Source organism: Hippopotamus amphibius, chromosome 9, assembly GCF_030028045.1.
Source record: "Hippopotamus amphibius kiboko isolate mHipAmp2 chromosome 9, mHipAmp2.hap2, whole genome shotgun sequence".
NCBI classification, from domain to species: Eukaryota; Metazoa; Chordata; class Mammalia; order Artiodactyla; family Hippopotamidae; genus Hippopotamus; species Hippopotamus amphibius.
This window is the reverse complement of record NC_080194.1, coordinates 50,154,019-50,442,376: the sequence shown is the minus strand read 5'-3', so window position 1 is coordinate 50,442,376 and position 288,358 is coordinate 50,154,019. Positions and strand designations below refer to the sequence as shown.

Below are 288,358 nucleotides of genomic sequence, written 5' to 3'. Positions count from 1 at the left end.
CCTAAGGTCACACCAACTCATAGACTCCTCAGTAATTAGAAAAGAGCGTTGGTTGTTTTTTCACTCATGTCAAAAGACACTTTCCACTAGATCTTTCTGTCTACTCCCAGGCACTATAAATTTTTTTTGCTGTTATTCAAGATAGGAATTTATTGATTTATTTATCTATTCTACTTTTTAAGCAGCTCATCCCTTCTAGATACTGGAAGTACAGTGTGTATATAGCATCTTTTCTCAAGGCTGTTTTTCATTATAATGGGAAAAATAAAACATGTATAGGTATCTATAAGCTAAAACAGGAAGTGAAACATGCCCTAAAAGAGCTCCAAAAATAAAAGTATATGAGAGAGATCACTTCCAGCTGGAGAAAGAGCAAATAAGATTTTCTGCAAACAAGGCAGTAGAAATGTGTGACTAAAACCAAAAAAATTCCATTTAATGATCTTTGAAAAACATCCCACTATTTTGGTAAGTTACAAGCTAAGGAAAAGACAGAAGAAAACTATGACCCATTTAAAGTTCATGACATTTTGCATCAAAAAAAAAAAAAACCTGAACATGAAATACAAATGCATAAATTCCCACACTGGCAAGTTGTGGGTGCTAAGTTAATAGTGGATCTCCACCCACCCACCCCCAATGCACTTTCCATTGGAGAAAATTTAGTATAAATTGATAGAAAATTATAAGCTTTCGAGTTTAGCTGACTGAAAACCCATTAGAGATAAATCTTAGTCAGTGCTTGCAGAATCATCTTCCTCCTAGTCAAACTGCATGTGTGAAGTGTATTTCATATTCTGTTCATTCAGTTGATTACACATAGCACAAAAAAGTGGCACAGTCATGTACAATCCAGATTTGAATCAACTGTGAGCATATCCTTAGTGCCAATGTAATTACAGTTGGCTTGGATACCAGGTGGAAATTCATCAGTCAATATTGTCCTCTTAGAGAGAACGTGTTCACCAAAAATGTACTTGCATCAATCTGCCTGTGTTATTTTTCATGTCTTATTTTTCTCTTCCAATTTTAAAGTATTATACTGGAACCAAGAAGAGACACGATGTTGTTTTCAAGATGCAATGCTTTTAGCTAATAGCTATGGCTTTTGTTGTTGTTTTGTGTTTAGGGTTTTTGTTTTATTTTATTTTATTTTTTTTTTTGGTTACATGTCTCTAAGGACAGTTAGTATTTGTTTTGATTTTTCTTTCAATGTGCCATTAAGATAGAAGAGAAAAATCATTATTTGAAAAGTTTTGAAACCTTGAGATTAAAATAGTCAAAACCATTGGAATAGAGAAGTAGCGGCAATCAAAGGCTTAGAAACAGGAGCCCAGATTAAGTGAGGACAGGAAACTACAGCAGCACAGTTATATAAGCCATAAAACATATAAATTTACATTGTAGCAATGACCAAAATTTAGATCATCAAGATGCTAAAGGATATTGTAAATAAAGCAATTCTAGGTGCGTTTTATATTTGTAGAGTGCTTTATAATTTGGAACTTTACAAATTTTCACAGTTCATAATTTTGGATATTTTCTCTATGTGCTTTACATTTAAAGCAGATATTTTCATTTTTCAGTTGTAGAAACTAAAGCTCAGAAGGGTAGCTGTTGACCAAAGTCATACGATGCGTTGATGGAGGAGAAAGGATGTGATTCTTGGGCTTCTGGTTCCCAGTCCCAGTGGCTTTTCATCACTCTAGACTCCTGTTGAGTGGTTTCAAAAATCCCAAAAATGAGAGTAGACCTGGCTTCTTTACAAACGTAAGCAGTATAATGCAGGGATGTCCTTCACTCAGCATAAGAGATCCTGAGCAAATAAATTAGAAACTGCTGGGAGCAAATGTGTTCATATTATTTAAATCCTTTTTAAAAGAGAAATTAAAGCTACTCCAAGAAAAAAATTAGAAATTAAAAAAAAATTTTAAAGGTTGGAAGGCTTGGGGTTGCTGAATGACAATTGGAAAGTTAAAGCTGGTTTGGGGACATTTTATGGCCAAATGAGTAATAAAATATTTTATTAATAGCTAATAATAATTGAGAACTTATTATTTACCAGGTACTACACTAAGTACTGCGAGCATACTACATCACTGAATCCTCACATTACCAAGCAGGTACTACTGTGATCTCCATCTTACAGGTGAGGAAAAAAAAAAAAAAAAAACAGGTTGAGGAATTTTCCCAAAGTCACAAGCTGAAAAGTGGCAAAGATAGGATTTGGACACAGAAAGTCTGAGCCCAAAGTTTAAAGTTCTAACAACCATACTTCCTCTACCAGCTACTAGTTATTCAATCCAAACTATGTCAATAGCATACAATTATGTTATTACAAACCTTTTTATTCCTAAGAATCCTAAAATAGATATAATACCCACATGATTTATACTTGGGAAAACTAAATTTTAGAGACTAAGTGGAAAAAATTTAAAAGTCTAAGAAAGGGCTTCCATCAAAGTCAGAAAAGGGACAGAAGAAAGTGATCTCACAGCAGCCCTGGTAAAGGAGGCTCTTATGAGAGAGAAAGGAAACTTTGGCAAGAAAATAAAGCACACATCAAGTAAAATAAGAAATTAAGTGCCCATGTCATTTAACAGTTCATTAGTGACTTGGCAAGAGTCATTTCACTTAAGCCATTGGTGGTGGGGGGCGGGAGGTGGGGGGGGAAGCTGTTTATAAATCAAATTTCAGTGGATTAGTGAATGAATGTGAGGTGAGGAAGTGTCAAATACAGTGTAAAGGAAAGGCAAGAGGGCAGTAGCTAGAAGGGAACATAGGCTAAGAGATTATTACTAACATAAAGATATTTGAACATGTTTAAATAGAGATGGCAAAGACTCTCTATGAAGGGAGAGATTTAAGATACAAGAAGGGAATAGGTAACCAAGAAACTAAATCCTGAAAGGAGGGGAAGAAAAATGGAATTCACAACACTTGTGGGGGGACTTGCTTAGATGGGCTGAGGGCCAGCCATTTCAAGATGTCTACTATGTCAACAGGGGGATTGAAGAAGTGGAATAAAATGCAAAATACTGAAATATTAGTTTATTTTGGTAGGTGAAGAGGAGGAGAGATGAGTGGTAGAGAGCCATCTGAACATGCAGGGTCATGGGAAGACGCTGGAGTTCAAAGAATGAGAAAACATCTATCAACTAAAACAGATCAAAGCTAAATTTCAAAGCATTGGCCATATGGAATGGGATTAGTAACAGTTTGTCATGTGGGAAAATACAACATGTAAACATCACCCTATCCCACAGAACACTCATGTATTTTGGAAAAAAATGTGTTAATCTTCACCATGTTATTTTAGGACAGGCAAAATTATTGTGAATCATTAGTTATATGGAAATGTTCCCATCTTGAAATTTTTATAACTTTTTCCAAATTAATTTTTCTTCTAATGTGGCCTGCTTTCCTCTGTGTATATTCCTTTTTTATATAATACAATTTTTAAAGGTTACTTTCCATTTACAGTTATTATAAAATATTGGCTGTATTCCCTGTGTTGTACAAAACATCCTTGAGCCTATCTTATACCCAATAATTTGTAACCCCCACTCCCCCACCCCTATGTTGCCTCTCCCCTGCTCTCCCCACTGGTAACTACTAGTTTGTTCTCTATATCTGTGAGTCTGCTTCTTTTTTGTTATATTCACTATTTGTTGTATTTTTTAAATTACACATATAAATGATATAATACTGTATTTGTCTTCGTCCTACTTATTTCACTTAGTATAATGCTCTCCAAGTCCATGCATGTTGCAAATGGCAAAATTTTGTTATTTTTTATGGCTAAGTAGTATTCTATTGTATATATATACCAGATCTTCCTTATACACTCATCTGCTGATGGTTACATCTTGGCAATTGTAAATAATGCTGCTATGAACATTGGGGTGCATGTATCTTTTCAAATTAGTGTTTTTGTTTTTTTCACATATATACTCAGGGGTGGGATTGTTGGGTCGCATGGCAATTCTAATTTTAGTTTTTTGAGCAATCTCCATGCTGTTTTCCACAGTGGCTACACCAATTTAATATAAGGGTTGCCTTTTATCCACATCCTTGCCAACATTTGTTATATGTGTTCTTTTTGATGATAACAATTCTGACAGGTGTGAGGTGATACTTCTTTGTGGTTTTGGTTTGCATTTCCCTAAGAATTAAAGATGTTGAGCATGTTTTCATATGCCTGATGACATCTGCACTTCCTTTTGGAAAAATGTTTATACAGTTCTTCTGCCCATTTTTAAGTCAGATTTTTGGGTTTTTTGATGTTGACTTGTATGAGCTGTTTATATTGTTGAATATTAATCCCTTATCAGTCATATCATTCCAAATATTTTCTTGCATTCAGTGGGATATCTTTTCATTTTGTCAATGGTTTCCTTTGATGCACAAAAGCTTTTAAGTTTAATTAGGTCCCATTTGTTTATTTTTTGCTTTTACTTCCTTCACTTTATGAGAAAGATCCAAAAAAAAATTGGTGCAATTATTGTCATAGAATATTCTGCCTGTTTTCCTCTAAGAGTTTTATAATGTCTGGCCTTATCTTTTGGTCTTTAATCCATCTCAAGTTTATTTTTGTACATGATGTTGGGGAATGTTCTAAGTTCACTCTTTTACATGTAGTTGTCCAGTATTCCCAGCACCACTTAGAGAAGGGACTGTCTTTTCTCCATTGTATATTCTTGCTTCCTTTATCGTAGATTAATTGACCATAAGTGTGTGAATTTATTTTTGATCTTTCTATCCTGTTCCATTCATCTTTGTGTCTGTTTTTGTGCCAGTACTACACTGTTTTAATTATCATAGCTTTGTAGTACAGTCTGAAGTCAAGGAACATGATTCCTCCAGCTCTGTTCTTCTTTCTCAAGACCGTTTTGGCTATTTGGGGCTTTTTATGTTTCCATACAAATTTTAAAATTATTTGTTCTAGTTCTGTGAAAAGTCATTGGTAATTTAATAGGGATTACATTGAATCTGTAGATTGCCTTGGATAGTATGGTCATTTTAACAATATTGTTTCTTTCAATCCAAGAACATGGTATATCTTTCCATCTGTTTTATCATCTTTGATTTCTTCAGTGGCTTAAAGTTTTCAGAGTACAGGTCTTTTGCTACCTCAGGTATGTTTATTCCTATGTATTCTATTCTTTTTGATGTAATAGTAAACAGGATTATTTCCTTACTTTTTCTTTCCGATATTTTGTTGTTACTAGTTTGAGCTTAGTAGTTTTCTGGTGGTGTCTTTAGGTGTCTTTCCATGTGTATTATCATGTTTTATACAAGCAGTAGTAGTTGTACTTGTTTCTTTCCAATTTGGATTCCTTTTATTTCATTTTCTTCTCTAATTGCTGAGGCAAGGACTTCTAAAATTATGTTGAATAAAAATGGGGAGAGTGCGGGCTTCCTAGGTGGCACAGTGGTTAAGAATCCGCCTGTCAATGCAGAGGTCACGGGTTTGATCCCAGCTCCAGGAAGATCCCACATGCCGCGGAGCAACTAAGCCCGTGTGCCCAAAAAAAAAAAAAAAAAAAAAAGGGGGGGAGAGTGGACATCCCTGTCTTGTTCCTGATCTTACAAGAAATGCTTTCAATTTTTTGCCATTGAGTATGATGTTAGCTGTAAGTTTGTCATATACAGCCTTTATTATGTTGAGGTAGGTTCCCTCTATGCCCACTCTCTGGAGAGTTTTTATCATAAATGTATGCTGAGAGGCCAGAATCAAGATGGTGGAGAAGGAGGACGTGTGCTCCCTCTTGCAAGAGTACCGGAATTACAACTAACTGCTGAACAATCATCAACAGAAAGACACTAGAACTCACCAAAAAAAAAACACCCCACATCCAGAGACAAAGGAGAAGCCACAATGAGACATTAAGAGGGGCGCAAACGTGTTAAAATCAAATCCCATAAATGCTGGGTGGGTGACTCACAAGCTGGAGAACAGTTATACTGCAGAAATCCTGAGGGTTCTGAGCCCCACATCAGGCTTCCTAACCTGGGGGTCCAGCAACAGGAGGAGGAATCCCCAGAGAATCAGACTTTGAAAGCCAGTGGGATTTGATTGCAGGACCTCCACAGGACTGGGGGAAATGGAGACTCCACTCTTGGAGGGCACACAAAAAAGTGTGCTCACCAGGACCCAGGGGGAAGGAGCAGTGACCCCATAGGAGACTGAACCAGACCTACCTGCTGGTGTTGGAGGGTTGCCTGCAGAGGTGAGGGGGCAGCTGTGGCTCACTGAGGAGACAGGGGCACTGGTGGCAGGAGTTCTGAGAAGTGCTCATTGGCATGAGCCCTCCCAGAGTCCACCATTAGCCCCACCAAAGAGCCTGTAAGCTCCTGTGCTGGGTCACCTCAGGCCAAACGACAAGCAAGGTGGGAACTCAGCCCCACCCATTGGCAGACAAGCAGATTAAAGTGTCACTGAGCTCCACCCACCAAATCAGATTAAAGTTTTACTGAGTTCCGCCCACCCAGTGCAACCCACCATCAGTCCCTCCCATCAGGAAGAACCCACGAGCCTCCTAGACAGCTTCCTCTACAAGAGGGCAGACGGCAGAATCAAGCAGCATCAGCAGTATTTCAACTTGTGGAACTGAAAAATCACAGCCACAGAAAGACAGAGAAAATGAAAAGGCAAAAGACTTTGTACCAGATGAAGGGACAAGATAAAACCCCAGAAAAACAACTAAATGAAGAGGAGATAGGCACTTTTCTGGAAAAAGAATTCACAATAATGATGGTGAAGATGATCCAGGACTTTGAAAAAACACTGGGTGCAAAGATAGAAAAGTTGCAAGAAAAGTTTACCAAAGACCTAGAAGAATTAAAGAACAAACAAACAGAGATATGCAACATAATAACTGAAATGAAAAATACACTAGAAGGTATCAATAGCAGATTAACTGAGGCAGAAGGACGAATAAGTGACCTGCAAGACAGAATGGTGATAATCACTGACACAGAAAAAAATAAAGAAAAAAGAATGAAAAGAACAGAAAACAGCCTAAGACACTTCTGGGACAATGTTAAACGCACCAACATTCACATTATAGGGGTCCCAGAAGGAGAAGAGAGAGAGAAAGGACCTGAGAAAATATTGGAAGAGATTATAGTTGAAAACTTCCATAACATGGGAAAGGAAATAGGTACCCAAGTCCAGGAAGCTCAGAGAGTCCCAGGAAGGATAAACCCAAGGAGAAACACTCCAAGACATATAGCAGTCAAATTGACAAAAATTAAAGACAGAGAAATGTTATTAAAATAACAAGGGAAAAGTGACAAATAGCATACAAGGGAACTCCCATAAGGGTAACAGCTGATTTCTCAGCAGAAACTCTGCAAGCCAGAAGGGAGTGGCACAATATATTTCAAGTGATGAAAGGGAAGAACCTACAATCAAGAATACTCTACCCAGCAAGGATCTCATTCAGATTCAACAGAGAAATCAAAAGCTTTACAGACAAGCAACAGCTAAGAGAATTCAGCACCACCAAACCAGCCCTACAACAAATGGTAAAGGAACTTTTCTAAGCAGGAAACATAAGAGAAGAAAAGGACCTACAGAAACAAAAAACAAAAGAATTAAGAAAATGGTAATAGGAATATACATATCAATAATTACCTTGAATGTAAATGGACTAAATGCACCAACCAAAAGACACAGACTGGCCGAATGGATACAAAAACAAGACCCATATATATGCTGTCTCCAAGAGACCGACTTCAGACCTAGGGACACATAGAGATGGAAAGTGAGGGGATGGAAAAAGATATTCCATGCAAATGAAAATCAAAAGAAAGCTGGAGCAGCAATAGTCATATCAGATAAAATAGACTTTAAAATAAAAAATGTTACAAGAGACAAGAAAGGACATTAGATAAAGATTAAGGGATCCATCCAAGAAGAGGAGATAACAATTACAAATATATATTTTTCCAATGTAGGAGCACCTCAATACATAAAGCAAATGCTAACAACTATGGAAGGGGAAATGCAAGGCAGAAATAGAGACACAGATGTGGAGAACAAACACATGGACACCAAGAGGGGAAAGCAAGGGGGTTGGGGGGGATGAATTGGGAGATTGGGATACCAAATTGTACACTCTAAATATATGCTGTTTATTGTCTGTTAACTGTATCTCAATAAAAGTTCTTTAAAAAAAAATCTCCCAACAAACAAAAGTCCTGGACCAGATTGATTCACAGGTGAATTTTATCAAACATTTAGAGAAGAGCTAACCCCCATCCTCCTCAAAATCTTACAAAAATTTGCAGAGGAAGGAACACTCCCAAACTCATTTTATGAGGCCACCATCACCCTGATACCAAAACCAGACAAAGATACTACAAAAATAGAAAACTACAGACCAACATCACTGATGAATTTAGATGCAAAAATCCTCAACAAAATACTAGCCAACAGAATCCAACAACACATTAAAAGGATCATACATCATAATCAAGTGGGGTTTATCCCTGGAATGCAAAGATTCTTCAATATACACAAATCAAACAATGTGATACACCATATTAACAAATTGAAAAATAATAACCACCCAATCAGCTCGATAGATGAAGAAAAAGCTTTTGACAAAATTCAACACCCATTTATGATAAAAACTCTCCACAAGGTGGGCATAGAGGGAACCTACCTCAGCATAATAAAGGCCATATATGACAAACCCACAGCAAACATCATTCTCAATGGTGAAAAACTGAAAGCATTCCCTCTAAGAACAAGAACAAGACAAGGATGTCCATTCTCACCACTACTATCCAGCATAGTTTTGGAAGTCCTTGCCACAGCAATCAGAGAAGAAAAAGAAATAAAAGGAATCCAAACTGGAAAAGAAGTCAAACTGTCACTGTTCGCAGATGACATGATACTATACATAGAAAATCCTAAAGTTGCCACCAGGAAACTACCTGAGCTAATCAATGAATTTGGTAAAGTTGCAGGATACAAAATTAACACACAGAAATCTCTTGCATTTCTATACACTAACAATGAAAGATCAGAAAGAGAAATTAAGGAAACGATCCTATTCCCTGTTGCAACAAAAAGAATAAAATACCTAGGAATAAACCTAACCAAGGAGGTAAAAGACCTGTACTCAGAAAACTATAAGACACTAATGAAAGAAATCAAAGACTACACAAACAGATGGAGGGACAGACCATGTTCTTGGACTGGAAGAATCAACATTATGAAAATGACTATATTACCGAAAGCAGTTTACAGATTCAATGCAATCCTGTTCAAATTACCAATGGAATTTTTCACAGAACTAGAACAAGAGATTTTATGATTTGTACAGAAACACAAAAGACCCCGAATAGCCAAAGCAATCTTGAGAAGTAAAGACAGAGTTGTTGGAATCAGGCTTCCTGACTTCAGGCTATACTACAAGGCTACAGTGATCAAGACAGTATGGTACTGGCACAAAAACAGAAATATAAATCAATGGAACAGAATACAAAGCCCAGAGGTAAACTAAGGTCAACTAATCTATGACAAAGGAGGCAAGGATATACAATGGAGAAAAGGCAGACTCTTCAATAAGTGGTGCTGGGAAAACTGGACAGCTACGTCCTTCCATCTGTTTGTGTCATCATTGATTTCTTTCATTAGTGTCTTATAGTTTTCTGAGTACAGGTCTTTTACCTCCCTGGTTAGGTTTATTCCTAGGTATTTTATTCTTTTTGTTGCAATGGGGAATAGGATTGTTTCCTTAATTTCTCTTTCTGATCTTTCATTGTTAGTGTATAGAAATGCAAGAGATTTCTGTGTGTTAATTTTGTATCCTGCAACTTTACCAAATTCATTGATTAGCTCAATGAAGTGAGTGAGAAAGAGAAAAACAAATATCGTATATTAACACATATATATGGACTATAAAAATATGGTACAAATCAACTAGTTTGCAAGGCAGATATAGAGACACAAATGTAGAGAACAAACATATGGACACCAAGTGGGGAAAGCGGGGAGGGTTGGGGGGGGAATGAATTGGGAGATTGGGATACCAAATTGTACACTCTAAATATATGCAGTTTATTGTAAAAAATTAAAAATTAAAAATTAAATAAATAAAAAAATAAATGTATGTTGAATTTTATCAAAATCTTTTTCTACATCTATTGAGATGATCATATGGTTTTTACTCTTCAATTTTTTAGTGTAGTTTATCACATTTATCACATAAATCCCACTTGATAATAGTGTGTGATCTTTTTAATTTTTGGATTTGGTTTGCCTTTTTTGTTTGTTTTTTAAATAATTTTTTATTTATTTTATTTATTTATTTATTTACTTTATTGGCTGTGTTGGGTCTTTTTTTGCTGTGCATGGGCTTTCTTTAGTTGCAGTGAGTGGGGGCTACTCTTCGTTGTGGTGCACAGGCTCATTGCTATGGCTTCTCTTGTTGCAGAGCATGGGCTCTAGGCATGTGAACTTCAGTAGTTGCAGCACATGGGCTCAATAGTTGTGGCTCACAGGCTCTAAAGTGCAGGCTCAATAGTTGTGGCACACGGGCTTAGTTGCTCTGCGGCATGTGGGATCTTCCTGGAGCAGCGATCGAACCCATTTCCCCTGCATTGGCAGGCAGGTTCTTAACCACTGCACCACCTAGGAAGCCCGGTTAGCTGGTATTTTACTGAGGATTTTTCATCTATGTTCATCAGTGATATGGCCTATAATTTTCTCTCTCTCTTTTTTTTTTTTTTTTTTTTTTTTTTTTTGATATCTTTGTCTGGCTTTGGTATCAGGGTGATGGTGGCCTCATAAAATGCCTTTGGAAGTGTTTCTTCCTCTGAAACATTTTTGGAATAGTTTCTAAAGGATAGGTGTTAATATTTCTCTATGAAGGCATCTGGTCCTGGACTTTTGTTTGTTGGGAGTTTTTACATTATGATTCAATTTTATTACCGGTAATTGGTCTGTTCATATTTTCTATTTCATCCTGGTTCAGTCTTGGGAGAGTATACCTTTCTAAGAATTTGTCCATTTCTTCTAGGTTGTCCATTTTGTTGGCATATAGTTATTAATAGTAGTCTCTTATGATCCTTCATATTTCTGCAATGTTGGTTGTAACTTCTCCTGTTTCATTTATGATTTTATTGATTTAGGCCCTCTCCCTTTTTTTCTTGATGAGTCTGATGACAGGTTTATCAATTTTAATTTTTCAAAGAACCAGTTTTAGTTTCATTGATCTTTTCTATTTTTTTTGAAAAAAAATATTTATTTCTGCTCTGATCTTTATTATTTCTTTCATTCTACTAACTTTGGGTTTTATTTGTTTTTCTTTTTCTAGTTGCTTTAAGCTTAAGGTTGGGTTGTTTATTTGAGATTTTTCTTGTATTGTTATAAACCTCCCTCTTAGAAATGCTTTTGCTGCATCCCATAGGTTTTGGATCATCATGTTTTCATTGTCATTTGTCTCTGTATTTTTATAATTTCTTCCTTGATTTCTTCAGTGGTTGGTTGGTTGTTTACTAGCACATAGATTAGCCTCTACATGTTTGTATTTTTTGTGGTTTTTTTCTTGTAGTTAATTTTTTCATCTTTTGTAACTGTCTTTATTTTAAAGTTTATTTTGCCTGATATAAGTATTGCTACTCCAGCCTTCTTTTGATTTCCATTTGCATGGAATAGCTTTTTCCATCCTCTCACTTTCAGTCTCTATGTGTCTCTAGATCTGAAGTAAGTCTCTTGTAGGCAGAACATATGTGGGTCTTATTTTTTCTATCCATTCAGCCACTCTATGTTTTTTGATTGGACCATTTTGTCCATTTTCATTTAAAGTAATTATCGGTACACATGTTTTTACTTCTATTTTGTTAATTCTTTGGCTTTGGTTTTGTAGGTCTTTTTTTGCCCTTTCTTTTTCTTTTGCCATTTCTTCTTTTCATGATTTGATGACTAACTTTAGTGTTAGGTTTGGATACCTTGTGTATGTGTGTGTGTGTATCTATTATAGATTTCTGGTTTGTGTTACCATGAGGTTTTTGTATAACAGTCTATATATATATATGTACATATACATATGTACATGTATACATATATATGATTGTTTAAAGTTGCTGATCTTATAAATGCAAATGCATTTTTAAAACCCTGCATTTGTACTCTCCTCCTCTCATGATTATTGTTTTTGATATTATATTTTACATCTAATTATTTTGTTTATTGTTTACTTATTGTGGATATAGATGATTTTACTACTTTTGTCTTTTAACCTCCCTACTAACTGTGTGTGGGTGATTTCCTACTCTTACTGTATGTTTGCCTTTCCTCATGAGCTTTTTCATTTAGTAATATTTTTGTTTCTGGTTGTGCCCTTTTCTTTTTCACCCAGAGGAGTTCCTTTAACATTTGTTGTAAAGCTGATTTGGTGTTGCTGAACACTTTTAGCTTTCTCTAGTATGTAAAACCTTTGATCTCTCCTTCAAATTTGAATAAAAGCCTTGTGGGGTAGAGTATTCTTGGTTGTAGGTTTCTCTCTTTCACAACTTTAAATATATGTGCCACTCCTTTCTGGCCTGCAAAGTTTCTGCTGAAAAGTTGGCTTATAGCCTTATGGGAGTTCCCTTGTATGTTTTTTGTTGATTTTCCCTTGTTGCCTTTAATATTCTCTTTTTATAATTTTTGTCATTTTGATTACAGTGTGTCTTGGTGTGTTCCTTTTTGGGTTCATACTGTATGGGAATCTCTGCACTTCCTGGACTTAGGTGACTGTTTCCCAGGTTGAGGAAGTTTTCAGCTATTATGTCTTCAAATATTTTCTCAGTCCCTTTCTCTCTCTATTCTCTTTCTGGGACCCCTATAATAGAAATCTTAGTGTATTTGATATCTCAGAGGTCTCTTAAACTGCCTCCATTTCTTTTCGTTTTTTTTCTCTGATCACTGGAAGTGATTTCCACTACTCTATCTTCCAGCTCAGTGATCCATTCCCCTGTAACATTTAGTCTACTATTGATTCCTTCTAGCATATTTTCATTTCAGTTATTGTATTCTTCATCTCTGGTTGTTCTGTTGGTTGTTCTTTATATTTTCTAACTCTTTGTTAAAAACTTCTAACTTCTCCCTCTGTGCATCCACTCTTCTCCTGAGTTCTTTGATCATCTTTATGATTATTACTCTGAACTGTTTTTTGGGTAGATTGCCTATCTCCCTTTCACTTAATTCTTCTGGGGTTTAGTCTTGTTCTCATCTGGAACATTTTCCTCTGCTGCCTCATTTTTTCTACGTTGCTATTTGTATTTTTATGTATGTGGTAGGTTAGTTTTCTTGACCTTGAGAGGTAGCCTTCTGTAGGAGGCATCCTATGCATCCCAGCAGTGTACTCCTTGCTTGTCACCCAAGTTATATGCTCTAGGTTTTCCCCTTAAGAGGGCTGCATGGGTCCTTCTGTTGTGGCAGGCTGACTATGTGGGTGATCTGGTAAACTTGGTTGGCTTCTAGCTTGGTTGGTTGCCAGGTCCTGCCTTGTTTGGATGCTGCTGGCTGCTGTTTAGTGGGGCCTGGTCACAAGGTAGCTTGCTGAAGAACCCTAGGGGACCCCAGGGCTAGTGTTAGCTCACTGGTGGGTGGAGTCAGGGTTGTGAAAACTCCAGGGTTGTTGCTTGCCCACTGGAGTGTAAAGCCAGGTCCTGGGGTTAGTGCTGGGCTACTGGCAGGCAGAGCTAGTTCCTGGAGTCTGGGCAGAGGGCCTAGGGATCACAGAAATAGTTTCAGATTATTGATTGGGCTTTGCTGGTTCCTGACACAGTTGGCTATGGGGTCCAGGGTATCCCAAAACTTACATTGGCCTACTAATGGGCAGGGACAGGGCTCAGCTGGTCCTAGGGTAGGATCTGGCCTGCTGTGGGTGGGCTGTCTGCAGGATGCAGGATCATAGTTTTTTGCATTTGATGTCTACCCCCAGTGGATAGACTGTTTTAGAGGCTAGTGCAGGCTTCCTAGAGGGAAGGGCCAGTCTGAAGGCCCACTGGTGGGTAGAGCTAAGGTTTAGCCTTCTGTGGGCAGGGCCATCTCTAAAGGTATGTCTAGAGGCAGCTGTGGGCTCAGGAAGTTTTTAGGAAGCCAGTTTGCTGATAGGTGATGCTGTGGCCAATTAATTATTTGACCTGAGGCATCTCAGCACTGGTATCTACAGGCTGTTGGGTGGGGCCAGGTCTTGGCAGTAATGAATCAAGATGGCAGCCACCACCAGCAGTGTTCATGTGATATAATGTTCCCTAATATGGCTGACATCAGTGTCTATGTCTTCAGGGTGAGCCACAGCCACTCCCCTGCCTCTCCAACAGACTTTCCCAAGACCAGCAGGTAGGTCTAGCCCAGGCTTTTGTCAAATTACTACTTTTGCCCTGGGTACTGGTATATGTGAGATTTTGTGTGCGCCTTTAGGGAATGAAGTCTCTATTTCCCCCAGTCCTGTGGGGTTCCTGAAATTAGCCCCCCTGGCCTTCAAAGCCAAGTGCTTCCAGTGCAGGACCCCCAGGCTGGGGAGCCTGATGTGGGGCTCAGAACTCTCACTCCTATGGGAGAACCTCTGCAATATAACTATTCTCCAGTTTGTGGGTTGCTTACCCAGGGATATGGAATTTGGTTACATTGCAATTTCACCCCTCCTGCCTGTCTCATTGTGGTTCCTTCTTATGTCTTTAGTTGTAGAAGATCTTTTCTGGTAGCTTCCAGTCTTTTTCGTCAACGGTTGTCCTGCAGATAGTAGTGATTTTGGTGTGCTCATAAGAGGAGGTAAGCTCAGGATCTTTCTACTCTGCCATCTTGGCTGCTCTCTCACTTCTGTGTCTATTCTTCCTGCTAATACAACTCCACCTCCCAAGCAGTTCAGGATGGCCTACTGGTCCACTGGCAGCTTCCAGTTAGCCCACCCAAGGCCATTCATACCAGGACTGATCTCTCCTCAGTCCTCTTAGGTTGTGACCCCTTACTGCTCAAAGCATGGTCTGAAGATAAGCAGCCTAGACCTCCCCAGACACACCAAGTCAGAATTTGCATTATTTCTAGGTCTCCATACCAGTCTTGTACACATTACAGTTTAAGAAGCACAAGTTTAGACTTCTCTTCTCAATCTACCTTAACTTTAAGCCTGCTTGTTTCTATCCCTTCCAATTTCCAATTTAAATTTCTGAAAGAAAAGAGATTATTTCTCATTCACAATGCCTGCAACATATTTACCTCTGGAACATAGTGCCAAACATTTTTAGCTCAGTGTAGGCAATTCTTCAATTCATTTTCAGGTTCATCTTCTGCTGTTAACAACCCTCTCAACCCAAATTTCTTGGTTCAATCCACAGCCACCTCCACCTAAAAGCAAGCCATGTGCCGTCATGCTACTATGACTTTTGCCATGTTGCTCTTTTGATCCCTCCCAATCCTTTTCCTCTTGATGAACTAATCATCATTATAAATTTTATTGTCACCTATCCTATAAAGCTTTTTCCAAGCATTTAATATGTAGGGCTGATCTCTCCCCTACCATTATTTCTCTTTCTTAGAGTTCTATTATGTCAGATATAAAGACTATATTATATATATATTTTTTATCTACTTCATGAGAGCAGAAGCTGTATTTTATTCATCTTATATCCCTAGCACAATTCCTCGCAGCTCATCAACACCCAGTTATAATGGATATGTAGATAAAAGTATGATACGTACATAGATATTGATATAGATCCTTAATTTACTTTCATACTGTACTTTTAGTTTATTTAGGTATATTAGAGTTTATATATACAATTTCTTATATTTATATGTAGTTTATATTTAGTTTGTATATTTAGTGTGTGTACTTAATTTGTATACATCTATTTTATATAGGTACACATCTAGTTTATATATATATACAATTTATAAATACACTTGGTTTATATTTGTGTGTTTGTGTATGTGTGTCTTTAGGGTATGTGAATTAGCTGAGTTTCTCCGTAGAAAATATGAAAAAAAGATTATGAGACTATATTAAACATAAGGAAGTAGGGAAAACATTTCATTCCCACAGCCCCCAAAATGACTAATATAACCACATAAATCCCATGAGCTTATGGAGTTTGCTTTTGGCCAAAGACTCAGATGCTAAATAGTTACCCAAGTATCCAACCCATTTAAGTAAGTTGCCAAAACTAGACTTGAGATCATTTTAATTTAGGCTCTGCATAACTTTCGGTTCTTCCAATACCTGTTTGAACTACTTATATTGCAGAACACATTTTTAATAGTTTCAACAGTCGATAAATAAGCAAGTATTCATAGAAAGTCCAAAATGTACAAAAGTAGAGTCATAGAAGAAGGGGTCTTTGTCCCCAAGAATGTGGAAGGAAAGATTTTATTATATTCCAGGAATTGTTCTAGACATTTCTTGGGCATTTTCACTGTTATCTTCCTGACAACTTTAAAAGGTAACTGTAGTATTATTATACTCCAAGGATTTTTTGTTATGTATTCATAAATTATTAATTATTTAACAGAAAGGGTTGCATCTTTAAATCATTGAGAACAAAAATGTTCATTTCAACACTCATCTTTCAGAAGAAAAAACAATGCCCATATTATTTTAAACAGTCTAAGAATTTTAATGCATCCTATGAGGTGACTTCCCATACCACCAATAAACATTGATGTAATATTGCTTTAAGAGCTAAATGTGGTGACAAACTTATTGGGAAGCTTTTTCTGTTAATAAATATTGATTTCCTTTTCCTTTACTTCAGGTCAGAAAAAACTCAATAGATAATTACCCAAAGCAATCCTAGAGTTTTATATAACTACTTTCGGTTGTTATTCAGATAGACTAATTTAAAAGCATTAAGCTCTATCTGCATATTTCACACTGAAAATGTGTGAGCAGTTCTTCAGCAAATAGAGACTCGTTAGTAAACTGGAAATTTTTGATTTGATACAACCCAGTCAGCTCCAGTATCAGTGTATCAAGATCTATTTTGAATGTTATGATTTTCTCTTAACATTATTTTCAAATGTGGTGTCCTGTTCTCTTAAATGTAATCCTTAATGTATTCTTTTCATCACATGAGGATTTCAGTAAGATTATATCAATCATTTTCCAAAATGCAGACTATGCTTAAAATGAAATTTAGTGATGGCTACAAAGTCATTTGTATTATACTGACCTGCTGCTCTCCCTGAACAAACTTAACCCTGACTCTTTATGGTTAGTGCCTTACTCAGTGTGAGTGACTTCTATCATTGAGTTTCAGTCCTTTCCTGACTGGTGAATTTGACGCCATGTTTGGGATTCATAATTTAAGGAAACGGTAAATCTTTCTCTTTTTTTCAGTAAAAAATATAAATATTATAAAGGACCCTTAGTTTTAAATTCACTACTTTATCTCTGCATGTCCACATTTGTTACATTTTTGTTGAATGCATGATTTTGCACTACGGTCTAATTATTAAAATCAGTCCTAATAATGGAATCCATGCTTGACTGTGATAAATTAAATTGAGACATTTTTTTATCTTTTAAGTTCTCTTCCAAAACTTATTTTGTAGGAGTGCTTTTTCAATAGGATGGATACTTATCTAGTCACTTGTTTTCCTTATCTAGTCACTTGTTTTCAACTACAACCAAGCATGCAATCGGTCTTGTGTACATCTCCACTCAATTTATGCTTCCTTTTTGTACACGTTTCTTAGAAATGTGTTTACCTTATTTAAATCTAAAATACTCTCAATAACTGAGAAACCTTGGTAATGTTTTTTATTTAGTTTAATTCATTCTTTACCAGATTCAGACCAATTCTTAAGCTCAGATACTTTTGCATATATCATGGGATAAATTTAGCTTGAGTATATTATACACATTTCTGAAGAGACAACATATTCACTCATGAGAAAAGTAAAATGATAATGCGATAAATTAAACAGAATCATTTTTTATGGTTTTTTATTTTATTCACCTAGAGATGGTAATTTCATTTATAAACAATAGGGAAACAAAACATCATGGGTCGGGGGGGGTGTGTTGAGCAGTAAAAAACACTTTCTGCAGCTCCCCAATTTTTCTTTCCTTTTTCCCACTCCCCCTTCCTCTAATAACCATGGTTCCTCCTGCCCGTAGTTTGTAAGTGCAGGGAGAAGTAGCTCTGACCACACCCATGAAAACTGAAAGTGCATGGGCAGTTTGTCAGAACAGTCTCAAGACCCACTGAATTTCAAGCAACAAGCCTTCTCTCCTCTCTGCCTCATTTAACTGGCCTTCATGCATCTGCTGCCTGAAGCCTATGCCTTCCAATATTTTCCTCTGTGATCATCCTTAGGAAAGTCCTGATAAAGGAGGTCCTTGTTCTCATTAGATAGATGACTTTTCCTGGGACCCTTTCACCTGATTCAAAACTAAGGTACAGCAGCCACATACATCTTATGGCACACATACACTAACATTTTTTAAGATTATTTATTTTTTTATTTATTTATGGCTGTGTTGGGTCTTCAGTGCTGTGCCACTGGACCGCCAGGGAAGTCCCTGTGGTCAATTAATTTTCAACAAAGGTGCCAAGAATACACAATAGGGAAAGGATAGTGTCTATATATATATATATATATATATATATATTAGTAGTAGTAGTATTAATTTATTTATTTATTTTTATTTTTAGCTGCATTGGGTCTTCATTGCTGCACGGGGGCTTTCTCTAGGTGTGGCAAGCAGGGGATACTGTTTGTTGTGGTGCGCAGGCTTCTCACTGTGGTGGCTTCTCATTGCAGAGCATGGGCTCTAGGTGTACAGGCTTCAGTAGTTGTGGCTCACAGGCTCTAGAGCGCAGGCTCAGTATTTGTGGAGCATGGGCTTAGTCGCTCCTTGGCATGTGGAATCTTCCTGGACCAGGGTGCAAACCCGTGTCCCTTGCATTAGCAGGCAGATTCTTAACCACTGCACCACCAGGGAAGTCCTACACTAACATTTTTAACCTTACAATTCATATGCTACATAGCTCACTGTAAATGTTAGCAGCAACCTCATTTTTCCAAGAAGACATTAACCTTGTTTCTTAACCCAGGCAAAGATTCCTTCACAAATCAAAAAATCATCCCATTTTCTTAACTGAATAATGCTTATGAGGAAATGCTAGTGAGGTTAGTTTCTCTCAGGGTATTGTATGTTTATTCAAGTGAAAACAATTGCATGAATGATGATGTCAAAGCTTTTACTCACAGTACCCAGAAATCTGATGAGGAGGGTACATCTAACCCCTGGGAAAATAAGGGGAACTAACACAAAACGTTCTTTCAGCTGTACTCAACTAGTTGAGGAGTATAACATCAACACGTTCCTAAGAAACACAACTTTCCAGCCTCAGCAATTTTAGAAGTAACAATTTTCCTATTATTTTCCAGGGAGAAGTGGTTTATCCTACACATATTTTAAAGTTAACTTTGAGGCTTTGTTTGTCACAACTAATTTAAATATGTGAAGAGATGAATGAGAAGTCTTTCTTACTATTAAATTACATTCTTCCAAAATCATCCTGATTTAGCAAAGACTCCTGGAAACCTGAATATCATCTTAAATCTTCACCTTCAGCATGCATCAGAATCCTGGAGGGCTTGTTAAAAGAGAACTGGGGTCCCTACAGCCAGAGTTTCTGATTCAGTAGGAGCGGGATAGGGCCTGAGAATTTACCTTCCTGACAAGTGCCCAGGTGACGCTAATGCTGTTGATCCAAGCAGAACATTTTGAGAATTATAAGAGGTAATAAATAATAGGTGACTGTTTATGACAACACTCTCTAGTGATGAGAAATAACTCCTGTTATGTCTTGAAATGGTAATAAAAATTTGTATCAGTTGATTTAAAAATTAGCTTTTTTAAAATACAAGGTGATGTCAGGATTCCTATTACTGATCAGCTGATGGGACAGTGGTGAAATGCATGTTACTGTCCCAAGGTATCAAGTCAGCTTTCATTGTCTCTGGTCTATGACCTGAACTATGTCATGAGCTTCACATTGGAAAGACTCTCTGAGGATAACTAGCCAAATGTCAGTGGTGCCATTTATGGAGGACAGAATATCTAAATAAGAGAGAGAAATTGAAGAAAAGTGGGGGGAAAGACAGCCTATGAGAGAATGAGATTTTGAAAAGACAAAGCAAAATCTCACCTATGGTCTGTTATCATGATAATTTGCCTAGTCTGCTAAGAAAGTCTATTGCAAACTGTAAGGGTAGATCTTGGTCTGATACTGAAAACAACCTTTCCAATGTTTGTTCTGTGACCATTGTCTTTTTCCTTCCCTTCTTTCTACTTTCTAACAGAGGAAACTTCCTGTTGGTGTTTTTAATTAAACAAGACCACCATCAGGGCCACATAAAAGTGATATATTTCATATGGTTTTACTTAAAAATAATTCATGTTACAACATTTCTGGAGGGCAACTGACTGTGTAAACCAAAAATTTTCTAAAAAGTATATTTTTTGAAACAGAAAATCCATTTCTTGGAATTTGTGCTGAGGGAAAGCGACATGAATTTTTCTTCAGATATTTAGCAACATGGATATTCAACAGAGCAGTGTTTATTTTTAAAACACTGAAAAAACCTAAATGTCTAATAATAACATAGTCTTTTTAAATTTGTGGTACATTAATATAAGCCACTTAAATATTGTAGAATTTTTAATAGGTATAGAAAGGTATTTAAGATATAGTATTACAGTTTTTTAAAAAGTCCAAACAGTATGTTCTAAATTATTATTTTGGAAAAATGAGTATGTGAATACGTGAAAGACTATAAGTAAACACCAATATACTAACCTATAACCTCACTATCTAGAGATTAATAATCATTTAATTCTTTTTTATTTGTCCAGATCTTTTATAATAATTTGTATGTTTTATAAGAAAAACAAAATTTCAATCATTTTTATATTTCAAAATAGTTATGAAGATAATTTTTTATTCCATAAAAGATAATGAAGACATTTGAGAACTTTATAAAAGTTGATTTTATTTTCACATATAAAAAATTGTTTGGGCCAGGTTAAGGATGGTAAGATTTCATTCAGTCCACAAAGTACAAGAAAAAATTATCTGAGTTCATCTGTGGAAATATTCAACAAGACAATTTAACTCCTTTTCACCACAAAAATATATTTTTCCAGTTTCTAAGAATAGAAATAGAAACTGATCAATCTTTAAAGAGAATCACATCATTTTATTGAAAGAAACTCTTCAGCTATTAGTGTGCTACTAGATACAATACTTTTTACTAAGAGTATATGCACAAAAGATGGTGGGATTTTGTTTGTTTTTATTTGGTGTCCAGTAGCTAATGCTTCTGTTCATGAAATGTCAATATTCCAGTACTCACTCATTAAATGATATAAATTGAATTTCCTTTAGTTACTGTGTCCTAAAATGTTCAGCATCAAGGTATGGCTGACATGATTGTTTAGAGCCTGAAAACTACAACCTGCTCAGGAACACAGAGGGATTTCTGAAGAGTGGAATTTTTTTCCTTCATGCTAAAGCAACAATGGCTAGCCTGCTACACTAAGCAGTACATATGCCAACTTCTGACAGAGCTCAAAATGCTAATGGTGGATTCTTCTTCATTTTAAATGACTGCATCAGAGCTGGATCCTACCATCTGAGTTCTAGTTCCATATTTTCCACTAACTGCTATGCAGTTGTGATTTAATTAAACAATCCTACATTATCAAATACTTCGGCTATAACTGTTTGAAAAAGGTGATTCAAAAAGAAATCTGAAAAATATAATATCTAAACCTTAAGATTGATTCTGGCTCTAGCAATTTTATTCTAGGAACTCCTTGCTCAGTAAACATTCTTCTCCTTGCACAAGTTTCAAAGACCTGAAACAATTATACAAATAATTCACATTATTCCAGTGGACATTTTTATTTATTTTTTCCTAGGGTAAATGTGTTTTTTTTTTTTTTAATTTTTATTGGAGTATAGTTGTTTTACAATGTTGTATTGGTTTCAGGTGTACAGCAAAGTGAATCAGTTATACCAGTGGTCCCCAACATTTTGCCATGAGGGACTGGTTTTGTGGAAGACAATTTTTCCACAGACTGAGGTGGGGGGCAGGGATGGTTCAGGGGTGACTCAAGCATATCACATTTATTGTGCACTTTATTATTACATTGTAATATGTAATGAAATAATTATACAACTCACCATAATGCTGACCGGAGGTGGAGTTCAGGAGGGGTAATGTGAGCTATGGGGAGTGACTGTAAATACAGATGAAGCTTCGCTTGCTGGCCCACTGCCTACCTCCTGTCGTGCTTCCTGATTTCTAACAGGCTACACATTGGTACCAGTGGTTGGGGACTGCTCAGTTATACATATGCATATATCTACTCTCTTTTTAGATTCTTTTCCCACATTGGCCATTACAGAGTATGGAGTAGAGTTCCATGTGCTATACAACATGTTCTTATTACTTATCTATCTATTATATATAGTAGTGTGTATATGTCAATCCCAATCTCATAATTTATCCCCCTCCCTTATCCCCTGGTAACCATAAGTTTGTTTTCTACATCAGTGACTCTACTTCTGTTTTGTAAATAACTTCATTTGTAGCCCCTATTTTTTATATTCCACATATAAGCGATACAATATGATGTTTGTCTTTCTGTGTCTGACTTACTTCACTCAGTATGACAACCTCTAGGTCCTTCCATGTTGCTGCAAATGGTATTATTTTGTTCTTTTTTATGGCTGAGTTATGTTCCATTGTATATACATACCACATTTTCTTTATCCATTCCTCTGTTGATGGATATTTAGTTACTTCTGTATCTCGGCTATTTTAAATAGTGCTGCAGTGAACATTGGGGTGCATGTATCTTTTTGAATTATGATTTTCTCCAAATATATGCCCAGGAGTGGTATGGCTGGGTCATATGGTAGTTCTATTTTCAGTTTTTATGAAACCTCCATACAGTTCTCCATAGTGGCTGTACCAATTTACATTCCCACCAACAGTGTAAAAGGGTTCCGTTTCTCCACATACTTTCCAGCATTTGTTGTTTGTAGATTTTTTGATGACGGCCATTCTGACAGATGTGAGGTGGTACCTCATGGTAGTTTTCATTTGCATTTCTCTAATAATTAGTGATGTTGAGCCTCTTTTCGTGTGCCTCTTGGCCATCTGTATGTCTTCTTTTCAGAAATGTCTATTTAGATCTTTCCCCCATTTTTTGATTGGTTTGTTTTTTTCTTTGTTTGTTTTTTTTGTTTTGTTTTTTGGTATTGAGCTGCATGAGTGATTTTTAGATTTTAGAGGTTAATCTTTTGTCACTTGCTTTGTTACAAATACTTTCTCCCATTCTGAGGTTTGTCTTCTTGTCTTGTTTATGTTTTCCTTTGCTGTGCAAAAGGTTTTAAGTTTAATTAGGCCCCATTTGTTTATTTTTGTTTTTATTTCCATTACTCTAGGAGGTGGATCAAACAATATCTTGCTGCAATTTATGTCAAAGAGTGTTCTGCCTATGTTTTCCTCTTAAGAGTTTTATAGTGTCTAGCCTTACACTTAGGTCTTTCATCCATTTTGAGTTTATTTTTGTGTATGGTGTTAGGGAGTATTCTAATTTCATTCTTTTATATGTAGCTGTCCAGTTTCCCCAGCACCACTTATTGAATAGAATGTCTTTACTCCATTGTGTATTCCTGACTCTTTTATCAAAGATAAGGTGACCATAGGTGCATGTGTTAATCTCTGGGCTTTCTATCCTGTCTCACTGATCTATAGTTCTGTTTTTGTGCCAGTACCATATGATCTTGATTATTGTGGCCTTGTAGTATAGTCTGAAGTCAGGGAGCCTGATTCCTCCAGCTCTGTTTTTCTTTCTCAAGATTGCTTTGGTTATTCAGGGTCTTTAGCATTTCCATACAAATTGTAAAATTTCTTGTTCTAGTTCTGTGAAAAAAGTCCTTGGTAATTTGGTAGGGATTGCATTGAATCTGTAAATTGCTTTGGGTAGGATAGTCATTTTCACAATGTTGATTCTTTCAATCCAGGAACATAGTATGTCCCTCCATCTGTTTGTATCGTCTTTGGTTTCTTTCATCAGTGTCTTATAGTTTTATGCATGCAGGTCTTTTGCCTCCTTAGAGAGGTTTATTCCTAAGTATTTTATTCTTTTTGTTGCAATGGTAAATGGGAGTGCTTCCTTAATTTCTTTTTCTGATTTTTCACTGTTAGTGTATATGAATGCAAGAGATTTCTGTGCATTAATTTTGTATCCTGCTACTTTATTAAATTCATCTGTTAGCTCCAGTAGTTTTCTGGTGGCATCCTTAGGATTTTCTATGTATAGTATCATGTCATCTGCAAACAATGATGAGATTTTTCTTGTTTCTTGAGGTGGGATTTTATTTCTATAAACCTCCCTCTTGGAACTTCCCTGATGGTGCAGTGGTTAAGAATTCACCTGCCAATGCAAGGGACATGGTTTCAATCTCTGGTCCAGGAAGATCCCACATGCCACAGGACAACTAAGCCTGTGTGCCACAACTATGAGCCTGTGCTCTAGAGCCCATAAACCACAACAATTGAGCCCATGTGCTACAACTATTGAAGCCTGCGTGCCTAGAGCCCATGTTCTGCAACAAGAGAGGCCATCTCAATGAGAAGCCTGCACACAGAAGAGTAGCCCCCCATTCACTGCAGCTAGAGAAAGCCTGCACACAGCAACAAAGACCCAGCACAGCCAAAAATAAAAATAAAAAAATAAATTAAAAAAGCTTCCCTCTTAGAATTGCTTTTGCTGCATCCCACAGGTTTTGAGTTGTCATGTTTTCATTGTCATTTGTTTCTAGGTGTCTTTTTTTTTTAATTTCCTCTTTGATTTCTTCAATGTTCCATTGGTTATTTAGTAGGGTATTGTTTAGCCTCCATATGTTTGTGTTTTTTACAGTTTTTTTTCCTATAATTGATTTCTAATTTCATAGCATTTGTGGTCAGAAAAGATGCTTGATATGATTTCAATTTTCTTAAATTCACCAAGGCTTGATTTGTGACCCAATATGTGGTCTATCCTGAAGAATGTTCCATGTGCACTTGAGAAGAAAGTATATTCTGCTGCTTTCAGGTGGAATATCCTACAAATATCAATTAATTCTATTTAGTCTACTGTGTCATTTAGGGCTTGTGTTTCCTGATTGATTTTCTGTTTGGATGATCTGTTCATTGGTGTAAGTGGAGTGTTAAAGTCCCCCACTATTATTGTGTCACTGTCCATTTCCCCTTTTATGGCTGTTAGCATTTACCTTATGTATTGAGGTGTTCTTATGGTGGATGCATAAATATTTTCAATTGTTATATTTTCTTCTTGGATTGATCCCTTGATAATTATGTAGTGTCCTTCCTTGTCTCTTGTAACAGTCTTTATTTTAAAATCTATTTTGTCTGATGTGAGTATTGCTACTCCAGCTTTCTTTTGATTTCCATTTGCATGGAATATGTTTTTCCATCCCCTTACTTTCAGTCTGTATGTGTCCCTAGGTCTGAAGTGGGTCTCTTGTAGACAACATATATATGGGTCTTGTTTTTGTATCCATTCAGCCAGTCTCTGTCTTTTGGTTGGAGCCTTTAATCCATTTACATTTCAGGTAATTATCAATATGTATGTTCCTATTACCATCTTCTTAATTGTTTAGGGTTTGTTTTTGTAGGTCTTTTTCTTCCCTCTCTCTTTTGTTGCCATGTCTTGTGTTTCTTGCCTAGAGAAGTTCCTTTGGAAATTGTTGTAAAGCTGGTTTGGTGATACTGAATTCTCTTAGCTTTTGCTTATCTGTAAAGCTTTTGATTCCTCTGTCAAATCTGAATGACTGCCTTGCTGGGTAGAGTATTCTTGGTTGCAGGTTTTTCCCTTTCATCACTTTAAATATATTCTGCCATTCCCTTCTGGCCTGCAGAGTTTCAGCTGAAAAATCATCTGATAAGCTTATGGGGATTCCCTTGTATGTTATTTGTTACTTTTCCCCTGTTGCTTTTAATATTTTTCTTTGTATTTATTTTTTTTTAGTTTTATTAATGTGTGTCTCATTGTGTTCCTCCTTGGGTTTATCCTGTATGGGACTCTCTGCACTTCCTGGACTTGGATGGCCATTTCCTTTCCCATGTTATGGCATGTTTTGACTATGATCTCTTCGAATATTTTCTCAGGCCATTTCTCTTCTTCTTCTGGGACCCCTGTAATTTATATGTTGGTGTGTTTCATGTCCCAGATGTCTCCAAGACTGTCCTCATTTCTTTTTGTTCTTTTTCTTTATTCTGTTCCATGGCAGAGATTTCCACCTTTCTGTCTTCCAGGTCACTTATCTGTTCTTATGCCTCAGTTATTCTGCTATTGATTCCTTCTAGTATATTTTTCATTTCAGTTACTGTCTTGTTCATCTCTGTTTGTCTGTTCTTTAGTTCTTCTAGGTCTTTGTTAAACTTTTCTGTTATCTTCTCTATCCGTGCCTCTATTCTGTTTCTGAGATCTTAGATCTTCTTCATTATCATTGCTCTGAATTATTTTCAGATGGATTGCTTATCTCCTTTTCATTTAGTTGTTCTGGTAGGTTTTTATCTTGCTCCTTTTACTACAACATTTTTCTTTGTCATCTCATTTTTCAGATGTGCTGTGTTTGTGGTCTCCTTTCTGCACGCTGCAGGATCACAGTTTCTCTTGCTTCTGGCGTCTGCCCCCGGTGGGTGAGGTTGGTCCAGCAGCTTCTGCAGTTATCACATTAATGGGGGTTTTGATTGGTGTTTTAGTGATCAGAGCCTGCCCTAGACATTAAGTGGGGCCTCCCCTTTGCTCTGTGGTTGTCACTGCCCTGTCAGGGACAAGGTCTGCTCCCTAGTTGTTGGGATGGAGGCCTGCAGATCTGTTTCTTAGCTGTGAATCTGATTTGCAGTGTTACGTAGGCAGGATTGGAGCATTTCCACTGGGAGCGAAGCCACTGAGTTTTCCTCCTTTGGAGCTGTTCACCTGTGAATGTGCTCTGTTTTGTCTCCTTTCACCCATTGTGCAGGGTCATGAGTATACTGTTGTTGGCACTGTTCTCAGTCCTGCCTTAACTGTGGATATGCCAGCAATTGGCCCTGGTGACTCTCAGGCATTGTTTTCACCCGGCCACTGGTGCAGATCCTTTGAGGTTAGGTCCCAGTACTGCAGTAGTCGTGCACCTAGACCTGCTGTGGGGATATGGAGGCAGCTCAAACTCTGATCTGGCCCTACCCCCACTTGCACGTGCACACACAGCCCACAGCTGCTAATGCCAGACTCATCCCAACTCCAGCAGTACTGTCCTTTTGGATGTTTCACTGGCACTGAATTTAGGGATCATCAGCAGAGATGTAACTCCACAGTTTGCATAGCCATGAGGAGAGATTTCAGCTCTTCTTCCTTAGTCACATTGCCCCTGGCGCTCAGCAGTGGTTTTAGCTCCTCCTCTGGGTGAACTTCCTAGTGGGGGGAGCTATCTGCACCCTCCCAGGACAGAGGAGTGGGTCCCACATTCACTGGCAGATTTCTAGTAGCAAGAGGTTTCTACATGCTCCTGAGACAGCAGGCAGGTCCTGGCACCTGCTGATGGGTTTCCTAGTGGGAGGAGTTATCTGCACCCTCCCAAGACAGAGGGGCAGGTCCCAGCACACATGGCAGATTTCCAGGTAGCAATGGCTATCCACACCCTCCTGGGACAGAGGGGTGGGTCCTGGGACCCACTGGAGGATTGCCAAGTTACAAGAGCTATCTGCACCCTCCCAGGACAGTAGGGCAGATTCCAGCACCCACTGGCAGATTTCCTATAGGGAGAGCTAACTGCGTGCTCCAGGAGAGCAGGGTAGGTTCCAGCATCCACCAACGGACCTCATAGTCCCTGAAGCTATCCGCAGCTTCCCGGGACAGCTTCGGAAAGTCCCGAGGCCCACTGACAGAATTCCCAGTGCCTGAATCCTTCTGCGTTCCCCTGGGTCAGTGAGGGCGGGTCCTGCTGCCCTGAACTGTTTCTAAAAATATAAACTGGAAACAATTATAAAGCTGTTCATAAAGATTCACTGTTGGAAATGGAATTTTCTGTTTATTCTGAAGTAAGCAATGAAAGACAACTTCCTATTGAGAAATCAAAAACCTAGTGAACTGTTACAGAAATGCCTACAAATATTAACAACAACTTTTCATCTATCTTTAAAGTTCATTAATGATTTGTTTTAAATATTTGACTATCAATTGTATTTTATTTTGATTTTCATGTAATTAAATGTAATCTTCACTTTTGAGCACTCATGAATTTACACACTTGATTTGATTAAAAGAAAAAAAGAACACTCCTTCTTAAAGTTTCTGGGTCCTTATTTAGCTATTACCTTGAGTGGCTGGTATCAGTACCAAGTAAATATTTGCAAAATTCTTTTACGTTTTCATAATCCATTCACATAATTTATTATTGTTAGCATCAAATCAGATGTTATGCAGATAAAATGCAATTATTCTTGCTTTTTTTTAATAAATTTATTTTTATTTATTTATTTAATTTATTTGTTGGCTGTGTTGGGTCTTCATTGCTGCACATGGACTTTCTCTAGCTGTTGCAAGCAGGGGCTACTCTTCGTTGTGGTGCTCAGGCTCCTCACTGTAGTGGCTTCCCTTGTTGTGGAACACAGGCCCTAGGTATGTGGGCTTCAGTAGTTGCAGCACATGGGCTCAGTAGTTGTGGCTCACAGGCTTAGTTGCTCCATGGCATGTGGAATCTTCCCAGGGCAGGGCTCGAACCCGTGTCCCCTGCATTGGCAGGTGGATTCTTTACCACTGCACCACCTAGGAAGTCCTATTCTTGCTTTTTAAGTAGAGAAATGGAGAAAGAAACTAATATTATAGTTTAGACCAGTAATACCAAATCACCAAATTTTAGTTTTTTAAATCAAAGTTCTTATTTAAACCTCACAATGACTAAAATATTTAATTATTCTCTAGATGAGAAAACAAAAGCTCAAAAAATTTCAAAAGGTATTCAAGACCAAATAATAAATAATAGTGAGTTTGGGGAAATAATCAGTTAAATATGTAAAAATATCTACAGTGTATGACTCAATTTATTGAGGTATTTCTAAATTTCAAGTTAAAAGGTATTATAGCTTCCCCTTTTAGATATTTGGAAGTTTTCCACTTACTATCCTGAAAATAAGCATTCTTATCTTTAAGGTAATTCAAGTACACCTTTGTACCCTGCAAACTAAGGAGTCTTAAATCACTTATTGAAACAGTGATTTAGTCAACATGAAAAATTACAATATTCAAAATGTATTTGCGTACATATTAATAAAATAAGATTCTCTAAAAGTTAATTTTGTGAAGCAGATTAGTTTTTCCCTCTCACCCTTCATGTCCTTTACTCATTTACCCATCCATCCGTCCATCCATTCATCCATCGCTATTATAGGCAATGAACATATCAAGGGTTGAGATAACAAAGACACTCCCTACTTCCTGGAGGCTCACACTCCAGAGGAGGAGACTCAGAGAAAAATAACATAATTTGAAAAAAATTATATTACAGAATGTGAATAAAGACCTTATGCCCTAGAAGAGGAAAAAGAAACTACAAACATTTGTTTATATTTCTAACATACATTTGCCAGTCATTTGCCACATTTGAATTTGTCATTTGAAGTAATGTCTAAAATTCCTCACAAAAACACCAATATTCCCATTGTGAATTTTAGTCAGACAAAGCAATGATTTTTCATGTTTTCCATAACTGGACTTTACATAATGTAAGAAATGTTTTATATGGAACCAGAAAAAGAAATAGAGTTGATATTTTATAATAACATACTCACACAAAATTTACCCAAAGAGGAAACCCCTAGTGATGCAATTTTTCACAAACAGTGATAGGAGTAGGATACAAGAATGTAAGGTTTGTCACAAAGAATTTTTAAAAATTACACTAGCATTTTTTGTTTAGATAAGAAACACCATAAAGAAAAAAAGACATGTTGCCATTACTATTTCCAGTCTTATATTCTTGTAGTGTTTTAGAGCTAGAAAGAGCCTAATGACACCATCCTCCGCCACTAGTTCTCCAACAAAAGGTGGGGACCTACATGAAGGAGGAAAAGCAAAGAGTTCCATCTGAGACACAGTAAGCTGGAGTGCTAGAGGGGGAGGTATCAGCATATTGTTGGAAAAGAATTTTAGAGAGAGCGCAGATCTCAGTAATATTTGATGGCTAGAACTAGTGTGATCCTATGAGAGAAAACTAAATGCCAAGAAGACTCTATGTATATATTATTATACTGCCTACATTAGTGTACGCAGTGTTCCTTGTAAAATCTGCCCATGCTCTTCGAGTCATGAAAGTCTACTTTCCCCACTAGCTCTTCCCCTTTAATGGGCAGCTCAAGTATAAGCACCAGCAAAGAGCTTCTCCAGCCACCTCTGCTCACACTGATTTTGTCTTTAGTACTCAACGTTGTGTTATGGTGAAGACACAGCTGCCTGTGTCCACATCCAGATCTGCCACTTAGGAGCTGCATGAGCTTAGGCAAGTATAGACTCAATCTGCCTTTACGAGGGAATTCGTACCTGCACAGTTTAATCAGTACTCCTCACATTCCTTCATATGTTAGTTTTGTCCCTTTAGCTAAATGATAGATTTTGTGTCTGACAAAATTCTGGAGTAGATGATGAATATTGCTAAATGCTATTGAAAAATCCATATGTAAATTAAGATTTGAGGTTTGGAAGGTGTTTCTATATAATAACTTATCTCTAGTTTTAGGCACTTAAATTTGATTTCCAAGATTTTTTTTAGCTCCATAAGCCTTTTAATTTAGTGACAAGAAACCAAGGCCCAGAGGGGTTAAGTGATAAGATCAAGAACAAACAGATAGTTATTTACAGGATCAATTGATTCTGACTTTTAATCTTTGTATTCTTTCTCATTTATATCATATCAGTAAAAAAGGGTAAGAGTTATTTGAATGGTTGAAGTACAGGCCTGCCTCTATGTTAATGAATTGCTTCTTAAAAGTCTCTTAAGTGCTATTTTCCAAAATCAAAACTGCATCAGATATTCTTAGAAGTCAAAGCAGAAGATCTATGAATAAAGTTCGACTCTCTGTAAAGTGGCTAAAACTTAAAAATACATGCACACTATAAACATGTGAGATATATAGAGTTCAAATTTTTGATACACAGAGTGACCCACAATCCTAAAAAGGCGGTAAGAACCCCTAATATAAATGATATAAGTCCCTTTCACTGTAAAATTTTATGACTCTATCATTAAATCTGCTAATTAAAAACTGCTAGATTTTTGTGGTCAAATATTTCATAACTAGAAAGAATTGGAATGTAATACACACTATTTTAAATTTCAGAAAAAGAATGAGATTAATTTCTATTTTAAGACAATACTAAAATAAATATTTTCATCCTTTCTGATTTAGGGTCACTGCATTTTGAAACTCAGAGAATGAATGAACTTTATATTACAACAGAGGGCAATGCAGAACAAACCACAAAAGTGCTTGAATCCAGGAAGTCCACATCATCTCTTCATCAGAGCAACACACCTTTTTCCAGTCATGGACATATCAGGCTGTGCATAATTATTTCTAGAAACTTTTTTCCTCCAGTTTGTACTAGATTGTTTTCATTTTAAAAAACAAAAGCATAATCAATTAGAACTAAAATTGAATAAATTCAATATAGTAATGACACAAATCAAGAGGTACCTTTATTTTCTTTGAGCAAATTGCTTAACCTTGTCCAGATCTCAATTTCCTCTGTTATAAAAATAAAGAAGTGAGGAGGGGAAGAGAAAAGATGGCGGCAAAGTAGAGAGACGAGGAGTGCATCCCTCTCCACAGATGCATTGGGAATGCACGGAAGGACGCAGTAATTCCCACAGAGAACCAGCTGAACACCAGCAGACGGCCTCGGACACCAGAAAGGGCTGCGGGGAGCCCGACATAGCCGGTAGGGAGGCATCTACGAGGGCTCAGAGAGGGTGAAGCGGCGGAGCTGTGGCAGACGGGAGGGAGTGAGAAACATACGGAGGGTCCGCAGCGCAGCTCAGCGTTCCCGGACCGAGACATCGATCCGCGGCTGAACGGAGGGTCCAGGAGCGGGAGCGTGGGAACCGGAGAGCTGGTTCAGGGTGAGAAACATTGTTGCCGGTAGGGTGACGGACCGAGAGGACAGGAGGGAGGAGGTCCGCGGAGAGGGGTGCCCGTCCCTGAGAGCTGCCCGGCCATGATGGCGGCTGGAGGCTGCAGGCTCAAGGGCAGGGGGGAGGAGCCGCGTGAGTAGCCTCTCTCTCTCTTTTTTGGCGCCTCTGCAACAGGCAGTGGAGAGACGCCCTGCGGGCCACCTAAGGCACTCAGGGATAACAAGCACCCTCAGGCACTCGGGCGGGGCTAGATTAAAACTCCTTGCAACGCCAGCAGCAGGGAGGCTGCCGAGAGAAAAAAAAAAACCAGCATCAAAAAGAAAAAACCCCGAGAGAGGCCCAACTCTAAGACTTTCTGTGTACGCCTGAGCCACCAGCGCCCTCTGCAACAGGCACCTCCAAGCCTGACTGAAACAACAGTGCGCCACTGCTCACTCACTCCCAGGAGAACGAGCCATTATTGTACCCTCTCCCTCCGCACACGCCGAGGCTTACAGACGAACAATAAAGGAACCTCTGCTGGTCACAGAATAACGCAAAAAAAAACCCAAGGCAAGGAGAAGGACATTTACAGCTGAGACGCTAAGGAAACAGAAATAGTAGTATCAATACCTATTGAACTGGTCCATTCTGGGATCAGTTCTGGATTTTTTTTTTTTTCTTTTCTTTCTCTCTCTCGCTCTTTTTTTTTTTTTTTTTTTGATTTATTAAATACGATCTTAGCCCTAAGGGATCTACAAGTTTTATAACATAATTTTTTAAGGTTATTTTTTATTTTTTTTATTTTTTATTTATTTATTTTTTTTGCCTTTTTATATACTTCTATATCTAGCTAAGTTTTTGGTAGTACGGACAAAATATCTCTCATACTATCCTTTCATCCCTATCTTTTATACACTTCTATTCCTTTCTTTTTCTTTGCATATTTCCAACCACATTATGCTCTTCTGTTCCCCTTTCTTCCAGCCATTTTAAGTTTATTTTATCTTAACATACTTATAAGCAACACTATCGGTCTGCTCAGACTCCTTGCTCTATTCTCCAGATGATGCACTGCCTTGGTATTAATATTAGGCTGTTGTCTTTATCTTAGTTCTTAGTACAGTTGTCTAATTACATTCTGAGAATCTCCATTCTCTCTGGTGGTACTCCAGCTCATTTCTATATTTGATCCCAGCTTACAAAATCTCTCTGGATTGATGTTTGTATGTGTAGGGTGTTATTTGTTGTTTGCTTGCTTTTGCTTTTGTCTCTGATTTGTTCTGTTTCCGTTGTCAATTTCTGCTGGGTTTCTCTTTGAATATCTGATAGCACACTGCGGTTCTGTCAGGTCTTTCTAGAGCCTTATGTCCTAACGGATTCAATAATTGTGTGTCTTATACATGTATGTGTTTCCTAGACTGAATATTCGTTTAATCCAATACTTGGACATTAGTCTGAGGCTTGGACAGTCTTCTATAAACACCTCTATCACCAGGACAAGCAACCCTAAAAGCTTGGACAACCATGAGGAAACAAAGAAACCCCATGCAGGCAAAGGAGCAGGAAAAAAACCCACAAGACCAAATAAATGAGGAGGAAATAGGAAAAATGCCTGAAAAAGAATTTAGAGTCATGATAGTAAAAATGATACAAAATCTCGTTAACAAAATAGAGAAAGTACAAGAAACAGTTCATAAGAACTCAGAAAAACAAACAGCAATGGATAACAAAATAACTGAAATTAAAAATACTCTAGATGCTCTAACCAGCAGAATGACTGAGGCAGAAGAACGAATAAGTGAGTTGGAAGATAGAATGGGAGAAATAAACGCCACAGAGCAGGAAAAAGATAAAAAAATAAAAAGACTAGAGGACAGCCTCAGAGACCTCAGTGATAACCTTAAACGTACCAACATTCGAATTATAGGCATCCCAGAAGAAGAAGAAAACAAGAAAGGGTCTGAGAAAATATTTGAAGAGGTTCTAGTGGAAAACTTCCCCAACATGGGAAAGGAAATAATTCACCAAGTCCAAGAAGCACAGAGAGTCCCATACAGAATAAACCCAAGGAGAAATACACCAAGACACATATTAATCAAACTAACGACAATTAAACACAAAGAAAAAATATTAAAAGCAGCAAGAGAAAAGCAACAAACAACATATAAGGGAAAACCCATCAGGATAACAGCTGACCTTTCTACAGAAACTCTGCAGGCCAGAAGGGAATGGCAGGATATACTGAAAGTCCTGAAAGAGAGAAACCTACAGCCAAGAATACACTACCCAGCAAGAATCTCATTCCGATTTGAGGGAGAAATCAAAAGCTTTCCAGACAAGCAAAAGTTAAGAGAATTCAGCACCACCAAACCAGCCTTACAACAAGTGCTAAAGGAACTTCTCTAAGTAGGAAACACAAGAAAAGGAAAACACCTACAAATACAAACCCAAAACAATTCAGAAAATGGTAATTGGAACACACATGTCCATAATCACTTTAAATGTAAATGGATTAAATGCTCCAACCAAAAGACACAGACTGGCAGAATGGATACAAAAACAAGACCCTTCTATATGCTGCCTACAAGAAACCCACTTCAGACCTAGGGACACATATAGACTGAAAGTGAAGGGATGGAAAAAGATATTCCATGCAAATGGAAGTCAAAAGAAAGCTGGAGTAGCAATACTCATATCAGACAAATTAGACTTGAAAGTAAAGACTATTAAAAGAGACAAGGAAGGGCACTACATAATGATCAAGGGATCCATCCAAGAAGAACATATCACAATGGTAAATATCTATGCCCCCAATATAGGAGCACCTCAATACATAAGGCAAATGCTAACAGCTATAAAAGGGGACATCGACAGGAACACAATAATAGTGGGAGACTTGAACACCCCACTTACATCAATGGACAGATCATCCAAACAGAAAATAAATAAAGACACACAAGCTTTAAATGACACATTAGACCATCTCAACTTAATTGATATTTATAGGACATTCCATCCAAAAACGACAGACTACACTTTCTTCTCAAGTGCACACGGAACATTTTCCAGGATAGATCACATCTTGGGTCACAAATCAAACCTCAGCAAATTCAAGAAAATTGAAATCATATCAAGCATCTTCTCAGACCACAGCGCCATGAGACTAGATATCAATTACAGGAAAAAAACTGCAAAAAATACAAACACATGGAGGCTAAACAATTCACTCCTAAACAACCAAGGAATCACTACAGAAATCAAAGAGGAAATCAAAAAATATCTAGAAACAAATGACAACAAAAACACAACAACCCAAATCCTATGGGACGCAGCAAAAACAGTTCTAAGAGGGAAGTTTATAGCAATCCAGTCCTACCTTAAGAAACAAGAAAATGATCGAATAAACAACCTAACCTTACACCTCAAACAACTAGAGAAAGAAGAACAAAGAAACCCCAAAGTGAGCAGAAGGAAAGAAATCATAAAGATCAGAGCAGAAATAAATGAAAAAGAAAGGAAAGAAACCATAAGAAAAATAAATGAAACTAAAAGCTGGTTCTTTGAGAAGATTAACAAAATTGATAAACCATTAGCCAGACTCATCAAGAAAAAAAGGGAGAAGATGCAAATCAACAGAATTAGAAATGAAAAGGGAGAAGTCACAACGCACACCTCAGAAATACAAAACATCATGAGAGACTACTACAAGCAACTAGATGCCAATCAATTGGATAACCTGGAAGAAATGGATACATTCTTAGAAAAATACAATCTTCCAAGACTGAACCAGGAAGAAATAGAAACCATGAACAGACCAATCACAAGTACGGAAATTGAGGCAGTGATTAAAAATCTCCCAACACACAAAAGCCCAGGGCCAGATGGGTTCACGGGCGAATTCTATCAAACATTTCGAGAAGAGCTAACACCTATCCTTCTCAAACTCTTCCAAAATATTGCAGAAGGCGGAGCACTCCCAAACTCATTCTACGAGGCCACCATCACCCTGATACCAAAACCAGGCAAAGATGTCACAAAAAAAGAAAACTACAGACCAATATCACTGATGAATATAGATGCAAAAATCCTCAACAAAATACTAGCTAACAGACTGCAACAGCACATTAAAAAAATCATACACCATGATCAAGTGGGGTTTATCCCTGGGATGCAAGGATTCTTCAATATACGCAAATCAATCAACGTGATACATCACATCAACAAATTGAAGGATAAAAACCATATGATCATTTCAATAGATGCAGAAAAAGCTTTTGACAAAGTTCAACATCCATTTATGATAACAGCTCTCCAGAAAATGGGCATAGAAGGAAATTACCTCAACATAATAAAAGCCATATATGACAAACCAAAAGCCAACCTTGTTCTCAATGGAGAAAAACTGGAAGAATTCCCTCTAAGAACAGGAACAAGACAAGGGTGTCCACTCTCACCACTGTTATTCAACATAGTTTTGGAAGTCTTAGCCACAGCAATCAGAGAAGAAAAAGAAATCAAAGGAATCCAAATTGGAAAAGAAGAAGTCAAATTGTCACTCTTTGCAGATGACATGATATTATATATAGAAAACCCTAAAGACTCTACCAGAAAACTGCTAGCACTCATTGATGAGTTTAGGAAAGTAGCAGGATACAAAATTAATGCACAGAAATCTCTTGCATTCCTATACACTAACAACAGAAGAGCAGAAAGAGAAATTAAGGAAACTCTCCCATTTACCATTGCAACAAAAAGAATAAAATACCTAGGAAGAAACCTGCCTAAGGAGGCAAAAGATCTGTATGCAGAAAACTTTAAGACATTGATGAAAGAAATCAAAGACGACACAAACAGATGGAGGGACATACCATGTTCCTGGATTGGAAGAATCAACATCGTGAAAATGACTGTACTACCCAAAGCAATTTACAGATTCAATGCAATCCCGATCAAATTACCAATGGCATTTTTCACAGAACTAGAGCAAGAAATCTTACGATTTGTATGGAAACGCAAAAGACACCGAATAGCCAAAGCAATCTTGAGAAGGAAAAATGGAGTTGGTGGCATCAGGCTTCCTGACTTCAAACTATACTACAAGGCCATAGTGATCAAGACAGTCTGGTACTGGCACAAAAATAGAAAGGAAGATCAATGGAATAGAATAGAGAACTCAGAAGTAAGCCCAAACACATATGGGCACCTTATCTTTGACAAAGGAGGCACGAGTATACAATGGAAAAAAGACACCCTCTTCAATAAGTGGTGCTGGGAAAATTGGACAGCAACATGTAAAAGAATGAAATTAGAACACTTCCTAACACCATACACAAAAATAAACTCCAAATGGATTAAAGACCTACATGTAAGGCCAGACACTATAAAACTCCTAGAGGAAAACATAGGCAGAACACTCTTTGACATACATCAAAGCAACATCCTTTTTGACCCACCTCCTAGAATCAGGGAAATAAAATCAAGAATAAACACATGGGACCTCATGAAACTTAAAAGCTTTTGCACAGCAAAAGAAACCATAAACAAGACTAAAAGGCAACCCTCAGAATGGGAAAAAATAATTGCCTATGAAACAACGGACAAAGGATTAACCTCCAAAATATACAAGCAGCTCATGCAGCTTCATACCAAAAAAGCAAATAACCCAATCCACAAATGGGCAGAAGACCTAAATAGACATTTCTCCAAAGAAGACATACAGATGGCCAACAAACACATGAAAAGATGCTCAACATCACTCATCATCAGAGAAATGCAAGTCAAAGCCACAATGAGGTATCACCTCACACCAGTCAGAATGGCCATCATCACAAAGTCTGGAAACAACAAATGTTGGAGAGGGTGTGGAGAAAAGGGAACTCTCCTGCACTGTTGGTGGGACTGTAAGTTGGTACAGCCACTATGGAAAACAATTTGGAGGTTCCTTAAAAAACTACAAATAGAACTACCATATGATCCAGTCATCCCACTCCTGGGCATATACCCAAAGAAAACCATAATCCCAAAAGAAACTTGTACCATAATGTTTATTGCAGCACTCTTTACAATAGCCAGGACATGGAAGCAACCTAAATGCCCATCAACAAATGAATGGATACAGAAGATGTGGCATATATATACAATGGAATATTACTCAGCTATAAAAAGGGATGAGATGGAGCTATATGTAATGAGGTGGATAGAACTACAATCTGTCATACAGAGTGAAGTCAGAAAGAGAAGGACAAATATTGTATGCTAACCCACATATACGGAATCTAAAAATGGTACTGATGAACTCAGTGACAAGAACAAGGAAGCAGATACAGAGAATGGACTGGAGAACTCGAGGTATGGGAGGGGTCGGGGGGTGAAGGGGAAACTGAGAAGAAGCGAGAGAGTAGCACAGACATATATATACTACCAACTGTAAAATAGTCAGTGGGAAGTTGTTGTATAACAAAGGGAGTCCAACTCGAGGATGGAAGATGCCTTAGAGGACTGGGGCAGGGAGGGTGGGGGGGACTCGGGGGGGGGCGTCAAGGAAGGGAGGGAATACGGGGATATGTGTATAAAAACAGTTGATTGAACCTGGTGTACCCCCCAAAAATAAAAAAAAATAAAAAATAAAATAAAAAATAAAAAATAAAAAAAAAATTAAAGAAGTGAGGAATCAAATCTCCTCCATGTTTTCCTCATCTGCCAAAACTTTACGCACCCCTTAGGTATGGCTTCCCTCAAATTGTTCATACCTAGTTAAGAGAAGATAGAAGGAAAATGGAGAAGGATGAATAAGAGGGCTTTCTAATTCTTCCTGAGTCAACCTTTCACACTGCAGCATTTTATTTACAGTAGTACAAATTCTCAAGTCACAAAAATCTATTTTGCCTGTATTCAAACAAGGGAAGTTTAAAAATGCCTTCCAGGGCTTCCCTGGTGGTGCAGTGGTTAAGAATGCACCTGTCAATGCAGGGGACATGGGTTCAATCCCTGGGCCGGGAAGATCCCACATGCTACAGAGCAACTAAACCTGTGCACCACAATTACTGAGCCCATGCACCTAAAGCCCGTGTTCCTCAACAAGAGAAGCCACTGCAATGAGAACCCTGTGCACTACAATGAAGAGTAGCCCCCGCTCTTCACAACTAGAGAGAGCCTGAGTGCAGCAACAGAGACCCAGCACAGCAATAAATGAAAGAAAGAAAGAAAGAAGAAAGAAAGAAAGAAAGAAAGAAAGAAAGAAAGAAAGAAAGAAAGAAAGAAGGAAAGAAAGAAAGAAAGAAAGAAAGAAAGAAAGAAAGAAAGAAAGAAAGAAAGAAAGAAAGAAAAAGAAAGAAAGAAAGAAAAAATAAAAATGCCTTCCAAAAGCAAATGACTTCAAGAGTCATGGCTGTTTAGGAAAAAAATAGCAACAAGAGACATTTAGGTATAAATAGAGTAAAATTATTCATTTGGACTCTATCACATCACAATTTGGAGAACTTTTTATATTCAGTATAGAAGGTAAAAGGATGTAGCACTCTGCTCTCCAGTGATCAAGTAAACTAAGAACTGAGAGGAAAGGTAGTAAAGGAGACTTTTTGTATGTGGATATTTATATTTTTTCTATTTTATATATCATTTAGAATTGTTCAAAGAAGAAAAAGGAAACCAACATATGAAAACTTAGTTGTTGAAGATTAATATTTAAATTTTTAACTAAATCTATGTTATTTATAGCAGAGTTCAGCAAACTACAGTTCGTGGGCCAGCAACTATTTTTTGTAAATAAAGTTTTGGGGAGAGTATGCAGCTTCATGGCAACATAAGATGTCCTTCCTTTTTGTGCCCCTTTTATTTATTTATTTATTTATTTATTTATTTATTTATTTATTTATTGGCTGTGTTGGGTCTTCGTTACTGCACACGGGCTTTCTCTAGTTGCAGTGAGTGGGGGGCTTCTCTTCTTGCAGAGCAGGGCTCTAGGCGCCTGGGCTTCAGTAGTTGCAACACATGGGCTCAGTAGTTGTGGCAAATGGGCTTAGTTGCTCTGCGGCATGTGGGATCTTCCACATGGAGTAGGGATCAGACCCGCGTCCCCTGCATTAACAGGCAGATTCTTAATCACTGCGCCACCTAGGAAGCCCTGTGTCCCCCTTTTAACAACTAATTTGGCATCCATCCATGAACAAAAGTACCTCTGTGGGAGATGTGGGATCTAGCACCATATGCCAAGGGACCCAAGAGGAGTCTCTCCCACCTATGAATTGGCAGACAGATCTCCCTACCAAGTCCCCTGGGAGGGCCAAGGTCTGGGCTGTGGTGGGGAAGGAGGGGGGGGAGGCCACTGCCCTCTTGGGGCTTCCCCTAAGTTGGGAACCTGAGGCTCGTGACAGTGGAGTGACTCTGCTCTGAAACCAGCAAGATCTAGCAAACAGGCCCCAGTCCCTTTCAGCTTGGTTGGAAAAAACCTAGAGACTGCTGCTTCGGGCAGACACCCATGGATAAGAGCGCCTTTGCAGAAAAGTCCATCTTCAAAAATAGAGATTCCAGCACTTTATTGGAGGGAAAAAAAGGGCGGGCAAGACCAAGTGTGGACATAATGGAGAAGGTAAGAGGAACTTGGAAGCACCACTCCTCCCCCAAGGCAGCACAGCATAGGGACCCTCTTGCAGAGGGGAGGGAGAGAAGTGAGTGAGCACCCAGCTACTCCAGTTGTGTGGGACACTGCTAGAGAAACACATTTCTCTCCTGCAGCACCCAGAGTACAGAGTTGAGCCTCCCTAAAGGGAAGACGGGAGGGGGGAGGTGCGGAGGGGTCAGGAAAGAGACAGATAAGAATATCAAAGGGCATTAAAGGGATGTTGTTCCTGCTGACTGCTTTTAGGACTCCAGCAAGAAGCCTATCCAAGATCTACTGGGAGAGCTTCACTTTAGGATTCTCCCACCTTGCACCCCCAATCCCCTGAGTGATATGCCTATATTTCCCCCCACTCTGGGGCTGGATCCTTGTACACACACTTGAGTTTGGTGACTGAGGTCTGCTAGACAGGGTGTCTTCAGAAAACTAGACCAAGGTATCAGCAAGGGAGTATAAAGAACATCCCAACAAACAAAGTTCAGGACCAGATGGCTTCATGGTGAATTCTACAAAACATTTCAAGAAGAATTTTTCAATCCTTTTCAAACACTTTCAAAAAATAGAAGAGAAGGAACATTTCCAAACTCATTTTATGAGGCCAGCATTACCCTGATATCAGAACCAGATAAGGACACCACAAAAAATCACAGATCAACATCCCTATGAATGTACATGCAAACATCGTCAACAGGTATTAGTTTTCACATTTGATAAAAACTATAAACTCACAGATCTAAAAACTTCAACAAATCTCAAGGAAAAAAACATGAAGAAAACTAAACCAAGTTATATCACAATCCTAAGAGGGAACTCTATGGCTTTAATTGCTAATGTTAGAAAGAAGAAAGTTTAATATTAATGACAAAAGCTTCTACCTTACAAAGTCAAAACAATCAAACTGAAAAAGAGGAGGAGCAAAGGAATAAAAAGAGTGGAAGTAAATAAAATAAAAAACAGAGAGGCAACAGAGAAGAATGGTAAGGATAAATGTAAGTCCCTGGGAAAGTTGAAGAAAATGATATACCTGTTCTAAAATTGACAAAGGAAAAAAGAAAGAAAACACAAATTTCCAATATTAGGAATAAAAGAGGGGTAAAACTATAGATCCTAAACATATTAAAAAGAAAGTAATGAATAACTTTATGCTAGTAATTCAACAACTTAAAGGAAAAAGCAAATTCTTGAAAAATAAATACTTAGCAAGGCTATCTGAACATTCTATCAGGATTCTAACATTCAATCTACAAAACTGAATTTGTAAATAAAACCTCGCCACAAAGAAAACACCAGTCACAGATGATTTCATTGATAAATTCTATCTAATATATTGGGAATAAATATATCAATCTTATACAAAATCTTTATGAAAATTGAAAAGGAAGGAACACTTTGCAACTGATTTTCTGAAATCAGCAGAATCCCAATACAGTAAGTCCCCTACGTACGAACCTTCAAGTGGCGAACTTTCAAATATAGGAACATGCCTTTGCATGTCCAATCATGACGCGTAAGTTAGTTCACATGTCTGGCGTACATTTTCACTTGAGTGCATCCTCTACAAATGGTTGTGCTTTTGTGTACTTTACTGTACAATACTGTATAGTGTACAGTAGTACAGTATCATTATTTCAAGCCCAGGATGTCCAGAAACAAGTGTAAAAGCAGCGGTGATGTAGCTGATACTAAGAAGCGCCAGCGATAACAATGGAAACAAAAGTAAAAATAATTGAGAGAGTGGAGCAAGGAGAAAAGATGGTAGATGTCGCTTATTCTTATAACATGAATTGTTCAACCATAGGCATGATTCTAAAGAACAAGGACAAGATCACAGAACATGAGAAGTCTGCTGTGCCAATGACGTCTTTGATGATATTGAAGAAGCATTGAAAAATGATGGAGGAGATGGAGAAACTTCTCAGCAGGTGGATGCAGGATCAGCATCAGTGTCAAGTCCCACTTAGCTTACTGTTGATTCAAGAGAAAGCTACAAGCCTTTCTGAAGATTTGAAGAAGAAACACAGCAAAGAATCAGAGGGAGCATCTTTTAATGCCAGCCATGGCTGGTTTCATAGGTTCAAAGCTAGAGCCAAACTTCAAAACATAAGAGTATGTGGCAAGGCAGCGAGTGCAGGTGTGATGGCTGCCCAGGAATTTCCTGAAATGCCTTGATAAATTATTGATGAAGGCATGTATTTACCCCAGCAAGTTTTTTATGTAGGTGAGACAGAACTGTACTGGAAGAGGATGCCAGACCGAAGTTATATCAGTAAGGAGGAAAAGTTGACGCCAGGCTATAAAGCAACAAAGGATAGGCTAACTCTGTTGTTTGGTGGCAATGCTTCCGGTGATATGAACCTGAAGCCCCGCTTAGTTTATCATTGAGAGAATCCAAGAACCCTTCAAAACATAGCCAAGTGCTCTCTTCTTGTTGTGTGAAAGAGTAACCCCAAAGCCTGGGTTACACAGGCCATTTTCCAGGACTGGTTTTTCCACCACTTTATCCCAGAAGTAGAGAAATATTGCTTGGAAAAGGATGTCTCATTCAGCATTCTTTTGCTGTTCAACAATGCTCCACCCCCCATTCAGGGGCAACTTTCATCCCAACATCAAAGTAGTGTATCTGCCACGGAATACTATGTCGCTCATCCAAACTATGGGTTATATCTTAGAAATGCAAGGCTGGTTTAACATTCAAAAAACTAATGTAATTTACCATATTAAGAGAATAAAGGAGAAAAACATACTAAAATATGATCATTTCAATCAGACAAAAACCTTCATGACAAACATTCAGCCCAATCTGATAAATAACCTCTATGAAAATCTACAACTAACATCACACTTAAAGGTAAAATATTGGGCGTGGTTTCCCTAAAATCAGGAATAAGACAAGGATATCTGCTATTACTCTTTCTATTCAAAACTGTATAAAGGGTTCTAGCTGGTGTAATAAGGCAAGAGAAAGAAATAAAAGGAATAAAGTTTGGAAAGGAAAAATTTAAACACATTATTTGTAAAAGATATCATTGCTTATATAGAAAATTCTAAGGAATCAACAGAAAAATTGCTAGAATTTATGGGTGAATTTAACAATGTTTTGAATGTAGGCAAAATGTAGGCAAAAAATCTATTGCATTTCTACATGCTAGCAACAAACAATTGGAAAATAAATGTAAAACAATACAATTTGCAAAACATCAAAAAACATAAAATATATAGGAATAAACAATCAAAAAATGTGTGAAATCTCTATTCTAAAAACTAAAAAACATTGCTGAGAGAAATTTTATAGGATCTTAATAAATGAGAGATACACCATATTCCATGAATTGAAAACTCGTGGACTAAGATATTAATCCTCCCAAAATTGATATATAGATGCACAAGCCAAATTAAAATCCCAGCAGACACTTTTTTGTAAAAATAAGCAGGTTGATTACAAAATATTATAGAGAAATGCAAAGAATCTGGAATAGCCAAATTAATCTCTTAAAAGAACAAAGCTGAAAAACACTACCTGATTTCAAGACATGTTATAAAATTACAATAATCAACATACTGTGGTATTTTCACAAAGATGGGCATATAAATCAATAGAATAGGATGGAGAGTCTAGAATTATATCCATGTATTTATCCATATGTATATATGGACAGTATATACTTATCCATATATGATTAATTGGTTTTTGAACTTTTTTTTAACAAACGGTGCTAAAACAATGTTACTCATATAAAAAAAGTGAACCTCCATCCCTATCTTGCACCACATAAAACTAATTTGAGATAAATCATAAATCTAAATTAAAAAGATAGACCCATAAACTTTCTAGAAGAAAATAAAGGAGAATATCTTTGCAATCTTGAGAAAGGCAAATATTTTATAGGCCACAAAAATCACTAACTGTAAAAGAAAAAACAGTGATAAACTAAGGCCTAACAAAGTTTTTAAAAATACTTCCGCTTTTTAAAGAAACAATTAAGAAAATTAAAAGCCAAATTATATATACAAATCATACATACATATATATATATGGCAAAGTACTTGTATCAACTTTTTATCATACAAGATTTTTTTTAATGGAAAACATGGGCAACAGAAACTGCTAAAAAGAATACTTATGAATAATCAATAAATATAGGAAAAGATGATCAATGTCAGGAAATACAAGTTTAAAATCACCATGAAATACAATTTTAAACCCATGGGTAAAATTAAAAGACCAATAGTGTTGGCAAGAATTTAAAGCAACTGAAACTCTCATGCGTTGCTGGTGAAAATATAAACTTATATAATACTTGAAAACAGTTTATCAGTTTCTTTATGAGGTTAAATTTGTGTTTACTGCATGACACAGTAATTCAGCTCTCAGATATTTACCCAAAAGAAATGAAAACATATGTGCACAAAACACTTAGATGAGTCTATTCATAACAACTTTATTGATGAGTTAAAAAAAAAAAAAGGCAGAAACAACCCACATATTCTGCCAACTGTAGAATGGACAGTTATTGATGTATTCATTCAATGGAAAACTACTCAGCAGCAAAAATGAACAAACTACCAAAACACACAAGCATCTAAATATCAAAAACATCATATTGAAATAAAGAAACAATATACAAAAGAGAAAGGATTGACTAGGAAGAGGAAAGAGGACATTTTATAGAGATGATGAAAGTGTCCATTGTCTTAATTGGGGTGGTTTTGTTACATGGGTGCTTATACTTACCAGAACATATTGAATTGCAAACTTATAATTTATGTACAATGAAATGAATAAATTTTAACTCAAAAATAAAATGACAGCTTTAAGACTACCATCATTTTACATGCACGTTTGTACACAAAGAGATAAGCCACCAGATTCCCCTTGGAGAAAATAATTGCTACCCAGCTATGGCAATTGCTATATCTTCAGAGAGGCTCCCAACCCTTGGTCACCAAGCCAATGCCTGAGGGGTCTGATTTGTCCAAAGTACTGTCCTTTCTGAGGCAACCTGTATCCCCTGACTGAGTGAGGCTGAAGTATAAAGGCCTAATCATTTTGACCTGACCTGGGCCTCATCCCACCCCCTTGTAACACCAATCCCACCTCCGCACCCCCTCCCCCGACTGTGTTGGCCACTGCTCTGGTTACTGTGATGCAGGCTTTACTTCTCCTTCCACACATCCTGCTTCTTCATCCTTCCTTTTGCAAGTGTTGATCTCTGATACATATCTTACACCCTACACTCCATCTCCTTATCTACTTTAGAGAAACCAACTTGTGATAACTCATGACACCTTGGCTTCACATTCCTGTGGAGTTTCTCCAGGAAGTTTCTTGGCCACATGCCTCAAAATCTTTGCCTTGGGTATGTTCCACCTAGCTTCCCTTAGCAGAATGTGAGCAGTTCTTCCAGAGGAACCTCCTGAAAACTGATGCATAATGATTTATCTTTTCTGATAACAGATTCAAATATTTTCTAGCTGCTCTGCTACTATTCAGTCAAGCAGAAAATAGATGGCATGCTCAAGTTGGGTAATCAGGAAAAAGAAGGAAAAAAAAGGTTATTTATAAAGGTTGATAGGCTGTATGGAAATCAACATGAGATAATTCAGTACCTTGAGTCTAACACTAACAGGATGTCATAAGAAACCCCTACTGGGCCTGAAAGTGTGGAAGAGGCATGGTAATTGGAACCAGAGATGAATAGATTTATGTGCAAAGGGCTGCTGAGAGAATTTTGCTGGGAATTACCACATTCTGCTAGTAATAATTTATAATTATTACATAATTTCAGTAAAACAATGAAAATAATTTCTAAATTTTAGAAATTTTATACATTAACACTCCTAAATAATTACTTGGCCAGTAGTTGTATGCCAATTAATTTTATTCATTCATTCATTCATTCATTCAACAAATATTTATTGAGTACCTACTACGCCAGGCATATATACAGCCAAAAATTTATGATTATGTTCAAACTACATTGAGGCTGCATTTAAAGTTTCCACACTGTATTCTGTAATTACTTGACACATCCATACTACCTATACACATCATAGAATGAAGGCACATTTACCTACTAAGAATTTATATCATAATTAACTCCTTGTGGAACTATTATACTGTCATTGTTGACACACTTGAATATATTTTGGGGGATGATTTGTGTGAGTACTCAAGTACATTTCAGCTATAGGGTGAAAAAAAGTACTATATAATAAAATACTCAATGCAAAGAGGCAGAATTATTCAAACATGTACTTTGAAAATTAAAGTCATGTCCATTATTACAATAATGAAAAACCGAAAAACCTCTGCCATCCATTGGGCCCTCTAGGAAGCAGATGACCAGGAGAAGATAGGTAAGCAAAAGACTTGCTGGAGGTAGGTCTATGAAAATAAAGGGGAAAGGAAGCAGAAGTATAGGAGGAAAGTTTTCAGACTGTGATGCAGTTCTGAAACTTGTTAAGAGATGGAGAAGGACTTAGCCTTGAGTAGGAAAAAGCCTTAGATCAAGGTGCAGCTCTGCAAAAGTCTCACTTTCCCCACTAGGAGCTCTAGAGCAGAGATTTCTAGTAGAAGAGTCCCGTGTTGGGCAGAAAGGGTCAAGCTCTGTTACCCACACAGGGTTCAGCCATCACGTGGGGCTACCTGGGAACACAGAGTGGCTGCAGTTCAAATAGTGTGATAGATCCAGAAGGTGCAACAGTTGGAAACTGTTCACTAACTGCTCTCTTCACCACTGATCAGCACGTATTTTTCTTAAAGGAATATCTAAGCAGCGGCACTTCGTGGCCACCAGTATCTACTCCATTCATGGAGCAATTGGTAAATGGGAGTCATGCTATTGATCCCATCCGCAGCCACATCGCTGCCCCCATGACCACTCTGTTTCAGCACAGGGTGGCCAATGGCAAGGCTGGCTAACATCAAAACATTTTATCTACTCTATTATTCATTACCTCATCCATGATGGGTACTTGCTTTCTGGTGAGCATTATTTGTGATGTAAAAACCTTATACCCACTCCCATATATCTATTCACAAGTCTATCTCAAACTCCCTTATATACAATCTTTCAGTTCTTTTCCTTTTGGGCCTTTGAGCAACCAGCCAGATGATTCACCACTGTCCACGAGTGTGTATGTGTGTGTGTACACGTGCACACACAGGACACACACACAAACACATAGATACACACATTCCTATTCTCACCTCAGGCCACTTATTCGGTACAAAGGTAAAAATCAGCTTCAAAGTCAAAACTCCACCATTAGGGAGATTTTCCCTGCCACCGTCTTTCAAGTCCACCCTTCAGTGTGGCTATAGTGTACCAGGCATTCATTTTTGGATTGCAACCACATACCCACATACCACTCCAGCCAATCCATAAATGAAGCTTGGGATCCTTCAGCTAGTTGTAAATGACTCCCCCACATGGCCATACGTGCAAGCTAACAAATGATGCTAACACCAATCTTGAAAGTGACATGGGCCTGGGCTACTGTTGGTTCACACACTGGCCTCCAGACATGAAAGGCAAAGAGAGACCAAAGAAAGAGGCAGACCACTCCAGATTGATAGGTGGCAGTTTTAATCAGCAAAAGAACTCATGTTGGAGGCTTGTCTTGGGTAGTCTCAAGGTGAGTAAGTCTCCACACCTGCCCGCCAGAATCTTAAAAGTTTATACAGAGTCCTTGACTGGGTCCAGTCATGTATTCAGTTCCAGATGGTCTCAATGACACCTCGCTCTCTCAAGGCTACGTCCCTGAAAGAGCTGCTAGCGTGGGAATGGTAGGAGGAACGTACATTCCGAGGACAGGGGAAGGGGTAAGGAGTCTCTGATTTCCCAGGTCCAGCCCTCAGGTCGACCAGTGGTCATATCCTTTTGACAACCTCCTCCAGTAGTTACTTGTAACTGATTCATGTTCTCTCCAGCTTAGGATCAACCCCGGATGTGCCATTTCCATTTTAAGATAAACTGCTGCTGGGCCCACTTAATACTTAGACTTGGTACATCCAAGAGAATCCATTATAGTGGTAGATCCATTATAATCTTTTAATGGTCAGTTGTGGAATTATGATCATTTGATGAAAATCGTAAAGTGTTTGTACTTTACCAGGGCCTATTAATATACCAGGATATGTTTCTTCAAAGGCATAAAAATGTCTGCTGCAGAAGACATGGTCCTGCTCCAGAAACCCAGGGGCTTGCATTTTAATTATCCTGCTGGGTTTGCCGTAAACTCCATATTGCATCTTTTCCCACAACCGACATCTCCAACATCATAGGGTAAGCCAAATCATATGACCCAGGCAGCAGAGCTAATTACACCAGAGCCTGGTCCTAATGCAGAAACAATTCCTGCCCAGGCCCTACTCAAATCTGGCAGCCTTCTGGGTCACTCAGCGTATGGTCTAGAATACAACTACTAAGTATGGAATGTGTTGCCCTCAAAACCCAAAGAGACCCAACAGATACTATGCTTCTTTCTTTGTAGTAGAGGATGCAAGATGCTGAAAATTATCTCTCACATTGGAGTAGGTGTTCCAGCATGACCCTGAGCACTGGATCTCTAAGATTTTCTTGAATGGCAGGGTATGGAATCCTTGAATGTTTTATTTACCATGCTCTGGAATGTAAGTTTTTTACCATGATCTCCAACATGCTAGCCACATCTTGTTCATCTGGTTTAATCAACATGATGCCATCAATTTAATGGATTGATGTGCTATTCTGTAGGATGTTCAGATGGTCCAGATCTCTACTGACTATATTACGACAGAGAGCCCTATGGCAAAACTCATGTAAATTGTTGCCCATTCCATGTGAATGCAAACAGTTTCTGATACTTCTTTCTGACTGAGATGGAAAAGAACACATTTGTCAAATCAGTGTCTGCATACCATGTGTCTGAGGCTTTATTAACATACTCTAGCAATGATTCCACACCCAGCACAGCAGCCACAATAGGGACTAACACTTAGTTGAGCTTGTAGCAATCCATAACCTTTTTTGAGGATCCATCCAGCTGCTGCAGGAAAGAGACAGGTACATTAAAGAGACAGATGATGGGGACCACCACCCCTGCATCCTTATGCTATTTTGTGGTGGGAAGAATCTCTGTTATATCTCCCGAGATGTGAGATGTAATATTGCTTTTATTTACTATCTTGGCAGAAGGTAGAGGTTGGAGAGTAATGTATACAGTTTTAGACGCTCCCACTTGGCCTTCCCCACTGCATGCCAAGACCTAGCATGGCAGTTACACCAGCTGCTATGTATATCAATGCCATTATTACATTCCTGAACCAAGGAAATGGTCATAAGACTCCTCAGTCTTGGAGTCAGTAGACCTACTGCAAGCTGAAACTTGGCCACTACTCCATTTATTACCCAATAGGGAGCCACAGTGATGCTTCTGGTCTCCAGGTATCAATGTCAACTCAAATCCTGTTTCCAAGATACCTCAGAGTGTCTAGTGTTCTTTTATCCAAGTAAACAGCCATAGGTCCCTTCAGGAAAAGATCAGAAGAATCAACATAGTGTATATTTTGTTGTGGTATTGCAGGATCCTATCTCTAGGGTTAGGTTGGCCAGATTTAGCAAATAAAATACAGGACACTCAGTTAAATTTGAATTTCAAATAACCAATGAATAGTATCTAGCCTAAGTATTTCCCAAGTATTATATGGGACGTACTTATACTAAAATACTATTCTTTGTTTATCTGAAATTCAAATTTAACTGGGCATCCAGTATTTTAGCTAGAAACTCTATCCTGACACCTCTTCAGTCAACAGATTCCAGGTCTGAGAAATGGATTAGGTCCAGGTCTTGGGCAAGATACTATGTTGGAGCAGGGGGTGACTGACTTCAGTCTCCTGCTCATGTATTCTTGCCTTCCTCTGCTTTTAGCATGTGACACCATGTTCTTGGTGACACCATGTTCTTTAATCATTTCCACAACTCCCTCAAGGTCAAGCCATTTTGATAATTGTTCTTCAGTCTTACTGACCCTTATGGTAATTGTGGTCACTCAGCTTCTGGAAGCTAAGCACCGCCAACCTCTATTGTTTTGTGGCCCTGTCATCTCCATTGCAATTAAGAAGTCAAGCTCTATGACCACTTTTCCTACTGTCAACCGTGGTCTGAAGAGAAGCCACCACAACACTTTTAGGTGATGCTGACTTCCCTCTCATCACTGCATTCCTGATTGTGAATGCATCCCTTGGGCCCTTCAGTGAAATAAAATAATTCCCTGTTGGTTCTTCTGGCCTCACGTGACATATCCACTTCAGCATGCCTCTTTTCCTGCATCTTTTAATACTTTCCTACAGACTGTCAACTAAAAATTGGATATTATGTATTCTATTACAAAATTGAGTGAATGGGTGCATATATTTGCATTTCAAAGTTACCAGTGGTTGGCACTGAGTGATGAGATTAAGGGAAGCTTTTTTTCCTTTATGCTTTTACATATTTTATAAGATCTTTTTTCAGAATAAGAAAAATAATCTTTAACACAAGTTTACCAGTTTATTATAAAGGATATTATAAAAGATACAAATGATCAGCTAGATGAAAAGACACATAGAGTGAGTCTAGAAGGGTCCCGAGTACAGAAGCTTCTGTTCCTGTGGAGTTCCTCCCTACATGTGGGTGTATTCATCAACCTCAAAGCTCTCCAAATCCTATAGTTCAGAGATTTTTACAGAGTCTCTGTCACATGTAGGCATGAAAGTTTACTAACTCACTCTCCAGCCCCTCTCCCCTCCCCTGAGGTCAGGAGTAGATCTGAAAGTTCACACCTTGGTCTTGCCAGTGACCAGCCCTTGTGCTGACAATATCTAGGGGCCCCCAGTCACCGGTCATCTCATTAGCCTACAAAAAGACATTCTTATCACTATGGTGATAAGGAAAATAATTTTTGAAAAATAAAGTTGATGACAAAATTAAGAACATTGGAAAGGATACAGAATACCCTTGAGCAGCATGAAACATTTCTTCCCATTGTCAGTTTCTATGACTCTGCTGTGTTTCAGGTACTATAGAGACTGAAGTAATTTGATGGGCATAAGTACAACATATGTCAAAAAAAAAAGGAAGAAAGAAAACAAAGGAAACCATTTGTGGCACTGTTGCATAGCAGCTAAAAAATTAAAAGCCCACCAAACTGAAGTAGTAATTTTAAAATTAAAGCCAGACTATAATTCTCAGAAAATTCAATCAGTTTTCATTACATCATGCCTTCTCCCAATTTAATAGGACTACATTGATTTGGACTATGCAAGTAAAAAGTAGGTAGAGCTTTTTCAATTATGTAATATGAACAAATTCCTTATTATTCTTTTTTCATATAGCACCTCTAAATTCATGATTTGAAAATGTAGTGGCAGGTATAAGTATTGACTACATTTTTCTTAAAACACTGCATTCAATAGGTTCAGAAAAATGGAGGAGTCACAAGAGATGTTTTCTGCCCTACATCCCACACCAAATATCAGTAGAAGCTCTTTTTTTCCAGCCACTCATCTTTTTTTTTATAATGTGTTCAAGCTACCAGGAAATTACACTAAGAGAAACAGAAAAAGAATGAGGGGATCTGCGCCAGAATCACATATAGCTACTGGATTCTCTATATTTCTCCTGGGTCATTCTTACTGGGGGTTTGTAACCAAGATCTCACACAGCCAGACCCTATCACATCAGCCTTCACCACATAACTGCATTCATTATCACAGCTGACAGCAAAACGCAAATAATCATGGTGATGCTGCACGATACTATTTCTTCCTGCCTCACCTGGTTTTCAGAAGCCTGATTCAGTCACTCCAGTGAGTTAGTTCTCCTCAAAATAAAAATGTCTCCAGAACCTGCCCTCTTCACTCCATTCCCATCATTACTATCCCTACAGTATAAGATTCTGGAGTTGGACAGTTTTGTGTTCAAGTTCTAGTTCTCATGTGTAACTTTTGACAAGTTACTTAACCTCTTTGAGCAGTTACTTAGCTGGATTTCATCATCTATAAAATGAGACTATCTCCTATATGGCTATTTATAAAGATAAAAGATTATGTATATTAAATACTTAGCATTATAGGTAGTGCAATGTAGCTGCTCAATAAAATGGTGGTTAACTTTGTTTTCATATCTTAATGTCTAATCTAACCTTTATTATATGATATTCTGCTGATGGGACCCTCTGCCTTCTGTCTTTTTCCTCTTCATCCTCATCCTCTCTGTTTTTGTCAAAACTTCTATATTTAAAAAAAAACTAATCACACCATATCCCTATTGAAAAACTGTCACATTGTTTATAAATCAGCTTTCAAATCCTTAGCTAGCCATAAAATGTCTTTACGGTTTGATTCTGATTTTTTCCACTCCTCTCATTCTTTGAGCCAAAGGCAACATTTGAATATCCACTTTATGCCAGGTATAGCGGGTGTGGTGGGAAGCAAGACCCACATGACCCATGTTCATCGAGCATATTTAACAGTCACTGTCAAGTGTTAACTTCTTCCTGAACAGAATATTTATTAACAAGATCCTCATGTAATTCATATGAACATTTAACTTTAAGAAAAACCAGTCTAAACCAGTGACTCTTAACCCTAGCTTCACATCAGAAGTTCACACTAGGAACTTTAAAAATTACTGTTACTGGATCTCATGCTCAGATTCTTATTTAATGTGTATAGATGTGACTTGGATGTGAGTTTTAGATGCTTCCTAGGTGATTCTAATAGGCAGTAAAATTTACAAATCACTGATCTAAGCAATTTCTAGGTATTCCTGATTCTTTGTAAGTATATTAACCTAATATGGGCTGCTTGATAGTTTTAATTAGTCCCATAAAACCAAAAGAAATCTGAAGAAATTTCAGTTAAATTATAAAATGTTAGAATAAATTAATCTTTTTACTAACTTCATTTTACAAACACATACACATGCTTAGTTCATATGTTATAGAAGGAAGCAGTAGAATACAACCATGTATTAAGTATGTAAGCTCTTCAAGTTATAGAAGTATTCAGGTCCAAAATTTAGCAGCTTGTTGCAAAAGTTTCTGTTGCTTAATTGGTTGCAGAAAAAAAATAGAAGGGCTTCCCTAACCAATAAGCTTCTGACATTTAAAAGAGGGTATTTTGAACCTTAGAAGTCAATAATACTTGCAAATATACTACATCTAAATTGTCATAAAATTAAAATTATCATTAGAACTAAATATAATTTAATTTGATTTTACAATTAGATTCATTCTACAACAACAAAAAAGACTCATTCTAATGATACTATATATTTTTAAAGTCATAAAACTCATCATTACAATATTGAGTCTATCATTGATTAACATGGCTTCTTTCTAATAGTTTAGGGATTTTTTAATGTATTTAAATAAAATTTTATGTTTATCTTAAAAGTCATAAAATTAATGACTTTTTATGGCTCTTAAATAGATATTAAAAGACCAAAAAAAAAGTTTTGGTGCAAGAAAATTATCCAGGTGAAATTGAATTTAATCTATGGGTTTAATATGCAATTTCCATCTTTTATAAATTATTTAATTGCCTATGACCAGTAATATTTATGGCTATATTGCCATCTGCTGGTGAAAAATTTAAGATTCACCTATAATGATGTAATTATTATTATGCTTCAAAGTAAACTTGACTTTTTGCTATTGTTTTCAGTGAATGTATGTTTCACATTAGAATTTAAAACTTCATGAGAGAAAATCTTTGAACCATCATATCAACCAGAACATAGTTAAGGCATATTACAAAATATGCTTTGGGAAAATACACAGACTGAGGATTTGTGAGGAGCATTGATTTACATGCAGGGTTTGGTCCATTGTCATCCTCAGTTCTAAGACTGCAGGATAGAGTGTGCCTGGGCCAGGGGGCTGGAGTCACCCTGAACGGGGACAGCGCTGTGATGCTGAACAGATTCCTAGGCCTTTGCTACAGCAAGCTAGCCAGAAACTGGATTCTCACAGAGGGCACGTGGGGCCCCGGGGCACCGAGGAGGTGCTGTGGGCCATGACTGGCAGCTGATTCTGAACTTGGTGTTCTACATCAATGGCAAGTTTAAGAACAATTAATTAAATCAACCCCCCTGAAGCCCCTCTGGTATCTGGTGGTACTGACTCCTTCCATCTGCCTCTGGAAAAGCCCACGCTCTCAGAAAGGACCTTGAGGAAACCCATAATGCAACTTAGACTTTCTACATTTTTGAAAATAGCTTTGGTGTGTGAATGCACACAGTATTAAGCCTCGCTCTGAAATTTGAAAGGAAAAAAAAAAAAACTACTTCAAGATGCTTAAGCATGTCACTAAAGCCAAGATTAGGTTATCAACAACTAGGAATAGAGATGTATTCTTTGGCAAAGTCATTAAGCAGAGAAAGCAGACAAGTCCAGGATTCTTGGGAATCATGAAAGTGCAATGCTCACATAATTACAACTGGTGGCAAAGCAGAAAGAAGGCAGAGAGAAACGGCGTATGATTACACATAAGATACATCTATATTAGGAGGAAAGTTAGGACTTGTATAGAAAAATATAGGTCATTCTACCCCTCTGGATATGGTTGGACTTCTGTTCCTAAAGAAATAAGTATGTGGAATATCTTCCAGTCCATTGCGGTTCTGGTGAAGAGCAATCTAATGCTTGAAGTGGGCAAGGCTTTGGGAGATGCTGTGACTTTCCTCTCTGCAGATACCTTGGGTGTTTCTCCAGCTCCCTCCCTAACACACAGGGGAGAGAGAACCTTAGCCAAGGCTTCAGGCTCAGGGCAGGGGTGCCAGGCTCCAACTGGGTGATGGCCCTTCCACACCAAAAGGTGGTTGCCTGCAGAGGGGACCCTGCTGCCTCTCTCTCCCTCTCGATACTGCATCAAGAAAGCACTGCACCTTCTCCTTTACCTGCCTCTTCCTTCCTGATCAAAAAAAAAAAAGGAAAAAAAGGTATGTGGAACTCAAAGAACAGGTCAACATGTGTCTCAGCTTCCTAATAGTAGGACCACTCTTTTAGACCTCCACTTATCTCTCAGGCAAGGCACTTCCAGCATTGCTAGTGGTACAGATACACCTACACAGACTATGTTACATACCAAATGCCACCAGTGTGACTTTTTGAATAATTTATTGTCCTTAGAAATAAAGCATGGGCAGCTGAAAGTGTTTATGGCCAGTTTTTATACCAATATTTTGCAGTGTAGTCCGATGCAAGTAACTTCATCTCTGTTTCTCTCTTAAAAATAAGAAGTTGGCAAGACTAAGAAAGGAAACTAGGTTTCATGGTGTGATGGTTAATTTTATGTGTCAACTTGGTGAGGTCACAGTACCCAGATATTTGGTCAAATGTTATTCTAGATATTTGTGTGAAGGTATGTTTTAGATGATATTAACTATTTATTTATTTATTTATTGGCTGCATTAGATCTTCATTGCTGTGCACCCGCTTTCTCCAGTTACAGTGAGTGCGGGCTACTCTTCATTGCAGTGCACAGGTTTCTCATTGTGGTGGCTTCTCTTGTTGTGGAGCACAGGCTCTAGGCACACGAGCTTCAGTAGTTGTGGCTCACAGGCTCTAGAGCGCAGGCTCAGTAGTTGTGGTGCACGGGCTTAGTTGCTCCGTGACATGTGGGATCTTCCTGGACCAGGGATCGAACCTGTGTCCCCTGCATTGGCAAGCGGATTCTTAACCACTGCACCACCAGGGAAGTCCCATTATTAATATTTAAATCATTCAAACATTTTTGGTAAAGTTGATGACCCTCTATAACGTGGGTGGGCCTCATCCAGTCAGTTGAAGGCCTTAATAGAAAGCAAGGGAGGTCTCCTAATGGCTCTGCTTCTCTGGGGAACCCTGAGTAATACACATGGTAATAGGTTTATGTTAGCTTAAGTAATAAAGAACGGTCATTTACAGGTTAAAATGAGACGTATTATTCCCTAATACTTTTCCTTCATCAAGGTAACTGACAAAGCCAAATTAGTCATCAAAAGGGGAGACTGATGGCTTTGAGGAATAAAATATTCTTGGCACTTGATTTTATGCTGATGTTATTCTGCAGTATAGTACACATTTGCCATTTTTTTGTTAGCTGATCAGCATCTGGGAAGTTGTGGCCAATACACCCTAAAAGTCACCCTAACTTGTAGCCCTGCTATAGTCTTCTCCCCCCTGAGTGCAGCTGGGACCTATGACTCACTCTTATACCAACAGAATATGGCCAAAGTGTTGGGAAGTCACTCTCTTGATTAGCTTATGTAATCTGACTCTGAGTCTCAGCAAACTGGAGAGATTCTCCAGCTGGCTTGAAAGAAGTGCCTTACCCAGTCCAGCACCTCTAAAGCTGGATTATTCTGTGATTTAATAATGATCGGCCTACTGGCCAGGACAGGGGGTGGGCAGCAGGTTCTCAGGGGCATGTTACTTTGCAGCACAAATGTCTATGGGTTGTCTTTCACACAAAAAAACCACTCACTCTTAATAAGAAGGCATGGGCCATTTCTGCAGATTCAGAAAATTCTAGGGAGTCAAACTTTAGGACAACCCATTTCCAGTGTTAGGGGTCCAGAGTCTCCCAACCAGGGCCCTCAACCTGATATATCAGATCTGAGTTGATTAGGCTTCTTAACTATCTTTCACATTCTATCACTCAGACAATTGGACCCTGGGTTTGGTCATCTTCTTCTGCCTTCCTGATACAGGAAATAGACATTTCTTTATATACAATTAAATAGGTCCTCTGGCTTTCACACCTTTCTATTGCCTGCTCATTATCTTTCTGAAGCGTGAAGATGTTTAGCGATAGCCATCCACTTTATTCATTGTTACAGCTTCTGTTGCCTCCACGTCTCAAGCACCTGACACATTGCACCCACTAGTGCTATCCTTCCACACGGTAGACCTTCACCGTATACCACCAGAGAAAGTGTGCTGTGTGTCCTCTACCAACAGTGATGGGGTCCTCATCACCAGTGGGGCGGCGAGTAACCCAGCTCCCAAACCCCAGCTCATCACCTATTTTTCAGTACATACCACTTCTGGTACCAATTGTTGCAAGTTGGATTTTCCATAAGTGAAGTCTGAGACTGAATTTGGGGTGCAAGCCCAACCAATCTTCTAACCAAACGGGGGAAGCTCAAGAGTCAGTACTGCTCACCAGAGTTGTCTTGCTTCAGGCCTCAGTGCCCAGCCTTTTTACCCTGTTAGGTCACTGGACATGAGTTTCCCCAACAAGGGAGTGACCTTGGATGAGGAAGGTGACCACAGAAGCAGACCCTGAAGGAGCTGGCAGCTAAAAGCTGTCTGTGTCCTGAACTCCCCACACTGGGGCTGGAAACGCTTACAGCAAGTGATCTGGGTGACACATCTCTATGTCTGCCACATGGTGGCAGTAGAGGAAGAACTAGGCTGAGATTATGAAAGAAAAACTTATTTGCCAAAACAATTGCAGAATATTGCTACCTGAAGCTGGCAAAATATGGGGGACATGTATGAGACTGGATTGGAAAATGTGAAGCTGCTAGACCAAGCAAGTTCTAAATTTTACCTTGGGCTTTATTTAGAAATATGGGTATAATTACCGGATTATGGATTTAACTATAAAAGCTGAACCAACAGGGAGTTGCTTTCTTGCTTCTGAACTAACTCATAGCAATTTGAACTCAAAGGTGGTCTTAGCTAGTTTCTGGCTTCTATATTGTAAACAAAGAATTTCTGTCAATTAAGGACTTCACAAGATAGAAATCCTGAGTGGATTTATAACATATGAATTAGAAAATCACTATCAATTCAATTTTATCTTATTAAAGGATGCAGAAAGCATACCCTCTCCATCATGACTTAGGAAAGGAGCGTGCCAGCATCTTTAAAGTTCTAGAGTGGTGGTTCTCTGTAGATCAGCTATGCTGGTGGAAGATGCTGTAAATTAAAAGACCTCCCTAATTTCAATGGTAAGAAATTCATTCTGAAGTGGCAAAATCAGGTAAAAACACTTCACCAGAGAGCCCTATAGTCCAAGCCATTCTGTATCAGAAAACTCAGCTTTCTTTTACAAAAAATTATGCTATTTTTGACTCTGCTAATCATTATTTAAGCATGAGATCACTAAGATCAAAATATATGGGCAGCCTGGTAATATTCAACTTTATTTGTGTAACAAAAATTCTATGTCTTGAGAACAAGGGTCTAATTTAAGCCTTCAGTGTGGAGAGCCATGGGCCTTCACCAAATTCCTAGAACTGTTAGTTCACAGACCAAGAACCTTTCAGCTACAAAGCAGGCCAGTAGGAACCACCACATGCGGTCAGACAAATTACACATTGCACAATTTTAGAGGATACCATTCACTATTATAATGATTTTGCAGCATAAGTCAATAGGATATCTTGAGGACCAAGTGCTGTTTGCCAATCTATCCAAAGTCAGTACTGAAAGAGAGGTATGCCTGATGGCAAATTCTATCTCAACATCATAAACAGATATGATATTGCATCCTCCTAACTCTCTGCAATGGAAACTGATGAAATTTTCAAGGCTAAATTGCACTGGAGAAAGGAAAACACCCAAACCTTTCAGGAATTATTGGACATTGGCCCTGATGATTACTTCCTGGGAAACCAAAATGCTACTATGGTCTTCTTAGCATAATGGAGACTTATAGCGATCAACATATAAGTGGATATTTGACCTGAGACTGCTCTATTATAAGCTCACTGGGACCCAAGGCACCAAGTGGTTATTTCCCCAGTTCTTTAGTGTTTTATTGAATAGACATCCTCCGCAACTAGCAGAATCTGCACAATAATTTAGTAGGAAAAGCCAAACAGAAGCCCATTTATTTCTCCAACTCTATCAAGAATAAATCAGATGGACCTACCTGGTGGTGCAGTGGTTAAGAATCCACCTGCCAATGCAGGGGACTCAGGTTCGATTCCTGGGCTGGGAAGATTCCACATGCTGCAGAGCAACTAAGCCCGTGCACCACAACTACTTAGCCTGCTCTCTAGAGCCTGCAAGCCACAACTATTGAGCCCATGTACTGCAACTACTGAAGCCCGCATGCCTAGAACCTGTGCTCTGCAACAAGAGAAGCCATTGCAATAAGAATCCCATGCACAGCAACAAAGAGTAGACCCTGCTCCCCATGACTAGAGAAAGCCTGCGTGCAGCAACGAAGACCCAATGCAGCCAATAAATAAATTAATTAATTAAATTTAAAAAAACATAACCCATATTGGCTTCCTTTCCTTGCTTGTTTCATTCACATCTCTACTCCCTTATTGGTGCTTGCTCAGATTATTTCCCAAATAACCACTTACATTCAAACCCTTGTCTCAGGGTTTTCTCCTGAGGGAACCCAGGGTAAGAGAAATCTATGTCAGAAACAATGGATTGTAAGTTCATTCCTTTATAATTAAAGGAAACTTTATTTAGAGGGAGAACACTCAGGAATACCCCAAGATTTCACTTACAAAATCAGGTTATTACAGAAATTCAAAAATACTGACCTCAAGGAAAAAAGAATTGAAAGATATCCTCAGTTTGTGAGCCCTCATTACTGATTCGAAGTCTCAGGACTGTTAGCTTCCACTCCTCCTAGAACTTACCACTGCTACTAGGGTTCCTGGGGTCCACAGTATCTGAACCTTGTCCCCAGCTGATCTCAGGTTCTTACAGGACTGTGCTTTTTGTCAACTTCCATTCCCGGACAGAAATGCTGACACATCGCAAAGGTTGACTTCTACCAAAGTACTACGTGACCCTTTCTCTCTCTTTCCCTTAATCACACCTGCTTCTCCTCTGCTAAAATCCAGACATCTTATGACTCTAGCCACTCCGTAACAGGCCCAAATTTCATTAGACAGCTTGGGGAAGCTAGATGCTCTGATTTTGAAGGTAATCTGAAAGTCTAGGAACACCTATATATCCACTTCCTTATGGGGCAGGGAGATGGACCTAATGTGTGTAGACCCTGAGTAACTAATAGAGGAAGCAAAAATTAAGCTGCAACATGGATTAGCTTTAATGCGATGTTAAGAAAAGGCTACTGCATTTCATCAGTGTCTATTATCTGAGCAAATTAAATGCTTGCTCTCTGCTCCACCAGGGCTCAGGAGCATGGTACAATGATATGGGGGGGGAGGGGGATTAAATAACCTTGTCCAACTATAGTAATGGGATTAGAGGACACCATCATGTGGGGTAAAACTTGAATTCTTGTTTGAAAGTAATAAAATCTCAAGCTCATCCAAGCTAAATAGGGCATTTATTTTAATGATAGTTTCTATGAGCTATGAAGGAAGATCAAGAATCTTGTGATAATTGAAATTTCTGCTGTCCATCTTCACGAGGAAAATTGAAAGCCTATGGTCTTTATATACACATGCTCCTAAAGGTCAGACTCCAGCAGTACAGTCCTATCAAAGAGGATGGGCTCATTACAAAGAGATACAAATCTATCCCTGGCCCTTAATGCCATATGAAAATGGACTTTCCATCACAAGCTCATACTTTAATGTTTGTAAATATGTCATCATATGTCCACCCAAACTGATAAAGCAGCCCTCTCACAAGGAGTGAAGACATATTAAGCCTGGACAAGTAATAGAAACAACCCTATGAGCACAAGGAGAACTTCTCATTAACCTTAACTTTTTTCTTTAAAACTCTAAACTTAGGCTGCATTTCAATTACCTGGACAAGTTCTTAGGGAGAACATGGGGTTGAGGAAGGACACAAGGCTAGCTGGAGGCTGTAAGAGAAAAGGAAAACAAGTATTCTCCTGCCTGTGATGCAATCCCAGGCCAAACTGCCTATGGACAGGAACCGTGAAACAGGCTCTGGGGAAAACCTAGACTGTCAGATCTGCTGTCGCCCCACTAGAGACAGCAGGAGCCAAGTGTGGCTGAAGTCCAGAAAGGATGTTTGTGCTAAATATGTTCTGATGTGCTGAGATTTTGGCAGGCGAGGGGATTGGATAAAACTGGGAAATTAATAGATATGTTGACTGCACGGGGGTAGGAGTGACAGCACAAGAACAAAGGTGGAAGACTCACACAATGGGTCTCTTCCTCTGGAAGCCAGGAGAATTCCAGCAGAATTCCATTGACATTTCCAATCAGTTGTGGCCACTGAGGAGAAAAACCATGCAGAATTTGGAACCAGATGTTTCAGGCTTTAGGGAGACTTGGGACAATTCATCCTTCCTCTCTCAGTCAGCACAGAATCAGCATTAAATATAATGGACAATAATTCCCAGAATGGAATGCAAAGCTACCATGAATTGGCTGACCCTTATGCCAAGCAAGACCAGGCTTTAACTGTAGGTGATAATCCAGTTGTCCCCACTTTGCTGTTATTCTTGCTGGTAACTTGATGTGATTCTTGAATATATGCCACGGACCCTGACATCTCACATTTCTAACTTCTCCTAACCATAAACTCTGAAGTTGTGGTCACTAGGACGGTAGCCCTCACTAGATAGTTCTAAGTAAGGTTTGGAGAATCAATTTCCCCCCCTCCCCCAGGTTGACAGTCACTATAGCCATAATTATTTGTCAGCATTCCTGTTGATGATCTCCAGCATAAGGTGATTTTCTCTCAGCAAAAGCCTATACCCACGGATATCACTCAGCCTGGTTCACCCACAGCTTCTCCCTGACTACCAGAAGGAAGAGGTCATTTGAAAGCCTAAGGTTTCTCTGCCCCAACCTAAGCCCAAATGATTTACATTCCTAAAGTAGTAAATGTTGGCTATTCAAAGGAGAATCTTCCATTGATGCACCAAGCAAATGAAAAATGTATTAAAGTCTACAGAAAGCCCCTTCTGCCACATTTGAGGTCCTTCCCTAGCAAGAAATGAGTAGTTCCTTCCATTTCAAACAGAAATGTTTTTGCTACTAACATGAAATAACCATTTCTAAAGTCAGGCAGATAAAATCCTTGTTTAAGAAAAAAAACTAACTCTAAGCTGTCCTTGAATAGGGGCCTACACTGTTATTACACTCTGTGGACCCACTTGAATACAATCCACTCAAACCAAGAACCATAGCCACTGTAAGACCCTGCCCCATTTCCCACCATACCACTTCCTGCCATAATGACATAAAGGGGGCTCTGCCTTTTCTGGTACTATGAACCAGACAGGGAAAGATTAAGACCACAGAGGCCCAATTTGAATAAGTTCCTCCCAAGGCAGATCTCTACTCCCTCAACTGCCTGTATGTCATTTTTCCATAGCTGGGAACTCCCTTACTTGGGCAGAAATCTCAAGTCTAGCAAAGTATGTGACACAAAGGATGGATAAGCCCAACTGAAAAAGGATTCTCCAGATCCTATGTTGGAGTAGGAGGAAATACACATAGCTCTATTCCTGTCCATAGCTGGAGAAGCTGCTTCTCTGTAGAGCCACAGGCCTGGAGATGGTCAGAATATCCAAGCATCTGACAGCTCAGGAAAGTCAAAATTGACTACCGCCCCACCACCCAGGATAATTCTTTCCCTTAGAACAAGAGGCAGATGTGACACAGGGTCCAGCTTGAAGGGAGCTGAGACCAAGGTATCTTGGGCCTCCAGGAAAAGAGTGCTTACACAGAGCCATCATAATGGAAACTCAGGAATAAAAATAAAGAACAGAAAAGAAGAGGCTTAACAATAACTGGGGATCAGAGTTCTTTCCCTCACTCCCACTACAGTAGCAGAATATTGCTTCAATACCATGAGGCATAGGTTCCAGAGTTCATAACTGTTTGGTGCCTTATTCTCCAAGATTTGATTGAGGGAGTGAGGCATGTGCCATTCATCAGGGAGGATCAGGGATTCAGTCTTCAAGTAAACAAGACTTGGAAGTCCCAGGAATTGTTTTGAAATAAAAAATCAATGGCTAAGAATGGCCATCATCAAAAACTCTACAGACAATAAATGCTGATGAGGATGTAAAGAAAAGGGAACACTTTGGCACTGTTGGTGAAAATGTAACTTGGTAGAGCCACTATGCAAAACAGTATGGAGTTTCCTCAAAAAATTAAAATTAGAATTATTATATGGCCCATCAATCCCACTTCTGGGTATATATCAAAAGGAAATGAAATCACTATTTCAAGGAGATATCTGCACCCCATGTTCACTACAGCAACCTAAATGTCCATTGACAGATGAATGGATAAAGATGTGGCACATATGTGCAATGGAATACTACTCAGCCATAAAAGAAGGAAAAAATGACATTTGCAACAATATGAACAAACCTTTTTTTTTAAGGTTTATTTCATTATTTATTTATTTAATTATTTAATTTTTGGCTACATTGGGTCTTTGTTGCTGTACACGGGCTTTCTCTAGTTGTGGTGAGCGGGGTCTATTCTTGCTTGCGGTGCACAGGTTTATCATTGCAGTGGCCTCTCTTGTTGTGGAGGATGGGCTCTAAGCACAAGGGCTTCGTAGTTGCAGTGAGTGGGCTCAGTAGCTGTGGCTCACAGGCTCTAGAGCACAGGCTCAGTACTTGTGGTTCATGGGCTTAATTGCTCCATGGCATGTGGGATCTTCCCAGCCCAGGGATCAAACCCCTGTCCCCTGTATTGGCAGGCTGTGCCACCAGAGAAGCCCAACATGGAAGAATCTTGAGGGCATTATGATAAGTGAAATAAGTTAGAGAAAAACAAATGCTGTATGATCTCACTGTGGGATTTTTTTTAAAAAGCCAAGCTCATAGAAACAGAAAGTAGAACAGTGATTGACAGGGGATGAGGGATGGGGAAATGAGGACATGTTGGTCAAAGGTACAAACTTCCAGTTAGGATATGAATAAGTGTTAGTAATCTAGTGCATAGCATCATGACTATAGTTAAGAATACTGCATTGTATACTTGAACATTACTAAAAGATTAGATGTTAAATTTCTCACAATGACCAGAAAAAAAGATAATTACGTGAGGAGAAGGATGTGTTAACTGACTTCATGGAGGTAATCATTTTGCAGTTCATACATGTATCAAATCATTGTGTTGTACACCTTAAATTTATATATTATTTCAATTTCTTCTCAAAAACTGGAGAAAAAAAAGAATCAATGGCTAGAGTGACAACAGCAAAGTGATGGAATAATAAGCCAAAAATAAGAGATAAAACAATTATAAAAGAGACAATTAATCCAAAAATGGAGAGGTAGAAAGAACAAAGAACATGAGGCAAATATAAACAAAGAGCAAGATGACTAACTTTAATCATATCAAAAATTACATTAAATGTATATGGTTGAAAATCCTCAATTTAAAGGCAGAGAGGACACCAGAAAGGACTGCAAAGATCCGGACATAACTGGGTAGGACAGAGGGAAAAAAAAAAAGAATAAAGAGGAGAAGAAAGGAAAAGGACGGGTCCCACACCCTAGGGCAGGGGGATCTGAAACAGAGGGGAAATTGCTGAATTCAGGGAAATGTCCCTTATCTGACGGGGAAACACCTTCTCCAATGGGGAATTTCCCTGGGTCAGAAGGGAGGCATTTGGGACTGTTCAAAGAGGGTGAAGCAGCTGAGCTGTTGCAGACGGGAAAGAGTGTGAAACACATGGAGGGTCTGCACCATGGCTCAGCGTGTCTGGACTGAGACATTGATTCACAGCTGAACAGGGGGTCTGGGAGCTGGAATGTGGGAACCAGAGAACTGGTTCAGGGTGAGAAACATTGTTGGCAGTGGGGAGACGGACTGAGAGGACAGAAGGGAAGAAATCCACAGCGGAGATTGCATACTGCAGAAAGCTGTGTAGCCATAGTGGCAGCTCAACACTGCTGACTCACAAGCAGGGGGAAAAGCCACAGGTGTAGCCTCTCTCTGGGGGCCTGTGGCAATGGACAAAGGAAAGACCCCTGTGGGCCTACCTAACGCACTCAGGGATAACAAAGCCCCCCTGGTGGGGCTGGCCTAGAGTGCCTGCAGCCGAGAGCCAAAAGCCCCCAGAGTGGCCCAGCTCTGGAGACATTCTGATTACACCTGAGCCACAGGCATCCCTCTGCAACAGGCACCGCCTCTGCCTACTGAGCCGTCATGACCCAGGCAGGGCACCCCAGCAGAGTCGTAGCAGGGGGGAGGAGCTGCGGTTGGAGTCGCTCTCTCGGCCTGAGCCGCCGAAGCTTCCGACCAGGCAGGATGCCACTGCTAACTCACTCCCAGGGGAAGGAGTGACTATTGTACCCTCTCTCTCCCCACACACCAGTGCTTACAGATGAACAATAAAGGAAGCTCTCCTGCTGGCAGAATAATACAAAAAGCCCAAAGTGGGTAGAAGGACACATACAGCTGAGACTGCAAGGAAACAAAAATATTAGTATTAATTCTATTGATCTGATCCATTCTGGGATCAGTTCTATTTTTTTTTTGTTTTGTTTTGTTTGTTTTTGTTTTTTTATTAATTACAATCTTAGTCCTAAGGGATCTATACTTCTTATAACATTTTTTATTCTATTTTTGTATTTAGCCTTTTTATATATTTCTATTTCTAGCTAAGTATTTAGTAGTGCTGACTGTATATCTCCTACATTCTTTTCATCTCTATCTTTTATACATTTCTATTTCATTATTTTTCTTTTCATATTTCCAGTCACACTACACTTTTCTGTTGACCTGTCTTCTATCCTTTTTTAGTTTACTTTATCTTAATATAATTATAAGCAATATTATCAGTCTGCTCTGTTTCCTTGCTTTATTCTCCAGATGACACACTGCTTTGGTTTTTATTATTAAGTTTTGTCTTTATTTTAGTTCTAAGTATAGTTATCTGATTTCATTCTGAGAATCTTCAGTCTGTCTGGTGGTACTCTTGCTCTTTATTATATTTGATCATAGCTTTCAAAATCTCCCTAGATTTGTGTTTGTGTGTGTGTGGTGTGTTTTTCTTTTGTTTTGTTTTTTTGTTTGTTTGTTTTTGTTTTTGTTTTGTTCTGTTTTGGTTTTGAATTTCTGTTGGTTTTCTCTTTGATGGTCTGATGGCATACTAGGGTTCTTCTGTCAGGTCTTTCTAGTGCCTTATGTTCTACTGGATTCAGTATTTGTGTGTCTTATACATGTATGTGTTTCCTTGACTTAGCATTTGTTTGACTCAACACTCTGCCATCAGTCTGGGCCTTGGACAGTCTTCTTTAAACCCCTTTATTGCCGGGACAAGCAACCTCTGAAGTTTGGACTACTCCATGAGAAATCAAGTGGGAGGCTATGGGGAGGGAGCACTGAATCCAGGATGCTAGACTACTAGGGAGTCCTCAGATACAGGGAAGATTAACTACAGAGAACTCTCACAGAGCCTTGTATAAGAGTCTAAGACTAGGCTTCATCTGACTGTCTGCAACTGCCAGTGCTGGACACATCATACCAACAACAAACAAGACAGGAACACAAACCCTCCCACCAGTACACAGACTACTAAAGCCATATTAACTTCACAGATACCTTAAAACACACCTCCTGATGTGGCCCTGCTCATCAGAGAGAAAAGACACAGAGCCACACACTGGGAAGCAGACACCAGAACCCCCACCATGAAGCCTACTCAAGACACTGTACAAACCCCACCACAGGGGGCAGAGGGCAGAAACAAGAGGAATTACTACTAGGCAGCATAGGGAAAGGAAAGAGCAAATCCTATAAATTAGACAACATGAGAAAACAAAGAAACACCATGCAGGCAAAGGAGCAGGAAAAAAACCCACAAGGCCAAATAAATGAAGAGGAAATACGAAAACTGCCTGAAAAAGAATTCAAAGTAATGATAGTAGAGATGATCCAAAATCTCGATAACAAAATACAGAAAATACAAGAAACAGTTAATAAGGACTCAGAAGAACTAAAGAGCAAACAAACACTAATGGACAACAAAATAATTGAAATTAAAAATACTCTAGAGGGTATAAACAGCAGCATAAATGAGTCACAAGAACGAATAGGTAAGTTGGAAGATAGAATGGGGGAAATAACTGCCACAGAGCAGGAAAGAGAAAAAAGAATAAAAAGAATGGAAGACAGTCTCAGAGACCTTGGTGACAACATTAAGCAAACCAACATTCGAATCATAGGCATCCCAGAAGAAGAAGAAAAAAAAAGAAAGGCTTTGAGAAAATATTTGAAGATATTATAGTGGAAACTTCCCCAAAATGGGAAAGGAAATAATTAACCAAGTCCAAGAAGTGCAGAGAGTCCCATACAGAATAAACCCAAGGAGAACTACACCAAGGCACATATTAATCAAATGAATGAAAATTAAACACAAAGAAAAAATATTAAAAGCAGCAAGAGAAAAGCAACAAATAACACATAAGGGAAAACCCATAAAGATAACAGCTGATCTTTCTGCAGAAACTCTGCAGGCCAGAAGGAAATAGCAGGATATACTGCAAGTCCTGAAAGAGAAAAACCTACAAAGAAGAATACTCTGCCCAGCAAGAAACTCAGCCAGATTCGACGAAGGAATCAAAAGCTTTATGGGCAAGCAAAAGTTTAGAGAATTCAATACCACCAAACCAGCCTTACAACAAGTGCTAAAGGAGCTTTTGTAAGTAGGAAACACAAGAGAAGGAAAAGATCTACAAAAACAAACCCAAAACAATTAAGAAAATGGTTATAGGAATACACATGTCAATAATCACCTTAAATGTAAATGGATTAAGAGCTTCAACCAAAAGACACAGACTGGCTGAATGGATACAAAAACAAGACCCTTCTATATGCTGCCTACAAGAAACCTACTTCAGACCAAGGGATACATATAGACTGAAAGTAAAAGGATGGAAAAAGATATTCCATGCAAATTGAAGTCAAAAGAAAGCTGGAGTAGCAATACTCATATCAGACGAATTAGACTTTAAAGTAAAGAGTATTACAAGAGACAAGGAAGGGCACTACATAATGATCAAGGGATCCATCCAGGAAGAACATATGACAAGTGTAAATATCTATGCACCCAACGTAGGAGCACCTCAATACATAAGGCAAATACTAACAGCCATAAAAGGGGAAATAGACAGTAACACAATAATAGTAGGAGATCTTAACATCCCACATACATCAATGGACAGATCATCCAAACAGAAATTAAATAAGGACACACAGGCTTTAAATGACACATTAGACCATCTCGACTTAATTGATATTTATAGGACATTCCATTCAAAAACTACAGAATACACTTTCTTCTCAAGTGCACATGGAACATTCTCCAGGATAGATCACATCTTGGGTCACAAATCAAGACTCACTAAATTCAACAAAATTGAAATCACATCAAGCATCTTCTCTGACCACAATGTCATGAGACTAGATATCAATTAGAGGAAAAAAACTGTAAAAAATACAAAAACATGGAGGCTAAACAATACACCATTAAACAATCAAGAAAACACTAAAGAAATCAAAGAGAAAATCAAAAAATATCTAGTAACAAATGACAATGAAAGCACAGCCACCCAAAACCAATGGGATGCAGCAAAAGCAGTTCTAAGAGGGAAGTTTAGAGCAATACAGTCCTACCTTAAGAAACAAGAAAAATATTGAATAAACAACCTAACCTTACACCTACAACAATTAGAGAAAGATGATCAAAGAAACCCCAAAGTGAGCAGAAGAAGAGAAATCATAAAGAACAGATCAGAAATAAATGAAAAAGAAAGGAAGGAAACAATAGCAAAGATCAATGAAACTAAAAGCTGGTTCTTTGAGAAGATTAACAAAATTGATAAACCATGAGCCAGACTCATCAGGAAAAAAAGGGAGAAGGCACAGATCAACAGAATTAGAAATGAAAGAGAAGTAACAACTGACACCACAGAAATACAAAAGATCATGAGAGACTAATACAAGCAACTAGATGCCAATAAATTGGATAATCTGGAAGAAATAGATCAATTCTTAGAAACACACAATCTTCCAAGACTGAACCATGAAGAAACAGAAAATATGAACACACAAATCACAAGTACGGAAATTGAGACTGTGATTAAAAATCTTCCAATAAACAAAAGCCCAGGGCCAGATGGACTCACAGGCAAATTCTATCAATCATTTAGAGAAGAGCTAATACCTATCCTTCTCAAAATCTTCCAAAATATAGCAGAAGGAGGAACACTCCCAAACTCATTCTACGAGGCTACCATCACCTTGATACCAAAACCAGGCAAAGATGTCACAAAAAAAGAAAATTACAGGCCAATATCACTGATGAATATAGATGCAGAAATCCTCAACAAAATTTTAGCAAACAGAATCCAACAGCACATTTAAAAAATGATACACCATGATCAAGTGGGGTTTATCCCTGGAATGCAAGGATTCTTCAATATACCCAAATCAATCAGCATGATACATCATATCAACAAATTGAAGGATAAAAACCATATAATCATTTCAATAGATGCAGAAAAAGCTTTTGACAGAATTCAACATCCACTTATGATAAAAACTCTCCAGAAGATGGGTATAGAAGGAAATTACCTCAACGTAATAAAAGCCATATATGAGAAACCAAAAGCCAACATCGTTCTCAATGGGGAAAAACTGAAAGAATTCCCTCTAAGAACAGGAACAAGACAAGGGTGTCCACTCTCACCATTATTATTCAACATAGTTTTGGAAGTTTTAGCCACAGCAATCAGAGAAGAAAAAGAAATAAAAGGAATCCAAATTGGAAAAGAAGTAAAATTGTCACACTTTGCAGATGACATGATATTATATATAGAAAACCCGAAAGACTCTACCAGAAAACTGCTAGCACTAATTGATGAATTTAGTAAAGTAGCAGGATACAAAATTAATGCACAGAAATCTCTTGCATTCCTGTACACTAACAATGAAAGAGCAGAAAGAGAAATTAAGGAAACTCTCCCATTCACCATTGCAACAAAAAGAATAAAATACCTAGGAATAAACCTGCCTAAGGAGGCAAAAGATCTGTATGCAGAAAACTATAAGACACTAATGAAAGAAATCAAAGACGACACAAACAGATGGAGGGACAGACCATGTTCTTGGATTGGAAGAACCAACATTGTGAAAATGACTGTACTACCCAAAGCAAATTACAGATTCAACGCAATCCCCATCAAACTACCAACCGCATTTTTCACAGAACTAGAAGAAGAAATGTTACGACTTGTATGGAAATGCAAAAGACCCCAAATAGCCAAAGCTATCTTGAGAAAGAAATGTGGAGTTGGTGGAATTAGTCTTCCTGACTTCAAACTATACTACAAGGCCACAGTGATCAAGACAGTCTGGTACTGGCACAAAAATAGAAAGGAAGATCAATGGAACAGAATAGAGAACACAAAGGTAAGCCCAAGCACATATGGGCACCTTATCTTTGACAAAGGAGGCAAGAATATACAATGGAAAAAAGACAGCCTCTTCAATAAGTGGTGCTGGGAAAATTGGACAGCAACATGTAGAAGAATGAAATTGGAACACCTCCTAACACCATACACAGAAATAAACTCAAAATGGATTAAAGACCTAAATGGAAGGCCAGACACTTTAAAACTCCTAGAGGAAAACATAGGCAGAACACTCTATGACATACATCAAAGCAAGATCCTTTTTAACCCATCTCCTAGAATCATGGAAATAAAATCAAGAATAAACAAATGGGACCTAATGAAACTTAGAAGCTTTGCACAGTGAAAGAAACCATAAACAAGACAAGAAGACAACCCTCAGAATGGGAGAAAATACTTGCCAAAGAAGAAATGGAAAAAGGATTAACCTCCAAAATATACAAGTAGCTCATGCAGCTTAATACCAAAAAAGCAAATAACCCAATCCACAAATGGGCAGAAGACCTAAATAGACATTTCTCCAAAGAAGACATACAGATGGCCAACAAACACATGAAAAGATGCTCATCGTCACTAATTATTAGCGAAATGCAAGTCAAAGCCACAATGAGGTATCACCTCACACCAGTCAGAATAGCCATCATCAAAAAATCTCGAAACAATAAATGTTGGAGAGGGTGTGGAGAAAAGGGAACTCTCCTGCACTGTTGGTGGGAAGGTAAGTTAGTACGGCCACTATGGAAAACAGTTTGGAGGTTCCTTAAAAAAACTAAAAATAGAACTACCATATGATCCAGTAATCCCACTCCTGGGTGTATACCCAGAGAAAACCATAATCCAAAAAGAAACATGGATCATAATGTTCATTGCAGCACTATTTACAACAGCCAGGACATGGAAGCAACCTAAATGTCCATCAACAGATGAATGGATAAAGAAGATGTGGCATATATATACAATGGAATATTACTCAGCCATAAAAAGGAATGAGATGGAGCTATATGTAATGAGGTGGATAGACCTAGAGTCTGTCATACAGAGTGAAGTAAGCCAGAAAGAGAAAAACAAATATTGTATGCTAACTCACATATATGGAATCCAAAAAAAGAGAAAAAATGGTACTGATGAACCCAGTGACAGGGCAAGAATAAGGGTGCAGATGCAGAGAATGGACTGGAGGACACGAGGTTGGGGGGGCAGGGGGCAAAGGGGAAGCTGGGACGAAGTGAGAGAGTAGCATAGACATATATATGCTACCAGCTGTAAAATAGATAGCAAGTGGGAAGTTCCTGTATAACAAACGGAGATCAACTCGATGATGGGTGATGCCTTGGAGTGCCAGGATGGGGAGGTGGGGGGGAGGCACGGTGGGGGAGGGGATATGGGGATATGTGTATAAATACAGCTGACTCACTTTGGTGTACCTCATAAGCTGGTCCAAGAGTGTAAAGCAAGCATATTCCAATAACGAGCTTAAAAAAAAATAAAAAAAAATAAAGGCAGAGATTTTAAGATTAGATAAGAAAGTGAAACTGAACTATACACTACCTTCAATAAACACACTTCAAATATAAAGACACAAATATATTTTTAAGCATAGTATATCTTTTTCCATTCCAACACTAATCAAAGAAAAGCTGGAGTGACTACCTTAATAACCAACAAAATACTCTTCAAGAAAAAAATATTTTCAGAAATAAAGAAGGTCCTTTTCTTATAATAAAGTAGTTAATTTATCAAAGGACATAAGGACATTAGCTTTTATCTACCTAGTTATCTAGTTCATAAATTATCTCAGCGAAATAAGAATAGAAGGGAATTTTTTCAAAGTTATAAAGGCAAATGGGGAATGACTACTTAATGGGTATAGGATTCCTTTTGGCAATGAAATTTTTCAATTTTCAGTAGTGGAAATAGATACACAATCTTGTGAATATACTAAAAATCACTGAACTGTATATTTTAAGGGATGACTTTTATGGTTTGTAAATTACTTCTCAGTTTTAAAAAAGCTACTCCCTCTGCCCACCCCCCACCCCCCGATTTTTCAGTGGATAAAATTATTGTTATGTTTGTACATGATTGTGCTGGAAATTTGGTAAACTTGATTTTAAAAGATGTTTAAAACAATACCTATTTAAAATAATATTCATTGAGAAACAGTTATTATTTTGGAAAATGTCCTTTTTTTGTTTTCTGTTCTATAAATGGCCCAAGTTTCAGGGAAAACAAGAATATGCAATATATAATTTAAAAGGCATGACCAGTAGTCAGAGCATAGATTATATAAGATAGTTATGTTACAGCTGTACCAGGACAACTCTATGCCTATCTCTGGGAGTGCCTGGGATTCTGGCACTAACTCTTAGCCAAGATAAGGGCAGTGAGCTAATGATTTATGATGTGCTGTTTACAGTTTGAACTCTCCTGGTGTCAGCCAGGACCAGTTTTTTTATTGTTTGTTTATACCCTGTGTAACCAGTGGATAGCCTGGATTGGCTATGAGGCAAAAGAGTCATAAAAGACCAAGATGGAAACTAAATTCCTCTCCCAAAACAAAAATCTATCATCACAATTCTTGGTAATAAAATCTAGAGATAAATCTCTAGGGGAGCTACACTGGGGAGTTTCTCGGGCTCCAGATGTTTGCTTCAATTTCTTTCTCCTGCTTTTCCATATCCTTTGCCTTTACTGACCGTGATCTGTGAGGCCTTGAAGTCTTTCCAACCTAATGACTCTTTGTACTAGTAATGCATTCCTTATGGCATACCTTTTTTTTTTTTTTTTTTTATAAAAAGTAGAGAAGGACAAGCCTCAGAAACTCTATTCCAGGGAGGCTCTCACACTGTGAACAAATATAAGCAGAGGGTAGTCCCATCCTTGGGGCAGTGCCAGCACATCCAGCTGCTCTCCATGGAAAGAGATTCCAAAGAGAATGTAGCTCTTCCCAAACCTGGAAACTCAAACCTGGTTGCCCAATTCAAACCACCAAAATTGGTGTATTTGATAGACATGGGTACAAGAGTTATATTAATATTTGTGAAAGAGAAGCTTATGCCGCTGAAGAACTTTCTCAGTGGGTCCAAGAACTAAGGGTCAGGCAACCAGCCCCTGAACCTAAGAATCTACATTTAAGTACCACCCCACCTCATATCATCTAGCATCTAGAACATAGGTCTAAGTCAGAGACTCTCATAACTTTCAAGGCACTTCAGCAAACTTATCACAAACATCCTCTGATCATGTCTGGGTTGGAGAAGAGTTGGGGTTAAAATACAATCCTGGAGCCCAAACATCCAGTTCAGGAGGACAAGATCCCCCCAAATACCCCACACAATTCACAATCAGGTCCTGTAGACCCACCAGAGCCTTCCTCACATATAATCCTATCTCTCTGGCATAGTGTTCAAATCTCTCCAAATCACACCACTGATAAAGTATGGGGAGCAAATGGTTTCATATCCTCACAGCTTTAGGGTAAGCTCTAGATGCTTCCCTCTGCTCTTCCTGAGGATACACTGTCAAGAAAGTACCCAGGGAAAGGCCTAACTCACTAATTCTAATTACCAGACCCACCCCCTTCTGGTTGCTATTTAATCAGTCTCATTCATTCTATCGTGATGACATATCATCCTTTTCATCCAAAGTGTAACCAGTGGATGGCCTGGCTTGCTGTCACCCTAGACGATTTCAACAGTATGCTGGTTCTCAGGATACTGGCTTGCATTTTTCATTCACTCACATGGCCATATCCTAGACCTCACCATCTGGAACCATATGGCTGTAAGATCCATGTATCCAGACAGAACTCTGGCCCCAGCAGCCAGTTTTTCCCACTTGCTTAGGTGATAAAAAGGACTCCCATGGCTTGCAAGAGCCCTAATGCAGGAATTCCTTCCAGGGAATAATCAAGGCCGGTGCAAACCCGTCTGGGCCATGGATTCACTTTTCCTCTTTGAGATACCTTTGAGTGTTTCTTTGAAAGCTGACAGCACAGGGAAGAAAATGGGTTGTTTTTGTATGTTAATTTTTGAATGTGAAGGAATCCAGTTAATTTTCCCTTCAGGACCACTTATTTCTTAAGGGAGAGAGTGAACACCAAGGAACAATTCTCTGAAGACTGTCCTGGGAGAAGGCTCTGATCTTAGTCCTAGTTCCAAGGAGAACTGCTGTACCTCCTATAGCAAATAGGAAAACAGTGAAGGAGTTTTTTTAAACACACACACACACAATACATACAGCTGACTCTATTCTTCCTCACATCTTTCTTTAGGGCAAACATAAATCATTCTTCTGCCTAAATTGCCTCCTTCACTTTAAGCTCAGTGTTGGCTTTGTTAGGCCAGTGCATTGCCAGCTGAGCACCTAAGAAGAACAATGTGTACTCTAAGCCATGAGGTGTCATCTGGCTGCTCATGTAAGTGTCTGCCCTCAGTGCCCAGAACACTTATAAACACCCATGGGACACAGACACCTAGCAGGGAACTGACTTAATTGGGAACATTTGACCTGAGAGAAGACAATGGTTCACATATACAACAGTTGCACTATAAGGAAATGTGTAACTGTTTATATTCATACTGATGTAGAATTAATAGTTAAATTTAAGCTCTGCTGTCCAGATGATAGACTTGTCAGATTATCAGCTGTTTTGACAGTTTTGATTTATGATACTAAGCCTGTATACTTCTTGCATATCTGGCAGGTTTTAAGTGTCTTATTTGAGCTATTTATGAAGTTTTACCACTCCAAAAAATGTATTTTTGTCACAAAACACGCCAAGTGTGAGATTACAGTATTGTTAAGATGTAAATTAACTGTGTTTTCAAATGTGTTTCTAAGAAATCTGTATAATTTATAAGAAATCAAAGTTCTCCTTTAACGATTTGTTTCAGTTTTGAAAGCCTAGCCTTGCTGAAATACAAAATGCTTCGGGCATTAGTGGAAAATGAAATACCTCGTCTTATTCCCAGCTGTTTAATGCATTAAATTCTTAAATGCCATGTAACAAGTATTTGATTTCTTAAACGCTGCTTTTATAGAAAAAAGAGGCATGACTATATTAAATTAAAATTTTCATTTTACGGTTCTTGTAATACTAGGAACCGTAAAATGAAAATAGCCTTTTATATGGTTCAATATTACCAATTTTTCTCATTTCTATTTCTCAACATTTCTAGTTATGCTTGTTTATTTGAATTGAAAGCACAAGTCATGTGAAACTCTTACATAATTTCCTGGATTGTAAGCAACCACTGATGGCAAGCCTGGTTGTGGCTGATTTCAATAGAAAATACAGTTCTGTTTTTGTTTTTTCCTACCTACCTTCATATCTCCTGTTATATCAGCAAATGGCTTTCCAAGTCTTTCTTTATAAATCACTGAAATTCTATTTCAGACTAGCATAAGGATTGACTTGGCCTTACTTATGAGAACATTCACTGCACAGTAGTACAATGTGGACAAGAAAACAAATTGGGGGCAGGGCCAGACATATGTAAGCCTCCAAATGTCACTATATCCAGCTGTTTTGTCATGGTGGAAGGGGTTTAGAAGACCTGTGTTAGGACAGAGCGGCCAAGATGCTGGAGTAGAAAGACCCTGAGCTCACCTCCTCCTATAGACACATCAAAATTACAACTATTTAAAAGCAACTATTACCAGAGCAAACCATAATTCAAAAAGACACATGCACCCCAATGTTCATTGCAACACTATTTACAATAGCCAAGACATGGAAGCAACCTAAATGTCTATCAACAGATGAAGGGATAAAGAAGATGTGGTACATATATACAATGGAATATTACTCAGCCATTAAAAGGAACAAAATTGGGACATTTGTAGAGACATGGATGGACCTAGAGACTGTCATACAGAGTGAAGTAAGTCAGAAAGAGAAAAACAAATATCATATATTAACACATGTATGTGGAATCTAGAAAAATGGTACAAATCAACCGGTTTGCGAGGCAGAAGTAGAGACACAGATGTAGAGGACAACCATATGGACACCAAGGGGGGAAAGTGGGGAGGGGTGGGATGAATTGGGAGACTGGGATTGCCATATATATATTACAAATAAGAAAAAAATATCAAACTGTACACTTTAAATATATGCAGTTTATTGTATCTCAAAAAAAGAAATTCAAATAAAAATAAATAAAAATTAAAAAATAAAAGCAACTGTTGTTCAGAAAGACTGAAAGACTAGCAGAAAAGATCTTTTATACATAAAGATATAAAAAGGAGCAACAACTAGATGGGTAGGAGGGGTACAGATGCAGAATAGTCAAGACCTATACCCCCAGGTGGGTGACCCACAAACTGAAAGATAATTACAATTGCAGAGGCTTTCCCCAAGGAGTGAGAGGTCTGAGCCCCACACTGGGCTCTGTAACCCAGGGCTCCTGCACTAGGAAGACAAGTCCAGGGAACATTTGGATTCGAAGGCCAGCAAGGCTTACTTTAGGGAGACCCTGTGTGCTGTGGGAAATAGAGACTCCACTCTTAAAGGGTGCACACAAAATCTCGCATGCTATGGGATCAAAAGCAAAAGTACTAATTTGAAAGGAGCCCAGGTCAAACTCATCTGCTGATCTTAGAAACTCTTCAGGAGAGGTAAGAAAAAACTGGGGCTCACCATGGGGATATAAACCTGAGGGCAGCCATTTGGAGGAGCTCATTTTAACACAAGGACACTGGTGCTAACAAGTACTATTTTGGAATCCTCCCTCTAGCACGTTGTTCTGGCCAGTACCATCTCTGGGACACCTTAGGCCCATCAGCCAGAAGCCCAGGAATCCAGCCCCATGAACCAGCAGGCTGACATACCAACTCTGAGGCCACGAGGGCCCTGTAGCTAGAGATCCCAGGACCTGGCTATGCCCACCAGTGGGCTGCTACTAGCCCCAGGACCACAACTGGCCCCAACCCCACCCACAAACAGGCCAACAATAGCTCCGAGATGCATTGAACCTTTAGCCTGCTGCCACAAAATCCAGCTCCACTCACCATTGGGTCAACATGAGCTTTGGAAAACCCCAGGCACTATAGCCAGCCATGTCAGAAACTGGCCACACCCACCAGCAGGCCAACACTAGGTCCAGGACCCCTGGCCTCACAATACCCACCTCAGAACCAGGCTCCAGCCACCAGTTGGCCAGCTGTAGCCCTGAGACCCTACCCCCAGAGCTCTGCAGCCAGTGTCTCATGACCCAGCTTAACATATCAGTTGTCAGCAGCCTCCACACAAGGAAAGCCCTGGCAACCAACCAGACCAGGGGCCAGCCGTGCCTATCAGACACATACAGTAAAAAGTAAGTACACCACAATAGAAGAAACCACACAGCCCACATAAGGCCACCCTTGGAACATCTAGCTCTTGTGACTAGAGGAGAGTGTGCTGCTGGGACACATAGGATGTCTCCTACAAAAGGCCACATCTCCAAGTTCAGGAAACCTAACCAACTTACCAAATACATTAGAATAAAAAGAGCAAATTAGGCAAAATGAGGTGACAGAGGACTATGTTCCAAACAGAGGAGCAGGATAAAACCTGAGAAGAAGGCCTAAGGGATGTAGAGATAGCAATCTATGTGATAAAGAGTTTAAGGTAATGATCATAAAGATACTGAAAGACCTCAGGAGAAAAATGAATGAACACAGCGAGAACTTAGAATTTTCTAACAAAGAGTTAGAATATATAAAAAAGAAACAAAAAGAAATGAAGGATATAATCACTCAAATAAAAAAAATACACTAGAAAAGCATCAGACAGCTACCCTCCACAAGAAAAAAAAATTCTAGGCCAAGACATCAATAGTTGACACATACACACTTCTATATATAAAATAGATAAGCAATAAGAACCTATTGTACAGCATAGGGAACTCTACTCAATACTCTGTAATGACCTACATGGGAATAGAGTATAAAAAAAGAGTGAATATATGTATATGTGTAACTGATTCACTTTGCTGTACACCTGAAACTAACATAACATTGTAAATCAACTATACTCCAATAAAAATTAATTTTAAAAGTGAAAAAAATATACTAGAGGGAATCAACAGTAGATTAGATGATACAGAGGAACAGATTGGTATGCTGGAAGACAGAGTAGTGGAAATCATTGAAGCTGAATAGAAAAAAGAAAAAAAAGAATGAAAAGAAGTGAAGACAGTTTAAGAGACTTCTGGGAGAACATCAAGTATACTAACAGCCACAATATAGAGATCCAAGAAGGAGAAGAGAAAGAAAATGGGGCAAAGAACATATTTGTAGATAAAATAGCTGAAAACTTCCCTAACCTGGAAAAAGAAACAAACAGCTAGGTCAAGGAAGTACAGAGAGTACCAAACAGGATTAACCCCAAAAGACCACACCAAGACATGCTGTAATTAAAATGGCAAAAACTTAGACATAAAGATTGTTGCATACCAGGGGATTCCCATAAGGCTATTAGCTAACTTTTTAGCAATAACTCTGCTGGCCAGAAGGGAGTGGCACATATATTTAAAATGATCAAAGGGAGAAACCTACAACCAAGAATACTTTACCTGGCAAGGCTGTCATTCAAATTTGAAGGAGAGATCAAAGATTTTATAGATAAGCAAAAGCAAAAAGAGTTCAGCACCACCAAACCAGCTGTACAAGATATGTTAAAGGGACTTGTCTAAGTAAAAAAGAAAAGGCCGCAATTATAAATACAAAAATTATGAAAGGAAAAAAATCTCATTAGTAAATGCAAATATAGAATAAAGTTAGTAAATCAAGCATGTATAAAGCTAGTATGAAGGTTAAAAGACAAAAGTAGAAAAAAAAGTCTACATCCATGATCAGTAGGTAAGGGATACACAAAACAAAAGGTTGCAAAATATGATGTCACAAACAGTAAATGTGGGGTGGGAGGAGTAAAAATGCAGAGTTGTTAAAATGCATTCAAACTGAAGAAATAAACAACTTAAAATAATCATATAAAATATATATTTATCTATAAATACAGATATGATATAGATATATAGGCCTCATGGTATCTACTAACCAAAAATCTATAACAGATGTACACACGCAAAAGAGAAAGAAATCCAAACACAACACTAAAGATAGTCATCAAATCACAAGGGATATGAGCAAAAGAAGAGGAAAAGAACAAAAAAGAACTCCCAAAGCAATCACCACTCCCAAGTTAATAAAATGGCAATAAGTACATACCTATCAATAATTATTTTAAATGTAAATGGATAAAATATTCCAATCATAAGACATAGACTGGCTGAATGGATACAAAAACAAGACCCATATAAATGCTGCTTACAAGAGACTCACTTCAGATATAGAGACAAACTCAGATCAAAAATGAAGAGATGGAAAAAGGTATTCCATGCAAATGGAAATGAAAAGCAAGCCAGGGTAACAATATTTAAATCAGACAAAATAGATTTAAAAACAAAGACTATAATAAGGGACAAAAAAGGACATTACATAATGATCAGGAGATCAATTCAAGAAGAAGATACAATTGTAAACATCTATTTACCTATCATAAAATCACCTAAATACGTGAAGCAAATATTGAGACATAAAGGGAGAAATTGACAGTAAAACAACAATAGTAGGAGAATTTAACACCCCACTTGTGTCAATGAACAGATCATCCAGACAGAAAATCAATAAGGAAACACTGACCTTAAACAATACATTAGATCAGGTGGGTTTAATAGAAATATATATATGGAACATTCCATCAAAGGCAGCATACACTTTCTCTTCAGGTGTTCATGGAACATTCTCCAAGATAGATCACATGCTAGTCTACAAAATTAGCCTCAGTAAATTTAAGAATATTGAAATCATATCAAGGAACTATTCCAAACAAAATGGTATGAGATAAGAAATCAACTACAATTTTAAAACTTCAAAAAACACAAAAACATAGAGGCTAAACAATATGCTACTGAACAACAAACGGGTCACTAAAGAAATCACGAGAAAATTTAAAAATACCTAGAGACAAAAGAAAACAGAAACACAGCGCTCCAAAATCTGTAAGGCAGAGCAAAAGTAGTTCTAAGAAAGTAGTTTATAGCAATAAAAACTCACCTCAGGAAACAAGAAAAATATCAAATAAACAACTTAACCCTACACCTAAAGCAACTAGAAAAATAAGAATAAATAAAAGCCAAAGTTAGAAGAAGGAAAGAAATTTTGAAGCTCAGAGAAGAAATAAATGAAAAAAAGACTAAAAAACAATAGAAAAGATCAATGAAACTAAGATTTTGTTCTTTGAAAAGAAAAACAAAATGGATAAAACTTTAGCCAGACTGAAAAAAAGAGAGAGCCTGTCAATAAAATCAGAAATGAAAAGAGAAAAATAACAGCCAACACCACAGAAATAAAAAGGATCATACAAGATGACTATGAACAATTATACACTAATAAAATGGACAATCTAGAAGTAGACAAATTCCTTAGAAGTGTACAAACTCCCAAGACAACCAGGAAGAAATAAAAAATACTAACAGACCAATTACCAGTTGTGAAATAGAAACAGTAATAAAAAAAACTCTCAACAAACAAAAGTCCATGCTTCACAGGTGAATTCAACTAAACATTTAGAAAAGAGTTAACACCTATCCTTTTCAAACAATTCCCAAAAAATTTCAGATGAAGGAACACATTCATTCTGCCAAGTCAGCATCACACTGATTACCAAAAAAAAAAAAAAAGATATCACAAAAAAAGAAAATTACATGCCAATATCACTGATGAATATGCATGCAAAAAACCTCAACAAAATATCTGCAAACCACATTCAACAACACTTTAAAAGAATCATGCACCATGATCAAGTGGGATTCATCCCAGTGATGCAAGGATGGTTCAATATTCACATATCAATCATTGTGATACACCACATTAATAAATTGAAGAATAAAAATTATAGAGCCATCTCAATAGATGTTGAAAAAGCTTTTGATTAAGTTTAACACTCATTTATGATAAAAACTCTCAACAAAATGGGTACAGAAGGAACATATCTCAACATAATCAAGGTCATATATGACAAGCCCACAGCTAACATCATATCAACAGTGAAGCTGAAAGCATTTCCTCCAAGATTAGGAACAAGACAAGAATGCTCACTCTTGCCACTTTTAGTCAACCTAATATTGGAAGTCCTAGCCACAGCAATCAGACAATAAAAAGAATTAAAAGAATCCAAATTAGAAAGGAAGAAGTAAAACTGTCACTGTTTGTAGATAGCATACTATACATAGAAAATCCTAAATATGCCACCAAAAACTATCAGAATTCATCAATGAATTCAGTAAAGTTGCAGGATACAAAATTAGTATACAGAAATTTGTCAAATTTCTATACACTAACAATCAGAAAGATAAATTAAGAAGATAATCCCATTTACAATTGTATCAAAAAGAATAAAATACCTAAGAATAAATCTAACTGAGGTAAAATACCCATACTTGGAAACTGATGAAATAAATTGAAGAAGATACAAACGGATGGAAAAATATTCCTTGTTCATTGATTTGAAGAATAAATATTATTAAAATGACCATAGAACCCAAAGCAATCTACAGATTCAATGCAATCCCTATCAAAATACCAAAGGTATTTTTCACAGAGCTAGAACAAATAATTCTAAAATAGGTATGGAAAGACAAAAGACCCCAAATAATCAAACAGTCTTGATAAAGAAGAGTAAAGCTGGAGCTATGCTTCTCCCTGATTTCAAACTATACTACAAAGCTACAGTAATCAAAATAGTATGGTACTGGTACAAAATTAGACACACAGATCAATAGAACAGAATAGAGAGCTCAGAAATGAACCCACTCTTAAGTGGACAATTAATCTGTGACAAAGAAGGCAAGAATATACAATGAGGAAAACAGAGCTTCTTCCATAAATGGTGTTGGAAAAACTGGACAGCTACATGCACAAGAATCAAACTGGACTACTCTCTCACATCATGCACAAAAATAAATTCAAAATGGTTTAAAGACATAAATGTAAGACCTGAAAACCATATAACTCCTAGAAGAAAACATAGCCAATAGCTTTTTGACACTGGTCTTAGTAATATTTTTTTGGATATTGCTCCTCAGGCAAGAAAAATGAAAGCAAAAATAAACAAATGGGATTATATCAAACTAAAAAGCTGTTGTGCAGCAAAGGAAATTATCAACAAAATGAAAAGGCCACCTAATGAAGGGGAGAAGATATTTGCATGTGATATGTCTGATAAGAAGTTAATATGCAAAATACACAAGGAACTCATACAATTCAACATCAAAACACAAACAACCTAATTAAAAAATGGGCAGAGGATCTGAGTAGACATATTTCTAAAGACATACAGATTCCAACAAGCACATGAAAATATGCTCAACACCGCTAATAATCAGGGCAATGCAAATCAAAACCACAATGAGACGTCACCTCACACCTGTCAGAATGGCTATAATCAGAAAGACAACAAATAAGAAGTGTTGGCAAGGATGTGGAGAGAAGGGAAACCTCATACACTGTTGGTGGGAATGTAAACTGGTACATCTGCTATGGAAAACAGTATGAAGATTTCCCAAAAATTAAAAATAGAACTATCATATGATCTAGCAATTACACTTCTGGCTATTTATCTAAAGAAAACAAAAACACAAATTAGAAAAGATATATGCACCCCTATGTTCATTACAGTATTATTTACCAGTAGCCAAAGTATGGAAGCAACCTAAGTGCCCATCAATAAGTGAATGGATAAAGATTACATATATATATATAAATATAATGAAATACTATACTCAGCCATAAAAAAAATGAAATCTTGCCATTTGATACAACATGAGTGGACCTAGAGGGCATTATGCTAAGTGAAATGTTAGACAGATAAAGATATATGCTGTATGATTTCACATACATGTGGAATCTAAAAAACAAACAAATAAACAGATATAACAAAACAGAAACACAATTATAGATACAGAGAACACACAGGTGGTTGCCAGAGGGGAGGGAGGTGGGGGAAGGAAAGAAATAGATGAAGGAGATTAAAAGGTGCAAACTTTCAGTCACAAAATAAATGAGTCACAGGTATGAAATGTACAGTGTGGGGAATATAGGTAATAACTTTGTAATATCTTTGTATGGTGAGTGACCACAACTAGACAATCATGGTATAGAAATATTGAATCACTATGTTGTGTAACAGGAACTAACAGAGTGTTGTAGGTCAATTACACTTCAAAAATAAACAAAAATTATACTCCAAAATCACACAAACAAACTCATAGAAAAAGAGATAAGATTTGGGGTTATCAGAGGAGGAGGTTGGGGGGAGGGGGAACTGGGTGAAGGCAGTCAAAAAAGTACAAACTCCCGCTTATAAGACAAATAAGTAGTAGGGATAAAAGGTACAACATGATAAAGATAACACTACTGAAATTTGTTAACAGTTAATCCTAAGAGTTATCCTCACAAGGATAAATTTTTTTTATTTCTTTAATTTTGTATCTGTATGAGATGATGAATGTTCACTAATTGCATTGTAATAATCACTACATGTATGTAAGTCAAATCATTATGCTGTACACCTTAAACCTATAAAGTGCTGTAGGTCAATTATATCTCAATAAAACTGGAAGGAAAAAAAAAAAAAGAACCCCCACCCAAAGAAAGACCTGCGTTCAAATTCCAGTTCACTTACTCATAGGTGGTATAGTTATGGGAGGTATATACTGTATTTGTTTTTCTTCATTAGTAACTCATAGTATTTTTCTAAGGACTAAATCAGATCTGTGAGTAAATACTAAATGTTAACTATGACTGAATATTCATAACTGTGTATGTGGATATGTTATGTAATTAGGATAAACTGGTTCCTTCTGACTATTCCTCAGCTCTAGACAAGTATTATCAAAGGTACCCTCCAACAAGTTTATATCAATTTACACTACAACAAAACGTATGGGTAAGGCCATTTCCCAGCTTCTGTATAAGCACTGAGTAGTGCTACCTCATCAATGCTGACAGATCCAATATTAGGTCTTAATTTTCATGATTATTCATGACATAATTTTATGCTTATTGATCATTTATGTTCTGTGAATTGCTGTTCATGTCATTTGCCTATTATATAAAGATTTCTTATATTTTAGAATGCATCATATATACAAAATAGAATTTTTCATTTGTTAAAATACTTCTAGTTTTTTGCTTGTCTCTAATTTTGTTTATGGTGTTTGGGGTATATGGAACATTCAGGTAATTAAATGAAATATTTATGCCTTCGAAATAAAAAAAGATTTACTTTTATGTTTGCCTACTACTAAATGATTTGGAGGTTTTAATGTATTTAATCAATCTGTAATTAATTTTTGTTTTTTTTTTTTTTTTTTTTTTTTTTTTGTAATTAATTTTTGTACAATTAGATGTCCTTTTTATTTTCAGATTGTTTGCAATGTTCCCTCATTGCCATTTATCCATCTGTCTCCTCCTCAACTAATGTAAAACTCTACTTTTCCTGTACACTACTACATTATGTATTTTTTAATCCTTATAGAATTTGTATTCTACTGACCTTTCTGCTTTCCTCATTATAATTGTTTTAAATTTGTCACTTTATTGCGGTAGGCAGAATTCTTAGATGGCCCCAAGATTCCCAGCCCCTTTTATACATATACCTTCTCCTAGTTATTCAATTAAACACTAATCTATGTACTGCTTTGAAAAGATTTTGCAGATGTAATTAAGGTCTCAAATCAGTTAACCCGAAGATAAGATTATTTAGGTGAGTCTGACCAAATCACATAAGCTCTTTTTAAAGCAGTGAATTTTCTCTGGCCAGTCTGGCTGGCTGCAGAGGAGGAAGTTAGAGACCTGTGTTCTGGCTGGCCTGGAAGAAAACAAATATCCACACTATAAACTGCACCTGGGGGTCACATGGCAAGGAACAGTAGGCAATCTCTATGAGCTGACAGTGGTCCCAGCTCACAGCTAGATGGACAACTGGGGCCTCAATCCTACAACCACACAGAAATGAATTCTGCCAACAATCAATGAGTTTGGAAGAGGTCCCTCAGCCCAGAGGAGAGCTCAGTCTGTATGACATCTTGATTTGAGCATCATAATACCTTGAACAGAACTGTGAGCTGATAAATGAATGTCATTTAAAGCCACTAAGTTTGTGGTAGGTTGTCACATAGCAATTTTTAAAAACTAATATATTTACAATATTTCTTTTTCAAACATTATCTATTCTCATTCATTACACTTCCAGAAGCACTTCAAATTTCCTCAAGTAAAAAAAAAAAATATCCTATTGACCATTCATGGTATCCTTATGTTAAATTTATGGGTTACTTTGGAGACAGATCCAGATAGTCTCCCTCCTTTTGGTATGAAGGAACAGGCTCAGCCCATCTGCAGCAGCTCAATGGAAAGAACAAGCGATACCAGCTGCTGAGTGGGTCACCTCCCCTGTTTCAAACAAAGCCACTTTCTCAACCATGAAATTGTACTGTTACAAAAATGGCCTCCCAGAATGCACTATTCATTAGTGTAAGTAGGCTCTCCTACCTATATTTTTTCCCAATGTACCCTATTTCATATCCGCCAGTGAGGCAGTTTGTCGGTGATCTCCTCGGCATGACTTATGTCCCCCTCAACTTACCTTTGGAGTTCTCACAACTCCAGACTTCTCTTTGGCTCTCAAACCCACTACTCCATTCATACATCTGGGAACATTTGCACCAAGTCTTCTATTCAAAGAACATAATTGGTAAATATCTATGCCCCCAATATAGGAGCACCTCAATACATAAGGCAAATGCTAACAGCTATAAAAGGGGACATCGACAGCAACACAATAATAGTGGGAGACTTGAACACCCCACTTACATCAATGGACAGATCATCCAAACAGAAAATAAATAAAGACACACAAGCTTTAAATGACACATTAGACCATCTCGACGTAATTGATATTTATAGGACATTCCATCCAAAAACGACAGACTACACGTTCTTCTCAAGTGCACACGGAACATTTTCCAGGATAGATCACATCTTGGGTCACAAATCAAACCTCAGCAAATTCAAGAAAATTGAAATCATATCAAGCATCTTCTCAGACCACAACGCCATGAGACTAGATATCCATTACAGGAAAAAAACTGCAAAAAATACAAACACATGGAGGCTAAACAATTCACTCTTAAACAACCAAGGAATCACTAAAGAAATCAAAGAGGAAATCAAAAAATATCTAGAAACAAATGACAACGAAAACACAACAACCCAAAACCTATGGGATGCAGCAAAAGCAGTTCTAAGAGGGATGTTTATAGCAATACAGTCCTACCTTAAGAAACAAGAAAATGATCGAATAAACAACCTAACCTTACACCTCAAACAACTAGAGAAAGAAGAACAAAGAAACCCCAAAGTGAGCAGAAGGAAAGAAATCATAAAGATCAGAGCAGAAATAAATGAAAAAGAAAGGAAAGAAACCATAAGAAAAATAAATAAAACTAAAAGCTGGTTCTTTGAGAAGATTAACAAAATTGATAAACCATTAGCCAGACTCATCAAGAAAAAAAGGGACAAGATGCAAATCAACAGAATTAGAAATGAAAAAGGAGAAGTCACAACGGACACCTCAGAAATACAAAACATCATGAGAGACTACTACAAGCAACTAGATGCCAATCAATTGGATAACCTGGAAGAAATGGATACATTCTTAGAAAAATACAATCTTCCAAGACTGAACCAGGAAGAAATAGAAACCATGAACAGACCAATCACAAGTACGGAAATTGAGGCAGTGATTAAAAATCTCCCAACACACAAAAGCCCAGGACCAGATGGATTCACGGGCGAATTCTATCAAACATTTCGAGAAGAGCTAACACCTATCCTTCTCAAACTCTTCCAAAATATTGCAGAAGGCGGAGCACTCCCAAACTCATTCTACGAGGCCACCATCACCCTGATACCAAAACCAGGCAAAGATGTCACAAAAAAAGAAAACTACAGACCAATATCACTGATGAATATAGATGCAAAAATCCTCAACAAAATACTAGCTAACAGACTGCAACAGCACATTAAAAAAATCATACACCATGATCAAGTGAGGTTTATCCCTGGGATGCAAGGATTCTTCAATATACGCAAATCAATCAATGTGATCCATCATATCAACAAATTGAAGGATAAAAACCATATGATCATTTCAATAGATGCAGAAAAAGCTTTTGACAAAGTTCAACATCCATTTATGATAAAAGCTCTCCAGAAAAGGGTCATAGAAGGAAATTACCTCAACATAATAAAAGCCATATATGCAAAACCAAAAGCCAACATCGTTCTCAATGGGGAAAAACTGAAAGAATTCCCTCTAAGAACAGGAACAAGACAAGGGTGTCCACTCTCACCACTATTATTCAACATAGTTTTGGAAGTTTTAGCCACAGCAATCAGAGAAGAAAAAGAAATCAAAGGAATCCAAATTGGAAAAGAAGAAGTAAAATTGTCACTCTTTGCAGATGACATGATATTATATATAGAAAACCCTAAAGACTCTACCAGAAAACTGCTAGCACTCATTGATGAGTTTAGGAAAGTAGCAGGATACAAAATTAATGCACAGAAATCTCTTGCATTCCTATACACTAACAACGGAAGAGCAGAAAGAGAAATTAAGGAAACTCTCCCATTCACCATTGCAACAAAAAGAATAAAATACCTAGGAATAAACCTGCCTAAGGAGGCAAAAGATCTGTATGCAGAAAACTTTAAGACATTGATGAAAGAAGTCAAAGATGACACAAACAGATGGAGAGACATTCCATGTTCCTGGATTGGAAGAATCAACATCGTGAAAATGACTGTACTACCCAAAGCAATTTACAGATTCAATGCAATCCCGATCAAATTACCAATGGCATTTTTCACAGAACTAGAGCAAGAAATCGTACGATTTGTATGGAAACGCAAAAGACACCGAATAGCCAAAGCAATCTTGAGAAGGAAAAATGGAGTTGGTGGCATCAGGCTTCCTGACTTCAAACTATACTACAAGGCCATAGTGATCAAGACAGTATGGTACTGGCACAAAAATAGAAAGGAAGATCAATGGAATAGAATAGAGAACTCAGAAGTAAGCCCAAACACATATGGGCACCTTATCTTTGACAAAGGAGGCACGAGTATACAATGGAAAAAAGACAGCCTCTTCAATAAGTGGTGCTGGGAAAATTGGACAGCAACATGTAAAAGAATGAAATTAGAACACTTCCTAACACCATACACAAAAATAAACTCCAAATGGATTAAAGACCTACATGTAAGGCCAGACACTATCAAACTCCTAGAGGAAAACATAGGCAGAACACTCTATGACATACATCAAAGCAACATCCTTTTTGACCCACCTCCTAGAATCAGGGAAATAAAATCAAGAATAAACACATGGGACCTCATGAAACTTAAAAGCTTTTGCACAGCAAAAGAAACCATAAACAAGACTAAAAGGCAACCCTCAGAATGGGAAAAAATAATTGCCAATGAAGCAATGGACAAAGGATTAATCTCCAGAATATACAAGCAGCTCATGCAGCTTAATACCAAAAAAGCAAATAACCCAATCCACAAATGGGCGGAAGACCTAAATAGACATTTCTCCAAAGAAGACATACAGATGGCCAACAAACACATGAAAAGATGCTCAACATCACTCATCATCAGAGAAATGCAAGTCAAAACCACAATAAGGTATCACCTCACACCAGTCAGAATGGCCATCATCACAAAGTCTGGAAACCACAAATGTTGGAGAGGGTGTGGAGAAAAAGGAACTCTCCTGCACTGTTGGTGGGAATGTAAGTTGGTACAGCCACTATGGAAAACAATTTGGAGGTTCCTTAAAAAACTACAAATAGAACTACCATATGATCCAGTAATCCCACTCCTGGGCATATACCCAAAGAAAACCATAATCCCAAAAGAAACTTGTACCATAATGTTTATTGCAGCACTCTTTACAATAGCCAGGACATGGAAGCAACCGAAATGCCCATCAACAAATGAATGGATACAGAAGATGTGGCATGTATATACAATGGAATATTACTCAGCTATAAAAAGGGATGAGATGGAGCTATATGTAATGAGGTGGATAGAACTACAATCTGTCATACAGAGTGAAGTAAGTCAGAAAGAGAAGGACAAATATTGTATGCTAACTCACATATACGGAATCTAAAAATGGTACTGATGAACTCAGTGACAAGAACAAGGATGCAGATACAGAGAATGGACTGGAGAACTCGAGGTATGGGAGGGGGCGGGGGGTGAAGGGGAAACTGAGACGAAGCGAGAGAGTAGCACAGACATATATACATTACCAACTGTAAAATAGTCAGTGGGAAGTTGTTGTATAACAAAGGGAGCCCAACTCGAGGATGGAAGATGCCTTTGAGGACTGGGGCGGGGAGGGTGGGGGGGACTTGGGGGGGGGGTGTCAAGGAAGGGTGGGAATATGGGGATATGTGTATAAAAACAGATGATTGAACCTGGTGTACCCCCAAAAAAAATAAAAAATAAAAAATAAAAATAAAATTAAAAAAAAAGAACATAATTGTGCTGCTGTTTAGAATCATTTGTTTCTCAGTAATGTATTATAATTATTTTAAAATAAATTATTAGCGTACTTCTATAGCTCTCATAGCTATTATGAATGTTAACTTTTTTTATTTGTAACTAATTTATGCTGGTATAGAGAGAAGCTTTTGGATCTGTATATTTTTCTTTTGATTTTTAACTGGACACAGTTTCAATTTTACTGATAATTAAATTGACAAAATAATAAATTATTTGTATTTTTAAATGGGACCATTTATCCAGGGAAGTCCTCAGATTCTGAAAGAATGAATCTACAGTGATGTCATGAAGACCCTGGGTATGAGACTCCAATCTTTTATGCCTACTTCTAAGACTTGGGCATGCTGCTAGGGTAATAGAAAGCAAAAAAGGAACTGTTGTCTTGATACCTTAACTTATTCCAAGGGTCAGGTCACTTCATTTCTGGAAGTCTGAAGCTCAGAATTATTGACCAAAATATACCTTCTCCTTGCAGTGGGGGTTGAGGCTTCTTAATACTTTCACACCTTCTCATAAGGCATCCTGGGAGCCATTGTCTCTTATCCATTCAAAGTCAAATACATCTTCCTCTTCCCAAACCCAAAGAAATTAAAATTTCTTGCTTCTCTCTGAGTCTGTCACTCCCTTAACATCCCAATATTTATTCCCATTCTGCTTTTACCCTCAATATTTCCATTATCTCCATCATCTTTATAGTGGGGTAAAAATGTGAAGCCCTTAGACCTTGCAGTGCAATAAAGGAAATCACCCTGTATGAGCTTAGCAAGAATTTCAAGGTCCAGAATCCACACATTAGATGTAGCTTGCTGAGTAGCAAAATTATTTCCTTAATTGTATATAAATTTGTTTCTGGTACTCATATCACTGCAGATAGTGAACCCACAGTTCTCTGCTCCTCCAACCTAGTAGACATCTTACCCCACTGTCAAGACAAAGAACCTCAGCTGTGCCTCTATGAAATGGACAAGAAGTCATGGGGAATCATGTTCACCCACTTGCAACCGTATCCCATGTATATTCTACACATGTTTTATTCACTGCTTGGAGAGGAGGTCAAAGTGAAAGTAAGCTTGAATGGTGACCATGTCATTTTTGCTCATCTCCTGATCTCAGATCAGGTTCTGTGTTTCTGATCAAACTAAGCCTTCTGCTGGACTCAGATAACTCACTGTGATCTAAATATCCTCATGTGTATTTTTAATTCAGACCTCCTCCCACCTCACTTTTCAGCTACTTCTGCCCTGTTTTGTACATTGCATAATCCTAACTCTGAAAAAAGTAGTTTTCTGTTCAACTGTCATTTTCTTAACTGAAACTTGGTCCAGCACATTCTTTGCTATGTTTTCTCATGGAAGCCTTACCACTCCAACTACTTCCCAACTTTGTGAAAAAAGTAGAAGGGACCACCTTGCTCCTAGAGCCACCTCTAGACCACTGATTCATTGCTCTTTCTCCTTCAATTAAAGTTCATACCATTCCTATTGCCTTAAAAAGAGTTAAAATATAAATGTGCTTTAGAACGCAACTGATCAGGATACAAACATATAGGAAGTTTATTACAATTAAGAATAAATTTATTAACCACAATAAAATAGGAAAACAAGAAGGACTTTATTTTTGCAGCAAACTCTTATTACCTGTAAGATATTATGGAATCACCTGGAAATAGTAAGGTTTTTAAACTATGTGAAGTTTATATATTAATCTGCACAAAATTACTCCTTGTAATTGTCTTCAATAGAAATTATCTGTAGATTATATAGTTAGCCATTTCAAATAAATATAGAAATAAGTATAATGCTTTATTTAATTTTCCTAACAATGTACTATGGTTTATATGCTTTAAAGAAAAGGGAAAATCCTTTAAAAGGACAACAGACTCCAGGTACACAAGTTGCAATTCACTCAAAACAAATTTTATTATATACTGTTAATAAAATTGGCAGGAAAAGCATACATTGAACCATGTTTTCCTTTATAAAACGCTACAGAATTAAAGATTTCTAATTAGACTCATAATACCTAGATGTCATCTATGGTTAAATTTTGGCTAACATGTTTGAAACACTCAGTAAAAAGAGAAACTATGTAAAATATTTTATATATTATCAAAAATAACGGTGAGACACATTACAATTTAAAATGAGATTACTTAAAATATGGATTGTAAGTTCTTCTAATTTTCATTGAAACAGATTTAATCTTGACAGGTGAGTTGTTTTTGGTCCATGTGTCCCATCGAATTCCAGTTGCAAGCAATTTTCCAGGGAAGTAATGAATGCCATTCAGATTTGCGAGACCACACTGGTTGAACCACCAGCCAGTATTGTTATTGAGGTGGCTGCAGCTCTTCACAGACTGATCACTGATGAAGCATGCAGGGCGACATCCATCATTATCAACATCTGATGTGCTAAAAGGCATGGCATTTTGATTATCTTCATTTCTGAAGCCCCGGAACGCATCACCTAGGTAAAATAGATTTTTTAAGTGACTAAATTTAAAGGCACTTTTTTTGTAATTTTAGCCAAACTTTACCAACCCATTATGCGAAAAGACTGCATCTAAACTAAGGTTTAAATTATTTTGTACTAAGTATTATATTAAAATCTCTCTTCCAGGTGCAATATGCCAAAATCGGTAATGAATTCCTCAACATGATAGGCATCTTTAAGTGGACATTTGATGGCACAAATTATGGTGGTCTGTGATGGCCTAGGTAATACTTTGCATATTTTCAGTTAATAAATTGAAAACTATTAAATCATTGCATACTTGTATGAGAGGACCAAATAGTAGCAGTATAAATTGGATGATAGTTCCCTTTGTATGCTTTAAAAGCTAAATCCCATCCTTTACCCCTGCCAACTATTAATGTGTTCTTCATGTCTATAATTTTGTCATTCCAATTATTTCATATAAATAGACTCAGAATATGTAAAAAAAAAACAGACATTTGATATAAAATCACAAATCACAAAATGGAAGTTTAGCTATATAGAAAGAAAGATAATTTAGGTCAAAAATTATGGTGTGTAAACCTGCAATACTTTGGGGAAGAGTAATATGATAATTGGTAATTTAAGAAAAGAAAATAATTTACACATAATAAATTTTTATGCCAGTACCATTTTACATCACTTTAGATAGAGAGGTACGGATGAAGGTGAAACCTCTACCTTTAAGAAAAAAATTTATAACTCCAAAAGTTTTTTGATTTTATTTAGGGGCCACCAAGTTTATATTAAATGCCCAGTGCCTCAAGAAAAAAGTCAGCTACACTATTGAGGTATGTCTTTTCTTCATGGCTCTCCACATGATATACATACTAATTGGATAGTAGTTAAAACACCACCATACTTTAAAGACATATTGGCCAGTCTATGTATGGTATCCCTGATAGTCACAGCAATCTTCAAAGATTAAGTTCCTTGGCCAAGGCAACCTGGCTAACTAAATAGCAGGGGTAGAAGTCATGTTTGTTTGTTTGTTTCAAACCATATAAATGATTCTAATTAGTCCCACTGTACTTATATTTCACATATAGATAAAATTTGCTAATATGTTTGAAACACCAAGTAAAAGTGAAGCTATGTAAAGTCTTTGAAGCATTCAAAGCCCGTGTTTATTTCATTATGTTCCAAATGTTTGGCATCTTTTGAGATGTCTTTGAGGAACCTGGAAAATTTCACTAATGGTAATGGTCGATCCTGTTACCCCAGCCCTGTCTCTGACCATGCACTTCTCAGGAAACAAAATGCCAAAACTGCAATTATTTGCAGGGCGAGTATCATTTTCAACACCCACATGGTGCAAAACCTTTCAGAAGTTCAAATGAGACAGACTACACTTATGGAGCATTGCCTAAATTATATGATCCCTCCACAGATACTCTCCCTGGTTAAGTCCAGCCATCAGAAGGGTCATACGTTATATGAGCTCCTCACTGGATTATATTTAATAATTTATTTTAAAAATACAATGCATAGGTCTATTTTTAAAGAAATGGCCCATTAAAACTCAGTTATGTTTTCTGTCAGGGTGTTATTAGAAAACATGACACTTTGTTTTCTCTAAGAACCCAGAGAAATCTCTCTCAAGTTTAAGAACCAGGATTATTTGTCCCCGTGGAACAACTGTTCTCCTCAAATGTTCACATTTCATATTTCTATTTTTGCTCTGAGCTCAAAGCTAAATGTCTGGCTGACCTCTACCAAACACCCAATCATACTTAACTCCCTGGTTTTACTATGCTGCTATCTTTACATTCTATCTACAACTTTTTCTTTACTTCGATTACATTATGTGATCAACATTTGAGAGTTACTTAACTTTATTGGGAAAAGGCAGAGCAGGGCATGATAAAATTTGAGGCTTTTGATATGAAAAAATTCTTGCCATTATAAATTGTATCCTCGAATTAGATCCCAGTCATCTTATAGAGAAACCCCATATAAACTTTTCCTAACACTGTATGTTCCAAATTTAGATAGTTCTTTACGCTTTTCAAGATGAAGCCTCAAAAATTATATAACTCCTTAAAATTGTCCCTATATTTCAATATTTAAATTTCAGACTTTTACTTAATATCCTAGGTCTAAACTCCCTCAGACATCAGAGATTCCAACCATACCAAACAACTCTTCATGCCCAGTAATTTTCCTCCCTCTGTGCCTTGACCCAAGCTGCTGTCTTTGCCAACATTCATTTGCCAAAAGCCTATCCATTCCTCCAAGTACAGATCAGTGATTCTCAACTGTAAGGATGCCAAAATATCCATCCAGTGAATACAAATACCTGGGCCCAAACTTATTGAATCAGATTCTGCATGAGTATGTACTTTCAAAAAGCATCCCAGGTCGAATCTAACATTAATTCTTTGTTGAAAACTCCCCTTCCATGAAGATTTTCTGGATGCAGTCAATTGGAATAATTCTCTCCCTCTCCTAAGCCTCCAAAGCGCTATCAGTATTCTGTGTTTTCAGTTGTATTTAATCTCCCCCCTCTATATTGTGATCAGTTAAAGAGCTGGGAACATAACTCATTCATTTTGGACATTTCTAACACTAAACATACTTAAATGAACAAGTACCATGATGAGCAATCAACAGGAGAGCTGAATTTAGTATTAACTCAAGTTTAAAATGTCAGTTATCAAAATAGAAATTTAACATCAAGTATTTTGAAGTTCTAACAAATTTAATTTATTTGGAAATGAGTAGATGCACCAAGATGTAGCCAAAAAAAAAAATAATAACAAAAAACAAAACCAAAAAACCCGCTAAACTAGTTGTTCTATCAACCTGGGTCCTTGCCCTGGCTCAGATGTGATGAGCTGGGAATCTTGGGCAAGTCACTTAATCTTTCAGGTTTCTTCACCTGTAAAGTGAGAAGAGTGAAGATCAGCTCTAACATTCTATGACTTCTAAACACCAGCCTCTCAGAACATGAAAATGTAAATAATGCCTTCCCAGCCTGCCCCACAGTTTTGCTATCTAAAGGATCAATTGCGATTACATATGGCAGATTGCTTTAAAGTGTATAAAGTACTTCAAAATCATGAGGTGGTGCAACCATCATAGCAGAGTTTCAAAACTCAAGACTTAGCCAGATTAGTTATTCCTAATCTATTCTGTTATCAGTTACGTGTCAAAAGAAATGCATTATTTTTATCTTCATCTAATATTGTCAGCTATATTTAAATCTTTTGGATAATTTTAGGAATAAAAACTTACCAGCATTTCCTGAATATCGTCCTAAGTGCATTTTAAAAAATCTTGTTTCATCCTCTAGCCAAAAATTATCATATGATGCATAAGCGAATGTGTCATCTTCAGATTCCAGTGCCACATACAGCATAAAACTGGTGTTCTTCTGATTCACTATATAAAAAATCTTTTTCAGCCCTAGCCAAAATTCACCTGTTAAAAAAAAATTGCTTTTTTTAAACGTTTTAATACAAGTAAGAATAACCCTTTGTTATTGAGTGTTTGATGTTGCTCAGTGTTTCAATAACTCTAAGATGGTGCACATAAATTATCTGAGAGACTATATTACCCTAGTTCAAGTTTTCAGTGTTTGCCTAATTTACCAAAATATATATATATATATATATATATATATATATATGTATATCTTCCCACTTCTACTTTACTAGACTTGGGATAACTAGACTCTGTTTCATTTTTTTAACTTCCCAAATTAAATTCAAAAATTCATTTAAAGATTAAGTAAAAAGTCAAGTTTTACCTTAAGGCATGCCAACAAAAAATCAGTTCAAATATTATGGCAGGTAACAAAATGATGTGTACTGGTAAATATAAGAGGTTTAACCTCCAAATCAGCAACTCCTAGAGAAATATTTCCTGGAAATGCTCAATAGAAATTATGTTTTTCTGTCTTTGAGAATAATGTTTCATGAACAAATACATCTTTGTTATAATGCAGCTCGTCAGTTACCTATGAATGAAGACGTAAGGTAGCAACACCGGAGTATCCCCAGGTTAACGGGATATATTAATATTTCCACGATGATTGTAGATCGAAGATAGATTACTGAACTCCATAATTCAGACTGTATACCACTTGCATGTTCTAGCCAGTGCCTTTCTACCTCACTCTACCCCCTGCAGCACAGCCTAGATGTGGACACCCCAGCTCTGAAGTATATCCCTCTGCTAGAGTCATGAAATTACTGAAGGAAGTAAGATCTAGTCGAAACAAACTTCAACAGTCGGGGGACAATGTGACAGTATTCAACTCTTAAAACAATAGCCAAGATGCTAAGTCACTCTTCAGGGCTTATGGGGCATTTTAGCTACATACCCACTTAAAATTGAAAAGTATTCTGAAGAAATACAGGAAGAAAGGGAGTATAGGAAGAAAGAAAAGCACAAGATGGGCCTGCTTAGCTTCTCACAGTCTGACACTACAGTCTAAGTGTCCTTGCCATCTTTCCTCTCTTCCCCAACCTCAGGTTTAATTTAACAATATATTTTCCTTAATCCCAAGTTTATTTTTTTAAATAGGCCAAGCACAAAGCAGTATGCTTACATGAAGTATACCTGCTGGAAGAAGTTTTCTGTCAAAATTCAGATAATTTTCCCATAGAAATAAGGAAGATAACAATTTAGAGGCTGCAGATTTATGACTGTTCAATTCAGAAGGCAGCCCTTACCGGAAAATTGGAGATAATGCTGAGAAAACAAGTATATCAACTGTATTCCATAAGATGGCAGCTATTTGGCCTTACTTATGACATTTTATTACATTTCATGTCCCTTCTAACATCACTGGCATGCTGTAGGATTTTTAGCAGTAGGACTAATAGCACCACTTATTAAATCTTTGGATGACACTGATGTTAAAGATTTTAAATTATAACAACAGTAGCTTAAAATAATAGCATAAAAAAGTTCCAATTAATGTAAAACTCTTCAGGGTTCAGAAATACCAGTATTTCTATTCACGAACAGAAGTTGATGCTGCCATGTGGTAATAATGTGAACAGATTTAACAGTTCACCTGGGGTTTACATTTTGCAAGTTTTGAGCACAGTGATTTTGACTGATATTCACATAATTTGAATTCCTACAGCCATGGGCCTCAATTCTCCATTTCATATGATTGTGTAGACACAGCACAAATCTCAAGAATTTCAAGGTCCCTGTTCATTTAGGTTTCATTTTACAAATAGTTATTGAGCATCTGCCAGATTTCTGCTGGGTGCATAGTCAATACTTAATAAATAATCCAATTTAGAATTTTCACTCAAATCACATTTTAACTAAAAATAAAGATTTTCATATCCCAACCGAAAACTTATTTAAGTAATTTGGCATATGACCAGATAATAATTTGTCATATTTTTATATTCATAAAAATTTGCTACTTTTACTAACAATTTGACCAACAGAGACACAGTCTATAGGCATATTACCAAAAAGAAGAAAAAAGAGGAGAAATAAATAAAATTTGACCTAAAAGATCACCAAATCCATCCAGATAATCACACCACAACCTTTGGAAATCAATTATCCCATCGATCCTTTTCTGTATCACAGTCCATCCACCTCCTCTGTAATCCATGTCACACATTACCTAAAATAAATACAGAAAGGACAAAAATAACATACTATTATTTTCATTCTTTGATATAAAAGTCATCCCTCACCCTTAAGCCTAGAGAAAGAGAAGATACTTCCATTGAAAGTTTCAATGCAACTGTATGTCATTAATGTATTCAGATTTTTTTAATCTCTAGAAGTAATACTGTTTATTATAAAACAAACCTAATTGCAGTCCCTGTATCAGTCATTCTTAACATATATATGTTTGTAGCATTTTAAAGTTATTCTCTTATTCCTCAATTCCATAAATATTTTTCAGTTGAATAATAACAGTACCAATCTAATGTGCCAGAGTGATGTATTTCTTTATAAATTAACTTTTCCTTTTAATTAAAACACTGATTTTTTAAAAGCAGTGTGAAATATGCCTGTGTGCCTGTCTTTGATTGCTTTTTCCCTCTAAAATCCTGGAAGGCCTATGTTCAGACTGGGATTTTCAGACAGAAAGGTATGGTTTGTGCCCCATCTCAGCAGGCACTCACAGGTGCATCTGTGGTACTCTGTTAAATGCCCCTAAGAGGACAACCATAGGGGATCCATAGAAGTGACACAGCGAGAAAATCAGAGCAATCCTCCCCATCAGAAACTTCCCACACAGAGACAAAAAAAGGCAGTGTGGAGGAAGTTAGGAAACCAACACTTTCCCACAAAAGAGGTAATTATGCATCCCACTCTTCACAAAATTAGAAGTCTTCCCTTTCTGCATCTGTTCAGGCCCATTTTTGAATCTGTAGGTGAAGTAATTTAGGTAATTTAAAATTATTTCCTACTTAATTACCAATTTTTGACATCCTGTCAATAGATGTCAAAAAATAATGTTAGTAACTCTGAGACAGGAAATTGGGTAGTATCTCCTTAGAAAAAATTATTTTCTTATGTAATAAAGACTACCAATAAGGTATGATATTGGTATTATAAACTTTCTTATGCACAAAAATGTAACCAGAAAAGTATATATATATATATATATGTATATATATATATATAATTTATATATGTTATTATATATACTGTTATCCATTAATATTATAATATATAATTTTAATAATACATAATTTCTAGTAGAAATTTCTTCTAGAAATCAGGGTATAGAACTACTAAGGATAGATATAAGAGTAATTTATTTTATTTGATTTAAGAAATGGATCAGGGCTTCCTAGGTGGTGCAGTGGTTAAGAATCCACCTGCCAATGCAGGGGACACGGGTTTGATCCCTGCTCCAGGAAGCTCCCACATGCTGCGGAGCAACTAAGCCCGTGCGCCACAACTATTGAGCCTGCACTTTAGAGCCCGTGAGCCACAACTACTGAGCCCATGTGCTGCAACTACTGAATCCCACGCTCCTAGAGCCTGTGCTCCTCAACAAAAGAAGCCATGGCAATGAGGAGCCCGCTCACCACAACTAAAGAAAGCCCGTGCACAGCAAAAAAAACCCAACACAGCCAATAAAATAAATAAATAAAATAAAAAAGAAAAAATAAAAAAAAGAAATGGATCAGCTTCTTCTCAATCTGTCTCACAATTTAGTGAAAGTGTTTTTAAGTTATTAATTTCTTATACAATCACAAAAAATCTTGTTTCATCCAAAGAAAGCATGACCATGTGTAGGAAGAGAAACTAAAGTATTTTTAGCAAGCTCCAAGGCAAAGCACACAATTATTTTTTAATATCCATAAACTAATTAAAGCAAATAAGTATTTATTTTGCATAGTTCTGCCTACTGTAAGTATAATATAAGATCTTGCACCAAATGGATTTACTTTAAAGAGTATAACCATGAACCCTCTAATAGAAAAGTGAAAGACCCTCTAGTTCTTTTCTTGGTTTGTGGTTTGGGCAAAGAATTCCAGAAAACAAAAATTTTGAAACTGGAATTCATACTAATTTATTTCAAAATTTTCAAGAAAAAATAAAATAGTAAAACAAAATTCTAGTATTAATTAGATAGATTAGATGCCTATCCTATTCCATATAATAAGGGAAAACTTTACCTCAAATGGGTAACTAGAGCCTTCTGGGTGAATTATATACAAACCACTTGGTGTTTTGGTGACAGAGCCAATGGTATCTTTAATATCAGTACAGTCTAAACCTAGAAAAGTAAAATTAGTTATTTAGGAGGTTTCCACATACACATTTAAGGCAATCACTTTACTACAGAGAATTGACAGTGCTATCTGAAATTATTATTAAAATGTTTATTAATGATATGATGACTTTTCTTGGAAATGGAAAATTATCTCAACTTTAGAAATAAGAAGAAACTAGATAGATACATGAAGGAACTGGGATTGAACAATTTATGCTGCAATAAACCTTCACTAATAACTCACTGTTATTCATTAATATTCCATTCGGTATCAACATTTATTTAATGTATTTTATAATTATGCATTCTCTTGTCCAATAAATAATGCCCTTTCAGAAATCTAGGCTTATTTTGGATACATAACATGTAACAGAAATCTGTATTAATGAGAAGGAGAAAATCCAAAGGAATAAGTAGGTTAACTACTACTGACACATCCTTTCCCCACTATTTGCAATTTCAGAGATCCTGGTGTTTGGGGGCCCAACCATTACAAACAGGAAAAGGGAGAGGGGGGAAAATCACTTTCTTCACCAGAGAAAACAATGCTGTGGCTAGAGCCTGCTCTGTTGACGATAGCTAGAACTGGAGCAGTCTATAATCACTTTCTCTAAAGCACTCCACTTTCCAGGGGATTGTAAATATACTATGTGGATACGATATTAGTTTACTCTGATATACTTTACTTCGTAGTATCTTTTATAAATGTAATAAAATAAATTCAACCCTTACAGTATCAATTACCCAGAGAACAAACACATGAAAGCCTGAGACTTCAGAGCCAGAAGCTTGCGTTAGATTCCTAGTTCTACTCTCTACTAGCCAGAACCATTAACCTAGTTAATTAACTACTTTTCTTCATGTGCAATATTGTTATAAAAATAATACTATCTACTTCATAGTATTATTTTGACAATCTACATAGTAAGACATTGTATTGGGTTGGCCAAAAAGTTCATTCAGGTTTTTCGTAAGATGTTATGGAAAAACCCAAACAAACTTATTGGCCATCCCAATATAAAGCACCTAGCACAGTGCCTAGCACACAGTAAGTATGCAGAAAATGTCATCTACAAAAAGTTAGCTCTAAAAACTGTTTGCTTTCCCCTTCATTTCCAGAACATAGATTTGTTGCCTTTCTTCTGAATTGCTGAGACATTTTTATGATAACTTTATGCTCAGAGATGTGATAGAAGTTTACAATGAAGGACTAATCTGAGTTGGAATATCTGCTTTGCCAGTATCATCCAAATAAATATGAACCGATTATTTAGATTTTTCTGGGTTCCATATTCCTTATCTGATGATCATCTTCATAGCAAACACTTATACTGTCTCATTATGCATCAGGCAATATTTTAGGAGCTTTTGGTGTATTTACTCATTTAATCCTCACAAGAGCCATATGAGGTAGGTACTACCAGTTCACTGATGAGGAAATTCACATCAAGGAAACAGTGGATGAGGGATTTGAAGACAAGTGACCTGACCCCAGAGCCCATTCTCATAACCACCATGTTACACTGCCTACATTACTCACTTGTAGGAAACAAATGAGATATAATAAAATAATAAAAAATAAAATAACATGTCAAAGTGCCTGTCGTAGTTCCTGACACATAGGTGATTCTCAGTAACAGCTTATTTCCTTCTCTGGATAAGGAAAAAAGAAAGATCATTCATTCTCTAGGCCATCCATAAATATTTACTTGCTTGGAAATTTTTGGTATTAATTCACAACTGTAAGATATATAGGGTATTTTTCTTGGAAACCCACATCTTTAGGAATTACTAAAGTGTATTTTAGCATAAAAAGTATTAAATTCCGGTTTCTTTCTGTCTTATGTTTCTTTTTCTTTTCAAATTTTATGTCCCAATTTGAAACATCTCGAGCATGTCAAAAATACTTTTTACAGGTGGGACGAATTCTAAGACCTTCTTTTCTCATAACTGAAGATTGATTATTAATAAAATGTAAAAGGAGAGCCTGAATTCAGTTACATAAAACTATGCTATTTTCAACAGATTCAGAATATCTGTATACAGCCATGGCTTTCAAATGATCAGAAAAGCTTCCCAATTCAGGAAAGTACACATTGTCTGGGTTGAAATTTGGCAGATTACTCCTCCAGTCTATTAGATGATAATGAGCTGTATTTTTTAAACAAAAGTTCTAAATGCACCAACCTGTCCAGGAAATTTTTAAGCAATAAAAGACAAGTATGAAAAGGCTGAAATATCAAAGTTCTCACCATGTGACTGAACTGGTCTGTGAGGAAAAGTATCCAGCTGTTTTCTAAAAACTTCTGTGGTCAAAAGGAGAACTCGATTCATGAGCTCATTAACCTAAACACACATGCATACATTTAAGCAAATTTATATTTGAACAAAACTCTTTTAGCTGAATAGCAATCATTAAAGTCAGTACCGTTTTCTTCCTACACAGTGCTTTCCTCTGACCATTTCTGCATTTGACTGCTCTTGCAGATCTGTTCTTTGTATCTTGCCTGCTCCTTTGCTATAGTTTCTTATCTGGTCTCCCTGTCTCCTCCCTCTGCTCTTCCTCAAGTCATCCTCCACACTAGCTGTCAATCTAATCCCTGCTCAGACACTTCCATGACTCCTTGGTGTGGCATGATTTAGTTCCTACTTCTTTAAGTCAGTTTTCCTTATACACCTTCAACCTTACCAGCTACTCCACCCCTGCAGTTCCCCAGAATGGAATGTCCTACTCTTCTTATCCAGCCTTTGTGACCTTTGAAGCACTTTTTCATCTTTCATGACTCAGTTCATAATCTCTGTCATCTGGGAACATTTCTCATAGCTCAGATATTGAATTTCTTTTGTGCATCTTTCCAGCAGTATTCACAACCTTTTCAATACATTTTTATGCTCCCCTAGACTGTGTAAACTTTAAGTGAAGACCTTTTGTTGTTGTTTGTTTTCTGTTTGCCTGGGGCTTACTATGGTGTCTTTAACATAGTAGGCAGTAAATAAACGTCTGGACTCCAATGCATTAAAAAATTAAATGATTATTCCTCTAGCTCAGTATATCAATGTACACATACAATAACAACACAATTTTTAAAAATCCATACCTGATTAGATAAATAATCCAAGGAAGCTTGCTGCTCATCCATCATATTTCTTAGTAGTTTTTTGGTACTTCTTGTATAAGAAACAATAGAATTTTGCAAATTTCCTTAAATCATAATAAAATGTTTGCTATATATTATATTGTTATGGAAAACAATTACAGTGGCAAATAATTTCAAAATGATTTTAGATAAATATGTAAACACAACATCTCAATTTATCTAATACACAGAATTGCATATTCTAGTTAGTACTTTTTTGTTTCACTCAGGATTAACCAAGAAAACAATTGTTTCAATACCTCCCAATGAAAGTATGCTTCCTAATAATTTAGATTACCCCCAAATAATTTAACTGATATAAATGAGAGGCAACATTCTGAATATCAATTCTCATTTTATTAGATGAGAGGTACAGAATCAGGAGGTCCAAGACTCATCAATTCTTACTACATAGGAAAGCAAAAGGCAATAATTCCATATCATGCAAGTTAATTTCAAAAGTAAATCTTTCCTTTATTTTTTCTATTAATGCTATTTTTTACATAAACAAATTGCAAACATACATACATATACACCCATAATAAATCTGTCAAAAGTTTTGGCTGGTTGGTTTCTGGTTAAACTTTTACTATGTATTTTTCTTTTTAAAAAGTGTTTTTATTTTAAAACAATCTTATTTATAGAATAGTTTCAAGAATAGTATAAAGAACTTTTTGTTAATTCTTTTGAGAGCATGCCACCATGATGCCTCTGGATATTTCAGTTTGTTTTTCTTACACCAAATACATTCTCTCCAACACAACCATCAAAATCAGGAAATAAACATTGACTACCATGTATTTCTTAGACTCTATCCACGTTTATTCGGTTATACTGATGATGTCCTCTATAACAAAAGGAGTCACACATTATTGCATACAATATTCTTTCAAAAAATTATTCCTATGTTCCTAACTTTTACTCTAGCAGTAGAATCACATTAATAATTCTTGATATTTTAAAATCTACCTCACCCAACTTCATCTCTCATTTTTACTTTCAATCTCTCACTTTCTATTAGATACTCTATGGATTTAGACATCTGTCTTAATGGAGCTAAAGCTACACTCATTAGTTTGAGAAGCCTGAGATACTTGTGTTACACATAGAGTTAACACAATAAAGTGAGCTTTTTATATTTTCTGACTTAGGAGTTATAGTCTTATAAGAACTGGATCAGAACCTCCTCCCTTTCTGATCCCCCTTCTCATTCCACCCACTATGTACATATAATAGATCATATACTATAGTGTACCATACTGTTACTAAATAGTTTAAACAAAAATGGAGATTTTAAAACTTTATTTTTTTATGCTTTGTTATATAAATTGGCTGTGAATTTGTATTATAGCAGTTATTTAATATTATTAAATATTGCAGCAGTTATTCAATATTAAAGAATACCCCCCCAAAACTCAGGTGAAACTTCCTATTGGTTCAGATGGAAGTAAGCAAATAGTCCTAGGTGAATTGATACTGTCAGTGCCTTCTGGCTTGCCCCCTCAGTCTGTGGCTAGTTGATGTCACTGGGCCATATTATATAGAAAAAGGATTTGTTCGTTTACCAAATACTTACGAAACACCTACTATATGCCAAACACATAAAACCTCTGGCCTAGGATGATCAGGATATACATAAAATGATCCAAACAAATGCTAAGGTATGTTTTTCCATCTCTACTCTAGAAATAATATCACATATACCTATATAATTGTGGTTATTTTTAATACTTACTACACATGAAATGTTTTTCTTCTCGTGTAATTTTAGTTTTAATATCACATGATTCCTCACAATCTTCTTTATAAACAGTAGCATTACTTTTACTTTCACCTTTTGCATTAGATTCATCTTCTACAGTGTTAACCACTGGAGAATCCTTTATGTTAAAAAGTAGAAATAAGAAAAAATATATGAAATATGTTATATTACCTAATATGTCATAAATAAGAAGACTGAAAAAAAAAATAAAAAGACTGTAGAAAAAGGATGAGATTTCTGGACATACACAAGGATGATCATTAGAAAAAAATCATAATTAACTGGTTAGTTCAAACTTCCACAAAGAATCTTATAGGTAGATTCCAGGTATGAACAATAAGTATATGTTAATTCAATATTTTTGTTCTCCTTTTTTCTTCTCCAATTCCAAAAGGATTCATTTAGGGTCTACTTCCCATTATGGTGGCTCTACGGCCTTGACCTTTAACTTTTACACATTTCCATGTGTGATATAGTGCTGAACTACCCCGCTTCCAGGAATTGTGCAATTTGAAGTTCTTTGGATACAAAGAAGTTTTCCTGAGATGCCTGCAACATTTTTATGCCAAAAGGACTTTCTGCCACCAATTCTTAGCAACTGTGGTTTGGGGCTGAGAGGGAAACATGCAGGAGAAATTTCACAGGAGAATTTTTGTATAAGCTAAAGTGTTTACAGATTTGAAAGGTAAAGTATTCATAGATTTTAAAAGGTAGCAGTGATAACAGAAAAAAAAAGCATGGAATTTTGCTTTGTAAAATCAACAACAGATGTCATTTTAAAAAGCCAACAACCTTATATACAGAATGGATAAACAACTAGGTCCTACTGTGTAGCACACGGAACTATATTCAATATCCTGTAATAAACCACAATGGAAAAGAATATGAAAAGGGATATATATGTACATTCATTTATATATATATATATTTATATATATATATGTATAAAACTGAATCACTTTGCTGTACAGCAGAAATTAACACAACATTGTAAGTCAACTACACTTCAACAAAATAAATCTTTAAAAAATTAAATTAAATTAAATTAAAATTAAATAGAAAGCCAACAATCAACTACAAACCTGTAATTATGGGGTGAGGAGAAAGAAGGAGACAGGGGCAAGATGGGGTAGGAGATCAAAAAGTACAAACTACTATGTAAAAAAAAGAAAAAAGAAAAAAAGCCAATTACAAATGTCATTCCAAAGTATCTATTCTTGTTGGTACACTATTGATTTTTTTTAATGTTAAAACATTCTTTGGTAGAGGTTATATAATTTAAGTAACTCTGTAATTAAAAGAAAATAATAACAAACTTTGTCCTCTTTGACCTGGATATTGAGAGAAAGGTAAAGGGCTAATCATAATATAAAGATATTTGTCCAAAAGGATGCTTACATTTTGTTACACAGATCTACTTTTAACTTCTTACTCTTTCTCCTATACTCCTATAATAATTGACATAGTTGATGTTTTCAAAAACACAGGTTACAACTATATTTTTTAGATCTAAATAAGATTTAAATTCTTAGTATAGAAAATTGTTATTAATATTTCTGTAGCTTTCTTAGAATTTATTCTTGCTTCAAGTTTGGAATTTGTATTGATGCAGTAAATACATTTTATAACATTTAAAAATTATAAGCCAACATTTAAATGCAGAGAGATTCAAATCTTAGCTATCAATCACTATGACATTGTTTTGAATAAAACTTTCTAATTTAAAATTTTAAAATTTCCTAGGTAACCAGTCACAAGACTCTATTTGAAGTATGAAGTTTATAGAATAGTTTTTTAAGCAAAGTGAATTTTTTTATTACCTACCAGATATTTCATTATCAAAGTGAACTGGAAAGTTGTTGGCTAGTTTTTAACCAAGACCTGCAATTTCTTTAACAATTTTTCACAAGAAATGTGTTAAGAGTCAATCTTCAGTTTATGGTTTCCTAGTAGGTTTAAAAATAATATTTTTTAAGCATAAGTCTCAGCGTTTCTAAATAAACACTTAAACAGTTTTCCATAAATTATATTGAGTACTGTAATTAATCCTTTCAAACGTCTACTATACATCTTGAAAACTATATTATCATGCTTTCTTAGCTGAAATAATATTGCTGAAATTCTTACCGTAGAATGATGCACACAGTTACCTTGTATAGCTTCTCCACAAGTAAAAGTACATAGATTTAAGAACAAGAGTGAAGCTTGGAAAAGATAAATCATATTTTTCTTGGTTGGAGAAACGAAAATTTTCTTCAAATATCAGTCAGCTCTGTATGGAAAGAACTCCAGTACATAGAGTCTTCAGTCAAAAATTTCTGGAAGGTGTACAACAAAAACAAAAGCCAGTACTTACTAGTTTCCATGCCCTCATTTGAAACAACACCCTTCATATGAGAAACAAGGTAGCCTCTAGAGATCCCATCATTTTAAGTTATACAAACCCTTTTTTATCACCACATGCCTGCATTGTAAATCCACACTTTTGAAACATAGGCAATAGCTAGCCAGCAAGCTAGCCTAGCTAAATCAAGCAAGCAAGCAAGCAAGAATTTATAGAATCATCTAGTTTTTATGAGTCAGACTTTTTTTGCCCTTAGAAAAAATGCCTTTGATAAAGTATAACTCTATAATTGTGACCAGTTTGCATAAAAATAGTAAAAGTATAAATGAGGGATGGAGTGGGAAGAATATTACATTGGAACTATTTCTACAAAATACTAAATAGAGATTTAATCAATGTGGACACCCAGAGCAGATAATTCAGACTTAAAATATGTTTGCAACTGAATTTAGCTATCAATGATGGTCATATTAACCACATAATGCCAAATTTCTAGAGCTCAGATTTGTATGCTTTATATCAATAGTGTTAAAACTTCAAAAATTGTGAAATAAGGGCACTATTGTTATTGAAAATTACCACTCTTTGAAAGATGATAAATCAATGTCTGTGACGAATTTTCAAATTCTTCATGATACTGTCTTCTTCTTTTTATTATATAAACTTGCCTAAGTATTCACTGTCCTAAAATTAAGACTTTCCTGACTCTTGCTTCCCATTCAAGTCATCATTTTCTCCATTTCCTTTCCTAGCCCAAGAAGCACAGGGCAGAGATCATAGTTTTTATGGTACTTGCATAGTGACTCGTATGGTATAGGCACTAAGATATTAATTAATGAAGTAATATCTTACACATATTATCTATTTTCTGAATTTATATTCTCACTACCCATTATTTAAATGCAAACACTCTTATCTTTTATTCTACTGAAAATTTCTCAGTTTCTCCAGTGAGGCAGTTTAGGGTGGTTGGGGTGCTGGCTCTGGTACCAGAATGCTTGGGTGAATCTTGATTCACCACTCCCTTGCTCTGGAAACTTGTGCAAAGTTACCTAATATCATGATAGCTTACTTACTTTGTAGAATGGGGATTGTTGTGTGGATTCAATTATTTAATATAAGTAAGCACTTAGCACAGTCTAAGAGAAACGCCAAGTACTCAAGTGTTAGGTGGTATCATTATTTTTTATTATTATCATTATTATTATTTGACTTTGTAATACAGTTCTAACATTGCTGACAATATTAATGGCCTTTAAAATCTGTTTTAAGACTAGATGAATATGTATCTTTAATCTTAATTTTCTAGTTGAAGTCTTATAAAACTGAAAAGAAACGGCAGAACTTCAGCAATTTTAAATCAGCCAGATGTTAAAATACTTTGTTCTTTCACAGCTTGCCCAGAGACAAATTCAGGAAATTCTTACTTGAACAAGAAAATACTTCAGCAGGAAAAGTAAGAGCCTCAGCAAGAAAATAACTTCAGCAGAAGAAAAAATAACCTCACCCAAGATGAAAGTGAAAGCTCAAGAAACTGTCCATCACACGCTGCCTCACATAATTCACAAGCTTATAATGGTATCCAAATTAGATAAATTATGTAAACGTGTTTTGTAACCAGAAAGTGGTTATTATATTTTCTTTTGTAAATAGAACATCATTACCAATTTCTGAAACCATGTTAATGAAGTCAGGTGTCTAACAGCAACTCACATTTGACATAGTGGAAACCTAAATTTTATTCCTTCTCCCACCCTCAACCTATTCCTCTCCATTTAAATAAATGGCAATACCCTTTATGCAGCTGGTTCCAGTCCCAAATCTGAGAGTCACATTTGACTATTTTTAAAAAGAGTAGCATTAACATATATACACTACCAAATGTAAAAAGGATGGCTAGTGGGAAGCTGCTGCATAGCACAGGGAGATCAGCTCGATGCTTTGTGATGATTTAGAGAGGTCAGATAGGGAGGGTGGGAGGGAGGCTTAAGAGGGAGGGGATATGGGACTATATGTATAATATAGCTGATTCACTTTGTTGTACAGCAGAAACTAACACAACATTGGAAAGCAATTATACTCCAATAAAGATGTGAAAAAAAATTCCATTCACTTGCCATAACCATGCATCAACACATCTTATTGGTTCAAGGTTACAATTTTGAAAACTTCGTGCCACCTCTTTTACTACCATCCTAGTCCAAGCCACCATAATCTGTCACCCAAACTACCATAACAAGATTCAATCTGGTCTCATTGTTTCCAGTCTTATGAACTTTAGCCTGGTTTCCCCATAACCACTAGAGCAATACTTTTGAGAGATTAAATTAGGTCTTACTCTCCTACTCAACATTCTCCAATGGCTTTCCCTCCACTGGAAGTTGGATTTTATGTTAATTCCTTGTATAATACATAAGTCCACACTGCATTGGAAGGACATCCCCCACGCACTGCTCCAATATCATATCCTAGCACACTTCCCCTACCCCATTCTGTTCTAGATTCAGTGGTCTTCTTGCTGTTCCTTGAGCATATCAAATAAAATTCTGCCCTCAGAGCCTTTTGTACTTAAAGTACCCACTGCTTCTGCATAATATTCTTCATCCAGATACTTGAGTGACAACTTTCTTTCTTCATTCAGATCTCTGCCCTAATTTCCCTTCCTTGGAGACCTTCCCTGAGCACCGTATCTAAAATAGAACTGACATCAGTCTCTATCCCTCTACACTACTCCATTTTTTCTCATCACGCTTTTCATTATCTAATATATTCTAGTAGGAAAGAAAAACAAACGCAAGCTAAATGAGCATAAGGACTTTGAAGCTTTGCTCACTACTGTATCTGAGCACCTAGGGAGTGCTTGGCCCATAGGAGGTGCTCAATATTTGTTTCCTTAATAAAAGAAGGAATTATTTTATGGTTTTTGAAGTGTGCAAAATTAACCATTATAGTGAATTCAGATGTCTCTTTTAACAAAATATAGAGATTTTAGTGTAATACTCTTTTTTATTGCTTATATCATACTTACCTTTCCCACCAAGAGATAAAGCTTATAAGTGCCACAAATTATCTTCCTATTATCCAAACATCTAATCTTAAAGGCTTTTTTTTAGAATCTATACAGTTTAATAAAGGACTGTAGAATTTAAATAAAACAATTTAAATAAAACCTGCTTAACATTTTGAAGAAAGAAAGAAATCATTTAAAGGTCAAAAAATAGATCATGTAATTTTTTTTTAAAAGCTGGTAACATTGTGTTTAAAATTTCTTTTCTTCTTGGGTATTATTGCAAAGCAACATTTCAGTGAGGAATGATTATATGAGCAGCATTGGTAGGCAACTAAGAAACCAAGTTATGCTTCTTAATGCTAATACACCATGTGACAAAGCAATAAGGTGCCTATGAATGATGAGATATCAAACTAATACTATAGCAAAAACTAGACTTTCAGGAAGGCTAACCATGCCCAAATACATCAAACAGCAAGCACAACCTTTCCACTTTTATTTGCACTCTATACTGCCCTACTTTGCTTACTCTCTCTCAGATTGGTCGTGGAGAAACAGACTTGTGATGATAGCAGTGGGAATAGAATCAAAGTAAATTCCTGTGACTAGGCCAGTTAAAAATTTGCAAAGATAGCTAATTGTCCCAGTGTACACATTTAGCCTTTCTTTGCCAAGATTATATATTCTATCCTCTTGGCATTATCCTGAAGGGGGCTTAGATGTTTTGTGTTTCAAGTCAAAACTGGATTTGTTGTGGCACTTTCAAATCTCAATCACCACAACGCATTCCAATTTGAGTCACTGTATCCAACTTTGCAAAAACTCTGTTTTAAATAGCTTCATCTGGAAAAGTTTATTATTTGAACTCTAAAAATGAACAAATTGACTCACAAAGGCAAAGGCATTTGAATGGTGGGTGAGTGACTTTTATTGTTTGTACATTCTGCTTCCAATCTGGGAGTTTTTCCAAAACAAAAACAAAAACAAACACAAACCTGGCTGAAATACAGTCAGAATTTATATGTACTTTTATAATGAGCTCCAACAAAAAGTTTCAGCCTTTTTACAAATGTTTACTTGCAAGACCTCTAAACTGATGGCTCAAAAATCCATTCAATTTTCCATGCCTCCTTGAAACAATTTCAATATGATGATCTCTTTTGGCATATCTTCCCAGGAGATTACTAAATTAAATCTGCGCTACTTTCCTAGCCGCCGATGCTTTGATGGTCTATTTCCAGAATCTGGCAGCAAGGCTGGCACCATTAAAAGCCTTTGAAATGCAGACCTTATAAGTAGGGAAATGGCAAGGAAGACGACTTGCCGACTGAATGGCAGAAGCATCATGGAGTGGGTGAGAGAATGCAGAGAAAGGAAATTTCCACTTCACAAAGCTTTTTAAAAGGGGTGGTGTTTGGGGATAGTGATGCCCCAGAAAGACACAACTCAAACCCCACAACAGGACTCGGTAGTTAAACAACAAATCCTACCCTAAATTATCCCCGAGGCAATCATTTCAGATTACCGCGGTGGCGTGTGCCTGTATCTGGGGCTTTTGCATCTCACTGTCTTTCATCACTCTCAATACGCCCACGAAAACATCCTCAAAAAAAGGGGGGTAGAATGGAGTCAGGCTCCGAGGCACAAATCAGCTACCGTGTCCTGCGAAGACTCGGGTCCCTAGGGACGCCAGACAGCCAGCTCACAGGGGCGGGGGGAGTATGGGAGGAGTCTGCGCCTCCTATTGGCTGCTTCGGGCGCCCCGCCCCCACACCCTGGTTGCCGTCGCGAAGGACGCGGCGTCGGTTGCTTGTCAGCATGGCGGCGGCGGAGGGGTCGCGGCCGCCACCTCTGCCATTGCCAGGCAAGGTCGCCGCTGCTGCAGCTGCCGTCGCCACCACAGCCAAGAGCGCCGCTGTGCGGGAACCAGAGCTGCCGCGGCCAGCCTTCCCGCTGCAGTGACGCGGGGCCTCAGAAACAGAGTGCGGGGAGGGGCGGAGGAGGAGAAAGCCGGCGCTGCCATGAGGGAGGCGCTGGGGGCGAGCCGGGAGGCGGTGCTGAGGTGAAGGATGCTGACCGGGAGGCCCGGAACCCGAAGCGCGGTCGCGGGACTAGGCACTGAATCCTCGGACACCCGCGTCAGAGCCCCCCTCAGCCCTCGGTTGAGCGGCGGGCGTCACCGACCGGGCGCTTACCTGTATCCTTCGAGCAGTGGCTGCCGGGGTAGCTGTCTTGGAAGCGGGGCCCATCTTTTTTCCTATTAGGTTTCCATTATCACAGATGCAAGGTGATAGAAAATAGCCAGTCATCTTAGTGCGGAAATGTGTTTCAGCAAGGGTTGTTGCTCCCCTTAAACTGAAATACAATTTTATCCTGTTCTAGGACCGATTTCGGGGCCACCTTGTTATCTCACCCCCATTCAACTTTGGTGTAAATTTTTTGTGAGTTTTCAAATAGATCAACCGTATGTTCTATGGGGATTGTTTTCTTGTCTTTTAGAGTTATGCCATTATGTTCTTTGCTTAGTATTATCCACTTCCTGATTAATCATGCTGCTTGGAGAGAACAGTTCCACAAATAAGTAAAATGTTTTGCCCTCCTGAAACAGTCCGTTTTAACAGTTAACCTAGCACTTCCCTAATTTATTTACTGGAGCTGCTAAAGCCTAACACAGTTGGTTAATTTGTTTTGTTTTCCATCCTCCCCCCAGTCTGCTGTCAGAGAGACAGCAGACAGCAAATGAGAAGCAAAAGACCTGGACGCTTCACACTGGATTATCTCTGACCTTTCTCTAAGAATTGGTCAAGCCCACCTTTGATATTGCGTTGGTTGCATTGTAGAAAATCGAAAGAATGAAACAGTTTTATTTTCAAAATATGTAAACCATGTTTATTCCTTCAGAGAATGTTATGATAATTAGAGTGCAACCTTTGTGTTCTCGAAGGACTTGGTTGGTAGTGTTGGTGCTGTATAATTATCTTCATTCTTGTCAGAGAATGGAGTGTCTCCGATTTTCTAGTTAATCCCCATTTTCTTATCCTTACGTTCTCCCACTTCTGGGATGTTGCACTTTTAAAAGCAAGTCAACAACCAATTTTCATTTATTGCCTGCTTTTTGGCTAGGTGCTTGGTATACTACTCTACTGAAGACAGATACGTACAAAGCTTAACTAATGGTAAAATATCCTTCCTCTGATCATGCTTTCCTCAAGTTTTTATTTCTTCTGTCTTTTCTCTCTTTAGTCAACTTTTCAGAATGCTAACCTGCAATAGCAGCTTCTAGTTCTTTTCATCTGTTCATTATTAACTCCATTCACTTGGGCTTTTGCCCTTGCTTCTCCTCAAAACTCTCCTCCTTCAAGATGTAATCTGAAATAAACTGTATTGCTTTCTGTATAGATTTGATTTTGTCCCCTTGACATTGTATTTTCTTGGACCCTGAACTCCTGTTACACTGACCCTGATTTATCTCTAAATCAGAAAATAGGAAAGCACTGTAAGCATTGACAAAGTTTATCTTTCCATCATTTTCATTAGTGAAATGGTCACAGACAATATTTTTATATTTATGAGGTATGAACATTGATACAGCAAAGGAAGTATTTGTAAATAAATTCACTAGTACCTCAAATGAACAAAACCAAATAGACATAATTCCAGAATTATAATGTTGATTTCCTATAAAGAAATGTATTGCTAAAAATATACTTAAATACTAAATAGATAGTTAAAATTAAGAAAGTTGTAAATGATCATTTCAATAGATGCCCAGAGGCTTTGCTAAAATCTGACAACTTTTGCTAGTGTATGTGTATATATATGTATCTATAAGTACATATAATATATATATATTTTTTGCTAGTTTATGTATATATTTGCTAGTATATATAAAATTAATATATTTAAATTGGGATAGAGGAATTCTTTTGAACATAATAAAGACTATGACACAATTCAAGAACATCATTACGTTACTAGTTGGAGAAAGCATCTTTTGTATTATTTTGGATGTTCTTAGCGTCTCTAATGTTTCATATTGGATACCTGGTACAGAGTAGGTGTGCAAATTTATTGAATTAATGACTAAATTTAAAAAATGAACTATAGACTTAAAATAAGCGAGTGGGTTGGTAAAATTTCTACATGTGACTTCCAAATATGAATTCAATACTCAGAGGCCATCCAGCTTTCTATAGAAAATGTTTTCTCACTCCAGTCAGAACCTTATGAAGTTCATCTAATTAAAATTAAGAGTTCTATAATTTCAATTTCTTAAAAGAATTCAAATGGAAATAGAATAAAGTTTCCTTAAAAAAAAGAAGTGAAGATCTCTCATGTCGCATGCACACTATGCCTTTTTTTTTCTCATAAATATCTCCAGTCTTTTCCCCTTCCATTTTATCCTAGCACCCACCTTACCTCTCTGTATTCCCTACCCAATTTACACCCTATTCTTAATTATCTACACACATTCTCTCACCAACATCCTTGGTTCTTTGCACTCTTATTCTTCCTCAAGCACCCAGTAACTACTACAACCCTTCACTCAATAATGAAAATGCTGTCAGAGGAAAAAAAAAACATAAAACTGCTACAGCTTGATGGTTTCCAGCTTCACCAGAACAAGAACAGAGTTCTCTCTTGTTCCTCTTACTTTCTGTGCCAGATCTTTATCACTTCCCCTCACTCTCAGTAGACTGTCTTACTACAATACTTCATAAGAGAATGGATGCCATGAACTCCCCAGGTCCCTCCCAACAAACAACACAAACGCTCATACTCTCATCACCACCCTCAATCCCCTACTCTTTTTTTCCAGACTCGCTGATGGGATATCACTTGTACTGTAGAAGGTGAATCCATTCACTTGTGCCCGATTTTCATCACCTCTCTTCTCAGCAACCCTGGATTGTAAATTTTCCTAATTCTCTCTTACAATTTACTTACAATTTATTTTCTCTAATAGCCTTCTTTCCCTACATCCTATAAATATGCTCTGGTCTTAGCTATCCTTAAAACTAACAATCAAACCCTTTGATCATAAGAACCCTTTTAACTATATTCTAGTATCTCCTGTCTCCTTACTCAAACCTTTAAAAAAGTGTAGTCTAAATTCACTGTCTCTACCTTAAGTCACACTTTACACTACATTCCAAAATACACTTGAACTGATAAAAAAAGGTAAATATAAAAATAGACACAAAATTGTAAAGGAAAACTAACGGAAAATAGACTTTCACATTTTTCATAGTTTGAGGGTATAGTAACTACGTTTTAAAAAGAAAATCAATTTCAAATGGAAAATATTTCAAAGATAACTGATTAATTTAAAACTTTAGTGTAAGGGGAAAGTATATAATTAAATAAATTGAATTATCTGGGGAAAATACTTGTAGTAACTATGATAGAGGGTTAATATTTACACTATTCTATCTCGATTGAATTTACTGAAATTGATTTTTTAAATAAAGTTCTCAATTGATAAATGGCCAGTGACTCTGAACTAACAATTCACCAAAGAGGAAAATAAAAATTAGTAATCAAACATGGCAACTATTCTATTTTGCTAATATATACATAATAAAACATGACTTTACATTTGGTCTTTCTGAAAAAAAAAAGTACTACCTTATGTTCATGAAGTTTGGAAACTCATATTCATATATTTTTAATGACATGTAAATTTATATAACCTTTTTAGAAACCAATATGTCTGTGAGGCACTAAAAGGTATAAAAATGTGTATACCGTTTGTCCTAGTTTATCTACTGAGAATTTTCTCCAAGGAAATCAGCAAGAAATGGCTTTTATTAAGCCATCACCATATTCTAAGCACCATCCCAGGCACCAGAGTTATAGAAATGTAGAGGAGACACATATGATGTACCTATGAGGGTGTCAAATCATTCTGTGAGGGCTAGAAAAAGCTTCACAGTGGAGGAACTGAAAGGATGAGTAGAGTTAGCCAACATGTGCCAAAAGATAATGGCATACTACATCATGGCTTGTCCTGTTAATATGTATCTTAGTGTGGCTGGACATAGGAGTCATGCAAGGAAATGTTGAAAAATGAAGTTGAAAAAACAGACCAGATTACAGAATGCCTTATATTCCAAGAAATTTGTAATGTATCATGAAGGTGATAGGGATATTTTGGAGAAGAGCAAAGAAAGAGAAACCCAATGATATTTGTGTTTAGCTGGTTTTGTGGAGGTTCAAATGGAGGATGGCAAGTTTAGGAGTACTGCAATAAGATGAGTTAGAAGACTACTGAAGTAGTCCAGGCAAGGGATTTAAAGCATCTGAGCTAAGGCTGTGAAAAGAGGTACAGAGAAGAAGAAAAAGAATCAGGATAGCTCTAATAAATTTGACAAAAGTATGGGTTATATGATTCATAGTTATTAGTGATGGTAACATATTTACAACAACCTAAATGAGCTACAGTTAGAAAAAGACTAAATTGGGAGAGGAAGAGATGAGGATGAGGTGGGGTAGATTAGGCTATGCTTTTAAATTATAATCATTATGTATTACTTACCCAGTCCTACAACCCACAGTATTTTTGGGCTTGTTGTTGGTTGGTTTTTTTATTGTTAAGTAAATAAAAATTACCTTCCTTTGAACAAGTATTTAACAGTAATTCTTATGGAAATATCTTACCTTTGCAATACAGCTTGTATGAAAACTAAAAGTTTAACCAGCCATCTGATATTTTTTAAATTTGAATACCATACTTCATAGAGATGGAAAGGCAGCAGCATTTTTTATAGCTCAGCAGGCAGTATTTTATATATATATATATATGTATAGAGAGAGAGAGGCAGATTTAATTAAATCTAACAATATATAGTTGTCAGAACATTATTACAAACATTACATTTTTGATTTTCTTTATATTCTTGTGGTGAGACCTGAAGCATGTTAAACAGAGAACAGAATTATCTCCACATGCATCATAGTCCTGCGTATTTCTCATCTGAGCCAAAGCAACTTCTCCCTTTTCTTCCTTCACAATGTTGCTCTTGGGTACCCTGAAAGGAAGTTGCACTTTTCTCCACTGCCATGTTGTGACTTAGTTAGCCATCTTGTTGAAGTCTGACTCCTTCTAATAAAGTACTCTATTAGAGAAAAACAAGCTAAATCTTTAGCTGTCTCTCTGCTAACAAAGAACCAGATTCCTTCCCTTTTTGTTTCATTTTTATAAATCTACAAAAGAAACTTTAAGTAAAAATATCATGTGTGTGAGTACATGTGAATATTTGTTTATGGTGAGGTAGTGCAAAATTTTATAATAAAACAAAGGTAAATTAATCATGGCCAATGGCATAAAAATGTTTAAATAGAAACATAATTGAAAGTTCCCATTAGCAAAGTTTCAAATGCCCAAAAAGTTCAAATAAATGTGATTGTTTTGAAATACATAATAGTTTGTTTTACTATATTGATGCTGAAGCACTGTAGGATCCTAAAATTAACACATTTTGGATTAACAAATTATGTACAGCATAATTTATTATTTAATTTATTTCTTGTATTCTGTTTTACCATTAATATTTATGGTATATAAAAATATCTTGATTAAATAGAACTGTTAAAACTTTGAACCTTTATTTTTTGGGGAAAAATTTAAACACACTGTTTATTCTAAAAAAACAACAGGCATACCCTAAAATATATAGCTGCAGTACAATCTTATATGCATCTACACCTAATGATGAGGTACTGAAAATGATAATTGAATGACCACTTTTTAAAACCTCAAAATCATTAAAAACAAAAAAATACTGTGATAAATTTCATAACAGCATTCAATAATGCCAGTTATAAAATTTACATCAATTTACTACATCAATTCAACTTATTTAAAGAAAGTTTAATTTTATACAGTAAATTTCAAATGAATGAATGATTAGGATAACTAAAATACTCCTTATCTGGCAAACTTCTAAACATTACTATGTATGGTTTTCCTAATGGTTTGTTTTCTAACCTATGAATAAATCACTAAACTATATTCCCAAACTTTCCAATTATATTGCTATTTGATTTTTAATATTTGTGCATGACTTTCATACTGTGGATTAAAGGATCTACTGAAACATTTAATTCATCTACTTTCTATTAGTGAGATATAACCTTCTTTCATTTTTCTATATACATGCCTAAGATAGTAACTTGTTAATAAGTACTCAAATATCTGTATAATGAATGAAAAGATATGTAGTCTCCTTTTCTGGGCTTATGATATCTGAAAGTAATTAATTTTTTTCCCCAAAGAAAGTGAGATGTATCTTCAGTTCTAATACCAAGTCAAGAGTTTTCTTATGTAAAGCATGTCAGTCATATACTAACACTAATGTGTACACATACTAATTGTTCCACAAAAAATCGTTACATCATTAATATGAGGATGTAATTATATTTATCAGATAGCACTGATACTCATCCACTAAAGATGTAAACCACTGTCCTTAACTTTATGCTGTCATTAGAGATATGAAAATCCATTTTGAGAAAAATTTAGAAGACGAGCGCCAAATATTACTGCAGCAACAAAAAATATGTCGAAATCGCGCACGTAAATATTTTGTGGAATCAAACCAGAGAAAAAAGTAAGTAATTGTTTCTTATTCAGAAGCATAGAAACTCAAAGTCATTCTAAATTAATCATTTCTCTACTTTGTAGCATTTTATGAACCTAAGTCATGACAGTGTTTTATCTATAAAATTGACCAAGATTTTTGTGGCTTTTAAATTTTTTTCTGCCACAGCACAAAAACAGTGATGGTACAATCTAGTTTACTGACTGTGACTGTAGCAGTCTTTTCTTGTCATAGAACTTATTAGTGTCATAATCACTTCTTAAAATGACTTTAAAATGTATTCTTCATTTTTTTGTATCATTTTATGATAAAAAGTTACCAATTAGCATTAGAATATCTTTGATTTTAATTCATTATTCACATATATAATTTTTCTATATGTGCTACCCTCATTCATCCAGTCAGAAAAATGAGGAAAATATGAATAATGGTGGAAACATGATAAAAGGAATTTTATAAATGATTTCCATTTTAAAAAGAGCTTTCTAGTATAAACTGTAAGCTAAAGTAAAAATGCAGATCATCCTATCCCTGCTTGACGTTTTCGAGATTTGTTTGAATTATTAGATTTTTTTTTATACAGAATGGTTATGCCATTTTTATTGTTGTTTTTGCTACCTTGTTCGTATTTCTACAATAGGTGAATAGCAGAAAATCCCTAGAGTTTATTAACTACATCATTGGGCATATGTTGCAAATCCCATTTGGTGAATACAAAATTGTTTATCTGTAATTTTTTTCTGGCACTGTATTTCTCTTTAGATTAACTCTATATTGCCTGATGTAGTTGAAAGTATTTAACAAAGCTTGTTTTTGTTTTTGTTTTGTATGTGTGTATTTTTGCTTTTCTCTTATCTTTCAGCTCCTGAAGCTGATAAAAGACACATGATAGGTGTTCAGTAAAAATGAATAATCATATGTTGAAAGCATCATGGGCTTTGGAGAGAGTTAGGTTTAAATCCTAGCTCCATGAGTTAGAGCAAGTTATTTAATCTCTTTGAACTTCGGTTTCTCATTTATGATTGGAATTAATACTATCCATTTCAAGAAAATTCTTAGCCAGAACATGTTTCCAATATAATTTCATCATGTTTATTTTTCTGTCACCCTACAGAGGAGTAAATAAAAAAATCTTTTTTATGTAAAGACATAAAAATTTTGTTTTTTTTTTTTTTGGAACCTTTATTGAGATACAGTTAACATACAATGAACTGCATATATTTAGAGCATATATTTATACAATTTGGTATCCCAATCTCCCAATTCATTCCCCCCCAACCCTCCCTGCTTTCCCCACTTGGTGTCCATATGTTTGTTTTCTACATTTATGTCTCTATTTCCGCCTTGCAAACCAGTTGATTTGTACCATTTTTCTATACTCCGCATATATGTGTTAATATACGGTATTTGTTTTTCTCTTTCTAACTCACTTCACTCTGTATGACGGTCTCTATGTCCATCCATGTCTCTAAGAATGTCCCAGTTTCATTGCTTTTTACAGCTGAGTAATATTCCATTGTATATATGTACCACATCTTTTTTATCCATTCATCTGTTGATGGACATTTAGGTTGCTTCCATGTCCTGGCTATTGTAAATAGTGCTGCAATGAACATTGGAGTGCATGTGTCTTTTTGAATTATGGTGTTCTCTGGGTATATGCCCAGCAGTGGGATTGCTGGGTCATATGGTAACTCTATTTTTAGTTTTGCAAGGAACCTCCATACTGTTCTCCATAGTGGCTGTATCAGTTTACATTCCCACCAACAGTGCAAGAGCCTTCCCTTTTCTCCACACCCTCTCCAGCATTTACTGTTTGCAGACTTTCTGATGATTCCCATTCTAACTGGTGTGAGGTGATACCTCATTGTAGTTTTGATTTGCATTTCTCTAATAATTAGTGATGCTGAGCAGCTTTTCATGTGCCTCTTGGCCACCCATATGTCTTCTTTGGAGAAATGCCTATTTAGGTCTTCTGCCCATTTTTTGATTGGGGTGTTTGTTTTTTTGATATTGAGCTGCATGAACTGTTTATATATTTTGGAGATTAATCCTTGTCTGTTGATCCGTTTGCAAATATTTTCTCCCATTCTAAGGGTTGTCTTTTCGTCTTGCTTATAGTTTCCTTTGCTGTGCAGAAGCTTTGAAGTTTCGTTAGGTCCCACTTATTTATTTTTGTTTTTATTTCCATTACTCTAGAGGGTGGATCAGAAAAGATCTTGCTGTTATTTATGTCGAAGAGTGTTCTTCCTATGTTTTCCTCTAGGAGTTTTATAGTGACTGGCCTTACATTTAGGTCTTTAATCCATTTGGAGTTTATTTTTGTGTATGGTGTTAGGGAGTGTTCTAATTTCATTCTTTTACATATAGCTGTCCAGTTTTCCCAGCACCACTTATTGAAGAGGCTGCCTTTTCTCCAATGTATATCCTTGCCTCCTTTGTCATAGATTAGTTGACCATAGTTTATCTCGGGGCTTTCTATTCTGTTCCATTGATCTATATTTCTGCTTTTGTGCCAGTACCATACTGTCTTGATCACTGTAGCCTTGTAGTATAGCCTGAAGTCAGGAAGCCTGATTCCAACAACTCCGTCTTTTGTTCTCAAGATTGCTTTGGCTATTCGGGGTCTTTTGTGTTTCCACACAAATCGTAAAATTTCTTGTTCTAGTTCTGTGAAAAATTCCATTGGTAATTTGATAGGGATTGCATTGAATCTGTAAATTGCTTTGGGTAGTATAGTCATTTTCACAATATTGATTCTTCCAATCCAAGAACATGGTATGTCCCTCCATCTGTTTCTGTCATCTTTGATTTCTTTCACTGGTGTCTCATAGTTTTCTGAGTACAGATCTTTTACCCCCTTGGTTAGGTTTATTCCTAGGTATTTTATTCTTTTTGTTGCAATGGTGAATGAGATTGTTTCCTTAATTTCTCTTTCTGATCTTTCATTGTTAGTGTATAGAAATGCAAGAGATTTCTGTGTGTTAATTGTGTATCCTGCAACTTTACCAAATTCATCAATTAGCTCAAGTAGTTTTCTGGTGGCATCTTTAGGATTTTCTAGGTATAGTATCATGTCATCTGCAAACAGTGACAGTTTGACTTCTTCTTTTCCAATCTGGATTCCTTTGATTTCTTTTTCTTCTCTGATTGCTGTCGCAAGGACTTCCAAAACTATGTTGAATAGTAGTGGCGAAAGTGGACATCCTTGTCTTGTTCCTGATCTTAGAGGGAGTGCTTGCAGTTTTTCACCATTGAGAATGATGTTTGCTGTGGGTTTGTCATATATGGCCTTTATTATGTTGAGGTAGGTTCCCTCTATGCCCACCTTCTAGAGAGTTTTTATCATAAATGGCTGTTGAATTTTGTCAAAAGCTTTTTCTGCATTTATTGAGATGATCATGTGGTTTTTATCCTTCAGTTTGTTAATATGGTGTATCACATTGATTGATTTGCATATATTAAAGAGTCCTTGCATTCCAGGGATAAACCCCACTTGATCATGGTGTGTGATCCTTTTAATGTGTTGTTGGATTCTGTTAGCTAGTATTTTGTTGAGGATTTTTGCAACTAAATTCGTCAGTGATATTGGTCTGTGATTTTCTTTTTTTGTAGTATCTTTGTCTGGTTTTGGTATCAGGGTGATGGTCACCTCATAAAATGAGTTTGAGAGTGTTCCTTCCTCTGCAATGTTTTGGAAGAGTTTGAGAAGGATGGGTGTTAGGTCTTCTCTAAATGTTTGATGTCTTATGTTTAAATACCTGAGTACTCCTTTCTAAAACAAAGACCCATTACTGTTTGTTCGTATAGCGTCTTGTACTTTACTTTGGTAGCACGTTACAGTGATAGTTTATTTCTGGATTCATTTGTTAAGTTTCTGTGTCCCGCACTAGAGTATAAAAGTTCTGTGATGGCAAAAAAAAAAAAAAAATTTTAAGACACTAATCATTTGTTTCTATATTTCACCTTTTAAGAAGGGGACCAAATCATTATTTGTGCACTTGTGAATTTCAGAATATGCCTATCATTATGGCTTTTTTGGCCTATCTATGCTTTACGTTATCTAAGTTTATGCTGTCTCTTCATATTATGGTCATAGAGTTTAGAAAAAAATATTATACCTACAAGCAGAGGTATTCTCCTAACATTTTTTTTCTACAAAAAGACAAATTTATACTTTGACATTGTCAGTACTGTTTCCCCCATAGTGCTCAAAAGATGTTCATAGCACCAAGTGTTCTCTGTTTACTTACATTAATTGCTTAAAATCATACACATTTTAATTTTATTATTTTTTGTCTTTCTATTGCCAGTATTTTTCTTATATGTTTTTGTCACATTTTGAAGCTTTCCATTCTGTCACTCAGTGTCTCTACAGTGGAGTCCCCTTTGTTTCCCTCCAAAACCTCCTCCCTTCATCAGTAGGTACTGCTACAATAGATACTGGTTACCTTTTAGAGCTAATGCATAATGGGCAATCTGAGACTTCCCTTTTTAGCTCAGAGGAATTGGAGCCACATTTTCTTGCCTCATAGCATCCCTTTTTTTTGTTTTGTTTTGTAACATTAGTTTGCTGGATCCCATCCTCAGGTAACTTTCTAATAGGCTGCTTTGTGGACCAGATAGTTTTAATATATACACAAATAAAGAAAATTAACTTACTCCCTATATTGTTTTTAATTTTCAACTTTAAAGCTAACTTTTGATAAATTAGTGAATAGGCATTTATTCATCAACAAGCATAGCTAATTGAGTACCAATTATTAAACATTATATTAGGAGAAAAAATAATTTTGCTTAATCTATTTTATCACTAAACATTAGAAATGTCAATAATCTGATTTAACCTGACTGCCTGAGGAAAATAAATTGCAATAGATTTTAAGAAATAAAGAACTCAAAAGGGAGCTTCAGATCATTTTAAAACAATGTAATGTAAGCATGTAGGCTTAAAAGTTCAGATAATCAGACAAAACTCCTATGTAACTGTATAACAACTGGCAGAATAAAAAAGGAATAGAATGGGGGAAACTGCCCAAATAAAGAGAAAAGGAAACACTTCCAGGTGAGGGACAAGTACTTTAGAAGAATCACTAAAATCTATAATAAAAAAGATTCTTTACATATCCTATAGGCAAAAAAAAAATTACCTAGAGAATCACAAAATGAATTACTTGGTGAGCATGACGTATGGGGTAGCTATATTATCTATTTGTTAGAATGGTGGAGTTTGGAGTTCCCCATGAGGCAGGGAAAATGTACCTTAGAATAATAAGAAGGAATTATACTTTAAGCAGTAAGCTGTATCAATCAAACCTACATATATAGATGTATGGTATAAGCTAAAAATACAAACAGATTCAAATAAATCCAGATATCAGTAGGTTTAAATATCCATGGTTATATTATGCATAATATATTCATAATATATTAAAAGAATATTAAAGGAATTTAGGATATTTAGAAGTTATCTTTGACCATTTAAAATGTCACAGAGGACAGAGTTTATCCATTCAACTAACATTTACTGGTTTCATATAGTAGAGGATAAAAATAAAAAATGCACGATTCTTGCCTTCAATTTACTAATAGTGAAGTAATAAAGGATGGCCATGCTGTGCAATAAATACTATGATTGAGTCACCTACAAGGTGCTATAGAAGTACATCTCATATACTACAGGACAAGGAAGGGTTCCTGGAAGAGTAAAGTCTTATTAGATAACCAGGAGTTAGACAGGGTACTTGAGGGTTAAAAGAGAACAATATGTGAAAAAGCTTAATGTTGTGAAATACAAAAGTTTGATGTGATTTAGGCACTGAAAAATGTAGAAGGGTATCAGGAGAAGAAACTATAGAGTTAATAGGAGACATTTCATAAAATAACTTTTGTGCCAATCGAAAGAAATTAAACCCTATCCCTAGGACTCTGAGATGCTGCTGAAAGAGTGAAATCAGAGAAGTATCATGATCATGTTTATATTTTATCTCATTATAACAAAGGGATAGAGGATGAATTGAAAACACAGGCTGGAGGCAAAGAAGACAGGTAGAAAGCTGTTACAGTGATCTAAGCAAGAGAAGGTATGCAGGTAGAGTCAGGTTTGAGTAGGTAGAGTCAATAGGAGTCAAAGGTCATTTATGGATGGTACATGAAGAACATTGTCAGAAGTGGAATACTTATCAATTATGCAAACTTTATTTATCTCTAAATTGCAGTGTATATTTCTGTAAATTTTTATACAGATTATGATAAATGTGGTTTGATCTTTTCTTTATGCCTTAGAAACATTATTATGGGCATCAAATATTCTACTCTGTTATTGCCCTTGAGCTGTTAAGCTTTATTTAGTTTACAGTACTAGTCTCTAACTGGTAAGCTTGGTGAATTCTATTAAAGACTTTTCTCCCTCACTGTTTAGCTGTAATTTCGCTGTTTTAAATTAGACTCTTTATTTTGAGATAATTATAGATTCACACGCGGTTGTAAACAGTAATAGAGAGAGATCCCATAATACCTTTTACTCATTTTCCCCCAGTGGTAACATCTTGAAAAACTATAGTTCAGTCTCACAACCAGGATAATGATAATTACACAATCAAGACACAGAACATTTCTATCACCTCACATTGCCCTTTTATAGCCACACCCACCTCCCTCCTACACCCACCCCCTGGAAATCACTAATCCGTTCTCATTTCTATAATTTTTTCATTTCTAGAGTTATATAAATGGGGTCATATGTATGTATGATTGATTTATATATGCATGATTGATTTATATATGTGTGATGATCTATGTATGATTTGGGACTGGCTTTTTTCACTCACATTTCTCTGGGATTCATCCAGGTTGTTGTATGCATCAGTAGGTCATTGCTTTTTATTGCTGAGTATTAGTCCATGATATGGATGTAGCAGAGTTTGTTTATCCTTTCACCCATTGAAGGATACCTGGCTAATTCCCAGTTTGGGGTTACCATGAATAAAGTTGCTATAAATATTCATGTATAGGTTTTTGTGTAAACCTAAGTTTTTATTTCTCTGGAATAAATGAAGAAGTACAATTGCTGGATCATATGGTGGTTGCATGTTTATAGTCTTTTAAGAAACTGCCAAATTGTTCTTCAGAGTTACTGTACCCACTAGCAGTGTAAGAGTGATCCAGTTTTCCACATCCTCATTAGCATTGGTGTTATAAATATTTTGTATTTTAGCCATTCTTAAAGGTGTATAGTAATATCTCAGTGTGGTTTTAATTGACATTTTCTTAATGGCTAATGATGTAGAATATCTTTTCATGTGCTTATTTGCCATCTGCCTGTCTTTGAAATTTTTCTTAATGTCTTTTATCCATTTTCTTTTTTTTTTTTGAAGTATAGTTAATTTACAATGTTATGTTAGTTTCAAGTGTACAGCAGAGTAATTCATTTATACATATATATATATACATATATATTCTTTTTTAAATTTTTTTCCATTACAGGTTATTACAAGATATTGAATACAGTTCTCTGTACTATACAGTAGGTTCTTATTATTTTATATATAGTATATGTTAATCCCAAACTCCTAATTTATCTCCCTGCCCCTCCCATTATTCCCTTTGGTAAGCATAAATTTGTTTTCTATATCTGTGAGTCTGTTTCTGTTTTGTAAATAAGTTCATTTGTATCATTTCTTAGATTCCACATATAATAGGTATCATATGGAATTTGTCTTTCTCTGTCTAACTTACTTCACTTAATATGATCATCTCTAGGTCCATCCATGTTGCTGCAAATGACATTATTTAATTCTTTTTTGTGGCTGAGTAATATTCCATTATATTTGTGTACTGCTACCTTATCCATTCATCTATCAGTGGACATTTAGGTCGTTTCTGTGTCTTGGCTATTGTAAATAGTGCTGCTATGAACATTGGGGTGCATGTATCTTTTTGAATTAGAGTTTTCTCCAGATATATGCCCAGGAAGTGTGATTGCAGAATCATATGGTTACTCTATTTTTAGTTTTTTAAGGAACTTCCCTATTGTTCCCCATAGTGGCTGCACTAGTTTACATTCCCACCAACAGTGTAGGAGGGTTCCTTTTTCTCCACACCCTCTCCAGCACTTATTATTTGTAGACTTTTTAATGATGGCCATTCTGACTGGTATGAGATGATACCTCATTGTAGTTTTGATTTGCATTTCTCTACTAATTAGTGGTAATGAGCATCTTTTTATGTGCCTGTTGGCCATCTGTATGTCTTCTTTGGGGAAATATCTGTTTAGGTCTTCTGTCCATTTTTTGATTGGGTTGTTGGCTTTTTTGATATTAAGCTGTGTGAGATGTTTGCTTATTTTGGAAATTAATTTCTTGTCAGAAACATCATTGGCAAATATTTTCTCCCAGACCATAGGTTGTCTTTTCATTTTGTTTATAGCTTTTTTCCTTTGCTGTGCAAACACTTTTAAGATTAATTAGGTCCCATTTGTTTATTTTTGTTTTTATTTCCATTACTCTAGGAGACAGATCCAAAAAGTATTGCTATGATTTATGTCAAAGGGTGTTCTGCCTTTGTTTTCCTCTAGGAATTTTATAGTATCCAGTCTTATAGGTGTTTAATCCATTTTGAGTTTATTTTTGTATATGGTGTTAGAGAATGTTCTAATTTCATTCTTTTACATGTAACTGCCCAGTTTTCCCAGCACCAGTTCTTAAGAAGACTCTTTTCTCCTTTGTATATTCTTGCCTCCTTTGTCTTAAATTAATTGACCTTTTATCCATTTTCTAATTAGATTATTTGCTTTTTTATTGTTGAGTTTCAAGGGCCCTCTATATATTCTAGGTACAAGTCCTTTGTCAGATATATGGTTTACAAATATTTTCTTCTACACTGGAGCTTATATTTTCACCTTCTCAATAGGGTCTTTCCTAGAGCAAGTTTTTCATTTTTATGAGGTGCAGTTTATCAGTCTTTCTTTTCATAGATTGTGCTTTTGGTGACACCAGGTTGGAGAAGAGACTCCTTATTACTGCTGGGCAGTTAGTGGGAGTTACAGCTCCTCACATGATCTCTGTTGACACCACATTGGGAGTGGCCTCATTACTGCTGGTGGTGGTAAAAATCTTGTCTTTCCACAGCCTCCTCAGACAAAATCCAACCAGGGAGAAGTAGGGGCACCTCGTTACTAGTAGGTGATAGTCCACACTCTCCCCTTAGTTACTACTAATACTGGGGCTGAGGAGGACCTCATTACCACCAGCTGGAGATGAAAGCCTAGCATTCCACTGAGCTTCTCTGACACCATTCTGGCAAGAGGGTTGGGGATGTCTGGTTACAATCCGGCAAGGATGGAAATGAAATCTAGGCTCCTTACTCAGCCTTGGCTTAGATGGGAGCGGGACATGGGTTTTTTTCTGTGGTGTTTGGATGGAGTAGTAGCGTTACTGTCTAAAAGTTTCCTGTCTTGCTGGATTCACCTTTTCCTCCTCGTGGAGCTAGAGAAAGCTGCTCTTTTTTTTTTTTTTTTTCCAGTGGTGGTAGAGGTGAGAGGTGGTGCTTTTTTGTCTAAGCCCATTGACATTTCCAGGTGGCCTCTTTCTCCCACTCCAAGTATGGGATATATGAAGTCAAAAGAAACCCAGAGAACTTATCACCATGTTGTTCCTAAGGCCCTAAGGTCCCTAGCCAGTCTGCCTCCTTCTCTCCACCTTTCAGACTTTTCTTAATTTTTTTAATATATAATATCCAGCATTTTAATTTTTTCTTAGTGAAAGAAATATGAAAAGTCTGTATACTTCCTCTTCCCAGAAGCAAATTCATTCCTTTTGTTTAAATTAATTTTTACTGGAGTATAGTTGTTTACAATGTTGTGTTAGTTTCTGCTCTACCATGAAATGAATCAGCTATACATATACATATACATATATTCTCTCTTTTTTGGATTTTCTTCCCATTTAGGTCACCACAGAGCACTGAGTAGAATCCCTGTGCTATGTAGTAGGTTCTCATTAGTTATCTATTTTATACATAGTAGTGAATATATGTCTATCCCATTCTCCCAATTCATCCCACCCCCCTTCCCCCCACCCCAGTATCCACACATCCATTCTCTACATCTGTGTCTCTTTATACTTTGCAAATAAGTTCATCTGTATCATTTTTCTAGATTCCACATATAAGCAATATTATATGATATTTGTTTTTCTCTTTCTGACTTATTTCACTCTGTATGACAATCTCTAGGTCCACCCATGTTGCTGCAAGTAGCATTATTTTGTTCTTTTTCATTGCTGAGTAATATCCCATTGTATATATGTACCACATCTTTTTTATCTATTCCTCTGTTGGTGGACATTTAGGTTGCTTCCACGTCCTGGCTATTGTAAATAGTGCTGCAGTGAATATTGCAGTGCATGTATTTTTTGAATTATGGTTTTCTCTGGGTACATACCCAGGAGTGGGATTGCTGGGTCATAGAGTAGTTTTAGTTTTTGAAGGAACCGCCATACAGGTCTCCATAGTGACTGTACCAGTTTGCATTCTCACCACACCCTCTCCAGCATTTATTGTTGTAGATTTTTGGATGATGGCTATTCTGACCACTGTGAAGTGATACCTCATTGTAGTTTTGATTTGCATTTCTCTAATAATTAGTGATGTTGAGCATCTTTTCATGTGTTTGTTGGCCACCTATATGTCTTCTTTGGAGAAATGTCTGTAGGTCTTCCACCCATTTTTGATTGGGTTGTTGGTTTTTTGATATTGAGCTGCATGAACCGTTTGTATATTTTGGAGATTAATCCCTTGTCAGTTGCTTCGTTTGCAAATATTTTCTCCAATTCTGAGGGTTGTCTTTTCATCTCATTTATGGGTTTACTTTTCTGTGCAAAAGCTTTTTAGTTTAATTAGATCCCACTTGTTTATTTTGGTTTTTATTTTCATTACTCTGAAAGTGAGTCAAAAAAGATCTTGCTGCAATTTATGTCAAAGAATGTGCCACCTATGGTTTTTTTTTTTTCCTCTAAGAGTTTTATAGTGTCCAGCCTTACATTTAGGTCTTTAATCCATTCTGAGTATATTTTTGTTTATGGTGTTAGAGAATAGTGTTAGGGAGTGTCCTAATTTCATTCTTTTACATGTAGCTGTCCAATTGTCCCAGCACCACTTATTGAAGAGACTGTGTTTTCTCCATTGCATATTCCTAGGTATTTTATTTTTTGTTGTGATGATAAATGGGATAGTTTCCTTAATTTCTCTTTCTGATCTTTCATTGTTAGTATATAGGAATGCAATAGATTTCTGTGTATCAATTTTGTATTCTGCAGCTTTACCAGATTCATTGATTAGCTCTAGTAGTTTTCTGGAGGCATTTTTAGTATTTTCTATGTATAGTATATCATCTGCAGACAGTAACAATTTTACTTCTTCTTTTCCAATTTATATTCCTTTTCTTTTTCTTCTCTGATTGCCATGGCTAGGACCACCAAAACTATGTTGAATAATTGTGGCGAGAGTGGACATCCTTGTCTTGTTCGTGATCTTAAAGAGGAAATGCTTTCAGTTTCTCACCATTGAGAATGATGTTTGCTGTGGGTTTGTGGTAGATAGATTTTATCATGTTGAGGTAGGTTCCCTCTATGCCCACTTTCTGGAGAGTTTTTATCATAAATGCATGTCAAATTTTGTCAAAAGCTTTTTCTGCATCTATTGAGATGATCATATGGTTTTTCTTCTTCAGTTTGTTAAGCATCACATTGATTGATTTATGTATATTGAAGAATCCTTGCATCCCTTGGATAAATCCCACTTGATCATGGTGTATGATATTTTTAATGTGTTGTTGGATTCTGTTTGCTAGTATTTTGTTGAGGATTTTTGTGTCTATGTTCATCAGTAATATTGGCTGGTAATTTTCTTTTTCTGTGATATCTTTGTATGGTTTTGGTATCAGGGTGATGGTGGCCTCGTAGAATGAGTTTGGGAGTGTTCCTTCCTCTTTGGGAAGACTTTGAGAAGGGTAGGTGTTAACTCTTCTCTAAATGTTTGATAGAAGTTATCTGTAAAGCCATCTGCTCCTGGACTCTTGATTGTTGAAAAATTTTTAATCACAGTTTCAATTTCATTACATGTGATTGGTCTGTTCATATTTTCTGTTTCTTCCTGGTTCAGTCTTGGATGGTTGTACCTTTCTAAGAATTTGTCCATCTCTTTCTGATTGTCCATTTTATTGGCATATAGTTGGTTGTGGTATTCTCTTATGATCCTTTGTATTTCTGTGGTGTCAGTTGTAACTTCTCCTTTTTCATTTCTAATTTTATTTATTTGAGTCCTCTCCCGTTTTTCTTGTTGAGTCTGGCTAAAGATTCATCAATTTTGTTTATCTTTTCAAAGAACTGGCTTTTAGTATCATCAATCTTTGCTACTATTTTCTTTGTCTCTCTTTCATTTATTTCTGCTCTGACCTTTATGATTTCTTTCTGCTAACTTTGCTTTTTGTTTGTTCTTCTTTCTTTAGTTACTTTAGGTGTAAGAATAGGTTATTTGAGATTTTTCTTGTTTCTTGAGGTAGAATTGTATTGTTATAAACTTCCCTCCTAGAACTGTTTTTGCTGAGTCCCATAGGTTTTAGATTGTCATATTTTCATTGTTATTTCTCTCAAGGTATTTTTTTTCTTTTTTGGGCTACATTGGGTCTTCATTGCTGCACATGGGCTTTCTCCAGTTGCAGTGAGCAGGGGATACTCTTTGTTGAAGTGTGTGGGCTTCTCATTGCAGTGGCTTCTCTTGTTTCAGAGCATAGGCTCTAGGCACTCAGACTTCAGGAGTTGCAGCACGTGGGCTCAGTAGTTGCGGCATGTGGGCCCTAGAGTGCACAGGCTTCAGAAGTTGTGGCACATGGGCTCAGTAGTTGTGGCTCATGGGCTCTAGAGCTCAGGCTTAGTAGTTGTAGCACACGGGCTTAGCTGTTCCACAGCATGTGGAATCTTCCCAGATGAGGGGTCGAACCCATGTCCCCTGAATTGGCAGATAGATTCTTAACCATTATGCTACTAGGTAAGTCCTCTAGTTATTTTTTGATTTCCTCTTTGACTTCTTCAGTAATCCATTGGTTATTTAGTTGCATGTTGTTTAGCGTCCATGTGTTTGTGTTTTTTACAGGTTATTTTCTGTAATTGATTTCTAATCTCATAGTGTTGTAGTCAGAAAAGGTGCTTGATATGATTTCAGTTTTCTTAACTTTAATGAGGCTTGAATTGTGACCCAAGATGTGATCTATCCTGGACAATGTTTCATGGGCACTTGATAAGAAAATGTATTCTGCTGCTTTCAGATGGAATGTCCTATAAATCTCAATTAAGTCTATCTGGTCTAATGTGTCATTTAGTTCTTGTGTTTCCTTATTAATTTTCTTTCTGGATGATCTGTCCGTTGGTGTGAATAAAGTGTTAAAATCCCCCACTATTATTGTGTCACTGTTGATTTCCCCTTTTATGGCTGTTAGCATTTGCCTTATGTATTGAGGCGCTCATGTGTTGGATGCATAAATATTTACAATTGTTAAATCTTCTTCTTGGATGGATGCCTTGATCATTGTGTAGTGTCCTGCCTTGTCTCTTATAACAGTCTTTATTTTAAAGTCTGTTTTTTCTGATATAAGTATTGCTACTCCAGCTTTCTTTTGATTTCCATTTGCATAGGATATCTTTTTCCATCCCCTCACTTTCAGTCTATATGTGTCCCTAGCTCTGAAGTGGGTCTCTTATACACAACATATAAACAGGTCTTGTTTTTGTATTCATTCATTTGTATTCTGTGTCTTTTAGTTGGAGCATTTAATCCATTTACATTTAAGGTAATTATCTATGTGTATTGGATGGGCCAAAAAGTTCATTCAGGTTTTTCTTACCATCTTATGAAAAAACTCAAAAGAACTTTTTTGCCAACCCAGTATGCTCCTATTACCATTTTTTTAATTGTTTGGGTTGTTTTTATAGGTCTATTTCTTCTCTTGTGTTTCCCACCTAGAGAGTTCTTTTAAGATTTGTTGTAAAGGTGGTTTGGTGGTGTTGAATTCCTTTAGCTTTTGCTTGCCTGTAAAGCTTATGATTTCTCTATTGAATCTGATTGAGAGCCTTCCTGGATAGTGTAATCTTGGTTGTACACTTTTCCCTTTCATTACTTTAAATATCCTCCCATTCCCTTCTGGCCGGCAGAGTTTCTGCTGAAAAATCAGCTGATAGTCTTATGGGGATTTTCTTGTACATTATTTGTTGCTTTTCCCTTGCTGCTTTTAATGTTTTTTCTTTATATTTAATTTTTGTTAGTTTGATTAATATGTGTCTCAGAGGACTTCCCTGGTGGTTGAAACTTCATCTTCCAATGCAAGGACTTCAGGTTCAGTCCCTGGTTGGGGAACTAAGATTCGACATCCCTCATAGCCAAAAACCAAAACATAAAACAGAAGCAATATTGTAACAAATTCAATAAAGACTTTAAAAATGGTCCACATTTGAAAAATCTTGGGTTTATCCTGTATGGAATTCTGCACTTCCTGGACTTGGGTGACTCTTTCCCATGTCAGGGAAGTTTTTGATTATGATCTCTTCAAATATTTTCTCAAACCCTTTCTCTTTCCTTTCTTCTGGGACCCCTATAATTCAAATGTTGGTGTGTTTCATGTTATCCTAGAGGTCTCTGAGACTGTCCTCATTTCTTTTCATTCTGTTTTCTTTATTCTGCTCTGTGACAGTTTTTTCCACCATTCTATCTTCCAGCTCACTTATCCATTCTTCTGCCTCAGTTATTCTGCTATTGCTTCCTTCTAGTGTATTTTTCATTTCAGTTATTGTGTTGTTTATCAGTGTTTGTTTGTTCTTTAGTTCTTCTAAGTCCTTGTTAAAGATAATTTCTTGTATCTTCTCCATACGTTTCTCCATTCTATTTCTGAGACCTTTCTGAGACCTTGGATTCTCCTAATTATCATTGCTCACAATTCTTTTTTAGGTAGAGTGCCTACTTCCTCTTCATTTATTTGGTCTTGTGGATTTTTACCTTGCTTCTTTGTCTGCAACATATTTCTCTGTCATCTCATTTTGTCTAACTTACTGTGTTTGTGGTCTCCTTTCCACAGGCTGCAGGGTTATGGGTCCTCTTGCTTCTTGTGTCTGCCCACTGGTGGGCGAGGGTGGTCCAGGGGCTTGTGTAGGCTTCTTGGTGGGAGGGATTGGTGCCTGCCCTCTGGTAAGTGGAGCTGGGTCTTGTCCCTCTGGTGGGCTGGGCTGTGTCTGGGGTGTGTTTTGGGTGTCTGTGGGCTTAGTACAACTTTAGGTAGCCTGTCTGCTAATGGGTGGGGCTGTGTTCCTCTCTTGCTGGTTTTTTGGCATGGGGCATCCAGCACTGCAGCCTGCAGGCTGTTGCATGGAGCCAGGTCTTAATGTCAAGATGAAGACCTCTGGGAGAGCTCATACCGGTTAATATTCCCTGGGGCCAGGATTCTCTGGCATTCCAGCATCTTGAACTCACTGCTGTTACTCCAGAGGCTCAGGCCTGACCCCTGGCCAGGGAACCAAGACCAACCTGCAAGCCACACAGCATGGCCAGAAAAAAAAAAAGAATAAAAGAAAAAAAAAAAATCCAAGACAAATGATAAAAGCAAAACCCAAGAAAGAAAGGAAAAAAAAAAAAAGAAAGAAAGTATGCATAAATCAATAGAACAACCTAACAAACAAAATAATCCCCAAACAAAAACAATTAATTAAAACAAAAATAACAAAGACAAAAAACAGAACAAAAACAGAAAGCAAACTAAAAAAATAAACCAAAATATTAAACACACAAAAATGATCAAAAAACAAAGCAAAACAAAGAACAAAATCAAAAATAAGAACAAAACACAAAACAGAGAAGAGAAAGTAAAAATAAAAACTTTTTAATGTATATTTTAAAAAATTTGAATAAAAATACAAAAAAGAAAAGAAAAATAAAAAATTAATTAAAAAAACAAAATAGACCAAAATGAAACAAAAAAACAAAAACAAAAAAATGAGCAAAAAATAATAATAATAATATTTTCCTGTGGCCTCTGCTGTCAGTGTCCTTTCCCTCAGTGAGCCACAGCCAATCCCCACCTCCCCAGGAGGTCCTCCAGTACCTCCAGGTAGGTCTCTGGACCCACTGTGGGTACTGTGGTGGCAACTCAGACTCTGACCTGACGCAACTCCCATTTGTACTTTTCCCCAAAGTCCACAGCTACCAAAGTTAGTCTGGTCTCAGTTGTGGGAGTACTCGTCCATTCAGATATTCCACAGACATAGGGTTTACCAAGCAAATCACTTGGATTAAATCTGCAGCTTGTGCAGCTGCACAGAGAGATTTCTGTTCCTCTTCCTTAGTTGCACCATCCCTGAGGCTCAGCTTTGGTTTTTACTCCACCTCTATATGTGGACCACCCTCCAGTGTCTGTCCCTCACCTAGGTAAGAGGGGGGGCAAAAGCAGTGGGTGGTTGGATTTCTCACCCTGATTGGGGCACTTATTTGCTTAGGCCAGGGAGGAACAAGATGGCCACAACTGGGGCATGCACAAAGTGCATGTGGTGGCAGAGACTACCTGGAAGATGCAACAGACTGGGATGCACTTGCTCTGGTGGGAGTCCCAGTACCCACAGAAGCAGGGGCTGGCAGGTGGGAAGGGGGTTGCAATGGTGACCCCACCCCTTGCATGCCACTCGACAGTGGCTCCTCATTTCCAAGGCAGACCACACTTCCTCTAGGAGCATTCCCAGCCATGAAGCCCCTCACTCCTGTCCCCTCAAGTTGTCTCTGTGCAGCCAACAGCAGTCCTCTCCCCAGATCCACTCTCCTAACCCCACACTTTAGCACTCAGATGCTGCCAGGATTGACAGCCTCTCCTTTCAGGCTGCAGTGTTCAGGGCTGATTCCAGAGGAGGCTTTGGCATGGGTGGCATGTGAGGGCCTAGTCAAAGGATGCTTTGACTGTGGTGGCGCTCAGGACCCTGGAGCTTCTGTGGGTGAAGGAGGCCTTGGCTTGATGGGCAGGCGAGTCTGCTCAGATGGGTGCCCCTCCCAGTGCCCACTGAGGCAGGGGGCTGGCAGGTAGGGAAGGGGGTTTCAGTGGTGGCCTTGCCCCTTGCACAGCACACAACAATGGTGCCTTGCTTCTATAGTGCCCCTTCAGGAAACTTTCCTGGTTGTGGAGCTCCTTATTCCTGTCCCTTCAGGCTGTCTCTTCATAGCCAGCAGCTGTTCCCTCCTTGGGTCCACTCTCTAAAGCCCACTTTCCAGCACCCAGCCCACACCTGGAGACACACGGCTCAGGCTGGGATGTGCAGAGCAGCAGCACGGACCATGCATACAGTTCTTACTTTGTCCTGCCCTCCACAAACCAGTTGTTGCATTCCCCTCTAATCCCCCAAAGGTCCCTCTCCTCCCCAACTGATTTCCCCACTGTGAATGGGCTTTTCTGAGTGCAGGAACCTCTCCTTACCTTCAGTTCCCCACCAGGGGTGCTGGTCCCTTCCCATTTCCTTTTTTTTTTTTTTCCTTTCTTTCACCCTACCTGGTTGCATGGGGATTTATCTTGTCCTTTCAGGTGTCCAGGATCTTCCCTAATGTTTAGCAGGTGTTCTGTTAGAATTGTTCCATTTGTAGGTCTATTCTTTTTATTTATTTTTATTTTTTTTATTGGAATATAATTGCATTACACTCTTGTACCAGTTTTTGAGGTACACCAAGGTCAATCATCTGTATTTATACACATATCCCCATATTCCCTCCCTCCCTTCCTTGACTCCCCCCTACCCTCCCCGTCCCAGTCCTCTAAGGCATCATCCATCCTCAAGTTGAACTCCCTTTGTTATACAGCAACTTCCCACTGGCTATCTATTTTACAGTTGGTAGTATATATATGTCTGTGCTACTCTCTCACTTCGTCTCAGCTTCCCCTTCACCCCCCCGTCCCCCCAAACCTCGAGTTCTCCAGTCCATTCTCTGCATCTGCATCCTTGTTCTCATCTTGTCACTGAGTTCATCAGTACCATTTTTAGATTCCGTATATATGAGGTAGCATACAATATTTGTCTTTCTCTTTCTGACTTACTTCACTCTGTATGACAGACTCTAGGTCTATCCACCTCATTACATATAGCTCCATCTCATCCCTTTTTATAGCTGAGTAATATTCCATTGTATATATATGCCACATCTTCTTTATCCATTCATTTGCTGATAGGCATTTAGGTTGCTTCCATGTCCTGGCTATTGTAAATAGTGCTGCAATAAACATTATGGTACATGTTTCTTTTGGGATTATGGTTTTCTCTGGGTGTATGCCCGGGAGTGAGATTACTGGATCATATGGTAGTTCTATTTTTAGTTTTTTAAGGAACCTCCAAACTGTTTTCCATAGTGGCTGTACCAACTTACAGTCCCACCAACAGTGCAGGAGAGTTCCCTTTTCTCCACACCCTCTCCAACATTTGTGGTTTCCAGACTTTGTGATGATGGCCATTCTGACTGGTGTGAGGTGATACCTCATTGTGGTTTTGACTTGCATTTCTCTGATGATGAGTGATGTTGAGCATCTTTTCATGTGTTTGTTGGCCATCTGTATGTCTTCTTTGGAGAAATGTCTATTTAGGTCTTCTGCCCATTTGTGGATTGGGTTATTTGCTTTTTTGGTATTAAGCTGCATGAGCTGCTTATATATTTTGGAGGTTAATCCTTTGTCCGTTGTTTCGTTGGCAACTATTTTTTCCCATTCTGAGGGTTGCCTTCTTGTCTTGTTTATGGTTTCTTTCACTGTGCAAAAGCTTTTAAGTTTCATGAGGTCCCATTTGTTTATTCTTGATTTTATTTCCATGATTCTAGGAGGTGGGTCCAAAAGGATCTTGCTTTGATGTATGTCATAGAGTGTTCTGCCTATATTTTCCTCTAGGAGTTTTATAGTGTCTGGCCTTCCATTTAGGTCTTTAATCCATTTGGAGTTTATTTTTGTGTATGGTGTTGTAGGTCTATTCTTGATGTACTTGTGAGGAGCGGCAAATTCCATGTCCTCCTATTCCACTATCTTGACTCCACCTCCCAAAATTTATTCCTTTTTGATGTTAGTATTTCTTTTTTCTAGATGCTCCCTCCCCTTTCTTCTTTTATATTTCTAGCACATTACTACCTAATTAAATAAAGGATTTAGTTGGAACTGAATCTAATAAGAATTTTTGTGAATAAGGACCTGAGACTCTTATGATTAAAATTTATGAGCTTTTGTTAATTGCTATTGACATGTTTATTTTGGCTGACACCTCAGCCTTTAGAGAAATGAGGTGCTATTATATTTTCCCTTTGCGTATGTATGTTCCTAATTCTGTGTGTTAAATCAGAATATGGATCTTTGTTGTTTGGGTATTTTCCCCTCCAATAGTGTGTTAAGGGTCATTTTTTGTTTTCTTTTCCAGTCAAGTGACAGACAGTAAATTGGAAATATGATATTCAACATAGATTGGGGGGATTACAAATAAGTTTAAGTCTTGGCAAGTACAAGATTAATAACTTCTGGGACATATGTGTTTCTTTGCCAAGCAGTGAAAACTGACAGTATATATATATATATTTTTTTTGGAGTATAATTGCTTTACAATGTTATGTTAGTTTCTGCTGTGCAATGAAGTGAATCAGCTATACATATACACATATCCCCTCCCTCTTCAACCTCGTCCCCGCCTCCCCTGGCTGCATCCTGCCCATCTCTAGGTCATCACAGAGCACTAAGCTGAGCTCCCTGTGACAGTATATTCTTGAGTTATTTCTTATAGAATGGTGGCATTATTGTTTGTTTAAAATGTTATGCTTTATTCTTAAAAACTATTTTTCTCCAATTGCATTTTTAAATTTGAAAGTGTAATATTGTATCCTATTTTTAAATCTCTTTAATTTCTATCTATCTCAAAATATAGTTGAGTTTTAAACTTAAATGTGATCATATCTCTAGAAAGCTATATCTACCTAAATCTGAATTATGGTTCCAAACAGAAAAAAGAAATGCAATTCTTCTTCTTCAAAAGACCAGCTCTCCAATTCTGCCTGTGTCCCTTGTGACCTCAGTTACTCTTAATTACAACTGCTTGGGTTCTGTTGTTAAAGAAAATTATTGCCATAGTGGTTATTTGTCCACTTCTTAAGAATATTTCCAACAGAAGAAAATTATACTCCATAGTTATAGATTCCCAGGAAACCAGAACAAATAGTTTAGCATATGGCCATCATTTTATGAGGTGTCTTACTTTGAACCAAAGTGGTCTACATCTTTCATGAAATAGACCTTTCAAAAGTTGCTGAGGCACATTATTCATAGTACCCAATCTAAAAGTCTGTTAACAGATGAGTGGATAAAAAAAAATGTGGAACATATATACCACGGAATGTTATTCAGCTTTAAAAAAAAAAAAAAGAAGAAGAAGAAAATCCTGTCAGTTATGACAACATGAATGACCCCAGAGGACATTATACTAAGTGAAATAAGCCAGGCACAGAAAGACAAATATTGCATGATCTTTCACTTACGTGCAGACTCCAAAAAAAAAAGAAAAGTTGAGTTCATAGTAATAGAATGGAATTGTGGTTTCCAGAGGCTGGTGGGGAGAGTGTGGAATAAAAGGAGAGACATTGATCAAGGGTACAAACTTTCAGTTATAAGATGAGTTAAGTTCTGGAAACCTAATGTACAGCATAGTGACTGTAATTAATAATAATGTATTTTATATTAGAAACTTGCTAAGAAAATAGAGCCCAAGTGACCTCACCACACATACAAAAGAAGTAACTATGAGAGGCATGGTGGATATGTTAGTTTGATTGTTGTAATCATTTCATAATGTATACATATATATCAAAACATCATGTTTTAAACCTTTAATATGTACACTTTTTATTTATCAAAAAAATGTTTTTTTCTGTTGCCAAGGCAGACCATATTTTTTCTGTGGCAAAGGCTAATCCCAGGGTTAATGGGATACAGCAACATACTTTTCCAACTCTGAATTCTATAATGGCAAAGAAGCTTTCTCATTTTTATCACCAGAGCCTTCTATTCCCACAGTGCTTACCAAGTGCCTGGCACATATTAGTATAAAAGAAAATCCGTAACTAGTCGTTAAGTGAATAAGGAGGGAACTATGTTAATCATCACTACAAATGCTTATTAAAACTTTTTATTATTGGGCGTATTATTGAGTTTAGGAGTGGAAACGTCTGCTTTTCAGTTACATTCTATCTCATTTAATTTGACTCAGTCTATCACAGACTTTATTTCCTATGACCCAAGAAAATGCAGTGTGAAATTATTATTGCTATCTGTATATGTTTTATTCCAGAGAACAGGGCCAATTGGAACAATATAAAATTATAGTGATGGTAATTTGCTATCAAAATGACTTTCTGATTATAGCAAGGAAAATTTCACTCAGCATTGGAAATCCATCATTCCTCATTGCCAAACTTTGCTAAACTGGTGTATTTTCTCAATTTATGAAAAAGTGTTAATTTTTTTTCTTTTTCTCAGCATAGGACCTTTGCATGCTGTTTCTTCTGCCTAGAGCATTTCCCTCCCCCCCACATTCTTTTCATGACTGGCCTCCTTATTCTGAAAATTTTAGCTTAAATGTCATGTCTCCAGAGAAATGGTTCCCTGTTTACTTTATTTAAAGTGAGTTTCCTTGGTTCCCTATCATGGACTGAATTTCCTTTACTATAGCACTTATGACAATTAGCAACTCTTTGTTTACTTGGTTTTGTTAGCTTGCCTCACTAGATTATAAATAACTACATAAACCATATTTGTTTTACTTATCCCCAGCAGATAATTATTAAGTTAAAATAATAGATGACCGCTTTTAAAAGTGCTCTGATCTATCTATCTGAAGTTAACATATGGTCAAGCATTCATTCAACAATTGTTTCAGCATTTACCAGATGTAAGGCTTTGTTTTAGGCCCAGGAATTCCAGAAATTAAATTTTCAGTCCCTGTACTCAGTGAACTTAAAGTCTGATGAGGGAGGTGCTCCCCTGGTGGCACAGTGGTTAAGAATCTGCCTGCCAGTGCAAGGAACATGGGTTCGAGCCCAGCTCTGGGAAGATCCCATACGCCACAGAGCAACTAAGCCTGTGCACCACAACTACTGAACCTGTGCTCTAGAGCCCGCAAGCCACAACTACTGAGCCCAAGTTCCACAATGAAGCCCAAGTGCCTAGAGCCTGTGCTCCACAACAAGAGATGCCACCACACTGAGAAGCCTGTGCACCACAACAAAGAGTAGTCCCCACTCTCCACAACTAGAGAAAGCTCACACATAGCAACAAAGACCCAATGGAGCCAATTAATTAATTAATTAATTAATTAAATAAAATAACTAAAAAAAGTCTGGTGGGGGAGACAGTTAATATACAATTAATTCTTTAATTCAACAATAAATATTGCAAGCACTATGCTATGTGCTGACACAGGCACTGTCTTTCTTATGATACTTAGAGTCTAATATGTAATACAGAAAAGTAAGTAGATAATTACTGCTTAGTGAACAAATACTATGATAAAATTAAGCTTAGGGTTCCTTGGTGAGACACAATTTTGTTATGTGTGGATGTTGGAAGCAGAAGTGCTTTGGAAGAAAAGAGAAAAATTACAAACAGACTGTCACATAGTGTATAGTATAGTGGTTAAAAACCAGGCAAAATTGGACTGCCTAATTTAGACTACCAGGTCTTCCACTTAGTGATTATGTGACCTTGGAAAAAAGCACTTAACCTTTCTAAGGCTGTTTTTTCATCTGTAAAATATTCAACTCAGAGAACTGTTGTGAGATAAAATAGGAGAATACATATTGAATACCTATCATGTACAGTGCCTGACCATAGTAACACTTGTAATAAATGATTATTTTATTATGTCATTTTCACAGGTCACCTTATGTGTAGTATATAACTTTTCTTTCCCAGCAGGCTTCCCTCAAACTTTCTAAAGCAGTCCCTCGAATTCTGATTGTATCCCCTGCCCAAAATACAGAAGTCAATTATATAAACATTTACCCACATGTATAGTGCCTTTCAGAAGAAAGTAAAATATGGAAAATGTTTACCCCCTCCAAAACAAAATTGACTTAAAGTAGTTGAAGATGTGATTGTATTAGAAACTGTTCCTAGAACCTGAAATTTAGGTTAATATGGATAAAAGTAAACTTTTAGGTATGTAATAAATTCTCTGCTTACAGCTTCTGTTTTTCTCTATGATAAAGTATGTGAGAGAAAGGTAGAAGGTGATATTGTGGAAAGTATGATGAAACTAGTAGATATTTGATACGTATGAAGGATGAGGTATAAGGAATCATTATTGCTCCTTGTTATCACTTCTAGCCATTGCTCTCTCTTCTCTTTAAAATCCCCCAGCCCTTTTGAACCACATCCCAGAAAACTATGTTGCTCACCACTACCTCTCTGATTGTAGTCATCTATAGATCCTCTATATCATCCTATGAAAGTTTTAGCACCTGACTCTTTTTGTCTTCCTATCATTATTCCAATGATTGATCTTTGTAATGTCAATATTTGCCTAGACCATGCATCTACCCTGGTGGCTTGCTATTTTCTTGAACTTCACCCAGTTAATGGCACCTCTTCTCAGCTATTACCAATTACCCCTTCACCTCCAAAACCTAAATTTCAAGCATCTCAATCTCTAATCTATACCTCTTGTCTTTCCATATCACTTCCTCCTAGTACTCTGAATTCAGCAATCCTAAAACTATACCCAGTCCACTCATATTATCACCCTTTCTCTGTTCATTCCATCCCTCACATCCTCACTTTTATTCAAACTGAGTTTCTCACTCCATGATCTGTCATTATCATTCCTTTCCATATACCCTCACATCCCTTGTTAATTTCTACCCTTATAAGAACCACTGTTCTGACTTCTATCATCAGAATTAGTTTTGCCTGTTTTTACACTTTTGTTTCTGGCTTCTTTTTCTTAATGTTGAGAGGCATCTATGTCATTACATATATCAGTAGTTCATTCTTTTTTTTATTGCTGAGTGGCATTACATTGTATGAATATACCATAATTTGTTTATCCATTTTCCTATTGCTGGACATTAGATGTTCTAATTTAGAACTATTAATAAAGCTGCTGGCTGAAAGATAATTCACATGAAAGAATCAATACTTAAAAAACTTTTTTGTGGACATGTGTTTCATTTCTCCTGAGTAAATACCTAAAAGTAGAATTGCTGGGTCTTAGGTTATATGTGTGTTTATCCATATATGAAGCTGTTAAACAGTTTTCCAAAGGGGCTAACCATTTACACACCCACCAGCAATGTACATGAGCCCCAGTGGCTTTATAACTTTCCAACTCAATCTTTTTAATTTTAGCCATATAATGGATATTAAATGGTTTTCTTTTGCACTTCCTTGATTAGCCATTCCTATGTGGTTTTCGTGAAGTTTCTGTTCTAGTATTTTGTTCATGTTTTAATTGGGTTGTCATCATCTTGTTGTAAGATTTTTTATGTATTCTGGATACAACTTTGTCAGAGATATGTATTGTAATTATTTTCTTCCAATCTGTGGCTTGCTTTTTCATTTACTTAATGAAATCTTTCAAAAAGTGGTTTTAAGTTTTGATAAAGAACAGTTTATCAATTTTTTTGTTCTGTAGATAGCTCTTTTTGTGTCCTCTGTAAGACATTTTGTCTTCTTTTTCCATTTAGTGGTCTTGGCTTCTTTTTTCAAAATTCAAAGAACCATATATGTGAAGGTTTACTTCTGTATTCCATATTCAACTCCATTGGTCTATATATTCCATACCAATACCACACTGCCTTGATTATTGTAGCATTATAAGAGGAATTCTCAACAGCGGCACTGTTGACATTTTGGATGAGATCATTCCTTGTTGTGGGAGGCTACCTATGAATTGTAGGATGATAGCAGCATCCCTGGCCTCTACCCACTAAATACCAGTAGCACACCTGAGTCATGACAATTTAAAATTTCTCCAGACATTGCCAAATGTCCACTGAGAGGGGAAGGCAAAATTGACCCCAGTTGAGAAACACTATTTTATAATGAAATAAGGTTGTTAGTGCATTCTCCAGTTTTAATTTAAGATTGTTTTGTCTATTCTAGGTATTTTTGCTTTTCTACATAAATAAACCTGCCTGTTTTTGAGTAGGATTGAGATGAATATATAGATCAATTTAAGGAAAATTGATATCTTAACAATATTGAGTGTTGTGACATGAAATCCACAAACATGGCATATCTCTCCTTCCCACCCCCCCTTTTTGTTTTGTTCTGTTTAGTCTCTCCCAGTAGCAGTTTCTGGTTTTCACCCTAGAGGTTGTCTTTTGTTAAATGACTCCTAAGTAGTTCATATTTTGTGATGCCATTGTAAATGGGTTTGTTTAAATTTCATTTTCCATTGTTTGCTGCTTATATGTAGAAATACAATTTATTTTTCTCTACTGACCTTGTATTCTGAGAACTTGTTAAATTCACTCACTAATTCTAGGAGTTATTTTATAAATTCCGTAGGATTTTCCATTTGTATAATCATGTCATCTACAAGTAAAGGAAATTTTACTTCTACCCTTTCCAATTGATATGCCTTTATTTTTATGTTGACCTTATAGAACTTTTTAGGACCTCCAATGCAATGGGGAGTAGAAGTATTATACTATGAGTAAGCATCTTTGCCTTCCACACTTGGTGGGGGAAGTAGTCTCTATTTCACCATTAACTATGCCACTAGCTAGGGAATTTTGGTACTATATGGGCTTCATCAGACTGAGGAAGTTTCCTTTCATACCGAGTTTGTTGAGAGTTCTTATCGTGAATGTGCATTGAGTATTGTCAGATACTTTTTCTGCATCATTTTGGTGACTTTATAGCTTTTCTCCTTTTGTCAATATGGTGAATTGTACTCGTTTCAATATGTCTACCTTGCATTCCAGAAATAACTCTCATTTCGTAGTGATGTATTATTCTTTTTATAAATTGCTGGATTTTATTTGTTAATATTTTGTGAAGGATTTTTGTGTAATGTTTATGAAAGATATTGGTCTATAAATTTCTTTTCTTGTAATGGCTTTGTCAGGGTTTGAGATCAGAGTTATGCTGGCCTTATAAAATTTGTGGAGGAAGTATGTCCTCCAGTTCTATATTTTGAAAAATGTTGTATATGATTGTTATTTCTCCTTTAAATATTTCACAGAATAATGATAATAAAATATCTAAACCTGGAGTTTTCTTTCTCGGAAGCTTGTTAATTATAAATTAGGCTTTATTAATGCAGAGTTTTTCATGGTATTTTTCTTCTATACCAGTTTTGCTAACTTGTTTCTTTTAAGAAGTTAGTCCATTTTATCTAAGTTGTTCAATTTATTAGCATAAAGTTGTTCATAATATTCTCCTATTTTTTTTTTAATAATGCCTGGGGTATTTGTAGTGATCTTTCATTCATGATATTGATCATTTTTGTTTGCTCTTTTTTCTTCATCATTTTTGGTAGGAATTTATCTGTTTTACTTACATTTTCATAAACAAATTTAGGCTGCGTAGTCTATTTTTTTGTTTACTAGTTCATTGGTTTCTTTTCTGATTTTTATTACTTCCTTCTTACTTCAGAGTAAATTTGTTCTACTTCTAACTTCTTAAAGTAGAAACTAAAATTATTGATTTTTAAACCTTTCTCTAATATAAGATTGTTCAGAGGAACAATCTTACAACTACATTTAACAAATTTGATATGCTGTATTTTCATTTTCAGGTAGTTTAAAATGTTTTCTTTCCTTTTGATTTCTTCTTTGACCTGTGGCTTATTTAGGAGTATATTGTGGTGATTTCTAATGTTCAGTTATTTGGAGCTTTCCTAGATATCATAATTGACTTATAATTTTTTGGTCAGAGAGCATATTGTATAAGATTTAAATCTTACAAAATTCATTGGCATTTATGTTATGACCCATTATAAGATATCTTATGGTGTACTTGAAAAGAATGTGTGTGTTGTTATCTATAGTAGTTGTTGGGTATAAATAATTCTATAAATAACAACATCAAAGTAGTTTATAGTGTTCTTCAAATCTTCTATATTCTTACTGATATTTTTCATCTGGTTGTTCTATCAGTTATTAAGAAAGGGACATTACAGTATGCAACTGTGATTGTGGATTTATCAGTTTCTCCCTTTAGTTATGTGTTTGTGTCATGTATCTTGATGGTCTGTTATTAGGTGCATACATATTTATGATTTTTACGTTTTTCCAATGAATTGACCCTTTTCTCCTTATGAAATGTTGTTTTTCATTTCTTGGGATACTCCTTATCTTAAAGCCTACTTTGTCTGATATTAATATTTATAGTCAAATAAATTTCTTCTGCTTTTCCATCATTTGGCTTTCAACCTATCTGTATTAGAAGTGGTCCTCTTGGGTATTCTTTTATGCAGGCTAGCAAGTATTAAAATTATAAACTGTGAATAACTATGAAAGGTCTGAGATTTTTAACCTACTTGCAAGCTAATGATTTAGCTTACCACAATTTCATATAGATTGTGGCAGGCTAAAAGAAAAACATATACTCCCTAATTCAGACAAAGACTTTCCGTAGGAAAAGCTGTAGCCAAAGTAATATCTTGTGTCAATTCACCAACCTCCAGTCCCTGAGGGCAATGCCATGAAGGCCAGACAGCAGTTATATATGCAGTGGGGTTCATTACAGAGTAGGAACCACAGAACTGGGAAGCTCTGAAGATGGCTGCTGCTCATCTTCCCCAAGAGAGAGAAAGAGAGAGAGAGAGAGGGAGAGCTCTTATCTTTACTCTGGAATGTAAGCAAGGAGAGATCTCTATCTTTACTACCCGAGATTGTCTCCAGGAAGAGAGACGTCTCTAAGCTTTACTATCCTGGAATGTCTCCTTGTACAAACATTTTTAACTTGGCTGTAAATGCCTTCATGCAGAGGACCTGGACTGTGTAGAAACTTGAAATATTAATAGAGAATTATCTCCCAAAACCAAGACCCTGCCTTTTAAATGGAGGGTTTAGTCCATTTACATTTAATAATAATTGAAATGATTTTGTTTAAATCTGTCATTAACTTTGTTTTCTATTAATCCTATATTTTTTCTGTTTGTCAGTTTTCCTCCTTCCCTATCTTCCTTTGACTTAATAAAAAAATGTTTTTTCAATTTTCCTTTTTTCAGTGCCTCCTCTAGGGATTACAATATTCATTCTTAACTATTTAGAGTTAATATTGGATCATTTCACATAAAATATAAGGATCTTCCAACATTATAATTCTGTTTACCTACCCTACCTCTTGTGTACTTTGTGCTGTTATTGTCATTTCTCTTACATCTGTACATGTTATAAACCCACAATACAATGCTGTATATTTTGTATTAAACCCTCAGTGTCTTTTTAACAGTTGGAGAAGAGAGAATTAACATATGCTTTTCCATTTACCCACATATTTGTTGTTTCCAGTGTTCTTCATTCCTTTGTGTTAGAGCCATGTTTCCATCTGGTGTAATTTCCCTTTAGCCTGAAGAACTTCCTTTGGTATTTCTTGTAGTGCAGGACATCTGGCAACCAACACTCTCAGCTTTTGTTTATCTGAACATAACTTTATATTGCTTTCATTTTTGAAAGATTATTACACTGAATACACAATTCTGAGTTGAGCTATTTTCTTTTAGCACAATAAAAATGTCACTGTCTTGTCTTCTGACCTCCATGTTTCTCACTGAGAAGTTACCTGTCATTCATATTGTTGTTCACCTATATGTAATGTGTCTTTTTCCTGTAACTACTTTTAAGATTCTTTTAAATCATGCAAATAATACGTTTAATATAGAAATTTTTTAATCTAATTTTTATTTTATATTGGAGTATAGTGATCTACAAACTTGTGTTAGATTCAGGTGTACAGCAAAGTGAATCAATTATAAATATACCTATATCCATTCTTTTTCAGATTCTATTCCCATATAAGATATTACAGAATATTCAGTAGAGTTCCCTGTGCTATGAAGTGGGTCCTTGTTAGTTATCCATTTTATATATAGTAGTATGTATATGTTAACCCCAAACTCCTAATTATCCCTCCCCCACATCTTTCCCCTTTGGTAACTGTTTCTTTTCTAGGTTGGTGAGTCTGTTTCTGCTTGGTAAATAACTGCATTTGTACCATTTTTTAAGATTCCACATATAAGTGGTATATATGACATTTGTTTCTCTTGGTCTGATTTACTTGACTTAGTATGATAATCTCTAGGTCCATCCATGTTGCTGAAAATGGCATTTTTCATTCTTTTCTATGGCTGAGTACTATTCCATTGTATATCTGCATCATGTCTTCTTTATTTCTTCCTCTGTCAATTGACATTTAGGTTGCTACCATGTCCTGTCTATTGTAAATAGTGCTGCAGTGAACATTGGGGTACATGTATCCTTTCAAACCATGTTTTTCTCCAGATATATGTCCAAGAGTAGGATTGCTGGATCATATGGTAGCTCTATTTTTATTTTTTTAAGGAACCTCATACTGGTCTCCATAGTGGCTGTACCAGTTTGCATCACCACCAACAGTGTAGGAGGGTTCCCTTTTCTCAACATCCTCTCCAGCATTTATTATTTGTAGACTTTTTAATGATGGCCATTTTGACCAGTGTGAAGTGATAACTCATTGTAGTTTTGATTTCCATTGCTCTAATAATTAGTGATGTTAAGCATCTTTTCACGTGCATTTCTTTTTTAACTTTTTATTGGAATATAATTGCTTTACACTCTTGTACCACCTTATGAGGTACACCAAAGTGAATGAGCTGTATTTATACACATATCCCCATATCCCCTCCCTCCCGGGACTCCCTCCAACCCTCCCCGTCCTGGCCCTCCAAGGCATCACCCATCACTTAGTTGATCACCCTTTGTTATGTAGCAACTTCCCACTGGCTATCTATTTTACACTTGGTAGTATATATATGTCTATGCTACTCTCTTACTTCGTCCCAGCTTCCCCTTGGCCCCCTGCATCCCTAACCCCATGTCCTGCATTCCATTCTCTACATCTGCATCCTTATTCTTGTCCTATCACTGGGTTCATCAGCACCATTTTTTTTTTTTTTTTAGATTGCATATATATGTTAGCATACAATATTTCTTTTTCTCTTTCTGGCTTACTTCACTCTGTATGACAGACTCTAAGTCTATCCACCTCATTACATATAGCTCCATTTCATTCCTTTATATGGCTAAGTAATATTCCATTGTATATATATGCCACATCTTCTTTATCCATTGATCTGTTGATGGGCATTTAGGTTGCTTCCATGTCCTGACTATTGTAAATAGTGCTGCAATGAACATTATGGTACAAGTTTCTTTTTGGATTATGGTTTTCTCTGGGTATATGCCCAGGAGTGGGATGACATATGGTAGTTTTATTTTTAGTTTTTTAAGGAACCTCCAAACTGTTTTCCATAGTGGCTGTACCAACTTACATTCCCACCAACAGAGCAGGAGAGTTCCCTTTTCTCCACACCCTCTCCAACATTTATTGTTTCCAGATTTTTTGATGATGGCTATTCTGACTGGTGTGAGATGCTACCTCATTGTGGATTTCACTTGCATTTCTGTTATTATTAGTGTTGTTGAGCATCTTTTCATGTGTTTGTTGGCCATCCATATGTCTTCTTTGGAGAAATGTCTATTTAGGTTTTCCACCCATTTGTGGATTGGGTTATTTGCTTTTTTGGTATTAAGCTGCATGAGCTACTTGTATATTTTGGAGAGTAATCCTTTGTCCGTTGCTTCATTGGCAAGTATTTTCTTCTATTCTGAGGGTAGCCTTCTTGTCTTGTTTATGGTTTCTTTCACTGTGAAAAAGCTTTTAAGTTTCATGAGGTCCCATTTGTTTATTCTTGATTTTATTTCCATGATTCTAGGAGGTGGGTCCAAAAGGATCTTGCTTAGATGGATGTCATAGAGTGTTCTGCCTATGTTTTCCTCCAGGAGTTTTATAGTGTCTGGCCTTCCATTTAGGTCTTTAATCCATTTTGAGTTTATTTTTGTGTATGGTGTTAGGAAGTGTTCTAATTTCATTCTTTTACATGTTGCTGTCCAATTTTCCCAGCACCACTTGTTGACGAAGCTGTCTTTTTTCCATTGTATATTCTTGCCTCCTTTGTCAAAGATAAGGTGCCCATATGTGCTTGGGCTTACCTCTGAGTTCTCTATTCTGTTCCATTGATCTTCCTTTCTATTTTTGTGCCAGTCCCATACTGTCTTGATCACTGTGGCCTTGTAGTATAGTTTGAAGTCAGGAAGCCTAATTCCACTAACTCCATTTTTCCTTCTCAAGATTGCTTTGGCTGTTCGGGGTCCTTTGCGTTTCTATTCAAATCATAAGATTTCTTGTTCTAGTTCTGTGAAAAATGTCATTGGTAATTTGATTGGGATTGCGTTGAATCTATAAATTGCTTTGAGTAGGATCGTCATTTTCACAATGTTGATTCTTCCAATCCAAGAACATGGTTGTCCCTCCATCTGTTTGTATTGGCTTTGATTTCTTTCATCAGTGTCTTATAATTTTCTGCATACAGGTCTTTTGCCTCCTTAGGCAGGTTTATTCCTGGGTATTTTATTCTTTTTGTTGCAATGGGAAATAGGAGAGTTTCCTTAATTTCTCTTTCTGCTTTTTCGTTGTTAGTGTATAGGACTGCAAGAGATTTCTGCACGTTAATTTTGTATCCTGCTACTTTACTAAATTCATCAATTAGTGCTAGCAGTTTTCTGGTAGAGTCTTTAGGGTTTTCTATGTATAATATCATGTCATCTGCAAAGAGTGACAATTTTACTTCTTCTTTTCCAATTTGGATTCCTTTTATTTCTTTTTCTTCTCTGATTGCTCATATTCCAAAACTATGTTGAATAATAGTGGTGAGAGTGGACACCCTTGTCTTGTTCCTGTTCTTAGAGGGAATTCTTCCAGTTTTTCCCCATTTAGAATGATGTTGGCTTTTGGTTTCTCATATATGGCTTTTATTATGTGGAGGTGATTTCAACTATGCCCATTTTCTGAAGAGTTTTTATCATAAATGGATGTTGAATTTCTCAAAAGCTTTTTCCACATCTGTTGAGATTATCATATGGTTTTTATCCTTCAATTTGTTGATATGATGTACCACTTTGATTGATTTGCGTGTATTGAAGAATCCTTGCATCCCAGGGATAAACCCCACTTGATCATGGTGTATCATTTTTTTAATGTGCTGTTGGATTCTGTTTGCTAGAATTTTGTTGAGGATTTCTGCATCTATATTCATCAGTGATATTGGCCTGTAATTTTCTTTTTTTGTGACATCTTTGCCTGGTTTTGGTATCAGGGTGATGGTGGCCTCGTAGAATGTGTTTGGGAGTGTTTCTCCTTCTGCTATATTTTGGAAGAGTTTGAGAAGGATAGGTGTTAGCTCTTCCCTAAATGTTTGATAGAACTCGCCTGTGAAGCCACATGGCCCTGGGCTTTTGTTTGTTGGGAGATTTTTAATCACAGCGTCAATTTCCGTACTTGTGATTGCTCTGTTCATATTTTCTAATTCTTCTTGGTTCAGTCTTGAAAGATTGTACTTTTCTAAGAATTGATCCATTTCTTCCAGATTATCCAATTTATTGGCATCTAGTTGCTTGTAGTAGTCTCTCATGATCTTTTGTATTTTTGTGGTGTCCGTTGTTACTTCTCCTTTTTCATTTCTAATTCTGTTGATTTGTGTCTTCTCCCTTTTTTTCTGCATGTGTCTGGCTAATGGTTTATCAATTTTGTTTATCTTCTCAAAGAACCAGCTTTTAGTTTCATTGATCTTTTCTATTGTTTCCTTCCTTTCTTTTTCATTTATTTCTGATCTGCTCTTTATGATTTCTTTCCTTCTGCTCACTTTGGGGTTTCTTTGTTCTTCTATCTCTAATGGTTTTAGGTGTAAGGTTAGGTTGTTTATTCAATATTTTTCTTGTTTCTTAAGGTAGGACTGTATTGCTATAAACTTCCCTCTTAGAACTGCTTTTGCTGCATCCCATTGGTTTTGGGTGGCTGTTTTCATTGTCATTTGTTACTAGATATTTTTTGATTTCCTCTTCAATTGCTTTAGTGATTTCTTGGTTGTCTAATAGTGTATTGCTTAGTTTCCATGTCTTTGTATTTTTTACAGTTTTTTTCCTGTAATTGATATCTTGCCTCATGGCGTTGTGGTCAGAGGAGATGCTTGGTATGTTTTCAATTTTCTTGAATTTACCGAAGCTTGATTTGTGACCTAAGATGTGATCTATCCTGGAGAATGTTCTGTGTGCACTTGAGAAGAAAGTGTATTCTGTAGTTTTTGAATGGAATGTCCTATAAATATCAATTAAGTCAAGATGGCCTTATGTGTCATTTAAAGCTTGTGTGTCCTTATTTATTTTCTGTTTGGATGATCTGTGCATTGATGTAAGTGGGGTGTTAAAGTCTCCTACTATTATTGTGTTCCTGTCAATTCCCCATTTGATGGCTGTTAGCATTTGCCTTATGTATTGAAGAGCTCCTCTGTTGGGTGCATAGATATTTACAGTTGTTATTTGTTCTTCTTGGATGGATCCCTTGATCATTATGTAGTGTCCTTCCTTGTCTCTTGTAATACTCTTTACTTTAAAATCTAATTTGTCTGATATGAGTATTGCTACTCTGGCTTTCTTTTGACTTCCATTTGCATGGAATATCTTTTTCCATCCCTTTACTTTCAGTCTGTATGTGTCCCTTGGTCTGATGTGGGTTTCTTGTAGGCAGCATATAGAAGGGTCTTGTTTTTGTATCCATTCAGCCAGTCTGTGTCTTTTGGTTGGAGCATTTATTCCATTTACATTTAAGGTGATTATTGACATGTGTATTCCTATAACCATTTTCTTAATTGTTTTGGGTTTCTTTTTGTAGGTCTTTTCCTTCTCTTATGTTTCCTACTTAGAAAAGTTCCTTAAGCAATTGTTGTAGGGCTGGTTTGGTGGTGCTGAATTCTCTTAACTTTTGCTTGTCTGGAAAGCTTTTGATTTCTCCACTGAATCTGAATGAGATTCTTGCTGGGTAGAGTATTATTGGCTGTAGGTTTTTCTCTTTCAGGACTTGCAGTATATCCTACCATTCCCTTCTGGCCTGCAGAGTTTCTGCAGAAAGATCAGCTGTTATCCTTATGGGATTTCCCTTATGTGTTATTTGTTGCTTTTCTCTTGCTGCTTTTAATATTTTTTCTTTGTGTTTAATTTTCATTCATTTGATTAATATGTGCCTCGGTGTAGTTCTCCTTGGGTTTATTCTGTATGGGACTCTCTGTGCTTCTTGGACTTGGTTAATTATTTCCTTTCCCATGTTGGGGAAGTTTTCCACTGTAACTTCTTCAAATATTTTCTCAGACCCTTTCTTTTTTTCTTCTTCTTCTGGGATGTCTATGATTCAAATGTTGATGGGCTTAATGTTGTCACCAAGGTCTCTGAGACTGTCTTCCATTCTTTTTATTCTTTTTTCTCTTTCCTGCTCTGTGGCAGTTATTTCCCCCATTCTATCTTCCAACTTACTTATTCGTTCTTCTGCCTCAGTTATTCTGCTGTTTATATCATCTAGAGTATTTTTAATTTCAATTATTTTGTTGTCCATTAGTGTTTGTTTGCTCTTTAGTTCTTCTGAGTCCTTATTAACTGTTTCTTGTATTTTCTGTATTTTGTTATCGAGATTTTGGATCATCTTTACTATCATTACTCTGAATTCTTTTTCAGGCAGTTTTCGTATTTCCTCTTCATTTATTTGGCCTTGTGGGTTTTTCTCCTGCTCCTTTGCCTGCATGGTGTTTCTTTGTTTTCTCATGTTGTCTAATTTATAGGATTTACTCTTTCCTTTCCCTATGCTGCCTAGTAGTAATTCCTCTTGTTTCTGCCCTCTGCCCCCTGTGGTGGGGTTGTCCAGTGTCTTGAGTAGGCTTCATGGCGGGGAAGTCTGGTGTCTGCTTCCCAGTGTGTGGCTCTGTGTCTTTTCTCTCTGATGAGCAGGGCCACATCAGGAGGTGTGTTTTAAGGTATCTGTGGTGTTAATATGGCTTTAGGTAGTCTGTGTACTGGTGGGAGGGTTTGTGTTCCTGTCTTGTTTGTTGTTGGTATGATGTGTCCAGCACTGGCAGTTGCAGACAGTCAGATGAAGCCTAGTCTTAGACTCTTATACAAGGCTCTGTGAGAGTTCTCTGTAGTTAATCTTCCCTGTGTCTGAGGACTCCCTAGTAGTCTAGCATCCTGGATTCAGTGCTCCCTCCCCATAGCCTCCCACTTGATTTCTCATGGAGTAGTCCAAACTTCAGAGGTTGCTTGTCCCGGCAATAAAGGGGTTTAAAGAAGACTGTCCAAGGCCCAGACTGATGGCAGAGTGTTGAGTCAAACAAATGCTAAGTCAAGGAAACACATACATGTATAAGACACACAAATACTGAATCCAATAGAACATAAGGCACTAGAAATACCTGACAGAAGAACCCCTGTATGCTATCAGACAATCAAAGAGAAAACTAACAGAAATTCAAAACCAAAACAACACAAAACAGAAACAAAAACAACAACAAAATAACACCACACACACACAAACACAAATCTAGGGAGATTTTGAAAGCTAGGATCAAATATAATAAAGAGCAAGTGTACCACCAGACAGACTGAAGATTCTCAAAATGAAATCAGACAATTATACTTAGAACTAAGATAAAGACAAAACTTAATAATAAAAACCAAAGCAGTGTGTCATCTGGAGAATAAAGCAAGGAGACTGAGCAGACTGATAATATTGCTTATAAGTATATTAAGATAAAATAAACTAATAAAGGATATGAGACAGGTCAACAGAAGAGTGTAGTGTGACTGGAAATATGAAAAGAAAAAGAAAGAGATAGAAATGTATGAAAAATAGAGATGAAAACAAGGTAGGAGAGATACAGTCAGCACTATAAAAACCTTAGCTAGAAATAGAAATATATAAAAAGGCTAAAAATAAAATTAGGATTAAAAATAGAATAAAAATATGTTATAAAACATGTAGATCCCTTAGGACTAAGATCATAATTAATAAAAAAAAGAAAAAAAAAAGAAAAACTAGAACTAACCCCAAAATGGACCAGATCAATAGAGTTAATAATAATATTTCTGTTTCCTTGGAGTCTCAGCTGTAAGTGTCCTTCTATCCACCTTGAGCTTTTTGTATTATTCTGCCAGCAGCAGAGCTTCCTTTATTGTTCATCTGTAAGCGTTGGTGTGTGGGGAGAGAGAGGGTACAATAGTGGCTCCTTCCCCTGGGAGTGAGTGAGCAGTGTCACCCTGCCTGTGTCACGGCGGCTTGGGTGGCTCAGGCCAAGAGAGCGACTCCAACCACAGCTCCTCCCCCTGCTATGACTCTGCCAGTGCGCCCTGCCTAGGTCACGGTGGCTTAGTCAGCCATAGTGGTGCCTGTTGCAGAGGGATGCCGGCAGCAAAGATGTAAACAGAATGTCTCCAGAGCTGGGCCACTCTGCGGGCTTTTGACTCTCGGCTGCAGGCACTCTAGGCCAGCCCCTCCCAGGGGCCTTTGTTATCCCTGAGTGCATTAGCTAGGCCCGCAGGGGTCCTTCCTTTGTCCGTTGTAGGTGCCGAGAGAGAGAGAGAGAGAGAGAGAGAGAGAGAGAGAGAGAGAGAGAGAGAGGCTACACCTGTGGCTCCTCCCCCATGCTTGTGAGTCAGCAGTGTCAAGCCGCCACTATGGCCTCGCAGCTTTCTGTGGTAGGCACTCTCCGCTGCAGATTTCTTCCCTCCTGTCCTCTCAGTCTGTCTCCCCACTGCCAGCAATGTTTTTCACCCTGAACCAGTTCTCTGGTTCCCACATTCCAGCTCCCAGACCCCCTGTTCATCTGTGAATCAACATCTCAGTCCGGACACACTGAGCCCTGGTGTGGACCTTCTATGTGTTTCTCACTCTTTTCTGTCTGCCACAGCTCAGCCACTTCACCCTCTTTGAACAGTCCCAAATGCCTCCCTTCTGACCCAGGAAAATTCCCCATTGGAGAAGGGGTTTCCCCATCAGATAAGGGACATTTCCCTGAATTCAGCAATCTCCCCTCTGTTTCAGATCCCCCTGCCCTAGGGTGTGGCACCCGTCCCTTTCCTTTCTTCTCCTCCTCTTTCTCCTGTTTTTTTTTCCCTCTGCCCTACCCATTTATGTCGGGATCTTTGCAGTCCTTTCTGATGTGCAAGGTTGTTTACTGGTGTTCAGCTGGTGGTCTGTGGGAATTATTGCGTCTTTTGGTGTATTCCTGTTGCATCTGTGGAGAGGGATGCATTCCATGTCCTTCTACTTCACTGCCATCTTTCTTCCCTATTCCTCATGTGCTTTTTTAACCATCTGTGAGTCTTGTTTGGAAAAATGTCTATTTAGATCTTCCTCCCATTTTTTTGATTGTTTTTTTTTTTTTTTAATTTAAGCTGTGTGAGCTGTTTATGTATTTTGGAGATTAATCCCTTGTCAGTTGCTTCATTTGCAAATATTTTCTCCCATTCTGAGGGTTGTCTTTTCATTTTGCTTATGATTTCCTTTGCTGTGCAAAAGCTTTTAAGTTTAATTAGGTCCCGATTGTTTATTTTTGTTTTTATATTCATTACTCTAGGAGGTGGGCCAAAAAAGATCTTGTTGTGTTTTATATCAGAAAATGTTCTGCCTGTGTTTTCCTCTAAGAGTTTTATAGTATCCAGTCTTGCATTTAGGTCTTTAATCTATTTTAAGTTTATTTTAATGTATGGTGTTAGGGAATGTTCTAATTTCATTCTTTTACATGTAGCTTTCCAGTTTTCCCAGCACCACCTATTGGAGAGACTGTCTTTTCTCCATTACATCTTCTTGCCTCGTTTGTCATAGGTTAGGTGACCATAGGTTTGTGGGTTTATCTCTGGGCTTTCTGACCTATTCCATTGATCTATATTTCTGTTGTTTTGCCAGTACCATAGTGTTTTGATGACTGTAACTTCATAGTATAGTCTAAAGTCAGGGACCCTGATTCCTCCAGCTTTGTTTTTCATTCTCAAGATTGGTTTGGCTATTCATGGTCTTTTGTGTTTCAATACAAATTGTAAAATTTTTTGTTCTAATTCTGTGAAAAATGTCCTTGGTAATTTGATAGGTATTGCATTGAGTCTATAAATTTCTTTGGGTAGTGAGAATACTCATTTTCACAATATTGATTCTTCCAAAACTGTCTAGTTTTGGTATTAGGGCAATGGTGGCCTTGTAGAATGAGTTCGAGAGTGTTCCTTCCTCTGCAATTCTTTGGAAGAGTTTGAGAAGGGTAGGTGTTAACTCTTCTCTAAATGTTTGATAGAATTCAAAGCCATCTGATACTGGGCTTTTGATTGTTGAAAGATTTTTAATCACAGTTTCAATTTCATCACTTGTGAATGGTCTGTTCATATTTTCTGTTTCTTCCTGGTTCAATCTTGGAAGTTTGTACCTTTCTAAGAATTTGTCCATTTCTTCCAGGTTGTCCATTTTATTGGCATATAGTTGGTTGTGGTATTCTCTTATGATCCTTTGTATTTCTGTGGTGTCAGTTGTAACTTCTCCTTTTTCATTTCTAATTTTATTGATTTTAGTCCTCTCCATTTTTTCTTGTTGAGTCTGGCTAAAGGTTCATCAATTTTGTTTATCTTCTCAAAGAAGCAGCTTTTAGTTTCATCAATCTTTGCTACTGTTTTCTTTGTCTCTATTTCATTTATTTCTGCTCTGATCCTTATGATTTCTTTCCTTCCACTAACTTTGGGTTTTGTTTATTCTTCTTTCTCTAGTCACTTTAGGTGTAAGGAGAAGTTGTTTATTTGAGATTTTTCTTGTTTCTTGAGGTAGGATTGTATTGCTATAAACTTCCCTCTTAGAACTGCTTTTTCTGAGTCCCATAGGCTTTGGATTGTCGTATTTTCATTGTCATTTGTTTCTAGGTATTTTCTGATTTCCTCTTTGATTTCTTCAGTGATCCATTTGGTTATTTAGTAACATATTGTTTACCCTTCGTATGTTTCTGTTTTTAACAGTTTATTTTCTGTAATTGATCCCTAATCTCATAATGTTGTGGTCACAGAAGATGCTTGATATGATTTCAGTTTTCTCAAATTTACCGAGGCTTGATTTGTGACCCAAAATGTGGTCTACCCTGGAGAATGTTTCATATGCACTTGAGAAGAAAGTGTATTCTGCTGCTTTCAGAGGAAATGTCCTGTAAATATCTGGTCTAATGTGTCATTTAAGGCTTGTGTTTCCTTATTTTATGTCTGGATGATCTGTCCATTGGTGTAAGTGAGGTGTTAAAGTCCCCCACTATTATTGTGTTAGTGTTGATTTCCCCTGTTCAGGGAACTAAGATCCCACATGCCATGGGGCAGCTAAGCCCACACACGAAAATTACTGTGCCCACATGCTCTGGAGTCTGCACACCACAACTACTAAGCCTGCATATCACAGCTAGAGAGTCCGTGTACTGCAACTACTGAGCCTATATGCTCTATAGCACACGTACCACAACTATTGAGCCCACATGCTCTGCAGCCCATGCACTGCAATGCAGAGCCTGCACACCACAACAAAAGATCCCACATGCTACAAGAAAGATCTTCATGCCACAACTAAGGCCCAACACAGCCAAATTTATTGATTAATTTAAAAAAATTTTTAAACCACTAATTTCCAATATGCTCCTAAACTTTTCCTAGTCAGAAAAAGATGGATTAATACAGCCTTTATAATTAGTATAAGTAAGGAAGTAAACAATTTTTATTACTAAAAATTTATTCCCACCCCCACTAAATTAAATGTTAACTGTTTTTTTAAAAATATTAGTTTAAAGTTATTCTGACCATTTACTGCTATTAAAACAAACCACCCTAAACCTTAGTGGCTTTAAAACAATTTATTATAGTTCTGTTTGTTGGCTGGTTCAGGTAGTTGATTCTCACTTGTGAATCTCATGCTGTTGCACTCAGATTTTGGCAGTAGATTGAGTTATCTGAAGGTTCTGCTGAGCTAGACATCCAAGATGGCTTCTTGTCACATATTTTCTGCTTAGGCTTGGATGGCTAGAACAGCTGGAGGCTAGCAAGGAATCTCTCTCCATGTTCTCTCTCTCCCTTTAGCTAGTTTGAACTTGTCCACATGGTGATCTCAAGATCATTCAACTTCTTACATGGAGTCTGGCTTCTCCTAGAGCAAGCATTCCAAAAAAACAACTTGAAAGCTACAGAGTTTCTAATCTCACCTGGGATGTCACACAGCATGACTTCTATAATGTTCTGTTGGTTATAAGAAAGACAGTGCCAGACTGATTCATACAGAGAGGACTACATAATCATGGTTCATTGGAGACTATCTTTGGAACTTTCTGAATTGACTCTATCAGCTTCTGCCAAGCAAGCCTCCTAACAAAAGTAGAATACTCTTTAATGCCTCCATTTAGTTACCTCTGTTTTCTTTCTCTCTCTTCAAAGGCTGTGTTATAAAAAAAAAAATGAACTGGCATGCCATATGCTTTATTTTTCTTTTCTAAATTTCCAGGTCTCTCTTTATCGTTCTGTTCAATTTAGGTGTCTTAAGATTCATGTGCAGCTTGACCCTCTGCCTTCCCCTTTCCTCAAAGGTTTCCTTCCTCTAGCCTAGTGGAAATCAGGGGTGGAAGTAGTGAAGTCGGTGTTTATCTTACCTCCCACCCTCGTTGTTCACCTAGCGAATACCTAGTAATATTTCTCCATATCAACTGACCCTGCCCATCCCCAATTTTGTTGGGGCCTGCTGCTGGTCATTGCCAAAAATTTTTAGACCTAGTCCCCTTGATACAATGCTGTTCAGCCTGCACTTGTAACAGCAGAAGTGTAAATATCTTGCAGGTCCACTGTTCTCAGGATTCCACCACACAAGTATGTAGGGGTATATCACACTAGATATATTTCCCAGTGGGTGAGCCTTTAGTTTTGGAAGTGGAATAATTCTTTTCTGTATGAAATTGTCTCATGCATTATATGACATTTAGCATTCATGGTCCTAAGGAACTAAAATCTGGTAGCCCACCCCAATTACTGTGACAATCAAAACTCCTTCACAAATTCCCAACCACCCCAAGGGAAGAGGAGATGTTGGGAACCACTGGGTTAGAATAATTAAAGGAAACTCCGTTGAAAAACAAAATTTTTGTAGAATTAAATGACAATTGTGTGTTTTCCTGCGGTATAAGAGAAAATTATTTAAGAAGTTAAATTAATCCCTTTATAGGCCTTCCTAGTTTCTAACCTAGCTTTCTTGTTCTTAAGTCTTTGCCTGCTACAAAAGCCCTTCCTTCTTCAGAAGGGCTGCTTACCAGCAGTCTATTAAGATAGCTGCTAATCAGATGGGTCTGTTGAGCTGTAAATATGTGGCTAGTTCAAACTGAAATGTAAAACAACACTTAGTACAAAAAAAAGGATATAAAATATTCTGATAATTTTTGCATTGATACATGTTGAAATGATACTATTTTGGATATACTGAGTTAAATAAAATACTGAAATTCTCCTGTTTTTCAATATGGCTACTAGGAAATGTAAAATTCTGTATACAGCTTACATTTTATTTCTTGTGGACAGTAATGATAAATGATATCTCAGTATAGAGAGGCTTAGGGGTTCAATCTGGTTGCACAAAGGAGCTTACAGCTGCACTTGCATTGGACATTACATAAGGTTGAGAAAATATCTTCAACATCAGAGATCTGGGAGGATTGTTATTTTTTATTGTGATAAAATATGCATAACATAAAATTTACCGGTTGAACCATTTTTAAGTATGTAGTTGTGACATTGTTGCACAACCACCACCATCATCCATCTCCAGATGATATCCCCAACTGAAACTCTGTGCCTATTAAACACTAACTCTCCATACCCTCCCTCCCTCCAGCCCCTGATAACCACTATTGCTTTTCTGTCTCTATGAATTTGACTACACAAGGTACCTAATATTAGTGGAATTATGTAAGATTTTTCCTTTTGTGACTGGCTTATTTTAACAGAATGCCTTCAAGGTTCATCCATGTTGTAGAATGTGTCAGATTTTCCTTATTTTTAAGGCTGAATATATTCCATTGTATGTGGATGTTACACTTTGATTATCCTTTCATCTGTCAACAGATGCTTGAGTTGCTTCCACCTTTTGGATATTGTGAATAATGCTACTATGAATATGAGTATACAAACATGTGTTTGAGCCTCTGATTTCATTTCTTTTGGGTATATTCCAAGAAATGGAATCATATAGTAATTCAATGTAGTTTTTTGAGGAATCACCATACCATTTTCTACATCAGCTGCTTGTTTTACATTCCCACCAACAATGCCTAAAGGTTCCAATTTCTCTACATCCTCATCAGTTGTAATTTTCTGTGTTTTTTATAAATATAGTAGTCATCCTGATGGGTGTACAGTGGCATATCAATGTGATTTTGATTTGCATTGTCCTAATAATTAGTGACATTGAGCATTTTTTCATGTGCTTCATGGAATGTGTTTATCTTCTTTGGAGAAATGTCTATTCAAGTCCTTTGCCCATTCTTTAACCAGGTTATGTTTGTTGCTGTGTTGTAGGAGTTCTTTATATATTCATGACACCAATCCCTTATCAGATATATGATTTGCAAATATTTTCTTCCATTCCATGGATTACCTTTTGACTGTTGAAAATGTTCTCTGATGCATAAAAGTTTTTAATTTTGATAAAGTCTAATTTATTTTTCTTTTGTTGCCTATGCTTTTGGTGTCATATCCAAGAAATTGTTGCCAAATCCAATGAAGCTTTTCCTCTATTTTCTCCTAAGAGTTTTATAGTTTTAGCTCTTATATTTAGGTCTTTGATCTATTTTGAGTTAATGTTCATATATGCTATAAAATAAGAGTCCAGCTTCATTCTTCTGCATATGGATATCCAGTTTTCCCAATACCACTTACTGAAAAGAGTGTCTTTTCCTCAAGGACACAGGGATTTGGCATCCTTGTCGAAAATCATTTGACCATGCAAGTGTTTACTTCTGGGCTGTCTAATCTACTCCATTCATCTATGTGTCTGTCTTTATGCCAGTACTACACTGCTTTCATTACCATAGGTTTGTAGTAAGTTCTTAAATCAGGAAGTGTGAGAACTCCAGCTTTGTTCTTTATCAAGATTGTTTTGGCTATTTAGGGTCCCTTGAGATTTCATATGAATTTTAGGATAGATTTTTCTATTTCTGCAAAAAAAAAAAAAAAAAGCACCATTGAAGTTTTAATAAGCATTGTCACTTTGGATAGTACTGGTATCTTAACAATGCTAAGTCTTCCAATCCATGAACATGGGATGTCTTTCCATTTATTTGTCTTCTAAAATTTCTTTCATCAATGTTTTATAGTTTCAATGTACAAGTCTTTTCCCCTCTTTGGTTAAGTTTATTCCTAGTATTTTATTAATTTTCATAATAAAGTAAATGGAATTTTCTTAACTTTCCTTCCAGATTGTTCATTACTAGTGTATAGAAACACAGATGATTTTTGTGTGTTGATTTTGTATCCTGCAACTTTGCTGAATTTATTAGTTCTAACAGTGTCTTTGTGGAATCTTTAGGGTTTTCTTCACATATCATGTTGTCTGTGAATAGAGAAAATGTTAGTTTTTCCTCTCCAGTTTGGGTGCCTTTTTTCTTCTTGCCTAATTGCTCTGGCTAGGACTCTCAGTACTATGTTGAATGGCATTGTGAATGCAGCTTTCCTTGTATTCTCCTGGGGGAATTTTTTTTTTTTTTGCTGTTTATTGAGCTTTATTGAGTTATAACTGACAAACAATAAACTGCATATGCTCAGAATATACAATTAGATATGTTTTGTCATATGTATACACCCATGAAACCATCACCACAATCAAGATAACGAACATCAGGAAGAATCAAGATGGTGGAGTAGGAGGATGTGCACTCACTCCCTCTTGCAAGAGCACCAGAATAACAACTCACTGCTGAACAATCATCGACAGAAAGACACTGGAACTCACCAAAAAAACACCCCACATCCAGAGACAAAGGAGAAGCCACAATGAGACAGTAGGAGGGGCACAATCGCAATAAAATCAAATCCCATAAATGATGGGTGGGTGACTCACAAGCTGGAGAACAGTTATACCACAGGAGTCCTGAGGGTTCTGAGCCCCACATCAGGCTTCCTAACCTGGGGGTCCAGCAACAGGCGGAGGAATCCCCAGAGAATCAGACTTTGAAAACCAGTGGGATTTGATTGCAGGACCTCTACAGGACTGGGGGAAATGGAGACTCCACTCTTGGAGGGCACACAAAAAAGTGTGCTCACCAGGACCCAGGGGGAAGGAGCAGTGACCCCATAGGAGACTGAACCAGACCTACCTGCTGGTGTTGGAGGGTTGCCTGCAGGGGTGCAGGGCAGTTGTGGCTCACTGAGGAGACAGGGGCACTGGCAGCAGGGGTTCTGAGAAGTGCTCATTGGTGTAAGCCCTCCCAGAGTCTGCCATTAGCCCCACCAAAGAGCCTGTAAGCTCCTGTGCTGGGTCACCTCAGGCCAAACGACCAGCAGGGTGGGAACACAGACCCACCCATTGGCAGACAAGCAGATTACAGTGTCACTGAGCTCCACCCACCAAATCGGATTAAAGTTTTACTGAGCTCCACCCACCCAGCCCAACCCACCATCAGTCCCTCCCATCAGGAAGAACCCACGAGCCTCCTAGACAGCTTCCTCCACAAGAGCGCAGACAGCAGAATCAAGCAGTATCAGCAGTATTTCATCTTGTGGAACTGAAAATCACAGCCACAGAAAGACAGAGAAAATGAAAAGGCAAAAGACTTTGTACCAGATGAAGGAACAAGATAAAACCCCAGAAAAACAACTAAATGAAGAGGAGATTGGCACTCTTCCGGTAAAAGAATTCAGAATAATGATGGTGAAGATGATCCAGGACTTTGAAAAAAGACTGGATGCAAAGATCGAAAAGTTGCAAGAAAAGTTTGCCAGAGACCTAGAAGAATTAAAGAACAAACAAACAGAGATATGCAACACAATAGCTGAAATGAAAAATACACTAGAAGGAACCAATAGCAGATTAACTGAGGCAGAAGGGCAAATAAGTGACCTGCAAGACAGAATGGTGATAATCACTGATGCAGAAAAAAATAAAGAAAAAAAGAATGAAAAGAACTGAAGACAGCCTAAGAGACCTCTGGGACAACGTTAAATGCAGCAACATTCACATTATAGGGGTCCCAGGAGGAGAAGAGAGAAAGGACCCAAGAAAATATTGGAAGAGATTATAGTTGAAAACTTCCCTAACATGGGAAAGGAAATAGCTACCCAAGTCCAGGCAGCGCAGAGAATCCCAGGCAGGATAAACCCAAGGAGAAACACGCCAAGACATATAGTAATCAAATTGATGAAAATCAAAGACAGAGAAAAGTTATTAAAAGCAACAAGGGAAAAATGACAAATTACATAAAGGGAACTCCCATAAGGTTAACAGCTGATTTCTCAACAGAAACTCTGCAAGCCAGAAGGGAGTGGCATGATATATTCAAAGTGATGAAAGGGAAGAACCTACAACCAAGAATACTCTACCCAGCAAGGATCTCATTCAGATTCGACGGAGAAATCAAAAGCTTTACAGACAAGCAACAGCTAAGAGAATTCAGCACCACCAAACCAGCCCTACAACAAATGCTACAGGGACTTCTCTAAGCAGGAAACATAAGAGAAGAAAAAGACCTACAGAAACAAAAACAAAACAATTAAGAACATGGTAATAGGAACATACATATCGATAATTACCTTGAATGTAAATGGACTAAATGCACCAACCAAAAGACACAGACTGGCTGAATGGATACAAAATCAAGACCCACATATATGCTGCCTCCAAGAGGCCCACTTCAGACCTAGGGACACATACAGACTGAAAGTGAAGGGATGGAAAAAGATATTCCATGCAAAAGGAAATCAAAAGAAAGCTGGAGTAGCAATACTCATATCAGATAAAATAGACTTTAAAATAAAAAATGTTACAAGAGACAAGAAAGGACACTACATAAAGATGGAGGGATCAATCCAAGAAGAAGAGATAACAATTATAAATATATATGCTCCCAATATAGGAGGACCTCAATACATAAGACAGATGCTAACAACTATGAAAGAGGAAATCGACAGTAACACAATCATAGTGGGGGACTTTAACACCCCACTTACACCAATGGACAGATCATCCCCACAGAAAATTAATAAGAAAACACAAGCTTTAAATGACACAATAAATCAGCTTGATTTAATAGATATCTATAGGACATTACATCCAAAAACAGCAGATTACACATTCTTCTCAAGTGCACATGGAACATTCTCCAGGATAGATCACATTTTGGGTCATAAATCAAGCCTTGGTAAATTCAAGAAAATTGAAATCATATCAAGCATCTTTTCTGACCACAACACTATGAGATTACAAATCAATTACAGGGAAAAAACTGTAAAAAAACACAAACACATGGAGGCTAAACAATACGCTACTAAATAACCAACAGATCACTGAAGAAATCAAAGAGGAAATCAAAAAATACCTAGAGACAAATGACAATGAAAACACAATGATCCAAAACCTATGGGATGCAGCAAAGGCAGGTCTAAGATGGAAGTTTGTAGCGATACAATCCTACCTCAAGAAACAAGAAAAATCCCAAACAAACAATCTAGCCTTACACCTCAAGAAACTAGAGAAAGAAGAGCAAACAAAACCCAAAGTTAGTAGATAGAGAGAAATCATAAGATCAGAGCAGAAATAAATGAAATAGAAACAAAGAAAACAATAGCAAAAATCAATAAAACTAAAAGCTGGTTCTTTGAGAAGATAAATAAAATCGATAGACCTCTAGCAAGACTCATCAAGAAAAAGAGGAAGAGGGCTCAAATCAATAAAATTAGAAATGAAACAGCAGAAGTTACAACAGACACTGCAGTAAAAAGCACCATAAGAGATTACTACAAGCAACTATATGCCAATAAAATGGACAACCTGGATGAAATGGACAGATTCTAAGAAAGGTATAACCTTCCAAGACTGAATCAGGAAGACATAGAAAATATGAACAGACCAGTCACAAGTAATGAAATTGAAACTGTAATTAATAATCTCCTAACAAACAAAAGTCCAGGACCAGATGGAATCACAGGTGAATTTTATCAAACATTTAGAGAAGAGCTAACACCCATCCTTCTCAAACTTTTCCAAAACATTGCAGAGGAAGGAACACTCTCAAACTCATTTTATGAAGCCATCATCACCTTGATACCAAAACCAGACAAAGATACTACAAAAAACGAAAACTATAGACCAATATCACTGATGAATTTAGATGCAAAAATCCTCAACAAAATACTAGCCAACAGAATCCAACAACACATTAAAAGGATCACACACCATGATCAAGTGGGGTTTATCCCTGGAATGCAAGGATTCTTCAATATATGCAAATCAATCAATGTGATACACCATATTAACAAACTGAAGGATAAAAACCACATGATCATCTCAATAGATGCAGAAAAAGCTTTTGACAAAATTCAACAGCCATTTATGATAAAAACTCTCCAGAAGGTGGGCATAGAGGGAACTACCTCAACATAATAAAGGCCATATATGACAAATCCACAGCAAATGTGGAAAAACTGGAAGCATTCCCTCTAAGATCAGGAACAAGACAAGGATGTCCATTCTCGCCACTACTATTCAACATAGTTTTGGAAGACCTTGCCACAGCAATCAGAGAAGAAAAAGAAATCAAAGGAATCCAGATTGGAAAAGAAGAAGTCAAACTGTCACTGTTCACAGATGACATGATACTATACCTGGAAAATCCTAAAGATGCCACCAGAAAACTACTTGAGCTAATTGATGGATTTGGTAAAGTTGCAGGATACAAAATTAACACACAGAAATCTCTTGCATTTCTATACCCCAATAATGAAGATCAGAAAGAGAAAGTAAGGAAACAATCTCATTCACCATTGCAACAAAAAGAATAAAATACCTAGGAATAAACCTAACCAAGGAGGTAAAAGACCTGTACTCAGAAAACTATAAGACACTAATGAAAGAAATCAAAGACGACACAAACAGATGGAGGGACATACCATGTTCTTGGATTGGAAGAATCAACATTGTGAAAATGACTATATTACCAAAAGCAATTTACAGATTCAATGCAATCCCTATCAAATTACCAATGGAATTTTTCACAGAACTAGAACAGGAATTTTTACGATTTGTATGGAAACGCAAAGGACCCCGAATAGCCAAAGCAATCTTGAGAACAAAAGACGGAGTTGTTGGAATCAGGCTTCCTGACTTCAGGCTATACTACAAGGCTACAGTGATCAAGACAGTATGGTACTGGCACAAAAGCAGAAATATAGATCAATGAAACAGAATAGAAAGCCCAGAGATAAACTGTGGTCAACTAATCTATGACAAAGGAGGCAAGAATATACAATGGAGAAATGGCAGCCTCTTCAATAAGTGGTGCTGGGAAAACTGGACAGCTATATGTAAAAGAATGAGATTAGAACACTCCCTAACACCATACGCAGAAACAAACTCGAAATGAATTAAAGACCGAAATATAAGGCCAGACACTATAAAACTCCTAGAGGAAAACATAGGAAGAACACTCTTCGACATAAATAACAGCAAGATCTTTTCTGATCCACCCCCTAGAATAATGGAAATAAAAACAAAAATAAATAAGTGAGACCTAGTGAAACTTCAGAGCTTCTGCACAGCAAAGGAAACTATAAGCAAGACGAAAAGACAACCCTCAGCATGGGAGAAAATATTTGCAAAAAAATCAACAGACAAAGGATTAATCTCCAAAATATATAAACAGTTTATCCAGCTCAATATCATAAAAACAAACACCCCAATCCAAAAATGGGCGGAAGACCTAAATAGGCATTCCTCCAAAGAAGACATATGGGTGGTCAAGAGGCACATGAAAAGCTGCTCAACATCACTAATTATTAGAGAAATGCAAATCAAAACTACAATGAGGTATCACCTCACACTGGTTAGAATGGGCATCATCAGAAAATCTACAAACGGTAAATTCTGGAGAGGGTGTAGAGTCAAGGAAACGCTCCTGCTCTGCTGGTGGGGATGTAAATTGATACAGTCACTATGGAGAACAGTATGGAGGTTCCTTCCAAAACTAAAAATAGAGTTACCATATGACCCAGCAATCCCACTGCTGGGCATATACCCAGAGAACACCATCATTCAAAAAGACACATGCACTCCAATGTTCATTGCAGCACTATTTACAATAGCCAGGACATGGAAGCAACCTACATGTCCATCAACAAATGAACGGATAAAGACAATGTGGTACATATACACAATGGAATATTACTCAGCTGTAAAGAGCAATGAAACAGGGACATTTTTAGAGACATGGATGGACCTAGAGACTGTCATACAGAGTGAAGTGAGTCAGAAAGAGAAAAACAAATATCGTATATTAACACATATATGTGGACTATAGGAAAATGGTACAAATCAACTGGTTTGCAAGGCAGAAATAGAGACACAGATGTAGAGAACAAACATACGGACACCAAGTGGGGAAAGCAGGGAGGGTTGGGGGGGGAATGAATTGGGAGATTGGGATACCAAATTGTACACTCTAAATATATGCGGTTTATCGTTAAAAATTAAAAATTAAAAAAAAAAAGAATTAACCACCAAATAATTTAAAAAAAAGATAATGAACATCTCCATCACCCCCAAATCTTTCCCCTCTGTGAATCCTTCCCTCTTCCCACTCCCATCCCCAGGCAACAACTGACGTGCTTTCTGTCATTATGTATTGGTTTGTGTTTTCTAGAGACTTACATAAATGGAATCACATTGTATGTGCTCTTTTTTGTCTGTCTTCTTTCACATAATTTCATGTAATTATGTCAGCTTATATCCATGTTATTGCCAGTTATCAATAGTCATTTCTTTTTATTACTGAGCAGTATTTCATTGTACGGATAGACCACTATTTGTTTATCCTTTCACCTGTTGATGGGCATTTGGGTTGTTTCCAGTGTTTGGCTTTTACAACTAAAGCTGCTATGAACATTTGTGTACAAATCTTTGTATAGATGTATGTTTTCTATTGGGTGAATACCTAGGAATATAGTGGCTAGATCGTATGATAGATGTATATTTAACTTACTGTTTTCCAAAGTGGTTGTGCCATTTTACATTCCCACTAGCAGTGTGTGAGAGTTCCAGATCCTTAACATCCTCATCACCACTTGGTATTGTTAATCTCTTTAACTTTAGCTATCCTAACAGGTATATAGGTATCTCATTGAAGTTGTAATATGCATTTCCCTAATGACTAACAATGTTGAACATCTCTCATGTATGTACTTGCTATATATATATATATTCTTTGATAAAGTGTCCAAATCTTTTACCTATTTTTTCTCTTGGTTATCTGTTTGAGAGTTCTTCAGAAATTCTATATACAACTACAGATGAAGTTCATCATCACTTGCAATATTTTCTCTCAGTCTGTGGTTTGTGTTTTCATTTTCTTAATAGTATCTTTTGAAGAACAAGAAAATTTTAACTTTGAGGAAGTCCAGTTTGTAAGTTTTTCTTTTATGAATTGTGCCTTTGGTGTTATATCTGAAAAATCTTTGCCTAAACAAAGGTCACGAAGGTTTTCTCCTCTTTTCTTCCAGATATTTTTTAAAATTTTTATTGCAGTGTAGTTGATTTACAATGTTGTGTTACTTTCAGGTGTAGAGCAAAGTGAATCAGTATCCACTTTTATTTTTTAGATTCTTTTCCCATGTAGGCCATGAGAGAGTATTGAGTACTTCCCTGTGCTATAGAACAGGTTAGTACTTGTTATCTATTTCATATATAGTAGTGTATATATGTTAGTCCCAGTCTTACAATTTATTCCTCCCCCCTCCCATCTTATCCCATTAACCATAAGTTTGTTTGCTATATCTGTGACTCTACTTCTGTATTGTAAATAAGTTCATTTTTACCCCTTATTTTTAGATTCCACCTATAAGTGATATACATTTGTCTTTCTCTGACTTACTTCACTCAGTATGACAGTCTCTAGGTCCACCCATGTTGCTGCACGTGGCATTATTTTGTTCTTTTTTATTGCTGAGTAATATCCCATTGTATATATGTACCACATCTTCTTTATCTATTTCTCTGTTGATGGACATTTAGGTTGCTTCCATGTCCTGACTATTGTAAAATGCACTATTTACAATATTCATTGCAGTGCATGCATCTTTTTGAATTATGGTTTTCCCTGGGTACATACCCAAGAGTGGAATTGTGGGGTTATAGGGTAGTTTTACTTTTAGTTTTTAAAGGAACCTCCATACTGATCTCCATAGTGGCTGTACCAGTTTGTGTTCTCACCAACAGTGTAAGAGGGTTCCCTTTTCTCCACACCCTCTCCAGCATTTATTGTTGTAGATATTTTGATGATGGCCTTTCTGAGAAGTGTGAAGTGATACCTCATTGTAGTTTTGATTTGCATTTCTCTAATAATTAGTGATGTTGAGCATCTTTTCATGTGCTTTTTGGTCATCTGTAACTCTCCTTTGAAGAAATGTCTATTTAGATCTTCCACCTATTTTTTGATTGGATTATTTGTTTTTTTTTTTTTTTTGATATTCAGCTGCATAAGCTGTTTGTATATTTTGGAGATTAATCCCTTATCATTTGCTTCATTTGCAAATATTTTCTCCAGTTCTAAGGGTTATCTTTTTGTCTTGTTTATGGTTTCCTTTGCTGTGCAAAAGCTTTTGTTCAATTAGGTCCCATTTGTTTAATTTGTTTTTATTTTCATTACTCTAGGGGGTGGGTCAAAAAAGATGTTGCTGTAATTTATATAAAAGAATGTTCTGCCTATGTTTTCCTCTAAGAATTTTATAGCTTTACATTTAAGTCTTTAATCCATTTTGAGTTTATTTTTGTGTATGGTGTTAGGGGGTGTTCTAATTTCATTCTTTTACATGTAGCTATCCAGTTTTCCCAGTACCATGTATTGAAGAGACAGTCTTTTCTCCATTGTATATTCTTGCCTCTTTTGTCATAGATGAGGTGACTATAGGTGCATGTGTTAATCTCTGGGCTTTCTATGCTGTTCCATTGATCTATATTTCTGTTTTTGTGCCAGTATCATACTGTCTTGATTACTGTAGCTTTCTAGTATAGTCCAAAGTCAGAGAGCCTGATTCCTCCAGCTTCGTTTTTCTTTCGCAAGATTGCTGTGGCTATTTGTGGTCTTTTGTGTTTCCATATAGATTGTAAAAAAAAATTTCTAATTCTCTGAAAAATGCCATTGCTAATTTGATAAGGATTGCACTGAAAGTGTAGATTGTTTTGGGTAGTATAGTCATTTTGAGAACATTGATTCTTCCAATCCAGGAATGTGGTACATCTCTCCATCTGTTTGTGTCATCTTTGATTTCTTTCATCAGTATCCTATAGTTTTCTGAGTATAGGCCTTTTGCCTCCTTAGGTAGGTTTATTCCTATGTATTTTACTCTTTTTGTTGTGATGGTAAATGGGATTGTTTCCTTAATTTCTCTTTCTGATCTTTCATTGTTAGTGTATAGGAATGCAAGAGATTTCTGTGTATCAATTTTGTGTTCTGGGACTTCTTGGTGGTCCAGTGGTTAAGACTTCACCTTCCAATGCAGGGGGTGCACGTTCAATCCCTGGTCTGGAAGCTAAGATCCCACATGCCTGGCAGCAAAAAAACCAAAACATAAAACAGAAGCAATAGGTAACATATTCACTAAAGACTTTAAAAATGGTCCACATCAAAAAAAAACTTTAAAAAATAAAAACAGATTAAAAAAAAATTTGTATTCTGCAACTTTACCAAACTCATTGATTAGCTCTAGTGGTTTTCTGGTGGCATCTTTAGGATTGTCTATGTATAGTATCATGTTATCTGCAAACAGTGACAGTTTCACTTCTTTTCCAATTTGTATTCTTTTATTTCTTTTTCTTTTCTGATTACCGTGACTAGAACTTCTGAAACTGTGTTGAATAGAAGTGGTGAGAGTGGACATCCTTGTCTGTTCCTGATCTTAGAGGAAATCCTTTCAGTTTTTCACTATTGAGAATGATGTTTGCTGTGGATTTGTCATATATGGCCTTTATTATGTTGAGGTAGGTTCCCTCTGTGCCCACTTTCTGGAGAGCTTTTATCATAAAAGGGTGTGGAATTTTGTCAAAAGCTTTTTCTGCATCTACTGAGATAATCAGATGGTTTTTCTTCTTCATTTTGTTAATATGGTGTATCACATTGATTGATTTGCATATATTGAAGAATCCTTGCATCCCTGGGATAAACCCCACTTGAACAGGGTGTGTATCCTTTAGTGTGTTGTTGGATTCTGTTTGCTAGTATTTTGTTGAGGATTTTTCATCTATGTTCATCAGTGATATTGGTCTGTAGTTTTCTTTTTTTGTAATATCTTTGTCTTGTATCAGGGTGATGGTGGTCTCATAGAATGAGCTTGGGAGTGTTCCTCCCTTTGGAATTTTTTGGAAGACTTTGAGAAGGACAGGTGTTGGCTCTTCTCTAAATGTTTGATAGAAGTTACCTGTGAAGCCATATGGCCCTAGACTCTTGATTGTTGAAAAATTTTTAATCACAGTTTCAATTTCATTACTTGTGATTGGTCTGTTCATCTTTTCTATTTCTTCCTGGTTCAGTCTCAACCTTTCTAAAAATTTCTCCATTTCTTCCAGGTTGTCCATTTTATTGGCATAGAGTTGCTTATAGCAGTCTCTTATGATCCTTTGTATTTCTGTGGTGTCAGTTGTAACTTCTCCTTTTTCACTTCTAATTTTATTTATTTGAGTCCTCTTTTTCTTGTTGAGTCTGGCTAAAGGTTCATCAATTTTGTTTACCTTCTCAAAGAACCAGCTTTTAGCTTCATTGATCTTTGCTATTGTTTTCTTCATTTCTATTTCATTTATTTATGCTCTAATCTTTATTATTTCTTTCCACTAACTTTGGGTTTTGTTTTTCTTCTTTCTCTAGTCACTTTAGATTAGGCTGTTTATTTGAGATTTTTCTTGTTTCTTGAGGTAGGATTGTATTGCTATAAACTTCCCTCTTAGAACTGCTTTTGCTGCATCCCATAGACTTTTGGGTCATTGTGTTTTTGTTGTCATTTGTTTCTAGGTATTTTTTTATTTCCTCTTTGATTTCTTTAGTGATCCATTGGTTATTTAGTTGCGTGTTGTTTAGCCTCCGTGTTTTGTTTTTTCCAGTTTATTTTCTGTAATTGATTTGTAATCTCATAGTGTTGTGGTCAGAAAAGATGCTTGATATGATTTGAATTTTCTTAAATTTACCGAGGCTTGATTTGTGCCCCAATATGTGGTCTATCCTGAAGAATGTTCCATGGGCACATGTGAAGAAAGTGTATTCTGATGCTTTCAAGGGGAATGTCCTGTAAATATCAATTAAGTCTAGTCTAATGTGTCATTTAGTTCTTGTGCTTCCTTTTTGATTTTCTGTCTGGATAGTCTGTCCATGGGTGTAAGTGGTATGTTAAAGTCCCCCAGTGTTATTGTGTTACTGTAGATTTCTCCATTTATGGCTGTTAGCATTTGCCTTATGTATTGCGGTACTCCTATGTTGGGTGCATAAATATTTACAGTTATTGTATCTTCTTTTTGGATTGACCCCTTGATCATCATGTAGTGTCCCTCCTTGTCTCTTGTAACAGTCTTTATTTTAAAGTCTATTTTGTCTGATATGGGTATTGCTACTCCAGCTTTCTTTTGATTTCTGTTTGCATGGGATATCTTTTGCCATCCCCTCACTTTCAGTCTGTATGTGTCCCTAGGTCTGAATTGGGTCTCTTGTAGGCAGCATATATCAAAGTCTTTTTTTTTATGTACTCCTTTTTGGAGTGTAATTGCTTTACAATATTGTGTTAGTTTCTGCAGGTCTTGTTTTTTTATCCATTTAGCCAGCCTGTGTCTTTTGACTGGAGCATTTCATCCATTTAAATTTAAGGTAATTATCAATATGTATGTTCCTATTGCCATTTTCTTAATTGTTGTGGGTTTATTTTTGTAGATCTTTTTTCTTTCCTTCCTCTTTTGCTCTCCTGTCTTGTGTTTCTTGCCTAGACAAGTTCCTTTAGCAATTGTTGTAAAGCTGGTTTGGTGGTGCTGAGTTCTCTTAGCTTTTGCTTGTCTGTAAAGCTTTTGATTTCTCCATCAAATCTGAATGACAGCCTTGCTAGATAGAGTATTCGCGGTTGTAGTTTTTTCTGTTTCATCACTTTAAATATATCTTGCCACTCCCTTCTGGCCTGCAGAGTTTCTGTTGAAAAATCAGCTGATAACCTTAGGGGGATTCCCATGTATGTTATTTGTTGCTTTTCCCTTGTTGCTTTTAATATTTTTTCTTTTTATTTAGTTTTTGTTTGTTTGTTTGATTAATATGTGTCTCAGTGTGTTCCTGCTTGGGTTTATCCTGAATGGGACTCTCTGCACTTCCTGGACTTGGGTGACTATTTCCTTTCCCATGTTAGGGAAGTTTTTAATATGATCTCTTCTTCTTCTTCCAGGCCCTTTCTCTTTTTCTTCTTTTTCTGGGACCCCTGTAATTCGAATGTTAATGTTGTCCCAGAGGTCTCTAAGACTGTCCTCATTTTTTTTTTCATTCTTTTTTCTTTATTCTGTTCCATAGCAGAGATTTCTACCATTCTGTCTTCCAAGTCACTTATCCATTCATCTGCCTCAGTTATTCTGCTACTGATTCCTTCTAGTGTATTTTTTGATTCATTTATTGTCTTGTTCATCTCTGTTCATTTGTTCTTTAGTTCTTCTAGGACTTTGTTAAACTTTTCTTGTATCTTCTCAATCCATACCTCCATTCTGTTTCCGTGATCTTGGATCATCTTTACTATCATTACTCTGAATTCTTTTTCCGATAGGTTGCTTATCTCCTCCTCATTTAGTTGTTCTTGTAGGTTTTTTTTCTTGCTCCTTCATTGGCAGCATATTTCTTTGTCATCTCATTTCATCAGACTTTCTGTGTTTGTGGTCTCCTTTCTGCAGGCTGCAGGATGATAGTTCCTCTTGCTTCTAGTGTCTGCCCCCTGGTGGGTGAGTTTGGTCCAGAGGTTTGTGTCATTATCCCCTTGAATAGGGGGTTTGATTGGTGTTGAGGTGATCAGAACCTGCCCTAGATATTGAGCAGGGCCTCCCCTTTGCTCTGTGGTTGTCACTGCCCTGTCAGTGGCAGGGTCTGCTCTCTAGTTGTTGGGATGGAGTTCCCCAGATCTGTTTCTTAGCTGTGATTCTGATCTGTGGTGCAAGGAAGACAGGATTAGAGCACTCCCACTGAGAGAGAAGCCACTGAGTTTTCCTCCTTTGGAGCTGTTCACCTGTGAATGTGCTCTGTTTTGTCTCCTTTCACCTGTTGTGTGGGCTCACAAAGTATACTGTTGTTGGCACTGCTCTTGGTCCTACTTTAACTGTGGGTATGCCAGCAATTGGCCCTGGTGACTCTCATGTGTTGTTTTCACCAAGCTATGAGTGCAGGTCCACTGAGGTTAGGTCCCAGTGCTGCAGTAATCATGCTTCTGGGCCCATTGTGGGAGCTATGGAGGCAGCTTGAACTCTGGTCTGGCCCTACCCCCATGTATACGTGCCCACAGCTGCTAAAGCCAGACCTGCCCCAGCTGCTTGTGGTCCTTTAGGATATTTCACAGGTGCCGAATTTAGGAAGCCATCAGTGGAGGTATAACTTCACAGTTTGCATAGCCACCAGGAGAGATTTCAGCTCTTCTTCCTTAGTTACATAGCCCCTAGGGCTCAGCTGTGTTTTCAGACCCTCCTCTGGGCAAATTTCCTAGTGGGGGAGAGCTATCTACACCCTCCCAGGACAGCAGGGCAGGTCCTGGCACCCACTGGCAGATTTCCTAGTGAGGGGAGTTATCCAAGCACTCCCAGGACAGCAGGCAGATTCTAGCACCCACTGACAGATTTCCTAGTTGTGGAAGCTATCCATGCCCTCCCAGGACAACAGGGCTGGTTGTGGCACCCACTGATGGATTTCCTAGTAGTGAGAGATTTCTATGCACTCCCAGGACAGTGGAGGCAGGTCCTGGTGCCCAATAGCAGATTTCTCAGTAGCAAGAGCTATCCACACCCTCCTGGGATAGAAGGGTGGGTTCCAGCACCCACTAATGGATTTCCCAGTCATGGAAGATTTCTGCACCCTCCCAGGAGAGCGGGGTAGGTCCCAGCACCCACTGGCAGGCTTCCAGTAGCGAGAGCTATCCACACGTTCCTGGGACAGTAGAGCAGGTTCCAGTACCCACTAACAGATTCTGGAGGAATTCTTGAAGGAGATTGTTTTGAGAGGTAAAAATATTCTCTCCCACCTGTGGCAGCACACCACTACCTCCTACCTACTCAGAGGCTGAACACCTTGAAGATCTATAGCCCTACTGCCCAGAATTATAGTTCCCTAAATCTGAGTTATTAAGCTAGAATAATGCTCCAGCCAGTGGAAGTTTTTAGAAAGATGGTTAATAATAACCTATGGAACTAAAAAATTAAAGAGTTCTTAGCAACCATCTCCCAACCTGAAGTAACCCAAGAGGTACTTGAAGGTTTCTCTACCAGCTGTAGGCTTGCTTCTTCACTTTTCTCATTATCTAGAAGATAATTATTAAATCATTCAAACACACACATTTTTCATGAACAAAATTAATTCTTTGAAATTAATTCTTTGAATATAAACTCAAATCCCTAGGGACAATCAGAAAGAAATGAAACAGGACAGTTAAGAAAATAGAGAATGAGAAGAATTATGGGCAGGTGTTTAAAACCATGTATGAATAAGAGTCCAGGGTTGCCAAATCTTTCATACTTTCAAGAGAAGTTGAGAATCAAGATTTTTATGTAAATGGTCTGGATTTTTAGCACAGTTCAGATTTAACATGACTGACAATTTTGAACTTTTGGCTAAAAGAAAAAAAGAAATATACAATATTCTCCTGGCTACTCCGTAATTTGCAACGCTGATTCTTTTACCAATGAATTGATTCTTCACATTATAGAAAATAGTGTAGCTTTCTAAAAAAGACTTTTTCCACAGCAAGGCTTGGGAAGTGGAAGTGGGAAGTGTGTGCAGGCCTGCCCAAAATTAGAAAGAGCTTCATTACAGGCCTTCTCTTAACTGCAAAAGACCTAGATAAGATTCTGAAATTACTACTTGCAAAGGTATTTAAATTCTTAGCAAAGGGCCTTTTTTATTTAAAACTTCTTGTTTCTAACTAATTAAACTTTTGAAATATGAAAACACTGTTATATTTTTTTGGAACTGTTTTCTGTGTTAAGATTTTTAAAACTCATTGCCTAATCCTGTTATCTACATTGTGTTTTAAATATAGAGCTTTTGAAGAGAAACGAAAAGAACAAGAAGAAAGAGAACACCAAATCAGAGAACAAATACTTCAACAACGAAAACAGAAGTTTGAAGAAGTTACTGAAAAATTCCAGCGTGCCCATATTCCTCTTTCACAGAGGAAGAGAACAGGTGCCTTAATTTCTAAAACAATATAAAAACAACAAACGAAGTTATAATCACATTCAACTTGAGTACACAATAAACTAAATTAAGAAACAAAGTGGAAATTCAGACTAAAAAGACTACTATGCCTTTTGAATAATAGGACTTTAACCAAATGAAAAATTGCAATTTGATATAGGATTAATTTGGAGAATTAATGTTTTATTGGCTCTATTGGTAAATTTGGAAAGCACGCAATTTTGAGTCCACTTCATACTGGCTTACAATGTTTTGTCTTTTTAAAACTGACTTAATAAACAGCTTAACATAAAAAGGAAATTTAACATTTAGGTTTAGTAAATGTGTGTGTGTGTGTGTGTGTGTGTGTGTGTGTGTGTCTTTTTTTTTTTTTTTTTTTTTGGCCTCACTGCATAGCATTTGGGATCTTAATTCCCCAACCAGGGATTGAACTCGTGCACCCTGCAGTGGAAGCATGGAGTCTTAACCACTGGACCGCCAGGGAAGTCCCTAGATTTAGTCAATTAATGTCAGATTCATTTTGGCATTTTGTCCACATTTTTGTTCAAATTTATATTTGAGAGACTGGCAAAATAAAAAGAATGTACAGAGTGACATAATCCAACAATCTAAGACCAAAACCAATTAAGAATTTTAAAATGATTATGTTTGATTCTTCAATATCACACCTACATTTTTATGCCTTAAATAGTAACACAGAATTAGCAACAAAATGTCAAAGCTTCAAAAAGAAAAAGGAGAAGCAGAACCTTTATGTATTCAGCAAACATATGTTGTGCTGCATTGCTGCATTGTACACAGCCCTGTGCTAAGCTTAGATGCTGAGATAGAGAAATCTAATTGTGCTCTACCATTAAAGACCTCACAGTTTATTTTGGAGATGAGAGTAGTATAAACAATTAATGTCAATAAATATAATTTTTGTGGTAGCAGAATGTGAAAAGTACTGTGAGAACACAGAGTAAAGAACACTAAACATATACAAGGATATGAGGGATATCATCCCTGGAGAAATGGCTTAATTTGAATCTGGAAAATAAGCATTTAGTCAAGCAAAGAGGCAACTTAAAAACATCCCAGACATAAGGAACAGCTTTTGCAAGTAAATTATATATTGCAAATACAAACTGTATTCAAAGCATAGGATGGGGGAAAAGAGGGAAAAAATGGATATAAGGCTAGCAAAATGAGTTGGAACAATTCTCCAAGAACTTTGTGTGCCACGCTAGGAATTTCTTCTTTATCCAGTATGCAGTCTACTTAAAGTTTTTTAACTGGAAAGCAAGCCATTACTGGGTCAATAGACCCAAGATGTGGTCAGTGGAAGGTGAATTGAAGTAGAGACATATTAAAGTAGATAGAGTAGTAGTTGATTATTTCAGTATATGTGGAAAGTGTTAAGCTGCTAAATTAAAGCACTGCACTGGACATAGAGATAGGAGATAATATATTCAGGAGATATAATCAGTAGATTCAGTTACTAATTTATCAAGAGTGCTGGAAGAAAGACTAGGAGAACAGTGCCCCTAGAACCTAGCACAGAGCCTCCAAATTTTTAGAACTCAATAAGTACTTTGTTAATGAATTAATTACTTTGGTGGATGATGACATTAATCAAGGTTACAAATAAAGGAGAAGAATCAGGTTAGAGGTATGAAAGATCATTTATTAAGTTTTAAATGCATTGACTTTGAGCCTCCCATGACTCATGCAAATGGGAAATCAAATCAGCAACTAGAAATATGTATCTGAAACTTAAGAAAAAGATATGGAACATAAATTATATTTAAGAGCCACTGATGAATAGATATATAGTTGGTAAAGGAGGCCATGTGGAAAGGTAAGGTAAATATTGGATATAGACTGGGATTGAAGATTGGGCCTAAAATAGAACCTTAATACACACTAGCATTTATTATAAGTAGAGAAATAAAAACTAAAAATGGATTTTGAGAAATAGTTATCAAGAAAACAGGATGGAACATAAAAGCAAACAAAGAAAATTGTATAAAAGGCAAAAGAAAAGGTAGTTTTAAGAAAGAGGATGTGGTCAGTTGTGTTAAACGCCTCAAGAGTACGCACGACTCATGCGTATCATTTGCTCCAGAGAGGGTTCTGACTACCCAAGGGCCTAGGTACAGAAAGTCAGGAGTTTTAGTAAAAACAAATGACATATACACTCACTTAATGGAATATTATGCAGCTATTAAAAAATTGGGAAACTTTTTATGGACTGATATGGAACCATCTCCACAGAGGCAGATTTACCATGAAGCCAATCAGGTTTAAGTTTCATTGTCATGGTCCCTACATCTAATTTTATATCTATAGTTTTGCATTGTTTTTTCTTAATGAGGACCCCCAAATTGTTTAGATTCAGATCAGCATACATAATATTCTATGTTCTGTATAAAAAAAGGGGGGGGATTAAGATATATATTAAGGGGGGAAATCAGGATGGTGGAGTAGGAGGACATAAAACTTACCTCCCCCAACAAGCATATCAAAAATACATCTACATGTGGAATCATTCTCACTGAAAATGGAGTGGAAACTAGCAGAAAGACTCCTGTGCAACCAAGGCTGAAAGAAATATCCACATGGAATAGGGTAGGAAGGGAAGAGAAGCAATAAGATTGGGACCTGTGCCCCAGAAAGGGTACTCAGAAGAACAGGGCAATTGCACAGGCAGAAATCCTCCCTGGGGAGTGAGTGATTCCAGCCACATATTTCATGGGTGCCTCAGTCCTGGGCTCCAACGCAGAGAAGATGAGTCCCTAAGCTGGTAGGACTAACAGGCTGGTAGGACTAACAGTCTGGTAGGATTAACAGGAAGGCTGTGGGAATCCTGTACTCCACTCAGGAGGAGTATGCACACACTTGCTTGCTCCCAAAAGAGGGCAGAGAGGGCAGATTGAAACTGCACAGGTGGCTGACTGGTTTCCTGAAACTGCTCTGGAGCACACTCCAACGTAAGCCAAGCAAATGCTCCATCCCTGCTTACCTCATGTCACAATTCCACACTGGAGTGAGGGCTGCCACAACCAAGGAAAGAACTCAGCCATGAGACACAGAGGCAGTTCAGAACCAAAGTGGCATCCTTTGGGTGAGGGCAGCCATTATGGGCACTTGCACAGTCAGCGCATCAGAAGCAGCCCAAACACTGTATGTGGCTAAACCGTTGCAGTCTGCACCTGGTCACATGCTGAGACCTCACACTGGACCCTCATGCTCCAGCACTGCTTACCTCAAGGGCAAGGGTGCTGGTGCTAGAAGAAATGAAAGCTCACGCTTAAATGGAACAGAGCTAGTTCAGACCCAATCCTTAGGACTTCTACTCCAGCAACTTGGGACCCAACCCTGGCCGTGCTAGGGTGGTGTCGGTCCCTGAGCAGAGAGGAAGCCCCAGCTCACTCCTGGCTCTGGCCCTAGCCCCTCCTTCTTCAGCCCCACACCCTTCCAAAGTGGTAGCTGCCAGCACACTCTGAGGAAAGATGTGACTGTTCGTGTCAAATCCAGCTCTCCCACCAAAACCACTGGGCACGCAGGCTGTATAGAGATGCTCCCACATAAGAACACCCCTTCAAGACAGCAGTAAGTAACTCTTTCACCTAATTTCATAGAGACAGAGACTGTTAAGCAAAATGAGAACACAGAGGAATTGGTCTCAATTGAAAGAGCAAGAGAAAAAATAAATAATGAAATAGAAATAATTTATCAGATAAAGAATTCAAAGCAATAGTAATAAGAATGCTAACTGAATTATAGAAAATATATATAATGGAATATTACTCAGCCATAAAAAGAATAAAATTCTGCCATTTGCAACAATATGGATGGACCTATAGCATATTATGCTTATTGAAATGTCAGAGAGACAAATAATCTGTTATCACTTATATGTAAAATCTAAAAAGTAAAACAAGTGAATGTATATTAAAAAACAGAAACAAACTTACATATAAAGGATAAACTAGTGGTTATCAGTGGGGAGAATGAAAAAGGAGGGGCAAACAGGGGTATGGGTTAAAAGACACAAACTACTGTGTATAAAATAGACAAGCAACCAGGATATATGGTACAGCACAGGGAAATATAGCCATTATTTCTCAATAATGTTAAATGGAGTATAATCTATAAAAAGTTGAATATCTGTGTTGTATACCTGAAACTAATATAGTATTGTAAATTAACTATACTTCAACTTTTTAAAATAGAATATATACTTATGTATGTTTGTATTTGCATAAAATGATAGAATACACACATGACCAATAAGAGCAAGACTTCCAAACGTGTATTTTATTTTTTTGATTTCTGAATATGAATATATTACCTGTACACAATATTAAATTAAAATTTTAAGAAAATGTAGTGCCATGAATGAAGAACAGCAACAAAGCTATGATAAACAACTGTTTACTTAATTGTCTGTTAGTTTAGTTTCTTCCCAAATTATGAGAGTTAAACCAAAGCTTCACCCGATATACATGGTAGCTGATGTTTCCCCTTGCAAAGAAAAAGGGATTGGGCATTTCAGTGAGGTCAGAAAATTGTTGGAGTCAGAGAATTATTGGAGTTAAAATATTAGAGCAAAAGAACTGGAAGGAGGAAACTAGTGGTTTAAGTGAAATAATAAAGCCCTAATACATGGTAAGTAATCAAAAAATATAGGTTTAAATTTTCATCAGTGAGTATAAGGTAATGACTAGGAGATCATTAGACAACAGCAACAAGAAACAGTAATGGGTGTTTGTAAACTATTTGTAATACCATCTTAGCTTTAAAGGTAGTTTTTAAGCTCTCTTTGATAGACAAGTGGTGTTAATAAAAGTCTCAGACTATAATCTAGCACAACTAAACATTTTTTAGCAAAGCAGACACAAAACAATCAGTACTTTTTTCACTAAGCTCAATAAAGTCCCAGTTCTCTGTCCTTTTAGGTGTTCTGACTACACTTTATGTGGAAGGTCCACTCAAACTTACACAGTCAGATTCCAGAGACAAAATTATGTGCCTCTGGCATTGGACAATCAGAAATGTTCCTGTTTAACAGCTGGAGACAAGACTAATTAGAGGTCAAACCTCAATGCCATCTGTAAGGGTATATGGTATAGACCTCCCTAGATTCTTATTCTCTGTTCATGCAAAGGTAGGAAGTGATTAAAATATTTTAGGAAAGTCCACTTGTCTTAAATATCTTTAATTTCAACAAAGAAAGCCCATTTTTAACATTTATCAGGCTGTGCGACTGGCCATTCGTTTTACCAATAAGCAACCATTTGGGACATTGATTATGCTAATTAGAAAAACAATCAAAAGCTAAAGCTTGATAATTTCTGCCTCAAGAGGATTGGTCCTTATGATTAGAATATCCAGCAAACCATCTTGTAACTATGCATTTTTCACTAGTATTTTATGCAATCACCCCTTGACTCTAGGGTTCAAGTTTGAACTAACCCATTCATAATAATACAGTGGTTTTGCTTAAAGATTTTAAGGGTAAATAACAAACATTATAATAGTGGAAAAGTCTGATGACATGGGTTTTTTAAAGGAGAAAAGAGGAAACAGTTTTGTTGTATCTCTGGAAAGCTAGAAAGTCACCTACTCTACCTTCAGGCCTTGAGTTATTTGTAGTTATTTGTGCCTCCCCATAAGAGGCCTGCAGGAAAAGCAAAATCTTTTAAAAAGCAGCAGTGTTTCAACTGGAACAAGAAGGTGTGTACCAAAGTGCACAACAGAGATTCTTGGGAAAGTGGATACTTACGGGAGCTAGGATTGGATTAGAGGTTGTGCAGAGTGGTATATGGATGAGTCCATATAATGTATGACCTTGAACAAGTTACTTAGCTTCTCTGTTGCTCCTCAGCTGCAAAACAGAGATTCAAATAGCATCTGCCTCAAAGGCTTTACTAAGAATTAAATTAGTTAATACTTAAATGGTGCTTAAAAATAATGTCTTTAATAGTAAATGCTCAATAAATATTAACTGGTGTTTTTATATCTTCCCCTTTTCTTCATAAGAATATTTGTAAATTTTGTCAGAAGTTTATGGAACTATGAGATCAGATATAATAGGGTAAGCATGACAGACCAAAAAGGCTGGATATTTCTCAATATTTCATTTTTCCAAATAAATATTCTTAGATTTGTGATGATAATCTTGAGGTAACTATTTCTTATTGGGGAATTGGATGTCTAAATTTAAAATATTTATACTATTCTAAAAAATATTTTTTTACAAAAGTTTTAAGGTAGTATTTTATCATTGACCAATTAAATTATATATAAAGAGATTGTTGAAGATGAAGTGATTCTGTACTATTTGATCTATCTTATCCCCTTAGGTTTTCAAAAACCAGTTCCTCCATTAGAAGAGGCCCTCAAACAGATTCAGGAATCCAACTTAAACTCAGAAGTAAACCTTCCCTCTTCCCACAGACCAATAATAAACTGGAGGTAAGTAATTTATGGTTATCATGTGTAATTACTAATATATAATAGTTAAATAGCTCTCTAGTTGCTGAGTTTGTAGGCCTTTTCATCAATTACTCCTCACCTCTGTTTTAGAGTTTAGTATTTTATTTTCACACATTGAATTGAGCTAGAGTATTATGTAAGTTGCTTCAAGAGTAAGTAAGAATTTTAATTTTTTGTCTTTGGTATTACAATGCTGCCTATGTTGAGTAATTTTCTATGGGAATTATCATAAAAGCCATTTAAAAATATTGACATTGGTTTCACTGAGAGGAAAAAAATGTATTGAATTATAGTGACATAAATTTAGGCAAAAGGAGTAATTGTATGTTAGAAATGAGTTTTTCCTCACTAAAAATTTTTCCTGGATCTTTAAAAAGCTACAGTGCCTCCTGGTTCCTCTCCAGATTAGTTTAAATGAATCATCTTGAAGCAATAGAAGGGACCAATCAACCAGAGAGTACCCTCTGACATCCTGTATTTTCCATTTTCTTGAAACTACTATGTACATAGCATTATATCCAGCATCGTAAAGGGGATATGGAGAAGTATAGCATTCAGAAATACAATCCCAAGAGTATAATCTAGGCAAGAAGTGAAATAATGCTTCAAAAAGTATAGAATAGTACCAAATGGGTAATGATAATAATATTCAATATTTATTTATATAATGATGTCTACAATCCATATGTGATTTATGTTAATATTTTACCTGTTTATAAGGTTATTTACTAACATACCTCCATTTTTAGAATACCTGTGGCAAATAGTTCCTTTGATCAGATCTAAAAACAATTAAATTCATTCTCTCAGTCTTTATTATAGTTCAAGTAGGACTTCATGGAATAAAAGACTCTTCAGCAAAGTTTTGAAGAAAATAGGAATTAATCATGAAACAAGTGGGTAAATGGTATTTCAGACAGAGGGATGAGTATGTGGAAAGGCCAAGAGTAATAGAAGGAATGATGTGTTCTAAGAGTCAGAGTATGGCTGCATAATAGAGTGCAAAATACCAATAGCTTCACTAGATATGAGATTGGAGAGGTAAATGCACCTGTATGCTAAGGAATATAAACTTTATCCTGGGAGCTTAAGAAGAGTCAGCGAAGGATTAAGCAGATGGGAGATAAGATCAACTCCTCTTTTTTAACATAGTGCCGAGACCAGCTCGGCGACTCGAGGCGAGTGACGGGTGCCGCAAGCTTGAAGAAGACACAGACACAGACTGAAGAGAAAAGTGGGACCGGGGGGCTCAAGACCTCTCGGATCAAGAGCCCTGCTGACTCATCCCAGGCTGCTTTTATTGAGTTCGTGGGCTAACATTCTCAGGTTACACTCATAAACAATCAAAGGCCTCACATGACTGAGGCAATTATCTTTGTTTACTTCCTGGGTCCGAGTTGAGCAGGTGTGGATTTGAGCTGGGGGTGGAGAGCAAAACAGCCCTGGGGGCAGGAGACCTTTCTCAGATATTGGGGGTCTGTGCCCCACCCGTGTTGGCCCCTCTGGGACTGTGCCTGTCTTAGGTTGTTCCTCCCTTGAGGAATCTTACCCGTCTCTGGCTAACCAGTCATCCTCCAGGGCCAAACACGGTGATATAAGGAAGGTTCTATGCACCACCCCTGTTGGCCCCTCTGCGGCTGTGCCTGTCTTAGGTTGTTCCTCCTCTGAGGAATCTTACCCGTCTTTGGCTAACCAGCCATCCCTCAGGACCAAACAGGGTGATATTAGTCTCCACGCCCCGCACCCTCAGCTCCTCCACTGCTCAAGCAGGACATTCTGAATCCCATCGCTCGGCCCACATACTTCAACATTTTCAAGGTTACAAAAAGGTTCCCGAATGTCTTCCCACATCTCCCCCTTTTTGTTTTCGTAGGAGAAGATAAGTCTGTAGGAGAAGATAAGCCTATTCCAGTTATTTCTTTTTCAGTCAATCCTTGGAGCGTTCCTCCTGTGCACCTGAGAACTTAAACATAGGATAATTAAAAGACAACAAAAAGTATCAAAATGCTTAGGAGACTGCTATTCATGCCTTTTATCCAATCCAATGGATGCAATGCTTTTAATCCATCAGCTATACTTTGTAAAGTAGCACTTTTGGTGTAGAGACTGCAAAAATCATATTGCATGCCAGTTATTTTAGTTTGTAATTGTTGTATGTCCAGTGTGAGACCATCCGCTTCATATCCCAGCAGATGTGTCACTGGCATCATGGCCATTCCAGATTTGTAATGTTCTTAAACTTAAGGGAAGTTTCCATATTTCTGTTTGAGCTCTGCCATTCTCTAATTGAGGCCAAGGAAGTATTAATCCAATCCTAAGCCATAAGATGGGATAGGGCGAGTGCATGGCAATATTGGTATATGCCATCACAACCTTTTATAGGGATTGCAGGAGGAGTTTTTTTGGTGTAAACCATTAGAGACTGCATACCCCTTAGGGGACCAGTTTCATACTGTTCCATAGGAACCATTAAGTAGTATCACACCCTCCGTCCCACGGCAAACATCCCAAAGAATCTGATCTTGTCTGTCAGCCCATATCCGTTTTATTTTACACAAAGGTCTATCAGGGATGGCATAATTAGTAAACTTAGTATCCAAAGCTCAAACCTGAAAACAAATGTACAAAGTTCATCTCTGGAGATTCTATATCCCATTCAAGATGGCGTTTCTTTGGAACGCTCATGATATGGCTTAATTCTCCGAGATGGAATCCACACAGGTTCCAGGCCTTGTCCTGGTGACACACAAGCAAACCCTCTTCCCCATGTGATTAACCTTCCTGATGACCAGATATTAGTCAATGGGTCCTGCCACCATATCAGCGGCTGTGAATCATTAAAATGAGTCACATTCCTAGATGAGGCTCGAAAATGCCTCTCAGCTGCTGTATCTGTAGCCTGTGCAGATACATTCAAAAAATTAATAGTAAATAAGGCTTTATTTAAAATTGTTTGTTGCCCTTGGGTGATTCCCCCTTTTTGTTTTTGGAGCATGTTTTTAAGTAGTTGGTTTGCTCTTTCAACTATTGCTTGTCCCTGGGGGTTGTAAGGAAGTCCTGTAGGTGAATGAGAAGATAATATAATTAATTGCAATGGCTGATTAACAGTTACTCTCTGTAATTGAGAAGAATGAATTTTATTTTCTACAAGTTTTAGTTCCTCTAAAGCAGCTGATGTTAAAGTTCTTGGACTATTTAATTTTGAATCTCCTTTTAACAAAGCAAATAGGTTAGACAATGCATAGGTGGGGATCCCTATGCATGGGCGAAGCCAATTAATATCTCCTAGGAGTTTTTGATCTGTCCTCAGTTCCACCTCTTGTGGTCTAATAGTTGTTCTATCAACTATTGTGCCCAAATATTGATATGGGCTATGCATTTGTACCTTTTCTGGAGATATTTTAAGTCCTGCTCTATCAAGGCAAAGCTGCATGCTAATATACGCAGAAGTAAGTAAATCTTGATTAGGAGCAGCACACAAGATATCATCCATGTAATGGATAAGATAACAATTAGGAAATTCTAGTCGTACTGGTTCAAGGGCTTTAGCAACAAAATTCTGGCAAATAGTAGGGCTATTCAACATGCCTTGAGGTAACACCTTCCATTGAAACCTTTTTCGAGGTTCTTTATTATTTAGTGCAGGCACAGAAAAAGCAAATTTTTCTTTATCTTTGGGATGTAATGGAATGGTGAAAAAGCAGTCTTTCAGATCAATAACTATTAAAGGCCAATTAGCAGGGATCATATTAGGTGATGGGAGGCCTGGTTGTAAGGCCCCCATTGGTTGTATAACTGCATTGACTGCTCTGAGATCTGTTAATAAACGCCATTTACCAGTTTTTTTTCTTTATTGGAAATACTGGGTGGAGGAGGGGGCAGTATAGGAAGTTTGCCCTCCTCCACAAGTGAGGGAGCCGAGGGTCTTAATCCCTCAGCCATTTGTATTCCCTTTTGTTTTTCAGTTTTGTTTGGCACCGCACATGCCCATCGGTCCTCTGATGGACGGGCTTCTTCATAAAAGCTATCATTTGAGCCTTCAGGAGCCCATAGAGGCTCTAATAGAGGCTTTAATACTGACTTAATCAGAGACCACATTGACCGAACAGAACCTGGTACTGGAGTCCCTTTAGAATGCAGTTTTTTAAGTTTGCTCCCAACCTTATCCCCAAGTACATAAACCCAGTGTTAGCCTAAAGAAGGAAACCACATACAGTATTCTCAACTATTTACAGAATTTCTAACAATCGACCTTCACTTGCTTTTTACAAGACCTTCACTTGCTTTTTACTCCACCTGCCCTTAGGAGCTGCCGTAACAGGCATACATCTGGTCGATATTAATCTGAACTTTCTTTATTTCCCATATTTTACCCCGAACACAAACTACCCAAGAGATTTACTTACTGGCAGGATTTTCTCAGAGGCCTCTTACTCTCCTCTTGGGGGCTTCACGGGAATGAACATAGCATTCCAATCTATTGTGAACAAGTGTGGATAACTGATTGAAAGAGGAAAAACAGGAGGCTATTTCAATATATGTAAATGAAATTACATGCATCTAGAGCTCAAGATAAAGATCTAGGCTTAAAATATTTGAAGCCAAAACAATGGATGAGATCAGCCATGGAGATTATGTACTCTGACAACAGAACTAGGATTAGAACACTAAAGAGCAGCAACATTTAAGAAAGTGAAAAAAGAGGAGAGTAGAGATAGGAACAGAATGGTTGATATAGGACTATATAGCGAGAGAAGGTAGAACTAAAGAAGTACAGACTTTCATGGGGAAAAAACAGTTTATAGAGATCAAATAAATGGCTTCTAGGTAATCAGTAAAATAAAAAGTTGTATCAGTCAGGATACTGGCAGAAAACACCTAACATTTAAAAGGGGTAACTGAAAAAACGTTAGTAAAGAGACTGGGAAGCCAACAAAGGATGATGAAGCAACCCCAGAAATGACAACAAAGTCAGTATTACCACCCCAGACCTGAATTGAAAAGAGCTATAGCTATACAAGAGGGCTGCTCGGTAGAGGAACATTGGCACTGCTAAACCAAGCCCAGCAGAGAGGAAGTCAGAGAAACAATTATCAAAAACCTCTTTCTTCTGTCACTCTCCCATCTCTTGCTAATACGTTTCATTGGTCAAAGTCAGGCATAAATCAAAAGGCAAGGGATCATTTAGTCTCTGCCTAGCAGAGGCAAGTTGAGAAGTATGGAAAGTGAACCTGGAGGGGCAAAGAGAAAATATCCAGCTTAGAAGCAATGTGTCCACTATATTTTACAACAAAAAGGTCACACTAGCAACTTTTGTCAGAGAAATTTCAGTGGAAGGATAGGGACAGAAGAGAAATTGCAATGAGTTGGAAAGAAATGGAGAGCGAGAAAGAAAAAATACCAAGTGTAGCTTGTCTGTGAAAGGAAAAGAGTGGTAGAACAATAGCCAGAGGGGATATAGGGCCAAGACATGGCTTTTCCCCTTAAGATGGAAAAGATGTTATCATGTTTAGATATGGATATCAAACTAATGAGTAATGGAATTGCAGTCTAGAAAAGTAGATAATAAAAATGTGAAGGAAGTGTCTTAAGTACCTATTACGTGCTAGACATTGATTAGCAATGGTTATACATATGAATGAGATATGGTCTTCTCTCCAAGAAGGGTTTGCAGTTACATTATAATATTGTTTTATGGTAGTTATATTATAAGACACAAGTAATACTGTATTATGGGAACAGTTGCAGAAATACTTGCAAAGTGATAAAGAAGTATGAAATTTAAAGTTGGAGAGGAGACTTAAAGGATGAGCACAAATTGTCTACTAAAGTAGCACAGGTTGATTTTAGGCATGTTCAGGCCTACAGTGTTGTAAAAGGCAAAGGCACCTAAGGAAATAGAACTTGTTCAGAGTAGCAGGACTGTAATATGTGTTGCTGGTAGGACATGAGATTATCTAGAAATGTAGATTGAGCTCAGATGTGAAATGTTATATGTCTAGGAAGTTTTAATTTTATCCTATAACTAGTAGAGAACCAGTGGAGGTTTTTAAGCACAGAACGGTATAATCCTTTTTATTATTATTGAAGGATAATTGGTATGAATGTTGGAGAATTAAAAGAGTGGAAAGAAATTGGAAGCAAAGAGCCCAGAAAAACTTAATGGGCTAATCCAAGGGATAGAGCATTACTGCCTAAACTAAAATAGTACTATTTTGTATAGTGAGCAAAGGATAACTCTGACAAAGAATAAAAGTATTTTGAATGGTTAGAAGGAAAAGATGAGAGAAGAAAAAATGAAAATGCCTTTTCACAGCAGAGAAGAGACATAAATAAGAGTTTAAGAATGTTGATCAAATAGAAGTGTAAGAATTGGAATCTGAGGGACTATGCGGATATATGTATAAATACAGCTGACTCACTTTGTTGTACAGTAAAAACTGGCACAACAGTGTAAAGCAATTATATTCCAATAAAGAGCTTAAAAAAAAAGAATTGAAGTATGGAAGGTGGGAGATGAAGAGGACTTAAGCTTACCTCCTCTAACAAACAATTCAAAAATACATCCACATGTGGAACAATTCTAATGGAAAACTAACTGGAAACTAACAGAAGGACTCCTGTACAACTAAGGCTGTAAGAAAGATACACATGTAATCAGGTAGGATGGGAAGAAAAGCATCGGGTAAGAGGCCTGTGCCTCTGGAATAGGACTAAGAGGAAAAAGGAGATCACACAGGCAGACACTCACCCTGCGAAGTGAGCAGGTCAAGCCACAGACTGGATGACCCTATCCTGGGGTCCTATATATAGGAGACAAGCCCCTTTGGCTGCTTGGAGAACCACTGAGACACACAGAAAGGCTAGAGAAGCCTAGACTCCACTTACAAGGAGTATGCAAGTGTTAGTTTGCCACCAGACAGGGCAGAGATAGGTGTGCCATAGCAGCTGCTGCCTTGCCACAGTCCCCAGTCTGAGCCGAGTAATGTCAAGCCCTGCTCACTTCAAGCCATAGCTTGGCCCTGGATCTAGGCCAGCCAGGACCTAGGAAAAGCCTCAATCTAAAGATGCAAAGGTGACCCGGGAGTCTGGGATGTGGTCCAAGTGGAGCAATGTCCATTGTTGGCACTTACTCAAACAGCACCCCAGAAGCAGTCCAGCTTCTGATGGCAGTGCAGGTCGTTGTATTCCCACAACTACCATTCCATGCTCCCCAATTCCAGACAAGCAAATGTTCCAGCCCCTCCCACTCCACGCCACAGCCTCGCACTAAATCTGGAGCAATCACAACAGGAGAAAAGATGGAACCTTAGGCTGCATCTGACTGGAGCCACAGATGCCTACACAGGCAGCACATCAGCCCTCTGTAAGCATATGTGTCCCACTTGCCTCAGCACTCCCTGCCTTTGGGTCAATGGCCCAATGTGGGAAGAAGGAAAAACACACGCTTAAGGGAAGCAGAACCAGCTTGAGCCCAAATCTCAGGGCCTGTGCTTCAGAAACTTTGGAGCAGATCTCACCCCTGACAGGGCAGTGATGGCCACTGAGGAAGTATTGTCCCACACCCTGCATAGGCTCTAGCTCCTCTGTTACTAGCCACATCCCCTACCAAGGTGATAGAGGCCAGCACACCATGAGGAAAGACATGACTGGCATCCACATCAAATCCATCTCTCCCACCAAATGCACTGGGCACACACAGTCTGCATAGGGTCACACTTCAAGACCACAATAGGTAACTGTTTCACCCAAAGTCATAGAGATACAGAAAGTTAAGTAAAATGAAAAGGCAGAGAAACCTGCAACCTAAGATAGTCTACCCAGCAAGATTATCATTTAGAATAGAAGGTGAGATAAAGAACTTCCCAGATAAGCAAAAACTAAAAGAATTCAGCAATACTAAGCCTACCCTAAAAGAAATAGTGAAGGGTCTTCTCAAAATGGAAAAGAAGTAAGAATCTATCAGAAAGGGAAAAATCCCAATAGGAAAGACATATATATAGGGATTGAAGATCACTTAAATGAACCAGTACATAGATTAAAAGACAAAAAATTGTAAAAGCAACTACAACTATAATAAATAGTTATGAGATAAACATGAAAATGTAAAAAGTTACATCAAAAACACACAATATGGGGGAGGGGAGTAAAAAATGCAGATCTCTTGGAATGTGTTTGAAGTTAAAAAACTATGAGTTTAAAGCAAGTAGATATAATTATGGGTTAACATGTATGAACCCCATGGTAACCACAAAGCAAAAACCTACAATAGATACACAACAACTAAAAAGAAAGGTATTCAAGCATGCTACAAAAGAAAATCATCAAACCACAATGGAAGAAACAAAAGGAAGAAATGAACAGAGAAAAAATACAAAACAACTTGAAAACAAAAAATGGCAGTAAACATGTACCTATAAATAAGTTACTGTAAATATCAATGAATTAATGCTTCAATTAAAAGACATAGGATAGCTGATTGGATTTAAAAAAAAACAAGACCCTTCAATATGCTGCCTATAAGAGACTTATTTCAGGACAAAAGACAAACTGAAAGTGAGAGGATAGAAAAGGATATTTCATGCAAATGGAAATGACAAGAAAGCAAGAGTTGCAATACTCTTATCATACAAAATAAAACAAAGGGTATAATGAAAGACAAGAAGAGCATTATATAATGATTAAAAGGAATCAATACAAGAAGGGGATATATACTCTTTAACATATACACATGCAATACAGGAGCACCTAAATGTATAAAGCAAATACTGACAGACATAAAAAGAAAAACTGACAATAATACAATAATTGTAGGAGACTTTAACACCCCACTGACATCAATGGAAAGATCATCCAGAAAGAAAATCAATAAGGCAATAGTGGTCCTAAGACACAGTAAGACTAGTTGGAATTAATTCATATCTTCAGGACATTCCATCCAAAACCAGCAGCATACACATTGTTTTCAAGTGCACACGGAACATTCTCCAGGATATACACATCCTAGGTCACAAAACAAGCCTCAACAAATTTAAGAGGATAAAATTCTATCAAGCATTTTTTTTCAAACTCAATGGTATGAAATTAGAAATCAACTAGAGAAAGAAAAACAGAATAGAACAAACATGTGGAGACTAAACAACATGCTACTAAAAACCAAGGGTCAATGATGGAATCAAAGAGTAAATCAGAAAATATCTCAAAACAAATGAAAGTAGAAACAACTTTCCAAAATGTATAAGATAGAGCAAAAGCAGTTCTGAGAGGGAAGTTCATAGCAATATAGGCCTTCCTCAAGAAATAAGAAAAATCTCAAATAAACAACCTAACCTACCACCTAAAAGAATTAGAAAAAGAAGAATAAACAAAGCCCAAAGTCAGCAGAAGAAAGGAAATGATATCACATAAACTTGGGAATCTAAAAAGTAATACAAATGAATCTATGTACAAAACAGAAACTGACTCACAGTCATAGAAAACAAACATATGGTTACCAAAGGGAAAGGGGGGGATAAATTAGAAATATGGGTTTAACAGATACAAACTACTGTACATAAAATAAATAAGCAACAAGGATTTACTGTATAGCACAAGGAACTATATTCAATATCTGGTAATAACCTATAATGGAAACAATCTGAATATATATATGTTTGTGTGTATATATAAAAATATATATGCATATATTTGAATCACTTTATTGTATACCTAAAATAGAATATTGTAAATCAACTATACTTCAATTTTAAAAAAGACATTTCCTAGGAGAGAAAAAAAAACAATATAAAAGATCAATGAGCTGGTTTTTTGAAAAAATAAACAAAATTGATAAATCTTTAGCCAGGCTCAACAAGAAGAGAAGAGAGAGGATCCAAATAAAAAAAATAAGAAAAGAAAGAGGAGAAAGAACAACCAATACCACAGAGATACAAAAAAACTATGAGAATGCTATGAACAGTTATATGCCAACAAGCTGGACAGCCTAGAAGAAATGGACAAATTTCTAGAAACATACAGCTTGCCAAGACTGAGCCAAGAAGAAACAGACAATTTGAACAGACCAATCATTAGAAGTGAAATTGAAATTGCAATTAAAAAAAAATGCCCAGCAAACAAAATTCCAGGACAGGACAGCTTCATAGGGGAATTCTACCAAGCATATAAAGAAGAACTAATACCTGTCCTAATCAAACTATTCCAAAAACTTGAAGAGGATGGAACACTTCCAAATTCATTCTATAAGACCACCCTTACCATGATATCGAAACCAGGCAAAGACACTACAAAAAAATAAAATTACAGGCCAGTATTTTTTTTTCCTTTGGATTTTGAAACTTTTTTCTTTTTTTTTTTTAATTTTATTTATTTATTTATTATTTTTGGGGGGATACACCAAGTTCAATCATCTGTTTTTATACACATATCCCCGTATTCCCGCCCTCCCTCGACTCCCCCCCACCCTCCCCGTCCCAGTCCTCTAAGGCATCATCCATCCTCGAGTTGAACTCCCTTTGTTATACAGCAACTTCCCACTGGCTATCTATTTTACGGTTGGTAGTATATATATATGTCTATGCTACTCTCTCACTTCGTCTCAGCTTCCCCTTCACCCCCTGCCCCCCCAAACCTCGAGTTCTCCAGTCCATTCTCTGTATCTGTGTCCTTGTTCTTGTCTTGTCACTGAGTTCATCAGTACCATTTTTAGATTCCATATATGTGAGTTAGCATACAATATTTGTCTTTCTCTTTCTGACTTACTTCACTCTGTATGACAGACTCTAGGTCTATCCACCTCATTACATATAGCTCCATCTCATCCCTTTTTATAGCAGGCCAGTATTTTTGATGAACATAGATGCAAAAGTCCTCAATAAAATATTAACAAACTGAATCCAACAATACATGAAAAGGATCATACATCATGATCAAGTTGGATTTATTCCAGGGTCACAAGAATAGTTCACATATACAAATCAATCAATATGATACACCATATTAACAAAAGGAAAGATAAAAATTACATGAGTATCTCAATAGATACAGTAAAACTATTTGACAAAATTCTATATCTATTTATGATTAAAAACTCTCATCAAAGTGTGTGTAGAGGGAATATATCTCAACATAATAAAAACCATTTATGACAAACCCACAGCCAACATCTTACTTAATTGTGAAAAAAGAAAGTTTTCCTTCAAAATCAGGAACAAGACAACAATGCCCACTTTTGCTGCTTCTAGTTAACATAGTATTGGAACCACAGCCACAACAATCTGACAATGGAGAATAATAAAAGGTATCCAGATTTGAAAAGGAAGAGGTAAAACTGTCACTATTTGCAGATGACATGACACTGTATATGGAGAACCCTAAAGTCTCTACCCAAGAACTATTAGAACTAATGAATTCAGCAAGGTTACAGGATACAAGAATAATACACAGAAATCTGTTGTCTTTCTATACACTAATAATGAAATATCAGAAAGAGAAAGTAAACAATTCTGTTTAAAATCACATCAGAAAATAAAATATCTAGGAATAAACTTAACCAAGGAGGTGAAAGACCTATACTCTGAAAATTATAAAACACTGATGAAGGAAGTTTAAGATGATCCAAAGAAATGGAAAGATCCCACATGCTCTTGGATTGAAGGGAGTGATATTATTAAAATAGACATACTACCCAAAGCAATCTACAGATTTAATTCAGTCTCTATCAAAATACTCATGACATTTTTCACAGAACTAGAACAAATAATCCTAAAATTTATATAGAATCACAAGATCTTGAATTACCAAAGCAATCCTGAGAAAAAAGAACAAAGCTAGAGGTACAACCCTCTCAGACTTCAGACTATACTACAAAGCTACAATAATCAAAACAATGTGGTACTGGCACAACAACAGACACATAGATTAATGGAACAGAACAAAGAGCCCAGAAATAAACCCACACACTTATGGTCAATTAACCTATGACAAAGGAGGCAAGAATGTACAATGTAGGAAAGACACGTGGTGCAGGGAAAACTGGACAGCTATGTGTAAAAGAATGAAATTAGAACATTCTCTAACACTGTATACAAAAATAAACTCAAAATGGATTAAAGGCCTAAATTTAAGACTAGACACTGTAAAACTCCTAGATGAAAACATAAGTGTAACACTCTTTGACATAAATCATAGCAATATTTTTTGTATCTGTCTCCTAAAGCAAGGGAAATAAGAGCAAAAATAAACAAATGGAATCTAATTAAACATAAAACCCTTTCACAACAAAGGAAACCATAGACAAAACAAAAAGACAACCTACTGAATGGGAGAAAATATTTGTAAATGACATGACTGATAAGTGGTTAGTAGCCAAAATATATAAACAGCTCATACAGCTCAACAGCAGAAAAACAAACAACCCAACCAAAAAACAGACAGAAGACCTGAATGAATGTATTTCCAAAGAAGACATACAGATAGCCAACAGGCGTATGAAAAGATGCTCAGCGTCACTCGAATTATTAGAGCAATGCAAATTGAAACTAGAATGAGGTATCACCTTACACCTGTCAGACTGACTATCACCAAAATGTCTACAAATAACAAATGTTGGAGAGGATGTGGAGAAATGGGAACCCTTGTACACTGTTGGTGGGAATGTAAGTTGGTGCAACCACTATGGGAAACAGTATGGGGATTCCTCAAAAAACTAAAATAGAACTACCATATGATCCAGTAATTCCACTCCTGGGTATATATCTGGAAAAAACAAAGACACTAATTCAAAAACATACATGCATCCCAGTGCTCATAGAAGCATAATTTACAATAGCCAAGACATGGAAGTATCCCAGGTTCCCAGATGATTGGATTAAGAAGATGTGTTATATATATGGTGGAATATTACTCAACCATAAAAAAAGAATGAAATTCTGCCATTTACAGCAATATGGATGGACCTAGAGAATACAATGCTTAGTGAAATAAGTCAGACAAAGACAAATACTGTATGATATTACTTATATGTGGAATCTAAAAAATAACACATATAAATGTACATGCAAAACAGAAAGATGCACAGATATAGAAACAAACTTGTGGTTGCTGGGGTGGGGGGGAGGACAAATTAGGGGTATGAGATTAACTGATACAAACTACTATATATAAAATAGATAAACCACAAGAATATAATGTATAGCACAGGGAACTTTGCCTGTTATCTTACAATAACCTATAACAGAGCATAATCCACAAAAATACTGAATCAGGTGCTGTATACCTGAATTTAACACAATATTGTAAATCAATAAAAAATAAATTAATTTTTAAAAAATAAGAGTAATGTGATAGGTTTCATATAGAATAAAAATGTCCCTTGATATGGAAAAAAAAATTGAGTATGAAGAGAATTCTGCAGGAAAATCAAGAGGTATCCAACCATGAATTTAAAAGGATTTATGTTAAAAGGGTGGTAGTGAAATAGAAAAGAAAGACAGGAAAAGATATTTTCATGGAAAGAGTAGATTATGAGATTGGTGTATGGTGGAATAAAGAAAATGAAAAAAACAGAAAAATCAAAAGAAGCTAAAATTTTGAGTCTTGATAATTGAGGGAATTTTGTGACTTTAAAAATTAAAAAGAATGTAATGAAAGGATGCAGGTTTGGCAAGATATTATTAAATTTCATTTGAGCCTTCTGAGTTTAGGGAGTAAATATCCAAGCAGAAATGTATAAAAACAGTTTGGCCTAAGATGAAACAAGACGTCAAGACTATAGAAATAAATTTTAAAATCGAGATTTTATATGTTGTTGCTCAATTTTTATGTGTACTTATATCTCCCCAACCAGATTGTAATATTGTAGAGAACAATGGCTAAATCTTACACATGCAGATATTTCCTATGGTGCCTAGCTCAGTGCTATGCATGTCAGAGATATTCAGGAAATACTTTGAAAAGAGAAACATTGCTGGCATAATGACAGCTTCTCAGAGGATATAAACTTGACCTGAAGCTTAATAGGTGAGGAAGATGTTCATCAGAGACATTGAGAGGGAACTCCAGAAAGAGGAAACAAGTAGTGTGTGAAAAGGAACCAAGATATGAAAGGATGTGTTGTATTAAGGGAGCTGAAAGTAGGTAGTTCATTTGGTGTTTTTGTTTGTTTTTATATTAGAGCATAGTTGATTATCAATGTTGGGTTAGTTTCAGGTGTACAGCAAAGTGATTCAGTTATATGTATACATATATCTATTCTTTTTCAAATTCTTTTCCCACTTAGGTTATTACAGAATGTTGAGCAGCGTTCCCTGCTATACAGTAGGTCCCTGTTGGTTTAACCATAAGTTCATAGGTAGTTCATTTTGACTAGTGTGTACAGTGAGAAATTGTAGGCAGTTAGTTTGTTTAGAAAGGAAGCTGTGAGTTAAATCATGAAGAGCCTTGTTAAAGAGTTTGTCCTAAAAACAATTGCTGAAAGATTTGAAGCAAACATGTAACATTTATATTTTAGGAATATTACCAGAATGACAAAGAGTAAGGTAAGACTAAAAGTGGGAGGAAAACCAGATAAAATGGTACTTTAGTTAATGAAAACAATGACTTCTTAAGACCTGTTTAGGAGGTAGAATCAACATGATTTGGTAACTTCTTAAGAACTGAGAGGTGAATGGGAGGAATTAAGGGTGACTCTGGAGATTGGGTTTGGTCAGTTAATGAATAGTGAAACCATTTATCAAAATAAGGACTATTCAGGTCAAAGAGGTTTAAGGAAAAGAGTAACTAAAAGGATGATGATAAACTATGAGTTTGAGCCACTTATGGGTTATTGTGGAGTCAATTTCTCATTGGTAAGATGTCTGGGCCATGAATATAGATACAGTAGTTATCAATGAATAGATGAAGTTAAAGCTGTGGTTCAATACCCAACCAGTGGTGGTCTTGGTTCAGCTAAACAATCAAACTCCCATGACTACAATAGATCAGATTTGGCCTCAATTAGAAGACATAAAACATTGCAAGTCAACAGACAACATTCTTCAATAGGACAACTCCTCATGGCACGCCACAAAACAATCAAAGGGCTCATCTTTGCTGTGCCTCTCTTCTCACAAGTAATGATGTCACAATGCGCAGACAGCCACCCTGGGTTAGAAATCCCATGTTCCAAACAGGAGCCAATATTTCTTGTTAATAGCTCTAAATGAATAGCTTCCATGTAAGAGATATGTCCAGTTATAAAAATTACCACACTCAGGGAAATCCAAAGCTATAGCTTCCTACCAGGTATCTATGATTTATTCACAGTCCTCTCAGTACAGATACAATTTACCAATGAAGGGTCATTTTTCACATAGTCAGTGTGCCTGAAACACAGTTCAATTTCTACTAGTAATCTGGGGAACAGAGTTAGAAAAGTAACCCAAAGTTGAATTGGTCCACAGAGGATGGACTTTATTAACCCTTCACTCACATACAGATACAGATAAGATCACACAGACAGTATAAATAAGATTACACAGAGAGTATGGATAGATGCAAAGAAGAGGATCACATAACTCTCAAAAATTCCAGCATATCCAAGCAGAGAAAGAGAAACTCAAAAAAGACCCTGAAAAGAAAAAACCAGAGAAGTCAGAATATATGTACAATGATATGGAAATACAGGGAATTAAAGTCAAGAAAGATTAAGAAGTATCTAGTTCTGCAGTCAGGTTGATCAGTTAATCACTAGCAAAAGCAGTACATTGAAGCAGCAGAGGTAGAAGCCAGATAGCAGTAAGTTAACGAACAAATGGAAGTTGAGGCAGTGAACACAGTATAATTTTAGAGTACTCGAAAGTTTTGTCTCAAAAGGAAGATGACAGACAATTACAGGGGGGATTTAGGGTCAAGGGGAATTTAGAGTGATAAAAAATTCCAAATCATTTCATGTAGAAGTAATGTGCATTTTTGTGTACAGATTTTCTTCACCATCAGGTTTCTTTTTCTGTGTATTATTATCCTTTGTGTTATCATATTTTTCAATTTAAAAAGCCCTTTTGCACTATGAATGAAAGGATAGACCTTTTCGTTCAACAGTGTATAGTTCCTTAAAGTCTTAGAAGAGAGAATGCATCAGACAACTTTGATTTCCTTGCAGCAAACATATAGTTATCATTATACCAAATCTTGCTAGGACCATTATATCAACTTTGTTTTATGAGAAATTATCTCCATTGTAAATTAGACTATAATAGTTTTCAATTATTATTGTAGTATACTATTATGACTATGACTTCATGATATCTATACCAATGTATACATACACATAAATTTTATGTATTTGGAAAACAATGAGTTAATACAATTTATAGAGAGAACACTATTGTTTGCTTATTTAAAAGTTGAACTCCTCTCTATAGATAACTAACAGTATTAAATAATGTATGTAAAAATGTTTTGTAAACTATAAAATGCTATACTATATATGACAGCTTGGAATATTAAAGATCAGGTGTTAGATTAATAGAAATATTTGTATGTACTATCATTGAAAATATAGTTAAACTACAAATACTTGTAAGCTTTGTCACATTAAAAATACACTTTCTGTACAATATAAGCCTAAAATGTGTTAAAGAATAATGTCAAGAAACAGGGAGCTTCAAAGAAAGGGAGCTGTATCAGTACTCACAAATGACTGTTCTAGTGTAGAAAATATTAGTGGTATATAAAAATAATTTAAGATGTTGTAATCTGATAATCTAAAGAAGAAAAAAAAAAGTATGAAAAAAATGAAGGGCCTTCAATGCTTAAGCCTCAAGAAAAATCAGAGACTTATGTCCATATGAAAATGAAAGCTACTAAGGAAATGAGATATAAGAATATTAATAAATGACAAATGAAAATAAAAGCCTTCCATCATAACCAAATCCTTACCACAAAGATAATGTACTTGACCCTTCTGGTAGATATAGGGTAAAATAAGCTATATTTTCCCCATATTTTTACACTTTAAAATGATGTTGTTAGATATCTATCTCCAATATCCATGTATTTGTGGTGAGACAGTTGATCCTGAATCAGAGGCTACCCTGAGAAACCTGGCCAGAGCTGAACAGTAATCTATTTGATCTCTATTTGCCCTTTTACCAGTACCTTAAACCAGATTTTCTAGCCCCTATTCATTATCTGTATGACTATCAGACCTCTCAGAAGTGAAAATACTCTAAGAGCAAGGAATGAGAAAGGGGAACCTGAATAAGTAAGCTATGTACATTTCTCAGCTCATGAGAGGACACTGGTTGATGAGAACATAATGCATGGACCCTCAGAACAAAGCATAATATGAATTGAAAGCCTAGAGACAGCCCAATAAACCAAAAAACCATCTTAATAAGGCTGTCTCTCTACTCCCTGTTCAAATACTTTTCCACCTGTGCAGATCCATTCCTGCCTGTCCAGCTGTCTCCACATCTGACCCCTACTTACCTGATCAGCTGTCTCCTTTAAGAGCCCCATTGCTGTCACACCATTCCCAAGTTCTTCCTAGCTATCCAACTATTTCTCCTACCCGCCAGCCCCATACCCTGCCTATCTGTCCATCTGTCCCCTCTACTCTTCCTAAGAACTTCTTACCAGCCCCATTACTGTCTTACCCAATCAAATATCTTCCTCGCCCTCCAGCCCCAGTTACTTCCAGCTTTTCTAGCAGTTTCCCTCGTCTACCAGCCCCAATTCCTTCTGGCCCACCTGACCATTTACCCCACCCACCCCGAGGTTCACCAGTCATTCCTGATTCTGACTCACAGAGCAAGTTATTTTACAAAACTTTCAGACCCAAACATTTCCTTTCAGCACAACATTCTACCCCAACCACTCTAATGCCTGCCCTTGTTCGTCGTTCCCTTCCAGCTCGACTGATTATTTCCCCAACCCCTTTGGAAGGTCTCCCTGTTTTGAAGCCTTCCTCTTTATCCAATCATCCCCCTCATCAACCAGTCCCCACTCTTTCTTCTACCACTCCATTGCCCAAACATCCTGCTAGCTTAGATCTTTTTCAGTCAGTCCAGCAATCTGTCCCACAAACCATAACTTTGTCAAATCTGCCCCAGGCCTTTGTAGATCATCCACCTACATCATTTTTCTCCCATCTACCTCCCGATCATTCTCCATCCTCTTCTTTGACCTCATCTCCTTCTACTTCCATATCCTCCTCTTCATCCTCTGTACAGTTTTCTTCCTCTTCATCTGTTCTTTCCTCTCCTTCACCTTCCTCTTCTACCTCTCCATTCTTACCTCTTTCATCTATCCCTCTTTTTTCCTCTCCTTTGCATTCATCTCCCTCTCTGTATTTGCCTCCAACAAATTTAGATTTCCTGTCCCCGATTCCTCCTGTTTCTTCTTCCTTTATGATTTCTTCTTCCTTTCCCCCCATGTTTCACTCTTCCTCTCTTTCTACCTCCCCATCTCCTTTTATTTCTATCCATTCCTTCAATCCTCCTCACTGGGGGAAGAAAGTAGAGAAGAGAAGAGAAGCAAGTGGAGTAGAGAAGAAAGAAATAGAGAAGAAAAAGTTGAGAGACGACAACTTTAAAGGTAAATAAATTTAGTTTATTAGATATTTTGTAGATTTACCAATATTTCATTTGGGAAGGGTGACTGAAGGGGAAGGAATATGTAAGAGTAGGAAACCTAAAAGGGAGAGAGAGAAACATATTCTCAATGTTCAGGAACTTGTGTTAGATACCTTTTTGCTCCCATTGATCCCTCTGTGGGTACAAAAGGATAGTCAGGAATCTAGTAATCATTGATTTTGATTATTCTAGGCTGTCCAAATAAAGATATATATGGGTATTGGAGATAGATATATGTCACATGTGGCCATGTGTCACCTTCCAAAACATTTTAATCCCCTTTGAATTGGGAATAATTCAAATGAATTGGGAATAAGTACCCTTGGGATTCATACTACTGGCCCTAATGCTACAGCAGTCAGCTATTTTATATACTTCACACCCCACCCCCAAAAAATCTTCCTTTCTTCTTTGCTTTTCACTTTGAGCATATACTGAAATGTAACATGCTGTAGTTTCCAGGAGATGTGAAATTCTAAAAGAAGATGATATCATCCACTGATAATTTGGGGGTGGCACTTTAACACACTAAAATAGACTATTAAAGGTGGCATGAAAACCACACTTATATTTGTGATACAACTGAAAACAAATATGTACACTCTCCTCCATGCAATAAAATCCAAGCTTCCAAACAGTAAAGTTAAATGGAAATTTCTATCTACCCCAACAAGAAATTTTATTTTCTATCTGCTTGAATCTTCAACCAACTCTATTAGAGTTATAGGAATACCTACCATCCATGACATCAACGTGGGTAATGCCGCATATTATTATCCAGATAGGAATGCTCTTAAAGAACTGAGGACTGGCTCTATACATCTACAGGAATTACTTCTACATCTATCCCAAACAATAGAGGAATTGGATTTAATAATCAAAGCCATGAATAATTGGGCATTCCTACATGAATAGGGAGTGTTTTATTGGCACTGTAATCACACATCCATTTTTATTCTACTATTGACTCCTTTAAATTCCCATTCTAATATGTCTATATATTTCTCCAATACCCTTATATGTGATTATCTGGACACACACAAACACATATTACATGAATATGTCATATGTATGTTGACTTTATTTAAATGTACTAAACATTTTTTATGTATGGTTCGCAGAGTTATAGACAATTCCTTGCCTTCATCATTGTCAAAAAATGATCACAAGCATCAGAAACATTTCATATCCAAAATCAATTGTGATAAAGAAATGAAGGAAAACAGCAAGGCAAACCTGACTACCAACAAAGATGCATTCCAGCTTAAACTAGAGGAAACTCAGAAACTCCTAGAAGATCAGCATCTAAGCAGTTTGCAAGTATGAAACTCTAAATACATTATTTTTTTTAATATTTTAATATCTAACAATAATTCTGTCCCATTTTTGCAGTGTTCTCCACTAAAGAGAACATACCTCTAACCAAGGGTATGTTTGGATGAATCAGCACAAATTCATCACAGATACTAGTGAAATAAGTTTTTAATATTTTTTTAGCCTTTTACTCCATTTTTCTCTCTGCTTCTATTCTTCTTTTTCCATCTCTCATATTTAGAAAAATATGCTTTATGAATGTTATTTTCTGAAAAACATGAAAGCTGTTAGAAAGTATAATGTAATATAAGTAACATTATTAAAGACTGGATTATAAAAAGCAACTTGAAAATTATAATCCATGTGGACATTAAGTTCTTAATGAAAATATGACACAATTAGCTAGAAATTGTGTTTCTATTCTATTTCTAGTATGGTATTTACTTTGGTTTTTTCCCACAAATGAGTATGACGTTCGTACTAAATTTCCTGAAATGTTCATGCACTTTATTTTTTATGAGTAAACACATTTATGAGATTCTTAGTAGGCTGCTATCAAGATTAATTTAATAACCTTGGCCTAATTTATCCAATAAGTGAGCAATTATGGCAAAATTAGAAAAGCAAAACAGGAGACTTCTTCTGGCTATGGTGAAGTGCTTTCCTGCCGTAAACAACTATAATTCTGAATAAAATATATGAAACAATTATTTTTAGACAGTACAGAACAGGTAGTATAAGATATGATCTTGAAATAAAAAGGGAAACAAATGAGGTAACCCCTATGATCACAGGCTTTTTACCTGGACATATCCTCTGGACAAGCCTCAGAAAAATCCACAGGTATTCCAACTACCTGTCGAAAAAAAAACAACACTCTCTTAAAGAAGACTGAAACCTAGACATACAGCATAATGTTCACAGTGTCCAACACTCAGATCAGAACTTACTAGACATGTGAAAAGGCAGAAAGCTATACGGCCCATAACCAGGAGAAAAATTAGTCAATATAATCAGATACATAAATAACAGAAATAATAGAATTATCAGGCAAGAATTTTAGATAACTTTTGTCAATATTTTCAAGGAATTAAAGAAAAATGAAAATAATGAAAATGAAATTTTTGGAGAAACCAAATAGAACTTCTAGATCTGAAAACATATCTGAGATTAAAATTACGCTGGATGGACTTAACAGTGCAGGCATTACAGACAAAAAGATTAGTGGACAGAAATCATCCAAACTGAAACATTGGGAGAAAAAAGATGGAAAAAGATATATAAATATATAACAGAATGTTAGTGACCTGAGGAACAATATCTAAATCGAACATACATTTAAATAAAATCTCACAAAGGGGAGAGGGAACATTTAAGAAACAGTGGCTGAAAATGTTTCAAACTTGATGAAACTATAAACCCACAAATCAAAGAAGCTCAACAAACTCCAAGAAGGATAAGGGTGCACCCATGTGCATGTGTACACACCCCCCTCACAAAAGCACATCAAAATTAAATTAAGCTGGAGGGGGAAAGAGATGTATCACATGCAGGTGAACAAAAATACGATAGACCACACTAATTTCAAGCCAGAAGACAGTGAAACTATTTTTAAAGTTTTGGGAAAGAAAAAAAAACTACCAACTTACAGTCTATATCTAACTAAAATTTCCTTCTAAAACAAAGGCAAAATAGGCATTTTCAAACAAACAACAGCTAAACACCACTGTACTACACCAGTATCTGGACTGTAAGAGATACTCCCAAAAGTTTTTCAGGCAGAATGAAAACAGATTAGTCGTTGTTAGTGGGTGAGTAGGTATTGACTACAAAAAAACATGAGGGAACTTTCAACAGATGGAGAGTTTCTTAAATACTTCAGTATGATGGTTATGGATAAATAATTTGTCAAAACCTATTGAACAATACATTTAAAATGAGTGCATTTTATTGTAGATAAGTATATCTCAATGAAGTTGTTTTAAAAACTAAAACACGAAGCATGTTAAATCTAGTAAAGTTTATATCAGTAACTTACAAGCAAAACTTGAAGCTGATCATGTTTCATTTTTTAGTGGTAAGAAAAATTCTGAGGGAAAAATAGTGTAATTTAGTGAAATCAGAAGTTGCTGAACTTCTTTTGAGAAATGAAGCCATCACAGACCTATGCAAAGAGAAGTTTTAAAGCCATGGACATCACACTTACAGCTAGAAGGGCCTTCTAACCCAGATTTCTATATCTCATTAGATGCAATCTAATGAAATTCACATTAAAGTCATAGAGCTTTTAGGATTCTCATTATCAATTAAAATAACTCAATTCCAAAAACAGACATTGAAGGAGCTGTGTTCTAGTTAGGCTGAGTGACCATCTCTTTAAAAAGACATCACAAAAAAATAAAAATAAAAAGACATCACTGTACTGAAGGATGTGACAGGCAGGGAGTAAATGCTAGTAATATCAAACTCTTATGAATCATTTTCAGAACATTTCACATAGTGTATCAATAAGCACAAACTATACAAACTAAAGTATTTTATTCTGTAACTGATTTCATTGGTTTCCCAGTTTATTTGGGGGGCTAAAAAAATAATAAATTTTTATTTAATACCAAAATATTTAAATTTTCTAAAATTTGTATAAAATTTTAAGGGAACTAATTTTGAGTCCATGTAACTTTTTGACTATATTAACAATTTAAAGTCTTCCTGAATTTATTTCTACATGTGTGATACAGATTAATGCATTCCAAATATCTGTTATATGTGACAAATTAGAAATAGTTTTAAACATTGACTATACTTTGAAGTGATCTTGAAATTTTATTAAAAACTAATAGTTTCCATGAAGTTTCATTGAGGTAGTGATGAGAATGTGTAAGGCATTCATGGAAATTATTACTGTGCTAAATCTCCAAAACTGAGTTATTAAACTCAATAGTTCTCAATCCTAAATCCACATTAGAATTACCTGGGGAATTTAAAAATAATAATAATACCACCAATACATGGACCCCATCCAAGTATTAAATCAGCAGGACCTGGAATGTTTTTACAAAACTTCTTATGTGGTTCTAATATGCAACCAGAGTTGAGAACAGTATTATATAGACCATGAGATTAACTTTTTATAAAAAGATGTAGCCTTATCAATAGGAAACTCATATTAGAGTCACAGGGCTTTTAGGGGCCTCATTCAAGTCCAGTGAAGGTTTCAGGAAAAAAATACCATTTGTAAATAACTATTTTGCAGAATTACACATGCTGTTAAAAAACCTTCAAGAAACTCTGAATGGAATAGCAACAGCAAAATTATTTTCCAAGCTATAACTATGGCTAGGGTAATTGAGTGATTATCAGTACTTTAAGGTGAAGAAATTAAGAATAAAATTAATTTATTATAAGTCTTTGTTGGCTTCCTCTTTTTCACTCTGAGGACTGCTCAAGGGATATAGATTATTTATATACTTATACTGTTTGTAGTCATATTACTCTATTTTATATACCAGATAGAACTGGGGTCAGTAACAATGGTGTGCTGAATCATTAATTTTGGCACTTAAAATTTTCTAAGCTATAAAACAATGTTCTTTTTTTTCTTTCTTTCAGAAATTTTGTGATGAAGTTAATCAGATAACAAATTCTGAAACCCTCTCAAGTATAGACAGTCTTGAGGCTGGGGAACGTGAAGAAATATATTTAACACTTAATAAGGAGCCTTCCACATCAGTCCAGCAGCAGAACTCTATTTCCCTCAAATCAGCAAACCTGCAATCAACTAATCTAAGCTGCTTTGAAGAAGATAAGCTGCCATTGTCTAAAACTCAACATATAAATAATTGGCTTATAAATTTAGATGATCCAAACACTCAGACTGTCACACCTTTCTCAGATACTTTAAGTAAACCAAATGTTATACCTTCACGTAAATGTTTGAATAGTAAAGAACAAGATCCATCTGCTCTGAGTAGAACTATGGAAAGAGCCACAAATACTGTTAACAATTCACCAACCTTTGTGTATAGTCCACCCATCTTTGTAAAAGATAAAAAAAGCAAAAAGATCTCGGAAACTAGTGCTATGAGGACAACTGACACCACTTCTGGAGCATTCAAAAGGGAGAGACCATCAGTTACTGAGAGCCCAACATTTAAATTCAGCAAAGCCTGGGCCACTCCAGATTCTTTAATTCAGGAAATGGCAACAATTTCAGACCAAGAGAAATATTCTGAATTGACTCAAGAAAATAGAACTACTTCAGTTCCTACTTCATTTGTGCCTGTGGCAACGCCTTTAGTTTTGCCATCGAATGCACAATCAGCTAGGCCTTTACCAAAAAACAGTATACATGTAAAAGAAATCAACCCAGTGCTGTGTTCTGATAAGTTAGGGGAAATGAAAGACGCTAAAGATGAAAAGATAAAATATTTTAACTGTAATGAGGAAGAGTTGTCTTTATTTTCAGATAATTTTCAAGCTGCCTGTATACCTCAAAACTCTGGTTCAAAAGATAAAAAACAGAAAATAGCTGAAGCATCAATATCATTGTCTAATATAATTTCTAATTGTGACTTAGTTGGTCAGCACAAGAAAATGAAATACAATATTCATGAGAGAAATGGTGTGAGGTTTCTTAAAAGTATTTTAAAGAAAGAATCTAAATACGAACATGATTATTTTAAGGCACTAGTTACAAACCAAGGTTTTAAGTTAGGAAATCAAAAAGCAGCAGATATCAGAGATAGTATTGAATTAACAAAAGAAAAAGGGAAAAATGCAGAAATTCCAAAGACTATCAAAAAACTGAGATGGTTTGATGAAACTGGAGATACAGAAAAAAATGTTGAAGATAATGATTCACTGAAGAATATAATAGGAATATCTCAAAAGTGGTCTCAGCCATTCCACATTCAAACTAAAAGTTGTGCTGTCAGCAACATAACTAGTGTTCCTGCTTCTGCTGTGAATTCTGCTGATAAAAAAAAAAACAAGGTTGATTTTATCTCTGAAAATGTCACTGCTTTAGGAGGATCTGGAATAAACCACATGCCTTTGAACTGTTTCATACCTTCAGGTTATAGCATTGCTAAACAAGCCTGGCTAGACTCAAAAGAAGAGGACAGTAAATCCCTGGTAAATAATGGTGATTCTAAAACTCAGAAAACTAATCCGCAAAGGGGTGGAGTAAAAGTAATTAGAAGAACAAGATCGGCCAAAGTCCAATCAGGCTTTTTGTATACAAACAGAAGAGGCACGATTGTTCGACCACAGTCTGTGCGCAAAGCCAACATCTTTTTACAAACTCAGGGTAAATTAATTGTACCTCATCCTCCTCCTAAATATCAATTAAATATTAGAAGTTGTAAAAATATACAGGTATCTCAGTGTCAATCTATAATGCCTGACAATTCTCAAAATAGCAGTACATGTAACTACTTTAATTCAAAACATGTGCTTCCAACAGAACACAAGTTAAATCAGTGGAATCAAGAAAGTAGTCTTCCACTCTCACATGTTTGTTCCAACTTAGTCACTGTGATGCCATCTCTACCATATTGTTCTTCTGAGTGCCAAACTTTAGCAAAAATAAACCATGGCAGTCAAATGGCTGCCCAGCAAGATGGGATGTTATATTACACCCAAAGATGTCCAATATATGAAGAAAGTCATCCCTCTGTGACTCTTAAAACTACTAAAGAAGAATTTGTCCCCTTGTGGAAAAGACAGCATAATAGTCTGGGTCAAAATGAAAAGGCTGCTGGTAAGAATAAATTTATATAGTTTTATAGGTAAAATGAACAAGTTTTTAAATTCATGTGAACATCTTCTTATTGAGATATGGCATGTGCACCTTATAAGATAGTAATATTAAATAATTACAGCTTTATATAAATAACTTATCACCCTTAATGTTGTACCCTTGTCTATCTAGTAGCTATTGCTTTTAAGCGAATGATCCAACCTTTGCTCAACTAAAACTAGAAACTTTTGCCAACCTCCATTTTTTCCATGATTTTTCATGTTAGTTTAAAAGAGGGAAGACAAAGAATTCAGTTTGATTCTTATCCCGTATCATTCTATTATTACCCCAGTATTGCAGTCAAAATTTCCATCAAAGTAAGCACAGTGAAAAATATTGTTTAAATTATTCTAAATGGGTGAATAAATGTGATTATAATACTTTTCTTTATTCTTTAAAATGTTTGTCAAATTTGTTATAAGCTAATGATAGGTGTGCCTAACCCTCTCATTCCCTTTCCAAAAGAGTAACAGCTCTACTTTTGTCTGTTAGGTATGTAGGGTTTCATATGGAGAAAAGATGATAGCATTCCTTTAAACATTTTTGAAAAGTAATTCCCTGTATTGTGCCATTGCCCTTAGTAACTGGTTGACTCCTCATGAAGCTACTTTCCTCTAAGGGAATAGACTATAAATCCATAAATTTTCCTACCAGTGGAAATCAGTTGCCTATTCAGAAATAGATTAGAATTGGGAAACAATCAGAAAAGCACCTTTTTTCTTTTCCCAAAGGTAAGAAGATATAATGAGGGAGTTTGTTTAAACTTAATATTTAAAGCCTTCTTCAGTTAGACCATGAGATTTTAAGGACAAGAGACTTTTTTGTAATTCTTCACCTTATCCCCAGGTTATAACAGTGCCTAACACTTAGTAGGCACCGAATCTTTTCTTGAATTGAATGGACACAAGCCATATTAGCAGATGGGAAGTTAAATGCGAAGACTCTAATCTAAACCTAAATTTTTAAGTATTATCTCACTAAAGGTTTCTTTTTCTTTGTATCTAGCCACTTCAAACGTAACTTTAGTTTTCACACTACTTCCAAAAAATGAAAGCATCTTGTTGATTTGATATTTTAAAGGAAATTATGGTAAATAAATTATGATGGTTACCTTTTCTGAATTCCTACTCTGTGCCAATTATAGTGCTAAGTGCTTTATACATATTGTCTCATTTAAACCTCACAGCAACCCTGACAAATAACCCTGACAAAAATCTCATTTTGCAAAGAAGGAAATAGAATTGCCCAAGGTCAAGAGCTAGGCAAGAGTAAAAATGGCATTTTCTTTTTTTTTTTAAATGGTATTTTCATTCAAATATCTGTCCCATGATTTTTCTACTAAAACTATGTAATAAATATAATTATTAAGCAAACATATATCAGAGTTTGAGCTAATCAGGAAAAATATAAGGAAACATAGTTTCCCAATAGCTTAAACATAAAAGGGTAACATATGAAAATTATGTTCTCCTTCTCTGATAAATATATATATATATAAAATCTAAGAAACCAATGTTTTTCTAACATTTAATCAAAGTAGATAGTTCTTAGCAGTCTTTGTAAAAGGAACACTGGAAACTGTAAAGAATTTTAACATTTTTTGCCATGTTTTTAAAGAAATAGAAATATTGAAATTGTTGTATATGTCTATGCTTCTTTTTTTGTTCATTGTTTTGTTTTTATTGAAGTATAGTTGATTTACAATATTATATTAGCTTCAGGTGTACATCATAGTGATTCAGTATTTTTATAGATTATACTTTATTTCAGGTTATTGAAAATAATAGCTATATTTTCCTGTGCTGTACAATATATTCTTGTTGCTTATCTATTTTATACATAATAGTTTGTATTTCTTAATTCCATACCCCTGTCTTGCCCCTCCCCCATTCCCTCTTCCCACTGGTAACCACTAGTTTGTTCTCTATATCTGTGAGTCTGTTTTGTTATGTACACTCATTTGTTTTATTTTTTAGATTCCACATATAACTGATAACAATAGAGTATTTGTCTTTGTCTGGCTTATTTCACTAAGCATAATATTCTTTTGGTCCATCTATGTTATTGCAAGTGGCAGAATCTCGTTCTTTTCTATGGCTAATATTCCATTATGCATTGCTTTCATATCCTGGCTATTGCAAATAACGCTGCTATGAACATTGGGCTACAAGTAGCTTTTCAAATTAGTGTTTTTATTTTCATCAGATATATATCAAGGAGTGGAAGTGCTGGATCATATAGTAGTTCTATTTTTAGTTTTTTGAGGAACTTTCATACTGTTTTCCATAGTGACTGCACCAATTTACATTCCCACCAACAGTGTACAAGGGTTCCCTTTTCTCTACATCCTCTTCAACATTTGTTATTTGTAGACTTTTTGGTGGTAGCCATTCTGACAGGTGTGAGGTGATACCTCATTGTGGTTTTGATTTGCATTTCTCAATTAATTTGAGAGTGATGTTGAGCATCTTTTCATATGCCTGTTGGCCATCCACATGCCTTCTTTGGAAAAATGTTTGTGCAGGTCTTCTGCCTGTTTTTTGTTTGTTTGTTTTTTGATTGAGTTTTTTGGGGTATTTTTGCTGTTGAGTTGTATGAGCTGTTTATATATTTTAAATATTAACCCCTTATTGATCATATCATTTACAAGTATTTTCTCCCATTCATAAGTTTTTTTTTTCATTTTTTTGATACTTTCCTTTGCTGTACAAAAGCTTTTAAGTTTAATGAGACCCTATTTGTTTGTTTTTGCTCTTATTTCCTTTGCTTTAGGAGACAAAGCCAAAAGAAAAATATTGCTATGATTTCTCTCAAAGAGTGTTACACGTGTTTTTTTCTGGGAGTTTTATGGTTTCCAGTCTTACATTTAGGTCTTTAATCCATTTTGACTTTTTGTATACAGTGTTAGAGAATGTTCTAATTGCATTCTTTTACATGTAGCAGTCCAGTTTTCCCAGCACCACTTATTGAAGAGACTGTCTTTTCTCCAGTGTACATTCTTGCCTCCTTTGTCATAGGTTAACTGACCATAAATGAGTGGGTTTATTTCTGGGCTCTCCATTCTCTTCCATTGTTCCATGTGTCTGTTTTTGTGCCAGTATCATGCTATTTTGTTGTATACGTCTGTACTTCTTAATACTGTAATTATACTCAGAAAATCTAATACTAACAATACTAAATACTTTGCATATTCAATCATTCAAGTTTTTTTTTCAAAACTATTTCAATATTAAACATTTCAAGTGAACCCTTTGCTAATACTGGATTATAGTTCAATGAGCATCTATTCATTTTTTTCTACTTTCCTATTTGCCATGTCATTTTTATTCTCACACTCAGTGTACCCAGAGTTGACAATTGTGGAGGACATCTTGCTCTCTGTTAGCATATCCAGAACTCTCCAGCAAAACTCTCAGTAAAAACTTTATTCCCATGAAACCCAAGCCATTCAACTATACCAACTCCTGATATCTCAAGTCACTTTTCCCCTGAAAAATGATTTTGCCAGCTGATTCACACTCATCCTCTGTTAGAAAAGTCTTTGCCAGTATACTGGTGATTGAGCAATCCAACACCCTGATCTCTCTCAATCCTTTCTCACTCTAATGAATATCCATACCATTCTGCCTCAAGTACCCATTCCCTTCCTCATACTCAACCAGGTCAACATCAATGACTTCTTTACTTCTAAAATCAGTAATTTAATTTACATTCTTCTCTCTGACTATAATATGCTTTTTGTACCAGGATATTTACACCAGTGGAATAGAATGGAGTCTAGAAACAGACCCACATATTAGAATGCTTGATTTCTGGCAAAGATGGTACTGCATAGCAGGGAGAAAATACTTGTCTTTTTATTAAATGGTGCTGAGTCAATTGAATCATTATACAGAATTAGTAAAATGGCCCTTACCTCACACCATACACAAAAATCAATTCCAAGTATATATGAATATGGAAAGTGAAAAAGAAATGCTTCTAGAAGACAACATAGGGAATATGCTTATGATTTGGGGATGGGCAGAGATTTTTTACACAGACATAGAAAGGACTAACCATTAAGGAGAAGATTGAAACTTTTTTCATCCAAAACACCATTAAAATATTAAAAAGGCAAACTATAGAGTGAAAGAAGATAGTTATAATGCATAATACCAAAAAAGAGCTCATATCCAGAATATATAAAGAAATCCTACAATCAATAAGAAAAAGACAACCCAATTATATCAGTCAGGTTTGAAGCAGAGAAACAGAACCAGTAAGATATGTTAAGATTTAGTGCAGTAGATTGGCTTACATAAATGTGGGGAGGGGGCTAAATCTGGGCAAGTCTGAAATTCTTTGGGCAGGCCGGGAGGAAGGGCAGGAACAGACAGATGTTGCCACTGACAGGCAGAATTTTGTATTCTCTGAAGAAAGCTTGCTTTGGGGGCCTTTGAATTGATTGACTCAGGCGCACACAGATTATCTAGCATAATCTCCTTTACTTAAAGCAAACCAATTATAGACTTTAATAACATCTACAAAATACCTTCACAGCAACACATTAGTATTTGATTGAATAACTGGGGACTGTAGACAGGTGACACATCAAAAAGACCATCACACCCTTCATAAAGGAGGATAGCCAAATGGTCAATAAAATGTGGAAAGAGCTTCAGCCCTCAGAAAAATTCACATTAAAACAATTAGATACAACTACACACACATTATCAGAATGGCTAAAATTTTTAAAATACAATACTAAGTATTAACAAAGTTGTGTAACACCTGGAAACTGACATCTACTAAATTTGAACATATGCATATCCTTAGAACTAGCAATTCCAGACCAGCAGATGTGTGTGTGTGTATATGTGTGTGTGTCAGAAATTCATTCATATGTAAAACAAAAGATATGTATAAGAACTTTCATAGCAGCTTTATAGCCATGATCTAGAATTATCTCAAATGTTCTTCAGTACTACAATATATAAAGGGAAATTTATTCATTCAATAAAATAACATAATAAAAAATGAATCAGGCACTGCTAAGAAATAGTAATATGAATGAATCTCACACCATGATATTGGGCAAAAGAAGCCAGTTATTAAAATGCATATTATATTCCATTTCTATGAGGTTGAAGAATAGGTAAAACTATGGATCGGGGTATATGGAAACAGGTAATAAGGAAAGCTTTTTCAGTGCTGGTAAAGTTCTATTTCCTGACTTGGGTGTCTGTGCAAGCTGGGTGTGTCCACAGAATCTGTATACTTATAATTTGTGAATGTTTCTATAGGTGGTTATACTTCAGTTTTTTAAAAAGCCAAGTGATGTTGGCATATCAAATCCTTTGAAATCTGATTTCAAAAGGAATGTGTTTTTTTTTTCTAGAAAGTATTAAAAATATCTTCAAGGAATCAAAAAATTGATTACTAGAAAAGATCAAAGATACAATTAAGCTTAACTCCCGTATTTTAAGGATGAGGAAATTGATACACATAATAGTGAGATTATATAGCTCAAGATGACACAGGTAGTTCAAAGCAGAGCTAGGACTTTGTATTACAGTTCCAGTGTTCTTACCTTAGAATAAATCTAGTTTTCACGAGATCAGAAATGTAATCAGAGACACTAAAGCAAATTATTTTAGATAAAAATTAGATAGCACTTACTGTGTGCCAATCACTATTCTAAACACTTTACATGCAGGAACAAATTTAATGCTCTCAATAACTGTGAGTAAATAATATTACTCCCATTTTATAAATGAGGAAACTGAAGCAGTGAGAGGACTAATAACTTGTGTTAAGTCACATAACTAGTATAAATGGCAGAGCCAGGATTAAAATGCAGGCATTCTGTCTCTAGCATCTGTGCTCTTAATTACTTAGCTATTATGCATGTTTTAAAAAACAAAACAAAACCCTCTCTGTGAGGAGATGGAGATAACCTTATTGTGGTGATTATTTTGAAATATATATGTATATCTACTAATCACATTGTATACCTTAAACTTAAATATGTTATATTGTCAATATTTCAATAAAGCTGGAGAATATAAATTAAATTTTTAAAACCCTGAATAACCAGATTTTTCAGTGATATACATTTTAAAAAATAGTACATTCATCTATACAGTTTGTGGAAAGTGCAGAAGTGATTAATAAAATGAAGACTGGCATGAAGATTTAAAATCATCTTTACTAACTAATAAAGTTTGGTTTAGCAGAGATAATTGCACTCAATATACTTTTTAAAGCTTCTCAATTGTAAAGTATATCTTACATACAAATAATGTATATAATGTACAAGAACAAGTTAAAGACTAATAATAAAAGAACCCTGTGCCCAATGCCCAGTTTCAGAAATAGGAAGTCACTAGTACTGTTGAAATTTCACATGCTTCTCCTTAATTGCATCCCCCTCCTCTCTTACAAAATGATGCAATAGAATTGTGTTAATTATTCCATGCTTTTCTTTATAATTTTACCATGTGTAAAATGTATCTCAAACAATATATTTGTTTAGTTTTGCCTACTATTGTAACTCATATAAATGGAACCATTTCATCTATATACTTCTATGATTTGCTTTTTTCAGTCAATTTTGGTTTTGAATTCATTATTGATTAGTTTAGCCATACTTTATTTGTATTTGTTTTTGTATTACATTTCATTAAAATTGCTGTATTACATTATATAAAAATTTTTCATTCTCCTATTACTGGACATTTGGGTTGTGTTCAGTTTCTTGCTTTTATGAATCCTGTTCTGGGAACAGTTTTGTATATCTACTGATAAACATGTTGCTGGGTCATAGAGTATGTGTATTTTCAACTAGGTTAAGTGTATTTCAATAGGGAATGCCAAATTATTTTCCAGAGCAATATATGAAAGTCCCCTTTACTACATGCTCACCAAAACTCCAATGGTCAGACTTTTTACTGTTGTCAATCATATAGGTGAAAAATGGTGTCTAATGATAACAATTTGTATTGCCCTGGTTACTAATGAACTGAGCATTTTTCATATGTTTATGCACTATTTGCATTTACTCTTTCGTGAACTGTCTGCTCTTGGGTTCTGGGCTAGGGGGTTGTTTCCCTTATTGGAAAAAGTTCCTTATATATTCTAGGATTCTGCATCAGTTATATGTGTTGCATATATTTTCTGCCAATTTGTGATTTGTAGTTTCTCTCTTCTTGATGAATAAAACTCACACATTTTAATGTGGGTTTTTGTTTTTGTTTTTGTATCTTGCTTGTATCTATTTAGTTTGTGGGTCCTTTGTTTTGTTTTATTTTTATTTTACAGAAGAAGAAATATCCATCTTGAAAACTGTTCTTTTTTTTTTTTTTTTTTTTGGCTCTTTATTGGAATATATTTGCTTTACACTCTTGTACCACCTTATGAGGTACACCAAAGTCAGTCAGCTGTATTTATACACATATCCCCATATTCACTCCCTCCCGCGACTCCCTCCCACCCTCCCTGTCCTGGCCCTCTATGGCATCACCCATCATCAAGTCAATCTCCCTTTGTTATACAGCAACTTCCCACTGGATATCTGTTTTACACTTGGGAGAATATATATGTCTATGCTACTCTCTCACTTCATCCCAGCTTCCTCTTCGCCCCCTGCCCCCTCAACCTCGTGTCCTCCAGTCCATTCTCTGCAGCTGCATCTTTATTCTTGTCTTGTCACTGGGTTCATCAGTACCTTTTTTTTTTTTCTTTTTAGATTCTGTATATATGAGTTAGCATACAATATTTGTTTTTCTCTTTCTGGCTTGCTTCACTCTGTATGACAGACTCTAGGTCTCTCCACCTCATTACATATACCTCCATTTCATTTCTTTATATGGCTAAGTAATATTCCATTGTATATATATCCACATCTTCTGTATCCATTCATTTGTTGATGGGCATTTAGGTTGCTTCCATGTCCTGGCTATTGTAAATAGTGCTGCAATGAACATTACGGTACATGTTTCTTTTTGGATTATGGTTTTCTCTGGGTATATGCCCAGGAGTGGGATTACTGGATCATATGGTAGTTCTATTTTTAGTTTTTTTAAGGAACCTCCAAACTGTTTTCCATAGTGGCTGTACCAACTTACATTCCCACCAACAGTGCAGGAGAGTTCCCTTTTCTCTGCACCCTCTCCAACATTTGTTGTTTCTAGAGTTTTTGATGATGACCATTCTGACTGGTGTGAGGTGGTACCTCACTGTGGCTTTGACTTGCATTTCTCTGATGATTCGTGATGTTGAGCATCTTCTCATGTGTTTGTTGGCCATCTGTATGTCTTCTTTGGAGAAATGTCTATGTAGGTCTTCTGCCCATTTGTGGATTGGGTTATTTGCTTTTTTGGTATTAAGCTGCATGAGCTACTTGTATATTTTGGAGATCAATCCTTTGTCCGTTGCTTTATAGGCAAGTATTTTCTTCCATTCTGAGTGTTGTCTTCTTGTCTTGTTTATGGTTTCTTTCACTGTGAAAAAGCTTTTAAGTTTCATGAGGTCCCATTTGTTTATTCTTGATTTTATTTCCATGATTCTAGGAGGTGGGTCCAAAAGGATCTTGCTTAGATGGATGTCATAGAGTGTTCTGCCTATGTTTTCCTCCAGGAGTTTTATAGTGTCTGGCCTTCCATTTAGGTCTTTAATCCATTTTGAGTTTATTTTTGTGTATGGTGTTAGGAAGTGTTCTAATTTCATTCTTTTACATGTTGCTGTCCAATTTTCCCAGCACCACTTGTTGACGAAGCTGTCTTTTTTCCATTGTATATTTTTGCCTCCTTTGTCAAAGATAAGATGCCCATATGTGCATGGGCTTACCTCTGAGTTCTCTATTCTGTTCCATTGATCTTCCTTTCTATTTTTGTGCCAGTCCCATACTGTCTTGATCACTGTGGCCTTGTAGTATAGTTTGAAGTCAGGAAGACTAATTCCACCAACTCCATTTTTCCTTCTTAAGTTTGCTTTGGCTATTCGGGGTCCTTTGCATTTCCATACAAATCATTAAGATTTCTTGTTCTAGTTCTGTGAAAAATGCCATTGGTAATTTCATAGGGATTGCGTTGAATCTGTAAATTGCTTTGGGTAGCACAGCCATTTTCACAACGTTGATTCTTCCAATCCAAGAACATGATATGTCCCTCCATCTGTTTGTGTCATCTTTGATTTCTTTCATCAGTGTCTTATAGTTTTCTGCATATAGGTCTTTTGCCTCCTTAGGCAGGTTTATTCCTAGGTATTTTATTCTTTTTGTTGCGATGGTAAGTGGGAGAGTTTCCTTAATTTCTCTTTCTGCTTTTTCGTTGTTAGTGTATAGGAATGCAAGAGATTTCTGCACGTTAATTTTGTATGCTGCTACTTTACTAAATTCATCAATTAGTGCTAGCAGTTTTCTGGTAGAGTCTTTAGGGTTTTCTATGTATAATATCATGTCATCTGCAAAGAGTGACAATTTTACTCCTTCTCCAATTTGGATTCCTTTTATTTCATTTTCTTCTCTGATTGCTGTGGCTAAAACTTCCAAAACTATGTTGAATAATAATGGTGAGAGTGGACACCCTGGTCTTGTTCCTGTTCTTAGAGGGAATTCTTTCAGTTTTTCCCCATTGAGAACGATGTTGGCTTTTGGTTTCTCATATATGGCTTTTATTATGTTGAGGTAATTTCCTTCTATGCCCATTTTCTGGAGAGCTTTTATCATAAATGGGTGTTGGATTTTGTCAAAAGCTTTTTCTGCATCTATTGAGATTATCATATGGTTTTTATCCTTCAATTTGTTGATATGATGTATCACATTGATTGATTTGCGTATATTGAAGAATCCTTGCATCCCAGGGACAAATCCCACTTGATCATGGTGTATCATTTTTTTAATGTGCTGTTGGATTCTGTTAGCTAGTATTTTGTTAAGGATTTTTGCATCTATATTCATCAGTGACATTGGTCTGTAATTTTCTTTTTTTGTGACATCTTTGCCTGGTTTTGGTATCAAGGTGATGGTGGCCTCGTAGAATGAGTTTGGGAGTGCTCCTCCTTCTGCTATATTTTGGAAGAGTTTGAGAAGGATAGGTGTTAGCTCTTCTCTAAATGTTTGATAGAACTCGCCTGTGACGCCATCTGGCCCTGGGCTTTTGTTTGTTGGGAGATTTTTAATCACAGCGTCAATTTCCATACTTGTGGTTGGTCTGTTCATATTTTCTATTTCTTCCTGGTTCAGTCTTGGAAGATTGTACTTTTCTAAGAATTGATCCATTTCTTCCAGGTTATCCAATTTATTGGCATCTAGTTGCTTGTAGTAGTCTCTTATTTTTTTTTCTGTAGTTCTGTGGTGTCCGTTGTTACTTCTCCTTTTTCATTTCTAATTCTGTTGATTTGTGTCTTCTCCCTTTTTATCCGGATGTGTCTGGCTAATGGTCTATCAATTTTGTTTATCTTCTCAAAGAACCAGCTTTTAGTTGAAAACTGTTCTTTAAAAAAAGAAAAAAATCCACACAAAACTAAACCAAAAAAAAAAAAAAAAAGTTTACTATAGCTATTAGAAACAATATAATTTTAGGCAATAATAACCATATCTTTGGAAATACTGCTATACTCTACATTATTATAGGCTATATATTTTAGGGCTGCTTATAAACAAACTGGGGTGAGCCACAACCCTGGAAGGAGGGGTTGGGCCTGAAGACCATTTAAAGGAGCTCAAGCCTAAGAGACATGATAGCTGTGTACAAATGTTTGAAGGTTTATTATGTAAAAGAAGGAGAAAAAAGAAATAAACGTAGTGGTAAAAAGTGCAAGGATGTTTTCAGCTCAACATAAGGAAGAGTTTGAGCTAAAACCACCAACAATTGAGGAGGGCAGCCCATGGGGTAGTGGCTCCTCATCACTAAACATTCAAGTACAGGTTGAATGTCCACCCCTGAGTGATTCAGATCTGTGAGTAAGAGTTTGCACTAGTTAACGTCTAAGATCTCTTCCAAAGCTATAATTCCGTAAACTTCTTCAGAATTTTCCTTTGTTTATAATTAAGAATACTACAAATTTTAAAATATGTAATACTTTGCTAAAGATTAGTAGCTTTATTTTGCGTTATGGTAGTACAACTATCATATTTAGAACTTTCATATGAGACTAGAAATTTGGCCAGAGATGCCATTAAAAACTATATTATTTTTGCAAAAATACCAAAGTTCTCAGCTCTTATATTAATTAGTAAATAGTATTTAAGTGCATGGATGTGAATGGGACAAATACATAAACTGTTTTAAGCATATACTTGTATCTGTTCCTGGGATCAACCAGTAATCCATAAAACTGAACATTTACACAAAGAACAATCAAAAACAAATAATTATGCTACAAATCAAGAAAGTACAAAAGTATTGGTAGATTTTGCCTCCAGAATATTTATGAACAGGCTAAAGGAAGGGAAAAATTATTGATACAGCAGTCATGTGACTAAGTTAATTTTCCTTTATTTAAGATATTTTTAAAGCTGTTCAGAAATAAAAAAGAAAGATAGGGACTTCATAAGATTTAGGGGAAGACAATTCCTAGCATAGAAAACAGTATAAAAACTTTACTGGTGCCCAAATGATCTCACTATAAACTGCAACATTTAGCATATCTATTATTTAACATATTTAGCATTCACGTGTAGGTGAGAATAAATATAGTACAGTACTTTTTAAACTACAGGTCATGACTCATTTAGAGGATTATGAAATCAATTTAATGAGTAGTGACCAGAATTTTTAAATGAAATATAATTGTAGAATGTACTAGAATAGAAACTACCAGAGGGCATTATATATTGTAAAAGTAAGTAGTTACACAAAACTATGTATACATCCTGGGTCACAATGCAAAATATCTTTCTATGAGACACAGTCAAATCAGAATGAAAGTTACTAGTATAGAGGGTAAGAGCTATAATTTTAGATTTTAAAGACTGTTTGGAGCTAAATCCCAGCTTTGCTCTTTACTGGCTCTGTGACCTTGGTTAAGTTACTAACCCTCTCCTGTGCCTTAATTTCTTTATCTGTAAAAAGTGTGATGATAATAGTGCCTCTAGTTTAAAACAATGCCTGGGCAATTATAAATGCTCAACATGTTAAGCTAGAATTATGTTATTATTTCTTACTCTAAAAGGTCAGATGTTCAATTACTAGCCAACTTTCTTGAAAGTTGGAAGCCTTTGTGTCTTTGCTGTTATATAGATGTAGACATTTACTTATAGTGTATGCGTATAGCTATATATGTATAATTATGTGAAAAAAATATGTATTAGCTATGGTAACATAAATTAGATATAGTACTCGTGTTCTTTCAGTACATAATTTCAGGGCTAAAAATATTTGTATGTTTTTTCTTACCTGAACTCTTATCACAAAAGCACAGATACACAAACCCATGTAATTCCCAAGACATTTGTGTGCTTACATACATACTCATATTCTATGTCCCAGACTAACTGAATTTTCTACCTTTTAGCACCAAGAATCTTATTAACTATGTATCACTGTAACTTTGTGCTTTAGAACATAATGTTCCTTTTGACTCAAAGATCCTTTTATTCAGAGACCTATTACTTCAAGACCAAGCTTAATATAACTTCTGTGAAATCTTTCTTGATTCTCACAAAGACACTCTAGCCTCTGTGCTTTCACTTAACTCTGTTTATATCTCCACATACAATTTATTCACTTTACTTCAGTAATGCATTTAAATTTATGTCCATTGTTCTGGACTACTGCACTCCAAGAGTTTTTATTGTACCACTATTAACAAAAATTTTGAGCGAATATCATATATATATATGCTATATACATGTATTATTGTACAAATATATACTTTAAGGACCTTAACCAGAAATAGAATTTTTTAATGAGATACAAAATACAAACTTTTTTTTCTTTTTTTTATTATTTATTTATTTATTTATTTTTATTTTTTTGGGGGGGGTACACCAAGTTCAGTCATCTGTTTTTATACACATATCCCCGTATTCCCTCCCTTCCTTGACTCCCCCCCCTCTAGTCCCCCCCACCCTCCCCGCCCCAGTCCTCTAAGGCATCTTCCATCCTCGAGTTGGACTCCCTTTGTTATACAACAACTTCCCACTGACTATCTATTTTACAGTTGGTAGTATATATATGTCTGTGCTACTCTCTCGCTTCGTCTCAGCTTCCCTGTCACCCCCTGCCCCCTCCCAAACCTTGAGTTCTCCAGTCCATTCTCTGTATCTGCGTCCTTGTTCTTGTCACTGAGTTCATCATTACCATTTTTAGATTCCGTATATGTGAGTTAGCATACAATATTTGTCTTTCTCTTTCTGACTTACTTCACTCTGTATGACAGACTGTAGGTCTATCCACCTCATTACATATAGCTCCATCTCATCCCTTTTTATAGCTAAGTAATATTCCATTGTATATATATGCCACATCTTCTTTATCCATTCATTTGTTGATGGGCATTTAGGTTGCTTCCATGTCCTGGCTATTGTAAATAGTGCTGCAATAAACATTATGGTACAAGTTTCTTTTGGGATTATGGTTTTCTTTGGGTATATGCCCAGTAATGGGATTACTGGATCATACGGTAGTTCTATTTGTAGTTACAAAATACAAACTTTTTAAATAATTTTTAAGTTTTGTATTTTCTAAATCATACATTTTAGAATAATAATTATAAAAATAATTTTATATATTAATATACAAAAATTCTCATATATTACTAATAATTTTCTGAATGCTTAGTTTCAAATGTCATCAATTATGAAGACTTCATTACATATACCATCCTTTTTTTTTAATTTGATTTTTTAAGCTCTTTATTGGAATATAATTGCTTTACACTGCTGTGCCAATTTTTGAGGTACACCAAAATGAATCAGCTGTATTTATACACATATCCCCACCCTCCCGTGACTCCCTCCCACCCTCCCTATCCTGGCCCTCTAAGCCATCACCCGTCATCAAGTTTGTCTCCTTATGTTATGCAGGAACTTCCCACGAGTTATCTATTTTACATTTGGTGGTGTATATATGTCAAAGCTACTCTCACACTTCATCCCAGCTTCCCCATTGCACCCCCCCAACCCTGTATCCTCAAGTCCGTTCTCTACATCTGCATCTTTATTCTTGCCCTGTCACTGGGTTCATCAGTACCTTTTTTTTTTTTTTTTAGATTCCATATACTATATACCATCCATAGATAATATCTCAGGACACAATATGCATTTTTCTATAATTTTTAAATCTGTGATTCTTTGTTACAATATAACTATACTGTCATTGTTATTATGTGGCAAAGAGTTTGTAATGAGACTAAGATGTGTTTCAGCTCTGTCTTTTTCTTATTCACCTGTGTTCGCATTATTAGCATTATCTTTATGATTTTGTAAGACTATATTTTTGATTAGTCATAGACAAAACATAGAAAATAATATAAGTATCCACATACCCACCACTCACCTTAAATAAAAAAACACTAAACATACAATGGAAGCACTACAAAAGTCATTTTTAGTGTCTTTTCCATTTTGTGAGGACTCATTCAGATCCTATAAGATATCCATAAATCCAGGGCACACATAAAATTTAGTGCATTGAAGGACAGAAAAGAACAGTAATGAATGATATCACTGCCAACCTCACACACTTAGAACCTCTACTCTTCCTCCTAGATAACTTTTACCTTGCAAAGTGGCAGAGGTGCAAGTGTCAACCATATATTACCATAGTAAAGTTTAAATGTCTAATTTTTAGATAATAAATTTAAATTGGAATTTTAATATGTTCTTCCTGTGCAACAGTGATTTATTTTGCATATTCTCCTGGTACTGTACCACCACACTTTAGAGGTCACTGCTCTAAACTATAAACCCCTCAAAAAACAGAGATTTTGTTTTAATTCTTTATTATAACCATGCCATGCATAGTACATATATGAGAAGCTCAATAAAAATTTGCCAACTGAATGAATGAAATTTAGGGTTTTTTGTGATGTTTGAAGGTAACTTGGAAGTTTACAGTGGATATATACTGTCTACTCAACTTCTGTAAATTTTGACATTGTCCTGGCATTTGTTTAAGATTCTACTGTTACCAGAAGAAAACAAATTGTTGAAAATAAGCACAGAAGTCTTTTAGAGCAAAAAAGACAAAACCCTGGATCTGTAGGACAGAAGTACAGTGATCAGATGAATGTAAGTACAGTGTTAGTAAAAATCTCTATTCAATACTAAAAAATTGCTTGGAAAAAAGACTATTTTTAAAGGATTGTGCTTTTCCTGTAAACTGTGCACCACAACATAGATGATACAGCCAAAGCCATTGTGAAGCAGCCTGGACTATCTGTGCTAGGGGCTTATTGTACTATACTTATATGCTATATTCTAGTTAACCTAAATGATCAGTTATAATGAATATTTTAAACCAACTTTAAGAAATCACATTATTTTACTTGTTATTTATAGTTCAGTCTGGCAAAAAACTGAGGTTATTCACAATAAAGTTATTTAAATATATATTAAAAAAGGGGAAAAAAAGAAAAGTAAATTAGAGCCGTGAGAAAAGGAAGTAAGTATGCTTATCATGAAGACTAATATAGTTCCATGTGTTTAAATATCCTGTTGGGATCTGAGCTTCCTGAAAGACATGGCAAGAAGGAAAATAGTGTGTTGCATAGTTCTCAGGGGATATCAATAGTGACTCTGTATGAGGTATACTGTATTAAAAGATATTTTCCATTGAGAATCTTCTATGGGGGACCTTGAAGTTCATTATAGATATATCCCTATTAACAGTCAACAACATTATGGGAGTTTCATGTGGTGTTTGAAAGTAGAGATCTTAATAAAACTCAAAAAGCATCATGTTGATTTAAAAATTAGCAGAGGTAATTCTTTGAGAGCTAAGTAAATATGACCTAAATATATTTTCTAGAGGTCTTAGGATTGAATTTAAAATATTAAAAAATCTAGATGGATGAGTGAATAGCATTTCACTTGAAGTTTCTACTTTAAATACCACTTCTGATTTTTAATAGAACTGGAAATAGAGTGTTTTATGAAGAATTTTTATTCCACGTTAATTGTTTGAGGGTCCTATTATTTGTATACTGTAGGAACTATTGATTCTTATATAGATGTTTATTAATATGGAGAGTGATCAACCATGAGTTAATTTTACCAGCAAAACAAGTCATTTAGTTTTTTATTTATGTAAATATAGTTGTCAATATATTTTTACTGTTTAGTAACGAACTTAATTACAAACTTCCTGATTACAAATAGAATAATGCCTAATAAGTCCTTCCTTTTTAATTTCCTTGTTGTCCACATCAAACATCTCAAAATCGATAAAGTGAACAAATTTTTTACCTTTATTTTCTTTATTTTTATTAATGTATATTATATTTAAAAGTAATGTGTAGTTGTTACAACAAAAAATGAACAAACTAAATTTTAAATGACCTTATTATTGCCCTCTCTAAATTCATCTTTATTTTTCTGTGTTATTCTGTTCTTCTGTGTCTTGTTCCTTTGCATTCTATCTTGCTGTCTTTAGAGTTCACTTCTGTTCTTTCCAGAAGCTTCATGTCCACTTTCACATACACATCTTCCATTCACACACCATTTATACATCTACCAAAGTCTTTTTAGGTTTGTAATAGATCAGTGTTCCTGAATCAAAACAAAGTTTTGAAGTTTAATTTTTTTTCATGCTTATTGTTTTGTTTTGATTTTTGGTTTTGGGTTGGATTCAGTTTTGTTTTTACTCAAGAGTGTAAACAAGCATTCAGTTACTATAGCACCAGCCCTGTCACCTTGTATTAGCAAATGTATTTTATCACCCTGGATTTTTCCCAACCATTACTTCTATGTGGAGGGAATCTAAAAGAGGTCAATGAAAGATAGAAAAAGCACAATTGCCACTTTGTGCCAGGGTCTCAGTCCAGGTTGTCTCAAGTCTATAATGGAGATCAGACAAGACTATGAGAGTTATTGAAGAAGGGCTGTTGAAGAAACCTGCATCAGTTACTCTTCGAATTAGACTGGACAAAGGCGAGGTGTAGTCATAAACCAGCAATTTTGTCTAAGAGAAACAGTCATTTCTTACAGTGGAAAGAATCTAAGTAGACCATATGCCGGGAAGGAGCGTTGGTATCACTCAGAGTGTTGAATGGGAGTGCTAATTGCCAGTGCTCTGATATTTCTCATTTCCCAGTTCTGTGCAGCATTGGGACAGCTATTTCTGTTTTAAGTTTTGTCATCTAAGACACTTACCTATCCTTGGCATTAGCCATAATCAGAGGCTTTTAGCTAGTAATTGTGACTTACCCTTACAATGATAAACCAACCTTAAAGTAATTTTTTACCTTTCCTTTAGTTAGTACTTTTGATTGCCACCCAACTTACTTCCTTCTTCCAAATGTCCAAGACAATATTGCAGTCTGAAAATTAACCAGAATTGACATACATTTTTCTAATCTTAGGTACCATAGAAAGGCCTTATTCCAGTAATTCTTGATTTCTGCTCCAAAAAGAGAAAATATATATAATATGAACAGTGAAAGCTGAAAATATAAACAGCAAATAAAAGTTTAAGTCAATATATATAATTAATTTTAAATATGGAATTATATTCTGATTTAATATTCTATTTTTATAGAATTTTGGACAAAGTGTCCAGCTAAGTTCAAGTGAGCCAAAACAAACTACAAGGGGTACTTCTAATATTGGAGAAGGTATGTTTTAGTTTAAACATTTTCCTCTTAGCTTTGTTCCCAGTGATTTCTTTTGTTGTTCTTATAAATGTCTTCCCAAGTACTTACATATTACATTACTGTTAATCCACCATTTGGGACCTGAATTCTCCTCACCCTGCACATTTAGACTGTTGCCAGTTTTGATTTATTCTAAATAGTAATGTGTTGAACACCTTCCTACATCATGTTTTTTCTGACTTTTCAATTATTTCCATATTTAGATTTCCAGAATTAAAATTACAGTACTTGGCATTAATAGGCACCGAATTAATATTTGTTGAATGAAACTCTGTGTATTAAATGAGTACTGGATCAAAGCAAATAAACATTGTTATGGATTTTTATACATATTCCTATAGCATTTTCCAGAGAAGTATTATTCAAAATTCTTCTGGGGTGTATGTCAACTTGAGCTAGAATCACTTCTATTATTTAGTTATATGACAGACAAAGTTTTTATTTGTACATCTTTTATTAATAATAGGCTTAATTTTTCTGTATGTATATTTATTTTGGTGAATTATTTCTTCATATTCTTTTTCCCTGTAAATGTTGGAGTTTTAGTATTTTCTTAATCATTTCTGCAAACTCTTTAAGTATCAAGGATTCTGATCCTTATGTTAGTTACAAATGTTTTTACTACTTTACTATGTGCATTTTTTTCCACTTATGTTTTATTTTTACATATAGAAGTCTTACTTTACACTTTTTTATTCAATAAATAATTATTGAGAGCTAATTTCCTGCAACTAAATATTTTGGATATACAATAATTAACAAAAAAGTCTTGGCCTTCAGAATTTAAAATCTATTAGGGAACACCAACCTTAAATAAAAAAGTTTTTAGTCTTTTCTTAGTGATTTGTCTGTTACTCAAAGAAACTTCCCAATGCAGAAAGTTAGAAATGTTTCTTTTCCCTCTAGATTACTTTAATGGTTTGATTCATTAAATTTAATTCTTTAATTTCTTTGGAATTTGTTTAAATAGATGATGTGAAGTGAAACTCCAAATTGATTATTTTATAAACAACAAACTAATTTATTGAGTCATCTTTCCCTTCTCCCAAGTCTTTGATACTTCTTTAAGCACATGTTCTTTTATTTAATTTGGTCAGTTTCTAGGCTTTCAATTCCGTTCAACTGATCATCTAATTTTCTAAAATTTCCTTAAGTTCCTTTTCTCTTACTTTTATTTATAACTCATCATAATTGCTATTTTAAAGACAATCTACTTCATCTTCTCTTTGAACTACCAATGAATAACAAAAACAAAACAGAAATAATCTATATATATATAATGTATTTTTTTCCGCAGTTCAGGTAACACTCTAAAAACTTTTATTACCTCACTACCCTCATTTTGAGTATTTCTTTAAAATAAGGATGGGAAAATGCTAGATATAGAAGATCCCGATAAATAAAATGCAAAGTAACAAAAGATTTACTGGGTGTCTGTTTGTTAAATGAATACATACAGACATATGTCAGTTAAGTATGTATAAGGGCTGATCCTAAAGACAAAAAGGGATCAAAGAATAGTTAATGTAAAGTTTCTGTAGTTTCAGGCAGTACTTCTGAATTTTTGATGGCTGAAAACCTAGTGAAAGCTTCAGTGCCTGAGGATGAAATTCTAACCATCATGAATAGCAAGCAGCTACAGAAACTAAATATGACTTTAAATAAAACCCAGCAATTTAACATCTGTGCACTGTCAGCTGAAGAACAAAAGATCCTACAGTCCCTTGATCGTCTCAATGAAAGGTTATACTGTAAGTATGGAAGAACACATTTTGTAAGAAATGTTGTATTTTATACTTAGACAATTTTAATTTAAAATTTAACTTAAAAATTGAAAATAAAAATATAAGATGTATCCATATTATCAGTTATTTGAATCAAGTATATAACAATTAAAAATTTATTTGCCTATACCATACTATTTCAGGTCTACTGTACTCATGTCATTTACAATGATGCCAATTTTATTGGCAGGCTTAACTGTCTGTTGGGAATATATGAATATACTTCCATTTCAGCAGTATGACAGGCTAGGTATCTGTACTGACCATCCATCAAAAACAGCCATAAATTCAGGATTAAGTACTTTAAAAATCTTAAATATAGCAATGAGCTGGTAAGAATATAAGAAACTTTTAAGACCAGGAACTAAATATAAATAAGAACATAGAATGATAAGGAGAGTGCTGCTGCTAGCTTTTCTCTCAAGAACACTTAACCCACAGAGTGCAATTGAGATTTGCTTTTTGTGGCCTCACAGAAAAATGGGAACAGAAGACAAACTCCATGGCCTACTTAAGATGAGTAGTCTCATAGAAGAGCCTCCCACCCTGAAGTTGGGCCTCCCAAAGAGCTACATCCTATACAGACTTACACCCCCAGAGAGACAGAGAGAGAGGGAAAAACAAAAAACAAAGCAAAACAAAATTTGCATAACTTAAGTTTCAGTATTAAGCAGGTGAGGGGGGAAGACATGTAAGCTCTTTTCGCCTTTCTGTATGTCCATGTAAGATATAACTCTTTAAGAGGTTTTGTCAACAGCAGTCTCTTACTAAAGAAAATTCTAAAGAATGTACTTCAGCAAACCAAAAGTAATCTCAGATGGACAGTCTGAGAGGGTAAATTTGAACATCGTATAAAACAGTAAATGTAATTAAAAAGTAGTATGTTGTTCAGAGAGAAAACAGAATTTAAATACATATCAAAAATAATACATAAGTTGGAGAACATAAACGGTGTTAAAAGTGTACTAGGATTCTTGTATTGTTAAGGAATAGAGTAAAGATATAGATTAACTTTAGATGTTGATAAATGAAGTATGTCTCTGGTAATTACTAAGGTCACAACTAGAAACTTAGAAATAGAGTATACAAATTCTAAACTCTTAGAGAAAGTGACATGCAAAAGAAAAAAATCAAATCAATCCAAATTAACACAAGAAAGATAAAAATGATCATAGAAGAGATAGGACAAAAGGATGGATATAAATACTATAAGATGGTGTGTACAAATATATACAATAAATGTGAAAAATATGTAGTTTAATAGATACAGTATTCATATATAATGCATATATATAAATATATATGTATTAACTGTATGTGTGTGTATATTCCACTTCTGCCTAAAATGTAGAAAACTGGAATATATAAATCACACACTAAGAATAAGAAAAAGCAGATAAACACAAAAGTGTAAGTTTTCTTGAACCCATTAGAGAGCTGAGGTCCCAGCACAACCAAGTCGCCTGACATCTAAGGAAAGAAAGGAACTTCCAAGAGACACATGACATGACCGTTGGCTTGCCTATGGCAGAATATGGGAGAATAAAAATGTCAGGTTCCAGGCAAGCTGATATTAGGAATTATACATAAATTTTTAGCAAATTGCTAAAGGATAAATGTGAACTATTGTGAGAACATAAAACCCCTGGGAGTCATAGACATTCTTCTTGTTCACACCACTCACAGATTCTTCTTTATGAACCTACACTATGTGTTCATGAGAAAAAGAGGGGGCAGAACAGGAGACCAGAGAAATCCTCTTTCAGTGGTGTAGGCTTGGAAAAAGGGAGCAGCTACCACTGTAGGAATGATATGAAGCCCCATGCAGAACCTTCTGTCCTACAGAATTAAGGTCATAAGATACTGGGACAGAGGCAGCAAACTTCGTTGATTGCCCCCAGGGCACAAGTGAAGACTTACTGGGGGTAGGGGAAAGGTAAAAGAAGTAAGCTTCTACTGCTAGAGAAGGGGCAAGAAGGAGGCATGTGCCCAGATTATTAGAGGTATCCTGCTATTGAAAAAGGGGCACAAAATTATCTTGCACAAAACCTGCCAAAGATTCAAGGCAAAGTTGACTGCCATGGGAAGGAGGGACAGGATGACTAAGAAGGCATAGACCAGGACAGCAGAAAAACCCCTCTACTCCCCCACCAAGAGGCCAGCAAGCACCCAAAAACAAGCAATAGAAATCAGCTGGAGAAAGGCAAGGGCATAGAGAGAGTCTTGTGGTATTGTGCAGACACACAGGAAAGCCAAAAGCTGAAAGTAGAGCAGAAAAATTGAAAGGAAAAAAAACCTCCATGACCCCTGCAGAAGCACAAAATAACACTAGAGAGGATTTTGAAATCATTGATGGACTGAAGGTAACCATAGCAACAATAAAACACAAACCTAGCTCAATCCCTAACTAAGTGATAACTACACACAGACATGCACACGCACACACACACACACACACACCAATTGCCTAACAGAAAAGACATGCCCATTTCCAGGCAGAAACACTATTTATCTCAGTATCCACTATTCTAAACAAGAAGTCCAACATTCAATCAAAACTTACAAGACACAAAAAAGGCAAGGAAAAAAAACTCACTGTCAAGAGACAAAGCAATTAACAGATTGAGACACAGAGATGACGCAGATGTTGGAACTATCAGATAGGTAGTTTTAAATAACTATGACTGATATGTTAAAAGTTATAGTGGAAAAGGTGGACAACATGGGAGGGAGTCTACAAGCATGAAGAGGTAAAGAATTTCCGCAGAGAGATGGAAACCATGTGAAAGACTCAAACAGAAATGTAAGAAATAAGAACACTGTGACAGAAATGAATAATATATTCTATGGGCTTGTCAGTAGATTCAACAGAGATGAGGAAAGAATCAGTGAATTTGAGGATAGGCGAGAGAAAATTTCCAAACTGAAATACCAAGAGAAAAAACAAAAAGATTGAGGGAAAATACCAGAACAGAGGACCTAAGAGCTGTGGAACAATATAAATAAGTCTAACAAATATGTGCTTGGGATCTCAATGTGAGAAATCACAGACTTTTTTGCTGGGAGAAGGAGCTATTGATTGGTTTTAGGTAAAGCCCATTTCACATGGGGTGAGAACCTGTTCTTGGGTCCCAGGTAGCTATGAAGAACTTCTGGGGTTATTTTGAGACAAGCTTCATATTACAGCAATTGGATAGCAAATAGAAAGAAATTAAATTGAACTCCTACCAAATAACACATAGAAGTCAGTTACAAGGTGATTAAAGATTAAATGTGAAAGAAAATACATAAAGCTTTTAGGAGATAACATAAGGAAATATTTTCTAACCTCAGGTTAAGGAAGGATTTCTTAAGTAGAGTATAAGGATCATAATCCAGAGAGGAGAAAAATAATAAATTCAACTACATTAAAATTACAAACTTTTCTTCATATCAAAACATCATTAAAAGAATGAAAAGATGGGCCAGAAAATGAGAGAAAATATTTATAATACATAGGGAAAAGACTCTTGTTCAAAATATATAAAGAATTCCTATAGATCAATAAGGAAAAAGGCAACTTAGTAGGAAAATGGGGGGTGGGGGGAGACTTGAACAGGAACTTCACAACAAAGGAAATGAAAGTGACAATAAACATTGATAGATATTCAACATTATTAGTAATGCAAAATAAAACAATGAGATATAATTATATACTCGTCAGAAAGACACGACTTTTTTTTTTCTTCTTTTTTTTGGCCGCCACACAGCATGTGGGATCTTAGTTCTCCTTCCAAGGATCAAACTCATGCCCCCTGAAGTGGAAGCATGGAGTCTTAACCACTGGACTGCCAGAGAAGTCCCAAGACATGACTTTAAAAGCCTGGCTTACAAAATCCAAAAATTAAAAGCATCTAAATGTAATATATTCATGTGCTGGAATACTGTTCAGCAAGGAAAATGAACAAACTACAGCTACACACATCATCAAATAATATATAATTTTGAGCAAAATAAGGCAAATCACAGGAGAATAAAGACAGTACAATACCATTTATGTGAAGCTCAGAAACATGCAAAACTGAACAGTGTTATTTGGGGGATATACACATATGTATTAAACCTATAAAGAAGCAGAGTCAGTTTAGTGGATTACCTCTATGGGCAGCAGAAGGGAATACAGTCCACAGGGTAGTGTTAAGGTAGGGAGCCCCAGGATGCCTCCAAAGTGGTGACAATGTTCAAATGTCTTAGTCTAGGTGGTTATACGAGCTTTATTTTTACTAATTAAACTATGCCTATATGTTTTACATGCTCTGTGTTAATTTCAAATTTTAAATGTTTAAATATATTTAAAAAAGGCAGGGTGCTAAAACACAAAAGCAATTCAGAACTAAAGCTGTAAGTTTAAGATGTAAAATTATGCAGATAACGAATAAAAACCTCAAGTCAATTTTTGGGGGGAATTCTTTTTTTTCCATTAGATATTTCCACATATCTTGAATGCTTCATGTAAAAGATTCTGCCTGAATTTTTTTCTTTTGCCCAGACCCTTGCTATTATATGAACAAAAGCCAAAGCATTGAAAAGGCAAGAGGTGATCAAATTACTAAACTTCTTTTTGCCTCAGTAGTTAAATAAACATTTCCTATTTCCTGAGATGCTCCAAGAATGAAATTCATTTTTGGTTTAAAAAGGAGAAGAAGAAGAAGAAGAAGGAGAAGGAGAAGGAGAAGAAGAAGAAGAAAAAAAATGTTAAAGAAAGGATGATCTAGCATTTGAACAAAGATTGGTATAGAACAGTCAAAGTACTAGGAATGCCTTTTTAACAACATAAATTTTATGTAATTGTTTTTAATCAAATTAACTCTATTTCTTCACCTAATATAAATATAAAGACTTTCTGGGACAATAAGAAAAAAAGGCTCTTAATTTTGAATATTTTGACACATCAGAATTTAATATTTGATTCTTTAGTTGTTCTTCTCTTTCAATATACATAACTAAATTATTTGTATATCATGGTATAATTATTTCAGATGTACAAGAAACCATTTGCAAAAAGCCATCCATCAAAAAGTACTTTACAAATAATACCACTTCTGGTAAGTATTTTCAGAGCTTTTTTTTTCTCATTTTAGGAAATTTCATGAGTTTAAATATAAGAATCCTGTATTGATATTAATTTTTCTTGAGATTGGCTTTTAGGGAGTTTTTTTCCCCAAGCAACTTTTAATTATAAGATGTTTTATTAGAATCAAGCAAAATATCCTCTTATTTAAAAAATCATACTATAAAGATTTCTACATTGAGAGCATTTCATCAGTCAAGGGAACAGAAACATGCATCAGTGTACTACTCCTCAAATAATTTTAGATATGCAGCCTAATTAGAAGATTGTTAAGGAGTTTACATTGATAATGAGCCCATCCTTCCTCATATCCCTTCCATGTCTTCAGAGTTCCAAACTGTACATTACTAGTTTGATTTTTTTTTAAGTTTTGCCTTGACACTGGATTCTGGTAAAGACACGCACACAAATGAAAAACAGTCATCGCATTCAGAAATTTTCAGTCCAACAGGGAGAAAGACATAAATGTATAGTGTAAAACAAATAGCTGTAATATAAGGTAAGATAAGACTATGTGAGGCACAATCTTAGGAAATCACAGAAGGAAAAAATCATGTCTGGCCAGAGGTGATCAGGAGACATTCAGGTCTATGAAAAGGGCATCCTCAAATTAAAATATTACCTATACTGTCACAACCTCAATTTAAGTGTTCAACAAAGAAATGTTATTTTAGAGAAGTAATTGGACACTTGCTCAATTGATTTTCATCATGTGCCCTCAGTTATGAAATTTCGACAGGAGAAAGTAAGATTATGCAAGAACACTTCATTTCTTATTATTTGGTTTTAAGTAAATAAAGTTATATATGTCTTACTTATGTTTCATATTTTTACTATGCTCTGAGGATAGTCATGAATAATAGTAAGTAAGAAAGAGGCTGTCCCTGCTCTCATGCAGTTTATTGTTTAACTCTGAACACATGGTTCTTAGAAGTGACCTTTTCAGTGTGGCATTTTTAAAGCTATGATTGTTAGACAGAACTCTTGGCAAAGATCACTTTGATTCCTGATGTATTTTTTCATCGTTACTTTTTACATACTTTTGTTTTTTTGCTCAGTTTTTCATCTCCACCAATTCAGCAATTTAAGTAATTCTTGCAGTGTTAATTTTTCTGGGTCTGAATTTTGACTGTGACAATATTTTATTTATCGTATTTATGATTTTTACTTCATTTAAATGAGATTGTACCTACAGTGACTGAGATCACTCTTCCATACACTTCAACTCAAGTTGGAAACAGTTTACTAACCACAGAAGACTGACTGAGCATGAATTGTAAATACTACTCAACAGGAAGAGAAAGTCACCTAATCAGCAAATTACTCTCTTGTGTACATTGGTACACTGTGTCATGTTGCTAGAGTATCTACTAACTGAAAAGTTAATGGTGTGGATTAGGGCCTGGTGGGCTTGAAATCATTTTTATCTCATACCTTTTTCATTCTTTTCGACAGGTAGTAACCATTAGCTTTCTTCAGTCTCTTTATCTTCAAATATGTTACTCTTCCTTATTTTAACATTACTAACATAGGTCAGCAACCTTCTTTTTTTTCAGAGAAAATGGTATGAATTCACAGAATTATTAACTGCCTGTTTCAAGCAGCTAGCGTCAAAATTACTCCATCCCCACCCCCCATCAATACTGCTTCATTTGCCATATTCTGCCTGATGATTTGAACACTTTATTCTTGTTTGCCCTTTTGTCTGCTATTTTTATTTTGTTATTTTACTCTTCACTTAGATTCACCAGTTGTTGACATTTTGCCATGCTTGATTTATCTGATGGATGGATGGTTGGATGAATGGGTCAGTGGGTAGATGATGGATGAATGATGGATGGATGAAAGACTAGGGTAGAATACATAGAACAGGATAGGATAGGACAGAAGATACATGCTTACACATACACATACATTTTAATGAACTGCTTAAAACTAAATTACAGATGTGACGGTATTCCCCTCTAAATACCTCAGCATACATCTTGTCCTGGGAATAGACAATCTCCTACATACACATAATACCATCATCACACCTAAGAAATTTAATAGCAGATATGATATTACGTGATACGCATTCCATATTCAAAGTTCTTCAGTTGTCAACAAAAAAGTCTTCTTTGGCTATTTATGTCTCTAATCTGGGATCCAACCCAGGATTATACGTTGTATTTGGTTGTCGTGTCTTTTAACCTAGAAAGGTCTCTTTGCTCTTTTTCGATCTTTCATGCACATTGACACTTTGGAAGAGTCCAGACCAGTTACCTTGTTGAATATCTTGTAATCTGGATTTGTCTGATTGTTTTCTCATTATTAGATTCACATTAATATTTATGGTGCATGCAGACTTTCAGAGTTTGTTTTTATAGCCTGTTTGTTTGTTTTTTAACCACCTGGGCTTACTTCTACCTATATCTTGCCTTCAAGTCTTCTATTTAACTGCTTGTTATTTAGAGTCCAGAAAACAGATGTCCAAGCTTTTAGAGTTATGTTAAATCAAGAATAAATAGGTACTTAGTGCCTCCCATGGGAATAAAATGCGTGGGCTTTAGATGTACTTTGGTCTTTTAAACGATTTCAAAATTTGTGACTGGATCTCCATTATATTTTATATACATAAAATTATTTCATATGCAGTTTCTAGAAAGGCAGTATATAACCATATTCTTACACTTTCTGTATGTATGACACAAGAGATCATTAAAGCTGTATTGTATTTACCAGGACAATTGTGGTATAGCCTATTTCTAGTCAATAGAGACTTTTCTAAAAAAGATTTCCATCTCTTCAAACAATGGCAAAAATATCTATTCAGGAGTATTTGTTATTTTGGAGATGTTGCAGGTAAGCTTTTTATCAATGTTTTTTATTTTACATTTCAGCTCCAATGTTTTCATACCCATATGAACTTAACAAGAATTTTGTTTTTAAATTATAATGTGTTATATAACAGCTTTACAATGTACAAGTATTATGTAGTTAATTCAGAAACTGAATTTCTCAGCCTAGCAACATTAATTATGTAGTATCTATCAGGTACCCCAATACCGAAAATCCAAATGTTATTGGCTTAAGATTTGAGAATTGATATTTAATTCCCAGAAATTGTATATCTCTGGAATATTCATAACCTGGGTTAAGTTTATATATTAATCCACCACCCCCCACCCCACACATGTATGGTTTTGTTGTTGTTACTGTTTGCATATTTACCCCATTCTGTTGCCCTTTGGGGTATTTTCCCCCACACCACTGCTTCATGGTGTTAATTTGGGTTTCTCATCTCAGGCATAGAAGTAAACTGATATATTCATTCTTGCTAAGGTGTTTAGCATGACTTTTAAAAGACATTTTATTATTTTAAAAATCATTTTAAAAGATTTAAAACCATTTAAATCATTTAAAACCATTATCTGGAAAGAACAATAGTGAATTTCTAATAGTGGGATTTGGGGCACTTTAACACTTGAGTGAGAGGAATATTTTGAGCAGGAAAGCCTCAGTATCTTTCATAGCACAAGCACTCAGCTGCTATTACTTAGAGCAAGTACTGTTCTGAGATTTTCAGGAAAAGACGTATTCAACCCACTCTTTCTTGTATCCCTTCATTGAACACTCATAATCATCTTAATAATAGTATCTACCCCCATAGAGCACCTGTGAGGATTATGTGAAATAATCACCCATGTAAAGTCCTTACAACAGAGTCTATAACATAGTGTATGCTAAATACATGTTAAGTTTCATTATTATTATTATTGCCACCATTATGATCATCTTACTAGTTTAAATTGTCTCAAAAAAAGTAACTTCCTAGGTGGCACAGTGGTTAAGGATCCACCTGCCAATGCAGGGGATACAGGTTCCATCCCAGCTCCAGGAAGATCCCACATGCTGCGGAGCAACTAAGCCCATGAACCACAACTATTGAGCCTGCACTCTATAGCCTGTGAACCACAACTATTGAGACTGTGTGCCACAACTACTGAAGCCCACGTGCCTAGAGCCTGTGTTCTGCAACAAGAGAAGCCACCACAATGGGAAGCCCGCGCACCACAACGAAGAGTAGCCCCCACTCTCCACAACTAGACAAAGCCTGTGTGCAGCAACGAAGACTCAATGCAGCCAATAAATAAATTTTTAAAAAAAAACTAACATTCCAGAAAAGTACTTACATGAAATTTACGTGCAAAGTATAACTTTCCCTTCTAAAATATAGGAATTATCCTAACAACAATTTATAGTCCCACCTGCGTTTCCTCTTACAATGTCAATCTTCCATTCCAGCCAAACATGTTTTTCATGTTTTTCTCATACTTATGTTTGTGCCCATTTCCTATCTACACTATATTTTTGCTCTACTCTTCAGATACAACCCTGTAAGCTCCAACTTAATGTTACTTCTCCCATGAAGTCTTCTGTGACCAATCCAGCTATGATACTCTCACCCTCCTCTGAATTTATTACTGTAGTTTATCTGTTTTTATGCATATACTCTATTTGCAACTTGTTAGTTGCATGTGCATTTTTCTTTCTTTGTGAGTAATCTTCTTTGGAACTATACTCTGAGAGGCTGTTTTTCACCTTTCTGCCTACTTCATAGAAACTTGCACATACTAAATATTTGAAAATATTGGTTGAGATTTTATGATTTTTTATACATGGACTTTGAATATATAAATTACCCACATTTTTCAGACTGCAATAAAATGTAGTAATTTATTTGAACCTGAAATTCTTTTAATATTCTGAAGGTTTTATACTCCATAAAAGTACAACTATTTCTAGAGCTCTTCCACAGCCCTTTACTGAGTGTTAATATTTAATCAATTAATACTCTTCATGGCTACTAAACATTGTTGAAATATAATTAGAAGAAAGGAAGCTCACACTTACTGGGTTCCTACCATTGAAAAGCACTGTGCCAAATGGTCTCACACATATTCTTCTGTTTAATCTTCTAAGCTAGGGACATCAAGTAATTTTCTCAAGTCTCGGAACTGTTCAGTGGCGAGCCAGGGTTAACACTTTCCCATCTACCCCCCAAAATCTGTTCTTCCTTTTATAATTCTTATTTCAATTAATGACACCGTCATCCACCAAATTTCCTGGAGAGAAATTTGTATCTCATCCAGGCTTCTCATTCTCCCTTATCCCTAGGCAATAAATCCTCCTAATAATAAAGTGCATCTCAAATTCACTCACTCCTCTCCATTTCTATCAATAGTACCTTAGTTTAAGACCATGTCTCATCTAGACCATTTTAACAGCCTCCCTGTTTGCTCTCTCCACTGCATCTTTCACACCACCACCACCAGAGTAATCTTTTTAAAGCACAAATGTGAACATATCACTCTCTTTCTTAAAACCCAAACTCAGTAGTTACCCATCACCTAAAAGATAAAATTAAAACTCCAGAGAACTACATTCAAGACTTTTCACCCTCATCTTCAGTTGCTCTGCAGCTCATAATTTACACACTCGTGAGTAGCTGGCAGGTCTCCCTGGAACTTCTTGCAGCTTTCAGGGCCCACACTGCTCCCACTGCCTCACAGGACTTGCTCGTGAATGCCTCCCTCCTACTATTCTTTAAAACTTGACTTCAGTGTCATCCCCTCCAGATGGGCTTATTCAGCCCAAACTTCGTCCTATCCAAAATTTAGAATTTCTTCTTCTTGGTAAACCGTAACAGCCCGATTTTTTTCTTTTTCTAAAAATTATCATATTCATCTCTTTTTACTCATTGAACGGATGTTGCCTGAGTTCTTACCATATGCCACGCTGGGACTAGAAAGAGTAAAACACTTCTCTTTCCTCAAGTAGTTTGCACTACAATAGAGACAAAATGCAAACAATGTAGGATAACAGTGTTACTGCAGGGCATCCTCAAGACACCTACCATGATTTTTCAACGTAAAAACTAGGAATCTAGGACTTCCCTGGTGGTGCAGTGGTTAAGAATCCACCTGCCAACGCAGGGGACATGGGTTCTATGCCTGGTCCAGGAAGATCTCACATGCCGCAGAGCAACTAAGCCCATGTGCCACAACTACTGAGCCCGCATGCCATGACTATTGAAGCCTGTGCACCTAGAGCCCGTGCTCCACAATAAGAGAAGCCACCGCGCTGAGAAGCCCACACATGGCAACAAAGAGTAGCCTCCACTTGCCGCAACTAGAGAAAGCCCGCATGCAACAGTGAAGACCCAACACAGCCAAAAAATTAATTAATTAATTAATTAAAAACTAGGAATCTTAGAAGCAGAATTTTCAACTTGAAATATTTTGTTTACTTTTTTAAATAAATTGAATAAATTTTTAACAATTACCTTCCCAAGCAACTTCTTTAGCCCAATATGTTGTTAAACTGCTCCTAGGGTAATATATGGGCTCCAAGTGCTTCCTGTAGAAAATAAAATTATTGAATTTTGACCATTTACACAGAAGACTATGATTTTAAACAAGCACCTCTTAAGCACATCTTACCAATAGCAAGGAGTAAAGATTATGAACTATTATAATTTGTATGATGCTTTATATAAATTGGTAGTCGTTATGTTGAGATTAATGTATATGTAGCATTTGAGAAATTGAATTATGAGTTTAGTCTTATTAAAGTCTGTAATCTGTATGGAGATCTACCTTACAGATTTTACCTTAAAGTCTATGAATTCTACAGTTAAAAAAAGTTCTGAAATTATGTTACAGAACAGCCAGCCAAGGACCAGTCCATCTCCTGATGTTGGATCCAGATCACAGAGAAAATACTAATGAAGTATAACAGTAACTACTAAATGGAATCATTATTTTTGAGAATCTCCTGTAAATATATCATATATTTGTGCATTTGTTAATTATTACTATAACCATAAAATAAAGGTAAATCATAACATGGGCAATGGAGATAACTTGATCAGTTTACATTTATGCTACAAATTATACTTTATTATGTATTTTATTGGTAAATACATTTTTAATAAATGAAAATATTTCACTGTTCTTAATGAGAATGCTACTGGAAATAAACTTGTATTTAAAAATAAAATATTTTATTTTTCAAATGATGTATTAGCTATAGTTCTGAAGCTTGTTTTTCTGAAATTCCTAATAAATTCTACTAAATTTTTGTACAGTGGTGTAAAAAGTTTATGATTAATAATTCCTCTCATAAATAGTAATGCTATTTATGTAGGACTTTGAAGGGTCTGTACTTTGGAGATGTTACCAAGGGGTCTTGTTCTCAATTCTGCACATTCAGAAATTAAAGTTACCCTTTATCCAAGGGTGATTGGTCTCTAAAGAACTGACTTCACTAGCAAAGCTCACGAGGTAAATGGTAAACAGAAAAAATAAACTGCATTCCCAACTGGATAACTTGAATTCCTGATCAGTATGTTCTTTTCCCAACAAGAATGTCTGCTGGAGAAACCAGATTTATATTAGAAGTTTGTTTTTCTGGGTATAGAAACCAAGCCAAACGTTGTATGGTCATAAAAATTTTTTTTATAGAATTATGATAGTCTTGTACATCCTTTTATTTTCCATCAACTATTTCTACTTCATGCTCTCATCATCTCTTACCTGGACTATTTCAAAATGAATTTTGTACCTCTGGCACTAATAAGACTGCTAGAATGGCGTTTCTAAAGTGTGAGTGAAATGACCAGAATGAAAATCATTATCAATCCCATCTTAAATGTTTTTAGAGCTTCCTCTCTAGCTACTAGAGAAAATTTACACTCCTGAGCATAGCATGTAAGGCTCTTCATGTTCTGAGTCCTCCCTGCTTACCTACATCATCTTTACCACCTTTCTCACTACACCACTTATTCCAATATACCGAACTCCTTATAGACCCCCAAATACAACCTGCTATTTCATGCCTCTGCCTGTACATATACTACAGCCTTGGAATGCGTTCCCTTTCACTCTAGTTACATCTGCCTAATAAGCTTTAATTCATTCTTTTAAATTCTGAGGTTGAATTTTCTCCAGTTTTTCCTAATAATCATCTCTACTACCTCCTCTATATAAATTATGTACTTTGTACCCTGAACTGTAATTATTTGTGTGTATAAATGCCTCTTCTTCTAGATCAAGAGCTCCTGGAAAGCAAATTGTCACTCATTTGTGCCTTTAGGAATTAAAATAGGGTACATAATGGCAGATCAGAATACCAAATAAAGGAAAAAAATAATTGTTCGATTTATCAAGCCCCTACCATGTGCTAGGTACTTATTATTACTTGCCATTATTATGGGACTTAAATTTTAGTGAGTATTAAGGATTTTAAAACATAAAACTATAACATCAGATAGTTATAAGGTATACCAAATGAAAACAAGAGCATGGTAAGGGACAGACAATGATGGGAGTACTATTTTAGACAGAGAGGTAGAATGCTCAGAGAAGGGCTCTGAGTAGGTGACATTTGAACAAATAACTGAGTGAGGTAGGAGAGCTAACCTTGGTGGTAGTAGGAGAATAGAATTGTACATGGTGGGGAACTTACACAGGAGCGTGCTTAACATGTTTAAGGAATAGAAAGGCTAGCATAGCTAGTGAGCAGCAAGCAAGGCAAAATTACTGGGAAATGATGTGAGAGAGGTAGCCACAAGCAGGATCACGTAGGGCTTGTAGGCCATAGGAGGGACTTGGGATTTCAGGCTAGAGTTATGCGGATGAATCCTTTTCAGGGTTTAGGGTAAGGGAGGGACAACATCATTTTAAAGGATCACGCTGGTGTCTGGAGCATATATTTAGGGGAGGGAAGGAGGTGGCAAGTATTTAAGGAGGGGGACCAGTTGAAGAACTTTTGCAATAACCTAAGTGAGAGAAGTTTATGGCTTGGATTAGGTTAATAATGGTGGCGGTAATAAGTGGTCAGATAAAGAATGTATTCTGAAATATTTATTTTATGACAGAATGGTATAGAAAAAAAGGAGAAATCAAGAATGATTCCAATGTTTTTGGGCCTGAGTACCTGTGTGAATGATGGAAGCCCTTCTTGAGATGAAGACTACAGAAGGAGAAGCAGGTTTGGGTTGAAAATTAATTTTTAGGTTTAAGATGCATATTATCTATCCAAGTAGTGATACTAAGTAGGAGGTTAAATACACAAGTCTGGAATTTGGGCGTGTGGTCCTGACTGAACATGTAATTTGGGAATTGCCAGTATGCAGATGATACTTACTGCCATGAAACTGGGTGAAATCACCTGGAGAGAGAATGTAGCTAGAGAAGAGATCTGAGCAGCCAAGAAAGAAATTGTCTCAAGGAGGAGGGAGGAATCAACTGTGTCAAAGCTGGTAATAAGTTTGGGTTAGATTAAGACTGAAAAACCCTGATTGGATTTGGCTACCTGGAGATCACTGGTGGCTTTGACAAAAATGGTTCAGCAGAATATTGGGACAAAAATCTAACTGGAATAGGTTCAAGAGGGAGTAAAAAAAAAAAAAAGGATGATAATATGATATTATTAGAAATGTTATAGTAATAAAATTAAAAGTTAGACAAAATAGAACTGGTTCACAGAATTATGGTCCCCCAAGGTGGCCACATCCTCCTCCTCAGGACTGGTGAAGATATTACCTTAGATGGCAGAAGGAACTTTGCAGATATGACTAAGTTAAGGATCTTAAAACGGGGATATTATCCTGGGCTATCTGGGTGGATTCAATGTAACCATTACGGTCCAGATAAGTAAAAGGGGAAGACAGGAGGGTCAGTGTCAAAGTCAGAGAGAGATATGCATATTATGCTAAACTGCTGGTTTTGAAGATTGAGGAGGGGACCATACCCTAAGGAACACAGGTAGCCTCTAAAAGCGGGAAAAGGCAAGGAAACAGATTCTGCCCTAGAGCCTACAGAATTAACACAGTCCTATCAACACCTTGATTCTAGCCCACAGAAACCCATTTCGGATTTCTAATCTTTATAATAATAAAGTAACAAATTTATATTTTTTTAAGCCACTAAGTTTGCGGTATATTTTTACATCACAATAGGAAACCAATACACCATTTTACATAACATAGTCATGGGTTATGGGTATTAGAATGTGATTATTTTTGGTGAACCATTATTCTGTTATAATCCAGAGACAGTTAAACCCACCCAAAGTCATGACCAACTGAAAGAAGAAGCATTCTGTACCTTCTTATTTGGGGTGTATAAGAGCAGAATTTAGGAAGGCAACAGAAAATTTAGAGATCAGATTTTAAAAAATAGAAAGTTGCATGCCTGTACTAGTAAATATTTTGGACTTTTTTTATGCCATCAATACAATTTTGTGAATTGGGATGTCACTTTTCTTTTTTTAATTTTATTTATTTATTTATTATTTTGGGGGGGTACACCAAGTTTAATCATCTGTTTTTATACATGGGATGTCACTTATTAAATGTCATTCCGCTCAGTCCCGGTAGTGCGTAGAGGTCAAGGGAAAGGGCTCCGGCCTTCTTGGTGTCACATCTTCAGTATGGGAGGCTTTCAGTCTGCAAGTTCTAACCTCAAGTGCCTGGACACCAGGCTCCCAGGAGCAGGGCAGAACCAGGGTTCAGCAGACTCCTCCCTGGGGTACTCATGCCTTCTCCTTTGATTTCAGGTCTGTGGAGCCGCCCTAGGACTGTGGTATCCCCTACTCTTCCACTTACATTGCAAACAATAAAGGCTGTTCTACAGTAAATAAATAAACAAATAAATAAATAAATGAAACAAAATGCTATTCCAGTGGGGTAAGCAGGCCAGATGGGTTTGCCATGATGTTTGTGAAGCATTCCAAACATCTCAAATGAGAATTTGTTTTTATTTTTTTTTTAGACAAGGATTTGTATTTGTATGCTACTGTAGATGTGTTCAACAGCATCCTATGTGCCAAACCAACTCCACAGTTAATAATCCCTAACTTTAATTCCTCTCATTTGTGCATCAAAGAATGTCTCTGTAAACAAGGATGGTTAAAAATCATTAAAATACAAAGTCAAGCTAGGCCAGAACAGCCTCACTAGTAAGCTGGTAAAAGAGGACAAGATTTGTACTTTACTAATACATTATGACATAGTCCTTCTATGAAACTACAGTACAACTAGAATCACTGTGCAATTTTGGCCATAATTCCTCCAAAAAGAGATGTTAGAATTTTAAATCCACAATGCCATGAGACTAGATATCAATTACAGGACAAAAACTGTGAAAAATACAAACACATGCAGGCTAAAAAATACACTATTAAACAGCCAAGAAACCACTGAAGAAATCAAAGAAAAAATCAAAAAATACCTAGAAACAAATGACAATGAAAATACAATGACCCAAAACCTAAGGGATGTAGCAAAAGCAGTTCTAAGAGGGAAGTTTATAGCAATACAGTCCTACCTCAAGAAACAAGAAAAATCTTGAATAAATAACCTAATCTCACACCTAAAACAATTAGAGACATAAGAACAAAAAAACCCCAAAGTGAGCAGAAGGAAAGAAATCATAAAGATGAGAGCAGAAATAAACGAAAAAGAAATGAAGGAACAAATCGCAAAGATCAATAAAATTAAAAGCTGACTCTTTGAGGAGATAAAATTGATAAACCATTAGCCAGACTTTCAAGAAAAAAAGAGAGAAGACACAAATCAGCAGAATTAGAAATAAAAAAGGAGAAGTAACAACTGACACCACAGAAATACAAAAGATCATGAGAGACTACTACAAGCAACTATATGCCAATAAATTGGAAAACCTGGAAGAAATGGATAAATTCTTAGAAAAATACAATCTTCCAAGATTGAACCAGGAAGAAATAGAACATATGAACAGACCAATCACAAGCACTGAAATTGAGACTGTGATTAAAAATATCCCAACAAGAGACATACCATGTTCTTGGATTGGAAGAATCAATATTGTGAAAATGACTATCCTACCCAAAGCAGTTTACAGATTCAACGCAATCCCTATCAAATTACCAACGGCATTTTTCACAGAACTAGAACAAGAAATCTTATGATTTGTATGGAAATGCAAAAGACCCCGAGTAGCCAAAGCAATCTTGAGAAGGAAAGACAGAGTTGGTGGAATTAGGCTTCCTGACTTCAAACTATACTACAAGGCCACAGTGATCAAGAAAGTATGGGACTGGCACAAAAATAGAAAGGAAGATCGATGGAACAGAATAGAGAACTCAGAGGTAAGCCCAAGCACATATGGGCATCTTATCTTTGACAAAGGAGGCAAGAATATACAATGGAAAAAAGACAGCTTCGTCAACAAGTGGTGCTGGGAAAATTGGACAGCAACATGTAAAAGAATGAAATTAGAACACTTCCTAACACCATACACAAAAATAAACTCAAAATGGATTAAAGACCTAAATGGAAGGCCAGACACTATAAAACTCCTGGAGGAAAACATAGGCAGAACACTCTATGACATCCATCTAAGCAAGATCCTTTCGGACCCACCTCCTAGAATCATGGAAATAAAATCAAGAATAAACAAGTGGGACCTAATGAAACTTAAAGGCTTTTGCACAGAGAAAGAAACCATAAACAAGACAAGAAGACAACCCTCAGGATGGGAGAAAATACTTGCCAATGAAGCAACGGACAAAGGATTGATCTCCAAAATATACAAGTAGCTCATGCAGCTTAATACCAAAAAAGCAAATAACCCAATCCACAAATGCGCAGAAGACCTACATAGACATTTCTCCAAAGAAGACATACAGATGGCTAACAAACACATGAAAAGATGCTCAACACCACTAATAATAAGAGAAATGCAAGTCAAGCCACAGTGAGGTACCACCTCACACCAGTCAGAATGGCCATCATCAAAAAATCTAGAAACAATAAATGCTGGAGAGGGTGCAGAGAAAAGGGAACCCTCCTTCACTGTTGGTGGAAATGTAAATTGATACAGCCACTATGGAAAACAGTTTGGAGGTTTCATAAAAAACTACAAATAGAACTACCCTATGACCCCGCAATCCCACTACTGGGCATATACCCAGAGAAAACCATAATCCAAAAAGAAACATGTACCGTAATGTTCATTTGCAGCACTATTTACAATAGCCAGGACATGGAAGCAACCTAAATGCCCATCAACAAATGAATGGATAAAGAAGATGTGGCATATATATACAATGGAATATTACTCAACCATAAAAAGGAATGAAATTGAGTTATTTGTAGTGAGGTGGATGAACCTAGAGTCTGTCATAGGAAGTGAAGTAAGTCAGAAAAACAAACACAAGTACCGTTTGCTAACACATATATATGGAATCTAAAAAAATGGTACTGATGAACCCAGTGGCAGGGCAAGAATAAAGATGCAGATGCAGAGGACGGACTTGAGGACATGAGGTGGGGGGTGAAGGGGAAGCTGGGACGAAGTGAGAGAGTAGCATAGACATATATACACTACCAACTGTAAAATAGATAGCTAGTGGGAAGTTGCTGTATAACAAAGGGAGATCAACTCGATGATTTGTGATGCCTTAGAGGGCCAGGACAGGGAGGGTGGGAGGGAGTCGCGGGATGGAGGGGATATGGGGATATATGTATAAATACAGCTGATTCACTTTGGTATACCTCAAAAGCTGATACAAGAGTGTAAAGCAATTATATTCCAATAAAGAGATTAAAAAAAAATGATGGGTGAGGACTTAGAGGGCTGGAAAAGGGAGGGTGGGAGGGAGGCTCAAGAGGGAGGGGATATGGGGATATATATATAAATGCAGCTGATTCAGCTTGTTGTACAGCAAAAACTGGCACAACAGTGTAAAGCAATTATATTCCAATAGACAGCTTAAAAAAAATTGTTACAAGCAAGATCCACAAATGAATGCTAAAATCAGCTGGAAAGTTTAAGGAGAAGCAGGATATTTACACAGCCTCAAAGTATCTCACTGAAAGTATTAATTTATTACAAAGGGAAAAAAAGTAATCTTATAGTAAAGAGACCCTGGATGCTATCACTTGAACCAAGTGATCAAGGTTAAAATTACTAGTAAAACAACATGTCAATATCATGCTGTACCCCCTAATATAACACACTAAGAAGGGTTCATTATTTCTGTGGCACTCTTCCCCAAAATCTATAAACTCAATAATCTGGAGAAAAGCATCACACAAACTCAGACAAATTGAAGACATTCTTCAAAATGCCTGACCAGTATCAAGGCAGTGAAGTATCAAAGTCGTGAAAGAAAAGGAAAGACCGAGGAACTGTCACAGATTAGAAGAGACTGAAGGACAGAACAAAATGTAACATGATTATCTCGGATTGGACCTTGACATAGAGTGAGGACATTAGTGGAAAAACACTGGTGAAATCCTAATAAAATCTGTGGTTTAGTTAATAGTATTGTACAAATGTTTTAGTAAGTCTACCATGGTTATATGAGATGTTAACATTAAGGAAACCTGAGTGATGGGTACATAAGAACTCTGTACTGTCATGACCCCTCTTCTGTAAGTCTAAAATGATCTCAAAATTAAAAGTTAAAATGTTTTAAACTCTAAAAATGTTTAAAATTTTTTGTTGTACCATAAATCCCAATTTTGGGTTCAGAACAAATGTCACTATAATTACATAAAACATTAAAACAAATGCTTAATAGTTAGCTTAAAAATATACTAAGCACTTATGTATGTATGCCATTTTGATAAGGATTATACAGGGTAATATTCCTACCCACAGAAACTAACTTAGATAATCTGTTTGAAAGTCCTATTACCAGCCCAACATCAGTGACACTGAAGAAGAGAAATCTCACTCTTGCCAAAGTAGTAGAAGACCCTCAAGGTGCTTAATAACAAAGCTGTATACCCCACTGCATCTGCAGGGGCAGCAAAGGTAAGAACTCTTTGAATGGGAAACACTGAGAGAGTTTTTGAGGCCCATGGAGCCTCAAAGTCTTTTTGACCCCCAGCAGCCCAGGCAGGTGCATCGCACAGCAGGGGCTTCACTTCACCTTCACCAAGGTTCTCATGCTCACAAGCCCTCATTTGCTTATGCCATGTGTCTTATCAAAACGGCAAGAGTAAACTTCTTACAGCCATAGTGGGGGGAAAAAATCCATTAAGCGCTGGTTATTTGAAAGAAAAAGAAAAGTCTACACACCAAGAAAAAATGATTTTATCTTGCAGCAAAGATCTTTATCTTGTAATAATAGCCGACATTCATTGAAAGTTCACAATATGCCAAATGTTATACAAAGCTCTTTACATGCAAGATCTCATCTAATCCGCCTAGCAACCCAATGAGAGAAGTACTGTTGTGTCCATATTTCAAACGAGGGAACTGAGGTGAAGTGAGGTTGAATAATGTGCGCAAGGTTACAAAGCTAGAAAAAGACACAGGACTCAAACCGAAGTCTACTTGATTTTAGACCTCACTTAAACTTTTAGTGTACAACCAGGTCTCTTTACAGAGCAGAATTTCCTAGATGATTATGAGTATGGGCATATCTACAATATTTAAAACAAGCTAAAAATATTTTTTAATCTTTTTGCAAGCGTATCTAAAGTGAACATATAACAAAAACTTTTATAAACAAATACATATACCACTAGGATGGAGAATTGTTTAATTTACCACTTGAGTACTCAGGGCATCTTGAAGCTTGACTCTAATTCCTTTAGCTTTTGTAGATCACAATGGAATGTGCTAGGCACCCTGTCTTCTTAATGCTAAAGGTGTCAGGGTTGTTAACTGATTGCCAAATGGCAAACATGACCACTTTGCCTACTTGGCTACTGTAAGAAAAGGATGGAAGAGCAAAGATTATTTAGTCTCAGCTGTGTGTTGCTAAACTGAAGATCATCCCCCAAGGTGTCATGGGGAAAATATTAGAGAAAACTAAATTATCCTCCAAAATTCTTTTCCCTTTCCTTTTCTTATTTGGCAAAGCCTAACTCTCCTTCACCAACAGCAAGTCAAAACAGCCTGTCTTTCGTTTGCTATGGAGATTGGATAGATAATTTTAGTGGCAGTATAGAAGGAGAAGGTAGAAGAATCAATGGAGAGATTGTAGAGGAAATTATCTCATTACAGCATCTGTTCATAGCACTTTGCTCATTTATTAAATATGCATTTTAAGCACTGTCTGTGTGACAGGCACAACCACAGCCAGAGAAACAAAAATGAGCAACACATCCCCTGCCTTCCTAGGGAGGGCCTTGCTCAGTTTCCTAGGGAAGAACTAAGGCCTTGCTCAGTTTCCTAAGGAAAAGAGACATAAGGCATCAACTCTAAGAGGGCTAAACTTGGTTCCAAAGCAGTGGAAGGGAGAAAGCACATGCTTGCACCTAACTTTGCCTTGGAAAGTCAGGATTTGGGGGGTTAAGGTGTAAATTGGGGTTCACCTCTCTCTACCTGAGAGAAACATAAACAATATTCCAGGAAGAGAGAACAGCATGTGCAAGGCAATTAGGAGTAGCTCAGCATGACCACAACTCAACTTGCAGCTGCGGAGTGGCAGGATATGAGGCTGGAAAGGCAGACACAAGCCAAACCCAAGTGGATGACTAACTGCCTTGTGTTATCACGATTGTCTTCTTCCTAAATTATAGAACATGTCTTATTCATCAGTATATCCCTCTCAGTGGATATATCCCATGTGGTAGGTCTTCACATAACATTAACAGTCCAACATAAAATTGCGTGTAATTTTATGTCTATCATAGTCAGCTGTAAAACTAAGTGGATTCGCATTAAGCTGTACTGTCTGTTTTTTTAAACTAATGTAATATACTGCCCTCTAGTGGTTAGGAAACAATGGGCTTTCTATCACTGAACGCCAGCAGCTTTCACCCTTTAAAGAGATGCTAGTTGTTTTCATGTCTTGGCTATTGTAAATAATGCTGCAGTGAACATGGGGGTGCACGTATTTTTTTAGATAGTGATTTCATTTCCTTCAGATAAATACCCAGAAGTAGAATTGCTGGATTATGTGGTAGTTCTACTTTTTATTTTTTGAGGAATTTGAAAGTTGCTTGGAAGTTAACTAAATTTATTGTGGTAATCATTTTGCAATATGTACATTATTTTGTACACCTAAAACTAATACAATGTTATATGTCAATTATATCTCTATTAAAAAAACAAAACAATGCTGGTTACAACCAATAAAGTATCTTCACTCACTGATATCTTGCCAGCCAGTTTTAAAATCAGTGCTTTCTGACAACACTTGTTTTAGTTAATGTATTGTCTTATATATTTATATATATATTACAATATATAGCACATAGACTATGATTCATGATATAATTCATTCTGAAAGTAGGTATGATCTAACTTCTCAAATAGTAAGTTGGTTAAGCTAAATAATACAAATAATGAAAATAAAATTCCCCATACACTAACACTAATAACGAAACCAAGTAAATATTACATTCTCTAATTTATATACATTTTATATGCATTATCTCAAACGTCTCTACAACAAACCTCTTTACTTTTACGCTTTCAAGTTAAAGACTGAGTTTCCTCAAGAATAACAAGACAAATATATATAATAAAGTTTGTTACAGAAAGTGTAATAAAACACTCTACATAACAATAAGAAAATTATTAAATTATTAATTACACATGATGACCATTACACAACCATTAAGATCATATTTGTAAAGAATATTTAATGAAATAGAGAAATAGCAATGATTCATTGCTAAGTGAGAAAAGAGGGCTATGGAGCTACACTTAGAGTATGTTAACTATGGGAGGAAACAAACATCGAGAAAGAAAAACCAGGAAACCTATGCAACAGAATGTTAGCAGTGGTAGTTTCTCAGTAGTATATTTTTCACAGTATCTACTTTGTGCATTTATTTTTTATCAGATAAATCAAAAAATTAAGAGTAAATGAGAATGTCTTCTTTGATAAAAGACATATGAGAGGCTAAAGAATGGCCCTTAAAGTCTGCCTTTCCAGATTTCCTATGAAACTGAATTACAGATCCTATAACAGTTTTTCCATATTGGAGATTGAGTTTGCTGGTCACAAAACCATCTTCCAGGGCATTCTTTTTTTTTTTTTTTTTTTTCTTTTTTGGCACACGGGCTTAGTTGCTTCGCGGCATGTGGGATCTTCCTGGAGCTGGGATCGAACCCATGACCTCTGCATTGGCAGGCGGATTCTTAACCACTGCACCACCTAGGAAGCCCCAGGGCATTCTTGAAACGAATATTCCTGAAAGGGGTTCCTGTACCTTCAGAATCAGAAGACGAGTAACTAACCATAAAGTTGCTTTATTTCTTCTCGGGTACAACTATCAGGGAAAATAAACTCTCCAAGAACTTCCTTGAAAAAGTTACTTTAGAATGACTTTTGTTCTGTGGTTGTTGCTTTTGAAAACAAAGTATAGTAAAGCACTATTAGTACTGCTTTACAGAGTGGTAAACTAGGTCAGCAAAAATACAATATTAAAGAGTTGCCTTAATGATTGTTATTGCTTATATTTTATAAAACTTCAGTTATGAGCCAAAAAATATTTATTAAACACTTAAAATATTTTTAAAATCTCTTCTCCATTTTTAATATGTTATCCTCATACTTTATTGCTTATGTAGTAGTTGTCATGGGCCTTTCTTCTAGAGATTTTTTATAATGCCTAGATACTAAAATTAGAAGTTTGAGTAGTAAACTCTTAAAGTACTTTAAAGTGAGAGAGAACTTTACACATCACCTACCCCCAACTCATATTAGTGATAAAATCCAAGTACTTTTAAAATGGCATTGGCTAAGACATTAACATCTTTGATTCTAATGGCCATCAAAATAAAACTAATATTGCCTCTTTGGTTTCTAGAGTCTGGCAAAGAAAGAAAAGAAAAAATATTTCTCTACAGAAAAGTGAGAGCTTTAAAAGTTACTACATTTATTGGAAATCAACTAAAAGCTGTGTGATTTATGTATCAATATATATTCACTCAGTACAACTCTGTTAAATATCTCTTAAATCACCTCTGTGCTTGGGACTGAGGACTCTGATAGAGATCAAATACAGTTCCGTCAATAAATGTGTAGCCTGTGAGATCTTAAAGGCTAATAAACAAAGATTTAGTACAAAGTGTGATACATGTTACAATAAGAGTAACAAAGGTTATACTGCAATCACACAGAAGGAGTACCTCACCCAGACTTGGGCTGTGAAGGCAGGTGTCCTGTAGAATGTGACTACTACATTGAGACCTGATGAGAGGGTTAGATAAGCAAAGATGGAGAAGAAAGAAGGGGTAATTTGGGCCATCAGAAACAGCCTATGTCAAACTCCACCCACTTTACCTTTGTTTCATAAATCTCCAAATCAGGATACTGAGAGAGCTTCCAGGCAAAAACAATTGAACACACAATTTACCTCTGCTCCTTCCTGAACCCAACTTAAATGACAATTCAGGGATAAAAAAGAGAGAGACCAGGGGAGAAGATAGCATCAGACCTTTGAAGGTCACAAAGTAGGTGGTCAAGTGGCAACTGACTTGGATGACCAAAGAAAGCTAAAACCTATGCTGCAGTGGGAGAAGCCTAAGAGCAAGCCGGTCTGTCCTGCGGAACCACAGAAAAAGCTCAGGTTAACTGGGGTAAAGGTGAGGCTGACACAGGATGAGTTGAAAGTCTGTTTAAGAAGCAGTTAGACCCCACATCCAATTCCCCACAGCATACAGGTAGGCGCCTCCTCTCTTTTTACCAAAGTGGGAACATTTAACAAAACTAAGAATAAAAGAGAGCTCTTCAATCTGTTAAAGAGCATTTAACAGTTGCTGTGATACTCAGCTGAGACTCCCCCTTCAGGCCTAAGTAGTATTTCGCAGCTGGTGGGTATGTCCGGTAGCTTGCAGCTCTCAACTGAGTCATTTTCCAGACACTGGCCTCAGGCCAAGAGACTCCTCACATAGGGTCACACCCAGTCCCTGAGGACGGCCCTTAGCCAGCAACTGGTAGATGTGGGGTATAAAGGCCAGGCCTCTTTGCCTCACGGTAGGACAATGCTGAAAGTCATTAGTAAGAAGCAGAAAATATAACTTTTTTGAAGAAAAGATACCATTTACATCAATGACAAAAATTTTAAAGTACCAATGATGAATCTTTAAAAAGATATGCAAGCCTTTTCCAAAAAAAAGTAAAAATTTAAAATTAAAAAAATATATATATATAATATTGAAAAACATTTTAAAAAAAATAAACAGACGTGTTCTCAAGTCCATGTCATACAGAGGGCAGTTCTTCCCATTGATCTTAAATATTCAGTGCAATTCCATTCGGAACACTAAAGGGCTGCTTGTGGAACTTGACAAGCCAATCTGAAAATTTATGTGAATGAGGAAAGGAACAAGAATAGCTCAGATACACCTGTATAAGAAGAAAAACATAGAGGTACTTGCTTTACAAATAACAAGACTTAATAGCAAGTCCTTATAATTAAGACAATATGGTTTGGGCACAGGGATACATATAAAATCAATGGAATAGAATAGAGAACCCCAAAATAAACCCATGCAAACAAACCTGATTTATGACAAAGAAGGCATTACAGATCAGTGGGGGGAGGATAGAAGTGACAGTCCTGGGTGTGCACTGCTCAGATTTCCCTTTGTCAGTAAAAAGAACAGAGACCGTAGCTCATCACCCCCAAGGGTTAAGATGCAACACAGCGACAGTGCACCCTGAGGGGAATGCAGGATGGGAAAGACAAGGTGGAAGTTCTGTACTTCGGATGTTTGCGGCCCCTAGATAGCTAAGGTGCATATCTAAGGGAGAATTTCAATGACCCCAGGTTCTTGCATCTTCCTGCAGTAGAAAAACACTAAGTCATTAACTTGAGATATCCGTTATTTGTGAACAGCAGTAATGTTTTACCAAGATGTATGCTTGACCAAATGTAATTCCTAGCCAAAAAATTCATACATAAACTAACTAGCTCCTCCCCTGCCTCTTCGGAGCAGTCCCCTCAGAGCTACTGAGAGGCTGTTTCCTGGGCTATAGTTAGTTCTCAGTAAGATCCCGGAATGAAATTTAACAACAACTTTGTTGTTCTTTAAATTGACACCTTTGACCCAGGGAGGATAGTGGCTGACAGCCTCTACCTGTTGTAACTTCAGCATCCCCCACAGTGTTTAAACCAATGCCTCACCTCCCCACCCCAGGTTGTTCCCTGTGACTGAGTAGCGAGTGGACTAGAAGAGGACTGTTCTGGCCCAATGGGGACTCGTCTAATGGGCAGACTTTCCTGACGAGCTACTCATTAGCCTGGGCAAGACATTCTTAAAGCTGTATCTTCCTTCCTTCTCTCCACGTCATAATATCAGAACTTTCCTACCTAACCTCTGCTCCTGCCCCACTTTAGCCTTCACAGGTGTTTCCTCCTAATAAACTTCGTACATCTCCAATTCCATCATGGTATCTGCTTCTCAGAGGAACTGAACTGAATAGCTGGTACGGGAAATGGTCCAAGAAAGCAGCCTGTAGAGCAGAGATCAGATCACTCACTGGCTGGCAAGGAAAACCCCCACCTGAGTGGAATGTTAGCCACAGAGCATCCCTGGCACAAGATGGTGGCTTAACTGCTGCATATTTCACAGATAATGGCCTGGGGAAACACACCCAGTGGAGAAAAGCAGGCTTACGAATGCAATAATTCAGATCTTTAAAAGACACAGGATGGGGGCTTCCTAGGAGGCACAGTGGTTTGGAATCCCCCTGCCAGTGCAGGGGACATGGGTTCAATCCCTGATGCCTGCCCCAGGAAGATACCACATGCTGCGGAGCAACTAAGCCCATGTGCCACGACTACTGAGCCTGCACTTTAGAGCCAATGAGCCACAACTGCTGAAGCCCACACGCCTAGAGCCCGTGCTCCGCAGCAAGAGAGGCCACCACGATGAGGAGCCTGCACACCACAATGAAGAGTAGCCCCCACTCGCAGCAACCAGAGAAAGACTGTGTGCAGCAACGAAGACCCAACTCAGCCAATAAAATTAATTTATTTATTTACTTTAAAAAAAGACACAGGAGGGGGACTTCCCTGGTGGTGCAGTGATTAAGAATCCACCTGCCAATGCAGGGGACACAGGTTCAATCCCTGGTCTAGGAAGATCCCACAAGCCACCAAGCAACTAAGCCCATGTGCCACAACTACTGAAGCCTGCACACCTGGAGCCTGTGCTCCACAACAAGAGAAGCCACCACAGTGAGAAGCCCACATACCACAACGAAGAGTGGTCCGCTCACGGCAACTAGAGAAAGACTGCATGCAACAACAAAGAAAGACCTAATGCAGCCAAAAAAAATTTTTTAAATGAATAAATAAATTTAAAGAAAAAATAAATAAATAAAAAATAAAAGACACAGGAGGGACAATGCAAGGATAGTGACTAGTTTTTACTTAGTGAATGGAAGCCCTTCAGAGGGATGATGAGAAGCTGAGGGCAATTAGCAAACAGTTAAGGCTAAGTGTGAGAGCCAACGTGTGCTTGTGGTGGTACTTCTTACAAAGAGATCCTTCTCTCCCTGCAGTAGAAGAGAACACAGCTAAGGAGCAATCACAGGTCTTAATATGGAGAATGGGGAGCTGCAGAGGCGGTTAAATGCTATATTACACTAAGGTATCAGAGCATTTACTGGAATGAGGGGTGGGTACATCTAGGTGGATGTCCCCCAATGACAGACCCCCAGCTCTGTGCCCGCTCTCCTACAATCAGCCCCAAATGACAGAGAGGAACCAGCACTGAAGTTCTTATTGATGCTGGTACCTTTCTCACCATACAGATTCTTCTTACAGATCCTTCAGGCCCAGCACTTCCCTAGCTATATTGTGCTGGGATTTAATAGTAGTTATCTGCCTGGCAACTGGGAGAGGAACTGGGGACAACTCTGAGGCATACTCATTGCTTTGTGATGGAGGGGCCTCAGTAGGGTCTTACAAGGGGTAAGTGCTAGCTCTTACAGAGGCAGGTGCTATCACTAAGAACTTCAGCGCTAGTTCTTCTCTGTGGTCCAGGCCTAAATGTAGGAGAGAATGTCACAGAGCCAGCCTCATTAATAGTAATGGACATGATGAGCCCCCAAAGGAAGAGAAACCAAGTAGCAGCACTTAACTGCCAGAAGTGAGGGGACCACTGTTACCATAACAACTAGCAAGGTTAAAGAGGCAGCTGAGAGAACTTAACTGGCAGGGGGAGAATTAATAGAAATGTGGGGTTCCGAGGGACAAAATACTCAGGCATCCCTCAAGGGTACTACTTAACATCTTCAATTAGAGGTAAGAATGGAGGAGCAGGAGACTGAGGACAGTGGTCCAAATAAAAAGTCACTATGCCTTGCTCAGTTCCCAGATCTGAGCCAATTTTCAGATCTGGAACCACTGAGTGAAAAGATGGCCAGGTCCCCAGGAAGAAGGACTCTGCAATACATCCAACAAATATACTGTAAAGATTCCCTGGATCCTTGCCTAAAAGGACCATTTCAGTGAATATATACTAAGAAAAAGGGAATAAACCAAATATTAAGAAATATTGCACAGGATATGAGTGTACCATGATCTTAAGCTACTAGAGGATGTGGTCTACCAAAATGAAGAAGTAAACTAAGGAAAAAAAGATACGAAATCTAAGAAACAGGTAGCTATGGGGACCATGAGAATGCACCTGACAGCCCTCCAACTACCAGAGGGTATTGACCAAGGGACCTAGGTGCTATGCTTGGAAATCCAGCCCAGCCCACACTTTCCATGCAGTGGTCCCAGCAAATGACTCCATTACTAAGGCAGACTTATTCCTGAGAGACACAGGACTCTTCTTTTTTTTTTTAATCTTCAGGAGTTTTTTTATGACTTTTTTTCTTTACATTCTTTTATTCTTGTATTATTTATGTTTTCTTTGGGGACGTTTTTTCCCCATTTGTCTTGGGCTTTTTCATTTATAGAACTCACTTTCCTTTCTTCTTTTTTTTTTTTTTATTTTTTTGGGGGGTACACCAGGTTCAATCAACTGTTTTTATACACATATCCCCGTATTCCCTCCCTTCCTTGATGCCCCCCCCTTGAGTCCCCCCCACCCTCCCTGCCCCAGTCCTCTAAGGCATCTTCCATCCTCGAGTTGGACTCCCTTTGTTATACAACAACTTCCCACTGACTATTTTACAGTTGGTAGTATATATACGTCTGTGCTACTCTCTCGCTTCTTCTCAGTTTCCCCTTCACCCCCCGCCCCCTCCCATACCTCGGGTTCTCCAGTCCATTCTCTGTATCTGCTTCCTTGTTCTTGTCACTGAGTTCATCAGTACCATTTTTAGATTCCGTATATGTGAGTTAGCATACAATATTTGTCCTTCTCTTTCTGACTTACTTCACTCTGTATGACAGATTGTAGTTCTATCCACCTCATTACATATAGCTCCATCTCATCCCTTTTTATAGCTGAGTAATATTCCATTGTATATATATGCCACATCTTCTGTATCCATTCATTTGTTGATGGGCATTTAGGTTGCTTCCATGTCCTGGCTATTGTAAAGAGTGCTGCAATAAACATTATGGTACAAGTTTCTTTTGGGATTATGGTTTTCTTTGGGTATATGCCCAGGAGTGGGATTACTGGATCATATGGTAGTTCTATTTGTAGTTTTTGAAGGAACCTCCAAATTGTTTTCCATAGTGGCTGTACCAACTTACATTCCCACCAACAGTGCAGGAGAGTTCCCTTTTCTCCACACCCTCTCCAACATTTGTTGTTTCCAGACTTTGTGATGATGGCCATTCTGATTGGTGTGAGGTGATACCTCATTGTGGCTTTGACTTGCATTTCTCTGATGATGAGTGATGTTGAGCATCTTTTCATGTGTTTGTTGGCCATCTGTATGTCTTCTTTGGAGAAATGTCTATTTAGGTCTTCCGCCCATTTGTGAATTGGGTTATTTGCTTTTTTGGTATGAAGCTGCATGAGCTGCTTGTATATTTTGGAGGTTAATCCTTTGTCCGTTGTTTCATAGGCAATTATTTTTTCCCATTCTGAGGGTTGCCTTTTAGTCTTGTTTATGGTTTCTTTTGCTGTGCAAAAGCTTTTAAGTTTCATGAGGTCCCATTCGTTTATTCTTGATTTTATTTCCATGATTCTAGGAGGTGGGTCCAAAAGGATCTTGCTTTGATGGATGTCATAGAGTGTTCTGCCTATGTTTTCCTCTAGGAGTTTGATAGTGTCTGGCCTTACATGTAGGTCTTTAATCCATTTGGAGTTTATTTTTGTGTATGGTGTTAGGAAGTGTTCGAATTTCATTCTTTTACATGTTGCTGTCCAATTTTCCCAGCACCACTTATTGAAGAGGCTGTCTTTTTTCCATTGTATACTCGTGCCTCCTTTGTCAAAGATAAGATGCGCATATGGTTTGAGCTTACTTCTGAGTTCTCTATTCTATTCCATTGATCTTCCTTTCTATTTTTGTGCCAGTACCATACTGTCTTCAAACTATACTACAAGGCCATAGTGATCAGGACTCTTCTGATGGACCACCTGAAGACTTACTTAACCTTCCTTCCATCTAACCATCCTTCCCTGAGGGTCAGACTTGTCTTCCAATCTGATGGGTTCCCTCAGCCCCTCCCAGCTCCCTCTCTCTTTTTGTCACAGACATTTCATTAATAAATTATTTGCTCATTTCACCCCATCTTGGCATTTAGTTATTAGAAGACCCAGTGCCGACAAAGGAAAAGGCTAAAAAAAGACCTAGGGTGATGGTAAAGGAAGATCCCAGCTGTACACCAAGCCTAGAATGCAACCAGTTAAGACAAATGCAGAAGAGACGGCTACAAAAACCTAAAAAGAATACAAAGTCTACTATGTTTGATGTTATTTATTACTCTGCACTCTGGCAGAGTTAGAATTAGCAATAAATTACATTTAAAAACTAAACAGAACGTCATGATTTTTTAATAACAACCAAAATAAGAAGTTGAATAAGAAATAAATTTATTCATAGTATACTACATAAAAGCAGCAAAAAGGTGTATTTACATAGTCATTTATTAAATATTAATATAACAAATTTTATTGGTAACTATTTTTGTAGGCTGAAAGGAAATGTGGTATGGGGAGAAGGGTAGAGAATGCTATAAGAACTACAGTAGGAGGTGAATATATCACATATAAAACTGAAATATCAAAAATGACTGTATAATAGCACAGGGAGCTCAGCTCTGTGCTCTGTGATGGCTTAGTTGGGTGGGACGGGGGGGAGGTCCAAGAGAGAGGGAATGTGTGTATGCATACGACTGATTCACTTCGCTGTGCGGCAGAAATTAACACAGCACTGTAAAGCAAGTATACTGCAATAAAAAAAAAAAAGAATGACAGTATAAGCATGTTGCTTAGAAATACTGAGGTAAATACTAATAGAAAAAGCTAAAAAATTTAAAAGTGATTATCACTGGGAAGAAAGAATGGAGATGGATGCTGGTAATTATTTCATGATAACACTTGTAGAATTTTAAGCTATGTGTAGCTTTCGTAAAGTTTAAATTAAAACTAATTATTAAAAATCAACAATTTGACAATCATATGTGGAATATATAAAGTTATTAGTAATCACCAAAAGGCAAACACTGCAATGTGAATAAGCAAATGATTTATTTTAAAAAAATCTGAAAATTTGAATTAAACATAAAAACATTTAAAAGGCAACAAAATGACTTCTAGATTTATACCCAAGAGAACGGAAAGCATATGTCCACATAAAAACTTATACACAAATATTCGTATCAGCCTTATTCATAATAACTAAAAAAAAAAAAAAAAGTTGATGGACCCAAATGTCCATCAACTGATGAATGGATAAATCAAATGTGATATATCCATATAATAGACTATTATTCAGCATTTAAAAAAGGAATGAGGTACGGACACAATCTACAACATGGCTGAATCCTGAAAACATTATGCTAAGTAAAAGAAGCCAGTCAAAAAAAGCCACGTATTATATGATTCCATTTATATGAAATGGATTTTCCCAGAATAGGCAAATCCACAGAAGCAGAAGATAGTTCAGTGGTTGCCAGAGACTGGTGGAGGGGGATATAGGGAGTTTCTGCTAATAGATATGCAGTGTTTTTACGGGGCTGCTAAAATATTCTAAAATTAGATAGTGGTGATGATTGCACAACTCTATGAATGCATTAAAAACCACTGAATTGTATACTTTATAAGGGCAAATGTTATGGTGTGAGAATATGTCTCAATAAAGCTGTTGTGAAATTAAAACCACAAAAAAAATTTTTACAGAAGCAATGAGAAATGTACAACAGAAAATAGTAAGACTGAAAGAGAAAGAGAAGAAAAGCAGAAAACCATAGATCAAGCAAATGTGTTTCATGGTTAACTAAGTGGGTGATAAATTATAGAGATCCTCACTCATGGAATCACACATGGAAATTTATATCTCAAATGTGGACACAATAAATCGTATTCCTTCAGATGTGTCATTTCTGTATAAAGAATATTTTATTTTACATACTGATTATCACAAATAAATGTTCAAATAGCTCAAAATATTTTTTTTTTTAACATTTGAAGGACTAAGGATTAGAATAAAAACCTATGAGAGCTTTTCATGTGCCTCTTGGCCATCTGTATGTCTTCTTTGGAGAAATGCCTATTTAGGTCTTCTGCCCATTTTTTGATTGGGTTGTTTGGTTTTTTGATATTGAGATGCATGAACTGTTTATATATTTTGGAGATTAATCCTTTGTCTGTTGATTCATTTGCAAATATTTTTAGAGACCTAATGTACTTTAGAATGTAGTTTGAAACTTGTACCTGGGTTAGGGATCTCCCAGCAGCCTGAGTGATTGTTTAAGAGCCTAAATCAGTTCTTGTTACTCTACTTAAAACCCTCCTAAGGCTTTTCAGCATATTCAAAGCAAATCCCTAAACTCTTTTTTTTTTAATTCTTTCATCTTTATTGGAGTATAATTGCTTTACAGTATTGTGTTAGTTTCTGCTGTACAACAAAGTGAATCAGCTATATATATATACATATATCCCCATATCCCCTCCCTCTTGAGCCTCCCTCCCAACCTCCCTATTCCACCTCTTTAGGTCTTCACAAAGAATCGAGCTGATCTCCCTGTGCTCTATAGCAGCTTCCCACTAGCTATCTATATTACATTTGGTAGTGTATATATGTCAATGCTACTCTCTCACTATGTCCCAGCTTCCCCTTCCCAACCTGTGTCCTCAAGTCCATTCTATATGTCTGCATCTCTATTCTGCCCTGCCACTAGGTTCATCAATACCATTTTTCTAGATTACATGTATATGCGTTAGCATACAGTATTTGTTTTTCTCCTTCTGATTTACTTCACTCTGCATGACAGACTCTAGGTCTATCCACCTCACTACAAATAACTCAATTTCGTCCTTTTTATGGTTGAGTAATATTCCATTGTATATATATGTCACATCTTCTTTATCCATTCATCTGTTGATGGGCATTTAGGTTGCTTCCATGTCCTGGCTATTGTAAAAAGTGCTGCAATGAACATTGTGGTACATGTATCTTTTTGGATTACGGTTTTCTCAGGTTATATGCCCAGGAGAGGGATTGCTGGGTCATGTGGTAGTTCTATTTTTAGTTTTTCAAGGAACCTCCATACTGTTTTCCATAGTAGCTGTATCAGTTTACATTCCCACCAACAGTGCAGGAGGGTTCCCTTTTCTCTGCACCCTCTCCAGCATTTATTGTTTCTAGATTTTTTTAAGATGGCCATTCTGACCCGTGTGAGGTGATACCTCATTGTGGTTTTGATTTGCATTTCTCTAATAATTACTGATGTTGAGCCATGGATGGACCTAGAGACTGTTATACAGAGTGAAGTGAGTCAGAAAGAGAAAAACAAATATCATATATTAATGCATATACGCAGAATCTAGAAAAATGGTACAGATCAACCAGTTTGCAAGGCAGAAATAGAGACACAGATGTAGAGAACAAACATATGGACACCAAGTGGAGAAAGAGTGGGGGTTGGGGTGGGATGAATTGGGAGACTGGGATTGCCATATATACATTACTAATAAGAAAAAAAATCAAATTGTACACTATAAATATATGCAGTTTATTGTATGTCAATTGTAACCCGATAAAAGTTCTAAAAAAATTTTTTAAAGTAAAGTACATTAGGTCTCTAAATCATGATGTAATCATTTTTTATATTGTTCGTTGAATCATGGTTTTCTAACATAATTAGATACCTTAAACAGCATGTTAAATATGAAACATAAAAATTTGTCTTCATATATTATGAATATTATCTAAAATTTTAAGTAAATTTTATAATACAACTTTCATATTGTAAAGATAAAAAATATTTTTAATCAAAATCACAAAAACAAAACAAAACAAAAAAAAAACAAGAAAACCTATGACAGAATCTATTTCATCAACAAAGAGATGTAAGACTTGGTCTAAGAAGAATAACAAAGAATAAATGGATTTTTAAAATAAACTGCTAAAGCCACAGTTTTAGCAAGCAGATACTGCATTTCTAGGAGAATCTAGATGAACTACTCCAATGCAAATATTCCATTGTATTTACTTAGGTTGCTTTCCAAGTGTACATATTGCCTGAAGTGAGTAATGCTTCAAATGGCTTTTTGCCAAATGAATTGGGAAGGCAAAAATATCATCAAAGACACAGAGATGCTATCAGAGCATTACAAGAAAAGACCTGGAAGGAGTGCCTGGCCAGGAAGCCAAGAATTCATTCATCCAAATGAATCATGAGCCAAAAGCATCATCTTCAATGGGAAAGAATGAAATCAGCCTTTTCCATAAAACCATCTCCTCACTTTCCAGTTTATTTTCATGACAAACAAGCTAGAAATATATGGGATTTAATTGGCAAGGTTAGTTTTTTAATCATTTGAGGCATATTTATAAGTTTGATATAAACAAAAGGTAATCCCCTCCCAAAAACATCTGCTAGAGTATTTCTCATACTTGGAGCTTCAGTAACATATATTCTCTCTCAGTCAAATCAATTATTAAATAATTCATGTAACTTCATCTTTCATCTTGGGTACCTAAATAAACATCAAATAAAACACAAACACTTTGAAATTTTTTTAAAGAAAATGTAATCAAAAAGAATCATTTTAAGGAATAGGGTATTCAAGCATAGCATTTCCTGCCTTTGGAAGACAGGAGTGTATGTAAGCCTCCTGAATAAGTCTAGCTAATATATCTGTCAAGATCAGGAGTTTATTTTTCTATTCCTATGAATCAGAAATGGTATAGCAATATTAAAATCTATATATTATGACCACACTCCTGTTAAAATCTTAAAATAATTTTAAATATTTATATTCAAGAATGCTATTTTGAGACTTTCTCATTCTCAAAAATATTGATTGCTTTCATGTCTCACAATTTCCAGAATACATTTAATTTTAAGGTAAAATTCAAACTTTCTATTATTGAAATATTTTAATATGACTTCTTTTAAGATTAAAGGAATCAAATAAAAATAATTCAAGTGACAGTTGGTTTAACATATATGACCCAACAATAGATTCATATACCCCTTTCCATATAAATGGAAAGGCAAGAAAACTCCAACTAAATTTTGTCAGCTTTTATTGAGGACCCACTTTATGTCAAGCCCTCATAAATTAAAGTACTCTAGATAATTTTTCAGACATAAACAGTGGTGTGCAGTCATGGGCAGCTTTTGGGTGAGTTACTGTAATAATACTTTACTGACATTTATAATTGATGTCAATTGATATAGACAAGGATAATTTAAGGACAATTTATTGTGCACTTACAATGTGCCAGCCATTTTGCTAGACACAGTACATGATAATTTCACTTATTATTCTCAAAACCTTATAATGTAGCTGGGATAGTTTTAGCCCTTTTAACAAATGGAACAGTGACGCACAGAGAAGTTAAGAAACTTGCCCAAAGCCACACAGAATGTGTGACAAGCTGGAATTCTAAACTAGGTGATCTGACCCCAGAACCTACACTCTTAGCTACTACACTATCTCTTGAAATTCAGAGTGAATTTTCCTTTGGAACTACATTGTAACTAATTAGTTTCATAAGCTAGTCTATAAAAGCTTAGAAACATATCTAGACGACAGATTATACACATAAAACTGAACTGTTCTGACTGACGAGCCAATTCAGACAGAGAAGGAATTGATAGCAAAAGTGGTGTTTTCGCTCTATTTTTAGCAATAGTCTTACTTTGAGGGAAAAAAAAAGGATTTCAAACATTTTAAAGCCAAAAACTCCTCTTTGCAAATGAGATCTTACCCAGCACTTCAATTTCTAAAACAGATAAAAGTAAGTCTGCTCTAACTGAAATAGGAATGGAAAAGCCATACTCTCCTTCCCCGACCCCCCAAAATAAACCCCAAGGACTTTCCCAAAATTTCAGAGCTCCAGAAAAACCACTGGAGGAGACAGAGGTTGCCACAGACCCAGTCGATTTTCTTTTCCCCAGAAACCACTGGAGAAAGTATCATAATATTCTCATAGACAAAACAGGTAAATGTGAGTGGTAAGACAGTTATAGTTATGTCAGCAGTAGATCTGCCCATCTAATGGAAGGTCTTTAGTATCATGCCAGAGGACTTTGTGTCTGGTCCTATTCCTGTTCAGTATTTTTCATCAATAGCTTGGATGAAGTCACAGAAGCTATGCCTATGAAACAAAATACAGTTGTAAATTATCACCAAACATAATCAGAGAGAGTGTACGCTGCAAGTAGTTCAGGAATACACATTTTAAAACGCTGAATATTTTCCACAGAAATCTTTTTAAGTGAGACCTAGTGCAAGAGCAGACCCTTGAAGGAGGTAAAGCATTCAAGACTCCATCTTAAACCTAAACCCCAAAGTCAACTCACCTCCTTGCATAGTTAACTTTCCATTTGTATGAATTCCTGCCCTCCTGCCCAGGCTGTTGGAATGGATTGTTCACAAGACCTCAGGGAATGCCAAAATCGAAGAACAAAAAACTAAACATCAAGGGGACAGAGTGATGTGCAAATTAAATGATCTAGAAACAGATTCTAAAACCAGCGTAAGGAGCCAAGAGGACAAAAACCAAGGAAACAGGCGATAATCGATCCATGGATCACATGGAGAGGTCTGGGTCAAATGTTCTTTCGTTTTGCTTATATAAACTGGCCAGGGTGTGGAGCAGGGGCTGACACCAAGTTTAAAGGACCAGAGCTGAAACAGACACAATTCTCTCCAAGGTAGGGTAGAATCAGTATTTTCCTGGTTAACCCAATGGGAAGTTACAATAAGTTCCAGGCTATTCTTGAGGTGGATGCATATACACACGACCTCTTGCAACCCCAAGCACTCTCACAAATATACTAAGTATTTGAACTGAATTGGCCTCAAAGGTAATCTAATGTTTTTCCACTCTCTATTTAGTTCCCTGTCTCAGATAAGAGAGTGTGGGGCAGAGGGCAAGCGTTTCAGCTCGCCAGGTGAAGCAAGGAAGTAGTGGAAGACAGGGTAGATAACCATGGAACAGAGTGATGAGCGCGGGCGTATCACAGCATTCGTGAATTCCACAAAGATGAAAAATCCTCTCCGGTCATTTGCTGTCTTTGTCACTGTTTTATAAGAAAGCGGTGAATGTGGGCAGAAGACCTAAATAGGCATTTCTCCAAAGAAGACATACGGGTGGCCAAGAGGCACATGAAAAGCTGCTCAGCATCACTAATTATTAGAGAAATGCAAATCAAAACTACAATGAGTTATCACCTCACACCGGTTAGAATGGGAATCATCAGAAAGTCTGCAAACAGTAAATGCTGGAGAGGGTGTGGAGAAAAGGGAAGGCTCTTGCACTGTTGATGGGAATGTAAATTGATACAGCCACTATGGAGAAGAGTGTGGAGGGTCCTTGAAAAACTAAAAATAGAGTTACCATATGACCCAGCAATCCCACTGCTGGGCGTATACCCAGAGAACACCATCATTCAAAAAGACACATGCACTCCAATGTTCATTGCAGCACTATTTACAATAGCCAGGACATGGAAGCAACCTAAATGTCCATCAACAGATGAATGAATAAAGAAGATGTAGTATATATATACAATGGAATACTACTCAGCTGTAAAAAGCAATGAAATTGGGACATTTGTAGAGACATGGATATACTTGGAGACTGTCATACAGAGTGAAGTGAGTCAGAAAGAGAAAAACAAATATCATATATTAACACATATATGCGGAATATAGAATAATGGTACAAATCAACTGGTTTGCAAGGCAGAAATAGAGACACAGATGTAGAGAACAAACATATGGACACCAAGTGGGGAAAGCGAGGAGAGTTGGAGGGGAATGAATTAGGAGATTGGGATTGCCATATATACATTACCAATGAGAAAAAAAATACCAAATTGTACACTCTAAATACATGCAGTTTATTGTATGTTACCTGTATCTCAATAAAAGTTCTTTAAAAAAAAAAAGAAAGCAATGAATGTATGTTGGAAGGAGAGATGAACAGTGTCCCCCTTATTGCCCAGTAAAAATAGGTCTATGCTCTGTACTATTAGTAATACTCACATAACAGTGTATCTGAGAGAATGAAAGGAAAACCCACGGAAAACCTTTAGAGCAATGCCTGGTAAACAGTACATGCTTTAAAATACTGGCTATTCTTTTACTATTACACTATCACCACTATGATCATCATCTTGGCACTTATCAATCCTCTTCAGCAGCCTATAAACTCCCCAGGTGCTGATCATGTAATGGGAGTGTTTCAACCCAGATCTGGGATAAGGGCAAGGCTAGTTCTAGAAACTATATGAACACCATCTTATAAATTGCTTTCAACAGCCAGAGTGTATCTTTTCTTAATTGCCCTCTCTGGACCAAATGAGGGTCATGCTTCCTGAAGACTAGGCTCCAGGGAGTTTGCCTAAGGTTGGAGATCAGGATAAGTAAGAACAGATAATGATCTAGAATGCTCATTAAACTAGTGCTTAGTAATTGTGGCACAAAAAGAACACTAGGGAGGTAGAGTGTCTGATGAAATCTCTACAAGTTGGCAACTACATAAGTGTGGAGAAACTTTTGTTTTGGACTTGAATAGGAAATATACAACTCAGACCCCAGTCACCAGCGCTGTTTTGAAATGACATCAATTTAGGGGATCCCTTTCGCTCCCAGGCAGAGTCTGGGAGTATCCTCTGGTAGGTAACCTTTGATCAGGATTGAAGACTCATGTGGGACGGGAAGCTGGGATGAAGGGAGGCGTTGTATGGAGTGACTTTGTGGAGGTCTAGATAATGGTATGGCAGAATTCAGAGGTAAAGGAAGTGCAGAGTGTGGGTTGCCGGGCAAAAGAGACTGAGACCTAGATAGAAACACATGTAACACATGAGGAAAACTATCAGTCCTCTGAATCCAACCCCAGGTACAACTCATGGGACAGTTTTACAGATCACCATGACCCCTAGCAGAAAGTGTCCACCACAAAGGTTACCTCTTACAGAGAAGACTTGGGTTTGACGAGCCATTGGACCAAGACTTGAAGTATAGTCTAATCTCTTTTTTCTCATGTATGTATATGTTTTGTAAATAATGGGCTCACCATTACACAACTTTTCTTAGCTGCTCTTTTTTGCCTAAAAATATAACAAGAAGCTCTTTTCATATCATTAAATAATGTTTTATCAACTCTTTCATTCAACAAATGTTTACTGAGCATATACTACACGTCAGGTGCTGTCCTGGGCACCAAGGATATAGTGGTGACTACGACAGATTAGCTTCCCAGCCTCAGGAGATTTCAGCCTGGTGGAGGAGAAAATAAATAAATGACAAATGGAGCCTGGGAATGTCAGGGCTTGATAGGAGCTACACAAAGAATTCAACAGGGTGATGTGATTGAGTGTCTGAGGCTACTTTCAACTGGATGGTTAGCGAAGGCCTCACTGAAGAGGTCTTACATTGAGAATAACAAAAGCCAGCCATGCAAAGATGAGAGTAAGAAATCACAGACAAATGGAAAGCTAGTGCAAAGGCCTGAGTGATAACGAAGCTCAGCCTGTGTAAGAAACAGTGAGAAGGCCAAGTGACTAAGTGTAGAGGGGAAGGGAGGCGAAGTCGCAGAGGTTAGGAAGGCCTGGATCTCCCAACAGAAGTGAGAGGAGTTTGGAGTTCTATTCCAAATGTGAAGAGAGGCCATTGGAGGATTTTTTTTAAGAAACTTTATTTTATTTATTTTTTATTTTTGGCTGCATTGGGTCTTTGTTGCTGCACACAAGCTTTCTCTAGTTGCTGTGAGGAGGGGAGGGGGGCTACTCTTCGTTGCAGCGCACAGGCTTCTCATCACGGTGGCTTCTCTTGTTATGGAGCATAGGCTCTAGGCATGCATGCTTCAGTAGTTGTGTCACGCAGGCTCAGTAGTTGTAGCACACGGGCTTAGTTGCTCCGTGGCATGTGGGATCTTCCCAGACCAGGGATCAAACCCGTGTCACCTGCATTGGCAGGTGGATTCCCAGCCACTGTGCCACCAGGGAAGTCCCCATTGGAGATTATTTTATATAAAATGTGTGTGTGTATCAGCTTTACTGAAGTATAATTTATAGACAATAGGATTTCCCAATTTTAAATCTATAATTTGGCTGCTTTTCATAAATATATACAGTTGTATAATCAATACCACAATCTAGTGATATGATATAAAACCTTTTCATCACTCCAAAAAGTTTCTTCTGCCTCTTTGCAGTCCATCCCCTCTCTCCTAACAACTACCGATCTGCTGTCACCAGAATTTTAACTTCCCTAGAATCCCATATCAAAGAAATCATGCAGTAAAGACAATTACATAATTTTCAGCACCCTGGCTGAAAAAATTATTAAGAATGTCAAGGCAACAGAAACAGAGCATTAAACCAAGCACAGGGCCCTTCTAAGCATGGAGCCCGTTTCAGGTCAAATGCCCCTGAAGCCAGCCCTACATTCAGTGTGTCATTTTTGTGTGTCTGGCTCCTTTCACATAACACTGAGATTCGTTCGTGCTGTTGCTTGGACCTGTAGTTTGTCCCTTTCTGTTGCTGAGTAGTACTCCATTACTTAAGCACGCCACAATTTATTTCTCTACCAGTGAAAGAACATTTGTGAGGTTTCCAGCTTGACGCTGTTATGAATAAAACTGCTATAAACATTTAAATACAAGTATTTATGTGAAGTCTTTTGAAGAGAAGTTTTTAATCTTAATGCAGTCCAAATTATCAACCTTTTTCTTTTATGATTCCTACTTCTTATCTCCAATCTAAGAAATATTTATGTAACCCAAGATAACAAAGATTCTCTCCCAACTTCTTTCAGAAGTTTCACAATGTTAGATTGTAAATTTACGTCTGTGCTCCATTTTAAGTTAGTTTGTATGTAGTGCAAAGTGTGATTCAGAGTGCTTTTTTTTTTCTTTAATTTAGTTGATTTATTGGCCAGCCATGGGAAAGGAACAAACAATTGGCAGATACCCTGGGAGTCCTAAATTTGGTTAGCTGCTTTTTTTTTTTTCAATTTATTTAAACTAAAACTAAACAAAATAAAAACAGTTTACCCATTTCTCCCACCCCCTGCATTCCCCACCTCTTGCCAACTGTTCTCTGCATCTAGGAGCTTGGGGGTTTTTTTGTTGGTTTTGTTGTTGTTGTTGTTGTTGTTTTAAGATTCCACATGTATGAGAGATCATGCATTTATCTTTCTCTGTCTAACTTATTTCACTTAGCATAATGCCCTTGCATTTTCATTTTTAATTTTTTGAGAAACATCTGTATGGTTTTCCATAGTGACTGCAACAGTTTACACTCCACCCAACAGTGCACAAGGGTTTCCTTTTCTCCACATCCTCACCAACACTTCTTCTTTCTCATCTTTTTTATAATAGCTATTTTAACAGGTGTGAGGTGATAACTCATTGTGGTTTTGATTTGCATTTTCCTGATGATCAGTGATGTTGAGCACTTTTTCATGTACCTGTTAGATATCTGTATGTCTTCTTTAGAAAAATCTCTATTCAGATCTTCTGCCCATTTTTTAATAGGATTGTTTGTTTTCTGATATTGAGTTGTATGAGTTATTTATATATTTTGCTGAAGGTTGAGGTGGCTGTGTCAATTTCTTAAAATAAGACAACAATAAATTTTGCCACATAGACTGATTCTTTCTTTCACAGATAATTTCTCTGTGAAATGCGATGTTGTTACATAGCCTTTTACCCACAGTAGAACTTCTTTCAAAGTTGGATTTGTGATGAACCCAGTGACAAGACAAGAATAAGGATGCAGATGCAGAGAATGGACTGGAGGACACGAGGTTGCGAGGGTCGGGAGCTCAAGGGGAAGCTGGTACGAAGTGAGAGAGTAGCATAGACATATACATACTACCAACTGTAAAATAGATAGCCAGTGGGAAGTCGCTGTATAGCAAAGGGAGATCAACTCAATGATGGATGATGCCTTAGAGGGCGGGAACAGGGAGGGTGGGGGGGAGTCAAGGGAGGGAGGGAATATGGGGATATGTATATAAATACAGCTGATTGACTTTGGTGTACCTCAAAAACTGGTACAAGAGTGTAAAGCAATTATATTCCAAAAAAAAAAAAAAATTGGATTCAATCCTCTCAAACCCTGCCACCGCTTTAGCAACCAGTTTAACGTAATATTCTCAGTGCTCTGTTGTCATTTCAACAGTCGTCACAGCATCTTCACCAGTAGATTCTATCTTAAGAAACTGCTTTCTTTGCTAACCCTCTCTCACTAAAGTTTTATCATAAGACTGTAGCAATTCAGTTACATCGTCAGTCTCCAGCCCTAATTCTAGTTATTTTGCTCTTTCCCCTATATCTGCAGGGGATGTACTTCCTCTACTGAATCCTGAACCCCTCAAAGTTATCCATTAGGGTTGGACTCAACTTCTTCCAAATTTCTGTTAATGTTGACATTTTGACCTCTTTCAATGAATCATGAATGTTCTTAGCGGTATCTAGAATGGTGAATCCTTTCCAGAAGATTTTCAGTTTACTTTGCCAAGATCCATCACAGAAATCACTGTCTAAGATGGCTGTAGCCTTATGAAATGTATTTCTTAAATAATAAGACTTGAAATTCAAAATTACTTCTTGATCCGTGGGCTGCAGAATGGATGTTGTGTTAGCAGGCATGAAAACAACATTAATCTCATTGTACAAATCCACTGGCCCATCAGAGCTCTTGGGTGACCAGGTGTATTGTCAATGAGCAGTAATATTTTGAAAGGAATCTCTTTTTTTTTTGAGCTGTAGGTCTCAACAGTGGGCTTAAAATATCCAGTAAACCATGTTGTAAACAGATGTGCTGACACCCAGGCTTTGTTGTTCCATTTCTAGAGCACAAGTGGAGTATATTTAGCATAACTCTTAAGAGCCCTAGGATTTTTGGAATGGTAAATGAGGATTGGCTTCAACTTTAAGTCACCAGCTGCCTTAGACCCTAACAAGAGAGTCAGCCTGCCCTTTGAAGCTTTTGAAGCCAGGCATTGCATTCTCTCTAGCTTTGAAAGTCTAAGATGACATCTTCTTCCAGTAGAAGGGTGTTATATCTACATTGAAAATCTGTTGTTTAGTGGAACCACCTTCATTAATTATCTTAGCTAAATCTTCTCAATAACTTGCTGCAGCTTTTATATCAGCACCTGCTGCTTCACCTTGCAATTTTAGATTATTGAGATGGGTTCTTTCCTCAAAGCTCATGAACCAACCTCTGCTAGCTTCAAACTTTTCTTCTTCAGCTTTCTCACCTCTCTCAGCCTTCACAGAATTGAAGAGAGTTAGGACCTTTGTGTAGATTAGGCTTTGGTTTAAAGGAATGTCGTGTTTGGTTTGATCTTCTATCCAGACCACTAAAACTTTTTCCATATCAGCCATAAGGCTCTTTGGCTTTCTTATCATTCCTGTGTCCACTGGAGTAGCACTTTTAATTTCCTTCAAGAACTTTTCCTTTGCATTTACAACTTGGCTAGAGGCCTAGTTTTGGGCCTATCTCAGCTTTCAACATGCCTTCCTCACTAAGCTTAATCATTTCTAGCTTTTGATTTAAAGTAGGAGACGTGCAACTCTTCCTATTACTTGAACACTTGGAGGTCATTGTAAGGCTATTAATTGACTTAATTTCAATATTGTTGTGTCTCAGGAAATAGGGAGGCCTGAGGAGAGGGAAAGAGATGGGGGAATGGCTGGTCCCTGGAGCAGTCAGAACACACACAACATTTATCAGTTAAGTTTGAAGTCTTATAGGGGTGTGGTTTACGGTGCTCCAAAATAATTACAATAGTAACATCAAAGATCACTGAAAACAGATCACTATAGCAAATACAAGAATAATGAAAAGGTTGAAATACTGTGAGAATTACCGAAATGTGACACAGAGACATGAAGTGAACAAACACTGTTGGAAAAATGGCACCGATAGACTTGCTTGATGCAGGGTTGCCACAAACCTTGAATTTGTAAAAAACGCAACATCTGTGAAGTGCAATAAAGTGAAGCAAAATAAAATGAGGTGTGCCCGTATAATGGAAGCAAACGTGGAAACAGAGAGATCAGCTGGAAGACTATTTATATACAAGTGAGAAATGATGGCGACCGGGACTGGTTTTGAGCAGTGAAATGACCATATCTCACTCTGGTTTTAGTTGTCATTTCCCTAATGCCTAATGAGGCCGAGCATTTTCATGGGCTTATTTGCCATTTATTTATCACCTTTGGTGAAGTGTCCATTTAAACGATTTGCCTTTTGGTGTTGTTGTTGTTGTCATTGTCATTGTTGTTTTGTTGTTGTTATTTTACATTTAGGTCCAATACTCACTGCAGGGTTTTAAGCAGAGGAATGACAAGAGCTCTCTGTAGTTTTAAGACTGGCATTTCCCTAATAACTAATGATGTTGAGCATTTCTTTGCCATCCGGTTAACATCTTTGGTGAAGTGCCCATTCAAATCTGTTGTCTATTTTGTTTTTACATTTAGTTCTATGACCCACTGGAGGATTTTAAAGCAGAAGAGTGACAAGATCTTTCTACAAGTTCATGTAGCTGCTATGAGAATGGATCATAACGAAGCAAAAGTAGAATCAGAAAGATGAGTTAGGAAGCTATGGTCCGAGGGAGAAAAAAATGGAGACTTGCACTGACATGGGAATAGGAGACAAGAAGAGAAATGGACAGATTTAGAATGTTTCAGTAGAACTGATAGAAACTGCTGGTAGATTGGCTATGGAAGATGAGGGAAAGACAGGAGTTCTTATATTTGGGGCTTAAACTACAAAGAAGATGGAGAGGCTGTTGACGAGGATGGAAAAAACCAGAAAGTGGTAGAAGAAGCAGGAGAGGGAGGGGGTCTGTTTTGGCCACATTAAATGTAGGTGCTTTTAGATATCCATGCAAGATGTTAAGGAGGCATTTGGAGATACAAGTCTGGAATTTCAGAGAGAGGTCAGAGTCAGGGATTTTTTTTTTAATGGCATCTAGATTGTGTTTAAAACTAAAATAACTCTTATGTACAAAACTGTGCGTCCCACTCCAAATTTCATAGGCCGAAGCCCTAATCCACAATGAGATTGTAATTGGAGATAGAGCCTTTAAGGAAGTAATTAAGGTTAAATGAGGTCATAAGCGTGGAACTCTAACCCACAGGACTGGTGTCCTTATAAGGAAAGGAAGAGACACCAGGTGTACATAGCTGTTAAAAGGTAAAGTAAAAGAATAAATAAGAAACAGTAAGATTTAGAAACATTAGAGGTCACTAATAACCTTGACAACACAGTCTTAATGGATTAGTGCAGACCCAAGTTTAATTAGAGCAGTTGGAGGAGAAAATGTGAAGTAAAACAGTGACTAAGATAAGTTTTCAAGATGTTTTGCTGTGAAGGGGAGCTGAGAAATGGGGTGGTAGCCAGAAGGGGATATGGAGTCCGAAGAAGTTTTTATGGGTTTGCTTTTGTGTTGTTTTTAGGATGGGAGATAATGGTGCACATTTGTGTGAATGATCAAGTAGAGAAGATCAAGTAGAAAATCAAGTAGGAAAAAAAGGGGAATTAAGAATCAAATTGAGCAAAAGAGCTGATGCAGGAGAGAAGGAAACAAATGCAGGAGGTAAGTCCTTGAGGAAGTAGAAGTGGTCGAATCCAAATGAAGGGTTTGATGTTTGATGGGGGACAAGGCAATAGTGCTTCAAATAGGTTGACAGAATTAATGGTGTGAAAATGAAGAGATTCTCTCTGATGGTTTCTATTTTTCTCATTTAAATATGAGACAAGGTCATCAGCTCAGATGGGAATGCAAATGTAGAATTTAGGGGCTATGGGAGAAGGTGTGGTATAGTTGTTTCAGAAGGTGGGAAAATGAACATGTTGGGGAAATTTCACAGGATTGCTCAGCAATGTTGACAGTCCAGGGAGGAGTTTTTCCTGGAAGTCTTCTAGCTGATTTACTCTTCTATTTCAACAGCCTAAATGGACCTCAGATTTACCCCTAAACCAGGAACTGGAACTGCCTACATTGAGAACATTAAACCTCTACCCAATTTGAAAACATACCTAAGATTCTATTAGCAAGGAAGAAGGCTGGGTGGTGACTTTGGGGTAAGCAACCAACAGTATCTGCACACTTTGCCAGGTTGATAAGTGAAAAAAAAAATCATTGTTTTAATTTATACTTATTTCTTTGATTATTAGAAATGGGTTTTTTTTTTGGTTGGTAATTTAATATTTTTTCTTTTGTGAATTAGTTTTTCATAAACTTCACCCACTTTTTCTATTTTTAAGTTGAACTTTATGAGCCTTTTATGTAATTTTTTCTTTTTTTTAAATACATTTATTTATTTATTTATTTATTTATTTTATTGGCTGTGTTGGGTCTTCGTTGCCGCACATGGGCTTTCTCTAGTTGCAGTGAGTGGGGGCTACTCTTCATTTTGTGGTGCGCGGGCTTCTCAGTGCAGTGGCCTCTCTTGTTGCAGAGCACAGGCTCTAGGCACGTGGGCTTCAGTAGTTGCAGCACATGAGCTCAATAGTTGATGCTCACGGGCTCTAGAGCGCAGGCTCAATAGTTGTGGCACACGGGCTTAGTTGCTCCACAGCATGTGGTATCTTCCTGGGGCAGGGATCGAACCCGTGTGCCCTGCACTGGCAGGCAGATTCTTACCCACTGCGCCACCTAGGAAGTCCCCTTTGATGTATTTTTTAAAGATTTTTTTTTAATGTGGACCATTTTGTTTTTAAGTCTTTATTGAATTTGTTACAATATTGCTTCTATTTTATGTTTTGGTTTTTTGGCTGCGAGGCATGTGGGATCTTAGCTCCCCGACCAGGTATCGAATACACACCCCCTGCATTGGAAGGCGTAGTCTTAACCACTGGACCACCAGGGAAGTCCCGTGGGTCTTTTATGTATTCAAGATAATACTCCTTAATCTATTTTATTTCTAAATATATTTTCCAATTATCATTTGGTTTTCTTTTTTGTTTTACACGTACCGATATTTCTAATTTTTCGTCTAAATCTGTCAGTCTTTTTCTTTCTTGAGTATCATACTTAAAAGGAATGCCCCCAGGTAACTCCTGTGGTATCATGTTTTTGACAAAAACCCCAAGATTATGTAAATATTCATATATTTTATAGTAATTTTATGACTTCATTACATGTATGCATTTAATCCACTTGGGAATTGTTATATATAATGTGAGGTAAGGATTTCATTTTTTCCCCTTATGTTTAGCCATTTGCCTCAATGCAGTTCTGATCATGTTAGCCCCTTAATTAGATACTGTCAATACTCTCCATCCCTCCTACCCTCACCTCCAGAATAATGTTCAGATTTCCTGTCCTGATATTCAAAGCACTCAATGGCCTGGCCCTATTTTCTTTCCTACCCTATTTCATGGATTCTGTGATTTTCCTACTGGTTTTTGAACTATTCTTAGATGAGACCTAGTCGGTGTGTAAAGCAGTCTGAGAACCATGCTGGCATAGCATAAGGGAGCCAAAATAGGCAAAGACAGTAGCACTCACTCCCACTTCAAGTACAGAAACTCCTCTTTCACCAGATTCCCATGATGATTCTTCTACATGAGAATTTTAATGAAGAGATTCAACTGCTTTAAAAGGGAAAAAAACCCTCAGAATTCCACTTCTCTAGACCAATTGATCCTCCTTTGCAAGGCTCACAATATCTGCTTCTTGTAGATCAAAATCCACAGGAAACAGACTTTGACACAGAGATCTGTGCATAAGAGGTTTATCGAGGAGTGCTCTCCTGTACAGCAATGAAGGAAGTAAGGTGAAAGAAGAAGAGATGTTAGAACTCTGAAACAGTCACAACAGAGATTCCAGGCAAAGCTAGAAGGACCTCTGAAGCTTGACTATGTCCCAAATTGAGGTAAGGGGCAATGTTGTCCAGTCATTGGATTGTGGCTGCCCTAAGGAAGTAAACTTGGGTGAAGGCGCTCTCTTGGGTTGTTGGCCTTTCCTGGAGAAAGACTCAGTTATAAGCCACCCACAGACCACAATTTCATCAGTTGAGGGAATGAGTGCCTCAGTTCTGCAAGGTTTTCTGGGTGGTACACACAGCATCTACATCATTTCCATGCACTGGCTCAGGCTATTTTGTCAAGGGTGACATTTCTCACCACCTCCAAATCCTGCCCATCCATTAAGCCTGGTTCCAGCACTATAGCCTCCATTGAACATTCCCTGATTCTTGTCATTGTAAATACTACTTTTCTCCTCTAAATTTCAAGCACTTTGTCTATATTCCTTTTCTGGCATTATAGCATTTATCTTGGCTTACCTTCCTTTAGAGCTATTTTTTCACTTCAATTAATTAAGAACTTTCAATGATCCAGGCATAAATTAGGACCTGGAGATACAGAGTGAACAAAACAGATATGATTCTCTCCACACTTTAAACAAATAACTTTAAGTTTTAAAGTTCACAGTAGTAAAAAAAAAAAAAAAAAAAAGGCAAGTAGCACAAAATTTAATTCAAACAAGAGTGTCAGGGAACAACTCTCTAAAGAAGTGATATTAAACACAAGCCAAAAGGATAAGTAGAGAGTAGCTCAGTGAAACAAGGTGATGGGGATAAGAAGTGGGTTGTAATCAAGTAAGAGAGAGTTGCAAATGCTAACACTGAAATTTCTTCAACAATATACATATAAAATCTTCCTGTGTGTCAGACATCATCTTAGGTGCTGGAGTTCCATCACTAAACAAAACAGAAGAAAATTCCTTCCCTTCATGGAATTTGCATTCTAGGAAATGAAATAACCCAATACAACTAGAGTTTAGAGAACAAAGCAGAAGGTGGTACAAGATAGTACAAGATATGAATGTATTAGTAGGTAGAGGCAGACCACTAGAGGCCTGACAAGAATTTGAAGATGTTTATACCATAGGACATGGTCAGATATTTTTTGAAAACAATAACTCTAGCTGCCATGTACATGTCCTGTCTCTCCTACTATATTGTAGGCTTTTAGAAGACTGCTCTTTAAGAAGCACATAAAGCCCCTTTGTAAATAATGGACTCCTGTGTGCAGGAGACTGGTCTAAGTACATACCATGTGTTAAAACATTAATCCTCACAACCCATCATCACAGTTGACTGGCTGAATGAGAGGAGGTAGGTTTACAGCACTGGAACCTGTATACACCTGAAAATCTACAGATATGTACAAGGTAAGGGGAGAGGGAATTTGCAGAGGAAAAAAAGTCAAAATGCCACATGCACAGCTCCATACGCATTAGCAGCTTATTCAAACCAAATCATTTTAAAACATTCAAAGTGAGGGACTTCCCTGGTGGTGCAGTGCTTAAGAATCCGCCTGCCAATGCAGAGGACAGGGGTTCGATCCCTGGTCCAGGAAGATCCCATATGCTGCGGAGCAACTAAGCCTATGAGCCACAACTACTGAGCCTGAGTGCTGCAACTACTGAAGCCCATGCGCCTAGAGCCGGTGCTCCAAAACAAGAGAAGCCACCAAAATGAGAAGCCAGCGCACCGCAACTAAGAGTAGCCACCTCTTACCACACTAGAGAAAGCCCGTGCAGCAAGGAAGACCCAATACAGCCAATTAATTAATTAATTAATTTTAAAAAATAATAAATTAAAAAAAATAAAACATTCACAGTGAACTATAAAGATAAGAAATACATGGACAAGGAAACAGCATGATCCTATGACCAAGAAAGACTGGTGTGTACACACTGGCACATCTCTACGACCTTCATCATATCCTCTGTATTAATAACTACTTAAATGTGTGTCTAAAGAACATGATAAGCTGGTTTACAAAATCATTGTGCTTTCTGAGGAGCCTTTTTCACAAATCACAGCAATCTCTTAAAGCATCAACAATAGTCCACCCCTCTTGTAAAGAAGTTTAAAATTTCTTTTAAATCTCAAGAAATTGTCTCCTGGGGACTTTGAAGAGACCTGCACTGATTGGGAGACCTCCATCCACCCACCCCCATCCCTGCAGTTCCCTGACATTGCAACACAGAAATGGAAGCCTCTCCTTGTAGCCTTGAAAGAGGGGCACTGCCTGCCTGAGTGAGAAGCTAGATAAACATTACACTTATGAAGAGGCACCCAGGAGCCTCACAAGTATGTTCCTCTTTCCAAATAGGAAACAACACAACGAGCCAGGACATCTCAGAAGATGAGGAAAGGCAATTAAGGTGGGAGGATACGGTTGTGTGGTGAAGGGTGGTCACGGTTAATAGGTTAACATGGAGGACTTTTGACCAGAATTCCATTCGCGTACAAAACAAACGTGAACCAGCTCATTGGTCCTTTCCTTCAAGCAATTCCGAGTTCTTGGATTAAGTGGAAGTTTATATACGTAGGTTTATCTATATATTTACCCATAAAGAAAAACTTATAAATAATAATCAAGAGCCACACCCTCCCCCATTCGAGCTTTATTTCTGTGGGACAATTTCCTGAGCATTGGATCCGCTGCTTCGTTTCTTTAGCGTTTTCCTCCACCGGAGGCAAAAGTTACAGCCCCTTGCTGGGCCTTATCACTCTCGCAGGGCTGGAGGCGTGGTGGACTGATTTGAGTAGGAAATCAGGGTACCTTACTTTATAACATTTAATAAATTTTGTTTAAACAAGTGTAAACCAAAACCAGGATTTTGCAATAAAAAGTATTTTTACAGAAACCAAACAAGACTGACAAGAGTTGTACCCAGCCATTAGAAAGGCAAAGACACTACTTTTCTTGACGGTGCTGAAAAGCTTTAACGTCAAAGACAGGAGCCCTGTCACAGAACAGAGAGAAAAGTTGCAGCCCCTGCTTGTTTATATCTTCCTGAGGCCCTAACTCCACCCCAGCGCATCCTCCTCCCCACCATTCCCAAGGCAGAGGTCTTCTAGAAACCGTAGATGTCAGGTTTAACCCTTTCGTTTACCTCAGGGCCTTTTAACTGCCCGCAGACATATGACTTGAGGAGCTACAGGCTGCAGCTATGCTAAACGTAGTCAGTCAATACGTAAGCAAATAATAATGTTCTCTTAGCACACGCAGGCACAGTGATAAGCGTGTATATTATTGCAACAACCCAGAGGAGGAAACTGAGGTTTAGAGATTGGTACGCGGCAGAGTAAAGAGCAGATCGCTTGGCCTAAAAAATCTATGCTTTACCCATGGTACTACACTACCTACAAATTAAATTTATAAAATGTTAGCTTTAAATAGACTTAAGAGCTCAAAATTGTTTTAAATTAAGTAAGTATAGCCAGGCAGCAAGTCTGCCTGTGGTTAAATCTAATGCTTAGGACAAAAACACAACTTAGTCAAATTATTTGTCTTTTTCATATATAATATGATATAGCTCAGAAAAATGAGAATCATTGATTCATTTACTCAGTAGATTTTTTGGAATTTCCTTCTGTGCGCCAGTGATCAAGAACATGTGTTAAGCAGTCTCTGACCTCCTGAATTTTACTGGCTAGTGAGGGAGACAGACATTAACTATGGACGCACACAAATATTTAAATCCTTTTACATTGTTATAAGCATTGTGAGGGACAGGTATGTGTTATGAGAGAATAACCAGGAAAACCAGTATTAACTGGGATGTCAGGAAGGTCCCTCTAGGGAAGCAATTAATAATTTGCAATGTGAAGGATGCATAGGAAGTAGTTAGGCTGGAAGTAAATGGAAGGAAGGTGTTCCAGGCAAAGGATATACTTTTTACCAAGGCCCTGAGCAAGAAAAGAGCTTAGCTCTTTCCAGACTAGTGATCCCTAAGTAGGGATCCCAGAAAGGAGGTAGGAAATGAGGCTGAAAATGAAAAATATAGACCATCAGGAGTTGAATTTACCCTAAGTGCAAAAGAAATCCATTAAAGCATTCTCAACAAGGTAGTTTTAGAAACTGATTTATTATTTTTAAAAGCTCAGTCTGGCTGCTGTGTACAAAATGGATGTCAGGAGGGCAAAAATGAAAGAGGGAGATGAGGTAGGAAGTCTTGTTTACAGTCATCCAAGCAAAGAAGATGGTAGTGGCTTGGACTAAAGTGCCAACAGTGGAACCTGGGGAGATGTAGACATATTGTAGTATAAACATGTAGAAGTTTATAAGATTTAATGATGAGTTTGATATGGGAGAGGATAGGGGAGGTGTGAGACCAGGTTGGGTCAAGGATAAATCCCAGGTTTCTGCATTGAGCAATTGGGTAGATGGAGGCATAGAATAACTTGAAAATAAGAGTAAAAGGGGTAGGGCTGGTGGATGGGTATTGTCTAGACCAGCGTTTGTCACTTATTGTGTATATGAATCCCCTGCGGAATCTGATTCAGTAGTTCTGGGTTGGGGTTAGAGACACTGCATTTCTACAAGCTCTCAAATGATGTCAGTACTGTTGGTCCATTGGCCACACTTTGAGTAGCAAGGCTCTACTCTACCAACCCAATAGAGGTAGGGTTATAAACTTTTTATTTAATTATGATGATTTCCTAAGGAAAGGAGATTTTAATTACCAAAAAAGAGAGCATAACTTAAAAATAAAGAAGGTTATTTAATACAAAGCAGTTTAATTTTATGAAAAAGTATACCACCCTGGGGCTTCCTAGATGGCGCAGTAGTTAAGAATCCGCTTGCCAATTGCAGGGGACACGGGTTCGATCCCTGCTCCAGGAAGATCCCACATGCTGCGGAGCAACTAAGCCCGTGCGCCACAACTATTGAGCCTGTGCTTTAGAGCCCGTGAGCCACAACTCTTGAGCCCATGTGCTACAACTACTGAAGCCTACGTGCCTAGAGCCGATGTTCCGCAAAAAGAGAAGTCATGGCAATGAGAAGCCTGCCCACCACAGCGAAGAGTAGCCCCCACTCGCTGCAACTAAAGAACGCCCGCGCACAGCAACATAGACTCAACACAGCCAATAAAAAATAAATTAATTAATTAATTTTAAAAAAGTATACCACCCTTAGTTTGTCCATTTGGCCACAGATGAAATGAAAATTTTATTATGAACTGACCTTGAATAGCCACTGATCTAAACAAAATAACTTGTTGATCAACAACATTTTACAAATTTCAACTAGTTGTGATCACAGCTACTATTTCGTTCCTCCATAAAAGTAAAAATTCTATCCATATTTATCAGGAGCACACAACCACTAGAATCAACTTAATATTGCTCTTGGCTTCTAACTGTGTTCAGTAAATCTTTTTCAAATCATTAGAATCATAGAAAATTCACACCAAATAGAACCACAGAAAGAAAATAGGTGCTATTTTGACACATTGATATAAGTCAATATTAGACGCAGCTCCCTCCTCACTTTACTGAATGTTTTTAGTCAGACTTATTTTAGGTCAAATAAATGTGTATCGTAAATTATCAGATAAAAGCTGGTAGTCTGGCAACTTTAAGAAGTGACTGGATGGCAAGTAAATGGTCAACGAAAAGAGTAGATTGAAGGCAAACAGCTTACAATCCAATGAAAAATCGAGATTCATAGCAATTAAGTGATGAAAAACTAGAAGCAGCTAAAGGAGAGAAAACAATAATTTCTAACCCAATGAGTCTCTAGGGGAGAGCCATAAATTGAAATATGTCAAGTCAAACCTTATTTCCTAAGTACACAAACTATTATATATTGAGATTCTGTCCCTGGAAGCCCATATAAAAATAGCCATTAATATTAATAACTACCACACATTGGAATTTTAAATGTCAGTCATTGTGATGAGCACTTAAGTAATTTAATCCTTATGATAACCCTATAAAGTAAAAAAAATATATATATATGTTCAACTTACAGATAAGGAAACCTAGACACTAGAGCTAGAGTTGGATTCCTGATCTGACTTCATTGTCCATGCTATTAAACGTAGCTATACTGAGACAGGCTGGCACCTGGGGCCTGGGACCCTTTGCTGCAGTGCTTGCACGTGGACAGGCATCTCTTAGAGCAATGGAATACAAAGAAACTATAACTCACCCATTTCCAATTGGGGCAAATTATGAACAAGATACAAAAAGGCCAAAAACCAACTGCCACTTCTAAGGTGCAGGAAGAAAAAGCAGGGCACTGCACGCGATCCCTGCATACAGCACCACCAAGGGGGAGGGCAGACCACCTAAGCCCCGCTTCCAGCCCGATCCACCAATCCAGCCCCACCCTCACCCCTTTTAAGGGACCAGCTAGCAGCCCCTCAGGAAGTAAGCAAGTGGAACTGTTACTAGTTTTTGCCCCCTCCTGCTGCAGCACAAACCACAAATCCCAATAAAGCTTTGTCTGAATTCCTCGTCTGGCCTCATATCAATTTTTCATTAAAGAGTCCACGGACCCTGATCAATAACTATACTGTACTGTGAAAATACTGAAACTGATCATAAAAATAAAGATAAGACAAACCATAAACATACATAAAATTAAACACAGTATGAGAACTGTTTTATAAATATGGGAGGGTTTTTTCCACATATATGTGTCTGGTCAAAGCTCCTTAAAGTGTGAGTCAATGAAATTTAGACTGAAAACATCTTTTTTCTGGAAAAACTCCCTATGGAAAATGTTCTTCATTGCTCCAAGAAGCTGAAAAATTATAGTTCTGGGATTATGAGTATTTTTATTCTTTTTGCTTACTTGTTTCTTTCCTGTGTTAAACATGTTGCTTATGCAATTAAGAAAAAAAGAAAAACTTAATGATCATTGGGAGATAAAAATAAAAAATTATTGTCAAGACTGAATTAATAACGGTTGTATAGAATATATATCCATCATGCATATTTAAGTGACAAACAACAATTAGAAAACTATCAATTTCCAAGTAAATATTGAATTTAAGACTATATAGTTAAAGTATAATCCCTGATTATAGGGTTAAAAAACAGAGGATGAATTCATCAACAACACAGTAAAAATGATTTACTTGTGAGTAATGCAAAAAATAAGCAAAACGTGCTAACTTAAATTAGCATCCTAAACCCAAAATAAGTATAATTATATCTTTATTTTTATTGGAGGATTTTTTTAAAAAACACAAAGATCACATATATCAAATCTCATCACACTGTACACTTTAAATATATGCAGTTTATTGTATGTTGGTTATACCTCAACAAAGCTAGAAAAACACTAGAAAAAAATTAACTAAACAAATACTATGTGCTTAGGTCCTGTGGAAAATGTTTTTGTAAAATGTCAAGTAAATTCCCCCATGTTGAACAGTATGTAATCTATTTGGAAAGAGGTTCACAAAAAAATCAGAAAGATAAAAGTACAAAATAGTATATGATCAAATATTTGATTGTCTAGCAAGAACTAAATCTATACGAAGTCAGACAGAAGTATTGGAATACATTTCTTCATGAGATGGGATTTAAGATAAATTTTAAAGAGAGCGTGGGAAAGTTTTTCTTATTGAATAGTGTAGAAAACCTGCATCAAATTCATCCAAAGAGCATATTAAAAATACAAATTCCTAGGCATCTGTGGAATTTCAATCTCTGGTGGCGAGATCAAGGAATCTACATTCTAATACCTACCCCAGAAAATCCTTCCAAGATGAGCTGATGTGTACAAGACCTTTCTTTCAACAGTCTCATTTACTGGCTGATATGCAAAGTAAAGATTTAATGGCTTTTGGTGGTCATGCAAGGAAATCTGAAGGATCAAATATGGTTACACTTCCAGAGGAAATTTGCTGAGTTTGGGTACTATGTGTAGGATGCTGAGTTGCCCTGCAAAGGCTTCTAAAACACAGTGAGATTTTCCCTAATTTCATGGTGCTTAGAAAACAAAGTCCTACCGGAAGGATGGGGCCGGCCTTAAACACACATTCAGTCTCCTCATCAAGACATTTGCTAGATTTCAGTGCTGAAGAATGTGGGAAGCTAAAGAGCAAGCTCAATATCTCTGAGAGGAAGACCTGAATTTTATTATCTTTGAGGGCCAAGGAGACAGAGATCTGTTAGATTTCCAATCAAGCCTGCTCAAGGTATAGGAGAAAAAGAAACAGGCTGCAGTTCAGTCCTACTAAAACTAAAGCTCAGACTTGACCCATTGAATCCCTGCTTATATTAAAGTTATCAGCTGTTCACTTTATCTGCTTAGAGCAAATAGTGAATACTTTCCGGTGGAAGATGATGTCTTCTGAATCTCTTAATATTTTTCAAATACACAATGTTGTACCTAAAACAAAAAGTTGTTAAATGTGTGAGAAGGCAGAGAAATATGATTTATAATCAAAAGGTAAAACAGGCAAAAGAAGCAGATCCAAAAATAATTCTATTGCAGCCCTCAAAGGTAACTTTGATTAATCCGTTAAAGAAAAATGTATACTAAATGAATGAAAAAAATGGAGATTTAAATAGAATAGAATATATTAAACAAGATTAAGATGGACATTCACGAACTAAAACATACAATATCTGAAAATGAGAATTAAGCAGAAAAGATTAGTGAATTCAAAGTCAGATCAATAAAGAATGGGGGAAAAAATAAATAAATAAATAAAGAATGGGGGGACTTCCCTGGTGGTGCAGTGGTTAAGACTCTGAGCTCCCAATGCAGGGGGCTGGGGTTCAATCCCTGGTCAGGGAACTAGATCCCACATGCACGTTGCAACTAAGAGTTCACATGCCACAACTAAGGAGCCCATAAGCCTCAACTAAGAGGAGCCCGCCTGCTGCAACTAAGACTTGGCACAACCAAATAAATAAATAATAAGTAAATAAATGGGTTAGGGAGGATGGAGAGGCTCAAGAGGGAGAGGATATGGGGATATATGTATAAACACAGCTGATTCAATTTGTTGTACTGCAGAAACTAGCACAACAGTGAAAAGCAATTATACTCCAATAAAGATCTGGGGGAAAAAAAAGAATTGAAAAGATGAAGCACAAGAAGAAACAAAGAACTGAAAAAGATATAACAGAGAAATAAGGGAAATAGTTAAAAGTTCTAATATACATGTAACTGGAACCCAAGAAAAAGAGAAGAGTGAGAACAAAGTAGAAGAAATATTTAAAGAGATAATGGCTGAGTTTTTGAAAACTGATCAAAAGACATCAATGAAAGAATTTAAGAAGCTCAACAAATCCCAAACAGGATGAAAGCACAGGACATACACAAAAGCACACATACACAAGATACACACACATACACACACGCACACACACAACAGAGA

General features: G+C 36.7%; 2 protein-coding genes and 1 non-coding gene across 4 annotated transcripts; 2 read left to right on the top strand and 1 right to left on the bottom strand.

Annotated features, from left to right (window-relative positions):
• Window positions 1-92,732: 92,732 nt before the first annotated feature.
• On the bottom strand, window positions 92,733-108,429 carry ANGPTL5 (angiopoietin like 5). Of its 2 annotated transcripts, XM_057750219.1 has the most exons (9): window positions 108,395-108,429; window positions 108,078-108,268; window positions 105,924-106,068; window positions 104,150-104,253; window positions 103,304-103,397; window positions 100,954-101,054; window positions 98,813-98,933; window positions 96,569-96,754; window positions 92,733-93,301 (listed from the first exon to the last, which is right to left on the bottom strand). In XM_057750219.1, exons 2-9 carry the CDS (start codon window positions 108,171-108,173, stop codon window positions 92,982-92,984), a joined length of 1,167 nt encoding a protein of 388 aa, XP_057606202.1. In that variant the 5' UTR covers window positions 108,174-108,268; window positions 108,395-108,429; the 3' UTR covers window positions 92,733-92,981. The 2 variants fall into 2 exon arrangements, with proteins under 2 accessions (XP_057606202.1, XP_057606203.1); XM_057750220.1 differs by having other exon boundaries at window positions 108,078-108,425.
• A 4,676-nt stretch (window positions 108,430-113,105) lies between these two features.
• Window positions 113,106-242,469, top strand: CEP126 (centrosomal protein 126). The gene is made up of 11 exons (XM_057695482.1): window positions 113,106-113,501; window positions 119,797-119,916; window positions 178,567-178,712; window positions 185,075-185,186; window positions 204,940-205,138; window positions 208,742-210,893; window positions 226,037-226,149; window positions 228,617-228,692; window positions 230,273-230,482; window positions 235,534-235,599; window positions 242,333-242,469. The coding sequence occupies exons 1-11, from the start codon at window positions 113,374-113,376 to the stop codon at window positions 242,362-242,364; spliced, it is 3,354 nt and encodes a 1,117-aa protein (XP_057551465.1). The 5' UTR covers window positions 113,106-113,373; the 3' UTR covers window positions 242,365-242,469.
• A 3,523-nt stretch (window positions 242,470-245,992) lies between these two features.
• Window positions 245,993-246,153, top strand: LOC130829542 (small nucleolar RNA SNORA57). The gene has a single exon (XR_009047567.1). It is a non-coding gene; the product is annotated as a small nucleolar RNA SNORA57 (small nucleolar RNA).
• Window positions 246,154-288,358: the final 42,205 nt, after the last annotated feature.

What these genes read in the sequence shown, in the direction of transcription:
- ANGPTL5 (XM_057750219.1), bottom strand. Translation starts at nt 108,173, where the DNA reads ATGATTTATCTTTTCCAAGCTTCACTCTTGTTCTTAAATCTATGTACT. An exon ending in AGAAAAACATTTCATGTGTA is followed by an intron (nt 104,254 to 105,923) that starts GTAAGTATTAAA and finishes TTATGATTTAAG; the next exon opens with GAAATTTGCAAAATTCTATT. An exon ending in TGGATTTGGTGATCTTTTAG is followed by an intron (nt 96,755 to 98,812) that starts GTCAAATTTTAT and finishes TTTTTTTAACAG; the next exon opens with GTGAATTTTGGCTAGGGCTG.
- CEP126 (XM_057695482.1), top strand. Translation starts at nt 113,374, where the DNA reads ATGCTGACCGGGAGGCCCGGAACCCGAAGCGCGGTCGCGGGACTAGGC. An exon ending in GAATCAAACCAGAGAAAAAA is followed by an intron (nt 119,917 to 178,566) that starts GTAAGTAATTGT and finishes TTTTAAATATAG; the next exon opens with AGCTTTTGAAGAGAAACGAA. An exon ending in TACTTCTAATATTGGAGAAG is followed by an intron (nt 228,693 to 230,272) that starts GTATGTTTTAGT and finishes AAGTTTCTGTAG; the next exon opens with TTTCAGGCAGTACTTCTGAA.